This window comes from Gasterosteus aculeatus, chromosome X, assembly GCF_964276395.1.
Source record: "Gasterosteus aculeatus chromosome X, fGasAcu3.hap1.1, whole genome shotgun sequence".
Classification (NCBI taxonomy): domain Eukaryota; kingdom Metazoa; phylum Chordata; class Actinopteri; order Perciformes; family Gasterosteidae; genus Gasterosteus; species Gasterosteus aculeatus.
In genome coordinates, this window is record NC_135698.1 from 11046084 (window position 1) to 11328565 (window position 282482).

Below are 282482 nucleotides of genomic sequence, written 5' to 3' on the forward strand. Positions count from 1 at the left end.
ACACCGAGCATGGGAAAGTTCCCCAAACCAACACACAGCCCGAGATTGTCTCGCTTATCTCCTTCATTGTTGGCTGCAGATATTCACCATTAGCCGAGGATCAAATCACATCGGGGCTGGAGGGGAGTCGGTAACCGCCGTGCCACCTTGTTCATAAATGGTAAATACAGGAAATCAAACTATTATTTGACCCTCTCTTCGATTGTCTAGGTGTAGCAGATGAAAGCTAAAGTCATGCCTTGGACATCTTTGAGGCCACTTTGATGCCCGGGGGGGTTGAAATGTGGAGAAAACTAAAATAAAAACACTTTTTTTTTTATGGCAACCACAAAATGTTTTATTCACACGAACGAGAGACGAAACTAGAGTAAACAACTTCAAGGTCTCCTTGGTTTTTCTACGAGCAACTTTGCCCCGTCTACCGCTGGCACCAGCTCTTCTATTACATGGTCTTCTACCTCCAAAATGAAAGCTCTCCGAATACTTTAGCATGTTGCAATTATATAAAACAAAACAAACAAACAAAGCTGTGGGGCTGAAGTAATATGAAAACAAGGAGAGCAAAGCAAAAGGCGGGCCAGCCTCACAGCCGGGGGAGATGCGGTACGGACCGAATCAAGGAGTGCTACGGGAAACTAAATCAATCGCGACCAAGAGGGGCTGTGCTCAGCGACGTCTACTGTCCACTGGAGTCCACCGTGACGAGACACGGGGAGAAGAGGTTGGCAATGAACTGAGGAGATTGCAGGGGAGAGAGAGAGAAAAGAAAAAGTCCTTCTTCCCTGCGTTTCATCAGTAACCTTCGGCATTTATCACAAACGCTTTCCGACTCATGTGCATTTGCCGACCTCCGAGACTCGCCGGGGGCGACGCTGTGGAGCAGAATTCCGGCCTGTGTTGGACCAGAGGGGGGCTCTCAGGTGGCCACAGAGGTAACAATCTGGAGCACCTCGCCGTTCTCTCCCTGGATGGCCCCTTGGATGGCCTCTTTCACCTCCATGTCCGCCTGCAGCGCCGGGGTCAGCTCCGCAGCCTGCAACACATCAGAGACAGCAGAGGGGAGGAGGTGATAATTCTGAAGACCCGTGGAGATTCGATGCTGCGTTCTGCTACAGCGAATTGGGAGTAATTAGGAAAAGACTGAGACAAGTGTTTCCTGTGCACAGATGGGGAGGAAGCAGCCTTTAGGACACAAACCAACGGAGAAAAGAGAAAGCGAAGAGAAGAGAGATTTTGGGGGAGATGAAGAAAGACATTTGGGCAAAGGGCCGAGGAAAGAGGTGGGGCGACAGGTGAAGAGGGACTTGGCCAGCGATGAGCTATTTGTATTTAACGCTCTGGGGCGGTCTCATGTGGTCGGTGTCAGACAGAGGGATGTATTGTGTTAAACCTCAAAAGACGAGAGGTGCATGACTCATGAGTCCTGGATGATGACCGTGAAGAATGACTCACTCCTTCCTCAAATGCACGCCAGAGGTTTCCTCAAAAAACACACCTGCAGCGTTGAGTCCTCCCTCCCGGCAGGCCGTCACTAGACAACAACGGAACGGAGCACATCTGCACCGCAACAACACATGAGGCTGACGCACCGTGACCACTGGCGGCGACGCGGCCATGGAAAACTCGTATGCATCAACGTGTACTTGTACAACGTGTAATAAACTTGAAACACTGGACGTGTTGAACCGTCGGGCCGTGTTCCCCATTTTGGAAATTTGAAATGCCCTTTCCGATGGCCAGACTATCTCCGTGCGTAGCCCCCTTGCTCCATCTAGTTTGTGAAATGGAAACTATTTAACAAAAAGAGGAAAAATGAAGAGATAAATAATTACAGCCCAAGTAATTTTTCTTGAACTTGTGTAACTGCTACCACATGTCTGGAGACAGATGAAAGCAATTCACGGGATTCAACACTTTTCAGAAGAGGGCGGGCCGGGAGGGAGGGGGAACAGCGCTGACCTTCCTCTAAACTTTGAACTGCCAGCGACGTTTACACTTGGGGACATGGGAACCCAACTGTGATAATAACCCCCCCTCGCCCCTCCTGTACCGGACAGCTATCCGCTAAGTCCGGCCCCTTACTTTCACTGTTCTGTTTTAAATTTTGATGATTGATTATCAGTTATTGGTGGGATCGATCTTGTTTAGGTTTACTCTCTAAAGTCCTTTAAGGCATATAAAACATTTTCTTTATGGAAAATTGAAAGAAAAGTTTCCTTAAACCCTCTGGATGCATTCAACGCTGTTCATTATTTTGGCAGTGAGGTTGAATGAAAATCTGCTTTTGACGAGTTGATTCATCATTTGAGCAATAAACACCACATTGTTAGCAAGTTCTTTCATTATGTCCTCGACCCCGTCTTTGCGCCCGTCCCAAATGCTGATGAGTTAACAGACTTCTTCCGACTTTGTTGATTTCTGTCAAGGTCTGAGTACAATCAGACATTAGGCAGAACAAATCCATGCTCATGAATCAGTTGAGTAAACAAACAGTCGGATTGCTTTGAGAAACGTGGAGAGCAGGCCTCGGAATATAGGGCGGCAATTGTTTTCTAGAGTTCATCAGTTTGTGTGTGATCCACACCCAATACGATGGATGGATGCAGGAGGCTTTAAATACCTCTCACAGGTTGAACCAGTTACCTCCACGACTGGAGACAAATCACCGAGAGAGCCCGGTTCGAACGATCCCGAAACCTGGTGGATCACAGTCTGCAGGGAGATCCGTACCAGGCTGCAGGACGGCAGGTATTTCACACACCAAAAACCATTTCAGCTGATTTCTGTTTGTATGATACTAACACAACAAAGACAGGACAATGGAAAGCGATTCTTTTACATTCCTGGCCGTTAGGCCGACTACTCAAAGACCAGGATGCCGCGTGGGGCGCGCGCCTTCCCACCTCCACAAAAGGCTCCATCGCAAAGGGATTTAAGGAAGATCTAACAATGACTCCTCTTCTTCTTTTAACGCTTTTTTTTGTTAAATTACTGTTTTTCCAGTAATGACTTTAAGTTGAGTCTATTTTATTTGAGCATAATTATGACAACAGGGTAAAAGGAGGCCTATAATACCTGCAGGTAGTTTAGCTAAATTGCACGCATAATTCCATTATAACACTGTAGTAAATTATGAATGAAATATTACAGGCTTTATTCTCCCCATTATGAAGCGGATCAAACCATCACAGAACAAAAGAAGGCAGGCGTCAGCCCAAACAAACAGAAAGCTTTGCTGCCTGAAAAAAAAAAGAAGAAAGAAAGATCGCAGACGAGATGTTTAAAGATTCCTGAAAATCAAAAAATATGTTTTGATGTTTTAGTGTATTTTTCACTTAATTCCCTGTCATGATTTATGAAGCTGTGACAATTCTTTAACAATTGATCGCAGATATATTCATGACGTACTCTGCAGCAAAGCAGGAAATGCCGTTTTGACACCAGCACAATGATCAACTGCGTTGGCATCCAAGTGTTGTCAACTGTCTCACTGTTTCCAACGCGGCGTGAACACGATGTTCTTCTAGTTGAGTCATTGGTACAAACAATTAAAAACACAGTTAAAAGAAATCGAAGGCACAAGACTGTGTGTGACTCCAAATTCTGCAGTGAGAGAAAGGTTATCGTTCCTACCCAACGGTCAGTTTCTTACGCCACTATTGAGTGGCTATAGGCTGCGCTTTGCAGGATAGGTTCTGTAAGTTTGATCAAATCCCTTTTGGAGTTAGTTTAATTATTTATGACTTGAGGTGGTGTTGTGTTTTTATGGAAAGGCAAACGTGCACATTTGGGACCGTCTTCAACGAAACCAGCTGATGTGGCTCGTAACACAGTGTAGTTACTTCCATCTGACATTCCAGACTAACAAAAGTAGTAACTAGTAAGGTACATATCTGAACCATTTACAACTAATGCGTTAAACTGAACCTCGTAGCATCGTGAAATTATCCAGAAGGCTCACAAAGTAAAAGGTTTTTAAAAAGTTCACTTTTAAATCTAGATTTGTATTTCAGAAAGACACTCCCATAACTTCTTGGCAGGTTTTCCGGCTGATTTTAAACATAAATGGCATCTACGTGCAGACCGAATATGAATAAGAACATTTTCCTTAATAGGAACACTAGACTCCAGACTCCACCTTTCAGTCCGTGACTTCTACACACCAGAGCACAAAAACCCCCGGCGTGCTGGGACGTGGACTTTCTGGCCGAGCACCCGAGAGCACAGATGAACAGCAACAGCAAAGGATTGATCGACACTATTTATTTCTCAATGAGGGGCGGATGGGGAACAGTTCATCATTATGGACTTCTTAAAACACAAGCCCATGCAGTGAGACTGATTTACATCAGTGCCAGGGTCTGTTTCAGCTCAGACAATAGACGCATACTCCAGCACTTGGAGCGCGCCGCCCCCCCCCCCCCCCCCCGGTTACAACCTGCAGCCAGCGAGAAATAGCTTTTTTGTGTACGTGTGTGAGTTTGTTTCTTTACCTGTACGGCAGCTGTGTGATCTGCAACTGGGGCCAGTTGGACGTACTGCACTTGGATGTCAGACGGGAGGGGGGAGCCCTCCACGGCCGTGGCCCCTCCATCGGCGGATGCCACCGCTATGAGCTGAGCGCCGCGCAGCACCTAGGAGAGATGAGAGGAAACAACCGCGGCAGACGTTTTCACTCCGTTCTCGAAACGACCATCATTTAATCAACCTCGCTCTCGCTGCTCGTGTTGTACGAGGAGTTCAAAAAGCAAAAATCTGCAATAGTCTACCGCACACATCACTGGAAACTACAAAATGAAAACAAACAGCAGGAAGACTAATTAAAGTCCCATCTGATGTGTTTATGTTCTTTTATTGATTACAGCCGTCATGGTTTACAATCACAGTGCCTCAGAAACAAGTAACTTTGTGGTAAGGAAAGAGGCATCAGCGTGGCGCAAATAAACATTCCGGTCCTGCCGTTCGCACTGCTTCCCATCCCGACCTCAGTGTATACGTTGAGCTGGAGAGGAACTTTATGGCCCCATTCAAATCAATTGTATTTTTTAAGACTTCTGTTTTTCCTAGGCTCCATAACATGATATACATGATATTTTCATTCAATTAAAGTCATTGAGGAATGGAGGGCGAGCCTTCGTGGGGGAACCCGACGCTTCTGACGCACTGATTACAGAGAAATGCAAACACAGTACTCTTCTATAGTCTGTTCCTATAGATGGACTGCCACCGCAAACACAGCAGGAAAACAGAGAAATCTTTCTTATAAAACTCTCATTTAGAATTAATTTAGGAATTTCTTAGGAATTATGAAGTGATCTTTGATATTCCTCAAATGACATACATACATAACATTTTCCTCCCTATATACTAAAAACATACACAATGTTGATAAATCAAGATTTCCGTAGTAGTTCCAACTGTAGTAATCCATCCTTTTTTGATAAATAAATTAAATGAATTAATGATATAAGTTGTTGATATGATAAAAAGTTTGGACCCGTCCTCTCATTGAATGAGAAGCTCAACCCGCAGACTCTCATTGTCATCTAAGAGACAGCCGGTTTCACCATAAAAAATCTGCTGCCGCTTAGCCAGAATGTGCCAGAACGTGCCAGGCCCGGGCGTCCCGATGGAAGCTATTAGTGTGTTAGAAGTCTGACTGACTCAACTCCTGAGAAAACCAGGACGAGTCCAGCACAGACATGGATCGAGGCGGAGTGAGCGAGACTCTTAAAATAGCAGTAGACTGTTTGGTTCAAAGGAATCAGTGTCTGAGGAGCTATTAAAACATTCCTGATCAATTAGAGCATTAGCCTGCAGGGTTAGTTCAAACACTAATCAGATAGTGAAAGACTACCAATCAATATACTTTTGCTTCTTCCAGAGCGTTAGAAGAGAAGATCGATAGCACTCGTGTGCATGTGCACTGGTTCCAGAGCTGGAGCCAGCAGTCAGCTAGCACGAAGCCGCGAAGCAGACGGAAACCGCTACCTTGGCTCGTTCCAAGCTACGCTGCACCTATTTCCCAAAATGTTACTCTATTTTTCATACTTCAAGTAAAGATCATCCCAAAAATCCATTACATTTTTTTTTTTTTTTTTAAATAAGCTCCATCAGTCACCTCATTGAAGACAGCGAGAACGCAAATGTGTTGCCAGCGTTTCGTCATGGTAGACGTCCATCCTCGTCCGCGGCACTTCATCACGCTGCTCTCTCGGCGGGGATCAGCCTGCCTGGCGCGCGCATGTGAACGCACAGGCGGAAGAAACACAAGCACCATGAGGTGTCTGTACCGCGAGTGTCCACTGCAGCGCAGCTGACAAGATTGGACGTTTGATACTTGAGATCCTAAAAACACTTGTCTGGCTCAATTGGATTCTCAACCTCCATTTGCGAGCGTTTTTTTGCATTCTCAGCTGTGGGGAGCAGCGCACGGAGGCTCAGGCGAGCATTTAAAGAGTTGGAATGGTGTGTGAGATCTTCGCGGCGATTACACAGGAACTTCTCGGGTCCGCATCCTGTCCCACGACTGGTCGGGTCAGAGAAACTCCTCGCCTCTGTTTGGGTGGATAACTGTCATGCTTGATGTTTAAGTATGACTCAGCCGAAAACGATTTAAGGCTAAATCTGGCCTCAAGAAACATCCAACAACTTCACGGAAGACGGCAGGAAAGTTTACTCGGGGATACATGTCAGTCTTTCTAGTAGAATATACTTACCTCTATAGACATGAAGTCTTGATTTGTTATCAATAGTTGCCACATGGTTGGTTCATACACGACACTATTGAGCACCATTACAGGACTGTAAGATTGAGCAAACACTGCATAATCAACACAATAAGTGGTTTGGCAATGATGCAAAGAAACAATAGAAATCTAAAAAGGACCTGAAGGAAATGTTTTATGAGGGACAAAGTCAATCTGCTTGAACAGAAAATCAAGATTGCTGGTAGAAACTAATGAATTGCACGATGAGAGCAATGTTTATGGGGGCTGTCTCGGAGCGGACATGTCCCCTGACACCGGGGGAAAACTTTACAATCTTGCCTTGATTGCCTAAAAACTGGTATGAGTCACTTCGACTGAAGACCAATATATTTTATTTGACATGGTGGGCTTAATTAGTCAGAAACGGGGGCCAACAGCAGATCTTAAGTGGATTAGATATTGTTGATCGCCCAGTTTTAGGGACTGGGACACGGAGATAATCAGCGCCGGCTGGCTGGCCGGCCCAAGAGAGGCGATGATACCACAGCGCAGTGCCGGAGAGAAGAGTGCTGAACAATCAAGAGCATCTTAAATCCTCTGCAGGCTCGCTATCGGCCGTGGCCCTGAGAACGCGGGGAAGGGAAAAACAAAAAGGAATCTTTTGCAGATGCTGTAATGCTTTCAGTAATGGATCCAGGACACCGAGGAGACACAGCAACATGAGAGCAAAGACACAAACGTGAACAACAGGGCCTCATTTAAAAAAATAAAAATAAAAAAAAGATTCAGAGGCTTGAAGACGACGACCAACTGGATAAACTAGGCATCGTTGCTCTTCCCTTGTCTGAGCATTTTTTACAATGTACATTTTTGTCCTTTACTTTCACGTAAAACTAGTAAAACAAGATAAATAAGCTTTTGAGAAAGTACGGGTTGGTAAGAGTATTTCATCAGTAGGAAAATACATTCCCAGTAATGCAGATACTGGATCAATTCCCATTCTCATGGGAGGCACTCCAGCTGAACCCAGCTGGGAATCGGACTCGATAATACGAGTGAACTGCTTTGTGTGCGTATGTATCAGTAGCCTTTAAAGGATTTAGTATCGACATACACTGGAATCCCCCAATAATAAGATCCTCCTTGCGAAAGAGTCAAAAGTCCATACACTAATGTCTGGTTTACTGCGCTCTCGAGAAAAAGAGACCCGCAAATATGGTTCCTATCATCCTCCTCGGGGGTGTTGCTCCTCTTTGGTCAGATGGGAAAAAAAAACAGGGAAATGAAAAAAGAAACATTTAGACTTTGGCTGGAACTTTCTTTAAGCTTCACAGCCGGCAACAACATCTGCAACTGCCAAGATCACCGAGTAACATTAGCTCTGGGTGGGTGGGGTAGGGGGTGGAGGAGTGGGGGGTGCTAAGGCCTGGCTGCGACTATGCTGTAAAGATGCCCACAGACGCAGCGGCGTGCTGAGCGATTGCTTCGTGAAGACTGGGAAACTGAGCACACCGGATTATGCACGTCTGAATGAGAGCATGAACTCCTTTTTTATTTTACCTCAGATTCTGAAAACACTAGTCGGATTTCAGCCGGCCCTCGGCTCATATTATGATCGAATGGACATAAGTGGGCTGGTGCATCAAATAAAAATAGAATACGTCAGTAGCTGAAACACAAGCCAAAAGGTATCACGCTTTCTTTACTTGTGATTTGGGAATTCTCTCACTTATTTGCAGTTGTAAGTCCAGGCTATGACAACTGATGCTAGCCTGCATTACTGATGAATCCATCTGCTGTCAACGCACGCTGTTCTCTGAAATACACCCGCGATATAAAAATTTATGTCTTGCGATCCCTGACCTGGTAACCTGGCCCACTGCTTCCAATCTCCACACACACACACACACACACACACACACACACACACACACACACACACACACACACACACACACACACACACACACACACACACACACACACACACACACACACACACACACACACACACACACACACACACACACACACACACACACACACACACACACACACACACACACACACCCCAAAGGTCGGCACCTGCATCTAATCAGTCCCTCCCTTGCATCCCTTCACTCGGCAACTCCCGCCGGAACACTGGGAGTCGGATTCAGACAGGACATGGAGAGGGTTTACGACAAAACAGGCGTGACTTCATTTTTGATCCAGAAACAGCAAATCAGAAGGGGACTGATTACAAAAAAGAAACCTGCCGTTATATAGAGTCAATGCCACCGATCCATTGAGGGTTTTTCTCTGTTCTTATGCATGCTCTTATGCAAGAAGGCATTTTTACAATCTCTGTAAATGTCATGATTTCATGACTTTGTGTTTCCAATTATTGTGTTTAATTTGACGGTGCCAGAGAAACTTATATACACAGCTTGTAAAACTCAAACTGACAAAATATCACACAGCACAAAATACCCATCTGAGCAGGTAATTGAGACAAAAACAATACATGCACAATGCCAGAGACCAGAACATCCTACTGACCCAACGGAGGTGAAACATACGATTCCATTTACGGTTCTGGCACGTTCATTTAAATATCCAAAACAAACGACGATGCTTTTGGAAATTAAATTTTAAGACTAGACATGTCCGGGGGACTCAAGACTGACCCTTATGCAGTTTCCTGAAGAGGACTCAGTGGATTCAGGGCTCATGTTTAATACACAACAGAAATGAACCCAACTAAAACTAACTAATGCGTCATCACACATCAGCAGATAGCACACTGGAGTTTTTTAAATGACTGACATACCACTTCAGATGAAATTCCTTTCACTGCTTCCTGTGCACTTGCCAGCAGCGGTGAAAGGGAAAACAAAAACACACTCTTCAAAGAGGGGTCGCTGGGAAGAAACCATCCATCTCCCCCATCTGGCTTGGGCTTCCTCTGGAATAATGCTCAACAGTCATGGTAACGTTCCAAGAATGTGTTGCAACACCTTTGATTGCAGTGTATGTAAAATGTTATTTTCTATCACTACAATAAAAAAAATTAAAAAACATTTTATTTTACTTAGAATTCCTGTTGAAGATGATGACTAATGAGTGAAGCAGGGCCGACGGTGAGTCACGGTGGAATTCATCTAGAACATCTGTTCCAGATTTCGCGCACGTCCACGCGCACGCACCCGGTTCTGCATACAAAGATAAAACGCTACCACCACTGTGGGTACCAGCCTCTGCAGTCATCTAAACACACACACTTTATCTCAGAGCCATGATGCAACAAGGACACAAAGCAGACCACTACCCCTTTGAAACAGGATCCACCACGAGACCTCGACACCCTCGAATGCCTAAACACGTCCCACGGACTCCAAACATTGGTCGTAAAACATCTTGTTTGCATCTTTTCATCTCATGTCCGCCTCCTCTCGAATAACAGGAATCCCAACAACCGCATAGTGATTGAACACGAAATTCCTGAGCGGTGGGGGGTGGGGGGGAAGAGAGAGAGAGAGAGAGAGAGGGAAAGTGAGTCGGGGACGAGCCAGCCGCGCGATCGCAGCATAGATCACACGCCGGTTCTCTGAGGTTAAACACTGTTGAGGCATCTGCTTTCTGTGTGCTCGTCACAAATCAGGAGGCAGTGTCCTAGAACGACCAGCATTTTACAAACGTTAACTAACAACAGACATTTAAGAGTAGAGGTCTCTCCTTTATATACCCCCCCCCCCCCCCCCCCTCGTCTTATGTTCATTACCTCACTCAATTCTTTCCCTTGGCCCGGTTTTGCTCTCCTCCGTCGACTCATTGACGTGTCCTCCTGTGCACCGTCGCTCTTACACAACGCACTGCCTGTATTTATCTGGGTTCTGGATTTACGGGTCCCAACAGTTCGGAGTTGCACTCTCTGCTCTGTGACCAATTTCCCACAAGGAACATGAAGAATTCCCATAAGGAGCCTCCAACAGATGCACTGACAGGAAGTGGTTCAAATCGGGGGAAGGTGAGGTGGGTTCGTGGAGGACAGGGGGTCATCCGAGGCCATTGCATTTGCCTAAGCCACTTCAGCTGGTGGAGGACACCGCCACCTTCCAGTTGTTTTATGTGACATGCGGTACCTTGCGTGTTTTCACACTTCACTGCCCAACCAGTCTTGGTTATCACTCAATGAGAGAACAAGTGTGTGTCTCCCCCCCCCTTCTCCTCCTCATCGGACACCTCACTTTCATCTTCCAATCCTTCTTTTAGTCAGGATGCCGACACAGAAGAAGAGCACTAGATAAGAGTGGAGTAAAAGAAGTTCTGTTCAAGAAAAGCTAGTTATTTCATGCTTTCTTGGTTACGCCTTCTCCTTTGTTTGCACAAGTATTTTTATTGACTCACAGAAAGCTTTGGCTCCAATTGTGTTCTGATTGTCAGCTGGCACGGTTGCACCAAGTTTAGGATCTAAGTTGGCACAGACGTAGAAGCGAACACAGAAACATATGCAGCTGAACAACTCAGATATGATGTAAGATGTGAGGCCCACTGTTCTGTCCACTGCATGCAGTGAATCTCTGGGGACGACACGATGAGCATGATAGGGTAGACAGAGGGGTCACTTAGTATCATGCGACAAAGTCTCACTATGTAGACTCAAGTTCATTCAGAATGCGAAGGAAAACAAATTCCTGGAGAGATCACAAAATAAATGCCGGATTACAAAATCGGCGCCCACTTGGTCATTAGATGTTTAAGAAAACACACATCAGGTTTATGTCTGAACTGTTATGTCTTTGTCTAATGCTCCTAACAAATGCTGGTCCAAGATACACAACACCAATCAGGATAAAGACATAGTATGTCACTTGTGTGCAACCATATCTGGTCCATGTGATTTATCTTTGTGATTAAGTGCGAATCACTAACATCATACTTGTTTGGGCCCTGCTTCCCTCGAGTGTCTTGTGAGTAAGTTCCCGGGTTTGTTGGATTTAAGAGCTGCTTCATGACAATATGAAAACATACAAACGAGGAGACGCTGCCACTGTAGTGCTTCACTGCGTGCGTGCGTGCGAAAAGCTTGACCTGCAACATGAAGTTGAAAGAATAAGTCGCTGTGTTTGTTTTGGCCATGACCTCCGATCATTTTGCAGACCCAATCAAAGTATGAACTGCAAAGAAAGAAGGAAAATAAAAGAGCTTTTTATTGGACCCGACTCCCAGACACCGACGAGGAAATAGAGGCCGTTGTGCTGCCTCTTGTTTTTGCATCCTTTGCTGTCCATTTTACGAGAAGCTAATGCCTATGCAAAGTCCACACCATACAAAACCGCTTGAAGAGAACCTGCAAACACTGAACGTATTCTTATGTCCTCTGCACTGATATGAACATGTGGTGCACCAAATCGTGGTGCAAAATCTAAAACCAAACTCTGGCCCAAATCCTCGAGAAGGAGAGGAATGCTGCTATCGGGGACATTCGAGGACGCAAGCAGATGTGTTTTCATGCAGAGGACTACCTCAATCGAGTGAAAACACGCAGCAGGACAGCAGATAAAGCACATAAAAAACACTCATATAAAGCAGATGCATTCACACATCTCCAACGTGTGGGCACACGCACAGGCCTCAGGCGCTTTGGACCAACGAGCAAATTGAATGCAATGGTAATCACACGATGAAATATAGCGCTGAGGTAGAAAGCACATGATTGGGGGATCTGGTGAGAGGTGGCAGTCATGGGCGTCAGGTAGAAGGAAGCTTTAAAAATAATCTGTCAGTTCCCAGAAGGGCCGAGTGCGCTAATGAAAAGCACGTTAAATCGGATCAAATCACAATCCCATCAAATCACAATGTGGCTCTGGGTACCGACAGATTACCGATGCTTCAACTCACCTTAATCTGTCCAAGAGTCCGCTGTAATGCGGCAGACACATAACCCGCCTGTGAACAAGTACACGAGGCGGGCGTGCACATCCGACCCACATGAGTGATGAAGACCATCAGCGAGAGGGTTGACTATTTCTATATAGCTTTGCCTACTAATGCCATCGCTGACACCTGGCTAGCACAACGAAGGACAGATCCTTGTATGTCGGTTTTATCTATTGTTTGAAAGTCTGAATTTAAGGCAGTGCACTTATTTTTGGCAGATCTTTGATAAAAATCTGGTTTGATGCCATTAGTTTCCATGCCTATTACATGACAAAAACTGTATAGTAGGTAATATCATTAAGAGGAGGATTTTTTACTGTGCAAAAGAATCGGACCAACAGTCATTTTATCTACGGCGCTTTTCGTGGCACAGAGCGCAAAGGCTAGAACGGTGTAATGGTGTTTGCCACGCCACAATTGTTTAAGGGCACGATGCCAAAGTAACATAATAAAAATGGTAGGTCACTTTCATAAGAGGGGCATGTGTAATAAATTCACTTTAAACATTTTGGCATAACAACCCCAAAAATGAATATGTGTATCCTCCATTCAACTTTTAGGAAGGGGGAAAAAAACTGGACAGGCTGTTGCATAAAAACACCTGTTGCAACAAAACCACACAAAGCGGTTTAACCGACAGATGGGCAGCGTGAGAAATAACTTCCTTCCCTAAAGTCTTGCTGCTTGACAAACATGATGAATTCATGAAAGTGGAATGAAGCGTCCATATGTGCCCTGCGCTGGTCAGACACGGGCCAGCTCGGCTTAGATCGACACCCGCTCGGATATCAGCAGAAAGAACAGAGGAACAGGAAGGGCCAGGATGTCCGAGACGGGGGATGAGGGAGGGAGGAGGGATGGACAGACACACAAGACACTCGGAGGACACAAAGACACGGGCGGTGAACGTGTATGTTTCTAATTAGCGCGGCATTATTACATAAGTCTGTGGTAGTTTGTGATGCTTTTGAATGGAGGCAGCGGGGGGGGGATCTTCTTCATCGAGTGGGTCTCTGACATAAAACACGCACACACTGGTGCTGCGAATGGTTTCACAATATTCTGATTCACAGGTGGTGGTAAGAAATGTGGCAAGAAGACGGCCAGCGAGTAAACATGGATCGAAACAATTCTCGATTAAACACACAACTAAATCTGCTTTGTAAATGTTTTATGAGTACGATGATGCATTCAGCACATTTGCTGGCGCTCAAAGGTACTTGTGTAACATTGGAACCCCGCGGCTGATTGAACGATGAGTCAATTCTGTGCATATACTACAAAACAAGTAATTTTCATTCCTGTTTAAGTTTCTACTAGTTTATTGCTGCATTAAAAGAAGATACAATCTACAATGTCTGAATGAAAAATTGATCATTTGAATAATAAATAACAATTCAATGAATGTATATCTATGTATTTATTTGCTGTATTAAGATTGAATAAAAGTAAAGCCTGATTCACTAGCACATAGTGATTAATTAAACACTGGTATCAGATGAGCATTCAGCATCGACCAGTCACTCTGCCCACAGATCTGGCAGTAAAGTCATGTGGGTTTTTGTGTTTTTCAGAACCACAGCTGACAGTTGTTCGGTATGAAGACAGGCAAAGACCGCTAGTGAGGAGAGTTGTATGATAACGTTGAAGTACCAATAATTGGCCGACATTCTCCGTCAGATATTTTGAAGGTGAAACCACACAAATTTGCCTGCCTTTGCTTTTGAAGGATCTACTTTACTGTACGTAAAGCACAAATGTAACAAGTGATGCAGATATGTGGCTTATCACCCACAGCATGAATTCATTAGTGTATCGTACCTCTTAATTAGTTTCATGTAAACGTTCTTACCTGTCCATCCTGACCAACGTGTACCTGGTGGATCTGGAGATTTCCCTGAAAAAGAGGAGTGACGCGTCCCGTCAAAGGTCTGATGCCATATTAAATACACATAATCATTTTGCTATTTTAACCACCAAACATCGAGTCACAGAAATGATAACTCTCGCACATTTCTTTGGCCTCCTATTTGAACCAACGTACGTACTAAAACCTTCCTCGAGGTGAATCCGGTTCTAAAAAGGGTGGTAAACTGAACAAGGTGGAACGTGAAAGTCTGAGAAGAATCAAGACCTTTTTCACGGGTTTCTGAGCATCCGCGGTTTGGCCGAGGGGTTTTAAAAAACCCCGCAATGACATAAGAGTGAGAGGACGTCTTTCTTCATACGCCAACGTTGCGTCATTTCTCACTTGTAAACAACAAGGGAATTCCATTCACAAAAGGCACAAGCCTATCGCAGCCGAATCAAGATGCAACGACCATCGTAAAGTCTTTGAACACCCACGGTGAAGTTTACAAGACCACATTAGAGAGAACGTCGTCAAAGCCAAATTTAGAAACGCCAAACTTTGGGTTGTTTTCTCTTTGTCAATCGCATCTAATGCAGCGAATTGCCTTTTCAAGGACGCTAAAACCAATGAATTTGACGAATTTAGCCTGTTCCAAATGAAAACATAGAGTGGCAGTTGGGAGAATAGGGATTTTGTTGCTAAGCTTTGAACTCCAAAAAAACAAACAGTATCACGGAATAGGAGGGAGAGATAAAAAAAAAAAAAAAAAAAGAACTGGGCTCAGCCACAAAGAGCAGGAAAGGCTTTAGAGCATTTCTGCTTTCAATTCACTCCGTCTCTGTATTCCTCCCTCCGAGTGTCCTTTAGCACCACCGAACAGGAAATGAGAAAAACACTTGTCAAGGTGTCAATTGCTTTTGAATGAACGTCAAGCTGCGCTGCATGTGTGGCACGTATCATGCAGTTTGTGATAAGATGTGTATGTGTGTACACTTCATGTCATAAATCCCTCTTCCAAATCTTCAAAAAATATCACTAACAATGATGCTGATGTGGAGGTTTCTCTCGAGCAGCTGGTGTGGTTTGGAATTAGATTTTGATTTTAACAGCCAGGCTGTGTGTGCACGCAGAGTGCATGTCTGGTGGGGGACATGAGACATCTGGGCATTATGTGGAAACTAAAGTCATAACCCCGCGCAAGCGGATATATAAACATTACGTGACATCTGCTTTCGTTAAAATTCACTAATGACTTAATTGTTGTCAGATATTACTCGGGTGCATTATGCCTCCTTTGGATTACAGGAAAAGTGTAATTTTGTAGAGTAACTTTATTACTGGGAATTGCATTGTATCCACGTCACAGCTTTGTTCTGTCAGGAGACAAATTATCGAGGCCGACGCTTTTGCTCTGAGAGGTAGTATGCCAGAGGCAAGGCTTTAAGCAAAGGAGTGGCTGATTGTCCCCTAAACACACACAGACACTTGCCTCGCTGTCCTGTGTGATCTGCACCTCCTCTCCTTGTGGCACCTGGGCGATGTGCAGCTGACCCTGAGGAATCTGGGAAAACGGCAAAAGAGGAAGTTGCAGACATGTGATCAAACTATTTTCTACTACTAATCACATTTTTCCCTTTAATGCTAAATGTTATTTAAAATGGAAAAGAAGCCTGTGAATGATTATCATACATTTACAAATAGGCACCAATAGACAGTTTAAAGGGTACTTTGCTTGTTGTAATCATCCCGTCTCTACATACTGGCCATTAAGAAATCAATGTCTAAACTGTTTTAATATACCCAGTTGTGTGAGTAAAATGAAATATAGAAGTCTCTTGTTTAGTCAAATTTAAACAAATCAAGTGAATTCACAGTTGTTGGAAATTCCAACAACTGAATTACGAGGGACTTTGTATCCCTGTCATAACAGTTTGTGTGCCAATCAGCAGATATGAAGCCTCACAGCAGAAGGTTCATGTGGTATCATCAGACCATGTTTAGTTATTATCATCATATTTTTTCTTTGTTAGAAACACTGAGTTTGCAACTTGCACACACAAACCCCTGACAAACTTTGTCTCACAGCTTGTGTGTGTCGGTCACCGGTTGTTTGATTACACAACATTAAACAAGACCAGCCGAAGAGGCTCTCCCACAATGAATTACTGTAAACTCAACGTTAAGCCTTGGACTTTTACACGGAACAGAGGCCACAGAGTTTAATGAAGGGGTTTATCGCTCGTTGGAGGTATTTTTTGGTGATTTCAGAACAAAGATACGAAAGGCTTCCTTCCTGTCAGCCCACAATTGATGCGCAGTATTTCTTCACGCGTCACTCTAGTGGGTGGAAAGATCTTTCCTCCCACACTATGAACCTGTCGCCTATGACGACAGCTACACTCGTACTCTAGCCGTCAAGAGAAAATATGTTGTTTTTTATGGATGGATTCAGAAAATTATTAAAAAAGGGGAAAAAAAAAAAAAAAGTCTGACACTCACCACCTGAACTTGTCCATCTTCCCCGATACGGTGGAACTGGACCTGTTGATTGGCCAGCGTGTAGTGCAATGTCTGCTGGGTGGCGGCCTCGATGTGGCCCGTTTCTTCTGCCGTGCCTCCCTCTGGTTAGGAGACAAACCGCAGGGCCAACGAATAGGTCAGAGTGACATTGCAAAGGATTCCAGCACACACAGGAAATATGGATGGGGCCGAGACAGACACACAAACCAACAAACACCCGCATATCAAAGGGCTGTAGCAACATCTTGTGAAAAAAAGAGCTAATTCCGAGGCCATCTGTTGGATGATGTCTTGTTTATACTTTATCAAACGCCTAAATACACAAGAAGAGCTCTCCAGCTGGTCACCCGTCTTGACACCGCCGCATGGACCTTACGGCTAAAACACCGCAAGATGCCTTTCAGCGGTCTGTGAAGGCAAAGTGCTCAGTGACAGCGGAGCTTGGATTAAATGCCAGAAAGACAAACGGCATCTAAAGACATCTGTAAGATGTCAAAATGACAAAAAAACTAAAAGACTTGTGAAGACTTGAGAGGATTTTGTCATTTCTGTGAATCAGAACTTGAACCGGGGCTGAGAAAGGCGGTCAGACTACATTCTTCATCACAAAAAAGGAATGCAGCTTTAAAAAGGGAACAGTAACTCAGCACATATTGGTTACCCTCTGTTTTGTGGTAAGCTGCTTTAGAAAGTAAGGCTATCTTTGGTTATTACTGCTATGTACATTATTAAATAATGCTCAGGACTTTTGTTTGCCAGATGAGGAAGTAAGAGCCAAGTGGTTTGTGACTAAAGCTTTCCTTGTTGGTTTACCAAGAAATAATGGTTTTAAAAGCAGACGAATTGACTCTTTCTGGCCCATTAACACATAATCAAATTAAGGGAGGAATGATTGTCTGGATTGTCTCTATCCACGTTTGTGCCTGCACCATCTAGCACTTGTGTTGTGCACTGTAAGGGCGTGTGTGGCCTGACTATCTTGAGCACTCGCAGGATATTTGGGTTTCCCCTGCAGTCTTGCTTTTCCTCGGTCAGAGGTCAAGGCTCACAGGGAGGGAAGGACAGCATGCATGGTGTGCAGATTACAACCATCTGCAGCAAAACACACTGCATCTGCATTTGGGTTGAGGTCTTAAAATATCTTCTTTATAGCTGCTAAAATAGGTCCTGTATGAGCTGACCGTGTAGGACGTTTTGTGGATTATTTAACAATTTCCTAAATCAAAAACCCATAAAAACAGGGAACTGTGAATACATTTATAGGGTGCAAAATGGCCAATGAGTAAGAAAAGGGTGCACATAAAATATGTACCTCGGTAGTTTACTTAAATTGATAGCACCAAAACCATTTTTGCCCAGCATAATGCTAATACAGAAGGCTTTTAGGTGGACAAACCAGACACATTTTATAGAAAACTGTTAGAAAGCCATAGTGAGCAAGATGATAAAGTTAAAGAGACTGACTCCATAAATATTTCCCTCCATTACTTTCAAATTGGTTGAGCACCAATTCAAATTAAAAAAAAAAAACAGTCTTCCGTAAATACGAACCCACTGATCAACATGCCAATCCACGAAAACCAGTAACTAAAGCAACTACTTAAAACGAAGAACCAGTGATGGCATCATTGGCGCATGAGAAACCGCAGCAATGTCTCTTTTTGGTTGATTTAACACTGTGGACCTTGTTTGACAAGAAAACAAACAGAAAAAACGTAGCAACCTTAACAGCAGATAAAGACTTGAAGCGAGCGGAGCCAGGTAGGAATTAGTTTTCTCAGAACATAGATAAATGTTCTCCCTCCCAAAGCATTTCACAAGAAATGTGGCAGATGGTTGTAAAGATGTTTTTTCCTCATTTAAAAAAGGTTCACTTCAAAAGAAAAATCTTCATGTCATTAACGTTTTAGAAATCAGCCTAAAGTAAATGAGGGAGGTGGTCTTTGATTAGAGAACCGCACATCATTCTCTAAACAGATTCAATATCTCGCTCACTGTTACTGGAACTCTCTTTTTATTTGGCAATCGGAGGGGACGTCCCATTTAGTCCCATCGATGGTCTTGATGCACAGAAAGTAACACAAATACATGCATTGCAGCCTGTACCTCCGGATGTACCACGAGGCGTTCGTTTGGAGAAGCTCTTGACAGCCAGACTTTGGCCGCGCTGCTTGCGTCTCCAGGCTGTGCGACACTTCGAGTCAATGCTTTGCTTGATGCGGTACCAGTCTGACTCAGTGATGCCAAATTTGTGGAACAAGTGGCCTGTTGGGACACAGAGAGGTCAAGTGTCATCACGTGCGGTGTGAATGAGGAGATATGGCTGGCTTGGTTATGCATAGGTGTTTCATCCATTCGAACAACACGCTTTTATCAATTCACAGAATCGGAACTCCTCCTAAAAAACAATATTTTTCATCATTTCCTTTCCGACAGACAGCTGTTTGCACGTCGGTTATCGCTGCAGCTGGGCTGCTTGTTAGCACATTAAGCACAGCAGTCCGGCATGCATTGCAGAACAATCAATCTGCAATCAATGCACAAGTGTGTGAAAACTAGGGACAAATACGTGTGCAGGTTCTGTTTACTTCTGCTCCCCTCACCCTTTGATGAGCACAGGTCTGTGTGCAGTGCCTCATTCCTCAGCAAAGAAAGTGGCAGGTGCGCCTGGGTGCAGCTGTATTTAGTGGCGGTCTACCTCTGGTTTATGAAGTGGGGTGAGCCGCTTGGAAGCTCATTTCCACACAAATTAATCAATGAAGCCGGAAAGAAGAGGGGGGCTTTGGTTAGGGAGATCAATGAGAAGCGCTTTCACACCGGACAGGTCCGGCACAGACCGGCAGGGCACCTGTCCCTCCACTGTGTTGCTTTTTTTTTTTTTTAATACAGGCAGAATGACTTACTCAAAGGTGCCCTGGCCCTGCTGCAGCCTCTGCAGGTCCCATGTGTGCCACAGGGTATGTTTACTAAAGCCTCCTGCAGTGGGCAGAAGCTGTTTGCACAGCAATGTGAACCAAATACACCATATAGTCACATGACTTTTATATATTTCCATCTGTCCATTTTCAAGGCCTGGACGGGAGGATCTTTCAACCAGACATGTGCATGTCATTTAAAGTCTGGTAATATATAAAATGCTTTGCACATTAATGCTAGTGTGCAGTGATGAATGCACGTTGTTGTAACCCACATTGGGAATAGAGACCGCATTCTACTTCTGTTTTCAATCCGGTGCTGCTTTGTGATGGAGCAAAGATAAAATGGGGAAAGGACTCAGAGATTTCCTTTACCCCGTACCGAGACAGTGGTCACTAGATCACCACCTCAGAGTTCAATTAGATAATGGCACGTAAAAAAACACACTCGTCTCTGTAAACTTGGTTATCGTGAAATAATGTTAACCACCGGGTCTCCCAAAGTAAAGCGGCTGGAAGGAAATCGATAGCCTGTCCGTGCCAGCTGGTTACGACGACGACAACAACACAAGAGGACTCACAGCGAATGCCATAAATCATGAGCGGGTCCAGCTGCTTCTTGCCGTGTTTGCCCTGACCAGAGAGGTTGGACAAGGCCTGGACCTCTCGGTGGAACAGGTAGTCTAACAGAGTCAGCGCCATCTTCTCCGCTGTGCGGCAGTTTGTGGTGATGTGGAGCATGTCCGCCGCAGAGACTGGGCAACGAACTCGCATCTCGGGGTTGTTCTCGTCTCCCAACCAGGTGCCCACGGGGTAATCGTCTAGAGGAGACGGGAGACGGGGACAGTCTTTCAAACACAGATCTCTGTCAGCAAGCCTGTATTAACACAGATATCTGGGGCAGTATGTAAATTCTACCACACTTCCATTCACAGGTGAACAAATACTACACTGGCATAGAGCCACTGATTTACGTGTGTAATACAACAGCGCAGCCTTGTGGCGGAGAATGAGAGTTAGTTGTGGGCAAAAATGTGTTATCACCGATGTATCAAAGCGTAATACGTGCCTTGGCAGTTTGCTCACGCGAATGTTCTCTGTTAAACACACCACACAAACAAACCAATCATGAGGCACAGTTCTGGATACCATCTAGCTAATAATGACGAATGGTTTTATCACAGTTCAGTGACCCACAGCTGCGAAAAACAGATTAATAGTTTGCATTTGAAGATGACCAAAAAACGTCTTTAAATCAAAAACAAAACACACAAATAATCATAGTAAATAGCAACACAGTTACAGCAACATGGACCTGATTTAGATTTAGCACATGTCTCGGCCAACTATTCGCTCTCCAGCTCAGCAGAAAACCACAGAGTGAAGCAACTGAAAACATGAAGGATTAATTAGAGCATTTATCAATGCGGTCCGAGGGCATAGAACTGACGCATCAGCAAAGTTTCCTTCAACAAGGACACCACCTGAACGAGGCCCGTTGGCCATGTTGAACAAATTCAACATGAACAAAACTATTGGGGCAATTATTTAAGGCAGCGGTGGCTCATGGTCATGGATAGTCGGACCACAAACTATTTCTAGTAAAAGTACTCACATTCTCCTACTTTCCAACAACAAATACCAATAGAGTACTTAATAAAAACATTTACATGCTAAACAATGGCTCTCAAAACAACAAGACCAGCGACACTGGGGAAACATCAAGTTACTGTTGAACTTGTTTGGACGTTCCCGATGGTGGAGTCACCTACGATCAAAGCCGCGAGCTGACATGGACGCTGAATTTGTAGGTCAGGAGCTGGACACCCTGGAGGAGGAGTGCCGGCGCATTAAGGGCCACTAGCTGCTCCTCAGAGCCTAGAAAAACGTTTGACCAGTAGTCGGGAGTGTAGGAGACGTCGTTTCTTCTCAACCGAAACGCCCCACCGGCCTCAGAAAGGGGGGGGGATCTCTGAAGAGCTCTGCGTGTTGTGTTGAGCACCGAGCCTCCCTCGATCGGCCTCATGAAGAAGGACCGAGCCAGGAGTTGTGTGAAAAGTACTTGAGGGGAGGAGCCAACCTTGTGAATCAAGGCCAACGCGCTATATTGCCGTGTTGGCCGGTAAAGCGCGGCGGCTGTGTGTGTTTGTGTCTAATGAGCAGTGTTAAGTCATACCTTCTGAATTGAGTGTGATGAGTGTAACATTTTGACCATTTTGTGCGTTGCTGGACTGGCCCCCATTAGAAACGGTGTCACTGGCATCTGAGCCGCTGTCTTGCTCCTCCTGACTCTCGTCGGGGGCCGGCACCTTCACCATGATTGTGTTTTGACGCTTCCTTGTCATCGTACTGAAAAGAAAGACATATTTGACCACAGTATGTGAGACGGATCATGGCACCGGCAACCTGTTTTAAGGAATTAGGTGTTCAGCTTGACCGATATTATAGAACGCTACATACGGGGCATTAACAGTATATTCAGACAATACGCTTTAGAAGGTCTCAATTGTGGTTTCGGGCAAAGCAAGAGTCCAGTTTCTACTGGTGAGACTGAGGGGATTTCATCCAACACGCTGATAAAATAGTTTGTTTTTCGCCCTTCACAATTACAGCAACTGCTGTTTGGGCAATTAAAAGACAGGACTCTGATAGAATATTCATAAATAGATTTTACAACCACTAGAACGAAAAGGACATTTTAACCGAGCTTGGCATTTGCCATCGTCATAAGGGGTGTAATTGGGCTACTATATAAAGCACTATGATGTGTTTCACTACATCATAAGTAATATAGGTCCATTTTTGAGAATTGTCTAAATGAAGTAGTCTCGTGGTACAAAACAAATCAAACATCATTTTTAATCATGCCATGCAGGGGCAGTTTTCGGAAATCCGCAACACAAGGAATTCTACTCTAAACACAAGAAAAACAATTTAAAGTAACTCCAGAATTAAATGTAAAAGACTATCAATTATTTAAGGATAAGGGTGCGTTTCTCTAATCTCACCTGGCTGCCGTGGCTTTGTTCAGGTTTTGATAAAAAACAGTATGACTATCTAAAGGGAAACAAGGATATTTCTGTAAAATATAGCGGAGAACGTGTCATATAGTCAATATAGCACACTAAACATTTACCAACTCGACAACATACGCTAGGCTACAGGGGAAATTGACAGTAAGCCCGCACACAGGATTACTTAACTGATACTGACATTACAGGTGCATGTAGAATGCAGATGAACAGATATCTTATGAGACCTATTTTATATTGAAAACAGCTAATTTGGCAGAAAGGTCACACGTTTCCACACTGGTGTTTTACAATAATAACCCAATGGAGACGTTCCCATGTCTGACGTCATTAGGCATCATTTTGGCACACTGAGCAAATAGTGTGAATGTGAGCCACTCACTTGCTTAGCAGATTTTCCAGAGGGTTGTCTTCATGGTTCGTGCCTTTCGGGTGTTCACTGCTCACTATCACGTTTGTTTGTGGAACCACACTAAACAAGAAGTAACACACACATTGGTTAACGGGCACATGCGTGTATGCTTAACGGACCGTTTTCTGCATCATGAAATAATTTCATGAAGACTCATTAAACTGCATTTTACTGCACAAGTCTCAGTGGAGACTAATTGCTAATGGTGCAAAATGAAACAAAGGGAAAAACTTGCATCTTACCATCGCACTTTGTTCCAAGTTTGAGTGGCCCCCTGAGGAGACCCTGCCACCATAGGAACCTGGATGGGACTCTTTGCACATGGCAACATGCTGTCTAGTTTGCGTCCAAGGGCTTTGCATGTAGCATCGAGAGAATATAACTTTGATTCAATTCCTTCCAGTCGCTGGCTGATTGATGCGGTAAATGAGACCAACAGATTCTGCAGACAAAAATACAATTTTGTCAGTATAGTATGAGTAATCTCATATTTTAAATACATAAAAACATATGAGCTTTAGACAGAGTCCTGGTATAATGAGCTGTTACCTTAATAAAAGATATGTCTTGGTTATTGTTGTTGTTGTTATTCTCTTGGCTGATGCTTAATTTTCTTTTCTTCTTCTGAAGCCTTTCATCATCGTCTTCATGATTGTCCAACATGTCTGGCACGAATCAAATATGGAGACAAGAATTCCTAATAATTCACATTTACAGAACACACCTAGCATCGTATTAAATGCATATTAAATGTATATTTTGATGGTGCCGCATCCAATATATACCTCTTGACTCATCAAGCGGGCAGGGAGTGCAAATATTCACTACCAAGAAATTTGCTACACACTGATAAGAATATATATATATATATATATATATATATATATATATATATATATATATATATATACACACATATAAAAAACAGATGGTTTTCATGTTGCATCACAAGACTCATACCTGTCCGGTCATCCGGGTTAAAGTCCTCCACGGTTATTTGCACAATTTCATCCAACTCTTGTTCAGACATTGTTCACAACTGAAATAAGATAGCAAAACTTTAGCCTCTAACAAGAGAGCAAATATGCATTTACATACATCCTACCATAAGAAAGGATATATTTATGTTGTTTGCATTATGGTGAATATGCACTTAATAACTTTCAAAACTATATATAAATCGTTATTAGTTATTTCCTCTTGCTCACCATTTCATACCTACACTAAGCATATATTTCTGCAGTCTCTGTAAATGTATGCAAACTATATGCAATGCTAAATATCTTCAAGTTTTATATTTTACCAGTACATGCATCTCACAATTATCACTACATCTCTAATGACTTATTTGAGCTTCTATTGGGGCACATAAGTATCTTATCAAATCTTGAGTAACAGTCACATGTACAGCTTCTAAAATGTATTATTTGTAGACTGTAAAAAAATATAGTTATGGTTGATAAAAACAAACAAAAAAATACTACAGCATGCTTCAATAGTATCCTTATAACCACTCTCAACAACCCTTCACTGTAAATCTAGGATACATATTTAAAGATGGATTTTGACTTTATCAATCACTTAAGGGGAGGGATCGGTTTATTGTGTAGGTGTACAGCATGTATATGATCCAGGCAGTCACAGGAGGGACAGTCATGTGTGTTTTTTGGGGAAAGGGAGAGTAATATTAACGACAAGTATTAAGACATTATGTCCTCGTCTGTTAAGTTACCACGTTAGGTCAATTCCTCTTCACGTTGCGTATTTCAAGCATGACAACGTAGATTTCAACGTAATGAAATTATCAACGAGAACAAATGAAGAAAACTTAAAACTCCAGAACCCCAAGTACTTTATGAAGTTGTCTGACTGTCAATGTCATCTTCTTGAGATGACGTTAAGCTATAGCAGTTGGGTTACAAGTCTTTTTTTTACTAAATTAGGCTCATCTACAAATAGCTAATCGGCGTTGCGTAATTAAAGCACACCGACAAAGTATTGCTGGCTCTATATTGAGTAAACCGTAACTGCATTTACATCGCTAACATTACTCCACTTTCAGCGTTAGCGAACATAACTACCGCAGTGGCTAGCTAGCTAACTGGGCGGGGGTCTATTGACAGTCTAAATGAAGTTCGCTATCGGTAACATTAAGGTAAAACAAGGATATGAACAGTCCATATTCACGCGTTAGCTGGCTGGAAATGTATAGAATATCATTAGGTGAATCCTAGCTAACGTTTATATCAGTGCATTTAGGCATAAACGTTCAATGTTGCACTCCCGCTAGCAATGTAGCATGGGCGGAAATATATTAGCTAATGTAGCTAAGTTAGCACGACTCCAAAATCGGATTTGCCAGCTCGCATGCTAACGTTAAAACCGAGGCGACGGAATTGAGTTGGTCTCTAAGCTAGCGTTGCAGTTAGCATGCTAAGTGGGGCCTAAAGGCCGCCGAAGTGTAAAGCAACCAACGTAAACTGATCTAAGAAATAACAATTAACTGCTGTTTTGAATCCGCTTCTTTCCCCCCACTACTGACCATGTAAGATTGGGTTATATTACCGTGTGAATGTTGAATTCTCGTGTTGTTTGTAGGGATTCCGATAACGGCGTCGTTCCTCGCGAGAGATGAGACCTCGCCTTGGTTTGTTCCTCGCGCAGGCGGTTCCTCGCTCATTTAGGGGGAACCCAAAAAGCAGCACACAGAACGTAACAGTACAACTACAGTACAGCTGATCCGATGACTTAACGTTAATAACAACTTTTCTTATCGATTTGTTGACAATTACTTTATTTTGTAGTAGTTTAATGGTTTAAGCTTGTTAATTGTTAGTTTGTCTCAAAACGGCTTTAACTGAAACCATCATGTTGTGTTTGATTTAAGAATCAGAATCAGAAACATTTATTTGCAAAGTATGTTAGACATGTGAGGGAATTGTCATGGTGGGTGGTATGGAACAAAAGGTAATAATTAAATACATTTAAATAATTTCACAGTTTATTTTATTACGTTGTGTCATTCTGATCATACAGGCACCCTGGGAATACATTGTAAATGTCAACGCCCGAAATGACATTTTTTAGGGGGAAAAAATATATATGTTTTGCACAAAAATCAGTTTTTAGCTGCCTCTGCCTGAGCGAACGGGTAAAAAAGACGAGCTAGCCAGGAGTCGAACCTAGAATCTTCTGATCCGTAGTCAGACGCGTTATCCATTGCGCCACTAGCCCGCATGAAAACACCGAGACGAAGATTTAGATCATATCCCTGCATTCATGCTAATGTTAATATACAAGTGCAACTCAGACGTTGCTGACCAAAACGAAGTTAAGAGGTTAAAATACCAAAATATTCATTAACTTCACTGTTGATGATTGGTAGCATGACCACAATCATTTCATACAATAGCGAGCTCAGTAATGTTGTACTATAGCTGTTATTTTGATTAAATGGGCTTCTGATTAATTATGGTGGACTTTTATTGTGAATAATATTTAATAGTTGATTCGAATTCATTGTTGAACCTCCCGGCCGGCAGTTGTAGTAAATCAGTAATTATTGAGAGATCTACTTAGATAGTGCAGAATAGTTGTTATTGGGAGGATTAGTCAATAGAGTTTAGTTAAATTGGCAAAATATTCACAGCATCGGACTCCCGGTTCAATCGCTCACCGGCAAAACGTGGTTACCGAACTAATCAAGATGCAACATGTACAGTGATCATACTAATAGTGAGGCGTAAAATGAGGCGGTCTGCTTTCTGTCGGCGTGACCTTTCGCTACAGTAAAAGACTCAAGGAGTCACGTGTTGTGTTCGCACACCTAAAACAGGAGAGGAGCGAGATAGGAAGACTGATCTTTTCATTTCAAAGCCAGCAGTGTCGTAATCCACCCACCGAGACGACGACCATGAACTTCCGTGCAAAACAAATTTTCGTCTTTCTGACGTCGGCGTTGTTTCTCGATGTTGCTGCAGACCTTCATGGTAAGAAGGAGAAAAGTCCTTTATTTGCACAATAACTATGGGGACAATGACCCACGTATTACGCTGCTGTATGGATTTCTGATTGCACTTTATATGTGAATAACAGAGATCCGCTCGAGTATTAGAACATCATATCGTCTCTGGATGTATTTCTAATTGGAAATAATTTCAATCTGTTTGCATTTCTGTTTGGATTGCATTGCGCCTCGATGGAAGTGAAGTCGACTTTGACCTTATATGTGCTATGCAAGTGTCTAATAAATGTGAAACTCGCAATGAGGTCTTATCTTCTGCTATCTCAGTAGCAAAGCCCATGTTTGGAAACAGACTAATGTTGGGACCTGAATAGGAATGACAGTGGCTTTTGATACAAAAGTATTACACAATGCTTTAAAACTGCTCAAATAGATGTTTTATTTCTATGGTCTGTATTTTATTAGTAGGTTATTTTTGAGCTTAGATCTACACAATGAAAAAAAGGAATGCCCAGCACTCTCCACATTTAATTTCGAGATACATGTTTGAAAATTATGTCCGTGACAATACAAATCAAACTTGTCCACTTGTCAGTTGCAAAAGCTTAAAGTAACTGAAACCAGACATACAATACATGGATGATTTTCTTTGACGCATTTTTCTTGAAACTTAAACTGAAATATTGCTGCGCATTATGATTTTGAATAATTCCTAATATCCCGACAGCTCCGGAAGTCCACACAAAGTTGGGGGCCCTTAGAGGTCAGTATGTGAGTGTAAAGGGAAAGGAAACCGGGGTCCACGCCTACCTGGGAGTCCCATTTGCCAAGCCACCCATAGGCCCTGCTCTGAGACTGGCTGCCCCCCAGCCTGCAGAGGGATGGGAAGGAGTGAGAGATGCCACCCAGCAGCCACCCATGTAGGGCCTTCATCGGCTTCTGTCGCTTGATAACACACTTGTAGATTTACATCCAGTTTTCACTGTGAATTTTTTTTCCCTCAGGTGTATTCAAGTGAAGCAGTTATCTATAGATGTCATTGCTAAGTATGGTGCCGTGTCAGTTGATGTCCAAGACATTTCAGAGGACTGCCTTTACCTCAACATTTACACTCCTGCAAAGAAAGCTCCCGGTACCAAGATGCCAGTAAGTTGCTGCAGGTTTTTGAGTGATGCATAACTATTGGTGGTCCATAGAATCCATAATGGTAATATGAGTAGCGATGCCCATATTTGGAACCCGACTGCAAAGAGACTGATGCTCTGTTTTTCTTTTCCATCAGTCTTGTTTTTTGTCACATTTTGAGTTTGAGTTAGTTTGATCAAGATTTTTGTGAGCTCAGAGACAAAAAAAGGTACAAATGTGGTTAATGTTGTGTGGAAAATATAAAAGTCTTTCATTGCCTTACGAGGTCATGGTCTGGATCCATGGTGGAGGGTTTATCTTTGGGGCCGCTTCACTGTATGACGGCTCTGCCCTGGCTGCCTATCAGGACGTGGTTGTGGTTGTTATCCAGTACCGCTTGGGATTTCTGGGCTTTCTCAGGTAAAAGTATTTAAATTACTAAGCAGAGGAGGGTTGCTATTTTTTGTATTTGTATTTGAAGTTAATAATAATTCATAACTGGGTTGCTCTTATCAGCCGGTGTTGAACATAATTTTATGCTCTATCAAGCACCGGAGATGAGCACATGTCGGGGAACTTTGGAATGCTGGACCAAGTAGAAGCTCTGAGGTGGGTCCAGCAGCACATTCATAACTTTGGAGGAAACCCAGATTTGGTCACCATATTTGGAGAGTCTGCTGGTGGAGTGAGTGTGTCCCTCCTGGTAAGCATATATCTGCAGATGATGAAACTCAACTTGCTTCTTTTGCAAATATTTCATAGTTATGTCACAACACAATCTCTACTGTCAGCAGTACTTTTTTTTCTGCATAAATCAACAGCTTTTATCACCATTGTCTGATGGCCTGTTCCACCATGCCATTGCTGAGAGTGGAACTGCTGCAATCGGACTACTCCTCGCAAATGATCCTGTCCCTGCGATGCAGGTTAACTATCCTTATCTCTCTTTTGTCATGTAAAACATTATTCATTGCATATTTGACCATTTGTGTTATATTTGTGAGATGGATCTCTCATCGGCCCTCAGGTGGTAGCAAATAAAACTGGCTGTAGTCTCGAAAGCACAGAGAAGATCGCTGATTGCATCAGAAACCTCGATCTTGACACAATTCTGTCAACTGTGCAGGTGAGCTATCATATGCAAAACTCATAATGACTGACTTAATGGAATCTGCCTATTTATGCATTTATTTTGCTTAGACATATTGATCCCAACTTTTGCACATTTTATTCTTTAAAGGATGTGGCACTGAGGATTCCATTGAATGTTGATGGAGTCTTCCTGACAAAACCGGTGGATGAGCTGTACCACACACATGAACTCCTCACCATACCATTCATGACCGGCGTCAATAGCGATGAAGGGGGCTGGTCAATTTCTAGCGTAAGCCTGAATGCTAGTGAAATTTGTGTGACTGACAAGCTTACAGATGAGCCCCTGGAAACTTGGTTTTGTGCTGCAATGGTGCACGTCTGAAATGTTGGTTGTCTTCCTTTAGTTCTTTGCTCCTCCAAACTGGACCGAGGGAATGGATCGGGAGCACGTTGAGAACTTGCTATTCATGTTCTACCCTGATGTAAGGCGAAAAGTGCTCAACATTACAAAATTGTTTCGCTCTATCATGGTCAAACATTTCTAATAGACGTGTGGCTCTTTTCCTCAAGCCCAAAGATATGTTCTTCAGAGATTTGATCACAGATGAATACACTGGAAGAGGGGAAGATCGTCTGAAAAATAGAGATGGGTTCACTAAGATTATTGGAGACATGATATTCATCATTCCAGCCATCAAGACTGCTAATGCCCATAGAGGTATTTTATTTACTCAAGATATTGTACTGTCACACACGTTCTCAGACAAGATACAGTATATGACCGCCATTCCTCCACGACTAGATGCTGGTGCTCCCGTGTATCTGTATGAGTACAAGCATGCTCCCACATTCCTGCAGGCTATGAGGCCAAGCTTTGTTGGCAGTGACCATGCAGATGAGATCTTTACAGTATTTGGATTGTGCTTCACAACCACCCACGTCAAAATAAGCGGTAAGCACATATAAAATAAATTGCTTTATCAATAGACCACCAAAGATCTGTGTTTCCTGAGTTTGAAGTGTCTTACACAATGATCATCATTTTAGTGGCATGCGATGAAGTGGAGGAACAGCTGAGCAGAATCATGATGAGCTACTGGGGAAACTTTGCTCGCACTGGGTGAGAATTCATCTTATTACGAGCAATAACACACGTGGAGATAAGACTATTTTTAACTTGTGCACGTGCACGCACGTAGGTGTCCCAATGGTGACGGCCTCGTCCACTGGCCAAAGTACGGAGCAGAAGAAGGATACTTATCAATTGATGCAAAGGAGCAGGCAACTGGTCATCAGCTGAAGAAAGACCAGTTTGTCTTCCTGACTCAGACTCTCCCGGAGAAGAGCCGAGAATACAAAGAGAAGCTGGAGCGCAACGAGCTGTAGAGCAGTAGCCTCTCCTTTCTCTGTGCCGCCCTTCTTTATCAATTGATTTAATTAGAAAAATATAGAAATAACGTGATACATTAATGTGATAATTGTATTTAGGAGAGGACTCCCTTTTCAAAATGCATCTTTGGTTGTTTTTCAAATTCCATGTGAACTTTCATGACAGGGAGCATTAAACTTAGTTGGGAGAATACTTTTGACCTGTGTTTATCGAACATCAGTTGGAATTCGAGCTCTACTAAAAGCCCAAGAGGAAATATGTCGTAAGATACCTCTGTGTTTGGCCATATATTTAGTATCTGGATTTCAATGTAAATTAAAATAAATAATATGAATCTTCTGGAATTGTGTGGAATAATGTTGTACTATTTAATTGAATGTGATACTATGCTGCGCAACAACGTCATTCACTCTTATTACAGAGCAAGACAACTGCACACATTGGTTGTTAGGCTTGAATTAGATGGAGGGTCCTTCATCAGTTTAATAATGTGCTATGTGAGGTGAACATTATACTTTAAAGAACAACAGCACACTGGGCTGAGGCCAGCTAAGGCTGGTGTGTGAGGGGATGCAACATCTAATTGCATTATTATCAAAATTCAACTGTGACACTGGAAGGAGAGAATGGGATGAGGTGATAGTTGAGAGGAAAAGGGAGACTACAGATTTGATCAGTTTTGTATTTTTTATTACTGAGAAGAGCGCTCAAGCTGAAAAGCTCCCTGAAGTGTGACGTGAGCTGTTAAATAGGTCAAACTTCCCCACAAGCGTGTGGCATTGTAAATAGAAAGTAACATTTCTTTTTTTTTCTGAAGGCAAATCACTCCAATAGCAAGCTACAGAGGGCTTAGGATATATATGCGAATGTCAAATAAATTAAGAGGAAATAATAAAAAAAAGAAAAATTGATAAGCAGACACTTTTATTTTGCAAATGTTAGTAAAGCAGCAGTCCGATATAAAAGTGCTGGCTGAATGATTCACTATACTGCCCAGGAAAGTGCACTTGGAGTAAGGAAGCTACTGAGCAACCCCATCATCATCGGCTGTAAGGAGACAAATAGACACTTACTTAGTACTTTGAGCTGTTATTTTGTATAATGTTCAAATAGCCTGGTCTCAAGTTGGAAATTATTTGGAAAACTGGAGGGAACAACTTTGCAGTTGGAAAGCCGGGCAAATGATAGGTCAGCCATTTAAACACAACAAACACATTTCAAGAAAAGTTTCAGATAATTATACAAGCACATAAACTGTATAATATCAGACCAGCTTATGTAAAGGTCATGTCACTCTATTGCAGTACTACACATCATTCCCACTTACATAATGTTATGTCAGGCGGGATGACATGAAAGGTGTGTGTGTGATGTAGTACAATGAGCCAGGTCCTATCACAATCTATGAAGTTCAAAAGGGCCAAAACTGGCTGATTGTTGTATCTACTGTGTTTTGATAAGACAGCACACCCTCACTTGTCAAAGGGGACAAAATTACCCCATTGTGAAACTCACTCCGTATTTTACTGGACAAATTACCAAAAAGATTTTGAACTTCACATAAATAATTAACTTTTCACTGATTTGTGATGAAGAGAAAAACATCCGAGAAGAAGTTTTTTTAAAGCAAAATACACAAAAGAAAAAGATTCAGATAAGGGTGTGATGAGATAAGACCAAATGCAGCATGCATTTCAACATGTTGGGCACTTAACTCCGAGTAATGCTTTATAGTAGAATACATTGGACACTTTTATCGTCTTCAAGCGCTATCAAGTTACAGACATGGTTTTAGAATCGGAGGCACGTACAGTTTGATTCATAATATAAGAAATAAGAAACATCATTCCTTTTCGCCTTAGGGGAAATAAATAAATACATTTAAAAAAGGATTACTGTGACCCGTTTTCATGCTGCAGTAGAGGAAAAAAGGTCATTCTGAGGTGGGCTGATAAACGGTGACTTGGGGAGGCCTTTTCAAGTGCTTGCATGGGAACAGGAGCATAAGAGCGCTAGATCAGGGTGATACAACCAAACAATAAAACCAAATGTTTGAGAAACATACCAATAACACGGGGACAATTGCGGCCATGAGCTATCGCGGTGAGTCATAGGTCACGACTCAAAGGGCGGCAGGAGATGATTTGTGTAAAATGGTTGCTTTTATGCATTGTGTTGTGGGGTGAAGCTTAGAACGTGGTGCATCAGGATGTCCAGGACTGCATGTTGAACAGCATGGCCTCAAATCTCTCCATATTTGGGGCATGAGCGTGAGCTAGTTGGTCCGTCAGCCGGCTGTACAAACTGAACGACTTCAACTCCAGCCAGATGAAGCCAAAATGGTCCTCGTCGAACAGCACAAAGAGCCCCGGGGTGCGCTCGGGACTCGTAAAGCCGTGACCAGCGATCAGGCCTGTACCATAGAAGCTGAAATGGAGGCACATCAATTCATAAATCACCCAATCAATACTCTTTTGATATCAGTTTCAATGGGTAGGAGTGTAACTTAACCAGGGAGTTAGTTGCTCAGTTTCTTTCGGTTTATTCTGTTATTACTTATTTGGAATATCTTGTAAACCATGCTAGCAATGGGTTGTTAAGTCTTCAGCACAGACCTTTTTGTGGATTTATGCAGATGAATAAATTGTGAATATGTGATAAAAGCAATGTTGTTTTACAATTATCCACAGTCATATTCAAAATTTGTGTCTTTTCTTTGAGGGTGCCACCACAGCATGCAAATACATTAAAAAAAAACTGCAATCTGCAGTTCCGCTCCTCCTGCAGATTGCAATTAATTAGGGAAGCCAAAATCCCCATGATAATTTTGGGATTTTGTTAATTAACCATCCTTATCCATAAAACATCAACTTTACTGACAAGCGTTGATTAGCGGCTGCTTTCAGCCTTTTGGACTTTAAACAGCGTATAAGCTTACAGCTCAGGAACAATCAGCGCACTGTGTCTAACACCACTGTTACTGGAGCAAAGCCAGCTCCAACCAATCCAATCCCCCCTACACTCTGCAAAATGTATACTTCATGCTTTTTCCTTACAGGCGAGTTCTTACCATTTTCTACAGGTGCGCGGGTAGACCTCATTGCGTGCCATAACTCCCAGGGGCAGGACAAAGGGCTGGGCTTCGGGAGGACTGGTGCTGGTGCTGGGGCCGGGCTGGCAACTGTCTGAACAGGCAACACGGCCCTCCTCCACCCAATCGGCTGCACTGGCGTTACCGCAGGCCCCCTCTGCTGCCCCTCGGCCTGCGGCAGGAGCGTCCTTGGCCTGTTCCTGCTCTTCTCTCTGGACCTCTGCGTGGACCCCCAGTACCAGGCGGGACAGTTCCTCTATGTTGCGCTGGTGCTCCAAGTCTGGCAGGACGACAGGCCGGCTCAGGTCAACATCTAAAGTGAGTTGCCCTGCAGGAACATTGGGGTCTCCCTGCAAGAAAATCAACATGCACTATTCATTTACTGTTTGGAAATGAATTGAAAACAGGTACAGCTTATTTTTTTAACAGAAGCACAGCCTCTGATGTGGATTGTTCATCAGCTTACAGTGAGCTTGGTGGCTCTCAGATAGATCCCGTGGAAACTGAGCATGACGATCTCCAAGCCATGACTGCCGTAGGTGCCTTTGAAGAGGCCCGGATGGAAAAGGTCAGAGGGCATCAAAGGTGGCAGGTAGATCCTCCGGTATGTCAAGCAGTTACTGTCAAATCAAAGCAAACAATAATGGTCAAAATTGACTTTTGCCATTGTTGAGTATTTTTATTTCACCAAATATCTGCAATATATGCAACAAACGATTTACATTATAAACTACATAAATATGGAGATGGTGGCCTCCGCAAAGGGCATCGGAGCTTCATAGCCCAGTTTTACATTCACTCACAAGTGAAAATCAGAGCTATCCACAAATATATCAAGCCATTCATGCAATACTTTTTTAACAGTAACAGATTCGTAGGCACACAATCTTTAAGTCAGCGTTAGAGAAAGTGTGATGTAAGAAAAAGACTCGTACTCATATTGACTAGTGTAAATAAACTTCATCAGAATGAGCTCCTGCATGTGCTCGTGGAAGATTTCTTCAAGTGTCCGGCCCCATTCTTCCTCCAACCACGTCCTGAACTCCTACACACACACAAGTTAGAGAAATCAGTAGAATGCTGCTCACAGCCTTTCCAACATCATCAAAGCACATGGGCTTTTAAAAAGATACACAAGACAAGGGAATAGTTCCGGTATCAACCACTGCCTCACCTCCTGTCTGCCTCCTGGCATGCGGTGATGATCAGTCTGGTTGCACTTTGTTGAAAACTCATCCTTCTTGCCAGTCTTACAATAACAGAATCACGGCACACATATTAAAACGTAACATACTTTATTAATTTCTAATCTTACAATCAAGTGGAATGTTCTTCTAAAATGTGTCAGAAATATCCAGATGATCCAGAGCAGGTGCTTTATTTGGGCTGTGCAGGCTCTCACCTGGATGTCTCCTTTGTGTGGCCCCTTGTGTCCGTACATACACTCCACGGTGGCCTCATTGCTCTCCAACATGTGGATACGAAAGAGCGGCCGTCTTCTCATGGGATCCTCCACACGGGGGTCGTGAGGTGGCAAATACATCCAGCCGATGATGAACAGCCCATCCACCTGAATGAAAAATACTTTGAATAATTCACGAACCATTGAAATGATTCTAAAAATATGCTAACTTCCGGATTATCAGCTGAATTAAAAACAGTGGGCAGTCGGCAAACTGCACACTATTGTCATCATCTTCATCGTTTTGCAAATGCCTTGATGGAGAAACACTTCTTACCACAACATTGAGCAATCCCCCGTAAGGCCCTATGTCAGGCTGCCATAAGCCCAAGATATGTCTGAACGGGTGTAGCACTGCAACACAACAGCACAATATCACACCATACAATCAGTATCTGTAACAGCTTTACTGTGGGCTAAAACTGTGCATGGTTACAAACACAAGAAGAGTTGTTAATACCCACAAACACCACTTTCAAAGGTAAGAAAGCGTAAACGGACGCGTCCTGTCCACCAGTCCAAACTGAATACACAGCACACCAAGTAATCGGGTTTCCCATTTCATACTTAATATGCAAGCAAACAGCACTGAGGACAATTGAGAACATCGTTCAAAAAGGGAATGCGTAACACTGCCGCAGCTGTTTGCCTGCAAATTAAATCAATGAGTCCCTCTCGCACAACCCCTCGTGCAGCCGCCATCCGCGTTGAGGCCCGTGTACACACAGCGTTTGTACACGTCTTTATAGTCCATGTGCTCGTAGTCCGGGAGAAGCTTCTTAAAGCGCCCGGACTTCACCCGGGGATTGACACCTGGACAGGCACAACACAGGCAAGTGTGGAGCAGACTAGGACTAAGCCCAGCAACAGATGAGGAACGGATTAGTGGAGCAGATGAAATTAAAATTGTAGTATTCCAGTTGCTGGGACGGTTTCCTGTCTTTTGCAAATCAAAGTCATTTGGGTGATCTACACAACTATACTCAAAAAAAACATGAGGGTGCAAATCCCGAATGAACCAATGGTGGACGACTGCACCAAATACTTTATTGGTGGGTGACATCAGACCTTCACAAGCTGCAGTGTAACTTACGTTTAACATAGAGGTCCCGGCTGGATACTCCTCCAACTTCCATCCTCCTCAGATCCTCTTTCATATCAAACTCTGCAGAGAGAAAAAACAAGAGAGAAATGAGTTCAACATTAAATTTACTTCAAATTCATGCAAAATATGACATAATGTTGATTGAGGGGGTTTACATATTATGGTCAATCGACTCAGGAATTGTGAGTGGGTTCAATGCTGAATAGCGTTGTCTAAAGCGAGAGCAGCAGAGCAGGAAATTTGCACAGCAGCCAGCAAGATGGACAGGACGAGCTTGAAATACAGTCATCAGACACAGACGTGACCTGATCCCACAGCCAGCCTGAAGCATAAGTGATTATAAGAAGCCAAAGAAGAACGTTTTGAAAGTACGGTCACTAGGAGAGGTTATTGTTGTTTTGTCCCTTTTTATCATTATTAATTCAAATGCACTAAACGGATTGTAGATTGATCAGTAGATCAGTAGATTGTTGACGGAGTTCTAATGCTGCAATATTTACAGCTTTTAATCGTGCATTAGTGGTTGACTGTAAATGTTTATGCCGGCAGTAGGATCTATTTGACTGCTATTGAGGTCTATGTTAATGTGGTTCATGTAACTCTGAATCAGCTGACTTTGCTAGCTGTCGTCGGTGTGATTGATTTCTTAATTTACTATTGTGGACAATGTTGCAGAACTGCTTTGTTTGGTATTAACAACTTCTCATTCGATATATCAGAAAAGTATATCATCACACAAAATTGCATTTCCCAGATAAAAACATGTTATCATATTTTCATGAACTGATTGTTAAAATTATTACAAATATTATTTCACAGTATTTGTGTTGTATTATGTACAGATTATTAGACACATTTGTCCCAAGTAGGGCAGTCTCATACATATGTCAGAACAAAACCGTTCAAAACTAATGTTCGAGGCCCCCAAAAGGTCATGTCCCACCCGCGGAAACATCTTATCAGCTGCACGGAATGGCTGACACAGGCCTCATAACAGAGAGAGACCTTGGCCCGTGTGCACAGCAGTGACTGGGTTAACCTTAATGTATTCTACGCTTCCCGTCCGGATCTATAAAAATGCTTTTAAGCAAACACACTTCGGAGTAACCGCGGCACGAATAACCTGTTCACAGAAAGGAATCTCCCCGGTCTGGTGCACAGATATATTGCCTCATGTTTGGGGGGGCGCGCATTCTAACGGTGTGCGTGAGCGTCTCCACTATCTGTACGTGCAGCCGTCGCTATAATTACCTGCCATGCACCGCCTTCTCCAGATGGTTTCTGTGTTGAGGATTTGTCGGAATTTCTTGCCTACGAGGGCGACACTCGGTAGCGCTGTTCCGGGCAGCAGGGAGAATATCTCCACCAGGAGCTCCGGCGGTAAATCCGCTAACGACTGCGGGCGCGGAGGTCCCGTGCCGCCGCGATCCAGAGCGCCTGCTCTGTTGACATGACAGCTGCCATCTTCACGAGCAACACTCGGCCCTGCAGCAGCGGCGGCGCCTGCTGCGCCTCCGTCGCCTTGCGTCGGCCCAACGATCTGCTCCTCTTCTTCCTCCTCCATGTCCGAATCGCTGCCCTGGTCCTGCTGGTTATGCCGCTGTCGCCTCCGGCATCTCCGCGACTGACCCACTCCGCAGAGCCTGGCACAGACAGCCATCCGGAGTCACCGAGCAGGCGACGTTACATCACTGCGAGGCATCTAATCGGCTGCAGTCGGGCCGATCTCCCTGCCGCTCGGTGAGCATGGGCAGAAACCGCCCCGATGACGTCACGTCAGCGCACGTAAACAGCGTAGCGACTTTTTATCCCCCTCCGCTGGTCTTCCCAGGACTCATGGCGGTGTGTTGCTATCATTACGTAGGAATCATTCTTGACATCCAGCATTGCAAATAAGTTACACAAGCGATGAAAAATGTATTCCAAGTACTATAACACGTGTCACATCTGAGACCAGCAGTGGGGTTATGTATATTTTAGTATACTAGAATTACTAATATCACGGCAAGAATCGAGTAAAGAATCATCCAGTTAAATATGAAAAAATATAATTTTCATGAGGCTAACATAGTGACTAAGAGTACAGTAAAAAACGGCGATTTGCAGAATACAATGGAAATACTCAAGCAACATACTAAAATGATTATAAAATAAAGAGAAACCACATTATTTTCGAAGCATTGGAAAGGTCAATTCTTATTTGACGTTATTTGGGCGAAGCCTGGCAACGATAAATGCGCTGATTTTCCCAAAAAAATACATTGGGTGGAATTTTGGTTACTAGCAAGAGTCCCCTTTGTTGACAGGCGCACGGATCTGAACGCATTAATACAACCTGATTGGCTCTTTCTTGTTGGAATTGCGCCAGCAATGTGATTCCAACATTCCAGCACTATCTGTGTGTAAGAAGTGGTCTATGGTCGTCTTATTATACTAAAATATTAATTACATGTAGGTTCTACTTCATATATTTTATCAATAGCATAATATATTTGGCAAGAAAAACTTCGAGCTAGCCAGGAGTCGAACCTGGAATCTTCTGATCCGTAGTCAGACGCGTTATCCATTGCGCCACTAGCCCGTCCTGTTAAAGTTCCAATAATAGAAAGTACTTAAATTAAAATTCAAATGCTGTGTCGTGTGGTTTACAGTATGCATATATATGTGTATATGACTAAATCCACATCGAGTGGAGCGGTAGTTCTGGAGTACCCCGCAGTGAGGGTACCCCGCAGTGAGGGTACCCCGCGTAATCAAGATGGCGTTTCAGTACATTTGATATACAAAAGACACGTGACACACCTGGAATAACGTGAAAACATGGCAGCGTTCTATAGATGAAACAGTTCTCCTTTTGTTTGCATATTTTTTGCTTATTTTAAGATAATCAGATAGATAATCTTCTGCTATTTAAGGCAAGGGCCTGATATTACAACACGGTTATAACTACTTAAATTACATTAAACAGCTACAATACTGACAATTTACTCCGTTACATATATATGTATGTATAAATTAATCATATATTCATAACATATACATATTAATGCACGGCTATTGATAAATATTGTCAAAGGACATTCGGTCGTAAAACCAATTTGTGAATGAGATTTTTGAGATTCCTGATTTTTGCACCATCAAGCTATTAAGTAATGTGTTCCTGTACTTTACAAATCTGGTTTTATATTATTGAGTCAAAAAATAAAAATATATAATAGAGTGGGTAAGCGTCACCACACCACGAACATTGCGGATATGGGCGTGTCTTGTAAACCAGGTTGGCAGGTTTGCAAAAATACCGTTTTTTTACAAAATGTTTATATTCCTAATTTCATTCGACATTTTGGATTCTAGCTTTACATTTGTTTATTTTATTATATATACGTATAAGTTATTATATTATATATTGTTTCACTGTCGTTATGCTACGGTCTAATGGAATATTATGCTCACGGCGTTGGGGCATATTTTGAGCCAAACCTGGCAACCAAAAAGCCTATCAGGAAGTTTGCGCTGGCGGGAGTTTCGTTTTATTACTGCATCTTTGATATTACGCAAGCGTCACCGACGTTACTGAGGTGCTTGACTTTGCCTATTTCTCGATTTGAACTTTGATGACGCAGTTCACTTAATTCAATCGATCCCATTCGTGCAAATGAGCTAAACACTCGTGAACTAACGTCCTAGCGTTTAATTTGTGCGTTTCGTTGGTTCGCACTGAGTAACTCAGTAACAGCGAGGGAGTTCAAGTCCCTTCTCTCGCGTTACGTTTTAACCAGCCGAAATGGATAAAATCCTCGCGCTGTCAGACGGGGACAGTACTGAACTCGAGAAGTACCTGTCCACGCTCACAGATGGCCAGGTAACGAACGCTGACCTACTTCATCAACCCACCAAATGCTGTAATTACTAAAAACAAACTTGTTCTGCTTTCTAGCTGACCACTGTGATTAACAACGGCGCACTGAAGAGTAAGAAGGTCGGTGCCATGATTAAAGGCATATTCAAAGGTAAGTAGCATTGCAGATCACAACAGTCTAATGTACACATGTATTTTCAGAATCCTGTGATTTTATATATATATATATATATATATATATATATGATTACATTTTCTGCTCTATTTTAGGCTCCGCGCCAGGTTCCCCTGAAGGGTCAAACCGCAGACTCCTTGTTTATCAGCACTGCATCCCTCTGTGTGAGTCTGGGGATCTTCAGACTGAGGTGGCCGCTGATATCATTGGACTGCTGATGCTGGAGGTACGATCTGTTAATAATTATTGATTAATTGCATGTATAAAAGCGAAACATTTCTTGCAATTGTGATTGTACTTGGCTCCAAAAGTGTCTTTTGAATGAGAATTTTATATACCCAGTCAAGAGCTAACCGCTCATTTGCTACAGCATACAACATACACGACATACAACATCCTGTACTTGCTGCCCGATCAGTCCAATTAAGGATTGCACACATGCCCTTTCACGTCATCCGTCTAATCGCCATTTCCCCTCATAATTGTTATACGCAGACTCACACGCTGCCAGGAACGTCTCTTGCAAAACTGGCGACTCTTTATGTTGAAGCCATTAAGGCGGGGAAAATGGGCAGTGGGAAATCCCTGGAGCTATTTCCTACTGTGCTCACCGCCCTTTCGGCATGTGAAGCCTTGTCTTATGGCAAAGGTGAGTGCAAAATACACGCGCCGGTAACTTTATCGTTAGATGTTGCATCCGAAAGAAAGCTACAAGATGCGTATCGGAATGTGATGATTTTTCCGTCTGTTGTGGTTGCTTTTTGTTTTATGGTACCGTTAGGCGAACTCAGTGGCGGAGAATACAAGAAGCAGCTGATCAACAGCCTCTGCTCAAGCAGGTGAGCACGTCTCGTATTTCAAACTGAAGAGGTATTGAGCCTATACGCTGCGTCCAATCACCTCTCTTGGATGAAATATTTGAGATCCGTATGGATCTTTAACAAGTAGTTGTAAGATTGACGTGTTTGTTTTCATGCAGATGGGACCCGCAATGTGTGATCCACCTGACGACCATGTTCAGGTAAGACCTTTTGACTATCGAACCACCACATTCTATTCCATCTCCCACAGAGCAATACAACTTTTTCTTAATGCTTTCAATATTTTTTAGAGCATATAGCAATGTTGACCGTAGTTTTGTTTTGGCCCTCTCTAATTTTCAGGGATGTGCCCTTGTCATCAGAGGAGCTGCAGTTTGTGGTGGAGAAAGTACTGCGGATGTTCACCAAGCTGGATCTGCAGGAGATCCCACCACTGGTTTATCAACTGCTGCTTTTATCTGCAAAGGTTGGTGTGCGTGTGTGTAAAACGAAACAATAGGGGATCATCTTTCCTGCTTGCATTAATGATCTAAAGACCTGCACTGCACCTTTGTCTCGTAGGGTTGTAAGAAACAGGTCCTGGATGGAATCATCTGTTATTTTAAGGAACAAGATGTCTGCCAGGAGGAGGAGCAGAAACTTGGAGAGTGAGTGACTCGTACACTGCAAGTGGAACACACCGCGTTCACTCTGAATCTTACTGCCCACTTTTCACTGCTGATCGTTCCTTTTCACCGTTCCTTCCTCAGGAGCCTGGACCTGGAGGTTCAGTCCATTCCACTGGACCAGTTGAGGCATGTGGAGGGCACTGCTATCCTCCACATAGTCTTTGCTATACGACTCGACCATGAACTCGGCAGAGAATTCCTTAAAAGCTTTAAGGTTTGTAATGGCTCATCTGTAGATTAAGTTATTTCTGAAAAATGCATAACTCTATTTTAATGCCATACATCTTTGTCTGCAGACATCATACGGGGATCTATGCCCTTTCAGCGTTGCCCTGTTGCTCTCAGTGGCACGCGTCCAGCGTTATGGAGAGCAGGTGAGAATCCTATACATGCTTCCTGATACTCATTGGAGTATTTCTTTATTTGATCTTCTCCGTACATTTGTCCTTTCTCTGGTTTGTTTAGGTGTTTGACCTTTTGAAAGGGGCGATCATCAAGAGCTTCAAGGATGAGCAACTGCAGCAGGGGTCAAAGTTCCTGCAGGACCTCCTGCCTGGTCACTGCAGTGTGGCTCAGATGATACTTGACACAGTCAAGAACAGGTCAGCGCTTCAAAAGCCAACTTCAGTCCTTTTAACAGAAGAACTGCACGTCTTACAATTTTCTATACAAATATGTGATATTCACCACTTCAGCATCAACACACAAATTCTATACTTCCGCCTCTGCAGTGTGTTTGGTTGGGATCATGTGACCCAAGGTCTGGTTCAGCTGGGCTTCTTCCTTATGGATGCATTTGGACCCAAACCTGGACCGTTTGGCAAGACCACTGAAGGGTCTGCTAACATAGCCCGGACCCCTAATCAGCAGGCATGCAAGCTGGGAGGACAAGTGCTTCTGCAGGGCTTTAAGGTATTTGTTTATTTGATGTTATAGAATAAACCAGGTCAACTTTTCATGATTGACTACCTCATTATATGGTTTTCTCGCTGAAGGATGTGCGTTTCTTCTCCAACAGGTGCACGAGCCCATCAGAGGCGAGATACTGGACCAGGTCCTGAATCGATTGGTCTCAAAGACGGCCTCGCCTGTCAATAATTACTTAGGTAAGACCATCTTTAGATATAGGCGTACAGGAGTGTTCTGGTGTACACCAGTGTCTGTCTGGTTAGAGATTACATTCTGACTTATTCTCGTCTTTGTTTCTGCATCATTTAGATCTTTTTTCTGACATTGTGGTTTCTGCTCCCATGATCCTCCTGGAGTCATCTTCTAAGGTGACCGAGACATTTGACCACCTATCATACCTGCCTTTGACCACTGTTCAGGGTCTACTAAAAGCCATCCAGGTAAATAAACTGACACACACACACATTGTAGTGGTTGATTTAGTTTGATAATCTTTCTCTGTTTACTTTGCAGCCTTTGCTCAAGGTCAGCATGTCTTTGAAAGATGCTTTGATTCTAGTTCTCCGCAAGGCCATGTTTTCCAGGTGGGCGAAGCTTCTTTGAGTCAGATGAGACTCATCAGTATAATTCAATGAATCGTCCTCCTTTCGTAAGCAAATTCGATCGCCTTCTTACCCGCTTCTTTCCTCCATATTACTCTCTGCAAGCCAACTGGATGGCAGGAAGTCTGCAGTGACCGGCTTCTTGTTGCTGCTAAAGAACTTCAAAGTGTTGGGCAGCTTGGCCTCGAGCCAGTGTAGCCAGGCCGTCTCCTCTAGTCAGGTACAGTTGTGTCAATATCTCTGAGGACGATGGACAAAACACAGACATCCAGGGACAGTATGTCTGCCTGAAACCCTGAATAGATCCAAGTGGACGTCCACGCTCGCTACAACTCGGCTGCCAACGAGGCGTTCTGTCTGGAGATCCTCAGCAGCCTGCGCCGCTGCCTCGGCCAGCAGGCCGACGTTCGCCTCATGCTCTACGAGGTTAGACGTCTCCCGTGCTGCGTTTGATGCGCTTAACCTGTTTTACGCCACCGCGAGCCAATTGCATGCGCGCTCGTGCTTGTAAAGAAATCTACTAAGAAGGCGAATCATCAACCGTTTTCAGGGTTTCTACGACGTCCTCCGTCGCAACTCTCAGCTCGGGAGCTCCGTCATGCAGACCCTCCTCTCGCAGGTATGTGCTCGTAAACCGCGTTCGGTACGACGGCCACGTTTGTCGCGTTCTCTGTATGTCACGTCTTTGTCTCTCTAGCTGAGGCGGTACTACGAGCCCGAACAAGACCTCCTGCCCCCGGTGAAACTGGAGCCGTGCATCACGGCAATCGGAGACCAGGTCTACCTGCAGGAGCCGCTGGTACTCTGCCTCTGTTTACACTTTACTGCCTGTTTGTGCCACGTCGGTACCTTTTTATATAAATACGCTTTTGTTCCATTTCAGGCCCACCTGTTGAGCTGCACTGTGCATTGCCTACTGTGGCTGCAGAACAGCCAATCGGCCAACACCAACGCTGACGACGGGGAGGAGGAAGAGGAAGGGGAGGGATACCAGTGTGAAATACAGGCAGTCCTAGAGAGCATGACGAGACGCATGATCAAGTGTGAACTAGAGGACTTTGAGCTGGTATGCATTCGAGAAAAGTACACAGCTTACATTGCAATCGACAGCAGATGTAAGGGCTTAAAAAGGTTCAACTAGACTATCAAAAATATGATTTAGATTTAAAAGCAAGGGGCAAATAATCACTTCTCCTTAAGAATGAAGTGCCCATTTTTCTTTCTTGAATTGTCTATTAGTTGATCTCTACTACCAGTGTTTCTCACGCACAGCTTTCGCTCTTGTCCCTCACCGTGCCAGATGATGTTGTTCCACTAAAAGCACCGTCTTGAGTCATTTAATGTCTGTGTGTCAGGACAAGTCGGCCGAGTTCTCCACGGCAAACAGTGTTGGGGTTAAAAACAATATCTATGCGGTGCTGGTGATGGGAGTGTACGAGGTCCTCATGGAGCACAACTTCATCAAAGCCAACTACAGGTAACTACCCCCTTCTCCTGGTACGATTACGCTCCTCGCTGCGTAGCAGCTGTTAACGCGATGGTCTGCGTGCCTCCACCTCTGTGTGTCGCAGCAAGAGCCGCTTTGAGGACCTCATGGAGCTGTTCAACCGCTACCACAAACTGGCCGAGATCCTGAAGGAGAAATCTGGGAAGGCTCGAGTGCTCTCAAACAAGATTCCTCGCAGTTTACTCTCTTTGGGCTTCGTATCAACTCTCCTCACTGGGCTATTCCGGTAACGATGTTCGCACACAGGCGCTGTCTGAATCTATAGATCAGATTGTATTGAGTGAAACCATAATGTACACAGCACATCTTGTATAGCATTGATCTAAATGAAAAGTAAACAAACCAACTTGAAGTGCTTGAAATATACAAATAGCATTTTATTGAATGTGCACTGAATCAGGGGTAGAGTTGGCAACACCAAAACACACAATAATAATTGTAAGAATGAAATGGATGGTGGGTTTTCTCGTTGTTTTCTTCTTCAGGGACAGTACTCAGAGCAGAGAGGAGGCCCTCTCGGTGCTCCGCTCAAGTGGAGAGTTTGTGCGTTACGCCGTGAATGTGGCCGTACAGAAGATCCAGCAGCTGGAGGAGACGGGACACACGGACGGGCCAGATGGACAGAACGCAGACAGAACTTTCCGCTTCCTCTGTGACACAACGAGGTAGAACTCACTCCCGCCTAAAACGACAGCTCCTGGTTAAACCCTGTTTATGCGTTTGTTGCCTTTGTCCAACGAGAGGTCTGTCATTGCGCAATCCAGCGTGCTGCTGTGGCGTTACACCAACATCCCCAGCGGTGTGGAGGACGCAGGGAAGAAGGAGAAGCGCTCCAGCTTGTCCCTGGTGTGTCTGGAAGGTCTGCTCAGGATCTTCACTGCTTGTCAGCAGCGCTACCCGGACAGGATGGCCCAGCTTCTCTCCTCCATGGGTTCGAAACCCACCGCTCTCAAAAAGCAAACGCCCTACGTCCAAACGGCACGCAGGAAGTCATTGTTTTTTGTTTCTCCCCCCCCCCCCCCCCCCCCTTCCCCTCACAGAAATGTCTGAGGACGCCGCCGAGCCGGACGAAGGCAACGTTACAGAGATGAACTTCTTTTACATCAGACAGTTTCAGGTACACCCACAGAGAACGAATTTGGTTTCTCCCCTCTACTTATTTCAAAAGATGGTCATTTCAGAAGCCGGGCTTTAAACGTTATTTCACAAGTGGGTTTTCTTTGCCTGCCAACAGAGGGCGCTCTTCACACAGTTAAGCCGAGGGGAGGAAGAATTTAACAGCAAAGAGGCTCAGCTGCTGGTCAGCATCTTGTGTGTGCTTTCACGCCAGCTGAAGCCCTCCTCCCAGCAGGTAGCTGTACTCCTAATTGCACCTCACACAGCATCCTCCGTACCACCTGCCCCCCCTCCGCCCCCCTAACACGCACCTCCATCTACAGTTTGTACAGATGATCACTTGGACCGTGAAGATCTGCAAGGAGACCAGTTTTGGTGAGTGACCGTTTACTTATTTGCGTGCACGTGCAGCGCCGGGTGTGCTGAGATCCGTCTGCTTGTCTCGTACAGAGGATTCGGCTTTCTCCAAGGGGCTGCTCACCCTGCTCTTCAACCTGCATGTCCTCTACAAGAGTCCTGTAAGCCTGCTGCTGGAATTGTGCCAAGACATCCACAGCCAACTTGGAGATATTGATGAGGTACACAAAACAGAGTACAAGCGATTTGGCATTTTTGCAGGGATTCAAAATGTGGCCAATTGGCGCATCTAAAATCACTGTTTTTGCTATTACACACATAATTTATTTACATTCTGCAATAATAGTGTGTGGGAACCTTCTGGTGCTGGGGGTCAAAATGAGCATGTCATTCTTATACCTTTCTTTGTCTGTGGCCAGAATGTTGAGGTGGAAAAACAGTCTCACTTTGCCATCATCAACATGAAGACTGCAACGGCGGGAGTGGTGAGTGTTTGCTCGACAAGCGGAAGCTTCCGATGACATCACAATACGTTTTCGCCCAGTGTGCCCATCGCGCTTCATCATTTTGAATCCCTCGTCCCCAGCTGCTGGTCCTGTCTCAGGTGGACAGAGTGCTGGATGAAGTGGACTGGCTGATTGCCAGAAAGAAAAGCCGGACGTCCTCTGACAAATCTGCTGCTGGTACGACACCTTTTGACGCGGCTGCTAAATTGGGATTAATGGTGAGCGTTAAAAGGGGGGGGGGGGGGACGAGGTAATGAAAACTTGCGTTGCGTTCCCGACGTGTAGGCGAGGCCACCCAGACCGCAGGCCAGCAGGACCCAACAGAGAAAGCCGTGACGCTGCAGCTCGGGACCCTTTTGACTGCTTTAAATGAGCTGGTCCAGACGGCCCTGCTGCCCGGGACCTGCACAATCACCCTGCTGCGGGAACTGAGTCGCACATACACCACCCTCACCACCCTGGTCAAATACGTACGCATGCCTCCCCCTCAGTCATCGCCGGCTGAATGTAAAGTTTGTCATCTGGGGTGACATTGATTTTTTTTTTTTCTCGCCCCCACATGTCATTGTAGTACATCCAGGCGTGTGCCAGCCAGCACGGTGCACTGCCGGCGCGGTTTGAGAAGCTGGTGAGTCGGAGGTTTCCTTCCTCTCGCTTGGCTCTTCGAATACTTCAATTAGTCACGCTAAGCATGTTTTCTTTTCTTCTTCTTCCAGGTCAAACTGTCGGGCTCCCACCTCACCCCACAGTGCTACTCCTTCATCACGTATGCACAGGTACTTTAGGGTTACACCAAACCCTAATCTCCCTTACGATTACGTTGGCCCGGAGTTTTTAAAAAACTGTTTTCTTTATTAGAACGGAGAATTCGGTGGTGGGGGAGCAGATGACAAGAAGAAAAAGAAAAGAAATGAAGTGAACGCTGCTCCCTCTGTAAGGATCTCCCTCCTATAATGTGATTAACGATATACTGTAACATGTGGACCTCAAACAAATCTACATTTTCATTAGATTTCATTAGATTCATTCAAAATCTCTTTTTTTTCTGCGCGTTAGGCAAAGCTTCTCCGTGAGACAAAGGCCATCCCGAACGTGATCTTCAGTATTGAGCAGTATGAAAAATACCTCATCACACTCTCAAAGAAATCAAAGGTTTGTGTGAACTACGTTGCCTGTGGTGCTTAACCGAATGCTATGAAGAGAGTCGTACAACACACCACGGAACAAAACGCTTGACGAGTGCACGCCTGTCCAGGTAAACCTGATGCAGTACATGAAGCTGAGCACCTCGAGGGATTTCCGCATCAACTCTGCCACTCTGGACGCAGCGCTACAAGAGCAGGACACCAGTCAGGAGGTAAGTGCGGGCTTCTTTTACTTGATCACACGAGTCACTGAAGCGGACTTGTCCTCCGTCTCTCCCCACGTGGGAGGTTTTGAATCCCTCTGTTGTGCCTTTTTTAACACACACTCCGCTGGCTCAGATCAATTCGTCAAGTCTTTTCTTTGGATTATTTTCAGGCCAACGTGTCACAGGAGGCCGAGGAGACACAAGAACCCCGTCAGAAGAAGAGAAAGCAGTGAGCCGAGGCTCAACTCGGTTTGGATCGCACACCTGCGGCTTCCTCCCGGATCTTGTCCCGGCAGTTGGGTCCTATCTCCCTTTGTTTAGAGAGCCTTTGGTAGCGTTGAGGATTTGGTAAATGTCCAATGCCTCACCTGTGGAAAGTTTGCACAAAGTTTGTTGAACTTGGTTTTCTTACAGTTCAATTTATTAATAAGTGTTTTTTTTTTCTTTTTAATGTCACATCTTGCATGGAATGTTACCACCACTGACCGGTATCAGATATGTTTGATTAATTCCCTTAAATGATAAGCTACATTGTATGTCATTTCACTCTTTTCTGCCATGTCACTTACAGCTCTGTAAGGTAACAAATTGATTAATTTACAGAAATATTGCTTTGATACCTGCAAGTATTTTATCCGTAACATACCCTGCTGTTTTTAAAGCACATTCTTCATATCATATATTTGGAAAAATACATATTACAACCCGTTAAAAGACACGTTTAACTCCCGGCTGATGACGGCGTGCAGGACTTACCGGGTGGTAGGTTGTATCTCCTTTCCAGACCCGTGGGGTTGGAGGGGGTCACACAGTCCATGGTGACCTCCTTCCGCAGACACTGGTCAATGTCCACTGCACTGAAGAAAGCTACTGACTGGGGAAGGTCCTGCAGGCCTAACGCATGGGCAAACACACTCCTGCAGGGGACACAAGCTTTTATTGCCTAGTCCATAATAAAAAAAAGTTGAAAATTCCAACGGGGTAATAAATAAAATAGCAGACCTCGTAAGCAGGTTTGTGATTTGAAGCGCCAGCGCCGCTCGGTAGCGGTCTTCACTGCGGACGAGGTACCGCACCTCGTCGTGGATGCTGATGCAGAAACGGCCATCGACGTCGTGCTCCTCAAAGAGCCACTTCATGGCCACCAGCATGAGGTGCAGGTAGTCCACCGCAGAGCTCTGGACCACCCAGTTCACTCTGCTTGTTATAAACTAAAACAGAATATGGCATCGTCTTAATTTAGACCTTATCCTGCTGGGGCGTTTGTTTTGATGGTTACATTTTCTCTAAAAGAAATCAATAAAAAGGCCATTAACATCCTCACCTCATCCTTGACCGCCGCGGGCTCGAGCGCTCTGCTAATCCTGCAGCCCAGGACCGGAGTGGCCGGCTGGGCAGAGTGCGCGATGGTCTCCAGCTTGTTGAACATGTCGGACTCCGTGCCGCCGGCCCACAGCCGTTTGCCGACCATATCCCACCTCTTCCGCCGCGAGCTATGGGGGTGACGACAGGGGGGACATCTAGTGACGGTAAAAGAGCTCGCCCGAGTCCAAGCGCTTAGTTACTCGCCCCCCTCACCTCTGCGAAGCCAGACGGGTGATCCTCCGCAACTCCTGCAGGGTGACGCTCCCATCGTCCTCCGCCTCCACCTCTATACCCAGTTCATTGACCAGCCACTCGCCCTCCTCCGACAGCCGGTATCTGATCAAACACGTAGCACCAGTACTCTACTTAAATGGAACCTGATAAAAAATATGAAATCTTAACTCAAAGCCGCAACTACCGAGCGTACCTGCGTGTGCCCTTTGTCAACGCGTACATCTGCTTGGCCTTGCTGGCGGCCTCGGCCTGATCGAGGCGGTGGTTGAACTGCATCAGCAGCCTCTCGGCAAAGGGTTGACCCGCGCCGTAAATGCGTCCGTAGTTGAAAACCTTGGCGTGCTCTCGGCTGATGCCCACCGTGTCGGCGGTGCGGCTATGCAGGTCGGTGCCCTGACTCTTCTTTCCCTGCAGGGTCATCCAGCCGAACGCCGTGCAACCTGCACCGTGGTGGGGGGGGGGGGGGGGGGGGGGGGGGGCACCGTTAACCTTGCACGCCTCTTTGCCCAAACTGTGACCCGTTGCCTTTAAAGTATGCGTTTCCTTCTACAACGTTAATATCGTGGTGTCAAAGAACGGGGGACAAATCTCACCGTGCATTCCAGCAAAGTGAGCCTCTCCGAGCACAGCGGCAATCCACAACTCTTGGGAGTCTACATCTGCTCCCACCAGGTGATATCCAGGTGGAACCTGCACCATGGCCTTCAGCTCACTGCCGACCCGGTCCCGCTTACGGACACACAAAGAAAACAGTTCGTCAAAAAAGACACTGTTCCTCTGAGGCGTTTCTATTAGTCGGCTCGGCTTCTTACCCGTGCATTACTGGCAGTCAGCCACGTGGGCTCCACGGCTCGCCGCGTTACCGTTCCCGCAGTGATGACTTGAGGTAATATGGCACCACACCGGCCCTCTTCATCGAACTCTTTGTGTCTTCGGGAGACCAAAAGGTATTTAAATACAAAGCGCTGGCTTACCCCCCCCCCCCACACTTTATGGCTGACGAATGAGTGCAGCCGTCGGTGCGCACGCGACAAACCTGCTGACGATGCGAGGAAGCTCTCCTTTCCTCAGCCACAGCACCATCTGAGAGCTACAAAGACACGGTGAGGTCCTGTACGCGCCGTCTTCATGACAAGCAGATGAACAACTACGGCGGGGAACTGGAGGAGGTACCTAATACGTTTGTGGGCGTTCCTCCAGAAGGACACCATTTTGTTGATCTCCAGAGCTCGTGTGGCGTTGGTTCCACCGTGTCCGGCCCGGAGAGTACCGTCCTCCATCTTGGATAGGAAGTCTTTGGAAAAGGGACTGCCAACGTTGTTGTTATTGCCGTCCTGAAACACACACACACACACACACACACGTCCAGTGAGACCATGAAGGCAATTCACTGATGTCAGCAATCAGGGCGCTGTAGGTAGAACAGTGAAACTTCACCTTGTGAGGTAATTTGAAAAACCAGCACCCTGGGATATCTACATCGTTGTAGGGACCGTTTCCGTGGTGATAATGGCAGCGGCTCTCCTCTGGGGCACGATGTGGCTCCGGAGACTGCGGTTAATACAGAATGCAAATCCCTTCCACTAATGTTCAATTTCGGGAACAAAAGGCTCCATTTCAGAGCGGCTTGTGCTGTTCTGTGTTAACAAGGCTATAATATGAATTAAAATAAAGAAAAAGGTGTTCATATTACAAAGTCAGAGTAAATGACAACGATCATTTCACTCACCATGCTTTTCTTACTATCCCCATTTCTCATCATTCTGACTCCATTTTCCTCCGTGAGACTTTCCCAGGACCCAAACTCCTCCACCTTGATGTGTGTGGGGTTAAGAAACACACAACAATGTCGCGATAAACGTCAGCATTCCAGAGCCCTCGGTCCTGCTCAATGCGGCACAATCAGAGGATTCAACATTTATTTTATACCGTTAAACGTTAAGATGAAAGGTCACGCAGCATCTAGCTACTAGCCGTGGCACCAGTCTATACTTTACATCATCTAAATGGTTTATGGTTATGAGGAACAATCTGAAGTTATGAGAAACCTCGTTTTTTCTAAACAGTGACTACGCGTACGCACCTTTGCCCACAGTGTGCCGTCTGTCCACATGAGGTCATCTGAAGGGTTGCAGTCAGGATATTCAGGCTGCACTTTGCTGTTCCGCTCACAATATTCTCTGTAAAAACTCTCAATAGCTCTGTGGAATGGGACAACACCCCCCCCGCCGCCTCCTCAATGAACACACACATACATCCTATTGCCTTGATGGTGCAAGCACAAGTGTATCAACTACCTGTGTGGGCACACGGGGCCCGAGCTTCCCTCCTCGGCTACCAGGTTGTCCCTGCGTCCAGGAACCAGGTAGCCCCAGCCGTGTTTGTCTGTGTAATGCAGGGGGAAACCGTCCCACGTCAGACCCATCAGCTTGGGGGTGACTCTCATCTGTAGACTGATGAGGTTGGCTCCAGGTGACCAGCTGTCCTCCTCAGACATCTTCTCACACAGCTTACGATACCACCTGAATAGAAGGCCACAGTAAGGAGGTTGAGGGACTGATGATTATTTGTATGGCTTTGCTTGGAAGTGACCCAACTCACCCTGGATGTCCAGGCAGATGTTGCCTTCTCTTAGGGAGTCGACTCACGGTTTCCTTCAGCTTCTCCAAAGCCAGCGTGCTCGGGCAAGGACCTGCCATCTCCTCTTCAGAGGGTGGGCCCGGGTCTAATATCACAACAACTCAAACCTTTATCTCTGTTATCTTAAAACAAAATGTCAGCCACAATTATCCATCTTTAAAATAAAACGTACCTTCATCCCAGTCTGGAGGAGGAGTAGCAGCAGCTTTGGTTTCGCCTGTTTTTTTGGAGCCTTTCTTCTTGCTGGCTACCTCTTTTTTCAGTTTAAACTCCTGAACATCCCACTCAAGATCCCAGAGCCAGGGGTCGTCTTTGTATCTTGTAAGAACATTGTGGAACTACAGATTATGCACGCATCTATAGTCCTTTTCATTCATCACACGTAAAGCCGTAATTAAATAATGAGCTCAAGCCAAAAACATGGTGATAAATAGGTGATCTCACCGGTCGTCCTGCAGCAGCTGGCAGGCATCGTCCGCCAGACTCATCAGAGACTTCTTCATCTCCCTCTGGAGCTCTTCGTAAATGTCCTGGGAATCTTCCAGGTAACGCCTCCAATTTTGATTGACAGGAAGGTAGCTCACACCCATCTCCAGCATTCCTGCAAACGTCACTGGATGAGGGCACCTCGTTGAAGATAAAAGCGACGGGAGTCATTATGCAGCACGGTGTACAAATGTCACATTGGATGGACAATCAATTATCAATTGGTTTCAAAAGGAAATAGAAAATGTGCTGACCTCTCCATGAAGAGTGGAAGCTGTTCTGTGAAGACTTGATGTGTGGCTTCGACATCCATGGCGCAATACTGCATTAACTCCTGAAGGGGTCAGCAAAGCCACATGTGTGTGTCAGTACTTCAAGGCAAGTCGATTTAGGATACATTTGGCCTATTAGAAGAGACAATTTGACACAACATTTGTCATGAGCATCTAACCTGGAAGTTGTTCCTGACATCCGTCATGCTGCCCTTCACGAACGTCTCTCTGGCCTCTTTCTTGAGTGGCGGCCCTCCCACGTACAGAGCATGTACATCAACCAGGTTATTAATGCTGCTAATATTAACCCAGTCCCAGGAGCCGACCTGCACACATAAACATCATCAAAAAACACTTTCAAAAAAAGAATGAAATAGTGCATGTTCTAGCTGAAATGTGGTGGAAACCAACCATTGGACCCTCCCTTTTCTGTCCAGCTTTCTTAATGTGGTTCTTGACCTCCTGAAGACCCCTCCTTTTGCCCATCTTGTTGGCCATCCACAGTGTGCGCTGGAACCCGGTCAGACCAGAGATGGCCATGTGGAGGCTCATTGTGTCCATGAAGCGTACCTTAGAACCCTTTAGAGAAGAAAACCCTTTTTCTCTGAACTGTACATCCATGAACACAGGCAGGTATATTGCTCCATGAGATTTATGCAACAAGGATCATAACATTTAGAAAACAGGACAAATTCCACCAGCCCCTGAAAACTGACCTTCAGTAAGTATTGCTCCTTAATGAAGGATCGGTCAAAACTGACATTATGGCCGACTATGAGCCTCTCCTTCCACTGACCCCCGGGCGGGCGGGCAGAGTTGATAGGCGTCTCTAAGGGGATGAGGTCAGCCAGGGTCAGCTGGTTGGACCAGGAGTACCTCTCTTCTATTAGGCGCTTGCTGCACCAGGAGTACCTGGAATGGAAGAAAAAAAAGACGCAACTCTTGGTCTTATATACACCCATATCCATCTATTACACACGCAGTGAGGCTAATAAATCCCGCCCGTTTAACTCTCTTTATATTCCTTGCTCATTTCTCACCAGTTAGTGGGAGACACGGCGACGGCCAACGTGGGACACCGTCCCTCCGTTACGCACACCTCCACGTCAAACACCAGGGCCTCCTCCTCGGGGAAATCCACCTTCTGACTCTGCCCGTCGGGCCCGTAGCGCGTCCATCCCACCTCCCAGCGCCATTCGCGCGGCATGGGAGGGAGATCGGCCAGCTGCAGCTTGGTGGCAGCCTCCAGGTAGGGAAGACTCTGCTTCTGGGCCAGGATGCGAAAGTGCTCGTCAATATCTTTTCCGTGCATTTGGGGCAGCTTCAGCTCCACTTCGGGCAAAAGGGAAATCTCCTTCCCCCACAGCTGATGTTTCTGCAGGTGCAGAATGCCGCGCTGCACGTCATCCTCGATGTACTCTGGTTGCAGCCCTCGAAATATCTGGTCGTGGAGGTTCCTCGACAGCATCTGAATTTGAAGAGGGTTGAGGCGGGTCTCCGCGGAGCCCTCGGCCCGAAGAGAGTCCCGTGTGGTGCAGTAGAGCGAGCGTGGACACCTCCATCGAGTAGAGACGAGGGTCCTCCGCAGAGGACTGTGCAACACACGCAGCATCACCTGGTGAGGGACTTCACACTGGAGCTGGAAGACATGGAGATCAATATTTTTGGACGTGGTACTGTTAAGCTCCAAAACTAAACGAGAGGCACAAACTGGGATCAGATGCAAATATATATTATTAGAAAAACTACAACTGTATTAATATAATCTAGAAGACATAATGTAGATACAGATAATGCAATGGCCAGTGCAATAGTGTTCAATGGAGGAAATGTTCTTGTTCAAAGAACAGTGTCAGATATTTCCCTCATATACGGTCAACTTAGTCTAAACTTAAGCATCAACGCAGGGAATAAGTTGCAGGGCTGAACGTTAGCTTGACTTAGCGTAGAGTCACGTGGCGTTAAGATGCACACACGCCTTATTTGGTTTGCTTATTTAAGCCAACGTTATGATTAACCAACTAACGCATGTTTGCCATATTTGAAGGGGAGTGTTACTATTTCGTGACAAGCCAATCTAAATAATATTCCCGTTTAATCCTGCACTCGCTAATTTTGTTAGATGCTGTCGCTGAAAGCAACAAAAAAAACCACCTTACCCGATAGGTGTCTTTCTGTACAACGCCGACAACGTGTGTACAACCTTCTTCACAACAAACTATTAATTCAGCGTGTTCAAGCCACGAGGAAGTGAATCAAAGGCAAGACGAACCATTAGCGCCTCCACGCGGTCCGGATGACTAAATCGTTTCTAGGAATACAAAGAAATGATAACATGAACAACACGGTTTAGTTGTCTTTTCCTCAATAGGAACATGTAGTATGTGTACGAGTATTTAACAACTAGATATGTTTTTGAAGAAGCAACGGTGAGGCACACTCGTATAATTACTCTTGTTGCGCTGTTCACAACGACTGGCCGCGTGGCCTAATGGATAAGGCGTCTGACTTCGGATCAGAAGATTGCAGGTTCGAGTCCTGCCGCGGTCGCTCTTTTACAACATTGCGTTTTGTTTTGTTATTTGAAAATATTTTAGCCCTAATATCGAGGCGGTCATGTCGTCGCCTGTAAATGGCATTGTCATCATTACGGGAGTCCTCTTGACCTTAAAATAATTTTAGCCCGAGCTTCTTGACACGACGGAGCATTTAATGACCGCGGAGGGAGGCTGGGCGTCGGTCTCAATTCACTGCAACACCTGGTTTATTCCATCCCTGCAATACAGCTAACGCTACGCCTTTCCCCGAAAACAGGTCCTCGCGTTGCTTTTCACGTCTGCGATGATGACACCGATGGGCATCACCGTGGTAGCGAAGGCTTTCTGTCTATATACAGTATCGTGGTTATCTGTATCCCATCAAGATGCTGCAGGCTGATTCACTCCGGCTGTGTTTTGTCGTTGCTCCTCAGACTATGGCGGACGACACGGAGGATGTTCAGCTGGACTTTGCTGCCGACGAGCAGGAGAGTGCGCGGAGAAGCGCGGTCATAAGGTGCACTATGGGGGCTGTGTGTTTGCGTTGCAGAGAACATTTTGTTTTTGTAAATATGGCATCAACAGTGATTTAAGGGACGGCTTCCGACCTCGTCACCACCAGTGTCCTTTAAATGACTCAAAACCTCCATTAGGAATGACCCTCTCTCAGATGTTTACAAGTGGCTATTTTTTGTTTGTGATTCAGAATGAGTCTCGTTGCCTCTTAATGTGCTCAGATGTGTAGATATGCAGTAGCAAATATCACAACTGTCTTCTTGCTTTAAGTATAGAGGCCTTATTGGCATTTTAAGGCTTTAAATCCTTTCTAATCCTTTGCCTTTGATTGCAGACACCCACTCGTCTCCTTTTTCCACCTGTTCTTCCGGGTGGTCGCCATTGTTGCCTATTTACTCTGCGACTGGATCAGCGAGAGCTTTTCCTCATGTTTTGTGCTGATCCTCACTCTGCTCTCTTTCGATTTCTGGTCCGTCAAGGTGAGATGTCATCCAAGTCAGCAGCTGATTCGACTGTGCCTCTCGTGCCTTTCTCGTCTTGTTATGAACTCCAGGACCTTTTTCTTATTTCCCCTTTGATCGCTCCCAATGTCTTGTCCTGGGTTTCAGAATGTGACTGGCAGGCTGCTGGTCGGCCTGCGTTGGTGGAATCAGATTGACGAAGACGGAAAGAGCCTCTGGGTGTTTGAGGCCAAAAAAGTAAGACTTTCTGCATTGAAGTGCGTGTGTGTGTGTGTGTGGGGGCGGCGGGGGGGATGGAGGTAATTAACATTTGTGCATCCATGTGTGTGTGCAGGCCTCATTGGGCAAGGACATCGGGACAGAGGCAGAGGCGAGGATTTTTTGGCTGGGTCTCATCATCTGCCCTCTCATATGGACATTGTTCTTCTTCATCTCCCTTTTCTCCCTGAAGATTAAATGGCTGGTGAGACACATGCTGCTCGTGTGCAAGCACATTATGATTATAAAACATCCCTCTTTAAATGTATAACCCGTGTGCCTTCCCCAGTCCCTTGTGGTTGCGAGTATTTCCCTCCAAGTGGCTAATCTCTATGGTTACCTACGCTGCAAGGCAGTAGGAGAGGACGGCCAGCCGGCAGACATCCGCTCCTTCTCAGGGCAGCACCTCCTGCAGCGTGTGAGTGACTGACTGCAGCCTTCATCGCTGTTCTGTTAACGTGTCAGAGTTCATTAAAACTGAATATAAACTCACTTGTAATGTGTCCTCTTCCAGCCAGACATCATCTTTGGAATACTATGAAGATGACCTCCTCGTTTACAGCCACTAGGCTGCTGTGAGTCTGAAAGAGAGAGCGAGAGAGAGAGAAATAAAAAAGCAGAACGATGAGAGCTGCCTGATCTCCAAAGTTCCCACAAACTGCATTTACTTAAATGGCTGCATGCCTGGTGCATATAGCACATGCTGCTGACTTCACTTCACATGTTGCCCATGAATCAGTCTGCCTACAATGTCAATAAAGAAACGAGCGCATTTGTATTTGTTCCTACTGTCATTGGTTGAACACCACTTATCTGCAAATACAGTTGACATGAAATAATTCAGAAGCAGTATATTTTTAAGCATATCCTACAAGCTGTGTTTCCAGCTTTTGGTGTAAATTACGTGTGCTGCTTTTAACAAAGCTCTGCTTTAGAGAACACGAGGTCAAGTCTGATGCAACGACCCCAAAGTGTTTTTTCAAAACCTGTTAAAAAAAACACATTACTTCCAAAAGTTGCACCAGGAATGCCGTGGAACCTCATTTATTTTAGGCATATAAAAAAGAATGAATGATGTAAATATCGACAGTTGAGAACTGTTAGGTCTGCGTGTTGTGATGTGCGCCTGAATGCACCACGTGATTAAAAAAATCAACAAAGGAATAGAAAGCACGAATAAAACAATCTTAGAGTGCAGTTGATTTAAAACGTTTTTTTTATTTGTTTGTCTTTAATTAAATATTGATTAATTTATGTGCAGGACCTAATGCAGATTACAATCTGTCGTTAGTTTGTGTTTCCAAATAGTTTTACACTGACCATGTTCAATGCAATTCTCATCCACTAATTATTTCTGCCTAATTGACAGACCATTACATTTAAAAAACAATATGGGTGGTTTTGCTGTCCAACCCTCAACTGGAATAAAAACGTATTCAGACTACCCGTTATGAGAAAAAGTTCAAATTGCCTTTATTGCTCAATTTAGAGAAACTATTAACAGTATTGTATTTTACTTTCTGCTAAGGTTTGCTATTAAAATGGGCTAATACGCATAACGGAACGACTCAAATGCATTTTAATTTACTTCCAGCCGGTTTTACACACACAGTAAAATCCTTTAGAAAAACAATTTTATCTTGCCGGTACAGATTTGGAGGGAACTGATCACACAGTCTGCTTGTCCGTGGCCCCTGACCTTCACATACAAACGGATCGGAGCTCAAAGATCCTCTATTGATGAAGAGGACTCACTCCTGTTTCTAGTCTGCGACAACCTGTCACAGCAAACACACACTATAGGGCGGGAAGTATATGTGCCGTGCACTCTCTGTGCACGCTTACCGCCACACAAAGGCCATGGTAAGTAACTTCATAGTAACTTCTGTTATGAAAATATGAATCCGTAGCAATTTATCGGCACTAAAAACCATGTTGGCCTCCGCTGCACGTGGCGTTGCTGATCTTTCAATTTGTGCGTCTAACACGGCAGTGGGACCATTCATTTTCAAACATAAATCAGGAGGTATGTAAAATTGTTTTTCTGAGGAGCTGCAGAGGCAATTAGCTGGGTTCTTGAATTGTAAAAATAGGTCCACCTTTTTGATTGCTTTTATAAAATATTAGATCACAATGTGGTCTGATTGGAGTCTATATGCATATAACATCATCATAACTTCTAAAATGTTCACGAGAACTGGGTAAACCGGGGAATATTTGACAATAAACGGCGGTTTGTCCCTAACATTGCTACGCCATGTCGATAACCAAAAGTGTCACCATCAACCAAGCAGCGGAGTGTAGTCGCGGCGGTGAAGAAACACCACAAAAAGCCAGAGTGAGACGTCTCTCGCGCACTCTGCGGCGCGGCGGGCCCTGTGATTGGTCCGGCTCCGGGTATGACGTCAGTGCGGGAGCGAGTAGAGGAAGCGCGCAGCCTGGAGGAGAGGCAGAAGCTGGAGGACTGAGGATGCGAGCGGACTCACCTGAGAGCAGACTCGCGCGGACCCTCTGTCTCTCTCACAAGGGCCCGATGTCCACGCAGAGGAGGAGCCGTGTGGGACAATTGGTTGCGACCTTTAAGTGGAGGACATTTCTCCCCAGAGTCCGCTTTGCCTACGGAAGAGGTAAGAGATGCTGTGGAGACGCACGGCGTTTGCTTTTTGGACCTCTTGTCATGCCGCGTCCATGTGATGCACACGCAGGGCTGTGCACGGGATGCATGTTAAGTCTGACTTTTAGACATTCACTTTTTGTTTTTCGTTAAGTAACGTGTTTTTGAACCGATCATTTAAAACGAGGGCACGTGTTTGGTCCCCTTGTTCTTTAAAACGCCAGAATATTTCAGCGCGCTCTTCGGTCTGTTATTATCATCAGTAGTAAATTGGCTCCTGTAATAGCTCATGCGGATGATCGTTGAGATGTGAAATAGTCTAGTTCCAGCAGAAGTAGGCCAATCGCAGCTCTCATTAAAAGTCGGGGATCCGTTGCCCCTTCGGGAGCAAAAGAGAGCCGGGGGCGAATTAAAGCATCTTAAAGCCCGGCTCAATTCACATTTAGTAGATTTTAAACAAAACGAAAAACTGGGCCAGCTGTTGATCTCAGACCGCCACATCTGCTCTTCCTTCACATGTCATGTACATGTGTTCAGGCCGCCCGGTTTGGTCACACCGACCTTTCGTGATCATCCAATGACGTCAAAAACGCAGAACATGTACAAGTTCGAATGCTTGTATCTGATTTTACGGCAGTGAATCTGCTTGTAAAAGAGATTAGTTGGTCCAGCGGGTAGTTTTGCACATTTACAGGCCTGCAGTAAAAAGGAACAGTGTGACATCTGAAATAGATTTTTTTTCTTCTCTCAATTCAACTGAACACGTGATTCGCTGCTTGCATTTCTGATGCTTCCCTCATCAGTTTAAACGGCATTAATAAACATTCAGAATGAATACTGCACACGCTGTCAATGATGTAACACTATGTTCCGATATTTAAATATACTCGAGTGTCAATCGCGAGGCGTGCCGATGCAACGTGCCTCCCACACACCCGTACATGCAAAAGACTGATTTCCTATTATTACTAAATCTTTAAATAATCATTTTATGTTTTCGAAGACTTTAACATGTGGATTAAAACGAGGCAGTGATCAGTAGGCCTTTAGCCAGACTCCTGATCACGACAGGGAGTATTTGGATCTTCTTTAAACAACGCAAGATGTGTTAAAGTGCAACACACGTGATCAGTCTCCTCCTGTCACATGGTGTCCGGCTGCTGTCATCCTCAGTGGCCCGCAAGTCCAATAAAACACGCTGGAAATGTGTGTGTGTGTTTTTTTTAATAATTTAATTTATATTTAAGGCCTACTTCTTCATCCTGCTTCTAGATCCCGTCAGCATGGCGTCGGGCTTCATCGGAGCGCGAGAGGGGGTCTGTTTCTGTCTTTGGTTATCTAGCTGTATGAGTTTTAAATGCCTGTCATAAAGCTAGATAACCGAAAGTAGAAATGACTCCCGGAACGTTGTGTTCATCCCCGAAAGACGCGGGACTCCTCGAGCTTCCAACTGGGAAAAAGGTGAGGAAATCGTTTTGCTTTGTGTGTGTGTGTTTTTTTAAGTTTGATAAAATATAAAATGAAACAATTAGCATTAAATAATCCCAAATTGATACAAAACTTGTGTATATTACATTCGCTTTTATAAATAGCTTCATCAGTTAATTTTTCTATATTCTTTTTCTTTTTTTAATAAGTATACACACATTTCCAGAGCTTTTTGCAGAACAAAATGTTTAGCTTCAGCAATATCAGTCATGTTGGTCTGAAGAAAACAAAAATACCGTTGAGAAATTTGAAGAAAAAAAAGTTATCCCAGGATGTCATTAATGGCTTTAGAGTAGTAGACGTTGTTTGTTTGTCTTTCTATCTCAATCCACTTTATTTTAAGGATTCAGTACATGAGGTCCTTGTACAAAGGGGCCCTCAGTGTTTGCTGTCCATTCAGGCCCTCTGCAACGTGGTGCTGCATGTTAAACGGGTCGCTCCGCTGGAGGGGAACAGCACGGACCCCGACCGTTTTGTTTTCATCCCGTGGAAGAAGAAGATCAAATTGAATAATGCATGCACAGAGTTCATATTACGTCATAGTGTGTCTTTTTTCTCACAGGAGACATTTAACTTGTCACAGAGGGGGAAGCACAGGTGTCACCAGTAACACTTAACAGAGGCTCTGTTCTATTTCCATGTAAGTCACGACAATGTGACCGTGAGCCGTCGTGCAGCTAAATCGGCCATCTTTAATTGGGCCACGGGGACATGTGTCTTCTGGCGGTGGGGGGTTCCTGCTCACCTGTAGTAAGTTAAAAAAACAAAAACAAACAGGACTTCAGGACTTCTCTCTGGGACCCCTGGGGGCTCCTCTCTGTCCTGCCATCCATTTTTTTTTTACTATCTTTTGGATTTATACTTCGCATTTAACGTGGTATTTATTACTTTAATCGTTTGGAAGACTCATTTCTGTTTATTCTATATTTAAATCTCACCTGTGCGACGTTGCTTGTAGAAGAAAGAAAAGGGACGCCACCGCTTTGTCCGTGCGGCACTAATGTCTCCGCCTGTTAACGCAGTCAAGTGCTGGAGCAACCTACACACACACACACACACACACACACACACACACACACACACACACACACACACACACAGGGATAAAAAAGACACTTGGCGTCTGCATTTAAAGCTGTAGCTAATCTCAAGGCCTTTGGGACACATTGTGTCGTGGCTGAATGAGACGGGCCAGGGCCGTCCTGCAGACAGGATCTGAGTTTTTGAACTTGGCACTTCAGTGCGGCGCACATACGCTCGGCCCGCAGAATGCCACCAAAAGCCTAAATGGCACCAAAGTGAGATGAGTTTTCATTCACCCTCTCAACCTATCGCAGCAGAGCTCGCCGTCGAACCGGGCAAATTGCTTCGCTTCACAGTGATTTATGTGAAAAAAGCCGTCAGTCCAAGTCTCTGCCCGAGCTTCCCGCTGTCGGGGCGTGCCAGCACGCCGCCGTTCCTCAGTGAAGAGGAGTAACAACACTTGAGGCCTTATTTATGGGATAGTCAGGGCGTTCCTGTTGCAACCTGCATTGTTTTTTGTGCTTTGACTTTAAGCAAAAACACACACTCATGCACGCACAAAAACTTAACAAGGGGACTGGCCGTTAATGGAGAAAAGCTGGCAGAGATTTAAAGGTTTTTAATAACTTTACAAGCACATCTCAGTGCAAATGTGAAGCGTTACAGGTCTAAAGAAAGCAAAGTTACTATTTAGCCTGTGTTTAGCTATGCTGATGACTGAAAGTGCAAATGTGTTTCTCCTGTTTCACTCCTTGGTTTTCTCCCTTCCGTCCGCTCTCTTTTTACAGGCTTCCAATATACGACATTGAATGATCGTGGATCCCTGAAAAGAGGCTCGAGCCATCGTTGAAAGAAAAGGAAGCGAGAGCTGAGGGGAAAACGGTCGGTCCGGAATTGCTACCTCCTCCTCCTCCTCCGCCCCCATTAGTCGTCCTTTTTGCCCAAGAGCCTCTAATGCCATCTGTGCTGCCAACGGGGGTTGGAGGGGGGGGGGCTGCCCGTGCCAGGACGCGGACAAAGACCCTTCCGGATCCCCGGAGCACGGGCACGCTCAGAGGAGCCATCTTGGGGAGATGTTGCCGCGACACCTAAAATGGCAGGCTGGCACACCGAGGTGAGCGGCACCACGGTTTCCTGCCCGGGTACCAGTGGGGATGGCGGTGGGCAGCGGGGAGTGCGGGGGGGGGGGGGGCGTTTGATGGGGGATGGGGGCAGGAGGAAGGACGAGGGAAATAAGATGAGTTTCCTCTTTCCTCCCCAGTCACACATGGCCTCCCCCTTTTCTCTTCCATCTTCTGCTTCTGCTAATTAGCAGTTAAGGGGTGATTCGAGGGAGGCGGGTGAGGGAAGGGTGGTGGTAGTTGGTGCTGGGAGAGGGGGGTGGAGGGGTTGGGGGGCTGGGTAGCAAACAAAATTAATGAGCTGGCACTGGTTGAAGGAAACCTGCCATCCTCCCTTGTCATGGTGGTTCTTTACTCCGCGATGGAAGCCAGGCGATGGCGTACATTTTATTTCCACCCGACAAACCTTGTGGATGAATTCATGCAAAACTGCTTTTATTGTGTGATTTACATTATGGTGTTTAGTATTATCTTGTCTTAATGTTCTCAGGTGAATTCTGTAGAGGAGGCGACACTGAGATAATAACTATTTGGGTAATTGCATTTTTATTTTTTTATTAGTAGAACCATTACAGTTTTAGATTTAGTTTACTTTATGAACAAATGTGTTTTAGCTCACAAAGCAGCTGTAGTGATGTCAGGACGGACAATTTTCAGGACAGTTTGAGGGCTTTAAATGGCATTTTTGATGGAGTTAAATTACCGGATATATTTAGTATCTCAAATCATCTCTGCAATTATTCCTAAACGTTTCATGACTGCAACTCCATTCGTATAACTCCGCTACTGCAACGGCACGCACGGCAGACACAGAAAATGTCAAATCAGTGATGTAAAAAGACCCCGTCTTTCCCAAATCTGATCAAACAAACCGACAAAACCAACTCGGGGTCTGCCGCATATCAAAGCTCCAAATCTTTACCTCTCCCATCCCTGTAACCTCTCACACACAGACGGGGGCGGACACACTAAGCTCCTGTAACCGCTGCTCGTCATGGAGCGGAGCTGCTCGCTATAAGAAAGTGACACGTGAGCATGTGGGTGTGTGTGTGTGTCCGGGGCCAACATGTGCAGCTGCAGCGCTGCCTGTGTGTTAATGAACAGCGCCGTGCATTTTCACATTATCATTCAGCCCCGCTCTCTCCCCTCTCAATAGCTGTTTAGTCCCCCACACCCTCCTCCATCCCCCACCCCTCCGCCCTCAGTAAAGGCCTGCTTTCCCACCATTGTGGGAGCTGGTGCAGCGGCGGGCCCGGGCTGGGGGGCAGGGTGGGAAAGACCCTCCAGACTAGACATGAGCAGATGCCTGAGACATTAGACTGTCGTGCGGATCACCGGGGTCGGGCGAGCTGCTGAGTTTTAATGTGTGAGCGAGTGTATGTGCGTTTGATATGTGTGATGGCGGGGCGGGGAGGGGGGGGGGGGGGGGGGTGGCGGCGGTTCAGGGGCCCTGGAGTGCCACCTGACTGTTCATTAGTCCTTTCAGCCTCCTCTGCATGTCTGGAAGGCATGTAGATGCTGTTTTGAGAAGGATCTTGCTGCATTCAGACATGACGTGCATATAGAGGCTCGGGGGCCGGCACCCTGTCTTTTACCAGCTGGATGTGCTTTGTCCTTCTTGCAAACACAATCCACGTGTCTGTGTCACACTCAGTCGGGGAAACAGACAGACGGGCATCACAGAAATATCACAAGACAGCCAGAAACAGGGATTCACCGGGAATGACTAAGCTAAGGCGGCGGGTGCGCCCAACAAGCTGAATGATGTAACCTGCGGATAATGATTATTAATCAGCCTCGTAATGTACATGTGCTTCCCCAAAATATGCGAGGCAGCCCCACATGTCAAAAGATCATTCCCTCTCTTCATATAAAAGACTCCGAGCTGCCTTCATACCGGTAATTGCATTCTCACTGCTCCTCTGTGGTATGCATGCGCATTGCTCCGGGCAGATTTGACAGAGGCAAAAAAGAAAGAAAGCAAGGTGAAGGCGAAAAATGAATCATGGCGATAGTGTAGCTCGCTTAATGCTACGTGTCTGTTGCAGATCTCCATGGTAAAAGAGGAGCAGAGGGCGGGGATGTGATGGAAACGTGGCCTTCTGTAAGTCAGACTGCTGACGCATCGAGAAAGGGTTAAAGACAACGGAGACAGACGTATGCGCGCCGGAGGCAGGTGTTGCAAGCCTGTTTTTTTTTTTTTTGCCACCCGTGTCAATGCCACATCTGCTGAGCTCGCGTTAGCTAGTGCCTAGCCCTGCTGAAGCAATTTGCAACCCCGCAAGGATCTGCGAGCGCATGCGATGGCTGCAGCAGTCAACAGAGACCGGGTGGTCAAAGACGGCCGGGGACTGAAGGAAATCTGGCAGTAAAATGTATTTGTTCTTACTATGCGTGTTAGCAGAGGGATCAATATTACTAGGGTGTAAAAAAAAATACACACAACATATTTATTTATTTATCTGTTGATTACTACTGCTTATTCTGACTAATTGCAATATGCAGCTTGACATAAAATGAGAGTTAGGGAAAACAATTGGTTTTAACCTGTTTTAATCCAGAGCGTCTGAACAGTGGGTTTTAGCTTCCTGGACGCCGTGTCAGGAGAATTTAGGATGTGAACGTCCCTGAATATTCCTCTGCACGCTGTAGACACAGTCGCTCAAATATTCATGCTTCAATTTCTTCTTGTAAATTACCTTAAAACCAAACTAAAAAATGGATCTCGCCTTCATAAAATGACATAAGTATAGATGATTACCTTCCTTTCTTTTTGTCTTCCTTTGTTATTTATTTATAACTATCTGGGATTTCAGTGCAAGAAAATTATAATGTGTGACATGATGAAGGGACAGAAGCCGGCGCCCGCTTCCAATTTCGTGTGGGTGAAGCGGCGTAGCCATAGTAGCGATAAAATGTTAATACCATACAGCTCCTGGGTTACCTCTTTGGATTCTCCTCCCTGTGTGTGGACACTATTAATGTTTTAACGGCTCGACTGTGATTTATAAAGCCGGGGCTCGGGGGGCCCGCCCATAGTCTTGGATGAGGTCCAATGTGGGTCAAGCGGGGATCATCTGGGGGTTTTTAATGTAACTTTGGCCGAGACTAATCTAGCACAAAGCCTGACATTAAGTATCTTAGAAGAAGATGGAGAGAAGTTCCTACATCACGGGCTTTTCAGATTACGTCTGTTGGCCGCGGCGTCCTGAGTAGGGGTCCCGTACGCTCCAATGAAAGTAGAGGAGAATTAGGTGACTGAGCCTTTAATACAGCGGCCCTTTGTAATCATATCAGGAGGAGATGAGGTTCTAGGGTGAGGAGAATTAGGGGAATCCTTGGTGTGACCTCATTTTTCATTTATTTGTTACTCTACTACTCTACTGGTACAGTATGTGAATTTGATACCAGGCTAAGGGTTGAAAAGAGTGTGCTCATCCTCGTGATACATACGACTCCATCACACAAGTTCAAGTTCATGGCTGCAGTCGCTCTGTCTGCGGCCAGTCGGGGAGTGATTGGGGAGTCTGTGACCACCCTGCAGTGCAGGGGGAGGAGGAGGAGGTGGAGGTGGTGGTTGACTGGGTGGATGGGGGGTACATGGTCTTTGACCTCTGTTCGGGTTGCTATGGGAAAGAGGCCGGCCGGCTCAGTAATGTACGAGTGAAAAGGCCGAACTGTCAGAGCTGTCCAGCAGACGTCAACCCCCCACCACACACACACAGACACACACGCACACACACGCACGTTAACGCTAACCCATTCACGCATACTCACAGATGGCACGGGCCAGCTTGGGAATGTTAGCTGCGAGAGAACGCTTTATGTTCATCAGACACCATTATAATTCATCCAGCCTTTAGAGTTACGCATTAGCAGTCTACACCTCTTCCTCAGAGCCGCTATTGTGTTGAGCCACTTGTGTCCTATTTTTCAGCCTCATCCTACACATCTGAACAGCCGTTGTGTGCTGTGGACTTATGGGCTTATAAAACAGCAAACATACCACAGCTTTGGTGAAGTACAATAACTTCTTACATTGAAAAGAAAGAGCTTGGTCTCCTTTTTTTTTTAGAAGTTCTACAAATAAAATCAGCCATAAAAAAAGACTTTCAAACTAAAACTCAAAGATAGCACAAGGTTTTCGATCAAGAGTCCATTCGCTGCAACACACGCCTCCATTTCTTGTGTTATATTTTTTCCATTTAGATAAACTGCCTGTATAGGAATATATAGATAAAATAATCTGTGGCATCAGTTGAGAATATATTTCTGTCTGCTCGTTTCAGAATCGCCTGTGTTCAATGTTTAAGTGGCTGGGTGTCAGAGAGGCCATGCAAATCTACTGATTGTAATATGTGCATGTTTCCATGCCCCCTCTGTAAACGTGTGCAAGTGTGTCCTCATTTAAGGTTGCATTCACCCAGGAATAAAAGAGCACATATTTGCATACGCTGCATGCTGTCTGCAGAGAGGGAGCAGTCAAAAAAAGATATCAGAGGTGGACAAAGGGAACGAGGACAAATCCTTCATTGTGGTGTTGGTGGGAGAAAAGCCTTGTCTGAATTGGGGAGTGGGTGAAAATTGACAGAGAAAGAGTTTGGGCTGGTTCCCTGTGGGGATAAAAGCCTTAAGATCCCCCCCATGCATACAGCCTGAAAATGGGAGAGAAGAACAACACGCAGAGCGCAGGGGCCTATTTTGACAGGGCATGAAAGGAAAGTTTGTTTTTATGAAACACTGCCTACAATTTCTGATGTGCAGAACTAAACCTCATGCCCAACAACAGATTTAGTTGTTTGTTTGCAGAGTGTTAGGCAGTGTCAGGATCATTGTGCCCCTTAAACATATCACTCGCTTTGATATGTCTGCACCTTCATGTGTTGGGGGGGGGGGGGTTTAATCTTTTTAAAACAACAAATGTTCAAAGCCATGTGTGATATAAAAAGGTTTTTTTAAATAATAAAACTTATTTTGAATGCTTCATCTTCTAGTTCTCGACAAATGTTCTTTGGTGCTATATTCTCAGTATGAATGTCAATGATCCTCCAGAAAGTATGTATTGCAGTGGGGGAAAAAACGTACTTCTTTCTTTTGAATCGGTATTATTTGCAGAGGCGAGTGTTTATGGAACAAAGTTTTATTCTCATGCTGATGACTCCCTCTATCGTTTATTCCCAGGACGGGGAACAGGATCTGCCTCTCTGCGCTCTGAAGGAACCTGCTTGGGCACGAGGACATGGACCAAACTCAACGAAATACTGTCTTCAGAAAGTCTCAACAGAGATCATCAGTCACCTAAACGAGGAGAGCAGCCCTGTGTGGCAAAGGACATGTAGAAATAAAAAAGAGCTACTGTACAAGCTGGAAATGTGCCTGTTATCCATGTTCATGATATTGTATTAATGTGTGTGATACATATACATTATTTTTAAAATTGCAGAAAACTTGTTCTCACCGATATATCTAAAGTGCATCTACATGTTTTAATTAATAATTTATGAAACTGCTGTTCTCATATGTCTGAATTGAAATAGGAATTTATAAGACTGGAGTGCATTACTGAAAAAGCTGATTGTATTTCTTCTTTGAATTAAATCGATAATGAAAATATTTTCATCTCTGTGTTACAATCGTGCTTTTGAGCAATTATTTCAGTGATAAATTAGGAAGGGAAACAATAAATTATTACAATGCGGACATCCTAAAGAATGTGTTTTCATGTTGAATGTTTTCAACAGCACTTTGTCTTTAATCTTCAATAAAAAAATGAACAAGGATCGATCTAAAACAGACAGCATACGGAGTCAAGCCGGCTGGACCTTTTCTCTGCCGGCTTTCTGTGTTTAGATTCAAATGGTAATTTCTGTGAGGATCGTGCGAGGCGGTCTTTGAGTGACCCCACATTAAGGTTTAATTAGGAGGAGCAGACGGGGGGTTGTGTGTTGATCAGTGTGGGAAAAGAGAAATTCACTGCCTGAACTGTCTACACTGCGGAAATAGACATTCACTCTGTTCATATCGGCTGCGAAAAATGATACGGCTAAATAACAGGAGTGTTATATTTGGAAAGGTTTGTTTTTACTGCTCAGCAGGCACGATGTATCGGGGATTACAGGCAGTCAAACAACAGATGCTCCTGCTTCTTATGAGAGATTATCTCTGTCTCTAGGACACAAATTATTTCCTCTCCATTGAAATGATGCCTTATCTTAGATTCAGAGGTTTGATGTTCCTTTTTCAACAATTTAACAATTTAACTGGGATTTCTTATTTAATATATGTCATTTTATTCAATGTGTGAAAATGTATTTTAATTTGTTTTAAAATATCTTACTAAAGTTTACAACAGGGCGGCACGGTGGCGTGGTGGTTAGCACTGTTGCCTCACAGCAAGAAGGTCCTGGGTTCGATTCTGCCCAGTGGCCTTTCTGTGTGGAGTCTGCATGTTCTCCCCGTGTCTGCGTGGGTTCTCTCCGGGTTCTCCGGCTTCCTCCCACAGTCCAAAGACATGCTTTGGGGATCAGGTTGATTGGTGACTCTAAATTGCCCGTAGTTGTGTGAGTGTGAGTGTGAATGGTTGTGTGTCTCTGTGTTGCCCTGCGATTGGCTGGCGACCAATCCAGGATGTACCCTGTCTATCGCCCGAAGTTGGCTGGGATGGACTCCAGCCCCCCCGCGACCCTGTGTGTGCAGGATAAGCGGTTTGACAATGGATGGATGGATGGATGAAGTTTACAACAAACTTTAAAATGTTAAATAAAGAATAAAAAGCATTGCTGTCACAGATTGCACAAGAGCTGTTGCATTAAGAAAGACAAAAAGCTAGACTATTACTACTATATTTGTAGACCAAAGAGAGGATCTACAAACCAAAATAACGGTGAACTATTGAATACAATAAACTGTAAAAGAGACAAAAATGGTCACAAACCCAGTGAGGACACATGGGAGTTGCATGAAAGAACTGAGGGGGGAATCGTGTGCACTGTTTTCACATGTGCTTGAATCTAAAATCACACTCAAGCATCAGTGGAGCTCTCTCTCTCTCATGGAGAGCCAAGCACGAGTCAGCAGGCTTTCAATCCATCCAAATGTTGTACACCGACTGATTTGGGTGATTAATTCCCCCTCTGGAAACTAGTGAAATCATCCTCTGTGGGGATGGAATGAAAGCCGGGAGCTTTCAATGGATTTCTATCGTGCCGCTTGCCAAAGTATCGCTGATGTGCTACTTGGGATGAATATTGCTTTTTGATGAGTTTCTTGTGGTGCGGGGCGGCTGGTCGGGGACCTGTTGGTGAAGTCCCTGGATGGCAGCACAGGGTCAGAGGTCATGATCTGGACAGTCCCCGAGAGGACGTTAAACAGGCTGGAGAGATGCTGAGGTCGGGAGTTGTCTGAGCCGGAGCCAAAGGTCAAGGGCCGCTAATTAAGTGGCTACTTCCTGCTTTTGGCCATTGACCACTGGACTCAGAGACGGACAGGAAAACGCCTCAAGAAGTTAATAAAAACACAAAAACAAATTTGTGACCGCTAAAACAGGAAATATAAAGTGGGAGGAGGAGTGAGGGGTAACAACATCAGGTTTACCTCCAAGGTTTTTTTTAAAGAAGGAAAAAATGTCTTACTTAGGGTTTATGTTTATATATTTAAAAAACAATGCCATATCTCTTCTGGTATGATTGATACCTTGATTGAGACTTTCTTACAAAATGCATATTCATTTTAATGGATGATGTCAAGTTCAACAATCTCAAATTAAATCCAATTTCCATTTCAGAAGAAGGGAAAGGAACACAGAGACGGGGCCTCAAGTTAAAGAATTCAAACCTTTTGGAGGGAAAGTCAGTAAAAACTGTTTATGCCTTTCCAGCCATTGAATAAGCCCATGTGTATATGATCCTTTAGCATGAGAATGGAGATGGGGCCTGTGAACTCCTCTGACACTGACCTTTCTCCCGGGATGTGAATAGTATCACTCAAGAGCTGCCGGCAGCCTTTCAGCCAGACCCGAGCGCTGCCCTCGCCTAAAACTCCTAATCAGGCTGATTTAATGCATCCTACAAGGTCCTTCCCCACCACCCGGCTCACCGCCGCTTCAGAAGAGTCGCTCTGCGTCATTTACCGGAGGCACCCTCGCTCCTCGCAGCCCTGCCTCTGGGCCCCTGCATTTTGGAGCGTTGGAGGAGCTGGTTTAAAAACAACAGGGGGCCCTTTTCTCCTCCCAAAGAGTCTGGCTCTCTTTATGACCAATTGGTTCCTCCCCCAGGGAGCCGACGCTAAATGTTGGATTTCCGAAATAGGAAAGAAATATATGCAACGGAAAAGAATGGGATCCAGGGGAACGCGCGCTTCTGTCTGCCGGAGAATGACCGGATAAAATGCAGTAAAGATGAAGACAAAACAACGATCCGTTTAGCTAATTGATTATATTAAATAAAAAAATACAATATGTCATTTTAGAGCATGTGTGTATTTCAATTGTGAACTGTTCCAGTGGAAAGTTTGGATACATTTTTTTATTCAATTCAATGAGAAAAAAAATGTGTCCAAACTTTTGAGTGGTACTGTATTACAAATTAATTTCACACACTCACACACACACACACACACACACACACACACACACACACACACACACACACACACACACACACACACTAGCAATATGCTAAATATGCTTTTTTTAAATTTTACAAACCATCATCTCTGCATGATACCTATGGGAAATTACCACTAATGGTGAAGTCTAAAAATAGGTTAATATTCCTACAATAATTCTATTTGAAGTTGTAGTTATCTTCTGGTTTGGGGATAAGCCTTGGTCCAAAAAGAAACGAATAAATGTGCTTTAGAAAGATATTCCTGAAAGTCTTTCCTAAAAAAAAGCTTTAGTAATAGCCTGCCTATAAATTCAATAATTTACATTTGCTACATGTATATTTAAAGTATATTTAAATTATCCAATATAGCCTGTTTAAGTGCATTTGTTAAATTTAAATATCTATCAATATCTATTGATCAATTAAAACATCTTATTGTTTTAGTTATTCGTTTACCCTTTACACCTTATCATTTACGACTTCACATTGGTGTTTACGACCCCCCCACCCTTCCCCCCTGATTGGTGCGTAACTCCATCAGCGCCGCCCGTAACGCAGTTAATGGAGGACCGCTGGGACGCACCGCGTTCCTCTGAGCGCACGAGCTTATTTCATCTGTCGTCACCTTAATGATTGTCCGCTCGGGTCCTGATGGGGGGCGATTTATTTATTTTTGTTCATATTGTGACGGCTCGCCATGCGATGATGTTCGATTCTTATTAATTCAAAAGCAATCGATTTATTTTGATTTATAACGAGACTTTCGAGGATGCAAAATGCAGAGGAACTTGATATTATTTCCCTCCGTGAATAACACAGCAACAGTGTACTGCTTGTAGTTTACAAACGGAAATTATAACCGTTTTTAAAAAAGAGAAAATAACTAATTATTTTTACTGACTTATTTTCTGAATTTTTTTTTTCGTGAAACGAACTTAAATCGGATGTAGCCTTGTACCAACATGTTGTCCATGACACTCTCAGTGGTATATAAACGACGAGCTGAATTAAATTAACACAGGTGAATAAAAAAACACAATAACCGCATTAGCAATTAAAATAAGTGTACTCAATCTCTTATTTATCAATTGTATTAACGAATGCAATATAAGGTTGTGCTTTAACTTTATATCTACTAAAAGTATTTCAAATTCAAAGTGCTAACATAACTGCATTCACAACGCCATCTATATCAGTGGGTGTGTCTGAGGCTTCATTGGAAAACTGATGATGGTTTTGAGCAGCAACCCGAATGCATCTCAAACAACAAAGGCGATCTACTTGTTTGTCCACTGATAAATAACCTGACGTGTGAGTGAGGAGAGGAAGCTGTGTGTATGTGTGTGTGTGTGTGTGTGTGTGTGTGTGTGTGTGTGTGTGTGTCACTTTGCTCGTCCACGTCTATAATGAGAGAACAGCCCTCAATGTGACATAAACAGTGTTTTTGTTTGTCCTCCTGTACTGGTCCTGCGCCCACCAACACCAACACTGTGGTTTGCGTCCCGACTTTAAATTAGCTTATCAGAATGTCAAACATCTCCCAAAGAAATAAGCTGTTTTACAAATTTAATTCAGATTAGAGGGGAGATGAGGACGGCTCTGAATTAGACTATAACGATATTCGTTTTGGTAAAAGAAACAGTGATGCACGTTTAAAAGAGTTCAGAGATGGAGGGGAAAGAGAGAGTGACAGCATGTGAGAGACGAGCCCATTCGAGACTCTTTCAGCGCTCTGCGCATGCTCACACGTGGCTCATCACAGCTTCACACTCTGCCAGTTGGCCTTTTTTAAAAAAGCCTCACGAGGATGCAGCCCTTCCCCTTCCTTAACAAATCGATGTGAATCAGCAGTCGGAGGTGAAAGGTAGAATGCGGCGTGGCTGCTTGGAAATGGTCCTTGATGCTGTGCTGCAAGGTGATTCTCTCTGAATTCAATGATAAACCGCTGTTTAAATGTAACAAAAAATCCATTCGGACAACGGATACAATTTTTTGTTGGAATCCAAATTCCTTTTGTTTTCCAGGGGCTTTACATTGTCACAACAACGGTGTCCTTGAGGTGTCTGCGTACATCGCTGCAGGAATTCAAAGTCACATTCCAACAGGCTGATTTTTTTTAGGGTGATTTACCATTCGGCATTCACATGGACACAGGGGACTTGAACCGTGTCTGATGTGTGCCTGCTGTGTTACCCTTTGACCCCAGACTGTCTGGAGGGCCACGGTGACAGAGAGTCAAGGTCAAGGGGAAGGGGGGACGGGGTTGGGCAGCATCTGATGGATGGAAGGGCTCCCTGTCTGGGAGTGCAGAACCCAGACTGTCCCAGACGTCTATTTGAGGGGAGGCGGTGTTCCGTGTGAACCCCTTCCGATTCACACGTCCTACAGCCTGTCTGCTCCCTCTCACCTCTGTGGCCCTGCAGGGGGAAACGGGGACTGCTGGTGTCTACAGAGTGGCGGGGTAACAGTTCCCAGGCCGGGGAGGGACACACATCTGAATAATCACTAATCCTTTTGACGCAGATAAACACAAACCGCTCTTTTTGATTTACAATACGTTCTCTCTATCTCACTTACACACAGGCTTTTATCACAAGTCTTTGTTGGACCTGTTATTCTTTTTTAGCGAATATCTTAACATTGTGGTATACTTAGATTATTCAAACATCATATAAATAATGTGTGTATGTATACAATATAAGACAACGTACAGCATAGACTCACACTGCATAATTGTTTACCAATGAGTATGCTGCTAACCTTTTATCTTTTTTTCTGTTTTTATCGATTTATTACCAGCTATTCATTTAAAATGTCATAATCTCCAGTATAGTCTTTAATCAATATCCATAAATTGTCATTATCTCCATCAAAGAGTATTTTTTACCTAGATGGTTTCATTTATTGACAGAAGCCAAGAGGATGCAGTGATCAGTAACGAGAGGATGCAGTGATCAGTAACGAGAGGATGCAGTGATCACTAGCGAGAGGATGCAGTGATCAGTGAGGAGAGGATGCAGTGATCACTAGCGAGAGGATGCAGTGATCAGTAACGAGAGGATGCAGTGATCACTAGCGAGAGGATGCAGTGATCAGTAACGAGAGGATGCAGTGATCAGTAACGAGAGGATGCAGTGATCACTAGCGAGAGGATGCAGTGATCAGTAATGAGAGGATGCAGTGATCAGTAACGAGAGGATGCAGTGATCAGTAACGAGAGGATGCAGTGATCAGTAACGAGAGGATGCAGTGATCAGTAAGGAGAGGATGCAGTGATCACTAGCGAGAGGATGCAGTGATCAGTAAGGAGAGGATGCAGTGATCACTAGCGAGAGGATGCAGTGATCAGTAACGAGAGGATGCAGTGATCAGTAACGAGAGGATGCACTGATCACTAGCGAGAGGATGCAGTGATCACTAGCGAGAGGATGCAGTGATCAGTAACGAGAGGATGCAGTGATCACTAGCGAGAGGATGCAGTGATCACTAGCGAGAGGATGCAGTGATCAGTAACGAGAGGATGCAGTGATCACTAGCGAGAGGATGCAGTGATCACTAGCGAGAGGATGCAGTGATCAGTAATGAGAGGATGCAGTGATCACTAGCGAGAGGATGCAGTGATCACTAGCGAGAGGATGCAGTGATCAGTAAGGAGAGGATGCAGTGATCACTAGCGAGAGGATGCAGTGATCAGTAAGGAGAGGATGCAGTGATCAGTGACGAGAAGCAGTTCAATCGCCTGCATACCGGAACATGATTGGTGTCTAAACTACATCCTGCTCCTGAATAGACGTTTTGAAGTCAGACTAGATGATCACAGAGAAACTTGTCTAAAACTAACATGAAATCGTTCTGCACAGTGAAGCTCAAACTTCAAAACAAAGTGATGAGAAAACATTCTGAACTTGAGGCGAGCTTTCAGGGCATTTCTATTTGAATTTCTATTTTAAACATAATTTTCAATGCAGGCTTTACCTTCTTTTGTCCCACTATCAGCCAGGCTCACAGATGAAAACACCAACACAAAGCGTTAATAGTTGTTACGGTGATCAAACAGCTGTTTTTAAAGCAGTAGCAGCTCCCTCTACAGGTAAGAAAATGGTGCCACTTCCATACCAGCAGAAACCTTCCGTACCATATCCCCAACCCCCATGTTCCCTTTAGCAACTAACATAACCTGCCATGAACACACACCCACACACACACACACTTACACGGTCGCAGATACGAGGCCCCACGGACCTCCCGGGTGATCCGCAGTGGAGCGTGTAGCCACCTGTCAATCACCAGATCTCGGCCGCCCTAAGAGAGACATTTCGTCTGGGACAACGGCAGCCCGTCCCTCCCCACACATTCTGCCTCCCCTAGCAACCATCGCCGGATGACTGAGAGGCTTTGTCCCCCGCACAACGGGAGTCCGCCATTGAACCCAGGAGCCTGTAGCAACCAAAATAAGAGGGTGCCAGAAAGGGGTCTCTTCTGTGAAACGGGGAGGGTGAAAGCTCTGTTCTTGTCCCCTTCGTCTGGGATTCATATCAGGGGCCAGAATGGCGTCCCCTCCTCCTTTTAAATGCTGGTGTAACGGAGCGTATGAAGGGGCTAGCGGCGAGAGGATAGGATCATGGTTAATCTGCTGTTCCTCGCCACTGTGGTCCGACAGGGACACTTAGGCGGCCTCTGTGGACAGTTAGTGGCGTGGGGAGGCCTGTGGCTACCCGGGGAGTCCAGAGGTAGGAGGCTCATCAGCAGGTTGCAAACAAAAGGGAGAGAAGAAGTCATGGGCAGAGAGGACAGAGGAAGCTTTGGACCGTTTGGACTGTGTGTACCAGTTAAATAATATAAATAACCTACGCAATTTAAAGGCTTTCACTTTCAATTGCAAGGCCACAAGCAACGAAGGGGTCGCAGCAAATACATCATATCTTATAAGCTTATCGTATATTATTTAATGTAATGCTGCAAGTATAGAATAGGTGTCATATGAAATCCCTTCTAAAATCTAAGTACTATACTTAAAAAAGAATAAATCAGCACTGCGATCAGAATTGCACACTTGCTATTTATATACCTTCAATACATTCTGCAGCTGCCCTTACAAAGTAAGTATTCATTTGATGGGGAAACGCTACATCATCAATAAACTGCATCTTGAACTCCAACCCTCTTCGCAGAGGACTATGGATCAGAAAAGCCAGCAAAGCAAAATGCAAGGATATCCTGTTTTTTTTTTGTATGTATTGCACTCCATGCCACATAGTGCCACAATTGGGCATCAAAAAAAAACAGTCCAGATTTAAACGGTCAGAGGTTTTGCGAATCAGACGCACCTGCTGAGAAGTAACCTTTAGGGGATACTGAAGCAGCACAAAAGGTGAGCAGATTAAGTACAGAGAGAAAGGAGTGTGGGCTTGAATGGTTTATGACCAGTTCTATGGACTTGTGGTTTCTTTCAGTGGGAGTTTTTACTGCTCTCTTTATAGGAGAGTGAACACACATGCCTGAATATCCTCTACAACCGCTGCAGATCCTCGTAACTGCAAAGTGAATTCAGGGTATTTAACTGCGTTGTGACTGAGTAAACTGTAAAACAATCAAATGAATACGCCGGCAACATAATCGCCCTCAGAATAATGGTGAAAAATAAGAAGACAAAAAGTCCAAATGGCCTCTGCCAGGTGCTGTGACGCGACCTCCCACGTTGGACTTGGCCCCGGGATGATCTGTGCATCTTACATCACAAGATTACAAACTAATCTCAACCTACAAACAACATAGCAGGGAAAACATACTTTCCCTGCTATGTTCTTTATCATTAATGAGCGGACTCCTGTATGGAGTGTGTTTTGTGAGGCTCCCATTCTAAGCTCTCGTCCTGCACCCTTTCCCACCCTCGCCTCCCACCCCCCGAGCTGCCAATCAAACATCATGATTGAGCCCGGATGGCGGGCAGTCAGTCATCAGCAAGGAAAGTGAGGCCTCCCTCTTTTCATGCACCCTTGCCCCCTCGAGGTTTTCCATCCTACTTTCTCTGTCTGCTGCTCTGCTTCCCTGCTTTCCCTGTGCCATTTTCGTTCCCCCCCACCCCACCTTGTGCAAGTAAAGCAAATCGGTGGTCAGTGTCCGTCCACAGCCGGGCGAACGTCTTGAAACGTGGCCGTTGTGACGCCGTGAGGCTCGGCTCCCTCAACCTCAGCGAGGATGGCCCCGTATCATTTATAAATAAGAGAGATTTAGTTTTAATAGGCCTCCGTATTTGCCCTGTAAGTGTCTGATGAATAAACATGAGCAGAGTTGGGACGGGGACTGCATGGGGGTCGGATAAGAGGAGGCCCGGTGTGTGTGTGTGTGTGTGTGTATTTTGGGGGGTGTTGGGGGCAATGAGGGAGCCTTTCTTCCCAGCAGGGCTGCATCTTGTTTAATTGGAGCACTTGTGGCACCATTACCTCCTTTACTCAAACACGTTACTGATGACAAAAGAAAACAGCACTAAGCCCGCCTTTGTTAGCGAGGAGGCTGGACGAGGCGATGGATTCCTCGCTGCTACTCATGTGTGGGAATCGTCTGCACTCCCACCATGAGCTGCGGCCTGCTTTCGAGCAGACAGGTGGACAGAGGACGGAGCTTATGGAAATGATTGCCGTCGTAAAGAAAATAGACAGAAGGACATAATGGACCTCATAGGCAAGCAATATTCTGCATTTAAAGACACTGGTGCATTTACTGAAAGAGTATTTCTCATTGAGGGAAACTACTCCTACACATTTCTATCCAGCCATATGCAAAAACAGCTCCAATGTTCAGCATACTCTCAGTTCAGTTTCTCTCTTTCAATGAATTCAAATTGATGCCCTTTCGCTGCTCTTTGACCAGAGGTCACGGAGGATGAGGCTGCTCTCCAGTTTGTTTTTAGCAACAGAATGTCCCGGGAGAGCAATCAGGGTTTGACCTTTACCCTCAGCCTGACTCCACGAGACACGCACGGGCTCTTAAATGAGGGAAAACTACTTGTTTCCTTCTCTTTTAATTGCTAAGTTGTTTTTAAGTATGTTTTTATCTCCATCAAGTTCGGCAAAATTTAATCAGTGAAAAATAAGCATTTCTCATTCATTAAAGATATAAATTATATATCAGAAATGATTTAATTAATAAGCATTCATTGATCCTCAAAATTACATTACCAGGAAATTATTTTTCAAAACAGCGTGACATGAATATTTGATTTGGGAATGTTTAAATTTACAAACCCACTCATTGTCAGAACAATAACGAGACACATTATTTGGATGTCTACGTAAAGCAAAACATTTGATAAATCGTTTATTGTGCACCACAATGTGATGTTTATGAGTGCATTCCTCACTAACTCCCCCCGCGAGCGCCATACGGGGGGGGGCTGGTGAAGATAAAAATAAAACACAATACAATTAAAAAATATATTATTTTGTGATTGCAACAATACATCATGGGGTGTTGAAAGACATTTAGATTTGATATAATGCTTACTAATGCTACACTATGGTGGCTCCATGTAAAAGGATACTGAACATCCTTTATGTCATAGCATTACTAAATTTAAAACCAATGCCATAGGCTTTCATTTTCACAATCCATAATAACTAACATGATACATAGCCATAGCCATCATACAAACCTCTCCAGAAGACACAATTATTAAATCTCACTTTTTAATGCTTCCAACTGCAATAAAAGGAAAAGAAACAATGCAAACAATAGTGTAGCAAATTAAGCTGACAGCAGTAAACAAGCTAAAAAAAAGCTTGTGTATTGTCTTTCAATGTGACCTGCTGACTATTATGTCATATAGACAGGAATCTACAGCAAAGTGCAACTCGTGTAGGTCTTAAGCAAACAAAGTTCAAATATGGGAATTAATTGTGTGAAATGAACATCCTGTCAAGTAGGAAAATGAAAAGTTCACAAACAGATCATGTGTGATGAAGACAGACGGCCAATAGGGCGAGGCCTAGCGTGCGCTCTGTTCCACAGAGAAATTTGACTCCGCTCTGAAAAGAAAAGATCACGTTATGAAAAACAAGCGACACCTCATTGTGGCTCGTAGCATCTGGTGTCAAGCTTCCAATCAACGTATTTTCTTCTTTGGCCAAAGTTTGGCCTCTCGTTCTTCATGCATCCTCTCTCTATGCGGGAACAATCATAACCCCTCTGCTGTGTGGATTACACTGACCGCTCAGCTTGTTCTAATAGTATCATTTCCATAGTAAACATGCCAGCTAAGGTCACTTTGAGGAGCTGCCCTGTGACAAACCCCTATCACCCGCAGCACAGATGAGCTTTACTTCGCATGATCCACATCAGCATTTTGTAACCAGCCGTCACCGCGTGACATGGACACTGCAGGCCCCTGGGCTACAGGATGTTTCCCCATCAATAAATCTTCAAGACAAAGGTCGGAAACTGCAAAGAATCACGTGTGACGGCCACAAATTTGGATCTGCTGCCACCAAGAGGAAACTGAATGCATCACAAAGGCACTTTACATGTCATTTAGCTGACGCTTTTATCCAAAGCGACTTACAATAAGTGCATTCAACCATACGGGTACAAACTCAGAAGAACAAGAAACAAGATAGTGCAATTTGGTGCTGTGTGGTTAGTTTGTGGTGAGAAGAGCCTAAGAGGGCACGACCAGTACACTGTTGTCAGATACAACCTTAAGGACACTTACACGTCTTTGTTCCGCATGTGGTTGTTGTAATGGAGAATTGGTGGGACGTCCTCTTCCTCATCAGGGACCTGTGAGCAGTTTTTATATAATTACATGTCATTTAGCTGACGCTTTTATCCAAAGCGACTTACAATGAGTGCATTCAACTATAGGGATACAAACTCAGAAGATTCACGGGTAGAAAAACAACAGTGTAATCAATCAAATAGATGTATTACTCTTTCTGCCCTTGTGAGGGTGAGGAAAACAAACATAAAGTATGTTTAGTCCGTAAATCAAAGTATGTATTTCATATTTACACACATGTAAAAGATGTGTGAACATTTTTAACCATTTTTTTTGTTTTAATTAATTAGTTTACAGTCTGTTTCAAGTATTAAAACCTCCTTATTGTTGTAAAGTATGTTTTCTCACCTCCCAGTAGGTCTCATCATCAAAACAGTTGTCATCAGCAGGATCTCCCCAGATAGGTAGTCTTAAAATACAACCTGAGGAACATATTAATTCATTTATTATCCCAACACACAGTCGGCAAGCGAACAGACCGAGCTTGCTTACACAGAGTATAATGTCACAGTTGTTTACAGTAAATACTAGATCATTGCCTTGCCTTTTCTGTAGTCACATTCAAGGGTGGTTGCAGAGACAACTACTTACCGACAGCGATACCTCCGCCCACACCGAAGCAGAGTGCTACACAGAGGCCCGCAGCCTGGTGGCCGCCCTGCCGTGAGGGTACCATGTCTTTGAAATCCTTTTCGAAGTCAAAGGTGTTGATGAGCCTTTAATACCAAAAAGTGATATACATTTCTTTCGGAGCAAAAGACCATATTAATATATTTGTTTACTTGGTTGGTAATTGTGTATCTATTGAAAAAGGCAAAGCTACCTGACCTTGACTTCTCTATTTGTCAGTAAAGACCACTCACCCCTCAACACCATAAACAGACTCTGTTGCAGATGCAGCAGTAATGGCTCCCACAATACCACCGATGACTCCTGGCATGGCGTGCAGGTTATGGATGCCACACGTGTCCTGAATCTTCAGGTACTTCTCCATGAAAGGCTGAGAGAGAGAGAGTTAGAATGAACTGAGCTCACTTAAACATCTTAAAGGTTGATTATAACTCAGACTAAAGGCTAAAGTAGTGAGGTAAACCACATGATGTGCTATGTTATTAACTGTAAGCAGGCAAAGAAGATTTTTGGTCCAGTAACTTTTTAAAATGATTGTAGAGAATAAAAGCATTTTGTATTTTCATTCAAATTGGTGCATTTCTGTAGCCAATTGCCTGTATGGTTTCATGACCAGTCAAAGGCTAAAGAGGCATATCCCATTATAGCTATATTACAATAAGCCAGATGAATTCCGTACCGAGAGGTAGACATATCCCAGTGTGGAGATGATTCCACAGCAGAATCCCACAATCAGAGCGCCGTAGGGCATCAGCATGAACTCTGCTGCAGTTCCGACTGCAACACCTCCAGCAAGAGTGGCGTTCTGGATGTGGACCTGGAAACATGTGCAGAAAAATGCATCTGTTTAAAATACTGTTGGATTGACCTCACAGTATCACGTCCATCACAGTGTTTTTAACTGACTGTCAAAACGTGGAGGTCCTTACCATGTCTAGTTTCCCATGCTTCTGGAAGAGGCTGGATATGGCAACAGTAGTGAGCACTGTTGCGGCCAAAGCCAGGTACGTGTTGATGGCCGCTCTGTGCTGCCCGTCGCCGTGGTCTGTGATGGCCGAGTTGAAGCTGGGCCAGAACATCCACAGGAAGAGGGTGCCTACGCGGAGAGCGGGCTGCACCTTAAGCATCCAGCAGATCCACACGACCTCCACAATAAGTATTGTGAAAGTAAGTATGGAATTAAATTACGCTCACCGATCATGGCAAAGACATCGGAGTGATAGACGGAGCCGTGCAGACGGTCGCTCTGGTCCAGGTTCGGCCTATAGAGCATCCAGGAGATGGAAAGGCCGTAGTAAGCTCCGAATGTGTGGATCACCATGGAGCCTCCGGCATCTCTGGCCTTCAGGAATGCAAATGTTGGTTGTAATTTAGCAGCTTTAAGGTGCAAAATCGATCAATGTGCGTCACAGGATTTAGGCGCAATCGAAGCATGAACACACAAATCACAGGAATTGATGGGCAACATCTTCAGTCACACCGGGATATATGTTCTCTTCCACTTTATTGAAATCATGAATGATATCAAGAATAATGTCAACTTACATGTATGACATTTAGGATAATATATTCCTCCACAGCAAACAACGTGACCCCAAACAGCGTCATAACCAGCAGCTGGACTGCACTGACTTTACCGAGCACGGCTCCGTAGGCTATCAAGCAGCCCGCCACGCAGAAGTCAGCGTTGATCATGCTACGTTCAGGGGAAAAAAGTCAGACAAACAATGTAGAACAGAGTTTTAATCCGTTCTGCCCAAAATGTAGACAGTACTGAGTATTTTAACAAAAGAACCAGAGCTGAATAGCATTTATTTGCCTGGTGGCGGCAGTATATTATCACTAAACCACATGTTTCGGTTGATGATTGCTTTGAAGTCATTCATCAGAATTAAACAGAATAATATGAAGGAATGATTCTAAAGAAAACATTGTCCTTTTGACTGAGAATAAACCAGAACAATCACTTTTCAACTCCGATTTTGATCTTTCCATCCGTGTAGTCCAGGGAGTGGAACCAGCCCTGCATCAGCAGCGCCCATTGGAGGCCAAAGGCTGCGATGAGGAAGTTGAAACCCACAGCGCCGAAGCTGTAGCGCTTAAGAAACGTCATGAGGAAGCCAAATCCAACAAAGATCATCACGTGGACATCCTGGAAACCTGTGACAGAAAAGGGGAGACATGAGGAGGAATTATCAGTCGGTAAAAGGTAAAAGGTTTGGTTTCTGGAACAGGTGGATCTTCTGTGTGAGACAGTAAACATCCCACCAGCAGTATTCGGATACCAGAGCAAACCAGCCGGTATTCTTTGCAGCGTAATACAGTAACCAACTGACACGCCTCAGGGAACAATAGGTTCCCACTGGACTGCGAAACAAACCGCATAGAACATGAACGACAGACCAATTTTACATCGTGTCATATTGGAGGATTTTTTTATAGCTCGATAAAAAAAAAAGAAAAAAAAAACACAAGACAGACGAGGCAGACCGTCTTCAGTTCAACGCTGGCCGTGCGGGCGTCGTGTTGGTAAAAGAAGGCCTGAAAGAGGTCTTGCTGGCGACACCTGAATGTGTCAGCATGTCAATTCATCATCTGACATCCCACACCACCCGTGAGACGGCTTTGGGATAGCCTGACACTGACACCAAGGGCTTGTAGATGAATGCCGCGTAGAATGCAGCAACATTCATCGAATCTATTCATTCATTCGAAGACATTTTTATCCATGCGGATGCAAGGAGCTAAACATCGCCACAGTCGAACTGGAAACAAAAGAATGAGGGGATTTAATCTCGGAAGGGAAATGTGCACCTTGGGGAGGCTGAGCCTTGTCAGCCGGTTGGAATAAGCTGATTGGTCAAAAGACAACAATGAAATGATGAAGAAAAAAACAATATGTGCAACAATGTGGATGAAGAAAGAGATATTAAGTTAATAAGGGCTAATACACAAGAACAAATTAAGAAAGCCATGATTGAAATACTAGACACGTGAAAGAGAATACGGAGGAGAATCATTTAAAATTGAAAATGTAAGTACTTACTCGGATATCTGTAGTAGAAGTCGTTCTCTATGTCACTTGATATATTCTTTGTGTGTTTGTGCTCGACCCAGTGCGTATCTGCTTCTTCATTGTAGCGAATAAATACCCCAAACAAGATGATCATGGCTGTTTGCCACACGATGCAAACTGCCGGGAGACTCTTACGAACATTGGTATTTTTTTGACGGTCGCACAATTCCCTGAAGCTCTGAACACAGCCCATCGCGCTGGGTTAGTCCGAATCCTTCGCAATGACCGCGGAGAGCTGCAGCTGGATGATCTGAGTGGGATCAAAGTGACTGCAAAGGCCCTGAGCAGCAGCATTAAAGCAGACGGAGGAGGATGGTCTGCTTTAATAGGAGGACGCTCCCATGGCCACTCCCACCCTTATTGCAGCGAGTGACAATGCGTGAACTAGACTTGTGTCAAATGGTGACACATCTCAAAGTATCTTCTCTGTAATTGTTTTGTGGTACAAATCCTCATTAAAAAAAAACCACAGCTCTGTAATGTAAGTTTTTACAGAAAAGGACGGCTTTATGCTGACACATCGTGTCGGTAGACAATTGGGATTCGGCTGACAGGAGGGCAGTGAGACCTTTTTCGCCTCCCTTTAAGCAAACACTTTGACAAAAAGTCACATTTGTATTAAATACAAAGCTGTCTATATAACAAAGCCTCCCCGAAACCCCGTTCCACAGCCGCCCAGTCCTCGTCTCCTCAACAGGGCGGATGCTGTGAAGCGTCGACTGTAAATAATGCCTCCACGACCCATTAGAAAGATACACAACAGGTTTGACTCAGTCGACAACGACCAGACGCATAGGATTCAAGGACAAGACATAGGTTGAGTTATACATACATACATACATACCGTTGTTTCTGTACCATTGTAAAAGCAAACTGTAGAACAATCTAGTCTAGTTCCCGTTTAAACCTGATCTTACCAAAATTGCAACATTTGTGTAAAATAAAAATGGTATAGTGATACATTTTTGGAATTAAAACTGTGTGGCTCAGCAAAATATGCAAAAAAAATGCATGGAGTTTGCTGTTATTTGCTGTGTAGTAGTGTAGTGACTTGGACATGTGGGATTCTTCTTATTGACGCTCAATACAATCATCTCAGAGTTAGAAGACAGGAGTTGTATCATGAATGCAGCCAGGGAAGAAAAGTGTATAAAAAAAGTCCAGCCACCAGCATTTCTTAGAATCATTCTTCAACACACAATAACAATAACTAATCGGTGCAACAAGTAAAGAGTAATGTTAAACTCAAGGGGGGTATATGGGCCGGAAATGTTTGTCAGTGAACAGTTGCTGGGTAAACAGTGGTGGAAATGTCAAACCCTTTGAGAGCGTAAATAATCCCTTTGTTCATATAGCGACAGCGATTAGTCTTCTCTGCAGTTTCTCCATCTTTAACTATGACGATGCACTAACTCTCCGTTCAGTGACCACTATGCAACCTTCATATTAAAGAAAGGACGACTGAACACACACAGGCTGCTTAATGTAAACAGCAAATGTGCTGCAGACGTGTCCGACCTACGCGTTCCGTGAGCGAGGTCAGCGGAGTTGGAGAAGCAGCAGCTCAAATGTCACATGCAGGTTACCGCGATATCTTCCGATGAAACCGTGACGAGAAATGGAAAAAAACTGCCATCAAATAAAATAAAGAGCTGTGTTGTTAGAATCTATAATTCAAGAATGGCCTTTGTGTTCGGATTCGGATTTGTGGATCAAGTGTAATTTCCTTATTTAATACCAGAAGTCAAAGATTATAACTGTAATTCTTCTTTTTCCCACAAGCTTGCATGGATAGTTGATAGTGGAATGAAATTACAGCAAAAGTAAAGTTCTGGTTGAATCAAATGAAAGTGTCAGAAGCTAAAGCTGTAGGTGAATGCACTGGTTGTGCGCTCAACTAGGAGGAGCCTCATTAAAACGAGTGAGCAGGTGACTTATGCACATTGATCTTACTGCTCGGCTTGGCGCTGCTGCCTTGGAGACGTCATTTTGGCACATGATGTTCTCTTCGGGGAAGACGAGCAGCTTCCTTCGACCTCGATCCGAGCTCCGCTGGCTGGCTCCTCCAAGGAGCTTTTTTTAATCTATCTTCTTCAGAATAAAAGAAGCACACGAGAGTTGATAGAGTGGTAAGTGGTGTGAGGTACCCAGTAACCAGCCCCCCCCCCTCTATATTCATAGCAGGAAAAGTGCAGGTGTTACTAATCTCAGTTAAATATCAGAACTCTGATAAGAGTGAAGAGATAAATACATGTCTTGTCGGCCATCATTCATTCATTGCATTATTTACACCTGTGCTTTTCACAGTGAAACAGATTTCTTTTTTCTACCCAAGCCCTCAAACGTCTAGTGTCTTGCTCCACACGCAGGTGAATCTAGTTAATGTCGCTGTTTAAACCATCACTCCGGCCCGTGTGGGCAGGTACAGACTGGGCTTGATTGACAGCTGTTGTTACACGTGACTTGTGTAAATTTGTTAGCCATATACAGAGAATTCTTTATTAAAATCATTTTATTTATTTTTTAAGTGCAAAGGTTGAACCCCCCCCCCCCCTTTGGAGCCATACTGAATCTAGCAAATACTGTTTTCATCACGAGAGATTTAAAGTTGAGGCAAGTCTTTTTTTTAATACTCTGAATCTGAAGGCAACACATGTTTTGAAAAGACACATTCCTCACACAATAACTTCAAATAAAATGCTCTTTGGCAGTTTATTACCAGTTTTAATACAGCACACCCCTTAGTCCATCGAATATATTCTCACTGATAAAGATCTTTCTGAGCACATGTTATATTTAGGCCAGGCAGCAGGAAAGATTCAGCATATCCCCAAAGCGCAGTAAAGACTCTCTTACTCTCACTCTCACTCTTTTCTTAACCGACAAAAGAAAAACACATTGTGAAAGCGTTGATTTAAAACCACTGCATACTTTATAAATCCTTTAAGTGACGAGTGAGCTGCTGCTCCAAGGTGTGAAACTCTGAATCGGGCAGAAGGTACCTCTGGATGATATCTGTTACATCTCTCTCAGAAATGAGCTCATAATCCTTCTTGTTCTTAAAAGGTAAATGTCCGGCGAGCTCACAGAGAGCCACATTGAAGGCCGATTCCTCTTTGGCGCCGAAGCACGACGCTCTCGGCCACACGGCGACGCGGACGCCTCTCCTTGAACAGCGTTCCTCTTCGCTCCGTGTGCGTCCACGGGGCGGACTTCCTCTCGTCAGGAACAGGTTGTGAGCGACGTCGCCGTCCACAAGAAAGTTTGTGACTCGACAGACGGCTTCGGCGACTTCCTCCACCCTCTCCGACTCCGTGTAAAACAAAAAGCCTGCCGGAAAGTCCAACAAGCCATAAAAGCCCTTTTCAGGAACCAGGGGCTTGACCGGCATAGATTCTATCTCGAGCTGGTGCTCCAGGTAATACCCGTGGAGGTGCAGATGATTGACGGACGCAAATGCTCCCAGACTATTGAACCCCACGCGGAAGCCCGGATCGGAGCTCAGAAGCACGGATTCAATGCCAACCCGGATGGCGAAGCTCGTCACGACCTGTGGGAGACATCCGGACGGGTCGGGAACGAGGAGACAATGGCCAAACTCCAAAGGGCTGACGTTGACCAGCACAACCATCCTGCAGGGTTCGTGCAACGGCCCCTTTTCGCTTCCTCCCTCAACCTCCTTTATCATCTCAAATAGGATTTCCTCTGGATTGATCTTGTTAAAATTAAACTGCTCGCCATTGAACTCCTGCTGAATGCTGAGTATCTCCTGAGGCTTCCTTCTCTCTATTCCTCTTTCAATATTCAGCTGGGCCACGTAGCCATGCGGGCCCGGCAGGATCCGTGTTTGTAAATCACCCAGATGGTAGCGGAAGAGCCCCGCCTTCATCCTGTCTGTCCAGCCGGCTCGGATGGTTCTGTCAAACTCTGTTGCCGATGGTGCGATCCCAGGTCTTTTCCCACTGCTGCGGCGCACATCTGGGACAAGGTCCCGGTCGCTATACACAAACTGGAGCGCCATGGTTAGATCTGCTGGTGAACAGTGAGGTAGGAAAGGCACGGGGTTAGACAGAGACGGCCAGGTCGGATGAGCAGCCTGCGGACACACGGCCGCAAATACAAATTAATGTACAGTCATTAAAGCGTCAAAACACAATGTTTATCATTTGACATATCAAAATTGAAATAAATCCTGTTTTATCGGACTGATGGCCCCATAACTCATCGTAGTTCACCATTGCGGAGGACAAGTGAACCAGAAAACGTTCCCATATGTGAAGCTTTAATTTAAAATCTATTGATCAATAAACCTCACCCAAATTTTTGCCAGTTCGGTTTCACAGTAATTGATTGACAGGCGTATTTAATTCCAGCCTTGGTTTACGGACTGTGACAAGGAGGGCAGGAACCCCCAATAAATCCCCTTCACACTGACCAGGGCCATTTCGATCTTTTACTTTGGTAAAGAAGTAGAAATACCGCACTGCAAAAATACTCAACAATCAACGTCAAACGTCAAGCATTTGGTTAAATATTGTCAGCAAAATGTATCCAAATGTAAAAGTACCAAAAAAACGGTTGAGTAGTTGCTATTAACTGTTATAACAGATATATTTTACGAATACATTTTACGCACAAACTACATGGTACATTTATATAAGCATGCATTATTATTATATTTTCATCACAGGTGATATTACAGAAACGAACCTATAACTGTAAGACTAAGTTAATGTAGCGTTAACTAGTAAAGGAAAAAGTACAACATTTAGCCCTAAATTGTGTTTTGATTAAATACGTTAACTAAGTGACGTCACGGTACTTAAACGCGCTTTCGCAACAGTAGCTTAGCTCACAGCAGCGCGAGCCGATGCTACATCGATCTTCCCAAACCCACACGCATGACGTCACAGTCCGCTCACCTTCGCGTGTAAACGCTGTAATTCAGCGCGGAAGATTAAACGCCGTCTAGACGGCAAAACTCGCACATGGATATTTGGTTTTCTTCCATGTTTCTTTTTTTGTATTTGCTCGCTCCGGTTCGGCTTCGTTAGTTTCCGTTTCCGTTTTCCGTTTTTCATAATAATGTTTTTTTCTAATTTGTATTCGCCTCATCTCACAATAACCACATTAAACGACGATAATATTGTATTTGAATAATTATGTGTTCATATTTAGATTTTGAATGTTATACGTTGGTACGTAGGTTATTTCATCAAATAAACATATAATCGATTTCAGAAAAAAAAGACAGCTTGGTTATAACATCTTGTCAAAAAAGTAAACATAGAATTCGGAATTTGGCTCCTACAGGGAATGTTACATCTTTACTTCCTCAGTGTCTGATAATTTGTTTAGAAAGGCTCTTGTGTGCCAAATAAATGCACACATATCAACCAACCAACACACACAAAGCTATTAGGAGGACATCCAAACTTTAAAGCTATACAGTATGTGGACAATATTTTCGTGCTGAGCACATTTCTCTTTTCTCCCAGCTGATCTATGCAGGCCTAATTTTGAAAGAATGACCAGCTGGCCAATCCGGCTTCATGGTTATTTTAGTCTCTGCATGCACATTTTGGAGATAAAGCAGAGTGTGACTGGCACAGTTGTGAATGTCCGACACAGAGTTTGAGGCACATCACAGCCAAAGACTGAACCAACTGGATTTTAAATTGACATTTCATCTTGAATACATAAATAAACGTAAAAGAAACGATGGAAGCCAGCAACCACAAAGTAAGTTGTCCTATCTTAAAAGTTATTGAAACATATACAGTAAGAATTGAGGGCACCTAGCAACAACTTGTTGATTTTTCTTTTTTGTGTTCCCTACTGAAGTGAAATTGTTTAAAGAGCTTTAAAAAATTTATAGAAGTGTGTGTGTGTGTGTGTGTGTTTGGCAGAACAGATGGCACTGCCATAACTGTAGTTATTTTTCACAGCAGTTTCTGTTACCAACACACAGTACATTAACTATCATCATCTACAATCTAGCTTGTATGAAGCAGTTTTGTTTAAATCCGTTGTGATTAAATGTGTGAAGCATTTTTAAAAACCAAACAACACAATAAGGAAAGAACCTTACTCATAAGTAAGCCAAAATGTATTCTGCCCTTATTCAGCTGGTTTTTAATTTTATTTTCACTAACATTTTTGTGCTCTCTCTTTCGTAGGTTGCAGAAAAAACAGATACGGCTCACACTCTAAATATAAATATGACATTGGACACTGATGCAGCACTCACAGCGGAGGATTCCCAGTCACCCCTCACAGTCATTGTCCAGGGTATGTCATGCCTGTGGAAAACAAACAGCACAATAAGTACAACTGAAGTGCAGCAAAACATAATCTACGTTCAAACATTCAGTTGTTAAGTTAGAAGTTATGAAAAGTTAGTATACAAAATTAACAATAAGCTGTTCATAATTTACCATGCCATGACTTAGCTTATTCAGTAACATGTGAATATTTAATAATTAGTCTTACTCTGCGTAGGGATCCGATCTAAAGTTTCATGTATTTGGTGTCCCCCCCCCCTCACACTGCAGGTCAGCCTGCCATTTCTGCAGAGACTGGAGAACCCAACCCGGAGGTCCAACTCGGCCCTGTCGCAGATAAGGAAAATGCTGTTAAACCAAAACTTCAGATAACTTTTGGCACATTCACCGTCAAGAATGGTGAAGATCTGAAAGTAGAGATCCCAGTAATTGGGCACCCGGCACCAAAGATCGAATGGAAACAAGATGGCCAGGCAGTAAAAGAGACATCAAGGCTAGAGGTTGTAAATACATCATCATTAACAGTTCTCCGCATAAGACGCGCGGCCAGGGAGCACTCTGGTCAATACTCTGTCACGGCCAGCAACAGTTCCGGAAAACATTCAGGAGAAATTGCTGTGGTTGTTCTGGAAAAGCCAGGCCCACCCACAGGGCCTGTGAGGATTGATGAGATCAGTTCTGACCACGCCATCATTTCATGGGAGCCACCAGAATACACAGGAGGCTGTCAGCTGGACAACTACATAGTGGAGAAACGGGAAACTCTGAGCACAGAATGGCAGACTGTGTCCGCAACGACAGTACGAACCACGATCAAAGTCACCAAACTGAAGACAGGAAACGAATACCAGTTCAGAGTGTTTGCAGAAAATAGGTATGGAAAGAGTACTGCAATCAACTCTCCTATTGTCATTGCACAATATCCTTTCAATGTGCCCAACGCTCCTGGCAAACCCTTTGTGTCCTCAGTGGCAAAGTACAACATGGTGGTTGAATGGGAGCCTCCAGCAAAAGACGGGGGCAGCCCCGTCATCGGCTATCACCTTGAACGCAAAGAGAAAAACAGCATCTTGTGGACCAAGCTAAACAAACTCGTTATACCCGACGGCCGTTTCAAAACGAGTGGATTGGAGGAAGGCATTGAGTATGAATTCAGGGTCTTTGCTGAAAATATTGCTGGACTCAGCCCATGTAGCAAGATATCTGAATGCTGTGTGGCAAGAGACCCCTGCGATCCACCTGGTGCACCCGAAGCTGTTGTCATCACAAGAGAGAATATCACACTTCAGTGGGCCAAACCCAAGTATGATGGCGGAAGCACCATTACAGGATACGTTGTCGAAAAGAGGGAGCTCCCAGATGGCAGATGGATGAAAGCAAACTTCACCAGTGTTATTGAGAACCAGTTCATAGTCACAGGTCTGACGGGAGGCCAGAGTTATGAGTTTAGAGTAACTGCTAAGAATGGTGCTGGTGTTTGGAGCATGCCGTCGCAAATCATAACCATTGTCGCACAGGATGTTATTGAAGAACCCACAGCATTCATTGATCCCAAGTTCAAGAGTACGACCGTTGTTCAGGCTGGTGGGACATTCGTCATTGATGCTGATTACTTTGGGAAGCCACTCCCTGTAGTGGCGTGGTTGAAGAACGGAAAATTAATTGACAAAACAACACAGAGAACAGAGGTTAAAAACACCATCACTCATACAACTCTGACGGTGAGGGACTGTTCACGAGCGGATGGGGGACACTTTGTCTTGAGCCTCAGCAACATAGGTGGAACTACATCTATCCCTGTTATTGTAAAGGTGCTTGATAGACCTGGTCCTCCAGGTGGACCTCTGAAGGTGAAAGTTGTCAGTGCAGAGAAGTGTAATCTTCACTGGAACCATCCTTTAAATGATGGGGGTGACAGTATTTCCCACTACGTAATTGAAAAAAGGGAGACCAGCCGTGTGACATGGACAGGGGTCGACCCTCACGTTGAAACTGTCAGCTACAAAGTGTCAAAACTTGTGCCCGGCAAAGAGTATATATTCAGGATTGCTGCTGTGAATAAATTTGGTGTTGGTGAATTTCTGGAATCAGATGCCTTTATCGCACAAAACCCCTTTACAACACCTGGTGCACCATCTACCCCTACTGCTAGCGCTGTGACTGGTGATTCAATAGTGCTATCGTGGGAAAGGCCCGAGAGGGACGGTGGCTCAGAGATCGATGGCTACATCCTTGAGAAATGTGACAAAGAAGGTGTCAGGTGGACCAAATGCAACAAGAGAAGACTAAACGATTTGCGTTTCCGATGCACAGGGCTGGCTGAGGGACATCACTTTCAGTTCAGAGTATCGGCAGAGAATGCTGCAGGTGTTGGTCCACCCAGTGAGCCAAGCGAGTATATAAAAGTATGTGAAGCTACCTACCCACCTGGTCCCCCTACCAACCCCAAAGTGACAGACTATTCCAGCAGTACTGTGTCTCTGAGCTGGTCAAAGCCCATCTATGATGGCGGGGCAGCCGTCAGTGGGTTTGTGGTCGAGATGAAAGAGGCAGCAGAAGACGAATGGATCGCATGTACACCCAGCACGGGTGTAGAGGACACAAACTACACCGTGAAGAGACTGAGAGAAAATGCAAAGTATGATTTTCGCATACGTGCCGTGAATGCCGCGGGAGTTGGGGAGTATGCAGAGCTGCCCGGGTCTGTGGTAGCTGCTGAGAAACTGGAGGCCCCTGAAATCGAGTTGGACACTACCTTGAGGAAAATTGTCATTGTTCGAGCCTGTTCCACATTACGTCTCCTCGTTACCGTCAGAGGAAAGCCGGAGCCTGAGGTTAGATGGTCAAAAGAAGGGGGCACTGTCAGTGAGCGTGCGCAAATTGAGGTCACAAGCTCCTCTACAGAGTTATTGATCGAGAATGTCAACAGAAACGAAGCAGGGAAATATATACTGACTGCCGAGAACTGCTGCGGCTCTAAATCCGCATTCGTCAATGTCAGAGTGCTGGACTCTCCGAGCGCACCAACGAACTTGGAGGTGAAAGACGTGAAGAGGAACTCTGCGTTGATCTCTTGGGAGGCACCTCTCATTGACGGAGGAGCAAAGATTTCACACTACATTGTAGAAAAGCGAGAGGAGGCCAGGAAGGCATTCACAAACGTTTGCAGCAACTGTGTGAGAAACTCATTCAAGATTGACAACCTCCTCGAAGGGAGCTTCTATTATTTCCGTGTTCTGGCTGTGAATGAGTTTGGTACTGGACTGCCAGCAGAGACCACTGAGGCTGTTAAATTGTCTGAGGCCCCTCTGTGTCCTGGCAAAATAGCTCTCAGTGATGTTACATGCAATAGTGCAAGACTGTCTTGGGAGAAGCCTGAACATGATGGCGGAAGCAAAATCACATGTTATATTGTAGAAATTCAGGTGAAGGGAGATGACTCGTGGACAACGTGTTCAGAGGGTAAAGCACTGGAAGCGACTATCAGTGGGCTGGCTAAAGGAAAGGAGTATTTGTTTAGAGTCATCGCTGTGAATGAAAAAGGAAAAAGTGAACCAAAGCTCTTCTCGGCACCTGTTGAAGTAAAGGATACCAGGGGGGCTGAGCCCATTATCAATTTGCTGTCCAAGACATTCAGTGTGAAGGCAGGAAATGATTTAAAGATTGATGTTCCATTCAAGAGTGCACCAACAACAACAACAGTAGCCTGGAAGAAAGACGGCAACTTGCTGAAAGAGACCAGCAGAGTGAACGCACACACATCGGACACATCATCTCAGATAATGGTCAAGGACGCATCCCGAATAGACGCTGGCATGTATGAGGTGACCCTAACCAACTCAACTGGAACCACATCTGCTGAAATCTTTGTCAATGTGTTTGAAAGACCTGGACCACCTATTGAGCTCTGTGTGGATGAAGTGAGTGCTGACTCTATGTCTTTGTCTTGGCAGCCCCCACATTACACTGGCGGATGCCAGATCAGTAATTATGTCGTTGAGAAGCGAGATGCAGGCAGCACAATATGGCAAACTGTGTCAGCAACGGTTGCCAGAACATCAATCAAGGTGTGTCGTTTGACGCAGGGCACAGAATATCATTTTCGTGTTGCCGCGGAGAACCGCTATGGCAAAAGCCATTTTGTTGAGTCCGACCCTGTTGTCGCCCAGTATCCTTTTAAGCCCCCTGGTCCACCAACCAATCTCCGTATCCTTAGTGCCTCAAAGGCCTTCATGGTGGTTGCGTGGAGCAAGCCAGACAGTGACGGCGGCAGCCCTGTTATTGGTTATCATTTTGAATGCAAAGATCAAAGCAGTATTCTGTGGTCAAAGCTAAACAGAAGCCCAGTGACTGAGAACCAATTCAAGGTAACAAGTGTGGAAGAAGGTCTGATATATGAGTTCAGGGTCTGTGCTGAGAACATGGCTGGTGTTGGACCATGCAGTAAGGCATCTGAGCCTGTAGCAGCAAGAGACCAGTGCGATCCCCCACGCAACCTCACTGTCACCAATATAACAAACAGCTCAGTTTCCCTCTCATGGGACAAACCAGAATATGATGGTGGTGCTAAAATTACCGGGTATATTGTTGAGCGTAAAAAGCTGCCAGATACTTGCTGGCTTAAGTGCAACTTCACAAATTTACTGGACACCTTCTTGGATGTTACTGGCCTCTCAGAAGGTGAACAGTATGATTTTCGTGTGATTGCGAAGAATGCAGCTGAGCTCTTCAGTGCCCCCTCCGAAACCACCGGACCTCTCACAGTACAGCACAATGTGGAGCCACCCAACATTATCTTGGAGGACAAATATAGACAGGTGGTGGTTGTCAAAGCGGGAGACCTCCTAAGAATAGATGCTGACATCTCTGGCCGCCCCAACCCAACAGTGGTTTGGTTGAAGAATGGTAGAAATATTGACACCAAGGGACGCGTTGAAATAACTGCAACAAAGACCCACACCTCCCTACTTATCAGAGAAAGTGTTAGAAAAGACTCCGGACAGTATCTCCTGACCCTGCAGAGTATAGGTGGTACCACGTCTAAGGCCATTTCCTGCAAAGTTCTGGACAGACCCGGCCCACCTGCTGGACCACTAGAAGTGTTTGGACTCTCAGCAGAGAAATGCAGCGTGTCATGGGGGCCCCCGCAGGAGACTGGCGGTGCTGAGATCATCCACTACGTTGTAGAGAAATGTGAAACCAGCCGCGTAGCCTGGACCCTCGTGTACAGTGACATAGTGGCAACCACTTGCAAAATAGCCAAGCTTCTCAAAGGAAATGAGTACCTTTTTAGGGTGAGAGCAGTGAACAAATATGGGGAAGGGGAGACTTTGGAAAGTGAGCCCATCAAGGCCATGGATCCCTTCACTATCCCGTCCGCTCCCACCGACGTTGAGGTCACAAATGTTACTATCGAGGCCATGACCATCTGCTGGAAGAGACCTGCCTCCGATGGCGGCAGCCACATCAGCGGTTATATCATCGAGAGAAGGGAGAAGCAGGGTGTCCGTTGGGTTCGTGTTAACAAGAAGCCGGTGTACGACCTGCGAGTCAAAGCCTCCGGCCTGCACGAGGGATGCGAGTATGAATTCAGAGTCTTTGCCGAGAATGCCGCGGGGCTAAGTGAACCCAGTCTCCCAAGCCCACTCACTCTGGCAGACGATCCAAAGTTTCTAGCCTCCCCCCCTGCCAAACCCACCATAAGCGATTCATCCAGGTCTTCCATCACTCTGACATGGAACAAGCCGCTGTTTGATGGTGGAGCAGTAGTAACAGGGTACAAAGTTGAATTCAGAAAATCCGCGGAAGAAGACTGGACCGTTGGTGTTCACAACACAGATAAAACAGAGTTTACGGTAACTGGACTCGTTTCCGGGATGGAGTATGTTTTTATTGTCAGATCCATAAACAAGGTAGGCGTCAGTGAGCCAAGTCCTGAAACAGATCCTGAAGCAGCAGTGGAGAGAGAGGAGCAGCCCCGGTTTGATATTAGCGCAGACATTAGGAAGACCCTGCTAGTTAAAGATGGCAGCGCCTTCACTTTGACTGTGCCTTTTGTCGGCAAGCCTGTTCCTACTGTGACATGGGACAAAGCAGATGTAGATCTTGGAGTCAGAGGAATGATCAACACCAGCAGCTCCGTCACCTCCATCACACTGGAAAGAGCGACACGCGATGACTCCGGCAAATACGTGGTCAAACTTCAAAACGTCGCTGGATCTGCCTCTTTGACGCTGAGTGTGAGGGTTTTGGATTCACCTGGTCCACCAGCACGTGTGGCGGTTAAAGATGTGACTAAGACCTCTGCCACTGTTACCTGGGACATCCCCAAAAATGAGGGAGGGGCCCCTGTCAAGAACTACCATGTGGATGTACGGGACATCAGCAGAAAAGGGTGGACAAGGCTCACAGACAAATGCCGCCGCCTGTCCTACAAGGTGTCTGACCTGGAGGAGGGAGGGATCTACTTCTTCAGAGTGACCGGTGAAAACGAATACGGCACTGGTGTTTCAGCTGAGACAAAGGAGGGAACGAAGATGATAGGTACAATCTCCAAAGAAAAAAGAATCACATAATAGATGTTTTATTAAGTAGAAATGAAAAGCAAAATGATTGGGATGGGATATAAGCCTAAGTAGAATGTGAAGGATCTTAGATAGCAACTGGAAACATAAAATGATTTCACTTTTTCTACATTGTTCTATTTCCTGTATTCAAAATCTATATATTTTTTCAGATACAACGGATTGGGAGACAAATCCAGGAGCTTAGCCCCTCATCTTTCTGGAGTTGAAGTAACCATTTTCTGATCTTCGTGTCAAGATTCTTGTTTATACTTCCGTCTAACCCCCAAATGTGTTTGCAAATTTAATGATTTAATTCCTTACAAGACTTTTCTGATATGTTGATATATGAGTATTTTTTTATGTTGTGTTATGTAAACCAGAAAGCATTATTAATGATTTTATATTATAGAAGAAAATGCATCTGTTTGTTGATTCAAATAATAGCAACAAAATCCTCTTTTTTGCAAAACAACTGTGTTATATAATTAAGGTGCTTAGAACAGCTGTTGGTCTTTTACTTTGGGTTTGTTTTAAGGACATTTTAAAATGATACAAAGAAGACCAAATTAATAAATGAAGTTAAACAAACAGTATTAAAAACAAATATAAAGCATAAGCGTTTATGCACAGATTTGATGGTTTTAAGCTCACTTTAAAATGTAAGTGTTTATATTTTGCATATGAAGGTCAATAATTAGTGACATGATTATGGTTTCTTTAGACATTATTACCTGGCTCTCCTACAATTCTCCCAACTATACGTTTTGCATGTGGTTTTATTTCTTGAATGCAATATCTTTCATTTTGCTGGGACTTTTTTTGTATTGTGGTAAACTGAAGTATAGTTGTAGGACAGGTGGTAGCTCCCTTGGGAAATACAATAAAGGTAGCATCGAAAGTCATTTGTTTCTTGTCATCCATCATGTCCCTCTCTCCTTGTTTCCTGACTCCTCGTGACTGTCATTTGAGCCATTGAGTAAAGGTTTAAATACTTTTGAAGAGAAAAATGATCAAATTAGCGGCAAACAACCCGTTAAACAAAACTACGTTTTTGTATATATACACACATTCCGATGAAAAAGATATATAACTACAACAATCTAGCTATCATCGGACACCGTCCTTTTGTCCTGACAACCCGTCACCATGGAAACGATCGCGTAGTCAAATACAGGAAAGAGTGTGATCCCGGAAGTAAGCGGAGTGGAAAAAGAGTCGCCCGGTGGTGGGAAACTCTTCACAACAACAAAAGTACATTTCAGAATCGACATTTTGGAAATGGGCACCACGGCCAGTCAACTTGGGAAGGATTTGCTCTCAGAATATCAAGTAAGTGCCCGGAGAAAGTCCTCGAAGCGCAAATGTAGCGTCGCAGTGAGTGTTCGTGTTTAGCGCCTGGCTCAAGTTTTTTGCGTGTTGTGAGCAGCGAATTAGAGGAACTGAACGTAGCTCTGCTAGCCCAAAGTTTGACAGGCAACGATAAATGTCATACGCAGCAACAACTCGGAAGTTTTTGCTTACCGTCACAAACATTAGTTGTAGTATTCCTCACGACCTGTAATGTAAATATAACGCGAATGACAGTTGTCATCACGCCGTCATTACAGTGAAAGCTAACTTTGCTAATATAACTTCATGTTGGGCAGTTCATGGGTTCATTATGAGAGATTGGACTCATTCGTAGATTCTAGCGTGGAAAGTAGTTCTAGTAGCAGGAATTCTAGTGTGTTGCGTGTAGTGTGTAAGTTAATCTGTAACTGATTAATTCCAATAATGCTCACTTTGACTTTTAGGAGCTGACTTTCTTGACAAAACAAGAAATTCTTCTGTAAGTGATCGTCTGCATGGAATATGTCAAAAATGTAAACTTTAAAAAAATATATGATGGAAAAACTGCTGCTTACTAAAATACAAGATTAAGCAGTTTTTTGTTTCGTTTTTAGTGCTTACAAGAGATTCAGTGAACTGCTCGGTAAAGATGAGAAAGACGTGCTCCACGAGAGAGTCCCAATGGATCGTATTCTCACTCTGCCAGAGCTCAAGGTGAGAAGCTACTTCAGATCAGAAACACGGGACTGCTTCTTGGTGGTTCCCAGTGCAGGACTAAGAATGTCCTGTGCTTTGTGTGTTATGTGCTTCCAGTACTGATGCATTACACTGACCCTTGTACTTGTTCCTGGCACAGTCCAACCCCTTCCGGAAGAGAATCTGCTACGTATTCTCAACATCTGATAGCAAAAATGGAAGCCTCACCTTTGAGGACTTTCTGGATCTCCTGAGTGCCTTCAGCGACTCTGCTACCATGGAAATCAAATCCCACTATGCGTTTCGTATATTTGGTAAATAAGCAAAGGAGGTTGGTCAGTCATGATGTCTTTAAGGCTATAAATCTGTGTAATAGGTTTTCATATTTTCAGACTTTGATGACGATGGAACTCTTGACTGTGGTGATCTGGAGAAGTTGGTCAACTGCCTGACTGGTGAGACGGACGAGACAAAGCTGACCGCAGAGGAAATGAGGCAGCTCATCAGCAATGTGAGTCCAACGAGCCTTCTGCTCCTTACAGATGCAAGCAGGTACACCGGATGGTTGAAATGGCCGGTGTATGGCACACGGATGTAATAGTGTAACATGTGTAATAGCGCATGTATGCCTTTCAGATTCTTGAAGAGTCAGACATTGACAAGGATGGAACCGTGAACCTCTCAGAGTTTCAGCATGTCATTTCAAGGTCTCCAGATTTTGTCAGGTGACTAAAAACTAAATTGCTAACACTGATGTGTATTATTCACAAGTATGTTTGCCCCTAACAGCTTGTTATTGTGATTTCTCCACAGCTCTTTTAAGATTGTGCTGTGAAGACATCTAATGGCCTTTACCTCTACTTTTAACCCTTATGGTTTTTAATTTACAATTCAGTTTCAAAACGTTTGAGATTTGCCTTAAAGTATAGTTACCTGTAGATTTTATTGCCTTAACTATTTGATGTGTTCTTTGTGAAATATATAACCTGTGATTTGTTTTCATTTTTTTCTAGAGAACATTTTTAATACTTCCAAAAAGTGCTCATATATGCAGTTGATTGTTTTAACCTAGACAAAAAGGAACTTGTACGTCACAAAATAAATTAAAAAAATGAATTCAGTCTTTTGCTGTGAATATTTTCGCTTCCTGGTGTGTTGTTCAAAGTCCAGGGTCCACGTTTATTAAATGGATCCCATAAAGTCCTCACGAGCAAGCTACTTCCTCCTCGGCGACAGCAGCAAAAGTGTTCCATGCCCCACACACTACGTCAGTCACATGCATCTGCTGCTCCCTGAAGAACTCCACCCGCTGCGGCTCATCTGAACTGAGTAAATTCTGCTGTCCAAGTTGCCCATAGTCACCTGAAAATGACAGTGGAAGTAAAGATGGACAGGGTGAGTTCCACACATCCAGTATTTGTCCTCAAAGCATACTGATGACTTATATTGGGAGTGGAAAAATGCTTTTGCGTGTCAGTTTAGGTCCACAAATCAAACCTACCCCAGCCCCAAGTGTAGAGGTCGCCTTTTGCTGCAATTAGAAAACAAAGAGATTTGCAAAGAACATGTGAAGGAGCACGTAACCATTGTAAAGTTTGGTTTCTTACTTGTTACTGCAGCTGTGTGGCGGCATCCACAGCTCACTGTTCTGATTTCACACGGCGGCGTGACGTCAAGCAGAGCTGGGAATGCCTGGATTGATATGAATACCTCTTCATGTTGTTCTTCAGCTGGAGACGTGCTGGCATCTTGATATTGTGCTCCTGTTCAGTACAGTTAATGTTGCAGTTGTTGCCACTTACAATTAAGGGTCGGGGTGCATATACGTACAATGTAAAGCACTTCCTATGCCATCCATGCATTTAAAGAGTTTGTGGATCAGAAATGTGAGATTTCCACTCTTAACTCACCCAGTACAATAAAGCGTAATGGAATTTAGTTTATGGTGCTTTAAAATGGCAAAAATACACCGGAAAATATACAGCAAGGAATCTTAGTGAGCATATTCTCCTGTTCAAAGTTAATTAATTAGCAAAGATCCTTTACAAATGCTGTGGAAATGCTCCTATTTAAGCATTTAACAAATAGTAAGTTATTGCAACCATCTCAAACAACTCAGTATAGTGTTGGGGGCGAGTTGTGCCTCAGCATCAAGGGGTAAATAAGAGTTTGATGTGTTTATTTCTTAATGGTAATACAGACTTACCTTCTTGTTGGCTACTTTGCTGCCGCAGTGCTTTCCTCAGACCTCGCGAGGGAAGTCCAAGTTGGCCACTTTCATTCCAGCCCCACACATAGAGATCTCCTCCATCTGAAGAAAAATGTCATTTGTGGTAAATCTACCGCCCCCCCCTCCTCCTTAAAGACACTTACCACTGATGCAGACAGAGTGCCAGCCTCCTGTTGCCACATGGCTCATGGGCATCCCCCAGAGGGCCTCCACTATCCTGGGCTCCTCCTCAGAGGCCAGGCCTCCGTGCCCCAACTGACCATGGCTGTCAAACACACACACACACACACACACACACACACGATCAGGATAGGCGGTTTTCTTTTCTTTTGTGCGTCCAGACGGTTGTTGGGTGTACCTGCCCAGTCCCCAGGTGTGCACGGCTCCGGAGGCGCTGAGCAGGACAGCGTGCTCTGAACTCAGCGCCAGCATCTTGGCCTGCAGGTGTGGTGACAGCAGGCGGTACAGAGGCAGTTTGGGGGCTACGTAACCCCCGGGGACCAATGGGAGCTTCACGGAGGGTCCTGCACAGAAGCAAAGGATCGTACCGTTTATCCAATTATCACATCGTACTAGTAGAGGTCAAGTTAGACGATGGAACGAGCTTACCAGAGCTGTCGGGGTGGGTTTTTATTTCCATGCTCCACGACGGGGTCTTCTCCTCCTTCCGCAGATCCCAGCACTCAACTCGGTCCGAAAAAGCGAGGCTCAAGAACGACTCACTGATGAGGACATCTTTACAGCCGCGGCTCTCCTGCACGGGACGCGCGTCACACGACTCGTGGGAGGCGAAGCCCGCGAGGGACACGCAGCTGTCACCTGATGGACGGGGAGCGAGACGTCATTACCAATGCATTTAACGTAATACGTGTTTGTGTAGGTGTAACAGACTTACTATTCAAATGCAGGGATGCTCTTCGACTCCAACTGGCTCGTTTTTGACATTCATTCTTCACGCAGCAGTCCCGCCTGTCCACCTCACTGGAGAGCTCCGTCGGACTGCTCACTTTAACTTCTGCTGCTGCATCGCTACACTCCCCTTGCATCGGCTTCTCGTGGACATATATTTGTCCAAACGCGTTAAAACCAAACCCGAACCACCGCATTGGGAACGCGACGAAGTTTTGAACGCTGGCATGAACGGTGTGTGAGTGTGTGCGGCGCATGCGCAGGACGCTCCTGCAAAAGCGACACGGGAAACGGAAACGTGACCATATTATCATCCGGGTATGTACATTTTATTTAGTCAAAACGACCAACCGTACAACATTGTGAATGTAGTGGAGCGATAATAGTCATAAAACATTCAAAAATAAAACGCACACAAATATGTGAATTCAATGTTTTTGTATTTGGTCTCTATGCATTTCCTGCAAACAAGTGTGTTATTGCTGAAAACTGCTGCAAAATATTTCATACTAAACAGTAGTGCATGGAATGGAAATGTAGTCTTAAAAGTATTTTGGGGAATAATCATAACAAAAAAAAAACATGCAAATATAAAAGAATGGCAATCTTTAGTAATTTCTATAGAGTAGCCTTAATAGCCTCCCAAGTCAAAAACACGTTGGTGGTCCATCATCATACAGTGCACAGACAGGATTTATTTTGCAACCCAAAACAATCTCTTCTTAAACCCACGCAGGAAGGTTTGTTAATTGAAACCTAAGGAAACGTCTGGTCGAAAGCCCTTTTTCCATGTGTGTGAGTACAATTTAGAACAATAAAATGAGTGGAAAAGTAATGTAAAACACCAAACCAAACCTCTACTACCTTTCAATCGCTGCCATTCTTTTTTTCATGTTTTGACTGCTTTTCACAATTTTTGCTTAAGGCAAGTGAGCATTTAAGCGTCGGCTGTTACCCATCCAGACGAGAGGTGATTTCCTGTCATAGTGAAATGATTTCATGGTCCCAGACAAAACACAAATTATAGAACTTCACCATTACCAGGAGGCACATTCACACTCTGCAGCTGCGTTTTCAGGGTCCAGTTCCTTTGCCGTCCCTGGTCATGATGATGCTGTACTCCACGGCCTTCTCCAGACAGCTCTGGGCAACCTTAGAAACCGGCTGCGGCGTGCCCTCTCCTCCCTTGGCCAAGACAGAAAGTATCTCCAGAGCTTCACTCTCCATGATAGTCTCGGCCAGGCTCTTCTCCGCCTGCATCATGTTGTGAACTATGACCACTCCACGGTGGCACAGGGCGGGTATGTCGCAGAGCAATAGCGACTGTATGATCTCCAGCCAGTGGGTTGTCTGAGAAGAGAAGAGGAAGTGAGGTTTGTTTAAATAGAGAGGTGAATCGTTGCAGCGCTGGGGTGATGCATGTGTGGGAAACCGTGATCCGCTGCAGTGGTCTGCTTACTGTTCCAGGGATGCGTGCGCAGAGCTCAGGCTGCTCGGCGGTCAGCATGGCCAGAGTTCCCGCAGCAGCTTTACGCAGCCTCTCGTCGTCTTCTCCGCTGTAGAGCACAAGCAGCTTCAGGCGGTCGTTCCCCGTGGCCAGGTAGAGCTTCTGCACCTGAGGACGCACCACTTTTAAATCTACTCAACATATTCTTGCCATACGATCCTCTATTTTGTATGCGTCTTACCTCTGTGCTCAACACCAGATTACACATGCACTCTGTGGCTGAAGCTCGGACCAGGTCGTGCTCCTCAAACATGTAGCCTTCTATTTTTGGGACGGCCTTCTCCTTTATGATCTTTTGTCTGTGAAATGGCACTTGTGATTAAAAACAAGCAGATGCTCTAAACAAAACCGTTATGCCAAAAGAGAAGATGTATTATATAAATGAAAACAAATTGAGACTCAAAAAGGCAATAACATTTCAGTGTGAAGCTTTGACCGGATCGAATTCATCAACAATAAAAGACAGCGCAAAGTATAAATGCAAATAAGGCACTTAAAGGTACAAAATCATGTAATAATGTTCCTTGCTTTGAGGGATGTAGGTAAACAAAATAAGTAAACTTTTAGATGATGTCCTGTGACAATGGTTTAATTCATGCATTCTTATGATAGACTCCCCCTAGTTGCAAACCTGAGTCTTTCACTGATCCCAGCCAAGTTGGTGAGAGCCATCAGTGCCTCAAAGTTCTGCAACAGCGTGCACTCAAGACTGAGAATACTGACAAGGGGCCGAACCACCTCATAGATCTGACAACAGAAAGTTAGACATGGTTAAAGAGGAAATGGTTTAAGTTGTTTTTTACCACAGACTTTTGTAGCTTGCACTTTCTCACCCTTTCCCCTGGGAAGGCTATCTCTGGATTAGACGTGATGGTGATTTTTGCCAGAGCCTGGGCAGCTTTGATTTTACCCACATCCGTGTTGTCAGAAGCCAGTGGGATCAACGCCTATGGAGGAAAACAAAATCATACAAATCATCTGAACCTTCTAAAGTAAGATGTTTAGATCGGTGTGCAGTCTAAAACTATCACTGTGTTCTACCTTTCCTCCACCCTGCGCCACCACTGTGCCTCGGTCTTCTTGTCGTTCCACCAAAGCCAAGAACACCCTGTTGTGAAAAATGGCATCAACGGAAAGTCTACCGAGAGAACAGTGAGTGTGAAAGACTTAACTACTATTTTCCTACCTGGCGATACAGTCTCTACAAGCCTCAGTGAGGGCAGGACTTTCCTGTTTGACCATACACACCAATGCAGACACCACACCAGTCTCCAGCAGCTTCCTCAGTCTTTTCTCCACGTAGGAAGGTGCATCCTGAAGTGTGGAAAGACAAACCGCTACATGTAAACCACGGGTGTAAAATCCTTTATGGAGTTCCTCTAGACACAGGAGAGTGGTAGAGTGCAAGATCATGGGTTGTTTATGTAGCTCTTCGTGAATAATTAAGAATTGAAATGGCACCTTGGGGTGCTCCTCAGGCACATGCTGCTTTGCATACTTGGCCAGCTCCACCATCTGAGGGTCTGGCTTCTCCACTTCATAGCTGTTGGTGCAATTCACTAGCGTGGAGCCCACAGCGAAGAGCACCGTCTTATCCTCAGACTGAAGCAACACAAAGAAAAACAAGGTCAACACTACAAAAAAGCTTTTTGAAATACTGCAGACAAATAAATATTTAAGTAGCCACTAAGATGCTCTGAGAGAAACAGGCCTTCTAATTTGCCCTGTATTGTCAATGTGTCAGTATTCAAACAACCTTACGATTATAATCAGCAGTCAAACCTTTGCAAGCTCAAACATGGCCAGGAGAGCGTTCTTGTCTTCCACCAGGTCTTCCTTTACGTCGGCGTCAAAAGTGAGGTAGGCGAGGCCTTCCACAGACCACCGACGGGAGGTTGGTGGCAGAGACTCATTACACAGCCACCTAAAAGAAACACAACGTTCTTCTTATTACCTTCTTATTATCAGGTTTAGCAACAACGTGGGCCAGCACATTACTCAGGATTCAGACAAACAAACATACTTCCTGCACTGCTTGGCGAGCTTTAGCGTGGATCCCTCCGCAAACTGCTTCATGCTGAAGTCCGTCCCACCAGCTGATCCAAGCTTGCACAAACCCTGTGTAGTAACCACCAGAGTACCGTGCAGATCTTTAATTAGAGGTTTCTTTCCGCCGACTGCTTGAAGAGAAATACGCTCGCTCCGGCGCAGCACTTACCACCAGAGCTCTCACGCGTATCCTGTCGTTCTCGCTCTTCTTGTAGAGATCCTTCAGAAGTGCCACGCCGTTGGCGGTGATGAAGGAGGCTCTCTTCGCCTTGCCGGCCGCGTGGATCACGGTTTCCACCGCGACCTGCTGGTGGGTTGCGTCTTCGGAAGCACACAGAGCGATGACTGCGTCCATCATTCCTGACATCTCCAGAGTTCGGTTACCCACGTCGCTTGGCCCTTGGAGAAGCACGGACACCGCCTGGATTGCTCGCAGCTTGCCGTCTAGGCCATGTCGACTAAAATGTTGCCTAACCAAAAAGCAAGCTAGTTAAGGAATGCCACTATTTGGCTTTGAGCCTGTGTTACACAACGTTTTAGTAGTCGACTCACTGCACATATTCTTCACACAGCTTGTTGAAGTTCTCCCTCTCTGCGTCGCTCTTCAGGTCGTCGTAGAGTTTGCTGAGTAAGACGGAGCAGCTCATGTGGGAGTTGTCGGTAAGAGTCGGCCCTTCAGAGAGCTCAGGCACGGTCCCGGCCACCTCCAGGATTTTCTTCAGTCCTGCAAGAGAAAAAGGTTTGTTAATCTGGAAAAATGTAAGAAAATCTACATCTACATCTACAACAAGGGCAGGCGTGTTCGTACCCTGGTCGATCACCCATAACGTGAGGGAGTTGTCTGGGTTTTTCATGGACTTGCGGGGAACTTGTTTGATCAGGAGGTTGATGGCGCTGTCTCTGCCCGGTCCCGACACGTTCGATGCCGGCATCATTTCCATGAGGTGGCGTAACATTGAGCGTAGCTCCTTGGAGGGTTCTGTGTTAAATTCACACAATCAATGTCAATAAACGTGTGAAGGCACAAGACAGAAGAAGGCTGACACAAAGCATTTTGTACTTTCATGTGTGGCCAACTCCAAATATAAACATGATCAGAATCCAAACTCACCAGGAAGTATGGCTTCATCTTTCCCTCTGATCTCTTTTTTCATGCCTTCTGTCAGGGCCTCAAACATCACTTGCAGCAGGTGGCAGGCAGCCAGAGACACAGTGGAGGCTCCTGCCCCCATTACTGCACATAGCTGCTCCATCCCTAGCTCATTCACTATAGCCATGGTCTGGGGACATAAAAAGAATATCAGCAATCACAGGCAGTAAATGAATTTAGCATTTTACCAGCATGGAGAACATGGTCTCTGACAAACATGGACGTTAAGATATTGGGTCGTCTGTTGAGCGATGGTGCTGCAGCAGACTACAATCAATGGAAACAGATGGAAGGAAAACAAACAAATTACAAACAAGAGGGCTATTTATGTGTATACACTTCTGGTTTTATCAATGTTTTCCAAGAAACAAAACGCAAGTTTGCATGGCTGTTTAAAAAAACAACAAGAATGCAGTATAGTTAAGTTTAAACGTTCAATCTTACTCTGGACTGATGCCCCGTGCACATCCCAACCAGGGTCCTCAGGGCAGAAAGGACAATGTCCTCCTGCTTTGACTGAAGGAGTTTCTGAATCAGTTTCACTCCATCGTTACGGAAGATTTGCTCGGCTCCTGCGTCTTCTCGAGACAACACAACCAGATTCTGAGCAGCCTGAAATTGTTGAATGAATGGACATCATTTTGGTGCATTACAACGTCACACACAAATCAAGATGAAATGAATAATTATCAAACACATAATAAAAGAGCAAATCATACTACTGCGTATCTCCTGCCTTCGGAGTTCCTTTACCTTTTGTCTATCGGAGTCTTTCGCAGATGCGTCGACGAGAAGCGAGAACATTTGCTGCACGCGGGAATCTGTGGAGTTCTGTTGCACGGACTACACAGTGAGAAGAAAGAGCATAATTAGCAACAGTTTTCTCAGGGTGCCGTTTCGGGCACAAGACAAACCTCCCGTGATGTGCCGTTCACTCAAAACACATCACCTTCTGCTGGATCTGTGCTGCGATCTGCCTGAGCAGGTCGTGGAAGGCTTTGTTTTTGGGCTCCAGCTGGGCACACTTCTGAGCGTCCAGAAATGCCTGATCGAGCCGACAGAGCTTCTGGAAAGCTTGAGCTCTCCGGAACCTGGCTTTCACGTCGCCCGGGTCGATGTCGAGAACTGAAAAGGAGTGACATCACATTCAATATCGCTGTGTAGCCACAGCCACGGATCTCAGTGCCGTGCATGCAACAGGACAGTATTCTAACAACAGTTAGCAGGTGTTTTGAAAGTGATTCTCAATTAAACCACTCAAGATCATCACGAGTAGCTGTCACTTCGACTCTCTGCTGTCCTTGCTCCAAAATGGTGGAACGAGCTCTCTGATGACACCAGGACCGCAGAGAGCCTTCACATCTTCCGCGAACTAAAGACACACCTCTTCAGACTCTACCTCGACTAAAAGACTAACGAATTGTAGCACTTAAATTGTACTTGTAACGCCACTTATTGATAGCAAATTGTAAATTGGCTTATTTGAGGAAATTGCACTGTTGTTTCTTGCTCTTCTGAGTTTGTATCCCTATGGTTGAATGCACTTATTGTAAGTCGCTTTGGATAAAAGCGTCAGCTAAATGACATGTAATGTAATTTCAAATGTTTGTCACTTTGTTTGGTTCAACTTGAATTACTTTGTAATCAACAATGTATAAACCGTATTAGGTGCAATAGACCAGACCTTTGGAGGCATCAGCCTCTGCCTTGTCGTACTCCTCTTGTCTCAGGTAGCAGGCGGAGCGGTTGCGGTACAGAACAGCCTTCTCCGCTTGGCTGCCACTGCGCTTTATTGCTTTGGTGTAACAGCAGACAGCGCCCGGAATGTCTCCGGCCTTGAAAAGAGTGTTACCGTCCTCTTTCAAGGCTGCAGAGTCCTGAGTTACGATGAAGAAAAATATATATATTTTTAGGGTTCAGGTTGACAGAAATGCTTCGAAAAAACATTTTATTGAGGAAAGCTGCTAAGCTAAAAAAAAAAAAAAGCTACACAGCTAACTTTTGTTGTCTTACCTTTTCGTTTTCACTCGCACTCATCTTCCAATTGTAATACACAATGACAACGACGTTACGTAGTGTGGCGAATGTGTGGTTTAATTTTACTATTAATTGGACACCAACACCGCCAGCTTCAGCCAAACATGTTCGATCTCGCTACGCTTCCGTTTGTCCGCAGCACGTTGATGACGTTTGGGTAAAAGCCCGCCCCCTCCCGCACGTTCTATTACCATAAAAGGAAGGGGGGAGCCAGACTGTGTCTGTCTTCATCCCGGCTTTATTTGGTTACATTTGAATTCTGTGGCTTTCGCCAGTTCATACAGAAAAGAAGAGAACAAGCATCACCAGTCATTGATGCAATACATAGCAACTAAGAAAGTTACTGTTAATAATGGGCTTAACAGAATAAGGGTTATTAAATATTTTATTAACCATCAATAAAGATCTTATATACCTAATAAAAAAACATGTTTATTGATAGTTTTAGAAGACATAAGGAGCATCGAACTAAGCTACACAAGAATATATTACACTGGGTAAAATACAACCATACAGTGTAACAAACATATAACAAAGATACAACAAAACTCAAATGAACTCATACATTAAGTACACACTAGTGACGACTTTACTTGTATATGTGCTTGCACAAAATGAAAACACTCAAATAAAGTGCTTAAACGTCCACATCAAATGTACACTGCAGTTTGCTTGAGTCTGGATTTGTATTTTTTTTGAGTAAATGCAAAAAATACATTTTGAGTCTTAAAATGTGAGATCGAAATCCTATTGTGCATTCGGACAAGTTAAAACCACGAAAGTAAGTGTACTGCTATGGTATTTCCTTCAGTCCCCTGTCGACTCATTTACCAGGACAGCCGAGCCCCATTGTTGTGCTTCTGTTGCCGTGGAGACAGGGTGGTTCCCTATGGGATTTGTTCTCAGGTACACCTGCTAACACTCTCATATTACCTGGGCCTTTTTGTGACTATAGAACAACATCCAGAAAGTTTAAATATATTTTCCTCAGCGCTGGGCTTGTTGTGAGACCTCATACATACCAGATCCACGGGATGTCCACAAGGCTGAGCAACAACATCCTGGAACCAAAGAGATGAGTCCCGGCCTATAATCAAAATCAAAACCAGCTGTGTAAACATTTTTTACTTATCAAGACTTTCCTGTGTGAGAGATAGCTCTCCCGGGATGTGATTGTCTCAATGCCTAGTGTACTTTATGGTAACAAGTCTATTTTTTAAGTCTGGAAATATCTCTCATAAACTGATAGAAAACAATACCATCTGTCCCTGTCATGTACCCCACGATCTGATCATTAATTATTTAAGTCTCAGCCGAGCTCCTGTTTCCAAAATTGTCAAATAGTTTGACCTACCAAAACAATCCATGCAAAGCATCAGTACATTTTCCATACGGCTTCAGGTGGCGGGTGTCACTTCTCCGCAGCAGTCACCCCTGTCTTTTACTTTGGTGATAGAAAAGGCAGCACCGATTAAGGCAAGTCATCGAGCCAAGTGTCTCAGACAGGGAGGTAGAAACAACAGGGGTCAGTGGTCCCTCTGACAACATTGTAAAAGCTGCATTTTAAACTACATTTCTTAAAAAGATCCCATTACTCCCATTCATTAAAGTGCTGAATGAAAAAGAAAGTGCATCATTGTTCAAGCTATTATCTCCTCTTTACTACTGGGCATGTTCAATGGACTATCCAATGTGGACAGAAATTACACAATGTGGACCCTAAATCACTGTATTTTTATTTTTACTCAAAAGCTGCCTCTGCACAACAAGTGTGAAGTGGGTCATTATTTTTTATTGATTGTTCTCCATTCATACATAAACACGAATGGTGAAGTTATTAATTTAAGTGAATTAAATAGATATGAATTCGCTTTCAACAAAGTTTAGACTTTTTGTCAGATTGTGTAAATCTGTTTTTAGGGTAACTGAAAATTACTTCTAAATGTAATTCATTTTATATACGAATACAACTAGAAAGAGTAGATTAGTGCCTACTAGGAAATATGATTTAGGATAACTCACGTTATATTATTTTAGATCTTCTGTCGTTTTGCACTGAGGTGTATCTGAGCAGATGATCCAGGGTATTATCGCAGGATCATTTGCGCTTATATAATTATTCTCATTCATAAGCTGCCAGCTTGTGTACTGCTTGCTGTGCCGTTTTTATATATCAATGTTTGTTTTTTAAAGTGCATTGTCTATTTCGCGGCGGGTAATTTCTTCCCTCACCCCACACGTTAAGCTATTGTATTTATAATGGTGCATTTTTTTTTACAATCCTCTCTTCCCAGAAGCCTTTGCGGCAGCTCATTGGTGCTAGCTGCTAAGCTAACTGGTTCAAACGGGTAACCTGTCACAGCCGGGAGCCGCTCACTCGCGCACCGCTGCGCTCCACTCTCTTCCGGATCGCTCTCTTTTGATGGGTAACGTCCGACTTTTGTGTTTTTTTATTTTATTCTCGAATAAACAGGCACGGAAAGCGTTAAGCCCGAGATGTCACGAGAGATTTCACCCACGTATCGTCCTAATGTTATCGAGCCAGTAGCGTCGCTCGCCCAGTCTTCCGTAGCGCTGGACGCTGGACGTTACATCCGCCGTGCCGCACACTGGCTCCCCCGCGGACGCCCAACGGAGAACCGTGACAGTCGCTCAGTCGGATTCATCAGCCATCACGCTAACGTTGTAGCATCGGCTCTCGAAGCTAGCTGGCAATAAATCGATCCGGGCTCATCTTGGACGTCATCCGTCGGCTGGCTGACGCAACGCTAGCGTGTCCGCGATAACCCGGTGGACGCCAGAGAGATTAGTAAACTTCACCAGAGTAGATAAAAGTGTTTTACCGGTGAGTGAGCTAAACGTGTAATCTGCCCGCCTTGTATCTAAGTTAATACGGCATAATGTCCTAATGCAGGTATTTGGGGGGCTTTTACTTTGGAGGGCACGCGACGCTGCCCAGCCATAGCTGTCCAGAAGACATCCGAGTTAAACAGTAACATTCGGGCAATGACCCGAAGGACACTGTTCGGGGTCATTTGGTAGTTCATTTTTTTGACGTAGCGCCACACGTAGCTGCGGTATTTTTAAGTTGTCTCTGTCCAGCACCCCCATTTACGAAGATGGATTTATTCATCACGCGGCCCAGATGATCTCGGAAACGTTTGTCCACCTGATGGCAGTCACGCTATTTGTCTGTGAGTGCCAGGTTATTATCCCGGCTCCCTGGGGGTAAATGCTTAAGACACACCAGCCTGCAAAGCCAGAGGCTTATGATCCGGTAGGATTTGCACGTAGAGGGACACGAGGGATCCCCAGGCCACTGTGACCCCCGATGACCCCGAATCCCCTTGTTGACTTAACTTGTCAGATCAAAAAAAGATGTCTCTCACTCTCCTGACCTTTTGCTTTTTGTGACAGAATGTGGCTGAATGGGTTTTTGTTGTTGTTTCTTTTTACCCATTAATCAAACATTTTCCCTAACAGCTGAAGAAGACCACTAAATGGGGATAGATGTTATTGCCCCGGCAGAGCTGCTGTTCCACTGCTACTGAGCGAAGAATGACATTTGTTTCGTTTTAATTCCTGGAGATGCCTCAAGCATTTCAGCTTTGAGTTAAGAGAATAAAAAAAAGCAGCTTTTCTCTGCCAAATTGGTCCATATCTCGGCCTATTTCTCTGCACTGCTGAAGCCTGGAGGGCAAACCGATCAGAAGGGGGGCTCTGGCTGTACTAGAGGATTTCACCGTGCTGTGTGAGTGGGGACTGGACCCAGAAAGCAGGCCCACAGTGACCGACATCATGCTACGGGGACACTAGACTCCCTGTTTGAGCCCCGTCCGTGTTCTCCTTTTTCCTGCAGTGTCATTGGTTCGGACAGTTGAGCACAAGGGCCACTTTGAAGGAGCCCACCGGTGTCTGTGGTTCGGCCAAAGCTGACGGACCGCTTGCCAGCTATTGCTGACTTAGTTCTCCCGTCCACTGCTGCAGCTTCGTTTTGCTCACCCCGGTATGGAGGCATCGCAGGAGTGAAACTGAACCATTATCTCCGTTTCTTTCTCCGCTGTTGAAGGATTGCATTCCGGGACATTTATTTTCTCTTTCCTGGGGAAAAAAAAACAGTCAAGGTCGTTTTTTTTTTTTTAACTCTAGGAAAAAAAGGCCGCTCCAGAGGAGGATGAAGTTGAGGAAACAGGTGACGGTGTGTGGCGGGGCCATATTCTGTGTGGCGGTGTTCTCGCTCTATCTGATGTTGGATCGGGTCCAGCATGACCCTGCAAGGAGACAGAACGGCGGGAACTTCCCACGGGTAAGAATAATGCCGGTGGTTGGAGCTGCATGCTAAAATCGCCTTCCCCTAGTTATTAATGTCCACCAGGTTAATATACAAAAACATTATTATTTTTTGTATTTAGTTTTTTCAGAAACAGAACAACAAATGTAAATAACTCCCCTTTCATTGTGTAAATATCTCTGGGACTGATTGAACTAATGCTGCTACTTGTCACCCTGATGTAATCTGAAAGTTTTTATTGCAGGATAAATGTTTTGTTAGGAGATGTTTTATGATCTCGTCATGTGATTTATGATTTTTTTTTTTTTTTGTGTGGGGGTTTTTAGAGCCAAATCTCTGTTCTGCAAAACCGAATAGAGCAGCTGGAGCAGCTCCTGGAGGAGAACCACCAAATCATCAGCCACATAAAGGACTCTGTGATGGAGCTCACAGACACAGGAGCAGTGTCCCCCAGCGGCCACCTGCCATTTAGGAGCGCCAACGGTTCCTGGGTCCTTCCCTTTGACGGCCGTCCCACCTTCCTAGCTGTCAAGCCCCAGGACTGCCAGCTTGCTTCAGGCAGCCACAGTCAAGCAGATGTTCAGGTAAGTACGTTTTCCACAGTAGATAAAATGCAGAGCAGCTTATCGGCCGAATCATGGTCACTGCTATAGTTATAGGTGCTGTTCAATACTACGGACCCATTCCTTTGTTTTTTTCATTCTAGATGCTGGATGTGCACTCCATCCTCAAGTTTGACAACCCTGACGGCGGCGTGTGGAAACAGGGCTTTGACATTACCTACGAGCCCGACGAGTGGGACAGTGAGCCGCTTCAGGTGTTTGTTGTCCCCCACTCCCACAACGATCCAGGTGAGCTGAGAGGAGATCAGACCGACAGGAAGGTTCCTTGAAAGCTGTAAGCGTCTCTGTGCCACTCTGTCCGTATCGTGAGACCATAAGCGAGTGCGAGCGCTTTCTTTTTCCAGGCGATTTGCCCCGTCTGTATACGAGACAGCTAGTGGGAGGCTAGAAAGCATTAAGAACTTGATTCATTTGTTTTCATTATTCTTAGCATAACACTTAGATAATTGACAGCTTAGACTCAAGCAATGGCAAACTCTAGCTATTTATATGTGGGACTGGCTGAGATTCCTTTTCAGACATCATTAAACTTGTCTACCAGCCTGCCAAACGCTCACTAACTTGACAGTTGTTGATATGTCGCCTGGCGGCGGAGACCTGCAAATTCGAATCTTGAATAATCAGAGCTGTTTTTGATTACACTTCGCTGAAAAGATTTGTTTGCCTGTATTAAGTTCCCAGAGTTCATGGGCGGCGTGTATTTCAACCAGAGAGCATATTGTCAGCTCACGCCGAAGACGTGTGAAAGCTTTACTGCTAATAAGCTCAGTTAAGTGAATGCGAAGAAGGTACTTTAAGGGTTTTACTGAACTGCAGGTAAGCGGCTCAAACCACTTACGATATTATAACGACTGCAGTGAATAGTCCTGTCCCTCACAACTGGCAGCACACGCTTATCGGCATCGCTGCAGGAATGATGTACATCTCTATAAAATATATTAGGCTACAATATATGTCATAAATATTGGACCGGATATTTATGGACTGTGTTTTATGCAGGTGCTTGAATTCACTTTCTTTGAAACCACTCGGCTAAAAAGCTTTCTCGGGGCGTGCGGGGGGGGGGGAACAGCACAACTTGAATTAAATATGAGTTTTATTTTTGATGTGTTGCAGCGTTTTTGTTTTTTTTCCCCCCCCACAGCGTGAAGTGTCTTTCCTGCCCCGTCTCTTCATGCCACAATGTGTCGGTTTGCCAACACTTACTTATCTCCTTGCGTTGGTAGGTTGGATCAAGACTTTTGACAAGTACTTCACAGACCAGACGCAGCATATTTTAAACAACATGGTGGTGAAGCTGGCCGAGGATCCTCGCAGGAAGTTCATCTGGTGTGAGATCTCATTCTTCTCCAAGTGGTGGGAGACGGCAGACGCACCCAAGCAGGAGGCCGTGCGCAAGTGAGTCACGGTTTGGAGGAGCACGCGGTCCGCCTCCGATATACCCGCAGAACTCCATAATTAGTTCATGTTTCTTGGTGCCTACGGGCCTTATGTGCAGCGTTGTACGCGATGGATAACAACCGGTGGCTCTAAAAATAGCTTGTTTGGTTAATGTGACTCCTCCTTAGAGTCCGGATTATCCTCACCTCGCTTTCCTAATCCTCTCCGTTCAACAGGCTGGTCCTCGGAGGGCAGCTGGAGATTGTCACGGGAGGCTGGGTCATGACCGACGAAGCCAACGCGCACTACTTTGCCATGATAGACCAGCTCATTGAGGGGCATCAGTGGCTGGAGAGAAACCTCGGTACACACATCTAAAATGATTCCTCACTTGAGCCTTACAGGTCTTACTCAGAATGTAAATGTCTCTTTACCTCTGATATGTTAGAGCTTTTTTCCCGTACCCCAATTCCTTTTCCTACGCAAGTTAAAATGACTACATTCGTCATAAGGTGCGACACCCCTGTGCTCCTTTTACCGCTCCCTGCTGAAGAGAATGACTTTCTAGTGGCTGCAGTCTTTTTACCCGAGCACGAACCTGAACTACCCGCCTCCTCTCATAGGAGTCACTCCTCGCAGCGGGTGGGCCGTAGACCCGTTCGGCCACAGTGCCACCATGTCCTATCTGCTCAAGAGGGCCAACGTGACCAGCATGCTCATCCAGAGGGTCCACTACTCCATCAAAAAACACTTTGCCGCCACGCGCAACCTGGAGTTCATGTGGAGGCAGTCCTGGGGTGAGTGCGCTTATCTTTGCTGAGCTCACAGCGGAGTGAGTCATCCCACCAGTAATGGCCCTGTAAAGAGAGGGACGTTTCGGAAGAGCGATCAGTGCGCAGAAACGTCAGAAGCGCTCTCTCTGCTATTAATTCCCAATAAAATGGAAAAGCCCTGTGGTATTACACTGTTGGGTATTATATCAATATTATCTGTGGTGCTCTGTTCTTCTGCGGATGTCATTTGATCTTAAAATTGCCAGCCAGGTTTCACGTGTCACCCACACTCTGTAGAACCTGCCTTACGACCGCATTTCATTGACTCGACAATAGATGACATTGTTCTTCGCTGCTTCGACAGACGCCGGGTCGAACACGGACATCTTTTGCCACATGATGCCGTTCTACAGCTACGACGTGCCGCACACCTGCGGGCCCGACCCGAAGATCTGCTGCCAGTTTGATTTCAAGAGGTTACCGGGTGGTCGGATCAACTGTCCCTGGAAAGTGCCGCCAAAAGCTGTGGTGGACGCCAATGTAGCAGAGAGGTGAGCCGCGCGCGGTGTTCAATCATGGCGCTCCAGGAGAACACGTTTTAGGAGGCTTGTTTGTTGTCGAGTAAAGAAAAAGAAATCTGCAAGAATTTAAAGTGGCAGTTGTTGTTAATTAAGTAAAAGTAAGGACATATTCTGTAGTCAGAAGGTAGTTATTACACGATGAGGCATTTGAAGATGTCAGGCTGGGCCTGTTATTTTCTGACATTGCACAGATTGATTAGTTCTCTCCAGCTGTGGTTATTAAGAATGTTATTTGCATTAGCCAAAGTACAAAGTTGAAGTTACGACAGCGGCCTTAGAGGAGCGATGACCTGAGGGAGACCAACATGGACTGCAGGTGGTTTGGGGGATTTTAAAGGACACGTTTCAGTGTTTAATGGAATATATCTGCTCCAGCCTTCCTCTTTCTATGCTCATATTGATTAGGGACTTTGTTTCTTCTCATGTTCTTTCCCCCCCACTCTCATTCAGGGCAAACCTGCTCCTGGATCAATACCGTAAGAAGTCCAAACTTTACCGCAGCAAGGTGCTTCTCGTGCCTCTGGGGGACGACTTCCGCTACGACAAGGCGCTGGAGTGGGATCAGCAGTATACAAACTACCAGAAGCTGTTCGACTACATGAATTCTCACCCGGAGATGCACGTACAAGTAAATACCATTTGTCTACTCTGACTCCCTCAACATATGGTAGATGGGTCGCACAGAAAGATGCTTCTTTCTTGTGTTAATGAATCATGCAGTGGGATTGTAACTCGAACAAAGAGTCTGTCACATCTCAATGTTTGGCTCAGAAAATGCCGTGTAAGATGAAAGGCACAAATTCTCTTCTTTCCCCTTCTGTGCAGCCGTGTTTTTGAGAATTGTTTTTTTTAAATAATCTGTCACGTGTCTGCCTGCTGATGCAGGCTCAGTTCGGGACTCTCTCGGAGTACTTCGACGCTGTATACAAAGCATACAATGTGGCCCAGGGGGCCAGACCGCCAGACTACCCAGTGTTCAGTGGAGATTTCTTTTCCTATGCCGACCGGGAAGACCACTACTGGACTGGCTATTTCACCTCTCGGCCCTTTTACAAGAGTCTGGACCGTGTGATCGAGTCACATCTCAGGTGAGGCACATGTAGTCACCGTCCCCTGCAACCCGCGGGGGAAATGTCTTTGGTTCTCACAAATGGTTTATTGATTGTTCCTTTTAACTCTCATCATCTCTTCATGTTTCTCCCAATTATGAACAATCAAAATAAAGGCCAAACATCAACAACCTACAATGCATACATTAACATACTAAAGTCCCCTCATGAGCATATTGCACAGATCCCAGGAGCACATTTCCGATCAATTTTGAGAGAAAACATCTGTTAAGGTTCAAGTTAAGCGATGAAATAAAACCCGCCTTGAACCGGCTGAGCTGAGCTACTAAGGGGCTCCTCTGTCGCTCTTCATCTCTCTCAGGGGGGCAGAGATCCTCTACAGCTTGGCGGTTGCGAACGCTCGGCACGTGGGCATGGAGGGGCGCTACCCGGTCTCCGATTACGCCCTGCTGGTGGACGCGCGGCAGTCCGTTGGCCTCTTCCAGCACCACGATGCAATCACCGGCACCGGCAAGGAGAACGTTGCCACGGACTACGGCAACAAGTGAGGAAATGAATGGCTTAATGGCGCCGGCGTCTCCTCCTGTTAATCCTGTGTCTCCGCCGCTCCTTCACAGTCGCCCGTTCAATAGTGTGAAGCAGAGTGACGAGCTGCGCCTGCTGCAGTCAGCCATTGATTTTTTTCTTTTTTTTTCTTCTCCTCCCAAGATTACTGCGGGCACTCGTTGGTCTGAAGAGGGTAATCATCAACGCTGCTCATTTCCTGGTGATGAAAAACAAGGAGTTTTATCGCTTTTACCAGACGGAGCCCTTTCTGGAGACGGTAAGAGGAAACGCGGCGCGACGCTTCCCCCCACTGTGTAATAAACTGTTTCAATAGCATAGAAGGAACTAAAATATGCAGGTTTGTTTCCCGTTTTTAATTTTTGTAGGATGACAAACGTGCAACTCAAGACTCTCTACCTCAGAGTACTTTAATCGAGCTGGATCCAACAGGGCCGAGGTATTATTCCCTGGACATGTTTAATCTTCCCCGTCCCGTGCTTCCGATGGATCTTCTTTCCCTCTTTTTCCTCTCCCAGGTACCTGGTTCTGTTCAACCCCGTCGAGCAGGAGCGCCTCTCTGTGGTGACGGTGTTGGTCAACACGGTCCGGGTGCGCGTTCTCACCGAGGACGGACAGACCCTCCCCGTGCAGCTGAGCGCTCAGTGGAGCTCCGCTAGCCAGATGAGCGCCGAGGTATTTGAGGTAAGCGAAGAAATCCATTTCAGTGACGGCAGCACCATGTTAAGTTAAGTTTCGCCGCGTGAATAGATGCTTTTGTTCCGTCCACCGTCCGTCCAGGCGGCATTCATGGTCCGCCTCCCCCCGCTGGGCCTGGCTGTGTTCCACCTCTATGACTCCCCCGACTCGCCCATGACGCTCCGCTCCGACACCCTGCTGCGGCTGTCCGGTCGGAGCGTCACCGCTCGGGCCGCCGACCCGCTTCCTGTCCGCTCTCAGCAGTCCGACCCTCAGACCTTCTACGTTAGCAGCCAGTCTCTGACTCTGGGCTTCTCTGGGGCCACTGGCCTTCTAGAGGTTTGTGTGTTTCGTTACCTTTTTGGTCTTTTTGGAGAGTAAATGAGCCTGATTTCCCAGTAAAAACTTACTTTGCAGTTTGATCAAAGTACTCATGGAATGTCTCGTTGCTGCTCAAACAACCTTTCATCTCTTTTCTTTAATGCTGTGCTCTTTTTATTGCATTTCTATTTGCAGAGTATCAGGCGGAAGGATGATCCTCAGGAAGTGAAGGTTCAGATGCAGTTCGTCGTCTACGGCACCCGTCCCTCTAAAGACAAGAGTGGCGCCTACCTGTTCCTGCCTGATGGGAAAGCAAAGGTATTCTTGTCTGAGAGGTTTATTTGCCTCCCAGAAGGCTTTGATAGCGTCCTTTGTGTGTTGTGTGTTTGTCTCATGTTTGGGTGCTCTGGGAGGGGGGGAGGAGCGGGCAGACTGGGTGCTGCTTTATCTTTTCTTTGTTTTTAAAGACAACGAAGCCTCGAGGCTTTGCAGCTTTACTGTATGTCGTCAACCATTCTGTTGATGGCTCCTTTTAACTTCTCTCTCCTTCAATTTTTAGCACACATTGCGCTCACGTCTCCCCCCCTCTCCCGTGTGCTTTCAGCCTTACAACCAGAAAGAGCCACCCGTGGTGCGTGTGGTGGAGGGGCCTCTCTTCTCGGAGGTGGTGGCCTTCTACCAGCATTTCCAGCAGACCATTCGCATTCACAATGTGCCAGGTAATCATCAAAATAGAACATCCGACAAAATGCCAATTCATGATTCAACTACTTTGTTCCTGTAAGCTACATATTTTCTTTTTTTTTTTTTACTTCGAGGAGGCAAATGTAAATGCTACTTTCAAGTAGTATTTGTCAAGATATTGGACAATTGTCCCTTTTTTCTTCTGAAGCTTGGTCTTTTGGTTTTGTATTTCCAGGTGTAGATGGTTTGTCAATAGAAATCACCACCCTGGTGGACATCAGAGATCAGACCAATAAGGAGCTGGCGATGCGACTGGTCACTGACATCCAGAATGGGGACGTCTTTCACACAGATCTTAATGGCTTCCAGGTTAGAATACTGTTCTTTGCATAGTATGGCATCTTACCAGATGGTGGTTGTTAAATAACCCTGAATGTCGTGACATTTATCTCAAGTCAACGATCTACCGCATCTTTCCTTGCGCGTCCTTCTGCGTTGCATCTCTCCTTTGTAGATGCAGCCCCGCCGCCACCACCTGAAGCTTCCCCTGCAGGCCAACGTTTATCCCATGTCCAGCCAGGCGTACATCCAGGACAGCCATCACCGCCTGACGCTGCACACGGCTCAGGCGCTCGGCGTCGCCAGCCTGGAGACCGGTCCGTATTACGTTACGTGTCATCCAATGGTGTCATTTGTTTTCATTCCATGTTTAATGGAAGTTGTCTGAGATTCACGCTCTGCTTCCTTGTTTACCCTCTCCAGCCCCGCATGCGATGCGTTAAAACAGTTTTCCTCCATAACGCTCTCACGTTTAATGTACAGAGCTAATCTTTTTTATCATCGTTCAGCAAATAACGGAGCCGTTTTGTAAAAGGACAAGTAGCTCAGAGTTGGTCTTCATTGACTGACGTCTGGACGTTCAACACTCAGGTCAGCTGGAAGTGATTATGGACCGGCGACTGATGCAGGATGATAATCGGGGGCTCGGTCAGGGCTTGAAGGACAACAAGAAGACAGCCAATCGCTTCCGACTGCTGCTGGAGAGGAGATCGACGGGCAACAAGGTCGGTAGAATGAGCTGTCCTTGATAGTCTCACCAAAAAGGACTTTTTAGAAGTGTTTTTTTCCTCTTTCATTCTGTGTTCATTAACACCCGTTGTCACGTCTGCGCTCATTACGCCCGCATCTGTCCATTTGTTGTTCTCCCTCACTTTGCTTACCTTCTTTGTTTTTTTTGTTTTTCTCACTCCATTACCTCCAGCACGATGGTCTCTTTGCCAAACTCTCGTCCTTGTTTCATTATTTCCTCTCCAAAGTCTTGAGTGCCGGGGTTCAAGAGGTAACGCTGTTGGCGCTCGTCACCGTCTTTCCTGTAGCACAAGTTCCTCCTCGTTTTTTCCTTTTTCGTCACCCTGGTAGCTCTAGCAAAACCAGTCCACTTTTTACGCGAGCACCGGTGAACGTAACGATGTCATCTATCAAGTAAATGTGTTCACATTGTGCAGAGAATGGAAAGCATTGGTTGCACTTTAATCATACAGCTCTATGCCGAAACTCCTGAGGGTGTTTGGGATGAAGCTGCCAACACTAATGCTTTTAATTAAAAAAAAAAACACAGCGGTGCTCTGGCTGTAATAAATCCAATACAGATAGATCAGTACTGTTTCTGTTTGGTCTAGAATTAGAAGTTTCCGTTGTTCTCTGACGCCGTATTTAGAGCCTCTTCCTTGTAACGACAAAACACCGAGACCAGAGGTGTGACATTCATATCGTTGTGGCTTGAATTTGTTTCTGCCCTCCCGCAGATGATGGACCGCGAAACGACCAGCTTCCCGTCTATACTCAGTCACATGACCAACTCCTTCTTAAACCACAAGGTCCTGGCGCTGCCCGTCCTGCCAAAAAGACGCGGCATCCCTCCCTTGCAAACCTTCGCCCCTCTCAAGTCCATCCTGCCCTGTGACTTCCACCTGCTGAACCTGCGCAGCATCCAGAGTCAGGTGACGAGACGAAAACAAGAACGTGGTCGTTTGGCTGTGTTGACCTTCGAATTGACACGTGTCTCCTGTGTGAGCTGCAGGACCCCCAGTCTCCATCTCCCCACGCAGCTTTGATTCTCCACCGGCTGGCGATGGACTGTGGGCTGGACGCTCCAAACCTCGGCTTCAACTGCACCACCACGCAGGGACAGGTGATTTTCACTCAATGTCTAAGTCATTTTTGCATTCGCAAAGGTACATAACCAAGTCATTTACTTAAAGGTGCTTAACTGCATTGCCTCCATATGGCTCTCAACATAGCAACTTTAGAGTTGACAATAAAATTATTCAATCGTGTATTTTCTTTCTTTAAGTGTTGTTGCTACTTTCTAATGGTCTGAATAGTCATTCCACAATTAGAAGTGTTAGTTGTTTTTTTACCTCCTGTAAGCTAAGCTGCCTTTCCTCTGTGCAGCTGAGCGTATCGGGACTGTTCAAGGACCTGGACCTGCAGCTGCTGCAGCCCATGTCCCTGACGCTGATGCACTCCAGCACGCCTCTGGCCAACGACTCCACCATCAGCCTGGATCCCATGGAGATCTCTGCCTTCAAGCTGAAGCTGCGTTAAGCTCCGTCGGGACGAAGAGAGGAGAAGAAAAAAAAAGAAAAAACACCAGACTCCTTGCACCAAAAGAACCGGGCCAGCGGCGGCCACAGACTGGCAACAAAATGGGGTCTGGGTCCCTCTGTTTTGTCAAGCAGAACCATGAACTCTGCAGCTCAGAGAAAAGGAGTCCACTGTAACAGGGCTGACTGCACAGCAGGGGGCAGGCAACGGCTGTTACCGTGGGCAACTCCGAGAGCAGCAAAAAAAAAACCCCAGTGAACGGCTATAAGACAACAAGGAAGACTGCCAGAATCGCTCATCAGACACATCCGGGTGTCACCTGGTTCTGCTTTGTAAGAAATTGTCCTTTTTCTATCTTTGCTCCATCCTGGACTGAACTTCTGAATGTAAATTTCCCAAAAGATGTGTGGGTGGAGGGCTGCGACTGGTGCAATTTACAAAGCTTTATTTGGGTGGGTGGGTATGTTTATTTTGTTCATGGATGCAATCAAGACACATCACAGTGATTTTGTTTTTATACTTCTTTTTTTTGACAGACTTTAATGCAGCGAAGCGAATGTGTGGTCTCTGCTCGCGAGGAGACCCGTGCTGCAGCTCTTGAAGCTCTTTATCGTATGTCTGAGTCCATCGGCCACTAGTAATCATTAATCACATCCAATGACTTTTACCTCCTTTTTGCTGGATTTTCTTGTCGATAGTCGACAGACTTTCTTTCACTCTTTTTCCCTCCGTGAGCTTCCTCTTTGCTGGTGAGAAAACGGCCCATTTCTAAGTTTGTGTCATTCCTGTGCTCGTACTTGACTGCTGAGTGTTTTGTGGACTATTCAAAGACTCAACCTCGTAACCACAAGGCAGATAAATCTGTATGAGAGTATGTTGTGAATATGCAAGGAGTTTTTTTTTTTTTTTTTTTTTGGTGGTGTATTGAGATTTACAGTGCACACTATCAGGGACCATTCTTAGTACGTCTGTGTCATCATTGCGGCGCAGAGGGAGATTCCCATTTGAGATGAAGAGAAACAAAGGTTTGTTCACCCAATTAAAAATCATCCGGTCATTCAGATTGGGTTTTCAAATGTCCATTCAGAGCTGCCACTTTTTTAATTTAGTCTATGAAATGGCAGGAAAAGTGTAAAACGCAAAAGTTGTTATTTTTAATGACTTGTTTTGTACCAACAACAGTCCAAAACAGGAGGACATTAAAGATTTTCAAACTGGAAAGTAGCACTCATCATTTGAGAAGCTAAAATTGCAGATTTTGGATGAATTTCCTGCTTGTAAGAGTATGATGAATTATTGTATACAGCTATTAAATTATATATGTAAAACCCATGGGCATAAAGTACATCTCAATACGTGGACTGGGACACTGTCCACAATAGTTTGTAAAACTGTCAGCTGGCCACTGTTGAAGTTTGTTTATTTTACCTTTTAATTATTGTATAATTGTGACAAATTTCTCAAAAATGAACGTCAAACCAAAACTATCTGTAAGCCAGTATACCACTAAGGGACCAGTGACTAAAGCTTGGTAGAGAAAAAAGTTTTGGGTGAATTGACCCTTTTTGAAAAATAATTTAGCGGACTCTTTCATCCGGAGAGCAGTTAGGTTTGTGTCTTGCTCAGGGACACTTCGACATGGGACATGGAGCAGCCAGGATTTGGCCCCCTATCCCCCCTCCTGCGTCCGCTCGCTTTGACTGGTCTACTTATTTTCCCCCAAGAGAGTTCTGCTGTTTTATTGCTGTCCTCCTACAGCTCGACGTCTTCTGTGGGACCGCACCTCATGTCTCACTTTCTCCTGTTGGCCAACGTTGTCATAAGCTCCTCTCCCTTTGTGTGTGTCTAAATCTCTGTACCGTGTTTTTCCTTTTTGGAATCTGATGTCTGCTGTAGCAGAATATATGAAGGCAAGATCTCCTATTTAATTATTCATGATGGATTAAATCGGCAGTAGAACCGAGGAGATGAAGATCAAAACGAAAAGATTTTAAACAGTTTCTGAAATTCGATCGATTTCTATCGCACTGGAGAATCTGCTTCATTTTCACGTGTTTTTTGTGTGTGTGTGTGTGTGTGTAATGAGCTCAATTGATTATCAGAAGGGGGCAATGTTGAGTCAGTCCAGCAGCACATCCTGTGCACACATGCTGTCAGTCAGATGGCTGTCAAGGACTCAACCTGACATTAAAAACAGAGCAGGCTGTCTGCGTCGAAGCTCACGTAGTTTAACCGTGGCAGGTCGTCCCCCCCCCCCCCCCCCATGTGTCCCCCTTGGTCAGGTGCAGGCGACGGCGTTGAGCAGCAGGGCTCACGCTTCGTGAAAAGGGATCAGCAGCACAGAGGGATACAGAAAGCGTGGTGGCGGGGAGGCCTGAGGCCTGAGAGGGATCACTGCACTGCGCGTGTGGAGGGGGAGGATGACTGTACTGGCTCCCCCCCGGGGGGTCGCTCGGCCTCTGCGTTTTTAACTCCACTCTGCGACTGCGTTTCTCAACCTTTCCTTCTCCATGAGCATCACATTCAGCAAACACACAAACAGGGTGCGACTGGCGGGAATAAGCGGACTGGAACCTCGGCGCCAACGGTGCTCTTTTAATAATACGTTTTAATGAAATATTTGTTGTCCCCAGGACCTTTTTGTGGGCATCAACGACTGCTAATTAATACAGACTAAAAAGATATACGTGGTAGAACCGATGACAACCAGCAGATGGATTTAAAAGGGCACAAGACTTTAAAATCCATCTGCTTTTTAACTCGCGAGCCAATGCATGCACACTTCTATTTTCACACGTTTGGAATAAAAAGCGTGGCGCTTCTTAGGGGCACCGAGTTGTGCAGCCAGTTCTCCTGGCAGATCTAATTATGGACCACAGAATGTACCTTCCCCCATGTACCCAGTTACCTGCGTTTTACAGGGTGTTATGAAGAAAAGCAGCTAATGAACAACGCCGCTACCAGCTGGCAATGTTTCCCCCCCATATACATACAAACCTTTTCCATTTATATTCATTTAAACCATATTGAAACTTGTTCCTTGGCGGCATTTCGGAAGCACGCTTGCAGCCCTACAACTGAATATTAGGGAGAAGGAAACGGAACGCTGGCGCCCTGTTGAGGCCAAAGCGCCCGCAGTGAAGGAAACACGCTTTCTATAATGTACAGACGTGAAGAAGTGATGAACCATCTGCTCCCTCGGTCGGCGTCGGATGCAAAACAACCCCCGAAAGTTTTCAAATCTGCCAGTATAGACACAAACAGTCCATCTATGCAACAGACAGTTTTTTATTCCAGCATGACGCTGATATCCACAATGTCAACATCCATCGTCAGTTAAATAAAAAAGGATATAAAACAAGCATAGAAAATGTCATACAAGATCTCATTACTTTATAACTACTTTGCATTGAAAGACTGATTCATCTTGCGCGGTGGTCTACACTGTTAATAATAATAAAGCCTTGTGTTCCTCTTCCAATGCGTGGGGCTCACAATGAAGAGAGAGAGAGAGAGCTTCACCCTGATGAAGATGTCCTGGAGAGAATCTACAAAATCAATATGCTCCGTGGGGAAAAAATGAAGAGAAAATAATGTAATTTCTTACCAGCAGAAACCTGGAGGAGCCGCGCTGTGAAGGTCAGCAGAGTTATTTTCATTGGATTCAAAAACTGTGTTACTTTACAACAAGTCAATGGGAGTTTGTGTCTGTGCCGTGGAGGCAATTCCCACTTTGCAAGGATTGAAAACAGAGCTTTCTTATAGAACAGCCGGCAGGGAGTTTTACCATACTGTCCCAGCAGTCTTAGTATTAATGAATAAGGCTCTGAACTTCATGACCGCTGGCCCACAATCTGCCATGTATCTGATACCAAATAACTTAAATGTCCTGCCTATGGCCTATGGCGCGGCGTTTGGGGCTACAAATGAATGTATGTATGGGAAAGTACTCAAATGGCTTAGAGGAGCAGTTTAATTGCCACAGAAAGTACTACGTGTACTGTATGTGTACATGTATGTGTATAATGTTCTCAGGTAGTTCAGAGGTGCTTTGACAAGTCTAACAATAACGTGGATTTTTAAAAGCCAGGATATCTCGTCCTCTGCTGCTTTGATTTCAATTTCTCTGACAAGTGCCTCAACTTTATGCGAGTGCAATACTCAGTTGGTAGAATATTCCTTTGACAAACTGGACAACATATGGTCAAGCGGGTCATTCAAAATAAATAACACAGTTGCATAACACCTCAACTTGGTGACCAAGAGCCAAATGCATCATGAATACATCTGTCATCTAATATTAATCAACAAGATACATTAACAAACATTGTTAAATGTTCATAAATACGCAACAAAAACAAAGCTTGGCTCATCAATGCGTTTGGACGGAGTGCTGATGGGACTCCTGCGCGTATCAGCTCTGTACATTCATATCTAAATGCCGATGAGGCAGGTCCAGCTAGATCGCGCTCTGTGTCTTGATGAAAGCCGTCCTCTCGCCGCGACCGTCCATTTCCTCGCTGTCTGATTCAGACTGGAAGGCGATCGTGTCCTCGTCCCCCCACACAGTGGGGATCCCCCTGTAGCATATGCGGGCCTTCCTCTCCCGTCTTTGGCCCCAGCCAAAACGGAAGCCCATCCGCACCCCCGCCTCTGAATACCCAGAGGGTAGTTTGGTCCTCCGGCCCAGAGAAGCGCCGCCTGAGCGCATCTGCAGCAAGAAGAAGACCCCGACGAAGGCGGACAGGACCGCGGCACAGCTGAGCACGGCGACCACCGCCGGTAACTGGGTGGACGCCGCTACGCCGAGCCCCGGCGGCTCCTCGCCTTCTCCCCCGTCGTCGTCCTCCTGCGCTGCCGTTGGGATCTCCCCCCCCCGCGGCCCGGCTCCGTCAGCCTCCAGGCCCCCGACGGGAGGGGATTTGCGCTGGACCTGGCTCTTGTGCAGGCAGGAGGTAAGAACGAGGCGGCTGTGAGGCGGGCAGGACAGGCAGTTCGTAGGCCCGGTGCCGGAGCAGGTGAGGCAGGCGGGGTTGCAGGGCAGGCAGGCCTGGACAGAGGACAGGTCCACCCAGTTCTCCAGGGAGAGGTTGAGGAGCTGTGGGCCGGAGGTGAAGCCCGGAGGACATAACTTCACGCAACCCTGGAGGAGGAGGGAGAAGCCGGGGCTGCACTCTGAGAGCAGCGTGGAAGATGAAAGCACAACGAGGATTCAGTCTCATGCATCTTTAATGGGACCAGCAGCAAGTATTTCAACAGTGGGAGACAATGAAAACCAAACAATTCTCACATTTCAAAGACTGCAACCTTTAAGAAAGATAAGTAAGGATCCATCAATTGACTGTTGAATGATTGCTAATTCATCTATTTTTTCTAATTCTTGCTTACTGTACACAATTTCCTTGAAATAACCAGAAAAAGAAAAAATCCATTTAACCCTACATTACTAATGAAAGAAGGTCTTTTCTTCCATATAATCATCACCACATGAAAAAGTCTCATAAAACAAAGGGTAAATACTAAACCTTGACCACCAAATTTAGTTGAATTTGGATCTGATTAAGACGACTCGTTTGAATACTTAATACTAAGGTTGCAAACTTTGCTTTCGCAATTGGAAATAGCCGACGCAGTCTGACCCACAGCCTGTAACGAAGGATGGAGTGCAGCTCAAAGAGCAGACCCATCAAAAAACTAAGCGCCAGCTTCATCCAAAGATATTCTGGACAGGAGCAGCAAAAAAATGGATTTGAACACAATTCAAAATGGTGGAAAATGAATCTGGAAGCAGCTGGGCTTGGTTGGAACAACTGTGACTTGATTGTTGAAACTAATGTTTCACAGTTACAGGGCAATAAAATTCTGCCCACATTGCACCCATTGGAAGATGCTCCTCTTTGGATCCCCGGTTCTACATTAAAGTAACGCTTATAATCAACATAGAAGTAATTGGGCGTGATGTATGAATATGGATTCATCTGGACTGCAACATGTAGCAAAGATAAAATCATAATAATTCCAAGGCTTAAATGTTCAAGGCCAGAATGTGACGTTCTTTGTTAAATCCTCTTTCAATCCAAATTGAATCGTCTCTGCGCTGCACATTCTCGCGTCTCAAACAATAAAGTGGCCTCGTGTAAAATAGATCGACACAGCGGTTCTGTGCGACGGACACACAGACACGCAACAAAAAGAGCCCATTCCACTTGAGTGGTTCAAAGTTTGAGTGAAGCCTGAATGATCTCACCGATACAGATCTGCTGGGCATCGAAGGTCTTGCAGCTGTTGTTGGACGGTCGAGGGAAGTCAGACGAGGAGGGGTTAAAGACGCTCGATCCGGTTCCCCACAGAATGAGGGTGAACTGACTCAATACCACTGAGAGAGAGAAATATTAAAGTAACACTTCTGAGAGAGTGAACAGTGTGAACTGGCTGAGATGAGGATGTAAGGGGGTAAGAAAGGGAATCGATGAGGGCGGACCAAAGACAACAGTGGAGGAGGAGGTGATGCCTTCATATCTTAGTCACCAAAGCCACACCAGATTATAGGACTTAACTTATCTGAAAATATGCTGCTTTTTTGCATTTTGGAGGGAAATGCAGCCCATTCATTGAAGTTCACCAACCACTTTCTTGCAGAAAAATGTGTCTGTTCTGCATCTTTAAAGTTTTAATCCACATTTATATCTGAGAGGCGCTTCCCTCTGGTACCAAAAATGGTGAAACACTGAATCTTTAGAGAGATACAGAAAGCGCGGAACTGAGCAGAGGATAATTTGAGATGTTTTTAATGGGGCTGTGCATGCTGGCATGAATGGAACGTGAGCAGACTGAGCAAATCACGGCGATGCGTCGCTGTTACCGAGGTCACGTCCATTAGCGGCTACATTTTCTATTTCCAGTGTCCATTCCCCTTGAGGATCCTCGCCCCACGAGTGGGTGGTCATAAAGGCCCAGTCGTTGAATCCCTCAGAGGAGAAGTCATTGGGCCTGCGAGAAAAGCGCAGATGAGGTGATTGTGCCATTTATTTTCTGGAGGTAGAACAGTGTTTCCCCCCCCCCACAGAGTACACACGTGAGAGTATCGCTGCACAGATTAAAAACACAGGTAAATGCGCATTGTGGTTGTCTGTGTGCGTGAAAGAGATTGATCCCACGGTCCAGCTGCTGCTGTGTCTGTGTATATAGAGGTGCATTTACTGTGTACCTGGGAAACAGCAAGGTGGAACACGTGCCCAGTGGGCTGATGAGATGGATTGCCAATTTTCCTCTCTGGTTGTGGGAGAGAGTGATGCGAGCCTGAACATGTTCCAGAGACCTGACGTACTCCGGGCGTCCCCAGCAGGCGTCCACGCTCTTGCTGAACACCAGCTTGCTGCCCACGTCTCTGCAGGTTGGACGAGTTGGGGAGGTGGTTAATGTCGTGTGGCTGCAGAAATATACATGAACGTCCCAGCTCCAAGGAGAATACAGTGACATCGATCAGCCTGAGCTGCATGGCGGAACAGCAGCAAGTGCTCGTAAATGCACTAAACACACACACACACACACACACACACACACACACACACAGAGAGAGAGAGAGAGAGAGAGAGAGAGAACCTTGGTTGTGTGAGCATGGTGTGAACACACTGATGCTGCGGCGCCACTGTGGTCCAGCCCTGTGCCAGAGTCACCATGGCACCTGCATCCAGAAGCCCGTAGCCGTACGAATGACTCACTGTGGGGAAACGAAGACCAGAGATGAAGAGAATGACAGGTTGGTGGGCGGTAATCATCTCAAAAAGAGAGAAATAGCTGCCAGCCAACAATCTATTCTTTTACATAGCCAGCCATCCGTATCGGACGATGACGTCAGAAACAATGTGGTTGTTTTTTTGTTTTGTTATTGAAAGGAACCCCCTGAGGCGGCGGCAGCAGCAGCAGCAGGGTCTTGCCCTGTCGACCTCCTGTAGTGGGCTGACAGTGTGTTTTTAACCGGGCTATTAGTCAGGACTCCACTAGAATCTAAATGGCCCAAGAGGATAATTGCAGCTCAGTTATCTGGCCTCGGAAATGACGTTAGCCGCGCACTTCTCCCCGGCGGAGGCTTGTTCGGGATATGATGTGGGTTCATGTGTGAGCCACATAGGAGGGAAAGCTGATGTCGGTTTTTGTTGAGAATCTGGAGACTTTGTGTTGTGCAGCAGCCTGCCGTCTCACTGCGTGTGGCTTACGGCTCTGCCTGTGACAAAACACGGACGTTACGGATTATGCAAATGTGGCTTAAAATGAAGCCATCAAGAAAAATATAAAAATAAAATTCTTTCCGATCTTTTCTCATAGAACAACACAGGAGGAGGAAATTGTACATATTGGAGCGGACACACAAAAAAACCCAGAGAGGAGACCAAACTTAGAGTGAGCCGTTTACTATTGTGCCCGTTTGCGCACAATATTGAGTAAGCGCTTCATTATATAAATACTGTTGTATAACGAATGTGCTCAAAAATAAAAGTTCTGTCGTGTGTGCCAAGGAGAGAAGTACAAATATCACGCCATACGATACTATCGGTGCTTATGTTCGGAGCAGCGTACCTCTGCGTCCCACTCCGTTGGTCTTCCAGTCTCCGGCGCTGAGGTGCCCGGGCCGGGACGTTCTCACCACCAGGTGCTGCATGTCCCTCCAGGTCAGGTTCACGCTGCAGAGGTACGGGAGGGTCAGTAAACTGTACCGCCCTTGAGTCGTGTACCGCTAGAATGTAGAACTTTCCAAAGTATTCGCATTAAGCGAGCAGCCCGGGTCCGCTGACCTCGACTGCACGACAATACATGGAAAGGGAAATGTGAGGAGCTGTGGGATATGGAGAAAGGTCGAGAGTCTGTGGACACGCCTGAAATATGATCCACCGGAGACATACATTTCTAAAATATCATGCTGAGCCGCAGGGGAAGCCCCGAGCGATATGCCAGTCAACCATAACAAAGGTTAGGCTCACGTTATGGTTTTAACACAGTATTAAAAAAGGTCCATCATAAGCTAGTGTGTTGAAAGGTCGCGGGACACAGTAAAACAGAGGACACGGCGGGGCGAAGTACTGTGTCTAGACCTCTCGTTAAAGATGTTTCTAATGAGGTCTGGGACTGGGGAGGGGGAGGGGGGGGGTCACCTTCCACCGGTACAATTTATTTTAAGGAAGCACAGCGAGGGAAGAATTAGGACAAACAGCCTTTGAAAAAACCGATGGTGAGAAAACGGCGCCGTGGTTTAAGATGGTGCCTCCTGAGCGGACCGCCACCACAGACACATAGATTCAGGATTGCACTTTTGCATCACTCACTCTGCCGGTATCCGTATCAGCATTCACATCTCACCCCCCCCCCCCCGCTCCCACCCGCACCCTCCACACACTCAATGTCACCTCCGAAGGGGAAAGTGAAATATTGAAACACCAGAAAGCCAAAACACTCACTGCCTATTAAATGATTCCATCTCTGTGATGTTTCGTGTGGTCCCACTTTGATAAACTAGCCGCCCTGTTATTACCGCTACCTGCCGGGGGAGCGCAGAGCCGACTCCGCCGCGCTGTTCCAAAGTGAAAGATAACCTGAGTGGTGTAAACTTTAGGCCTGTCAATCATGACGCGTGAGGTGACGGCGCAGAGATAAACATGCTGTATGCTGAGCATGTAGGGCCGCAACAGAGACCCGGGTTGTGAGGTAATGCCGGATTTGCTTTCGACACCTGTCAGGCTGCACACTGGAGGTGGAAATGAGGTAAATTATGCAGCGCGGAGCACGGCTGACTGATGAGGAGTTAACACGACGAGAAGATACGACCGAAATGATGAACACGCTGCGGCGCTGCCGACAGAAACTTTGATTCTGACACCTGGAGTTCTTGGCGAGCGATGATGAGAGACGTTTTGCAGGTATTCAGGTGTCTGTGTGCACTGCCGCTGCTGATTCGTCCGACTAATTAACACATTATTTAAAGCTTAATTTGCTGAAGAAAGAATTACTGGGCTCGATTTTAAGCCAATAACAACTTCCAGACGTGAGCGCGCACACACACACACACACACACACACACACACACACACAAGAGCAGAACAAATTTATAAATCAACGTTTTTGAGTTGTGAAACTAAATAACATGATTGTACTGTCATAAAATAATATAAATGCCGGTGTTAATATTGACGTAGCAATTATAATAACACTGCTTTAAATTGGTCCTCCAAGGTCAACGCTGACATCGACGGGCGAGTCTACTCAACTTACCTATCGCACGTCATTTATATGAATACAATTATGTTAACGGCTTCCCATAAGAGTGTCACTAGGCAACTCCTTCTTCACACGTCAACGGCATCCACGTTCACCGTTAGAGCAGATTGCCAATGGGGTTGAGGTTCTACTCTGGGAGGCGGTTGTGTTATTCTCACTCACTTGGCCTCCAGAGCCAGAGCAATGATCCCGGCAGCCAGCGGCGCGGAGGCGGACGTTCCCGTGTGCGAGTCTGTGCATTTCTGCCTCAGGTCCGTGGTCACCTTGGAGACAGGAGAAGAGAGTGGAGAGCAGGAATACACGAGGTTAGACACGGTTAATATGACACATTGAGTGAGGGAGGGGCGGGGGATGGGGGCGGGGGAGCAAGTAGGTTCAGTCTCAGGTCTGTGGATCCCCGCCAAAGGGTCACAGCCGGGGGAAGTGAAAGTCAGCCAAATCAGCCCGGGCCAGGTGACGGAGAGGCGGAGCGTGTTAGCGCTCCACGTGCACCTCTGCTCTCAGTCCCTGCCGTTGCCAGAAAGCAATGAGGGTCACGATGGGGACACGAGGTTTGGTTTACAACCTTTGACCTGACACATTGTGGCACTGACGGCCATCATCTGTGGGAAGGAGTCTAAGTTTTAGAGCAGTAGACAAACAGAGATGTCGGCACACAACTCTATCAGAGCCGGATGAAACAACACTGGAAGGCTGTCATACTTCATCATTAGTTTTGGGTTATCATCATTAGTCAGTAGTCATTTATCAAGATTTCGCTGCTCGTTTCAGTTTTCTATCGTTCTGAACGGAATCGTTTGGGTTTGTACCCTTCATCCGTCGAAAAGATAAATCTGACTAAATCGTTCTGATGAGCATTTCTTTTACTTCATTTTTTTTTATTAAGCTGAATAATTAATTTTGTGAAAAAAACAAAAAACAAAAATCAGACTCCCAGTTTCTGATAAACGAAAGCTGTGTGAACTCACTGATGGAGCAAGCGACAGCTTCTGACTACCGGAGCAACAAGCCAACAGCTGCCGTGCATTTTAGAGTGACTTCAATTTCATCTATTTGATGAGTTATGTCTGCTCGCCTGCAGCAGGTCTCTGGTGTATTTTGAGGGAAATGGCAGATGTTTGGTTTGTTTTAGGTTATTCAACGTCTCGGAGGCAACTCTTCCTTCAGCAGACACGCATCTTGAAGGAAGCATGTGGCATTTCTCACTGTCAGTCAGCTTGCGCTCACTGTACGTTACATCAGTCACTCAGATCCTGGCAATTTTTTTAATTAATGCGTACGCACACTTGAAACGGTTCCATCCACGTATGAGCTCGGTGGTTATTTTGTTGCAGTGCTGACATTTATAGTCCGTTAGACATTCAAAGTATAAAAAAACAATCCCACACAAAAACCGGCGAGACGTTCAAAGCGCGCGTGGGCGCGAACACTCACGATTTGTTTCTCCCCGGGGTTTCCGGAGCTGAAGGTGGTGGCGAGGGTGGAGGAGCAGGGCTCGCTGTACCACGGCACGTTGCCGGACTGCGTGGTGCTGCTGATGGAGAGGGTGTAAATGCTGTTGGTGTAGCCGTCGCAGTTACAGCTGTCCTGCTCCCGGCCGCCGTTGCCCGAGGCCCACACAAAGATGGAGCCCTGTCCCCCGCGTCCCTGCGGCGCAGAAGCAGAGACTAAACGTTGTCCTTGACCAAGACGTTTGTCTGTGTGCTCGAACGCTTTGTCGCTTGAATGCTTTTTTTCCCGCTTACCAGCAGTGAACCGCTGCAGGCCCAACTCTTATTAATGCATCATAATGTCGGGAAACATTAGATAACAAACAGGAGAAATGTAATTACAAAATCTACTCAAGCAGAATGTAATATGAGGACATGATAAATGACAACATTATATTTGGCAGTGAGACTATATGCTTCACACACACACACACACACACACACACACACACACTGGACTTGCCAACAGGACGCTGGTAACATTTTAGCAAAGTAACAAAGGTTGTTGTTTGTCGACATGTTTGGATTGCTCCTTTCGCTCCAAGACACACAGAACCTCGTCCATGCATTTGTCTCCAGCTGATTGGATTACTACTCTGTAACCGCTTAAATGCCCCCAAAAAGGGATGGATTTGTTTTTGCACATCCTGCACTATTTAGCTGTGATCCCGAGAATTGATTTGTAATGTTTTTAAGGCCCTGGTTGGTCTGCAGTGTCGACCTTCCATTGCTCACCACCGGGGTGATTTCTGCCTGAGGTCTGCAGCCTGGTTGTTGACCCCTGAGCTGGAGACGGAGGACAGGAGGTCATCTGCAGGAGGGCGAAGCTCTGGAATGCCTCTGGATGCAAGTCAACTTCAACGTCCATTTGTTCAAGCGAGATGGATTTTCAAATGACCTTTTCGTTGTTTTTATTTATTCTCGAAGAAATAATTGTAGAGAGCTGCCCTCTTTTATAGGTAGAGGTATAATTATCGTTACAATACATTTATTTTCAGCATTAATCACATGTTATTTAAAAAATGAAATGAAATGATATCCCAGACACTGACATTAAAGAATAAAACTGAAAAATTAAAGCATTTCTTCAACCACGTACAGTTTAAACCAAGTGGGCGGATAAAATATTCTTCTTCAATAACAAAACAATACTGTGTGATGGCAAAAAAAGATAAAAGAGTGGAGGGAGGTCTCTAAAATCCCACATACTGCGAGCAGAAATAATTAGAAGAAAAAAAACATTATTAATAATTTATAATGATACAAAATAAAGGTCCTGTCACGTCATCAGTTCCAGTATTGTAGCTTTGCAGTCCTGACAAATTTAAAGATACTTCAATCTGTGCTTATGACCGATGTTGCAAAACTGTTATTATTTATTGACAGCTTGCAAAGATACAAAGAGACCTGAATTCCACTTGAACGCAGACTTTAAAGAAAAGCTTGTTTGATTATGATTTCATTTTCTGAAATATATATATATATATATATATATATATATATATATATATATATATATATATATATCATAATATCACAACTGACCATGAGTTTGTGGGGAGGATTTAATTTGAATGAATGTGTTGCCGTTGGATCGTATCAGAGTCTTGTGGCTCGAGTGCGATTCACCACCCAACGCTGCCTTCGCAGGAGGCCGGATGATGAAACCTGGATGCCAGCGGTTATCTCAGTGCCAGGAGAACACACGCTGAACCAGAAAGGCCGTATTGCGCCGCTGTCAGCCGATTCCTCCTCACTAACACACCATGATGTGTGGGGCAATTCCCATTTTTGGAATGTGACGTATGAATCATTCTTTTACGCAAAAGAAAATCACAGCTGTCTTTGGTTTGAATTATTGTTGCGCATCGGTCACTGCTGCTTTGATTCTGTTTCCTTCCATCTCCCATTTATCATCCAGCTGATGCAGCATGCTGACACGTGAGAAATGATGACATTAGATAGAGTGTCACATACTACCCGTCCCTCTGACTAACCCTAAAGAGCTGTGGTGTTGTGTCTCCGTCTGCTTCCCAATTGATCGCTGTGTTTTCCCCACTTCAACAGGAGCTGCCTCATATTCAGCACACAAACACACGAGCAGACGCACTCTGACTCTGACGCTGTCAGACGCTCTGACAAGTACGAGTTCATGCCGCGACTAACCTTGGTGATTCCCTGGAGGAACGCCTCCTTCGCCAGCTTGGCCGGGCCGTCCAGCGACTTGCCGTCGTCCTCCGGGCCCCAGCTGGCGCTGTAAATGTGGATGTGCTGCGGGTTGAGGCTCAGAGAGTGGGCCTCCACCACGTCCGTCACCTCCCCGTCCAGCATACGAACTCCTGTGAGGCGAGCAGGACCCGCAGAGCAGAACTGGTTACCCAGAGCAAGCACCAAACAGCCTTATTGCGTATCAGTAGTAGCCTAAAGTTTAGAGGTGACGTGTTCTCAAACGGAACGTGCACTGTTTTAGAGCGAGGCCGCCAGTAAATCAAAATGACGGCCACGAGATAAGACCGGAGATTTTGCATAGTCTGCTCCCATGTAACTTCTGCATACGTTACGAGAAGAGGACGGAGGGATGGTGGTGTTTGCACCAACTTTAAACCAATCTAGAGACAGCTCCGTCCCTGTTAATAATAAACATAATAAATCAGATACCAGCATGTTTTAATAAGAGGCGACTACGCCCAAAATGTACATATGTATATATAGAACAGGTCAGTACAACCTTAACTGTAAAAAAACAGCATTCAGATTTAAACGATCTGAAAGTCTTCACCCGCAGATGCTGCTCTGATGGGGGTATAAATATATATATATATATATATTTTTTTACAGTCAAATATGAAAACCCAGCTGGTTATCAAACCAGGAACGGCTAGTTCCCTCACCCCAATGAACAACCGAGAAAGGACACGTAGGCAAACCAAAGAGGGAACACGCGGTGCCGACTGGCGTAAACGAGCGGAGCGCTTACAAAGCCTTGGACCGACTGTGGGGGCCCACGCGGGGGCGGCGCTGAATGCAACCTTTCATCATACCTGAACCAAACCCCGTCGGAGCCTTTGAAGCGAGCGCCCTCAGATCCCTCCTCTGAACATTAATGGCTGCAGAGAGACGTGAAACGAACCAACCTCAAATAAGGTTCCATTACTGGGAAAAGACCACCGGACCTCAGAGGCCGCCGCGCCACCGGCGACGTCCGCCTCGAAACTTAAATAAGCCATTCAGAAGAAACGCGCCAGACGAGATGCAGCTGAAGCAGTAATTACTCTGTTGGCATGGAGATTGTTCACACCGCAAGTTTGAATAGTGAGAAGCCTGAAAAGCGCAGCGTTTGCCGGGCTGATCGCTTTGCTCTGGCGGTAATGCGCCGGTAACGATAATCATTGTCATCAACGTCCTGCAGCTCAACGATTCCTTATAAAGACGCTGCTGTGAGAGTCAGAGGCGGCAGGAACGCACACACACACACACAAGGAGGAATTTGGGAGCAAATCACAGCTGTTTATGAACAATCTCCTGACGTGAACAGATTCAGGGAGGAGTAAATTACGAGAACGAGGCCGTTCTCCATCGGGAGATGAATGGTAATGAAGACAAAGAAGGAGAATTATGAGTAACATCTGTGAACGGGACCGCTCAGGGCGGCACGAGGCTCCGCTGAGTCTTGTTGGCTGCAATCATGTCACTGACAGATTGTCTGGTGAACAAAGTTAGTAAAAGCCTCCTTGGAGTACTTTATCGTGTGCAAACATCAGGGGGACGGCTCTCAGTTTTGTGGCATCAGCATAACATTAAATGTAGGCATTATTGTAAATTGCCCGGCTTCAAGACTAATAAAGATTATCTTATTTTAACAGTGTTTTGTTGCTTCTTAACAGAACAAACAAGAAAACATTTGAAAAATGTGATTTTCTTCCAATCACTGGAATGTCAAGGTTGAGTGTGTTACTATCATTTTTGGTTTGAAAAAAAACAAACATGTCAAAAACTATCAATCAGACAACAAAAGATGGCCAACACAAAGATGTGTGAAGGATATCGGCTCCAAAATAAGTTGCAATGTAGCAGATGCAAAATCCCCTCTACAGTACGTTAATGATTGTGTGAGTATTTTTTTTGCATATTATTTATCATTGAAACAATGTTCAACGTTAAATCCTAAATTCGTTCTAATGAACCATTTGTCCTAATAAAAATAAAAAAAAACACTCACCTCCTATCTTAGCGTCGTAGGCCACACCGACGCCACACACGCCGTTGTCGGCCGCCGCCGCAACTTCTCCTGCACATCGCGTTCCGTGTCTGGGGAGAGGAAGGTGTCACAAGAGACGGGGGTGGGAGATTACGAGGGGGCAATTCACGCATAAAGCAGGAGCATCGTGATACAATAACTCGACTGTCTGCTCGCGGGCAAAACAGCAGCGGGCGATGGCGACCTGGTGAAGCGAGCAGGGCTTTCACAGAACAAAAGCCAGTGGCCCTTTTGTGGCTGCACCAGAGTCGTCTCACAATGGAGGGTACATTCGTTAGAGTAAGCTTTAGAATTCGAGCATTACTTACGGTGACGCAGGGAGGAAAAACACCTTCCTGCTGAGCATAACTAGAACGCCGTGTCAAGGACACACTGGCTTTCTTTTTCACACAGCACAAGGAGAACAAAGAAGCCAACGCAGGTGTAAGAACTGCACTGTCTGTCAAAGTTACCACAGTTATTACGTACAACAGATTTTTAGGGCTATGTTTAACCCCAAATTTGCATTATAATGTCTTAAATCAGTGAAAACACATTTTGTTAATCAGTTTTCTACCAGTTTTGGTTGTTTTACACAGTATTTCTGTCCTTTAGCTGTAACATGGGATACTTACTAATGAATAAATACTTTAATTTGGTTGTTCAAGTATCCTTAATGTGTCTGCGTATGTTTAATATGACACACATGCCGTCCTCTTGGTTTACCTTTTTATTGTTACGTGCTTCCACTGGTAACCCCGGTGTTTAACATCACATTGCAATGAATTGTGGGTGATGAAAGTCTTCATCGGATGCTGAGTTACAGAAAGGGTTCCTAAGAGATTCAACTTCGTGGAACCATAAACCCTCTGAATTAACAAATGTTCTGCGTGTTCTATACATCGGCATGTACAAAGCTTTAGACCGGTGAACATCTAATCCTTTCAGTTTGATCACTTACAAAGAGTAACCGAGGTGAAACCAGGGGAGCAACACAAAGACTTAAAATGTATCATGGCGGTCAAAAGCCAGTCGAATGAGAGAGGAGATGTTATCGATGTAAATGAATTATTCACAGAGTCCCTCATTAATACCTTCAACCAGTCCCCCACAGAGCGACCAGGTGTCAATCACAACCACGCTCTGCAAACATAAAACAACTCAGACCGCGTAAATCGTGCTTTATCAACCACAAATGTAAAATGAATCCAATGAAACGTCTCTAACTAAAGAGCTTTGCCTCATTCCGAGCCAAAAGGTAATCGTTGGTGAAACCGTTTTAATATGTTTGCCTGACTTTAGGGGCTAAAGCGGCGTGATGGGACGAAAGCAGCGTTTGCATAAGATCGTGTGCTGATTACAGTAGAGAGAGCTGAGGAAGCAACACGCACTGTGTGAGTCGGATACGCAGCTAATTATGTACGCGATATAGTTTTGGAAGAGCCGAAAGTCAAAGTCGTTCCAACGGGATCAGAGCCGGGACTCTGATGGGACTGCGTGTAGGTCCGTGATATACAACCCACCCACCAATTCCCACTTCTAAACATTTTAGCAGGATGCGCACAGCCGTCTTCCTTCTCTTTTTTTAATTGTTCGGGATTTACGGCGTCGAAGAACAACAAGAACAACTTGCTCACAACAACTGCAAACAAAGACGGTGTGGAACGAGGCAACGTGGACCTCCTGAGAAATCATTAATTCAGCTGTCAACAACTACAGGCGTGGAAGGGATTTAATCAACTGGCCTGACAGGACACATCTTTCACTGACAGAGATGCACTCACCTTGGGACCTTGGCACCACATATGGCAGAGTTTAATACATCACAGATGCAGTTAAATTATTATCGGCGCTATCAAGAGGTTGAACTACGCTGTTTTATTGCTAACTAACTTGGACGGCAGCTGGTAATGAGAGGTTGATGGCTCCCTCAAGAACAATATATATGTACTCAGGGGTTGAATTGAGATTTATTAGGCGGGGAGGACATTCCTTGGCAGCGCTATGTAACGTAGCTGCAGCGTTCAAACGCCATTATGACCTAATAAGCATTAGATAATCAATAGAATTCACAAGTCATTCCAATTTGGCTGATTATCAGAGCAAAAACCGAGTGAATGGAAGAAACTTCAGGAATAGCAGCGCAGTCGCAGTTGTGCAGCCTCCCCCTGTGTTCATGTGTGTGTTTATGCATGTGTGTGTTTATGCATGTGCGTGTTAATGTATGTGTTTAAGGTGCTTGCGAAGTGGCGAGCGGCCCTTTAAACTATCAGAGCGCTAAAGAGGCAAACAACTGCCCACTCATTACATTTTAGCTCCCCGCCTACAACGTCTGACTGGCTGGCGCGGATCAATCACGTTGTTATGTGCTGGAACGCTGACGAGTGGGAGCCGAATGGTGGCCGTCAGTCATCTAGAGCCAGAAAAGAAAAAGAAAAAGTCATTTGTGTGAGTAGCTTTTAAGTAGCATTTGTTAAACCCAGTGAAGGAATAGGAGCGAGAGGACAGTCAAATGATGCTGAGGAAGTGAAAGTGCTACTGAATTTCACTGCAGTGCTGTGGCTGCTTAACATAAAAACAACTAAACGAGGTTTACAGATGAAGAATAAATTACTCTAAGTGCTTCTATAATTGAATGTGGCAGAAGCATTCTCCATTTTAAAGCGAACCCGTGCAGTTTCTAATGAGCTATTTGTCTTGGAAATGATACTTCAAAATGATTAACACAACTTAAGGTTTACACCTGTTTGTTTTCACGCTGTAAAACATACTATCGAGCTACATTTTAAAGCAATATGGTCCTCGAATTTATTTTGCAGTGTTCTTAATTGTACGGAGCAAACAGAGAGGAAAATAAACTGCGAATGCACCACATTCTTTCACTATCAAAGGAGTGTGTGATTATTCGCCCTGTCTCACATAACTCACACAAACAGACAGCCAGACTGCTCGGTCCAAACTACTTCACCCCTGCAATGAGCAGCCACCTGCAGTGGAATTGCAAATCAAATCTCAAATTTCAATGACTCACGTTCAAAAAACAAACAAATGCCTGGCTCAAAGCTCTTCTCTTTAAAAGATATAATTCAAACAAATCGTGCAAACAATAGTGTGAGTCATGTATAATATTCAAATAAAAATCCATGATAATAATACATCGATAGTGTGGTACACCTTTAGCTGCACATAAATACTCGCACATTAAGTTATGTTTCATCAAACGGCATCGTGAAAAAATGTGTCTTCCGACCCGGTGGCGCATGTCCTCGGACCGGGGAGCTGCGGACACAGATGTGGTCCCAGTCAAGGAGTTGGAACAGGATGGGCAGACGTCTACGGAGGGGCTTTACGCATCCAAATGGAGCTGTGTTTTGTGTGCGAAGGAGTTATTGGCCTGGAATAAATGCAGCTAAACCAGCCAGACAGCTTAATACATCCAGGGAGGCTCGGACGTTGCAGAGCAGACAAAGGGTTTGAGGTGAAGCCACAATTCCATTTGTCAAGTGTCCATAAAATGAAACTTCCGAGACGCTTTGCTGCATGCCTCCATTCTATATCCATTAAAAAGCGATTGGAAAAAAAGTGTCATAGGCAGCGACCCTCGGGGTCACGCGCGCGCGTTGTCTAAAGAGCTCATTCGAGGGACGTGTGAAAACAACAAAAGCTTAACGACAATGCAGCCTCATCCGGGAGAAAGAAGCGAAGTTGGTAAATATCAGAGTGAGAGTCAGAGGACGGCAAAAGACGATGCATTCTTTGTCTCGAAGACGAGCCGTGGAGAAAAGACCCAACAAAGCATCGATGAAAGCCCGCTGGACTAGAGACACTATTCACAAAACCAATGTGACCTCCCTTATCTTATCGGATGGAGCAAAGGGACCGAGTGAAGTAATGCTTTTATCTTTCCTCCTTAGGATTAGGTGCCAAGTCATTGCTCCACCACTTACTGGGGAATGCACACGTTTTCCTGCACGCCGTGCGACGTGACCACAGGCCGCACGCTGTCAATATTCTCAACGGTCAGCGGTCTATTAATGTGCAGTAAGCCTCAATGTTGGTCTAATCCTAATGTCAGCCGTAAGCGTTTACGCATTCAAGCAAGTAATTACATCATTAGTTGTGGTAACAATAAATTAAAACATTGCTTATTTTTTTAAGACTAAAAGTAATTATTTTTAAAATTGCTATAACGGGATAATTTCACCGTGCATTCCATTTAAACGGGAGTTTTTGTGATTTAATTATATTCCTGTTAATAACAGTGTCAACTTTTTTTTTTTTAACTTTGAGATGTGAGCAGGCTTTGAAAGATTGGTCTTCAGCGTTGCAGGGAAGAGGATCGGTGTCTTTAAAGTTCCATATTTTGATGTCTGGGGTTCGTTTGCATCACGGACATTAGATCGTTAGCATTTCTCAATACTTAAAGTGACGAGTGCAAAGCAACGTCCCCGAAAGGCAGAGAAAAACTTTTGATCGTCCTCATGCAAATGTAGCCACATAAACGGTCATAACCAATCCATCTGACTGGCACATTTTTATGTGGGAAGAAACTCATGTGGACAGGGAGAGAATAAAATCTAACTCAAAGAAGAAGGGGGTCGGGAACTGAAATGGATCTGTTCCTGCGAGGCCAATGAATGAGTGCGTGGAGCACCGTGGTGCTCTGGAGAGGCAATAAACTATTCTGGGTGGAATGACCAACACGAAGGATATGCAAAGCAACTGCGATTACGGAAAAACAACTAGATACAGTCTGTCAAGCAATAAAGCGTTTTGAGGTTATTGCAAATAACTTAAAAGTATTGTCAAAGGAAGGTGGATAATGAGCAGGACATCGTCGACTACGTCTAAGCTGGAATATCTTTACGCCGCTTCAACACCCCGTTCAACAGTATCCTGTCCAAACGTTTCAAGACAGCAGCTTCAATCACGCTTTTATAGACAAAAATACATCACGTCAAATAAAGGACTAGCGGGAGAGAAGGCAGGAAGCCGGACAAATTGGATTTAAGAGTGAGGTACCCGCCGACTTCCCCTTCAAAAACCACCTGGCTGTCTGTAAAACAAAAAGGCAGAATAAACAAGACGACGGCTGGCAGCTTTGCAAACAATAATTGATAAACTGAGTGTAAACAGTGGAAAGCATTTATTTACAGTGTGCAGAGGTAAATGGAGAAAATATCATTCTCTTGTTTTCCAATTCCAATATCCGTTCACGCGCAAACAGCGTGAATGGAAAAAGGAGAAATGAAGACTCATAAAGTTATTTGCTCGCACTCTCGACTCACTGAATTCAGAGGTCATTTGTTCATCTATGCACTATTTGAAAGATGCCTTCTACTCCTTAAACCACCAAGGACAAACTATAACTCTACTGTCAAATAACATAATGCATCTACGCATGCAGTGTGTGCGAGTTATGCGTTTCCATTTGCGTTCATATACTTAGACCGGGAACATCTCAGGCTTTAGACGCCACGTGTCTGCCAGCGTTTGGCCATAAACAGTATTTGACCCTTCTGCCATTTTCAGGTTGTTGCGGCTTGAATTCCAAGTGGATTGAGGGTTATTTTCTGTAAAGGTAAGTAAACAAAATACTGCACATTTAAAATGTTGTTTTTACAGTGAAGCACATAGACATTTAACCTCTGGACCCTGACGCTGTCACAGTTATGCTCGGTTAAGTAAGAGATAAGATCTTTATTCAAAGCCGAATCAAGATTTCCCTCATGAAGGTTTTAAGGATTAGCTTTAAGGAGTAATTACTTTTTAAAATAATTTGTATATTTTGTTAATGACACTGCAGAGAAGTGTACCGCTGTAGAAATAGGTCATCTCTGCCTATATATTATCTTACTGCATAAACATATTAACTAATATTAGTGATTATTGCATCCAACTTTCAAACTGCCAAAATACATACAAATAATTTGATGCCTTAAAATGCGTTGCAAAAAGTCACTAGCCACTTTACCTCTGAATGATTGCAAGGTTTTAAGCCGACAGGGGATAGCTGCCCGATGATTAATGTTATAAGTAATCAAGAATTTAATGAGATGAGATAATGCAAAACATGTGTCTGTTCTGCAGCGGCGGCTGCTGGAGGTGCATTTACCATTTTTTCTTTGCAGTGTGTTAAAGCAAAGCTTTGTTTCGGAGAAACAAAGCTTTGTTTCACAAAAGGACAAAGCAATTTGATAGAGAAAAGCATGAAAAAACCTCTGTTGGTCTTTCACAATGCAATCAACTTGATTAACCATAATGTGTCTTCCTTCTTATTCCCAGCCTTGAGCTTCAGTCACTTTAGTATCAGGGAGTTGATGGGGTTGGTCTGAAGGGCAGACGAGGCATGCCAATCATTTTCCAATAAAACCCGTCACTGCACAATCGTACGGTGCATCTCAATAACGGCCCCCTGTGAAAAGTTCTCAACAGAAGCGAATAGCTTTCCGAGGGGAAGTTAGATGCATCGAGACAGTAAAACCACCTGAGAGCAAAGAAAATCAATCCACACACCAAAGCACCCACTCAAATAAAAGAAAAATATAGTATAGTGCCGTTTCAGATGCTGAGTTAATCATGTGATGGTAGCAGTTATACGTTATCCTTCACGTGAGCTTAATCAGTTTTATCCAGTAAGAAGCCCAGAGGTGTCGGGCTGACTTAAAGGAGTGGAGGTTTATCATGTATCCACAAGTAAAAAAATGTATGACTGTATTATTTAGATTAGTAACAAGATTGTACAATTGGATTTACATATATATGTACACACATACATATATACATATTTAAAAGAATGGTGTTGTTCTGCTGGCCCCTCCATACACCAACATCATACCGGGGTAACAGACGCAAAGTGGGGGAAAGTAGAACAGAAAGAACAGAAAAACAACAAAACGATGAAGCACCTTCAACTTACACCGAACCCCCTTCAACACGATCTGCCAGAGCTGCCAACTCCAGACTACAGAGCAGCATCTTGCTGGATAAACCCAGATGTGAGAATTCAAAAATGAGCCCCGCTTGTCGCCAGTACAGACGAACGGGCCGTCACGGCAAAGGAAAACGCCTGCGACTCCCCTCTCTGCTTTGTGTTGTCGTATGAATATATTCATATAATCTCATTGTGAGGGGGTTGTGGGCATTACTCACTGTCGGGGCCTGTATTTCTCGATGATTTACGTAACTCAGTGGACGCAGCGCGTTTCCAGGTCACAGCAAGCGCCGCCGCTCTACGCCGCGTATCAGACACACCCTGGGTGTCCCCTCCCATGCCAATACATTGATCCAGTCCAAGGTAATTGCTCTGGCAATTCCACCCACATGGGTTCGCAGAGTCTGAGCTCACTGAACGTGAGTAGTAGTAGCGGCACCGGTAGTGCTTTGTTCTATCTGCAGGACAGAGCGGGATCCGCTTTACACTGACAGAGCGGGCGAGGGCTGCTCCGCATGGCCGCTCAAGCTGTCGGCAAGGACGAGAAATGCTAAATAAAGCAGCTGCGGCTCTTTCAAGATTAATAAATGCTGAGGATGAATAGCTCATGATGAGGAATGGGCACGAAAAAAGGATATATAGATTAGTGGGATAAACAAAGTTCAATTCAGAACATCGTCTGAGATGCAATTCTGCTATTATCTAATGAAAAGTCAGTTGCTGTTACAGCCCCCCCCCCCCCCCCCCCTCCCCCCACCCCCAACCGACTGCAGATGGATGCTGCGCTTTGAAACGCACAACAAAGGACAAAAACAAACAACCACAAAAAGACTTGGGTGGAACTCGTCCCAGATAAGAGAGCGATTTAAGAGAAATCCTGCTGTGCAGCTTCTCCTCTGCTGGAGGGGGGTGGGGGGGGGGATTGGACAATGGCAGAAGACCACAGTGTTTGAAGGAACAGGGGAGAAGGATTTGCCCCCGCTGGCGCTTTAGTGTTCCATCGATACATTTGGGGTGAAACGTTGAACCACCGAGGGCAAGTAACCCCAGTATTGTGTTAGACACTGAGGGGGGGGGGGTGCGAAGGCTGAATCTCTTGTGTACTGAAGCAAAGGAGGAGAAAATGGGGAAGTATCTTTCAAGCCTTGTGCAGAATGACTGCACCGGCGCTTTCTAACTTTGTATAATTGGTTTCTAAATGTAAATGCTTGAGCCGAGAGCAGTGGACCAAAAGCCGCTGTCAACGAACGCTTATAGGCGGCTGGTGCCGAGTCGAAAACAACAACAAGGGTTGGACAAGGGTGGTTTGGTAAGAAAAGATTAAATCCCGGCGCAAATTACTTCTCAATTCAAGAATGCGCTCGTCATCGGCCTCACGATGGAACCAATCACGTTCGGCGCCGCCGGGTTTCTGCTTTCGCCAACTCACCGGTTTTCATTTCGCTGCGTGTATCTCGGTTGGGGGTCAGCATCTCCGTCATTAACATCATAGCTGGCCTCAGGGTCCTTAGACAGGAAGGAAAGCAGTAAAGAAATCCAATCCGTGGCAATACAACAACACTTTTCTCCTATGTTTAGTCTTTAATGCACTTCTTTTGGGACTTACATAATTGCCGATGAGGTCCGGGTGGTCTTTCTCAATGCCGTCGTCCAGGATGGTCACCACTACCCCTTTTCCCGTGTAGCCGAGGGCCCAGGCTGCTTTGGTATTCAGGTCTTGATGCGTTGGCGTGGACTGAAAAGAGACGCGAGGCTTTTGTTCAGCTGTCAGTCTGCGGTGAGTGACACACCGGGGAGAACAGAAAGGGTCTGTGCCTGTGAGAACACCTTAAATCATCCGCCAAAGGCCTTTGCCCCGCAGAAAAGACTTAGTCAAAATCAAATGTGCTCAATACAAACACAAGCACCACAACATAAAAAAAAGAAGGGAAAATCAGAGGTGATTCATCGACACTTCAAATCCAATTTTGATGCATTGCCCCCGACATGGGCTGCTGGAGTTCCTGGATGTAGGCTTGGAACTGGCAGAGATGCCGTTCAATACATATTTTAAGTACATATTTGCCTCAAACAAAAGCCCCAGAATTAGCCAAGATGAAAGCCCCGGAGTACAATAAATAAATGCCAAATAAAAAGTCAGCGTGAGAACGTATGGCTTAAACCAAAACTACTGTTTGGCTTTGGACTCACATCCGTGTTTAATACTAAATACATGAGAATTAAAGGTGTGAGTACTGAGACGATAAGAGGTCTCGTGCTGAATGGCAGAATTGGTTTCACAACTTCTATTCAGCAGTGATCTGTCTGGCGTAGTCACTGTCATTAATCCCTGACAGCGGCAGAGGTAAAAAGGGGAGATTATGGCTAATTTAAGGGTATCAGAGAAAAGGTGTGAATAACCAAACAGACAGAGCCAGAACCGTTTGCTATCAGCGGCTCACAGATCACACAGTTCACCATTCAATCTGTCCTTACGTTTCATTTTCCATTGAACCGGGCAACCTGGAATACATTATATTGTACTTTTGACTGTTTATACAGTGAAGCTATAACCCGTAAAGCCTCTATGTTTGCTTGAAAAGACAGAAATTCCATTCATGCTGACTGACCATAGGGAAATAAAGGACTTGCTGGGATAATGAATACGCCTCAAATAAGATTATTCTGCAGAGCTGAAACTATTGAGAGCCGTTCATACGTGAGTGAATAAGAAGGCCATCAAGGTTTAATTAGAAATAATCGCAGAGCAGAGACTGAAATATGAAAAAAATACTGCTATTAACACATCTGAATGCAGAGGGGGATGTTCTCCTTGGCTTCAAAATCCTAAAAGGGCTTTCTGAATGGAATACAGAAAAGGAAAAAACATTCTACGGACTGCACCAACTAATGTGTTTGCTGTATATGTATTACTGTATGTTACACACTGAGTGAGATATTTTAGAAATGTCATCGTCAACTCTGCTACAACGACAGACTAACTACGTGTAGACTATCAAGACAAGAGGCCGCTCACCAGGTACCACTGCTCGGGGAAATCTGGATCTGTTGGATCTTCATAGATGTCCCTCTTCTTCCTCTTCTTCACCACTTGCTGCTCTGCCCACTGGACCTGCGAGTCACGCACACAAATCAGTGACCATCCACAGTTCACACAGACATCTTCGCATCCTATTGTGAAATTACCAATTTTTTCTAATTTCCCAAAATATTGCATTGTCCCACAGACAGTAGACGTGGAGATGAATCCCAGCTGTGCTCCAAAAAGCAATATCTAGAAAGCGAGGCAGAGATGTGAGGCAGATCTAATTCATTTCATTCTGAGGGGAAGTGGCTCCCCACGCTGACTGACTGTGTCGGAAAGGGGGCCTTTGAAGTCACGGAGGCTGCAGGGACATGCACAGGACCGGCTGGGTGTCAGAATAAAGGCTCGTACCGAGAATGGCAAATGTCATATCACACTCACACACACACACACACACTGGTTATACGTACATTATTTAAAAAAAGAAGCTATCGCCGGCAGCCAAACAATGGGAAATAATTGAATGTTACCAGTTAAGAGATCTTGTTCCTGCCATGCTTGTATCTATAGATCTTGACAGGTACTTTGTTCTGTGAGGCAAGAAGGATGAAAGACACCCATAGACAAATTTGTCCACATTTGTCCAGGCAATCAAACATATACAGTATTTGGCACATTTGACGAGGTGTATTGATAACTGATCACTAAAATCATATAAATGCTGGGAGTTTGTAACACTTTTATGTAAGAATGATACATGAAGTCATTAAGGAACCACAAATAAACGTACCTGTGTTATTGCTTTTATAAACCATATTCTAAAGTAGAAGCCAATCAGATTTAGTAAATGAATTAATATAATATTTGAAAGCTAAAGTGAGCTGCTAGAACAGATACTTGTCCTCTGAAGCGCTTTCAGAAAATGCTGTTGGACATTATTACTGTCAGCGATGAGTTGTTGCTGAAGGTGACAAAGCTTAAACCGATTCTGCTTCTAGGTCAAGAGCCCTCAAGCAACTTGTGTCTAAACCAGGAATCGTCCTGCACATTTCCCAGAGGATTGTGAAAGTCCAACTTGTTATTCAGGTATTCAGGTCCTTTTCTATGTTTTTTTGTGTGGTTTTTTTTTTTTCATTCCCCCGACTTTCTCTCGGGCTGTCGGCGATGTTTCTAGAAGCGAGTGCTTGTCTCATGATTACGTGCTCTCACAGTCTGAAGCGCGCGGTGCCGACGTGCAGGTGCCGACGTTGGTCTAGCTTCAAGATTAAAACGTTGCCCCACGGGATGAAGCCATTCACCTTATTCAACGACGAATTAACATTAATCTCATTTCATTACATTTATTAATGTCCTGGACCGCACCCTGTGATCTGGGAGGCGGACAACACGGAGCCAAACGCGACCTCAGAGGGAAGCAATCATGAGGCAGGAATGAGGTCTGGAGGTGGTCCAGGTCCGTGATCCGCTTGAGCAAATAAACTATTTGTTCCGACTCTCGCACAGCGTCCTGAGGGCTTTCCCGTCTGATGACTAAGGAGAACGCACGCTGGTATTGTGTGTAATGCGCTTTGTATCTGTGAACCCGTTTCCACGGTTTATGGAGAAAGATGACATGTTAGAAGGAGGAGTCTGGTGTTGTTTGTTTTGTATTATCAACAAATCCCCCGAAAAGACCCAAATTAATAATGAGTTGATCCAACAGACAGTTTATTCAAAGCCTTACTTGTATATATGATTGCTTATATATGATCTTCATTAGTTCGACTAAAGAAAACCCATCAATGAGCAACACACTGCGACGGAATGAGGCACAAAAGTTCACTTTGAGTCCATTTTTATACTACTGGAACTTGATGTTTCGCGACCTGAGGATCAGGACCCCTGAAAAACTAAAGTGTGCTTGTTTAGACGTTTCTTTCAAATCATTCAATCAAGTGCCCACAACCCGTCGACATGTGAGAACTGTGACATGGGACAATGCCTCCAACCCTTGCTAGTGCCTTTAATCCGCTGCTGAAAATAGTCCCCAACAAATACATTATTCCTCCATGACCCTCCTGTGACTCATAGTGAGGCGTTTATGCCTTTTGGTAGCGGACGCGGCACCGAGCTCAGACAACAGACAATCTACGGATTGAGAGAGAAAAAAAAAAACCCACCAGCATTGTTGGTTTTGGTTCTTTGATGGGATTTGTTGACAGCAACACACACATATATTATTTCCACCCTTATCCTTTAACAGCACGGCCTCAAAACGCACAATGTCAAATTTACAAATAGGAGAGAGAGAGAGAGAGAGAGAGAGACACCGCACGCAGGGAGCTGCCTTACCCTGCCGTTTGTATAAAAGCAACAGCAGCCGTCCCAAAACAAATCAATTTTATCCTTCACAGAGAAGGTAAAGGGGAAAAGAGAGAAGAGGATAAAAAACAACCCAGGGAAGCATAATGGTGAAAGCTTACACAGCTGCCAATGTAATTTTGCCACTGCGTGATTATTCAAAGGCGATGGTGATAAGTGGCACGTTAGCACCACGGTGCCGTGGAAAAGAGACAAAGGAGGTAATGTGAGAGTCGGCAGCCGGATGAGAGAGGAAACACTAAAGCGAGCTCAAAGCTCATAGCGTTGACAAATCTAAATCCAACCATTACGCTTTTCCCCCGCGTTCTTAAATGTATTTGCTTTGAACCAAGTAAAGCAGAACCTTCTTTCTCCCTTTGTTCCAAGAATCGGATGGTCACACAGACACACACACACACACTATGTACACAACTATGAATAGACCAATTCTCCTAAAGATAAAAACTAACCCACTCACTGGTGCCGTAGTGTTTTTTGGCAGCGGCCGCGCTTGGCCTGCGGCTGGGTCTGTTTCTGGTTGTGTAGGTGTGCAGGTGACCTGTGGCGCCCTCAGTAGCATCGGGGGTTAAATCACACGTTAACGTGAACCGCTGACAGAGATGAACCAACCAGATGGAATCTCATTGGTCAAACACGTCTTTCTCTCCTCAGCTCTGCCGATGGGGCGGCGGGTATAAATTCAACACGCTTTGTGCCTCATCCAGAAACATTGTCATTGTCACTAAAATCTCTAACGGTACATTTTTTTGAAACCTTGACAACGACAAACGTCTTTGCCTCTGTCACTTCCAGCTCTCGTTTGTTGCCAACAACAAAACCATTTTTGTGCCGTAGCGGGCGCCTCTGAACCACTCGTTCAGCCCGACATCGCCGGCCTCCCTGAATGTCGCCGTATCTCACTAACGCCGTCTTGGGGGCTTCAGCGGCGGTCTCCTCGGGCCGGCTTGGCTCGCTGTGTGGAGAAGCCGACAGACCTACTTGGTTAGCTACTTGGCAGACCCTGCGTCGCTACAGATGGCCCACGTCGGTTCTCACTTGGTAATGCCGCCCCCCCACCTCCCCCTTTTAGCACCATTCGGGTACCTCGTGAGACGCTTTTTAAACAGAGGCAATTTACACAACTGCCGACGGTGTTTGCAATGTAAACACGACAGCAGAGGAGTCAGGTGGCAGCGGCTCCAGAAGGGAGGGTGTTTGGGGTCCGGATTGTTCACCAACACGCACCCAGGAGTGTGTAGTCTCGCATCGCCCGTCCCCACGGGCCTGTGTCAGCGATAAAGGACCGGCTGCTTGTATTTCCTCAAAAGCAATCGCCACCGTCTCGGGCGGGGTCGAGGACGAGAAGCGGCTATATAATGAACCTTTCGGAATAAGATAAAGAGTGAAATACACAACCGATGGCAATCGCATGCACGCATTCTACACCCAGTGAGTCACACAACAAAGAGCTGCTGTATCTTCTGCTGTGCGGATCGATTTATTTATTCCAGCCACAGAGGATTCACACACACACACACACACACACACACAGAGTATCATTTTTGGTAGTGAGACCTTTGTGGCTTTCTGCCCACTCAGGTCCAAACAGACAAAAACATTTCCTCGCTGAGGTGTTGAAATGAAAAGGTTAACTTCTTCAGTTTCATGATCTCTTCTGCGTTGCTTACATCACATGACCCGAGTAATGAGAGCCTGTATTGTGAGTAAACTCTATTTTTCCTCAGCTTATCTCTTGTTGCCCTCACAACACAGCGATGCGGTTATCTATAATTCTCCCATCTAACAATCATTTGTATGTACGGGGGAATGAAAGATTGCATCTAGTGTTCCTCCGAGGCTTATTTTTCCTGTAGTCAGCCTGCTCAGGTGGATTTGTTTTTATCCGAATTCAGCTGGATTTGTGTGAGTTTAGTTGTAATAACAAGACCGTCTTAGACTAAATGAACCACCACAATTAATTAAAACCAGTGCGTGAACGTAATTATGTAAAGAACCCCGAGACTTGGCTCTTGCTGGAGGGCTAATTTACAACATAACATAATGCAAGCTTTCTTCCCTCCTCCACCCCCTCTACTGTCTGCCACTAATAAAATGGATTTAGAAAATGGATATATATATATATATATATATATATATATATATATTTTTTTTTTTACCTACAGGATAAATGACAATGGATACTGCCAGACATGTTTCCCAAGGAGAAAGACTGCTTATCTCTTAATCCCTGGTCTGTTGGCGTCTCCATGCTGACTCAACTACATCCGGGATGCATCTACTGAAGCGCAGATTTAATAGTGCGCCGGGTATAAAATTGGTGGTTGGTCTGCATGCAAATTCAAGATGTCCAAATGGAAACAACATTCAGGGACAGGAAATGTTCTTGTTACTTTGCAATGATGAATGCCAATTTTCTCCTGTAGTCAACATCTAAATGCAAATAATAAATCTACTGGAGTGGAGTCAATTTCAAGACAAAACACAGAGACTCTCTCAGCTGTTGTGTTGTGTGCCGTGTTTATTCTGCATATTAAACAGCTAGGTGGTACCTCAGATTGGGTCATGGGGACAGATGGAAGGACCGGCATGGACTGAACAGAACACAGAGTTTGACAAGCTGTCATTGACGCTGGCATCCTTTTCTCCTGTGATATATACACTCTATGTGTCCAATCCAATCTGTCTTTTGTCCTTTTGTTACCAATATAAGAGTGTGGAAATGAGGTGTGCGAGAACTGACAGCAGCTTTACCTTGGGTTCTTTTTCCAGTCGGTTGTGCGTCCCCCTGTGGCCGGACAAAGCCCTCTTCTCCACGGCATGATGCCTGAAGTGATAATAATCACCGAAAACCTGCACAGACATAAAGGGAGAGGCAATGAGTTCAGCTACTGATAACGCTCAATGCCGCCCCCAAAGCACTCATGAGCACGAGAGCAAATGTGCAGACCGTGGTCATTTCAAAAAGGGCTGAAAAGACACATTTATTTGAGAAACCGAGTGTGGCATTCTCTTCTCACACGTGAAGCTAAAGGAGCATCTATTACTGCAGAAGAAAAAAAAACTGTATTCTTTGATTGGCACCCAGAACATATTGCACGAGCCTTGGCCACGGGAGAGTCGCGAGCGCCAGGTTTTCTGGAGACTGAATAAAATGTGAGACACACACACACACACACACACACACAGATATACGCAAAGGTATAAAAGAACAACATCCATTACACAACCGCAGAAGGACACGATCTCTCAAAAGTGATTAGAGGCATCCATTAGACCGAGCATCAATCAACCCAGAGCTCGACTGGAGCCTTCAACGTGCGGCTGTCTTTGTCCCTTTGCAGAGCTCGCTCATGAAAGAACAGATAAGGACAAGCGGTTGGAGGACAGCTGTCAAAAAAAAAACGGCCTAACACCTCTGGGGGGAGGAGGGGGAAGGGGGGGGGGGGGGGGGGCTTTCTTTTTGGCAGCTCTGCTCTCACGTGACGCACGGAGCAGTCTGCGCCCCCCCTCCAGTCATCGCGGCCAAGGGCAGCCGACCCAAGACCCAAGACTGAGAGTAAATGATACAGACAGCCAGAAGTAAGTAAGTGAGTGTGCCGCAGAAGCCCTAAAATAACAAAAACAGAAGAAGTCGCAGGAAGAAGACGGGAAGGAGCAGCCCTGATGCTCTTTACACAGGTATGCGCGAGGGAGAAGCCTCCATTTGAAGTGGAAGCGTTGCAATCTGTACAGTAGTGCCGCTGGGGACTGGCTCACCTTCACAAGCCCAGTGGAGCGGAGGAGGAGATGGGGGACGGGGGGGGGAGGAGGGTATCAAGAGACGCAGGCTCTGACGGGCCGACCAGGCAGGATGGATGTGCGTGAGGTGGGAGAAGAGCAGACGCAGCAGGATGGAAGGCTCCCCTGGGGCCCGCGGGCCGATCCTGCAAGCCGAACCAGACTGGTTGTCTGAAGTCTGGCAGCACGGATACGAAGCCGCCCGGCTGGCGCCTCACAATTTGAGTTGATTTGTGAAATATCTGTAATTAAGACTCGTTTTTTTTTTTTTTTAAATCCCTTGCTCATTTCCACACAAACGGAGTGATCGTCAATTTATTCGGCGAAAAATGATCCATTTCGGAGGTTCAGGTCGCACACAACTTGTGCGTGTGGGGAAAAATGAATCATTCTGCGTTTGAAGTGAGAGCTCTGCGGAACAGCAATCCTTAAATCCTTCAAAATGGGGCGAGAGCAGGAAAACAAATCTCAACACAAAAAAAAAATACATTTCTTTACTTGATGACTTACACAACGCCCTTCACACATCGAGCCAACGTAAGGCGAAATAGGCCACATACATTAATATGGCTCTAGGCGATACAGGTAACATTGCACAGAAAGTAGAACTTAAATCACCACATAAAATGACAGAACACTTGGAGTTGAAAAAGAAAGTCACTGAACTTACTGAAACCCCGTCTCCAATAAAACATCACAGGAAATAGCTTTGAGATGGAGATTTAGATGTGATGACGGCTGTAACCAAATAAATGAGTGGGACCAATTTTCACATTGATTGCAGGGGGGCAGGAGGCTGGTTTGCGTCGCACTGCCGTGGTTTTTTCCAGAGGCGAGACAAACCTATTTCCTAGAGTGCTGATGTGCTCATTTAGACCTACAGTCTTTGGGTCTTGGGAAATTAAGATGGGAGATAGAAGTGTTGGTGTAGCTGCACATGTGTGGAGTCATGCATCCCTAAAGACGCAACCCGAAATAATCACAATATGTGTGTGTGTGTGTGTGTGTGTGTGTGTGTGCGTGCTGGTGATAATAATTGAGTGCGCTGTGGGCCATTAGTCACCCTGCCGCTACGCTGTGAGTCGGCTATAGAGGAATACTGACCTTTACACTCATGTCTCAAATCTTTGGGGGTCTCGCCGCCATCTCCATCTTGCCTTTACCTTCCAGTAGCCCTGAGGTATGAAATTAAAAAAGCTGCATGCTGTATATAACTGAAAATAACCCAACGTTAAAAACGCTAATCTATTAAATTTAATTATTTGGATGAAGTCCAATGAACATGGCCAACACTAAATAATCCTTTTACGATAGAAAATCAAATTAACTCTAAATTTAATTTAAGAATATTGTGTTATTCCACTTGTATAATGTATAATAATATGCAGAACATCTTGCAGGGGTGGCTAACATATGTAAAGATGTTACCTTTACAGTATAAAATGTAGCGGAGGACAGAATGGAGAATAAAAACAGCTCCGGTTACTGAAAATCCTTCTTCTATAAGAGCAGAGAATGTCCTCCTATTTAGTCTTTTTCTCATTTTCACTAAACCCAAAGGAATAAGTCAGGGAAGTTTATGTTCTCAGATAATACCATCATTTTGTAGTTAAACTCCAATGAAAGAAGCCCTTGTTCTGTGTTTGAAGATATCATTTATGACGGATAATTAATTCATTTTCTTCCTCTGTTCACACTTCACATTTAACCATATTAATGCCTTTCATCTTAGATTTGAAATCCACTGAGAATCAGTTGAGTGCTTTTTCCATATTAAAACCCCTGGATTGATGAAACTATCCATTAAATATAACAATACCAGCATTAATTATGAACACACTCTGTTATATAAAGTATTAAGTATAACCTTTTTGCGAAACATGCCACTATAGATTTATTCCTCTTAGGTCAATTAACTCAGACATCATTTCAAGGTCGTGATTTGAGACACTTTGAACTGAGCAGACTTTTCACGCGCGTCTCCCCGTTGGCTGAGTTTGAATCGAACTGAGATTCAGATGATCACTTATTAAAAGCTTTCAGTCAGTCCGTGAGCTGGTGAGGCGTCAGAGGAATCAACCAGGTGTACTTGTTATTCTCCACCAGTTCTTCAGCCGACTCAATGTTTCAAATTTTTTTTTCCTTTCTCTTTAATAATCCTTTACCTTGCCTATTTTCTCCACCTGCTATTCACCATTGGGAAATGAAAGAAAAGAAGAAAAATAAGCCTCTACATGTTACGCTGCAAAAGGTCACTCCAACGGGGGGAATTCAAGCCATCTGCCGACGTTATCAAGTCAGACTCGGTTGTTCAGACTTCAAGGTGACTGAAAGTAACGTCATGGTGTTTTTCCTCTGCATCCCGTATTCTGCCGCGTCCTCGTCCTGCTCTGGACTCTCGGGCGGTGCGCGGGCTGCCTTGGGCTCGTGCCACCTCCTGCCACAGCTGTCAAGTCAATATTGGCCACAGGGGATTGGCTTCAGATCAGCGGTGCCGAAAACAGGAAGGGAGCGAGCTGTCACTGGGCCGTGGCCTAATGTTGTTTCACATTGCGGCGTGTGTACGCGCACAAGTGTCGCGGCAACCCCCTCCGATGTCACAAACCCGTGTGACAAGTTTGTTCTCGTCAAAGCAGCGAGGATAAAATGATGCAGCGCTCTCGTCGAAAAGCGCGCCTGAAATTTGTTTTGTGCCAAACACGCTGCTGTTGTCTTGAGTGATGTGGGATGACAAAAAGAGAAAATCTAATTCATCTTATCGACACACGCTGGAATTCTGCAGGGAGACTTAAAAGAACTCAGAGATGTGGCGGCGTAGAGGCAGCAGAGAGTACGAGTGTGGATTCCCACCGACTGATGCAATCATGTAGACGTGTATCTTAATGTCAGTATGTGTGTGTGTGTGTGTATGTGTGTGTGTGTGTGTGTGGATGGAAGCTGAAAATAAATATTCCTTCCCTTATGCTTCCCCAGTGCACAGATGTGCAGAACGTCCTCAATGGAACTAGCGGCAATCGGATGCATCTTTTAGGGGGAAAAACAAAACAAAACACTACCATCAATGGTTGGTTAGAGACACAGAAATAATGGTTATTCCCTATAAACAGTGAGCCCCTTGATTGACAGGCCGCAAAATGCAGCATGACTTTGCTAACCTTGATGGACGATGCTACTGTGAGCAAATCGATGTGCGAGGTATCCACGGCGACGCACACGATGCCGCTTTCGCTCATGTGAAAACGGCGTGCGCGGTGCCAAGAGACAGAAGTGTCAGCGGCGCATTGATCGCCGCACGCGCAGCCAAGCCGGTGTCCTGTTCCTCTTACATGTAGCCTTTCCTTTTTACTTTGCCTATTCACACAACTCACGTCGCTTCCGGATTGCATACACAGCCGGCTCGTTGGTGCGTTGTGATATTTTCGCTGTTGGCTTAATAAAACAGTCGTGTACTTATCGTCTACGCCGAGCTTCCACCGTCCGGACTAATTACAGCCGACGTTCTGCTTAGTTGGGGAAAGTCATTATTCTACTTGGAAATAGAGGCTAATTGAGTGTTTTCAAGTGAAGGGTAATTATTTGTTTGCATCGGAGCTGCGGCTCTGCTTGTTTCCCGCCTCGTCCACATTACCCAGCTCAGGGGACTTTGCATCTTGGGAAAAGCTCGGCCACAGAGGAGTTTGGGCTAATTATGTGGCTGAATAGCAGAGATTTAACAAAATGTCCCTTCCAGCGGTAAAGCAATAAGACACAGGCAGCAAGAAAGGTGTGAAAACTGACTCGGGCCACCTACGACTTATTGAAGCAGCTATTGGAGAAGCACAAAGATCTTAAACAAGGTAAAAAACATTTTTTAAAAAGGGGTGTTATTCCTATTCAGGAGAGTAGAACACATGGATGGGATATGACAGAAAAGAGAGAAATGAAAGCGAGAAGGGAGAACAAAATGCATCACAGGACAAAATTCAGATGGGCGAAAAAACTCCACGTCAGAAACAGCTACAAAAGGCGAAGCACTAAGAGAGGCCCCACTGACGCCTGACATTTGGCTAATATCACCGTGGAACTCATTTCAGACCGTGCTGTTAAACTTAAGGACTGCTGCCTTGCAATTCCAATCAGTGGTGGTAACACCTTCTGTGATTCCAGAACCCGAATAAAACGTGCTGAATCTCCAACACGTCCCTTAAGACTTAATGCAACCAGTTTAGAGCTGGATAAGACCGGAAAATGAAAATGTCTTGAGTGTGTGTGAAGCGTATGCATTCGCGTCAGACATTTACATTTTTTTTTGCTGAGAAAGTGGCTGATTCCTGATGTACTCCATCTTTGGGTTGTGATTTTTAGATAAGGGATAGAGTGGAGAGAGAGAGAGGGCTCACACACACACACACACACACACACACACACACACACACACACACACACACACACGCAATATAAAACTACATCATCACTCAGCCAAACCTCGCTTTAAAGTTCCACTGATACGAGCAGCGAGCATATCCAACTCAGGCCGGTGTTAAAAGTCATTTACATGTGTGCGCACACGCACACACACAAACACACACACACACACACACACACACACACACACACGCGCGTGCACACCTACACACCATACAGGCAGAGCTTTGAGAAAGAGAGACGCAGTAAAGACGGGTAAAGACGACATTGCATGGGTGTGTGAGAGATACTCTTTTAAATATTTCAGATCCGCATGCCTTTTTAATTTGAGATTTATCCCACTGGGCTGATTCCTCAGTCTGAAATCCCTGACTTGGGTGGTGAAAAATGTACTCGCCAAATTAGTAAACATCCAACTCTAACTATGCTTCACCGAAGCGTTTGAATATTCATGGAGACCGGGGGGAGATGGAGCCAATGGTTTTCGCAGTGTCGCGGAGTGTCTTTTATTAGTAGCATCAGTATTTATGCTGGTCAGGTGACCCGATATAGATCACAGTTGTAATGGTTACTTGGGCGTCTATGGAGATAAGAGATGAACGACGATGATTTGTAAACAGGATCTTTGCTGAAACACGGGCCGCAGGGGGCCTCTTGCACTTGCCATGAGGAATAACAGCAAAAAACGACTTGATGATGAATGAAGGCAACGTTTACATTAAGGCCGAGCATCGAGATCAGACTGTGTTAATTTTAAAGGGTGTCTGGGGGAGAGGTATATAGAGTAGCGTCATTTCTCTTTAAATCCCAGGGAGAAAAGGGGCCACTACAGTGAGTGCATCTGACAAAGGGCTCAGGCAACCAAGCATAACATTATGTAAATGCGGAGGAAGACAAAAAAGATAGTGTGATTTGAAAAAAAGAAAGAAAAAAAAAAAACTTATCGCGAAAGGAAATCTTATGAAATATTGAGTATTTTACACTGTTTAGTATTCACAGGTTCTGCTCAAGTGTAACTTGAGCACTGCTAGCCTTTAGTTCATGCCTGGATGCTGCATGTCGACCTGATTGCAATTGTGATGCGATTTTGGATAACCACAATATGCACTTGACTCTTCAAAGCAAAAAAAAAAATCTCTCTCTCTCTCTGTCCCTCCTGCTCTCTCTCCCCATCCTCTTCTCCTCCACATAGTTACATTAATAGCGCCTTTGTGTTCCTACATGACTTTGTTTCAACCCGTTGTCTGCAGTTGGAAAAGGGCACGCTTTAAATTAGGAATTAAAATCCTGCTACTTGTTAGTACAGTACCTACAGTATGCTTAAAATCAATGTGAAGTGCACTCAAACGGCTCTCCTATTGATTTTTTTCATAGTCGGATCAGTCAATCTATTAATAGTTGCACTGAGAGGCGTCGTGGATGTAAAGCTGCAGTGATGGACGACTAAAACGTAAATGTGCAAATGTCCTGTGCCTACAGCGTGCCCTTCATTTCAAGGTCTCAGCTCAGGAGAATTTAAGCAAGTCAGCACCTTCAGACACACCGCAAGAAGAGGCAACCAAGGAAGGCAAGGCCAATGCATTTGTGCAGCACATTTCAACAACAAGGCAATTCAAAGTGTACATAAAACCATTAAAACAACAGGCAAAAGGAAAGGAAATGAAAACAGAAATATACATGTATGTATGTATGTATGTATATAGTACACTGTATATATAGATGGAATGTGAACATGAAATGAGGGCACAGTTCTCCTCTCTGCATGTGCTACTAAAAATTTACAAATACACACACACACACACACACAATCTATAACGTTTAATACCATTTGTTTGTTTTTGTTTTCTAAAATACAAGACTTAGAATGCGCCTTCTTTTATTGCATTATATTTCGATTTTAATCTCACTCCAATTGAATTTACTGTATTTAGATGATTACAATTTGAATTGTAATAAAAAAAGAGTTAGTTCTATACCAGCATACGTGGTAACCAGTTCAAGTGATTTTGCAGTTTGAATTAAAATGATTGAAAGATATACAATCTAATACAAGACATCCTTACATCGCTTGCTTCTTCACATTAGCCCAGAGATGAAGATCAAGCTCCCTTTGTGTCATTTTATCCATTTTGAGTGGGGCCGAGGACACAAAGTGTAGCGGCGTCGGAACGACGGGAGCAAGCGCACTACAAGAGTGGCACTTTGTGTGACTTTGAACTAGACCTCGTTCCAGCGCAACAATAAACCCCTTTCTTGAACATTGAGAGCATAGAAAGCCGAGGCCGTCCAAACATGGCGAGTTGGAGAATTGGGTCTCTGTGTGTTGAGAACGGCAGCCTGAGCCTTGCGTAGCTCCACGGGGGCCTGAAATAACCTCTGCATGGGAGCTGGCTTTGTGCCCAAATCAGAGCGCGCAGGGAAGCAGTTATGAGGCTGAACAATGAGTCCGTGCACAAATGGGAATAGCAAAAAGGCAAACCAATGAAAACCAAATCCTCCGCATGAGCATGTGTACTCTTAATACAATGATTTAATGACATCAAGATCGGTCTGCCATTAAAGAAATGACATATATCAGACTGAAAATAACATCATGGACTGTGGGATTGAAGGTTCACTGCCACTTCCTGGACATGCAGGCAAGAGAACGTATTTTTGAACTGAATTGATATTTTATCACTATTTATAGCATTATCATAATGCACTAGTGAGACTCCTGCCCCTCGACAAACACGCTAATGACAAAAACGCACGGTTCACTGTTTGATCATTTTCATGTATTATTCTGTCTGTGTTGGAATTTATTGTGGCGAGGAATGAACAAAGGGCGTGACGGCGTCGTTGGGACGGAAATCTGATTATTTAATGACAAAGAATGATTAAAACCATTACAGAGAGCCTTCTCCCGTGGCATTCAGCCAGCCAAATCAGGCATGCTTTGTCACTGCGATATTCAAAGCAAAACACCCACTTTGTTGCAAAGGGCATGACATTTACAGCCATTTCATCTCGACACAACACAGTGTGATTAGCGGAAGCGGGGGTTGACGAACGCAACGCAAACTGAAAACAGTCTAAAGATGAGAGAAGGTAAAAAATAATTGGAAGAGGATTTAGAAAACTATCATTTTTTAAGAAGGGAAAGGAGTTTAGCCATTTAGGATTTAGAGTTTGAAGAAATAATATTGCGGCAGGCTTATATAAATCTAATGCAGCAGAAAAGGAGGCACTTCCCTTCCGCTCGTGGTTGCAGTGAGGGGTGTGTGCATTTGTTTAGCAGCACTAGAAATATGAGAGAACGGAGCACTTGTTATAAAGGACTCTTGTGCAAGGTCCTGTGACGGCCTTCGTATTAATGAGAAAACGCTGCCTTCTGGTGAGCTACATCATAGAACTACCACCTTCAGGACCGGGAAGTCTTTCTGCACAACAGAACAAGGGATTAACCTTATTTTGTTTTCCAATTTCCTCTCCTACATCCATAACAGAGATTCTAATACATTGTGAAGGCTCGATCAAGCCACGCGTTTTGTCTTCCTCCAATCCTCCTAAAACCAACACAGTTAAAAGCAGAATGCCTTCAGGTTTATGAGTTCCACTCTTTCACGACGGCCTTGACGGTGCATTTGTTCATCAGATTGAAAGGAATCTTTTTTTTTTTTTCCTCCATTCAAAGCAACAGTGTTAAGGCAACGCTGACTCGACCACGACATCTGTAATCCGAGGGGGAACGATCAAAACAAAAAGAGCTTGGAAATCACAAGAATCATTGAGTCATACCAGTGCTTCTGATCATAGAAAACAAGTCAAACTAAAATACGATACATTTTAAAATAATCCAGATTGTATCTGCATTAATAACGGTTTTCCTATAGTAGTATATTAAGCGTGGTGCCATCCCTGTGAATGACTGTTTTCCCAAATAAATAAGCCCATGGTTTTCTGCATTGTTCATATATATTTAAGCTTATAGGTGACCCTGCGGTCTCTCCATGTAGGGACGGCAAAAACAAAGCAGGTACCACGGTGTGGCCAATTTGAGCTTCTCCACTGCCCAAAAGTGTACTGTTGGATAATGAAAGGCACGCTACTACAGCGGTGCAATTCAGTTCCACTTCGCCACCTTTTAGAAGGGATGGCATGCGACCCTCTGTTGCAGAACTAACGCAGCATAGATGGAGGATGGATGGAGGCTTTGCGAAAGGTCCTCGTGTACACCAAACAAGTAGACATAAATAATGCAGTCATCTTTCCCATTACTGTATAATGTAGCCTAGAAATCATAAACAATCCATATAATACACTTTTACCCAACGTCTCAATGGGAGGACATTTAAGTACTCCTTATTATGACCATGTAATATACATAAATCAAGATTTTGCGGAAATTGCATTTATTTTGTCAGCTAATGAAAATGAGTATTTTTAAGCCGATGCAGGCTTCCGCACGCAGAACGAAAAGTAGGTCTGCAGTCACAAGGGACGAGCATCATGGGCTAAGAAGTACATGTGAATACAAACAAGAGGGTGGAGTACTCAATGAACGAGCCCTCTAGAGTCCATTTCCCACAACTTAAATCACGTTATATCTGAGACAAACTCTTTATCAGGCACCAAGAGCCAGAAGGTTGTAATTGCCATTTGAACAAAAAGCCCCTGGTACTTTCTGGGTCAGTTGCTCCATTCTTTCATGTCACTTTTATTTTAGGGAACACAATGTGAAGAACCTCTGCATCGTTTATATGTTACACAGGGCTGCTCATGCGGCTCGCCACTCTTTTCTTTCTTTGCCCACAAAAGGATTCTAAAAAAGGAGCCCCGAAAAATACAGACGAACACCGCAAATGTATTCTGCATTCATCCTCCGCATGGCGGCCGCTCTTCTTCATCACTCAGACTTAGATTGGTCTGGCTCCCTTTCTCCTGGTGAGGGCCCGCATGACGGCGCCCACCCACTCCACCAGGAGAGCTCTAATGGCCGCGCAAGGATCATCAGCCACGGCTAACACGATTTCTCAAAGTATAATTTAAAATCCATACATTCCAGAGAGTAGCTTCCGCGTACATAAATCCAAACGCCACGCGTAGACGGATAACGGCGGCCTATTTTGGCGGGTTATATTTGCTCATAACTGATTTGACAGAGCAAGCCGCCATCCGCTCTCAACGGTTACAGATGAAAAAACAAATCCAACTACTTTGTGTAAACTCCAGGGAGAAACTACCTGATCACCTCTGGCGCACGAGTCCGGGGGGCCCAGCTGCCTGGTTATTCCACCAGCACTCTCCGTCTTGTCTCGGCTAAATCGCATCAGCTCCCAATTGACCAAAAGTCACGCTTCAGAGGGGAGCCTGATATCTCCAGCCTCGCAGACCTTTTACTTCATTCCGCTTTCCTCAAAAGGTCATTGCTTTTTTTCTTTTTACTGCAGCACCAAGCACACAATTTTCTTTTCTGCCATGAAATCAGCTTATCAGAAAAGGGAGAAAAAGGAAAAAGCTCACTGTTTTAAGGCAATTAGTGGTGCTGCTTGACGAAGGTTTCTTGTTGAGCTGATGTCTCGTGTTGCTAGTGAGACAGATGTGCGCGCACCACAGGACGTGTTCCAGGGCAGAGGCGTGCATATGATGAGCTTCGATTCACAGCCAGAGCTCCTAGTACACTTTGGTACGTTTGGAATAATGCATTTAGATAAGGACTTTTATTAATGCTGCTGTGGAATTTATCAATACGTTAAATTCAAATAAAACTCAAAGCAATTATATGAATGCAGTGGAAAAATTGAACTCCTGCCAAACTTATGACCATAACCCTCTTTCAAAATAAAGATCCCCGCGTACTGAGCTCTGAGTTACATTTCATGGGCTCTTCAAATATTCATGCCAGTTTGACTGTTGTACGTAACAAAGAAAAATAAGAATCCAAGGCATCATGCTGGCTTCAAAACAATAAAGAAAATATATGAATAACAAAAATATTAAGTAAAATATACGACTGTGAGGTATCCAAATATATACGACATTTCATGATCAACAGCATGTGGGCACAGAAGATAGAGAAACCAAATCACTTCTTAATAACCTGTTTTGTGTCCTCAGTCAAATTATTATCGTTATCACACTTCACGAGTTTTAGTGGAGCAGGGATAAAAGGAAATGTTCAGAATGCATTACTGGATGGCCACTAATCTGATCTCACACTTATACCTCTGGGTAACAATTTCTCCCCTCACCAACAACTCTATGGTTTCATATAAAATTCCTATTTTCCTTCCTTGTTGGTACCCACATATTACTTTCCTGATATTATTTCCTCTCAGCCGAGATGAGAATGCTCACGGTTTTTAAACCCAACAGGTGCCGTTGTTTGGTACGCAGAATGCTGCGAGGTTATTCCCAATGTGGGGAGCCGAGGTCTGTGCCTGGTTTCTTTAACCTGTGGGCAGGATAAGGGATGATCTCATAAGCTTGAGACTGCAAAGAAGGAAACACTTAAAAATGTTGTGTGTGTGTGTGTCTGTGCGTGTATGTGTGTGGCTGTAGCAGAGTAACGTGCGGCTCGTTTTATTTCAATTTTAATATTGCAAGTCCAAGTGTTTCATATTGATTTTTCTGCTGAGGACAAAATGTATTTAATTATTTATTTTAGCCGATCAATGTATACAACTTTCCTTCATAATATAATTTATAATTGATGCCTGGATGCAATAATGCACACGGACGGAGCCACGCAGAGGCGGAGCATCTCCAAAAAGGTTTCGCAGTAATACTGCAAAGGTCTGCAATGATGTGTTCACAAGCCTGAGCCATTTCAGAAAAAACGTCTCAAACTGCGCATTATGCAGCACACCTTTAAACGTGCCGCCGCCGCCTGTTACACAAAGTGTTGACTGTAATACCTGAATGTTGAGCGTATGGTGCAGCCAAACGCCCTGACAGTTACATCGGCTCCGCAGCAACAAAGGATTCCATGGAAATAATGTGACACGCAAGATCTCCACACGCACATCTCATCTCACCCTCTTCTCTGCTGCAGAGGACGCCTGGGGAACATTCGGTAAGGGGAACACACACGGGCTGATATCGCACTAATCTGTTGCCTCTAATGTAATAAAATAGCTCTTCATTTCTGGAACTTAAAATGGTCTAAAGCCTGTGTGAAGGAAGCATTCATTCAATAGAGAATGAGATGTAAGCTAACCGCACGGGCTAATCAACACCACTTTCCAACAAAAAGTATAATCATTAAAAATGCTCTTTGTTGTCGGGCTCTAATTTTGAATTGCCTTACGCGTTATGCATTGAAGTGAATGCATATTCAGTGACGCAAACAGCTCTTAAAGCTCTTGAATATGAATCGTAATGAGCATCACATTCCCTGCTAAATATATGAAATAGCGCTTGGTCACGTGTCCTTAATGTGAGGGCATCCCATGTTTGGCATCCACTGTAACATGCTGTAAAACTGAGAATAGCTGTGCAAGTACAGCAGCTGAAGAAGAGCACACTCTCGCAGAGGACTGGCAATTGTAGCTGAAGCCGAGGCAGATTTATATTGTCGTTATATTCCTCGGTTGGAACAGAAGTCAGTGTCTTACAAGAGGAATGTTCCATCTTCAATTTAGTCAGCCAGACTAAATCAATAATGGGTAGATTATAAATGTGAGTAGTCTTAAAAAGCCCTCCCTGAAGAAAAAGAGACCTGAATGGAGGTAGACAAAGCACACGGATGGCTGACTCGGTATCTCAGCGGAACAAAGCACAGTCTGATAGACTTTATTCTTTTCCGACACACCTGATCTCCGCTGTCTGGTCTTTAGAGTCGTCCGACCACCCGAACACACAAAAGAATCCTCCTCGTCGAGTTCAAAAACCTGCCTCTTTGGTGAATCGTGATGGAGAATTGGACTTATGAAACGCTGTCTTGAGAACATTTTGACCAATAATTTCTGTGCATCTCTTCCACTGCACCAACCTAATTGAAGGAAATTTTTGAAAGCGCTAAAAAAAAAGAAGGTAAAAAAGGTCTGTGGCTGCAGGCTCCATATAATGAAGTGGTGCATTTAAATGAGAAACGGCTCTGGGAGGAGATGAGGTACACTTCACTCAAATCAGTAAACAACTAAATGAAGTGAAAGAAAGGAAGGCGAGCACGAGGAGGCGTGAGACCAAACCGCAAACAACCTGCAGATATTGGAGGTTTTTCAGAAGAGGTTATTCAAGAAGATGCAGGGTAGAAATGGCTCACAGGGAGGCAAACGAGTAGAATGTAATAAGATACTGTGGTGGTGATAGGAGACCGATGCAGGTATTGAATATCTCATATATGAGAGATGGGTGAAAACACACAAACCCAGAAGGGGGCTGGTCTGAATTCTATTTCATAACTAAGTAATCACAACGAATACCAAAGATGGCTACTTTTTCAAATGCCAAGTGACCTTGACAGCTGTCAAGTGTGTTAATGCCCCCACTTTCGACCCAAAAGTAAATCTACTGAAAACAATACGCTGGCAATTTTCTCCATGACAAGCGAACAGTAGAGCGGACAGGCGGTCACATGCTTGTCAGCGTGGCAGAAAGCAGGAGCGGAAGATTTAAGATCTAAAACTAACTGTCACGAAAACAAAACCGCACACACACACACACACACACACACACACACACACACACACACAGAGCAGTGCATGTAGCTATCCAATACAGAAGCAACAGCCAAGGAGGAACGTACGGTTAAAGAAAACAATATTTGATGCCAGCAGGCATGTTAACTCGTGTTACTCCGGAGAAGTACCTTTTTATGTTAATGTCTGCATGTTAAAAGAAGATTAAAAAGCTTGATGGAGGGTGATATGAAGACCGGTTTCTGTTTCATAATCTATTATGGAGATTTGATGCACATTGTGAAGTGTTGAGTAACGGCGGGAATCATTAGGGAAAAAATACTTCTATACGTTTTTATTAAATACTTGTTTTAATGATAGATTGTATAAATGAATAAAACATCATTTATCATTCTGTAGCCACAAGGTACATGCATTTGAGTAATTCTTTAAGCATCCATAAGGAATGGTGCCATAAGGGAGACATTTTTAACTACCCACATGGGGAACAGATTTACAGCCTCTGGTCAGTTCAGAATGAGCCGGCATCGGGGAGTCAAGAAAAAGATGTGGCTTGCAAGAATAATCAGGCTATTACAAAAAGTCCACCACAAAACTCCCGAGGGATACAGGGATGGAAGATAACTTGCGTGCTTTTCCAATATTTGCTTATCAACGAACGCTTTGCAGCCGAGCTGCTTGTCAACAGATCAAATAACAATGAAATACCATCGGTTACCAAAACGGCCACTCTCCCTTTCACAAAAGTATTGACAAATTCAGATTCTAGTGTGTTGTAGCGCACATAACATGCTAATGATGCGGTAGCATCGGATAAATATCTATTAGATGCAGTTGGTGCATCTGGATATGGAAGAGCTTCATCAGTCGAGGGCTTTGGATAAGGTCATGCAGCTTAATGATGTTTTGGAGGAAATGAGAGAGCAGGAATTTAATTAGGCATTGTGAGTCATTCCATCTGTATTAATATTCATATTTTGAGTTGATAATAAACTAAATCACAGTATATAAACCAACAAGATAAAGGTCTAAATACGCTGAGAGCAACACAGCATATTTTACATTTGTAGCTCTGTATAGGAATAAAGCATACAGTCATATGCATAGTTGTATGAATTATAATGCTAACTTGCTATTATGACCTCATACTATACTATACTAGTCTCCCTATTTTTGGAATTTTGTTTTGTCATGATCATGTCCATTTTGCCTCTTACAAATGAAGATTCCTTTGAACTGGGTTGAATTCCTAAATTACAATTTGAAACAGAGACAATTTGAGATGTATCCCTTCAGAAACATCTACAAGGACATATTTCCCTTCTTCAAAAGTCATTGCAGTGAGAAAGAAGAATAAAGGAATAAAGGAAAAAACACATCATTTTGAAAATGACTCTGGACGGAGAAAAAATATATAAATAAGTAGTAGTATTCTTACACTTTCTCAGAATGTGTACCATGGTGTGTACTCCTGGTACCATTATAATGTATCATTAGCCCCCCTGGAGACGTTCGTTAGCGCCGATGGCAAGACTTCATGCATAGAGGCGCTAGTCGTTTTCCCTTTAAAAGCCCTGTGGGAAATAGAAGACAGCAAATACTGCAGGTACGGCCATTGCTACAGAACGGTGTGCTGTGGGTTTATGAGTGTGAGGACATGAACAACGTGCACGGATGGAGAAACAGAAAGATACTTTTTATGTTCCTATTACCTTTAAATAAGGACAAGAACATTAGCTAGACAAACAAATTAACTGGCACACACACACGCACTTCCCAATTGTACATAACCCAAGTGAAATCAAGATAAAAGCAACTATCTGGCTGATACAATCATCCTGATTGGAGCTCGCTTTGAAACTCAAAATTGAAAACACTCAAACTCTCCTCACACACGGACCACTTTGGCATTCTGAAACGCTCCTGTGTCCTTTAAAGCAATAAAACATGAAGTCAATCGTCGAGCAGAGAAAGACAGAGTTCATGTATTGCATTTCTTACTTCTCATGCTGGTACACCGCACTTAAATCCAGTGGACAGAGCGAGAATGAGCCAGTCGGCTGCTGCGTCACGCGGGTTGGCAGGGCACCACCTGCAGAGTGACAGGCACAGTGGCACCGGAGCACATTACATTCTCCGTGGCACGGCGACAGTAAGTGTGCGTGTTTTTCGGGGTGTTGTGATGGGATGAAATTGGCAAACGGCGCTCCTTAAAAGCCAGAAATTGCAGCAGGAATATTGAATTTTGATGGAATATTACAGCACAATCAGCCGACACGGGGCGAGCGCAATCAAGACATTTGGAGACAGGCTGGAAACTACACGACGGCCCTGCGTGGCCCGGGACACTGCACTGCCCCCCCCCCCGAGCTGTTGGAGGAGGGGGGGGGGGGGCGTTGGATAACCTGTGGTATTGTTTATTTCAGGTTACATTTACGCTTATTGCCAAAGCTCTGGTGTAAGTTAGCTATGAATAGAAGAGAGATTAAGGGACCCAGATGGAGGCAGAGGGAGCCATAGAAAGGCTCTGGCATCGAGCGGTCTACCGCACGGAGCGGCGCCGGTCAGTTCGTCGACGCCCACGCAGAAAAAAAACAACGATTTGGACTCTGTTAACCGAGAAACACGCCGCGACATTTAGCTCTAAACCCCGGAGTGGGATGCCCACGCAGACACAGAAACATTAGCAGAAAAAGAAGGAAAGGAAGAAAAAAAAAGAAAAAACAACAACACACACCACTGAACTTATTACAAAGAAACAACAACCCTCCGCGGCTACTCGTAAAATGCCGCTGCACACACTGGGAAGTCTTGATGGCTTTTGCACTCAAACCCTGGCGTTGAATACATGTGCGCACCCACGCGCGTTTACACAAACACGCTCTCCTCCCCTCCCGGCCGCGGCAATAAGTGAATCTGGAATAAATAAAGCATAAAAACAATGAAGCATTTCTGAGCACTGCGGGGAACAAACAATCAGTTACGTGATGATCCAGTAATCACATTAGCGATAAAAATCCCATTTACCTCCTGATTACAGGGCACATCCGCCTCCTTGCTCTCTTCAAGAGCTCCACGGAACAACCAAGGATGACGAAAGAAATGACTAAGCCGTTTCCCTATAGGCCCGCAGACGCACGAAGCCTCGCTCAACCCGCGGCCTCGCGTAACCCGCCCCGACCGTCCGTCCGTCCGTCTCAGAGAGGGCCGCCACTCAGCGGAGACTATTCGATTCGGGTGCCTCGGTGAAACAACAGCTGGAGACGCACTCACACAAAATATCATTTCAGATGGTGGACAATGCTAAACTTCATCCTTCCGGTTAATCTGCACTTAAGCAGTTTGGTTCCTGGATAAAGGAAGGAGAGATCAAAAACAAAAAGCAGGGAAGAAAGCCATATATGTGATTTTTTTTCCCCCTCAAAACTCGAGACGTTTATATATCCACAATATTTGACTCTGACATCAAAAGTGGATTAAAAAAAAGCTCCACTATCTGTGAAGTAGACGGGCATCTTGCGAGTCTGTATTATTTTATTTTTTTAGGCCTCACATTGAGGAGACACTCCCATTCGGGGGCCAGTGTGCACGACGGATGCACGACAAAGTGAAGCGGCCATAAAGCATCAGAGGTTCAGTGACAGCCTTCTTCTATAGCTCTGCTCCTCCTACTTAATCACAAATTGGCATGGGGGGGGAAGGAGGTGGGGGGATGTCTCCCCATCAACCGATTGGTCAAAGAGACAGAACAGAGGCGGATGTCTTTGTGGTTTGGGTGACATGAGGAAAGCCATGCAAGTTTTTTTTTTTTATGAAAAGTGATCACATTAGGAGGTTATGAAAGAAAGACGAAAGCCTTGGTCGGAGGAAGAGGGACGTTTCTTGTGTCCTGGGCGGTTGTCTGGAACATGTACTCGCGCTCGTTGCGCAGAATATTAACATTTTATTTTACGAAAAAACTCACTAAGACTAGAGATTGATTCTTTAGGAAAAAATTAAGAGTAAAACTCTGCCAGGGGCCATTACACCTAATGTCTTTTTCTTCTCTGCACAGTAGAATGCGTTTCCACTGTCGGAACAACCGTCCACATCAATACAACGAGTTTCAAAACCGAACTGAACGTATACGTCAGACCACGTGAACACAATGCAGTGTAATGTGCTGGACAATAAAGAACTTTTAATAATGGTTCACGTCTAATCTTTTTCAGATTGCCGTAAATCCAAGTGACATCTGTTCTCTATGGTAACAGGGAGAATAAAAAACATCTGGCTTTCCAATCAGGACAACAAAAAAAAACCCTGAATGCAATTTGCAAAGCCCCGCTCTTAGAAAATCCTCTTCATTTAAAGTGGGGAGAAGGAATATGCATTTGGGAATATGCAGAACCACCTACGTCTATCCCAAAGAAGTAATCCAGAAGGCTGTTCGCTGGCGTGCGTAGCACTCAGGCAGGTCCACAAAGACGCATGCAAATGAAGAATGAAGGGGGGGGGGACCACGAAGCGACGTCAACTGCTGAGCACAAGCAAGGAAAAGCTTAGCTTAGTCACGACTCACCCCTCTCCCCCTCTGTTCAAATTATTTTTCTTATCTGCCGACTGTATGACACCACAGCCGACTTAATTAAAATCACTTGGGAACACCGAAGACGGACAGACACTGTAGTGGGGACAATAAAAGTAAAGCGCCTACATCATAATTAAATACAACAACCTTTATTGAGACGATGCAATAATAGTCACGCTATTTACGTCTCTTTCGAACACTTGCTCTGTAAACACAACTGTCTGCCAGAGTGTTTGCAGACGCCGCGTGCCCCACTTAAAAACACGACCAGGGGGGAGAGGGCCACAGTATTTGGAACTTTTCCGCAAAAACAGGAATGCCTGTGGGGGGGCCAAGTCTGGCTCTCAGATGCACAATAGTTTTGGTAACACTGGGCTTCACCCACAAGCCCGAGCTGTGCGCGGACACGCTAGTCGTTGTGTGTGACGGCAAAAACTCACAGACCCACGCGCGTGTATTTAAGAAGAAGGGCTTACGTTGCCGTAGTTGATGAAGCCGTGTTCCCTGGCGATGCGATCGGCTTCCTCCGGCCCCCCATTTATCTGGACAGCCCAAGTGTTGGTGTAGACCTCCGCGGCATCGATCCGCTTCAGTTCTGCTGTCAGGAGGACAAGGACTGTCCACAGGTGCAGCAGGGCCAACCTGGCATCCATGAAAAGGAGCAGACTCCAACGGGGCGGTCCGTCCGTCCGTCTGTCACTGCTCTTCCAGGGAAGAATGGGGCTGCGCTACCTCACAGCAGGTAGGAGAACAGTGTCCTGGGGACGAGAGGGACAAGAGTCGGCTGTTAAACGCTAACACGGGCTTCTTAACTGGGTCGCCCACGGGCAAGAAATGGCCTCCTGCTGACACCATTTCAGAGAGCAAACCCCAAACTGAAAGCCCAAATAAACAGCACAATGCTTCACAATTTGCTTACTGCCCCTTGACAACTCTGAGGGGGGGAAAAAAAAACATCTTCACAAATGTGCAAAGAATAAAAAGTAGGACAAACTTTCTCATAAGCTCAAATTGTAATGTATGATAATGAAATACAGTAGGGCATGAGGCTGCGTACGGGATGAGCTTCAGCCAGCCGAGGTCCGAGGGAGAGGACATTTACATTTACACAATATTCCTACATTTTAAATCCAGCATTAATTAATTATAACAAACTACTGTGGTGCATATTTTAATCGAATAGTAAAGTAACACACGAGATAAAAGGAAACCATAATTTTCGCATATTTTAAAAGGAAACATGGTCAGGGTATTTCTGCATTTATTTTTTATTTGCAGCTGTTGTTGTGTTGTTGTGGGAACAGAGCCAGTAAGTCACACATTAACAGACTCGCCAATGGAAACGGCAAAGTAAACCGGCCCAGCCGAGAGGGAAATGAAGAGGAGGGAGGGGATGAAGGTGTAAGTGGCGGTCCAGTTCCACTGCTGATCCCACCGGCGTGCCACTGCTCTGCACGTCAGAGAGTCAATCCCTGCTACACTCATGTGAAAAGAAACAGCAGCTACCTTAAGCGTTCAGTCTAAGCCTTTTGAATTAAGTCTGTTGTGTTGGGTTTAAAAATTCAATATAAATGACTGATCACATCCATGCCCCCTCAAAAAGGATAATCCCTTTATTTTGAGGACTCAATGGAGCTGCTCTCATCTAAACTCGGTACTCTCGTTGTGCTCACAAGATAAACACACATACAAAAAGTTATATATATATATATATATATATTATATATAATGTGTGAAGCCACTCATGGATGCAAATGCTACTTGTATCCTGTTTTTTACTATTTATTCTCAGTTACATTTTGTTTGCTAAATTACAACATTAACGCATTTATGCAAGTTAAGGAGGTAAAGCATGATAACAGTGCAATCTAAAAAAAGATTTTAATGATTTTTTTTGCTTTATAATTTTCCACGGCGATACACCACGTTGGGTCCAATGGCAATGTGGTCTTTTCTCGATCTACATTTTAACCCCAGTTCTTGAAGGCAGCAACACTGTGCAACAGAAAGAATCTAGTCGTCCCTCGTTGGGACCGTTGTGGCCTTTACGGGAACGTTATGGAGCTTTAGACTGTCAAGTCTTGTTAATGGATTTTTGAAAAACAACGGGAGTCGATCTTCTGCAAGGTGAGGCCGACATGCAGTAGAACGGACTGTTCCCCCGACTGTGCCTCAATGTGCTTGGACCCCTCACGGCCACTGAAGGAGAAAGGAGAAAGCGGCGTGTCCTCACAGTGCATCGCAATCAAGGGATTCTGGCCTTAGGGTTTGTCCCCATGTCTCTTGGGACCAAGTAACTGTAGTGGTAATAAAGACAGCACATAACAACAGTTACAAGGCGCGGCAGCTGAGACGATCCCGTCATACTGAGGGAACTTTTCAGGGATCCGATGACATGTGACCCATGGACATACAAAAAGACTGAAAAATAGCCGGCCTTTCACTCCTCGTAGAGAACGGCGTGAGGTTTGACAATCGTTTACTCTCATGTAAAAGAAACTCACGTTTAGTGCATCCATATAGATTTTTTCCCACTTAGCATTAGTCCAGTTAAATGGACGACCTTGCTCTTGTGGACTTGGTAAATAAAACCAATGCAAAGACACTCAGGCAGTGGGCAATTGTAAAAGTAGCGAGGTAATTGGTCCATCGTCCCACACAGGGAACGGCTCCGGTAAGGAAAGTTTTTAACTGGCATAAGGCTGCGCTGAGCCTCCGTTTCACCCTGACAACTGCTTCTGTGAGTTACACACATCCAAACTATTTAAAGAGAAGACGCCTTCTGGTTCTGGACAGGTCTGTTTTGCGGCAGATTCATCTAGGAGTGGGTGTGGATTGCAGAGCAGCGGGATGTCTGGCGGAAACACGACCAGGAGCCGTCACTCTCCCTGTGGTGCAGTTCTTCTGAGCTCATTAGGCGCCACGCTGGAGCCACAAGAACAGGGGCGGGGGGGTCCGCTGTCACCGAGAGGGTGGAATAGATGCAGGGAGAGGAGGAGGAGGAGAGAAGGGAGTGTCGCCCCCCCCCCTCCCCCACACACACACACACATTATTGCAGAAAATAACAAGCACATAATAACACAACGCCCATAAACACCTCCTCTACAAACACGACCCGGAGAGGAGTTAACTAGAGGCCGCTAGACTCGTACGATACACATCAAAGGCCCGCAACGGAGATCAAACTTCAACCTTCAAGCCGTGCATATGCACCGAAGGACCTAAAACAACAACAACAAAAAAAGGCAAAACCGGTTGCATAATGTCTTTTTGAGGAAGCGTTACACTGGAGTTAGTGAGCCGCTGGAACTGCGCGGGTGGACAGGTGACCTGCTAAAATAGCCTGACAGCGCTGAATTATTAATTCAGCACCTTCGGTTTTAAGCCATTGACAGAACAAAAACAATGTTGACTACATCTCACAAGGATGAGGTTGGTGAGCGAAGACTCTGGTATTCTGAGAAACGCTTTCTCTTATTATTGAACACAACAGCATCAACGGCCAACTCCTACGAAAACATTTTGAAAGGACGTTACGCCTAGAAAACTCATAATGATCATTTAAACACTTGACTAAGAACTTCAGCGCATAAATAATCCGACATAACTGGGTTTTACAAGATCTCCAAATAGGCTTTTGTCACAATAGGATTCCATCAAAAGACCATGAATCATCATGTTGAGTTGTGTTCAACAACAAAAACAACCAGAGGCATTCCGGTCCTGTGAGTGGAGAGAGGGTGATGGATCAGCAACGCATCAACACTGTGCGTACAGTCATTTGAGCCTGTGGGCAACAGAGTATCCAGCAGTGCTCTACCCCGTTGGATGTTACACGGAGTTGCAGCTGAGAGGAAAAACAGCTTTTTGCGTATGTTAAGCTGCAAATAGAGTGTGCATAAATCTAGCGAAATCTGCGGGGGAATTCTTAAGCGCGGCGATATCGATATGGTCGTATTAATACCGTATCAATGTGTTGCTTATTTGGTTGTCGAGCCTGTGTTACGGTTACATGATACGACGGGCTAAACAGCTCGACACACACACACACACACACACACACACACACACACACACACACACACACACACACACACACACACACACACACACACACACACACACACACACACACACACACACACACACGGGCAGGAGTTATTATTGGCCAACGCTGCTTAATCACAGATGATTTATGCTGCTCGACAGTCAAACCGATAACGCCGGCACATCGTCAATACCGCGGCATCGAGTCCAACGCATTATAAGATTCCATTGTACAAGTCTAGGTCGAATTCTTTAGAGTGCTGGTTCTAAAAGGAATGGGGAGTCAAGAGATGTCTGCGGAGGGCACGCAGCATCGAATAGGACGGCTCTCACCCCAGCCACAGACTGTTTGCCCTCCTCCCCTCTGGGAGGCGCTACAGGGTGCTCCGTTCCCGGACCAGCAGGTTCAGGAACAGCTTCATCCCTGCGGCTGTCACTCTATTGAACTCTGCCCCCCCTGAACTCTGCCCCCCACACACACACATCTCCCTCAGTGACTGTACTTCCCCCCCCTCCACCTTGGCTTGACTGCCACACACCCTCCTCCAGCCACTGAACATTTACACTGTTATTGCATATCCATTTCTTACTGTTCATATTGCACAACTATTTCTTACTGTACATATCTATTTATTCACTTATTACACTTTACATATGCACATACTCTGCACTTTTTGCTATTTTGCACTTCTGGTTGGATGTTAAACTGCATTTCGTTGCCTCAGTACTTGTACCCTGTGCAGTGACAATAAAGTTGAATCTAATCTAAATCTAATCTAAAGAGAATTGAGAAAAACCCGCACGACATCAGCGAAAGCCCCCCGGGTCACATGAGCAGGTACGAAAGCCCAAACGTGCAGCATATGCATTCAGTTAACTCCCTCGACACTAGTATGTCCCCCGAGAGGCCCAATATAAATCCTCTGACAGAGGAACACATCACTTGATGGAGGTGAGAGGGCGTTTTCCCATCGGCACGGACAGGCACTCTACGCTGTGACAAACCCAACGCAGCACTCCAGCTCTAGTTCAGACTGCCCCGCCAGCCGAATCATCGCCCGCCATGTGCTCTGGCCTCCGTTCTCACCGGAGAGAAAGAACATTTCTGCAGCATTTGTGAAGGACCGGCTGAAAGCCAAACTTTCCTCGCCCGAGAGGGGGAAATTGCTCCAAGTCGGATTGCGATTGGCAGACCGGATGGTATTGTTCGGGCATCGTTGTGCTCCCATCAGGATCGGCGCCTGCACAGTTGGAAGTGAACTGCGCTTTGATCGACAAGGAGGCGCAGTCTGAAGCGAGCGGGGGGGGGGGGGGGCGGGGGGACGATCCGTCCATCTTTCCTCCCGCCGCCCAGAGAGATTGAGATGGAGAAGCCTGATAACGACGTTGTCCGGGGCGGCAGCAACGTGTCCGGCAGAAAGGAACCATTTCTGTGAGTGATGTCCCAGAGAGAGAGAGAGAGAGAGATCCAGCCATCACAACCCTGGCATTGTTCCCTGTGTCAAACACCCGCTCATCCACCACGCTGTGCCCTACTGTATAGATGAGTTAGTGTTGACACCTGGGGAAGAGGGGGGGGGGGGTGTCTTCCTACTTCCATCTCCTGCACTGCGTTCCTGTTTTATGTTTTTTGTCATAAAGAGTTTGCTACGACGCAGTTAGCAGCGTTGTTGAGGAATCAAGAGCGAGAGATGGTGTGCGTGATAAGCCAACACTCCGCACATGGGCACAGAGGAGCATCCCTTTTAAATAGCCTGGATAGCTGAACTGACTTGGTTGTCAGAAGATGTAGTCTTAAGTCTTATTGGGGGGATCTTTAATACGACGAGGTGTCCATTTGAGGAGGGAAGCTTAGAGCCCTGCTTTTCTCCTCGGTGGCTGGTGACCTTGACCTACTACCTTGCTGCGATCCCACTGGGAGTTGCACTTGAGGTCAAGATGAATAAATAAATTAAGGTCAATAACAATAATAAATCACAAGACAGCATAGGACGAGTTGAACTGCTTTTTTTAACAGTTTGTTCAAACTGAGCGATTCCTTTTTTACACAAAAAAGGAATTTCCTTTTTGTGTGTTTTTAAGTACACACAAATAGGTTGGTCTGGTTTTGTAGTAATTTAAAATGGAATGAGAAAAATAAAATAGGGAGACGGAGAGAGGGGGGGAGAAATAAAGGTAACCTGAATCAGCAGAACCAACACCAGACGCGCTGCAGGAAGCTACACAGCAAAGACGAAACAAGAGTTAGAAGAAAGCATGCCGTCATCTCACCGACGATAAACTTCAGCGAGGAAGCGCTGCGCACGAGCCCGTCAGGTCATCTCTCACTCCGGTAACGAAACAACAACTAAAATAAAAAGGCTCCACCCGTATGGAGGCAACGCCGCTCTCTCTGTGGGAGCGCTCGCCTGACTGGGAGCACTGGTGAAAGCTGGTGCTGGCAAGCGCTGGGGAGAAAAAAAAAGAGACTTTACGCAAAAAGAGCCTTCATGCTTTCCGCGAATCGTCCCATTGTTCCCACCCACTCCTCCACAGCCCCCCCCCTTTCCTCCCTCCTCCCTGCTCTCAACACATCTCGCTAACTCGCGAAACTAGGATGCTCGCACGAGACCTCCTGCCTCCTCATCGTCTTCCTCCTCTTCCCGCGGGCGGAGACTCTCCTTCCTCCCGAGGGTTTGACTTCCCATCTAACCCCGAGGCGGTACGTCCCCCACTTAGCTAGCGGGTCCGCGGAAGCCAGCAGTGATAAGGGGCGATCGCGCCCGTCCTCCCTCCAGGTGACGGCCACGTTAAACCCTCCACCAACTTGCCACTAGCGTCACTTGGGTTATATTTTGCCCGTTGATTTGTTCTTAGCGGGCTTTGGTCAGTTGTTTCACGTGATTTTTTTTTTGCTTGCTACGGGTTACGTTATGCTGATATAAATTCACTGGCTAAATAAATACACGGATGGGAGGGAGAAAAAAATGGAGAAAAATGGGGCTACGTGCCAATACTATATAACGGCTCAGCACTGTATGGAGATGACAACAAACTGCCACAAACCATTTTCACCAGGAAATACGTCACATAATGGGCCGCTAGTGCTCGATTTGTACACCGTGGTCGCCGAAAGGGACGGGTGATTGTTTCAATGCAGACAAAAAACTGGAATGAACTTGCCCGAGGTCACCTTTACCCACCCTATATTCGCCATTACCAGTTAAACCTCAGAATTAGGTGAAATTGACTAGCTTGTTGATTCATATGGCATAATAATAAAGTAGCAATCTATTATGTACAAGTATATACGTATAGCAATTAGTTAGTTTTACCTACAGAGTGTAAAAATTGCTTTGCTAATGCTAAAACAGATTTTTTTTTGAGAGTAATTCTTTTTGTGTGATTGCAAACCCGATCGTCGTTTTTTAATCGCTTTACTGGATTACTGCGCTGCGCGTGTGAACAAAACACACATCCCCTTTCAAGTCAGGCGGTCTTGTACCGTACATGTAACCTCTGTGTGTGACCGCCATCTTGTGGATATCTATTCACCCTACATGCATGGGGGGGAAGCCCACCGTACGCTAGAGGGGGCCGTAGCACAACGTTCCCTGGTGTGACTCGTACGGTTGTGTCGTCTAGCCGTTACATAGCCTGGTATATAAGTGAACCCCAGCACCCTTTCAAGCAGCTACCCCTTAGCGCGGACCAAAGTTATCCCGGAATAAGGACAGCACGCATGTGCAACAAACCCGGATGTGGATGTTTCGTACGCGGCAGTAGCCTGGAGTCCAGCTAAGTTATGACAAATCATAACGAGCTGCTGAAAATGAAGTAAACAGTACCGGCAGAATAAAGCGCTAGCATTTCGATCCACTAGAAACCGTCTGACCGGACCGTGACATGAATGAACCCACGTGAGGGTCACGTAAGAGTGACAGCCCCCAAAAAAACAATCTGCTGCCGGAGAGCTGCACTCGTACTTAAGCGGCCAGAGATCACCAGCTGGTAAATATCGCGCCTTCGTTGTTTAAATAAACTAACGTTAATGTTACATTGAGAACGTCGTGTGCGGGCATTCCGAGGCAGCGGTGCCCACTCTTCCCTCCCCCCCCAATGTTTATCCCCCATTATCCTTTCGTCTTGTCTTGCAGACAGCTTCCCGTAACTTAAAGGGGATGGACTTCCGCGGCCGGAGGCACGAGCGGGGAAGCAACTGGACCGACCCGGAGATAGTGGAGCTGCTGCAGCTGTGGTCCGACGAGTCGGTCCAGATCGAGTTGGAGAGCTCGCTGCGCAACCAGCGCGTGTTTGACCGCATAGCCCACATCCTGCGCGAGAAGGGCATCTACCGCACCGGGGACCAGTGCCGGGAGAAGATCAAGAAGATGAAGCTGGAGTACCGCCGCATCAAGGACAACCACAAGCTGAGGTCGTGGAAGTTCTACGACGTGATGGACCGGGTGCTGGCCAACCGGCCGGCTATCACCTACTCCTCCATGGGCGGAGCGGTCATCGCCCAACAGGTGTTTCAGGGCCACGCCGCCGGGCCTGAGGCGTACCTGCAGGGGCCTCCGGCAGCAGGCGCCTTCGGCCCCACTTCCTCGGGTGGGTTTCTGTTTGGTCAGCCCCCGAAAGCGGGCGATCCGCTGGCCATCAAGTGCGAGGACGTTGAGGAGGGCATGCTGAATGCAGACGACGCTCCCCCCGAGATGTACTACGGGTCTGGAGACGACCAGGAGGCCGACGGGCAGTCTCTCCTGGGGCCCGAGGACGTCTCGACAAATGCCAGAATCTCACCTTCAGGTGGTCAATCTGAACACTATCAATACCAATATCAATACAATAGAAAGTGATGTGTAATCAAACCTCTATTTAACTCATACCCATAGGTTTTAGTGACCTGAACGTTGCTGGATCTGCCACGGAGGCTGTTCCCGCGGCGCAGGACGCGCCCGCCCGGCCCGGCAAGCCGGCCCCTCATCCCCCGACGTCTGTCAGGCAGAGGAAGCGACGTCTGGGTGGCAAAACCACTCGGGGCCACGGGGCCGCCAGGTGCGGCAGCCAGAAGAGCCTGGATAAAGCCATGGCCAGCTTCCTGAAGTGGCAGCGGTCAGCGGAGGAGCGCCTCCTCTCCCTGGAGGAGGCGCGGCTGGAGCGAGAGCTGCAGGCCGAGGAGCGCAGGGAACAGCGGGAGGAGAGGAGGGCGGAGCAGGAGCGGCAGCACGAGCTGCGCCTGTTCAGCATGCTCACGCGGGCACTGGCCGCCGTGAAACAGGGCGCGGCGACGCCGGCGGCCGACCCGTCCTCCTCCTCCCCGGCTCGCCCGTCAGCACCGCCGGCCTCCGTCACGTCGTCGCTGTCGTCTCGGCCCCCCTCGGAGGCTCTCGCCACACCGGCGGTTCCCGCGCCGTCATCCGCGAAGGCCTGCGGAGTGTCCCCGACTGTTTTGCCCACTCCGAGAGCCGCCTCGCCTGTCGGCCGTAGCGTGTACCTGTCCAACCGCGGCAACAGCATCCGGCAAAATCAAGGCATTCTCCAGGAGAGCTTTGCCCAGTACGCGATGGACAAATACCACAACACAGAGAACCCCGACGTGAGTCCGCGTCAAGAAATAACGTCTCGGATGTGGCGAGAAATGAAATCATAAAGAATGTTTTACATTTCTTTACCTCACTCGCAGGGCATAATCAACATGGGCACCAGTGAGAACAAGCTCTGCTATGATCTTCTTCATAGACGGGTACGAGCTGCATTCTAAGCCTAGTAATCTCAATCATTCTGTCTGCATTCACAAAAGAATCTACTTTTCTTCTTTGCTGCAGCTCACCAAGCCTGACATGCTGTATGTTGGCTCATCCTTGTTGCAGTATTCCGACTGGCGGGGACACACATTGTAAGACAATAAAGAGTGGACCTTTTTATTTTTGTTAAATTTGAACTATAGCTTTTTTTTAAAAACTAAAGCCGTTTTTATTACCTTTTGTTCTTTTTCAGCCTGAGAGGGGAGGTTGCAAAGTTCCTGACTCACTACTGCTGTTCTCCAAAACCACTGAAAGCTGACAACGTGAGTGAAGAGCGTTGCTTTTAACAGCCGCCCCAGTCAATTTAATACACCAAATAGCCCGTCACATTCTGTAAGACGACAGCGTTTACTTTCCCCGCACGACATATTGGAGGGAAATATACTTTTGCATAATACTACTTTATCAACTGTACAGTTGGTAAACAATATTTAATAGTTTAGCCTGTTAGATTGACGGTAGTGTCACCTGAAGCACGATACAGCGCTGCAATTTGACCTATAAATCATTTAAAAGTCTTAGTAGTGGATTCAATGAGTTTATCTCTCTATGTCTACAAAGACTAAATGCAACTGAACTAACATTATTTTAGGGTTTTTTTTGTGGGGCCTTCAACGCAATTTACAGATGATGTAATTAACAGCTGGATGAATTTGTAGCATATTTATCAGGCCCCCATCTGTGCTTTAATTGGGTCCCTCATAACACAGTGGGTTTGTGTGCGTTTGCTTGTGCAGGTTGTGGTGATGAATGGCTGCAGTTCCCTCTTCTCATGTATTGCTGCAGTAATTTGTGACCCTAAAGGTAGGTTCAGATTGCTCTGGCACACACAATACATCCATACTAATGCAAATATGTGCACTCTTTTTGTTAAAAATGATCATTGTGTAAAACCTAAATGATTGCGTTATTGCATAATCATTTAACAAAACACATTTTCAATAATTTATCAATTTATTGTTCCTTAGTGCCGGCATTTTAAAGCATTGTCAAATATTTGTTTTGCTCAACAAGTGCTTTGAAAATGATGAGGCTGATGATGGTAGCGTGTGTTGGCCCACTTTACTGTCAACGTGGATCATTGTGTTTTGTGCAAAAATGCCTGGTAAATTTGCTAATTTGACCCCCCGCTAAAACCCTAAATCGCTCCCGGTCTTGATGTGTGTGTTTGCTCTTCAGTGCTCATTGTGTGTTTCATGTTGTAGATGCCATTCTTATTCCTACTCCTTTCTACGGCGTCATCACCGAGGATCTACATTTGTACAGCGATGTCAATCTCTTCCATGTTCCTCTTAACTGTGAGGTAGGAATACAGAGCGTGATATTCTTGTTTAAAATGTTTGCTCTGTATTTGGTGTCGTACTGGTCGTAGACATTCAGTCCATCTCACATTCGTAGGCTTATTCTATTCACTTTTGAATGTCCAATTTGAATGTTGTTTTTCATCTTTAGGCCGATGACAAAGGTGGGCAGCCCTTCCACCTTACTGTCAGCAAACTTGAGGAAGGGCTTGAAAGGGCTAGACAAAAGGTAATTTATAAGCGTGTTTAGTCTTAAATACTTGAATGAATTATTAAAGATGGACTAAACGGTTCCCAAAACGCTTAGAAGAAGAAAAAAAAAAAAGGCTTTGAACGCTCTTTAACGATATCCTCGGTGATGGTTTTACAGCTTCACGGTTCATATTTATTTAGAACCTGGCCGTCTCTTCTAGGGGTTGAGTATCCGAGCGGTCATACTGATGAACCCCCACAACCCTCTGGCTGAGATCTACACCCCCGAAGAGATGATTGCCTTCTTGGAGTTTGCCAAAAGGTATGTTTTTCCCGCTACTATCTCCCGCTGTGGCCCAACGCTGTAATTCTCAGGCACAAAGTGCCAGAGCACTGCGTACAGGTCTTATGGGAATGGTTTTATTTTACAGCCCGAGAGCTGTGCCCCGCGTGCGCGGAATACCAAGCGGTCTTGATGGAGTTTTATCACCTCTCTTAACCATCAGCATATTGTGAAGTGCAGCTATGTGCCAAGGAGCCTCCTGCATCATGTTTTCTAAATCATCTTGCCAGATTAATTCCCTCCTGCTTGCAGGCACTAAGCTGTTGTAACCGTAAACCACAGTGCTTTTGCACTGGCGCAGGACGCTGAGGGGGACCGCTTTACCTTCCTGTTGCGTTTTCTTTCTCATAAAACAATGATTAACAACACAAAACTAAGGTTTATTATTATTATTGCTGCACTGTGTGTGTGTGTGTGTGTGTGTGTGTGTGTGTGTGTGTGTGTATATGTATATATATATATATATATATATATATGTATATATATATATATATATATACTTACTTACTTCTCCTTCTCTCCTACTTTAGAAATGAGCTCCACGCTATCGTTGATGAAATTTACATGCTGACGGTCTTTGAAGAACCTGTTGCCTTTCACAGTGTTCTCAGGATAGACAGGTACTGCATGGACGCGCGAGGGCTCTTATCAGAGCGCTAATCATAATGAATGTGGCCAAAGACAATCTGCTCCTCTTTCAGCTTGCCCGACGCACAGAGGACACACGTCATGTGGGGTCTGAGCAAGGTACGGCCCGTTCTGCACTGTATCAGTAGATGAGATGTGAGACTTGTTCCGACCCCCCCCCCCCCCCCCCCCCCCCGTCCTCGCAGCACGGGCAAATCTCTCGTTGTTCCTCAGTGGGTTCAGTTTGCTTCTGCTGTCCAAAATGTCTGAGCCCCGAGTTGCTTTCTGGCCTCTTCCCAGCATCCTACTGCTCACACACACACACACATGCTGAGGGTGGTTTAAACACAGGCGGGACATCCCATGTATGTATGCCAAGATGTATATTCATTTCTTTTTGTTTTTGTTATAGGATTTTGCAATGGCAGGAACCAGACTAGGCACTCTGTATACCGAGAACACAGACCTTGTGGAGGCTATGGCCAAGCTGGGCGCTTTCCACGGTATCTCTGGAACCACCCAGCACCAGGTAGCACAGCTGCTCCAGGACAGAGGTACGGATCCAAGCTTCTCATGGGCTTTATGGGAAAATAATCTGCCGTCCTTACACATAGCAAGCAGGCTTTTTTGTTTTTGTTTTAAATAGCTAAACTGGAATAATTTCTGTTTAACAATTCAGAAGTGTGCTTTTGTAGCGGTTAAACATCAGCCCTTCTTTGTGGTTTCGCCGCTCGTCACTTAAGACTCTTGTGTTCCAGAGTGGATCAGCGACGAGTTTTTGCCCAAGAACCGATGCAGACTGAAAGCTGCTCACACTTACCTGACCGGAGAGCTGCTGAGCATGAGGATCCCCTACCTGCACAGAGCCGCTTCGCTGTTCGTCTGGGCCGACTTCCGAGAGGTAACCATATCAAAGTCACTCTGCGACGTTGGTGCTGATATATTTTATGTTCTTCCGGCACTTATGCAAAGTGACCCCACGCGGATATTTCTGGAAAACATGGCGCGTTCCTTTCAGAGCCCTTGACGTGTCTCTTCCACGTCTTTGTTTTGGTAGTACCTCAGAGAGTCCACGTTTGAGGAGGAGTTGGCCCTGTGGAGGCGTTTCCTCAGACACAAGGTGGTGTTGAGCTGCGGTCAGGCCTTCTTCTGCCCCACGCCCGGCTGGTTCCGCATTGTCTTCGCAGACCAACAGCACCACCTTCAGCTCGGTCAGTCTTCAGTCATCCGTAAACTTGAAAAAGCTGATCTGGATAGTTGCTGTTCACTCTAATTCCCATACTCTTCACTTAAACAACGTTTCAACGTCTTATTTTTGTCTCTGCTTTTAATGGATATAGTTGCTGACTTTGTTCTGTTGATGTTTTGTGTTCTTTCAGGCTTGAAGCGAATAAGGAAGGCCTTGCGAGAAATGGAAGAGGAAAGCGCCAGCCCTTCTCCACACGTCAAAGAAGCCAGTCAGAAGGGTCACGAATCCGTGAAAGAGGACAGTGCCGATTCAGACAATGCCGCGGTTGTCAATTCAACGTCGTCACCTCAGAGCAAGTCATCGGACCAAGAGACGGAGAAGGACGGACCCGTCCCCGACGCCGGCCCGCCGGCCGCTGACGAGTTTGTGCTGCTGGACTGCCAAGCCTCTAAGCCCGCCGACAGCCTGGCCTCTCTGATTGGCACGCTCAGCCAACAGATCAATGCCTCCGATTGGCTGGAGAAAAACACTCCAGAGCTGTCTGCCGGGGAGGACCCAGAGATTCTTGATGTGTTCAAGGCCCTGCTTCAAAGAGCCAGAAAGTGAGCTTAGGATAAACTGGCACCAATGCAGCTGCCAGGTTTCAAGAGTCGGCCCTTCGGCATCCCTTTTTTTTTCGTCCCTGCTTTAAAGGGGAAAAGCTTGAAGCAAACCCAAAGACACCGAGTGAAAGTTTGGCAGATTGTTAGAGAGTATAAAACATTACCTAAGAGCAGCGTAAAAAGGAGGCCAGGATGGAAGGACCTGACAAAGTGCTTTTCTACCTGCATCTCAAGGCCTTCTTTTCCATCTGCACAGGGACACGACTTTGTTCTTTTTGTAATCCAGCTTGCTAAAATGTATGTTTATTTACCGCATGCTAAGTGAATGCCAAATTTAAATCAACCAAAATCAGTCAAGCTGTATTCTAAGATTTTAATTGTAACCTGAAAATAATACACTATCATTTGTTCAGATGCACTTTATTTTATCAGAAGTATGTACTTTCTGAAAATGTAATGATCTGTGAATAAATATTGTTCTTTATTTGACTATAATATTTTATTTAGAGTACATCTGAATTGGCCATTAATATATTTTAAGATATTTAAGATATTTACCGTCTTATTTTTCATGAAATGTGCTCCAACGACGTGTTGGCGTCACTGTTTTTGACACCTCGGTCTGGCTGGGTGGGCTGTGGGCGCTGTTCCGTTGGTGGTGTGACGCAGAGGAGAGATATCCGAGGTTTGACGAAGCCATCGTCACCACCATCGCCCTGACACCCGAGTGGTGGGATTTCCTTACACGTTTTTGTCATGCATAATGGCCCACTGACACCCCCCACTCACTCATTTCATACTAACATTTTACTACGAATGGCTTTTAAAAACCCCCCATGACTTCCTTTTACAGTCCAGTTATTAAATCCCCTACTGTTTTGGGATATCTTTCTACACACACATCTGCTTCCTCAAATATTGAATGTCGCTTTCACTTTCTACAGTATGAGCCACGGGTCACAGTGGAGAATTCGCGGGGAAATTTAGCCGCCGCCTGGGGGAGTTTCCATTGCAGCGGAGGCGGAGTAAACCTCAAGGGTCTGATTTGCAAGTGAGGGCTTGTAGTCTCGATCAGTACAAGTAGGCTGTACAAAGTCTTTGTACAGTCGTGTAGACTTTGTTTACAACTTTGCTCCTCTTTTCTTTCTCTACAGCAACACAGGTAAGACACTACTTAGAATTTTACTTTCTGATATCATATTCATCTGATGCCTACATCAGGTTAGTTTAAAGACTTCTCACTGTTACTCACTTTCAATGCACTCTGAATACTCATCTGTTCCTCTTGTCCCGATCTGTTTTCTTTGCCTCTCGGTGATCCAGCACTATGGCGTTTCTGGAGCTGAGGGACTCCAACAGTCGCTTCAGGTTTTCTCAGTCCTGCGTGGGTTTGGCCGGTTGCCTGTGTGTCTGCTACGCGGTCTGGACACCGTTCTGGCTGAAGGACCGGGGTCTCTGGACAGCGGGGAATAACACTAAAAGTGACCAGACAAGCAGTAGAGATGGTTTTCTCTTCAACGGTGAGCAACATGCCACATTTACATCTTTAACATTTGTCTGCAGCCCATCAGATCACATTTGGTCAAAAATGTGGTTTAGGTTGCATGTTTTGACATGTGTGAAAAAGGGCAGAATATAAAACCACTGCTGATAAGGCACTGATTCTGCTACAGGCAAGCCTTGGCTTTTTATTTCTCATCTGAATCATCCTTTCGCACCATGAGGAGCATCTGAAAAAAAACAGCGCTGCAGGGCATCTCCTCTGTCAGCAGCCATAAACAAGTTTGAGCTCGCCTCGGCACCAGAGGAGCGAACTCTTACCAGACAGGTTCCCACTCGGCTGGAGACAAATTTCTCGAGAGCTTGGCCACCTTCTCTTTGTCAGGTGCATCTTGTTTGTTGACGTAAAAAAAAGGACAAGCTGTTGGACGTGTTCCCCTGGCAGCGTGAAAATGACAACAATTCAGATTGAATCGAGACGAAAGCAGCTGTGAATGAGAATCGATTATCAAACTAGGAAAAGCTTTTTTAAATGATGGCGATGTGAATTCAAAAATTTAATATTTTAGGTATTGAAGCAGGGATTAGTCCAGTAACAAGGAACTAAACTAAGATCAGAAAGTGTAGACTTGGATAACTGTCCCAGCAGGTACATTGGTCCTCATGCGGGGAAGACAAAGTATCAGCAGTGAAAACACATTAAAGCCGCAAAAATGAGCTGATCACTCAGCATGTGTTACCTTAAATCCTTGAACAAGGAAAAATACAACGATGAAATACAATGCAGTCAGCTCAACACTAGTGTCTGAAAGCTACTATCTCTCATGACCACATTGATAACCAGATGAACAATTCACAAACCGTCTGTAACTGTACATGGACTCACAGATGGAGCTCCAGCAAGGGCATTTAGAAATTAGATAACAACTTGTTCATATTTTTGTGGTTTTGCTGTTGTTCAAACACACTGAAGGAATGAAAGCAATTAAATGTCAGCTCAATAGACATGAAAACAACCCATAAAGTACACCTTGATACATGTGATGAGGGAATGCAACCATGAGTCATCAATTCAATATGCTGCCTGTTTATAACAAAAATGTAATCCGCTTAAAGGTTGATACAAGAGTCTAGTTTCTCCTTCCCTTTTTTTGAACTGTATGTGGTCGTCTATGTGTCTTCCAGTGCTGGAAGCAGAGAGAGTATTTGGAGTTCTTTCCTTCCTCATGGCCGTCAGCACTGGTGCTTTGTGTCTGGTGTTCGCCCTCTGCTGGAGATCTGAGACGGTGCACTCCTACTCCAACACGCGCTCCCTCCTCATGGCAGGACAGGCCCTCTACCCCTCAACGCTCCTGTTGCTCACCATGGCCTCCACAGGTAACACCACTGCACTGCTGGGAAAAACCAACATGTCACAATACATTGCATGTTACACGCAGCATGACCAAAAATACCAGGATGGTGCATTTCTGTTCAGTTCTGGCCGCGCTTAACCGAGTGGTCCTCTGCGTGGTAATTATGTGAGCGACAGGGTCACAGTTGAAAAGTGTGACTTTGCAAATGCACATCGTGTCCACATTGAATGCAAATGCGACAATACAAACGTATCATGGGCAGCGAAAAAGACTAAATTGAAACCCATCTGGTTTGCCTGAGCCACACAACGTGTATTATTTTTTTCTAAAGGAATAGTTCTGTTTTAAAATAATAAATACGTTCCAAGAACAGTAGTAAAACACAGCCCCCGTTTCCAAATAACCTCCGAATAGCCTTTTGCTTTGTGCAGTTCAAACTTGGAGTTTCTTTTCTGTTCTCCTCATTGACGTACCCTGCAGGGAGGCAGTTTTTAAAGAGATGTTCTGCTTCTCTCGGAATTGCAGTTCATTATCATTCAAACTCTTGCGTAAAGCTCAAGGCACGCTGCAATTGACCTCCCACTAGGGTGCTTGATTTGACTCGTTTGTTTCCTTTTATTCACAGGATTCTGTTTCCTCTTCAGCTGGTCTCTCTTTACCCATCAGCACCGGGAAGAAATACGCCAAGACTTTTCCAGCCTCGGCTCCTCCTATTGGCTCGGAGCTTTAGGCTGGGTCCTGCTGTTAGTCCTGGAGACGATAATCTTTGTAGCCGAGCAAGCTGTCGTGCCTGACATCCTGCCGGACTTGGAGAGGGCCGTGGAGTCCGTTCAGATTTCCCATCCAACGAAGGCCGCACTACGCTCCTGCAGCGATGGCTATTACCCTTGTAACAGCAAAAGAAACATGGCTCCCAAGAGCCTCAGTTAGAGTGCAAGGACGTGACCGGGGAAAAGGTTGGGAATGTGTTAGCAACACATTAAAGCACACAGACTCAATGAGGGAAACCAGCAATTACTCGCCGCTCCGTACAAGCAGAGTGAATATGGATGAACTGTGGACAGAGTTACGTTTTCGCCAGAGGAATCACGTCTTCAGTGGGACTGAAGCGTCCAGTGTCCCAAAGAGCCGGTGGTCATTCTCCAGTTTGTCACCGGTACCGACCGACTTTACGTCAAACACACTAAAAACACTAAGGATGAAATGCTCGAGGGCAACTGTTTTCTAATAAAGTCAATGTGATCGATTTCTTGAAGCTTTCTCAGAGTTTCAGATCCAGTTGTGGAGGCTTTTCAGTTGAATCATGGTAAATAACACACTCAGTAAAATGCCAACTCATACTAAATTTCAGCGGTTGCTGTAATATAGTTGTTGAATGTTAAAACAGCGCCGTATTGTGGACATTGAAATTATCGTGAGTTGCACATTGGGGGAAAAAAAGCATTGCGTGGCCGTACCAGTCCATCAATCAATGATCCTCTTTTATTACCACTTTGTTGTCATATGACACAATATAGCAAGCTCAACAAGTCTTACTTTGACTGCGCTGGCCGTGCGCTTTCTACACCGTTTCACAGCTAAAGTCAAAAGGTCCGTCTGTCCATGAGGTGGTATCAGAGAGCAGGAGTAACGGGTGCTCAGTCTGAGCGTGATGTTTAACCACGTACCTGCCAGCAGGAGGTGCACGTGCAGTGCGTGTGCGTTTCCGGCGTGCAGGCCCCAGCTCTGCGCCTTGTTTTGACCAGCCGACGGCCTCCGGAGCCGTTATTTACTTTTCCTGTCACACGTTCCCTGGAGGAGAGGAAGCACTCCGATGCTGGACTGCTTATGTTGATGTTCTCGACCTGCCAAAGTGGGGGAGAATTAAGCGGCTCTGGCTCCGTTAATTGGGCGTTAATCAGGTGTTGCTCTAATTAAAAGGCAGTTCCGCCGAGCTGGGCCTTGTTAATGAGTTTGTCATTAAATCCACGGTGGATTTTTGCCTCTTTTTTTTAATTTACAGACAGGATAGTGCTTAATTGCGGTGTAAATGAGGGGAATGTCCTTGAAGGTCGCCTTGCCTCAGCGCATCCATGTGGAGAATCGTTCCAAAGAGCTTCCCCCACCCAAACCTACTACAACTTACTACAAATTGATTCAATTCACTGTGTTGACCTCCCGTTTCCAGCTGCGCCTCTCAGTGGCAACTTCACTAAAAAGGAGCTCCACCATTTGCTAAATTGAGGGAGCAGTCACACTCCTTACTTTTCAAAATGTAATTTGTAATGAGTAATTTCTGAATTGATTTCCTTTCCCCCGGCAGCGACTGTCTCGGCCAAAACAAGCATACGTTCTTCCATAAAAATAAAAAAATAACCCGCTTTTCCACCACCAACACAAACGCTACCCCCCCCTCCCCCCCTTTCAGACCAAAGGATGAGAAGGCCTCGGCAGAAAGCGAGACCCAAATCAACGCGGAGATAGTAAGACGTTTAGGCGCACAGGATGAAACCACAGATGAATAGTGGGAGATGTTACGCACTGATAGACGGGTGGCCTGATAGACACCGAGAGATCGCGGGTGCTGATTGTTGAAGGGCATTCGCGACAAAGACATCAATCAGAAGATGGCTCCAAGATTGGGCAGCATGTGTTGAACACAGCCTGGGATAAACCACTGCTCTTCATATTAATTAGAGACCAATTATACAACCATGTCCTACTAATTATGCTGCACTGCCACCCTCCCCCTTCCCCCCAAAGTGCATGCATCCCTTTTCTCCCGCAATTGTGGTTGTGTTCATTGAGATAAATAAATAAACTTGCCGTCTGCCAAGGCGAAGCATCCTTAATCAGTGCTGTGTGCGAGCGTGCTGTTGTTTTCCGCTCGGCCTTTTGGTGGTGCTGGTGTGACATCTATTGCTTTTGCTTCATGCAATGAATTCTGGCCAAAAAAAATGTTGGAGACGTTGCTCTCATTCGATTTGAGTAATGAAATCACAATAAAAAAAGCTCTCCGTCTATGGGTACGTGCGTTTGATTTTTTATTTGCGAGGTAGACAAAGTGTGATTAATATTCTCAAGCATATTTTAGAAGATTTTGAGCCAGAATGTGCCAGACTACCTAATCAGTCCAGTTTTATTTTCCTCAATCTGTGGGCATGATGAATTATGAAATGAAGTGAGAACTCCATGCTTTTTGCAGTTTTATGTCTCTGTAGTTTACATAATTCACTCAGAACATTTGTAACTTCCCTGACAGGTTAATGCTGTGGGGTTCAAAGTCAAAACGCTAAAGAAATATGCAGAAGGACTTGACAGCGGGGGGAGAAATAGACATAGTGATGAGAGGAGGAGAGAACAGGAGAACAAGGGAGGAGAGTGAAAATTGGCATCCCCGCTAGAATGCTCAAACTCGCCGTGTAGTGCTCCCACGTCCTCTGCGTCTCCTGACGATCCTGCAGGACGGCATCAATTCCCAAACCACTGGGGAACGTTAGCCATCAAACCACTTCCCAATAAAAACCCTTCCCATCAGAACCCAGCCGCTGCATACTGGTGGCGCGTATTCCAATGGCCATAAAATGTCTGGGATTGAAAAACACAATCCTGACAGCCGTCCCTCAGGGCTGTGTTCTCTGTCCCCTCGTTTGGATGACTGTAGCAGCCCTTCACCCGTCGTTACATACTTGATATACTCGAATGAGCACTGTCATACCTGCACTCCTCAATAACATCAAGTCTGTTACATCAAAACGCCTCACACTGGTCGTGGCAGAAGCAAAAGAAACTGGTCATCAGCGTGTCAAATACACACTTTAACCTCCATCCCCGGCAGGAAAATATATAAACCAACGGCTAAGAGCCTCCATGACGTCTGTAAACTCGAACCATCCCCTCCTCCCCCCACATCCGGCTTAACAACAGCTCGATGCATCTCGTCCTGATGTTCTGATCAACCTGCTTCCTCACCGTATTCAGGATTTCCACCAATTCCAAAACATCCAGCGTCTGACAGATAAGAACCTTAGAGCCATCTTAAAAAACACTCATCACTTCTAAAACGACACATTACTTGCATCTGTTTGGAGAGACACTTGAAGGTAGAAAACCGTTGCTTCGGCAGCCGTTGTTTTAGTTCTGAGCTAATTACATGTTTCTATTCTTTGGTTTGTAGATCCAATACTCTATATAGGGTTTGAGATGTCACAAATCCAGTTTCACACTGACCCCTGTACTAACATCCGTGTGGTGTCAGATGTGATTGACCTTCGTCCCTGAAAAATTCTGATGTACTCAAAATCAGAGTTTGATCACCGACTTATTTTGGACTAAACTGCATTGAAAAAAAGGGACGGCAGACGATGGAAAGACCCGAGAGAGGCTGCCGGCAGACTGCACTTTGTGTCCTTCAGTCGTCTTTTTGCAGGGACCGAGGATTGATCTCGCACTTAGAATCCGCAATGAGGCTCTGCGCTCTGTGACTGACATGTCACCCGGGCCACATCGCTGATTAGACTTGTGAGTGCCGAAGGATGCTGACAGAAAGGAAGAGACAGAGCTTGATTCAGGGGACAAATTATTTTCTTGATTATCCTGCACTTACATTCATCCATTTGATTTGAGAGTGCAGGTGTTCTTGCATATAGTACAACTTTCTCTGCTATCTTTTTGTGTCTTTGAATTTGGACTTGTGAATCCCCGCGTATGCGGCGTATCTGCCCGCCGCCCTTGTTCGTAAGTGGTGTCTTCTCGGACATCTCGGTCCAGACAATGAAGCTGCGGTCCCATTCTCATCACTCTATTCATCCCTGGCCAACTGTAGCTGCTCCCTGCTCTTATCTCTGTGTGACCAAGGAAATTAAATTACAAATATAATCACTTGGCGCCAGTTTCTTTAACGGTGTGCTTCTGCTTTGCATATAGAGTGTGCTTGCTTTATAGACACGTAGTGTGAAGTTACTTATTGGCCTATTTACAATAATGGGCTCTGCTCTACTAGTGGAGTCACACACACTTTTTCACGACAGCGGATGGCAGCGAAAAAAAGTGAAGCGGGGATAGAAGATGGACATGAAGACATTGTTGCAGACAACATCATTTTGCACGAGTGAATGATCGAAAAAGGAATGACAAGATCTGTAAAAATTCACTGCCATCACTGTATTCAATTTCCCTTGAATTCTAAGCGCCAATAGTTTGCATTGTATGTTGCTTTGCAGTAACACCTCCTGTTGCTGATTGAAACAGTGTTTTTTTCCCCAGCTCACACAGAACGGAGAGACAAGAGATACTTGCTGAATTTGACCAAAGTGTGTTGGAATAGAACTTGCTGACGGCCCCTGTAAGAACAGCCTGACTAGCTGAAGAGTCTTTGTTAAATATGCTGAAATATTTTGCATCAAATAGATGCTTGGTTGCCGTTATGGAGCTCCACACCTGTCCGTGGTTAAAGAGGATCATTCAAAATCTCAATTTGATGCTCACTGTGGGGCAAAGTCAATGCGTCAACGGTGGCGTGATTCCATTCACTCACCGACGCAAACTGCCATCGCGTAGACAGCTTCCTCTTTAGCTGAAATCTATTCCGCACACGTTAGACCATCTGACTGAATAAATAGTCTCCGTCTCTCTCTCTCTCCCTGTCTGCCGGTCTTTTTACAAAAAGTGAAGAGATGAAAACCTGTGTGTATTAAAATGATGTGCCTCCCATGGGTGCCTGAAGGGGAAGAGGTAGGGGAGTTTGAATAGAAGAATAGTATTTTTTTTTATCATTGTTATTATGAGGAGGCCATCACAGACCTCCCATGCCAATTTCCTATTCAGAAATGAATTATTTTGCTTATTCAGAGACTTGTTATACGTGCTCGTAGCTGCAAACCGGCAAAGGCAAAACCGTATCACTGCCTACAGATCTACCAGGTCCCAAAGCGCTCTCTGAACAGGTGGATGGTGTATTTGCGATCTTTATGTATTCATTGCCGGTTACCCTTCCCTCCAACAGGGACCGCATGTTTGTAAGTCCGTTCCCGAGGCATCTCTGTGTTCTGCTGCACTGAACAAACGCCATATGCCCCCCGAGTTAGGCTCAACTGTTCAATTCTTTCTCGGTGTGGTCCACTCCACAGACGAGACGTGACTCACAATCTGGAAACGAGAGGAAACTGGAAACTGTTGTGCTCAAACAATTACTGTATGTGTCTGCTCATGTGCCCGTGAAGCATGTAGCTATCATCATCCTCGCCACCAGCAGGATATCGTGAGAGAGCCGGTGGTAAAATAATGGCTCCCCGCTGGGCCGCGTGAATCATGGCGATGACTGGCTGATAAATGGTCCACCACCCGGGCTCTGGCTCCAACAGCAATTTCCCTTTCCAACTGGACTGGCTGCCAAATGACAACCACCTCCCTCTCAAACCCCCACCCCCACCCCCGTCTATCCACAGCATCCTTCGCAGCCCCTCCTTTCACCTCCTATAATTACTGTACTCTATAAGTCTGGTTTTAAGACCAGTCACTCTAAATCAGCCTCGGCTTGCCGTGTGTTACTGCGTCTATTGTAACCTTCTTCTGAGCTCTGGCGGAGCTGGTGCAGCAAAGGGCACCGCTGTCCTGGCATTTTCCACAATGGACTTTGTGGTTGAAGGACAGGGAAATAATAAGCAGATCTCCGTGTGTAATGAAAGAGCTCATTGTGTGTCGGTGGGGAGGTAAGACCACAGACAGCCGAGGGTTGGAGTTGACGGACAACAGGCACTGCTCTTTTCACACTCCTTAACATATAATGGGAGCGTTTTTTTTCTCCCCACATCTCTCCCCGGTGGCTCCGGTGATTTGCTCATTACGTTGACGGAGGGGGATGGAGGAAGGTAGTGGGGGAGCGGAAGAGAGACAAATAGTGTGAAATTCGATGCCCCGGAATTCCCGATCACGGCATCTGAAAAACTGTACTGATGTAACCGTGTTATCGAGGCGTTTCAACAACCCGCCCAGAAATCTTCTTCTCAACGAATGTTGGAAATCTGGAGGTGTTTGCAAGCTAATATCCCTCAGCCGACATACACCCCCCCCCCCCCCCCCCCTGTGTAAACCAGCTCCAGACAATTTGGCGGAATGAGGACTAATACGTGGTTAAACACAAGACAAATCCAGTGAGTGGATGTTTATGTGACTTGGGGTCCCTCGGCATCAAAGAGACCGCTCCTCAATCAGGGAAATCTACGTTTAATTAAGACAGAATTAAAGACCCTGGTCTTGATTCCCCACTCAACTTTTGTGCTCCTGAATCTGGCTTTACGGTTTTAATTCTGTTTGATTTATCCTGGAGAGTGGATCAACACCCATCTGGATTGCTGAGATACAGATCTCCCTCCATTCAGAGGGCCGCCGTGTAAACTCCAGCAGAAATCCACTATGTCTCCTTTGCAATCTCTGGAAGTCATTGACCTCTATGCCGCCTACTTTACTATGCTAACAGTTAGGGTGTGTAGCTGAAGCTGTCCTCCATATTGTCTAACTCACCAGAACAGAAAAGATTAATGGAATCGGTCCAATGCCAAAATAATTCCGCGGCGCCTCGGGAACAGTTATCATGCAAGACTTGGAACAAATTAATGCAGCCCCAAGACCTGACTATCAAATAAAATGAATATTTAGCCAGCTGGACATATTGTACGGTTTCAGGCTGACTGTAACTCGTGCGGATGTTGTTGTTTTTTTGATGGGGATGTTTTGTTGTGTCTCTGTTCTCTGTTAAAGCCTCATCAGTCAGGATGAGCCGACTGGCAAACTCAGCCAAGTCACACAGAGTCCCGCCAGGTCACGAGACAGAATCACTCAACTCGGCTGTCGCTGTGTGATTATAGGCACGCTAACCTGTGGTACAAAGAGAGGGAGGGAAGGCCAGTAATTAATCACCTCATTCAAATAATCACGTAATTGATTATTAACAAAACCCGAGGTGAGGTTGAGCGGAGAGGAGCGAGACAAGGGAAACAAGACTTTAAGAGGGAGCGGCAGGGGGAGATGAATGAGGGGAGATTTGAGTGGTTGGGTGAGGCTTTTGTTCTGGCAGGTAGCTTTGACAAATAGCTCTGCATTGAAGTCTACCTCTTTGAGTATTAATCTGCCAAATCCCGTCTCCGGGGAGGGCGGACAGTGAGGGCGGCTCCCTCAGAATCGTCTGGACAAGGCTGAGGGAGTGTTTGGACGTGCTACGAGAATGCAATTAAAAATTAGCATATACAATGCTCAGTGTATTGCGTAACTCTCGGTGGAAATAAGAGATCGAAATGCCCTCTTTACCCTGAATACAATCTCAAAGATGCCCACATGCTTCATGACATTTAGAAATACCATGCTGCAATTTTGGTCGGCCTATTCAAATGTGGACGATGCTGACATTTTATGGCCTAAAAGAAGGTACCGCTGCTGCTGTGGAATAAATTCCGTGTCCACCGCTGCTATTGACACTCCTCCTTAAGCTGCCATATGACTTGAGCTGTCAGGGGGTCTTTCTCGGACCTCTGGCTTACATAGTTCTGCCTGGAAGGCTTGATCTCTCCCCCCCTATACCTTGTCACAGCCTGCAATCAGCTTTAAGCCCTTTTGTGTTCTGTACTCTGAGCTAAGCCTGTTATCCCGTGCAACTCCTTTACAAAAGATCACTCCTATATCCCCCTTCTGTCTTTCACCACTTACACCTGTCTTTCCCGACTCTGCCCGTGTGTCTCCTTGTGTTACACACACAGGTCCAACATCAATGAGTCTGAAGTTCCTCACGATGGATTAGGAGGACTTATTTATATAATGTGGTGTTTCTACAAACCAGCACAGACTCAAAAACACGGCCACCCGACACTCTTTTTTTTTTTTTCAATCCAGCCATGTTTCCACTCCCTCGCGCTGCAAGCACCTGCGATGCGCTCATGTACACACACTCATCGCATGCTCACTGGTGTTGTTTGGATTCATCATATTTGAAAAAAAAAAAGAAGAAAAACTCGGCCTGGTTCAACGTGTCCGTTCACTGGTGCATCGCAAACTCCTACACGTTCCTGCTAAACTGCAGCCTCAAGTCCCCCAGGGTTCGCACATAACATTCATAACACTGCGCTCCACGCCAGGTGGGTGTCTCCACAACTCCTCTTTCCCATAAATCAGACTGTCTTTGAGTTGATCAATAACAAGTCAATTAGCAGGCGCACAGAGATGAGGGTCTCAGGGGGTCACTGCTTGTTTGTCAGGCCGACATCTGCAGCTCCGTCCCTGTCTGCCATGGAGCTGGCTGCGTCGTTTACCATGGAAACATGAGGCTACTCGGCTATCATAAATCTAAATATCAACTATAAATAAGCTGGGAACATCTTGGTACAATCCATCATTTGCTTCTTCTTGGACACCGTATCAAGCTGGTTCTTATGGATTTGGATAGTTCTAGAAAAAATAGCTTTTCCCTTGTAAATGAGTGTGATAGTCTTAAACAAACAGGTTACACTTAAGGATATGCACCAGATATAAAGTGCAAATCGCATCAGTATTCCTCCTATTCCCCTGTTAAGCTGACAGGAGTGGAAGAGACCCAACTGTAGTTTGGTGACCACTGACTGTGTATTTAATGACTTTGCTGGTAAACCCAAGGCAACAGCAACTGGCTCCTGTGGCGAATACACCAGATTAATTCCCTGGATAATTACAAACAAGAATGATCTTGGGCAAATACTTCCCATACCTACTGAGACATTACATCAAGCGATGCTTTCTAATTAGATCTTGTTCTGAATGGAGACAGTGTTTGAAAAAAAGGAATGAAATGTGCTGCTGACATTAAGAGAGAGGAGAACTGAACAACAGTGAGTGCACAACATGAGAGTAACACAGAACACATGACAGAAAACCCACTTGTCAAAACAACATTGCTAATTGGTATTCATACTAACAAGACAGGTTTGTATTACAGCTTTTAACATTTAATGGCTATTTCTGTTCATCAATATTTGCCCTTTTATCCATCTAACTTCCTCATATATGATATACTGCCTTGTTCACACCCTTACACATACACATACTAACACATCTCTCTTTATTCCTACTGCCTTCACACACACAAACACACATCATTAGTTTGTGTCAACCACAACCTCTCTCTTTAAAATGACAGCACACAGGATTTACAGTGCAGGTACACACAGTGACAGCAGAACAGCACATTAACAAAATATGTCACTCTTGAAGGCTTACAGATGAGCAGAGAGGATAAACACTGACCTAAAATTCTTAAATGTGGATTTATATGTGTTTTTTTTATGTGTTTTTTTTATATGTGATATTTAAAAGTTTTTTGTTGAATTGTACTGCTCTGTTTTTGACAGGAACTAATTTTAAAGCACCGCTGAGCACTGTTTTGTCAACCGTCTAGTATTCATCCATTTAAAAGTATGGTCAAATTCTATATTTGTAATGTCACTCTTATATGATCTATGACACAATGTTTGTTCTTCTTATTTGTCCTTGCGATTGCAAAATGCATTTATTCCATCTGTCCTGTTTCTGCACTGGGTTTTTTAGAAGTTTAACAATATCTCTCAGTCTGCCAGAGAGAGGCCACCTGGATGAGGTGAGCCTGCAGATGCATATGAGAGAGGGGAGATAAAGGTAAAACAGAAGTGTTGCCAGCTGAGGATCGATGTGGTTTGGTGAAAAAGCTGATATGGGGTATGATGTTGGATTCTCTGTATACACGTGTTTGCAACTGTGCATTGGGGTTGACCTTGTTTTTTTTGGGTTCAAATCAGCTGCCTGCATCAGGTGCCAGGGGTTGACTGTTGGGATCCCATCAAAGGAAGGGTATAAATACAAGACCCAAGGAGACAGACAGGGGCAATCCCACGCGTATGGAACCATAACTCCTGGTAACAGCCGCATCAAGCCAGAGACTCCTACACAGGCGGTACATGTGATACGTGGGGCCAGGCTCCAGGGCTTCCCTTGTGCTCCCATGCGAAAAGAACCCCCAAGGGAGCGGACGCCAGCTGAGACTAAAACAACAAGGTAAGAGCCCAGCTGACACACATGCATACAGGCTCAGCTGTTTGTCTGAAAAGGAGAGTTCAGCTTGCCAAATACACACAGAGCCAGGAAATGAAGGAGTTCTGCCAGATTCAAGCCTCCCAGGGAGGAAAACGCAACTCAAAGACGGATATACACAAAAGACGCTAGATTTTGTGCACTATAGCTTTGCAATGGTAAGATTGTATTACTTCTTCACTGTCTGGACTTTAATAGAACATAGATAATATGGGAGGAGGTGATTTAAGACCTGTCAATGCAGTTTCAATACGCCTCCTGGATTGACCAATGATGTGTTTGGAATAATGCTTTATGATCTTTATTCATTATGAGGGTTTCTTGTTTTCTTTTCTCTCATATCTGGTCAATATATTTGTATTATGAAATAAGTTTCCTGGATCTGAAATTCTATTAGTCACATCTAAAATGCCTGTCGTTGGCTCCCAAAGCTCCAATTCGCTCTCTGGCCAAGAAAACGAGTAATATAAATGATTGACAGCCTTACAGAGGAAAGGTTGCCCATTTAGACAACCTTGCTGTGTCAAAGAAAAAAAATCACAATGGCTCCCTAAACGATGGCATTGGAGATGGGACAAATGAAAAATGTTTGTGCTGTATCGATCCCCAAATGCCTGTCTCATGCATTTTACACAGGATCCAAATGCCACTTGCGGTATAACACTATGTAGGGGCTCACTCCTCTCTGTTCAGTGGGATTTCACGGCACTTGGCGTATAAATTCAACAGGAATCGAGTAAAATGTTAGATTGTGTCATGGGCTCAATGCTGAGAAGTCATATTTCAGCTTTATAATGTATTTTTTTAAAGCATCCGCAGGCTTCTATCTCGTGGACAACGGAAATTATTTTTTGATACATCCAACTAAGATTTTCCCCCTTCGGCCCTCTTCTCCCCCTCCTCTCCAGGGTCTGAAGACTAAGCCACATCATGGCGGAGGAGAGCCTGGAGACAGACGGCCACAGATCCTCCATGCCGGCTGAGCTCTGCCATCCCCACTCTAAGTACTCTCAGTGGAAGTTCAAACTGTTTAGGCTGAAGTCCATGGAGAAGGTACCTTTGCCCACTGAGACACGGCCTGAGGAAGGAGCCCTGTCAGGGATCCCTCCTCCTGCAGCTTTAAACATAGAGGTTGACAATGGCACGGGTGCAGAGAGTGTTATGAAATTGTGCCTAGGGGGAAAAAGCAAGGAAAATGTGGAGGGCCCTGGCCGGAGAGTTGATATGAAACTACAGGAAATGGACACTCACATGAACCATCTCAGGTGATTAAATGCAACAATACTGTAAAGTTGTGGTGAATTTCTAAATGTAAATTTTTTCAAAATTTAAAAACATTTTTGTTCCTTTCTCGAAGGTGCTTGTGCCGTCTATGCGGAATGGCCCTGCGAACAGTCAAAGGTCCGGTGCACGATGTCAACGGGGATCTGGATGAGGTCAGCAAAGGCGCTTTGCGTAAAATGGGCTGCAAGTTTACAAGCTGGCCAGAAGTTATTCTCAAAGTCTTTAAAGTGGACGTGAAGGAGGACACCGAATCCGTTCACCCTCTTTCCTTCTGCCATCGCTGCTGGGTGGTGACCATAAGAGGAGGAGGCTTCTGTAGCTTCTCCAGAACAAGAGTCCCTGAGTGGAAACCCCACTCTTCCACCTGCAACCTTTGCTCCCCCAGGAAACCTTCGTTTCAGCGGACTGGCAGGAAGAGGCGCAAAGCCATTCCCAGAGCGCAGAGTCTGGCAAAAAGGGCCAGGAGGGACCCCGGCGATTGCATCGTGGTTGGTGAGAGGAAGGCTCTCAGACCATTTGGAGACAACCGTCATGGTCCTGTGCTAAGGGCACAGGGACAACTCAGTATCCAGAGAGAGCACTGGGTGAAGAACATCACCCACTGCCAGAGAGACCACCTGAATACCAAGCTGATCTGTGAGAAGCTCCCTGTAGACTTCCTCTATTCTTTCACCTGCCTGGTGTGCGACCACCTGCTTTCTGATCCGGTGCAGTCCCCCTGTAGACACCTCTTCTGCCGCAGCTGTATTGTAAAATACAACCGCGTCCTGGGACCTCACTGCCCGGCCTGCAACGCGTCCTGCGCTGTTGAGGAACTCGCCCCGCCCGCTAAAGCCTTCCTATCAGCCCTGCATTCCCTGCCTTTGCTCTGCCCCCGGAGCGGCTGTGGCCAGCAGTCCAGGCTGGACTCATTCAGAGCTCATTGTCAGGGCCATGATCTGGATGAACAGGACGATAAGCAGCCGTCAGCAGAACTCGACAACTACCTGCGAACCAACAAAGGGGGGAGACCTCGTCAGCACCTGCTGTCACTGACCCGCCGTGCCCAGAAGCATCGACTGAGGGACATGAAGAACCAGCTGAAGGTGTTTGCAGATAAAGAGGAGGGGGGCGACCTGAGGTCTGTGTGTCAGACTCTGTTCCTGCTTGCACTGAGGTCCGGGAATGAACACCGTCGGGCGGATGAGCTAGAGGCCATGATGCAAGGTGAGATATTATTGAGGCTTTTGTTTAATCAACATGGGATTCTCCGTAGCCAAGAAAACTGTAGTGTTAGTTAATTAACTAATATGTCTGGCTATCTCTGAGGAACACAGTCCACTCGTGAGTAACGATGAGTTGAAAAGTTCACTATTGAAGGGAGTGAAGAAGATTCTGATAACGTTGAATTATTTTCCATCCCCATTTCTAGAAGAAACTCAACCTCTACCTGATTCTCTCCCACGTTCACTCTGTTCCTGCTTGTCCGTCAGTCTCGCTCACACTGACTTTAATGCATGATAACAACTCTTGTGAAGGGGCTGTTAGAATCAAAACAACATCAGCAGCCCTTGTATCCGCAAATTACACAGACAGCACCATCTTCCTCTCTGGGGAATAGAAGCCAGCTGGTGTCTGTTTTCATCTGCAGCCAATACATCACTTTTGCTAGCTTCGCCTATTCACCCTGTGTCCCCTTATAACATTTGGAAATGAGGAATTATTGGATTTTGTAATCATGGGTTAGTGGACTTTTGACAATGATACATTTCCATCTTTGTCTCATAGTCTAAATGACTCTACATCTGGGATGTTGAATAAGGACATTTTAGACAGGCTGTGTTTAGCACTGAGAAAGGCCAGTTTGGTGTTTAAATAATATTTTACATGAATCCTTTCTTCTTAAACATCCTGTCTTTTCCTTTTCTCTCGCTCTCTGCAGGAAGAGGCTTTGAGTTGCATCCTGCTGTGTGCTTAGCCATTCGCGTCAACACTTTCCTGAGCTGCAGCCAATATCACAAGATGTACCGGACTGTCAAAGCCACCAGTGGCCGCCAGATCTTTCAGCCCCTGAACACCCTGCGGGCCGCAGAGAAGGGGCTTCTCCCCGGCTTCCACCAGTTTGAATGGCAACCAGCACTCAAGAACGTGTCTACGTCCTGCACCGTTGGCATCATTAATGGGCTCTCTGGATGGGCCTCCTCGGTGGACGACTTCCCTGCTGACACCACCACTCGACGGTTTCGGTACGACGTGGCTCTGGTGTCAGCTTTAAAGGATCTGGAGGAGGACATCCTGGAGGGGTTGAGAGAGAGCGGCATGGAAGACAGCGCTTGCACCTCAGGCTTCAGCGTCATGATCAAGGAGTCCTGTGACGGCATGGGGGACGTCAGCGAGAAGCACGGCGGAGGACCACCTGTTCCTGAGAAGGCTGTGCGTTTTTCTTTTACTGTCATGTCTGTCTCTGTGCTGGCAGACGAGGAGGTGGAAGAGGTTACCATCTTCACTGAGCCAAAGCCAAACTCAGAACTGTCCTGTAAGCCTCTTTGCTTGATGTTCGTGGATGAGTCGAACCACGAGACGCTCACAGCTGTCCTGGGGCCAATAGTTGCCGAGCGCAATGCGATGAAAGAAAGCAGGCTCATCCTCTCCGTGGGCGGACTCCCTCGCTCCTTCCGCTTTCACTTCAGGGGCACGGGATATGATGAGAAGATGGTGCGCGAGGTAGAGGGCCTGGAGGCGTCAGGGTCCACCTACGTCTGCACTCTTTGCGACTCCACTCGCGCGGAGGCCTCTAAAAACATGGTGCTGCACTCCATCACCCGCAGTCACGAAGAGAACCTGGATCGTTACGAGATATGGAGAACCAACCCGTTTTCTGAATCTGTGGAGGAGCTGCGGGACAGAGTCAAAGGGATCTCTGCCAAACCCTTCATGGAGACCCAGCCCACGATGGATGCACTGCACTGTGACATCGGCAACGCCACAGAGTTCTACAAGATCTTCCAGGACGAGATCGGGGAGGTGTACCGAAAGGTCAACCCCAGTCGGGAAGAACGGCGAAGCTGGAGGGCGGCGCTGGACAAACAGCTCAGGACGAAGATGAAGCTCAAACCGGTGATGAGGATGAATGGGAACTACGCCCGCCGGCTAATGACCCAAGAGGTCGTGGAGGTGATTTGTGAGCTGGTGCCCTCCGAGGAGAGGAGGGAGGCCCTGAGGGAGCTGATGAGGCTCTACATCCAAATGAAGCCTGTGTGGCGCGCCACCTGCCCGGCCAAGGAGTGCCCCGACCAGCTCTGCAGCTACAGCTTTAACTCCCAGCGCTTCGCCGACCTTCTCTCCTCCACCTTCAAGTACAGGTACAACGGAAAGATAACCAACTACTTGCACAAGACTTTGGCCCATGTGCCTGAAATCATAGAGAGAGATGGATCAATAGGAGCCTGGGCCAGCGAGGGGAACGAGTCGGCTAACAAGCTCTTCAGGCGTTTCCGGAAGATGAATGCGCGTCAGTCGAAGGCCTTTGAGCTAGAGGACGTGTTGAAACATCACTGGCTCTACACCTCCAAGTACTTGCAGAAGTTTATGGAAGCTCACAAGGACTCTGCTAAAGCTCTGCAAGCCACCATTGACCCAGAAGCAGGTCAGGATTGTGAGAACGTCTTCTCTTCTCTGGAAGTTAATGACTTTTGAATTTTATTTAATTAATTGCAGGGAAGTTATATACTAATTCAATGGTGTCTTAGCAATATGATTTCTTTTTCCCAATTACATTTCTTTACCAATTGATTTATATTTAGAACAAGATTTTGAAAGAACAATTTTTCTCATTTTATTTAGATATAAATATTTGTTTGCAGATTTAAACTCACCTCATCCTTTGTGTTTTTCTCACTACACATTTTTATATTGGGTGTTTTGCTTGTTTTCAATATTTAGTATTTGTACTGTCTTCTTCTTTACCGCAAGGCAAAGGGTTAGCAGAGGAAAATGGAAGTAACTTACACATTTCTGTTCTCTTGCTCTCAGGAACGCAGTTATTTTTTTATTGTCACTGTCTTTGAAATATGGCACAGTTTATTGTATTGCATGGATGTGACACATTTATGAATTTATATAGAGGGGATGTTTCTGGAAACAGATGAAAGTGCTGTAAGTCACGGCAGGAAATTGTGTTAAAAAGACCACATTTGTGGCCACTGTATTAATATATCATTTGAGCTGGAACGAAATGCAATCACAGGGACCCAAATGTTCTTTGTTTCATAAGTGCCCTCTCAAAAAGATTACTTTAGAACTCTATCGCGGGATCCCTCAGGGGCAGAATAGATGCCAGTTTACTTTGAACCAATTTTTATCTCTTTTTGTATTTGCACAGTGGAGGACAGGTGCTACTTATTCTTATTCTTCACCTGGAATAAAGTGTGTACTGACCTTTTTTTTGATACCATAAAAATCGGTAGGCCTACGGTCCATTACAAAGCTTCATCCCCCGGCAGGCAGGGATTTTTCTCAAGTTCTCTACATAACCTGGCACTTTTTCCATGGCGGATATTTCGTCACTGCCACGGTCGACAGAGGAGAGGGATGAGCACGAGCTAGAAAGACCCGATGTAAACTGATTTGTTGGCAACTGTATTTGTTTGATTGATTGATTATCGCGTTTTTTTGTGACCTCATCATTTCAAATTGTGACAGGCAATTTTCTTTTCCTATTTGTTTGAATGTTTGATTTTATTTCCCTGTCGCGTTTAACCACGACAGCGGTGAAATATTCACATTTCATCCTGTATTTGTCACTTTCCTAAAATACCATCGTGTTTTAGACTCACATTTGTTTTTTTGCCATAATGAATTGCATTTCCAAAGTAATGGATGATGGATGATTCACGCAATTACACTGGCTCACTTTTCACACATTTTAAACTGTAATATCACATGAACTGTTTACTCTGTTGCTGAAGACTTATTTTGGGGATTCATTTTGCCTATTTGTACTGTATTAAACTGAGGTTCCACCACTTTATTTTTTCATTGTCCACGTTATATTACATTCACTTTTTTCTTCTGTATTTTTACTCAAGCAGACCACTTACCACCATTTTGATGAGTTAGCTTTGTGGAGGAGTTTATACTTTTTGTCTTTTTTCCCCATGAAATCATGAATAAAGACAACATCTGAATTGAGCTTGTTGTTTGTTTTTTCTGTAATAATCATCTTATATTTTCTGTTTGTAGGTATTGATGCGGTCACACAGCTAATGCAAACACTGCATTAGAATGTATACAAAACATTAAGAACCGTCACATGTTCACATTGGCAAAAAGATAATTGAAGAACTATGAAGACATTTAGATGCAGGTTGTTTATTATGTTTGCCTTCTAAGTACTTACAGATGTACCTATTATTTGAATATCAGGAATTATTTAACAGTTGTAATTAACTCAATCAAACAAATAAGTGTTCATCTAACCCCAAAAACAATGATAAATCAACATATCTGTCATCCCCAAAAAAATGATAAAAGACATTCACAGGTATGAAGACAGAATCAGTTTATTTTTTTTTCATAGAGTACAAATCATTTTGGATATTTCTCATTCAGTGATCATCAAACATAATGGTAAAACTAATTTGGCTTCATCTGGCCATAACATAAAGTGTTAGGAAATAAAACCTGTTACTTGGCGGAAAACAAAATTATAATAAACTATTGTACAGCTGGGAAAGATATTAAACATTGTAGTTAGACTTCCTACATATTCTGTTTGTTTGTATTTCGTCAAACATCTTAACCAGGAGACATCATGTTGCAATTTTATTATTCATTTTCTTCACAAAATCTTTTGTATTCATTACATATGAGTATATTGTGCTTGTGTTCATCACCCAATTATTCAGTAAATATCAACATCCTAAATAATCCAGTTGTCATCATTCAAAAAGCCTTCTCAAAAAGAGTTTTTTGGCAGGGGACATCTTAATTGTAGGAGGAGTTTTCCTGTCCTTAACCTTCATGGGTGTGAGCTTCAGAGGCTGGACCTGTCGGGGCGGGGTCATCTCCTGGTGAGGCAGGCCTCCGTGGTCCAGGCAGAAGTACCTTTTGCTGCCCTGTGAGAGTCTGAGCAGCAGGGTCTCAGACAGGTCCATGCACTGGGCATGGACCCAGTGTCCCCCTTCCCCTCTGGAGCAGAAGATCATGGCCGGCCGGTGGAGCTCGGTGGAGTAGTAGGGCTCCCAGATGTTGGGGTCCACCTGACAGCCCAGGCAGCATTTGATCCAGTAGCCCGCTTGCGATTCGTCTTCCTCGTCCTCCTCGTTGTAATTATCAACTCGTCCGTCGTCGCTGTCCTCCAGCTCGTGCGGCTCGCGACCGAAGTAGAGCTCCTCGGAGTCTTCCAGGGGAGTGGAGTCGTCGTACTCGGTTGAATCCTGGCTGCAGCCCTGGGTTCCTTCTTCCTCCCTGGCCTCTTCTTCTGTCGGGAAGCTCACCTTGTAGAAGTAATGCATATCGGCTTGGGATGGCCTTCCTTCAGTGGGGACAGCGAGTAGGATGCTCCCCTCCCCCACGCTGCTGCCAAACCAGGTGCGGCTATGGGTGATGTCAGGAGTCCACCTGGGTGATTCCAGTGGCTCAAAATGGATCCCGCTCTCATTGACGCTCACAGTGCTGCACTCCATCCTCTTCTGAGAGTCCGACTGATACCCGCCCAATATGATGTAATTGTGAGCGCGACCTGTGCGGTTAATTATGGCACTGGAGATGGACATGCCCGTCGTAAGAGCCTCACAGGAAAGCAAGGGGCTGCCCTGCAGGAGCTCCACGCGTAGACGGAAGAGCCGAGGGGGCCGAGAGTCAGAGGCCACGGAGTGACCCCCGATGAGGTAGACGCAGTCTTCTCTGGCGAGGGCCAGATGGAAAGACTGGCCGTCTGTGAGCGCGGGGAGAACGTGGGCGGAGCAGCAACCGAACTCCAAGTCAAACAGGAACACCTGAGGCGGGCGGTCGACGACGCTGTTCCAGCTCTCCGTGGTCCGCTCCCCCGCAGGCATGTAGGATCGACCGCCGAACAACACACAGGCCGTCTTCCCGCGGCTGTGGACCACGCTCATCGTGTGGCCGTACCTGGCCCCCGGCACTTCTCCCACGAGTTCCTTCTCTTTGCAGCACAGGGTGAGCTTGCGATTGCAGCCGCGGCTGTCTGTGGTCAGCACGTAGAGGCTGGAGGAGATCTCGTTGTTTGGGGTGCGGCCGCCGTGGATGAGATAACTCTCTGGGAGGCCGTCGTACGGGTCGAGCCGGCAAACAGCCGGGCAGCGCAATGGAGGGAGGTAGCATGAGTCGTTGGAGAAGGAGATGGCCCTCAGCTTCATCTCTCCACATTTAAAGCGAACACTAAACACGCCAGTTGGACATGAGCGCTTGGGCCAACCCTTCTGGCCAAACAGAAGAACTTCCCCATCCAGCTGCAGCAGAGAGAAGCCGGGCTGCAGAAGGCCTGCACAGTTCACTGGAGTTAATGGTTGAAGGGTCATTTTCCAGCAGCTGTCTGCGTGAAAAACAGCACAAAAAAAACAGAAACACAACAACATGTCAGTCAGCTGTTGCTTGTTTTCCCGCAAAGGTTTAAATTTTGACTTCCTGTTTATTAGAGTAACACCTGGAGAATCATCACAGAGGCACAAGGTAATTCAGCTTCCTAACGACAGCTTCCACCAGTTATTATTATTACATCATAATTAAGTGTTATAATGATGGTAAAAACGCCAAATGGACTCTCGCTTTTTCCATTTTTTTTGTTAAGTTGTTGTCACTCAAGTAAAGAACAATGACGTCTTGATGGGGTCATTTTATTATTCGCGACAAACAAACACTCATGTTTAAACTTTAAACTCTCAATATTTTAATCAGAATCTTACACAGTGTTCTTTAATACAGACACAAACACTGCTTCATGAACTCCGCATGGTTTTCCATGAAGACGGCTTACATTTACCATAAGGAAATTATTGGACAATGGCACAGTGAATTTTAAAATGGGAGCAAAACAAAATAACTGAATTCCTTTGCAAATTTACATGGTATATAATAATAATATACATTTCCTTCCACCTTCCTTGGATTCCTTCCTTCCTTCTGTTGTGAGTGAGGCTGTTGCGTAAACACTACTTCAACTGACTTCATAACAATACTGTCTGATATCAGTAGCTTCGACAGCTTTATTAATGCTGCGGTGCTCAGTATGAGTCGCTTTTACACAAACAGCGTGTGACAAAACCGCCACCAGAGATGGTTACACAAGAGTAACGGTAGCACAATCTCACCTCAAAAAAAGCCTAAGAACCATTAGTTCTTCCCTTAATTCTGAGTTTGCTTACCTTGGTGCCAGGGCCTGGTTGCTGTGCTCGAGCTCACGTGAGAGTGGATCTAAGAACAACAAAGATGGACCGAAGGCTCTGAGCCTGAACTTTGACAACGGCAGCTGGGGAGAGAGAGCTTGTGAAGCTTCGTCGACTCACTGACACGTCCCGATCTTGAGGTTAACAGTCTGTGACTGCTGCTCACAGGCAGGTGTGCTGCCTAAATGCATTTAGCGTATCACTTCAGAGATATAACTGGATATCGGTTGTACCAGGGGGGCTACAAGAGGGCTCCTGTTAGTTGAAAATCCTAAGCGGTGTAAAGTTTTAAGAAAGAAGCTGTGTGTATGTTTGTTTTTGCCTCCAGTAAATTAAATGTTGGATCCAAAAAGAAAAAGGCACACGCTGCTTTTCTCTGCTTCACCGTTTTAAGAATTTTATTTTTCTAATTTCAATTCATTTCTTCAGTGTGATATGATAGATGAATAAATAATTGCAACAGTTCAGATAACAAACATGCTGGGAAAACACATGTGACCAAATTTTTTAAATCAGTCCGACATCATAGTTCTTTTTAGACACACCTCTGATGGGAATCTCCTGTTGAGAGGCTGGAGGCAGACAATACAAATACAGTGAAAGATATTTTGTGTGCTCTTTATGCTATAAAGTCTATTACATAAAATCATTTGTTATATTCAGTTAGTTCTGAAAAAAAATGTCGAAATGCAATACATTCCCTATGCTGCTTTTAAAACATAATATTTTAATTATCATATCAACAGACAGTGCTACCCACCGCCATTCACTTACATTCAGATTAACATATGTTGTGTCTTTAATTCAGTTTATTTATTTCATTCCTGATCTGAAGTCAATGCATCTTCTAACAACTGAAATTCCCTGATAATTAATCATTACATTTTAGGCAGTGTATGCTGACCCTCCATTGGAATTAAGAAACATACGTGTTTATTTCATCTATCCAAGCAGTGCTTCCTTTTTAAACAGAGTTTGTGCTTTGTGTCAGTATTTACTGTTCTGCTGCATAGATTCACATTTTCGGCTTTGCTACTATCGCGTTAAGTCAAAGCTTTGTTTTTCCATCCGACACGGCTCATTTCCCCTTGTGTTTTGCTCTCAGACTAAGCCTTTTCCTCCTTCCTTTTCCTCATGGTTTTATTTATTTTTGGCACCAAAAAATGATCTGATCTTCAGACACACTGCTCTGAGTGAGAAAAGCCTCATTCACATTTTAACAAATATGGCTATTAGTTTCAGCCCACTTCAAGAACCTTCAGCACTGACATGCTGTACGGCGAGCTTGAGTTACTAACTGATTCACTATTATACACGTTTTATATTGAAATAACTCCATATTACAGATTTTTACCGAAGAGCAGATTCTCCGTACGAGTGACACACATGCCTAAACGCGTAGGAAAGAAGTGAGCTGCAAGCAGATGTCTACCCTCGCATTACCATAATTCTTTTGTGCACAGAACGGCAGAGAGAGAACTTGAGGAGTGCGCAAAACAAAAGGCAGAAACCACAAGTGCCTGGAAGACCGTTACAGCTTGAAAGCACAACACAGCAGAGCACCTGTGTGTCTGCACTGAGTGCGAGAGAAAAGAATTTACTAGAGAAGACACAACACACGAATTCAGATGTCAGTGGGATATGCATAATGACGGTTTTCTCCTTCCCTGCATTGCTTCAAACTGTTCAACCCTTACGAATTCCGCCTTAGAAAAAACAAACGTCTCCAGTCACCTCAAGGCATCCGCACAAAGCAGTGTTGAAAAACTCTGCCTGCTATGTAGCCACACTGGTGCAGAGAAGGAGTAGGAGGCACAGCGGCGTGTGACAGGCCCCGGGCCGTGCAAGCATTTGTACATAATTGATTGAACAAAGTGATTGGAATCTATTGCAGCACCTGTTTCTGTCCCGTGTAATGTATCACCACCTTGACTGTTGCGACCCTGAAGCGCGGTTTTGACGGATGGCGCGCTGACAGCTCCGGTGTCCCGATGATCATTGTGCAGTGGTGTTTATCACTATTTAATGTTACGGTAATTGTTCCCCTTGTGGCGATTGGTGCCGATTGCTGGTGGGGCACTTCCCCCTCACTGGTTTCGCAGTGCTGCAGTACGTTGGTCATCGTCTGGTAAGTGGTGGTGTTTAATACCCAAGGCGTTCTCACCAACTCACCAAGCATGTCACGGCAGCTTCATCAGCTCAAACCATGAAACGCGAGCTAAACTCACAGGTATCATTATTGCACCTGAAGTTTATGATATATGCGAAAAACAATTGTGGTGCAGGTTGAAATAAGTATAGTTTCTATGTTCACTTTAATTGTTTTTGTTCCGGAACATTCATTTGATTCTCGGCTCTGTCTCTATTAGTATTATGTTCACACACTGTGCTACTGTTTTAACAACAGAAAACTCTGCAGTGGAGGCTGCCTGCGGTTTCTGAGTTTTGATTCACACTTATAAAGTGTGTTTCCAGTCGCAGCAGGCAGCTGTTTGCAGTGAAACTACCCAGCACCAAACAACGGGCAGACACTGTTGGGGGCCAACTGGGGAAAATAGTGGAGCATGCAGTTAAAACAAAGATTGTTTCTCACAGGAGTTGCAAGAGACCAGAACAGATGGATGTTTAGACTTACATCCATCAGGTGGTCAGAAACAAGCCTCCGATTAATTATAATGGTGTTTTGTATTTGCTGGATGTGTTTGAAGGAAACTGCATGCTAACATGTTACATGCCTCATCGTCTTTATGAAGTGATAATGTTCGAAACATTGTGTGTGCAGCTGCTCATGCTCCAAGAGATTGGAGATCATTCAGGTTTGAAAACAAACTGAAAACTTGCTGACATGTACTGTATGAGAAGGGACTTCTCAGTATGCACATGCTAACATATATAAAGCTAATTCATGCAACAAAAATCCCACAGACAGCCATGTTTCTCCCCCTCTGACTTCCTGGGATGGAAACTCACAAAATGAATGCAGGATATGTTTCCACAAAGACATATTTGGCAAAGCAAACGATAAAACAGGGGCCTTAAATACACAGTGGCCCCCTTCCATTCTCAATGTTCCTTTGCATAAAATCCCTTGTCCTTCACCGCCCTGTTTATTGTTCTTGGATCCTCCCGCTCCACTAAATGTGTCTCTCCTCCGTTGTCCTCGGTTTGTGAGGGTAAGCAGCAATTTTCGGTTGCCAGTTCGTGGCCGGATGCCAGGGTTGCAGTCTGCCTCAACCTGGAACCGGACCAGATGCTGGTGGAAGCCCAGGAGTCTCTGCGCGGCTCCTCTGAGCTCCTCTTTGTCTGCTTCACTTACTGAAACTGCCTTCAGGAAAGTGTAACAGTTCATGGGTTGCGGCTGTAAGACGGCGAACATGCAAGCCTTGTTTCAAGCCGCCCCTTCACCGGGTCCGTCCCTCTGCCGCTACGGGGGAAATGCGGAGAGTGGACACACGATGGCGGCCCTGCAACTCGAGACGGCGGAGAGATCAGAGCGGTCAGGGCACGGAGGGAGCCAGACGAGACAACAGCGGGACAGCTCGGTGGCTGGTTGTCGCCTGTGGATCAGGTCGAGGTCAGCGGCTCGCTTGTCCCCTGCTCCCCAGAAGCTTGATGGATTGAAGTTTTGACTACAAAAACCTGCAGAACAGTTTTCAATCAAACAGGATGACCTTGCCTCTGCTTGCACCCGTCTGGGCACTTTCCTCCTTTATCTCTGTCTCCTCCAGTTCATCTCCACGGTCCTCCCTATTGCAACGAGTCTCGATTTTCTTAAAGCCAATGGCCGGACTGTTTCAGTGCTGGGGAGTTCACTTCAGATGTGTACACCGAAGCATGAACAGGACCACAGGCAACGCCAGCTATCGATTTCCCCATGATTCCGATTAGAGGGCTCCCTGTTGCAATCAATACCATACATCAGAGAACTTCCCAGTGAAACTGAAGGTCCCGGATAGGATCCCAGATTTGGTTGTCAATGAATCGCACTTGATTATTTGTTAAGATTAAAAGGCAGTGCAGTGAGAAGAAGATCCCTTAGCTCAAAACGCTGTTCAGTGCGAGAGGCTCTCGACTGTCCCCAACACATCGGACACTCTGTTACAACCACAGTCAATAACACCACTTGATCATCATGATTACATTTTATGGGCTTCTAGACAGTCCACACTGTACGATAAGAGTATGATGAAAGATATTCCTCTTACACAGCTCTCTCTTGCTGAGCGTCTTATTATCTTTTTGTAATGAACGACGGTGCTGCTGGTGTGACAGGTGGCAGCTGTGGGGATAAATGGTGCATCGCTGGAGGTGAGGCTCGAGGTCCTAATTCTGCAGCAGGTATTATTTACAGGGTTTAATAAACCGCTATTTATTATGCAAATCATTTCAACATAATTTATTGGAGGCATTTGTAGGATGCAATTACAAGCAGGTTTTACACAGGAACATTTCTTTCTTGATTTAAAAAAAAAGATATATATACAGTATATTGTTACAATAATGCTATAGAGCTTTTGAATTTGATTGCATACAAACTATTTGTTCTATTTGAAAACGGGCCTATTCTATAAAGTTATAGTGTATAATTTCAACACTGCACATGTGTGTTTATATTAATAATAGAAAATACTGTGTACCTGATAGTGAGGATTATGTGTCCGTGAGCATATTCTATGAGCTAAAACCTCTCAGTTTGGCATGTACTGAGAAGTTAGGTTAAGTCATGAGTTGTTAAGGCAACGATTCGACCAAAAATGCCTCTAAATGGCTGCCCCTGATATTCCTGCCCTAACCCTAACCAACCGTAACCAATCTCCCTCCTTCTACCTAAAACTAAACAATCCCACCAACAAAAGCATTGAGTGAGTAAAACGTAATGCCAATCAACACATGTGAAGCTTAACTAAACATCAATGTACACAGTCTGCTGATGGTGGTACACTTTATTGATGCATCTATTCTTTAGCAGTATATTTAATTTCATTCTACGTTATTTTAACACAACTATGAGGATTTTACTGTTTTGACTAAAACCATGTTTTCCCTATCTTGGCAGAACTATTATTTGAGAAGAGTATAGTAATGCCGTTCTTGTTGGTAGTTAAACAGTGCATATGGATCTTCAATAATATCAATAAATCACAACATTCTTTTAATTGCACTGGAATTGGAGAGGAGAAAGTTTGCCACGCAGTATTGATATGAGGCTTGAGACAAACACAATGCTACTTCACGGAGAATGGTTCTTTTAATCAAGACTCTGACAGTGAATTATGATCAATTTTACACGTTTTTACAGTGAGAAACTGTAAAAACAGTAAATGTCAAATCTATGAAAGTAAATGCAAAAACGTTGGACCTTTGAAGGATATTTATGTTTCAACTTATAACTTTAGTAGGATATAGATACTATTAAATGCATATTATGTGTGTGATTAAGGAAGTAATTTCCTTTGGAATAGTCCGCATTCCGATTTTCATGCTTAATCGACATGCAAATTGCATAGCTGTCCTGCTGTTAGAGTTGAAGCTCCACCCGCCTTTGTATTCAACGCACCTTCCGTAGCAAAGCTCTAACCTTAATCAATGACTTAAAAACCTGGCAATATTAATTTATTGTGCATTCAACTCATACGGGCTGTGCGTAATTTAGCGCTGTTGACTATTTGACGCAGCAGAGTGGCAGGTGAGGACTGCGGAGTGGTGGGGGCCCGTCTCTGTAATCTCTGCCAAATGGTAGAGAAGTGATTTGGCTGTTGATCCTCTGTTGCCACTCAGAGATGCTGACAAAATGGAATGGCTTACTGTGAACTCCCACCTTGATTAGCATGTGTAATTATAAATATGCTGCCGTGAGCGTAAAAATCAGAGCAAAAGGAGGTGTACTGGAAAGTGGCCGTGTCTCTTTGACACTGAGTGGCCTGTAATTGCCTCTTCCACACAATCAATGACTGCTCAGCATTTGGCATCTGGATGAATCAGCCTGTCTGGATTATTTGGAGAGATTTAGGCCAGGATATATTTAAAGTTTTATTTCAATAACCTCGAACAAGCACTTAAACCGTTCATCGAGCAATCTATAGACATTTATAAAGCCAAAATGTTAACAATATTTTGAATAAAAATTTAAATAACAAAATATATATATATATATATATCTATATATATATAATAAACATACTATATAAAATTAAGATTTTGTGTCATGTGTACTTGGGTGATGTATAGAGAATTTAAATCAAACTTCTGTAATAATGACGACACATTCAAAGTGACATGGTTGAAAACAACCAGTGCCGGGCGACGGACGCCCCATGATACCCTGACAAAGAGTAGCATGTCAGAGTAAGACATCTTTCCCTCCTCCCGGTTAATTGCTTCCAACTCTCGCCCTCCTATCAACTGCATGCCAAACTAATTGCCTGGTTCGTGAATATCCTGAAATCATTCAAAAGGGGCGGGGCATAGAGTGCTGCTTTTGGTAAGCAGCTTGAGTGGTTTGATGAATGATGGTTGGCCCTTTTACCTCTTTTTATAGATGGGGTAGTACATTGAACACCCTGATCACACAGTTAGCAATTTGCAGTGCAGTCTGCGTCAGTCAGCGGCTCCATCTGGGGCGTTTGGAGTCGAGTCAGGCCAGTTTCCTATGAGCCATATTTATCCCGCGTGTCCAGGGGATTGAATCTGTCTCCCGCTTACAAGCCAGCATTTCTTTTAGTTTAGGCTTCCACCCCACTCATTTACCGGTGAGAGATGAGCGAGGAGCTCCAGGTGATGTTAACATGAATGGGAAGCCGAACGCTGTTCATTTTCATCCACCCACATTGCAACGGTGTGAAAAATGGCCGAGCTTCCCTTTAAATCCAGATGAGTCATAATGCAGAAGAAGTTCAGTGAAACGTATTAATAAACATCACATCCGTTATTATCTTGTCTGTGACTGAGCTCGTATCGGCTTGCATCTGGGGTGGCTAATGGAAGCCATTTAAAAAAAAAGGTGTGTGTGACAAGGGAGATAAACAATACACATCATACTTCAAGGTGAAAATGCTGCGTTCCCTCTGAGTTTATGCGTCCATCCAGCAATCAATCCAAGCCCAGCCGCCCAAATGTCCCTCATGCTGCTAATGTCCTCAACGGCTTTCTGGCGTTCTCCCGGATCTTCTAGCAGGGTCGGGATCTGCTAGGTTTTCTGGGGTCTGCTCCACCCCAACCACCCCTTGACAATCAACCCTATTCCAGCTACTTGAATCTCATTCACGGCCGGGGAGGTGCTGATGAGAGAACAACTCAATTATCTCTCCAAACCTTTATTTGGCCTTACTGCAGCTGCTTTATCCCTTAGAGCAGAGGTATTCAATTCAATTATTATTCAATGAGGTCCAGTTGGAGTGAATTTCCTCATACAAAGGTGCGGAACTTCACCATACTGGCTAACTAACTGATTTGGTCCAATGTATATTAAAGATGTATTAACGTCTGTGTGAAGTCTACAACTGACAGTAAAATAAAAGTTCTACAATATGATTGGCAGTTTTCAAATTGAACTGAATAAATAATAAATACTTTAACAATAAATACATCTTACATTGCATTTCAACTATAGAAAAAAAAAACCTGTCAGTTATAGTTCCAGGATACACAGTGTCTATTAGTTAACCTGCCATAGTGTAACACAACAACACAAATGTTTTAAGAAAATAATCTAAACAATATCTCATATATAAAAGAAAAAGGACCATTTCAGCTGTAAACGTGTTTCAAATGATAAAAATCCTGTTTGTCACTGATTATAATTACAGCCATGTGTGTTGTTCGTTACACACATGGAGTCGTTCTAATGTGCACTTGCTAATCAGCTTATTAATTCACTGGTTACATCCAATATGATTAAGGCAAGATGTTATGCAACTTGTAGAAAGGGTTACCACAACCATTGGCTGCACATAAAATGCTAATACGCTGCCCCTTTTTTTTCCCTTGTATGTCCCTTTTTGTATAACCATTTTTTCCTTGTGTGTGTGGGTGTGTATTGTCTCTTGTGCCTGTTATCAGCCTTTGGATGTCATTAGCTGAGTGACAGAAAGGTGATTACAGCCAGCCCCGTTGTTTCCGTCAGCTGTGATCCCTTTCATATGCTCGCCATCCCACCGTCCGTCAAGTTATTGTCTGGGGCCCTTCTGCTCCAGCTTTTGATATGGCTTGCTGTATGCTCAAGTAATGCTATCTGAATCCTGTGCACTTTGCCTCGGTGAATATTAGTATTTGACACAACTAATAAGGCCTTTTATTTTGATGGAAATCTCTCTCGGAGCAGCCGTACTGGCAGAAGCCTGTGTTTTCTTTTGGTGAGACAGAGCTGTTTGCTCGGGCGGCGGGTAGAGCACAAAGACAGATTGCGTCAAATAGAAGTGTTGTGTTTGGCAGGCACTGCTAGCGCTCTCTGCTGCTTTCCATTTCTGAAGGTTGTGCCGCTCGCGATGTCCACTGGTGGGAGAATTTGAAAGCGTAATGTAATTAAAATTGCAAAATTATCATTTACATACATGATTTCCTGGTGATAAAATTCCATTACATTGACAAAAAACACTTTCAAAAGCGCCCGGGGGCGAGTTAAATTGAATAGTCAGTTCCCATTTGCACGAATTTGGTTGTCACACTGCTGAGTTTCGTTTGATAATCTCACAAAACAAAAGGCTATGAGACAATCATTTGTTATGTAGTGCCGCACCTATTTTAATCTTACGAATCACAACAGATTTGGATCGCATGTAAGAGTTGCTGTCATTCCAAATCAGGCTGAGCCAGTGAAGCATCCAACACAAGAATGGGAAAAGCTGGAAAGAGGCTTAGCCTAATGGTTTTGTCATTCCACATCACACCATGTGCCGGTCTCAATGCAATTAAGTGTGCTTGGGCAGCGCCGTTCATTACTATGTCAATGTACCTGGAGTGACTTGACGTGCAAGCGTTTACATTTCTGTGCACGCATTATGCACCCATAATGCATTCATGTATCCTCTCCGGTATCATAGGAAGAAAACAGGATGACTTGTACTTTATCTGTTACTATTTATGATATTCTAGTTTGTGGTATAAAACCAGGAAGATGAGTAAAGAGATCGCTCGTGAGCCTCACTGCCTGAGACCCAAAGACAAAAGGTCACCTGACAGCAATAACAGAAAAGTTCATGTTGAAATGATGATGACACAAATGATGATGAATACAAGACCAAAGACTTGTTGGTTTTTATTGTTTTTTCATGTTTATACAATGTTGTTAAAGAGTTTACTAAGTCTGACCTTAAAATCACCTCAACCTAAATTGACAGACTTTTGAGAATAAAGATTGGAAAGGATTTAAGGCTGATCTGTTTTTTGACCATAGGCAGTGGTACATTGCCCACCTTTGAGGTAATGGAGTAATGTTATATCTTCTGAACTATGTTGCACCATCAGCTTTAGGTCCGGGTCTCTTATTCGCAGTGGGATCTGCCTGTTAGTGACCTCTGACCTGATGGCTTGTAAGCGTAGCTTGAGGTCAGCATGGATTTCCAACATTGTCTCGTGAATAACAAGGAGCCACGTTGTTAAACCAACAGCTCGCGGAGCTGTAGCGAGCTGGAGCGGCATATCATTAGACGGACTTCATTGCTGCAAAGGTAACTTAAAGGACATGGGGGATACATTAAAGCGCCTTAACGATGGGACACTTACAGGTTGTTGGATGTGGGATGGTACCTTGCCAAGCAAAAGCTAGTCTGTCTACGAGAGCAGTAGCTCCGCCAGTCACATAAATTGTGTGGAACTGTTGCATATGTTAAAAGGAGAATACGATATTTGACGCTGAGCTCCTTAAATGCTGTGAGGAATACTACTAACGAATCAAACACAGAGGGGAGAAGAAACACTCTTTCAACAGGGAGAACGTTATCGTATCGTTAATAGATCATGCGTCACCAAGATTATCAAACCACCTATTTTGTCTAGTTAGCTTCGGAAAACAAGACAAGAGCAAATAGGAGGTGTGGACCCAAAGATCATCATACAGTGGTTATGAAACAGGCTTTGTAACCAACCAGTTCTTGCTGAATCCTATGGATATATGTTCAAATTAATTACTTGACCTTTGTTCAGTGAGGGGGATTTGAATGCATTTAAATAGAAACACGGATAAAAAGCCGTATTAATAACAAAGAACTACAGTGTGGGCATGAGGGGAAGGGAAGGAGCAGTCATGTGTGTGTTTGTTGTGTGTTTTTATTTGGGGGGGGGGGGTTTGCAGGGTACACTTGTCAGCTTTCCAGTGTATGTAGCCCACTGGGCGTACATGCAGCACTCCAATCAATTTCACGTGGCTACAGTCCGTGTCGCAATGCTTTTCTGTAGAAATAAAAGCTTACAAAGGCTGTAAATCTGTGAGGTGATGTAAAATTGTACGTGTTGGTTAATTTGATATAGATTAGATTTGTTTGTTGGCGCCTATTTGATCATATTACCTTCTTTTTTTCCGCTGCCTTAGCTGGCTGTAAGTTGCAAATGCTTTCTTGTGTGCCATCAAATTAGTATTATTTGTAACTGTGGTCTCACAGTGTGTATCAAGATGTGCGTTTGCATTTTACACTGGTGTTTGTGTGCTTGAGCTTTGAGAAGAGAAAATAGACGGAATGCTTTTTAAACATTCTACAAGAAAAAATGTAAGCAAGCGTGACTGGATTCGGCCACAGTTCAAACTGCAGAAAACACATTTTCCAGCACGCGCTTTGGCTCCGTTTACTCAACAGCGTGTACACGTTTTCTTACTTCTGAAGCGATGCACATGTCGCCTCACATTTCATTGGTCAGAGTGGAGCGAGGCCATACTGACAAAAGCTTTTTAGGGTTATGTTAAACCTTCAGACCTGTAGCAAAGCCTCCTGCATTGACACACATGTCTTTTGCAACATTTTGTATTGTATTTTGAGTACAGTATCCACGTATGACTCGCATATGACTTGGAGAAAGTGCCCTTGCTGAAGATCATTGTGCCTGATATAATTAATTCACTATGTCTTTGAATCGATTATAAAGCAGCACATTGCATTGATGAATATCACACAGATTTGACACAAGACCTTCGGTGTGTATCTAATCCGTGTCTTGTGCTGGCACGCTTTAGCATGCTCCTGTTGTTGTGTGTGTCGGTATACACGGGCATACGCACAAACAACAGGACACGGGCGCCCTGCGGCCCTGGAGCACGCCGGCTCATTCGCCCCACAGGTGGCGCGCCGCCGCCTGTGGTGGCTGAGAAGTGAAGGCCGTGACCACAGCCTTTCAGTTGGCGATACCACAACAGAAGAGATGAGATGGAGATAAAAGGGCACCCCCGAGCCCTCGTCTGGCCCCGCTGTTGTTTGCAGGTGCACTGTTAGTAGGGCACCAACAGTAACAACCAGGTGACGGGGCTGAGAGGGAGAGAGGGAGAGAGAGAGAGAGAGAGAGAGAGAGATTCAAACAGACAAAGGGCCTCCATATGGCACAGCTGCTCACAGTTCAGCAGACTGTGCTCCTGCATTGTCCAGAACTACATTGATTCAATATTTTAATGACGTCTCATTTGTCCCCCTGATCACCCGTAACAGGAAATTGACACGGATACCTGAAAAGAATAACATTTCAATCACGGCGAATTTGATCAATTGCAAATGACGTAATGAAGCAGAAAAGCACAACTGTAGGCACCAATAAAAAGGGATGCAATGCAATATATATGTGGAAAATAATAAATATAGTTACTGTTGTTAATCATCTGCAATATAGCAGGGTTTGGTGACGATGGACCTAAACTTCTGGAATGTTTTTCTATTAAAGCCCAGCAGCTACATTTTCTACCACTTAGACAAACTGGGCCTTGGCTTGTCGCAGTAATATATTTACCACACTGAACCAGCAAGTAACAGCCACTTCAGGCAGTTCAGCTCGATGTACTGCCAAGCGGACAGCAGCTGCAGAGTACGCATTTGAAATTATACAAGCAACATTTGGCAATTACAGGACATTGACAACAACATATCTTAGAGCTGAGCCAGATGGGTAATTGATAAGGATCATGGTAATAGGAAATAAAGTGGCATTTTTTGATGCCGCAGAGAGAATAAACTGCGTAACATTGAGACATTGAGTCAAAAGAAGCATCTGTAAGTTACCTTGGCTGGTTTAATTTCAGGCCTGGACGCAGATCAGAGTAGTTTGTCCATTTCATGGTCAGATGGAAACCAGTGTGACAGATGATTTCCCTTTATTTAATATCCCCCACAGATTAAACATAGATCTTCATAACAATCTGCTGCTATGCAGCTAATCCCATCCCCTGTCCTTCGTTAACGGCTCAAACAAACAAGCAACAGCTGCACATGATACACTTCATGTTGATGACAGAGGCAGTCAGCTCGATCTCTTAAGCAGAAACAGCAATACCAGTGAAAAATAATCCATTTCATTTTACCTGGGCAAAATAACACAGGTGTTGAGATATTGTCTAAAACATGACAACTTCAATTTGCTGGAGTTGTGCAGATTTTGGCTTGGCCAAAACAGATGTTGTGGCGATAACCTGTTAGTAGTGCGTTAAAGACCGCGGGGATGGTGAAACCAAAAGAAGCAGTGGCCCTGCAGCAAAATGGTAAAGCCCAGGCATTTTAACAAAGAAGCTTTTTTAGTCCGTCAGTCATCTTCAAAGCCGCTTTTCCTTCATACAGGGTAGCGGGGGGGCACTTTCAAATAGAGCTAATTTTAAATAATATAGTGTTCTAATGTCAAGCAATTTGTCACATTTGATAAGGTTATTATTGTGTTTTAAAATCTCAATATGCTAAGTAGTGGAGAAGTAGTTTGAAGCAGTTAAAACGTAATTATTTCCTTCTGAAATATACTAAGTAAGTAGCATAAAAGAGAAAATATTTTATAAATGTGAATTTTTTTCCACTTTCCACCAGGTTAAGAAGAGTTCAGAACTGATCTGCAAACTTTTATAGAAAATAAATGATCATTCATCCACGAAAGAAACAACATTATGATGAAAATGTATCATGTTTTTTGAAAAAGGGTGTTTGACGACTCAGGTCTGTTGATAAAAGTAATTCATTTTTACAGAGTCTACACACTTTTTTTCATCTTGGACCTTGTCAGTTTCCATACACACAGGCACTGACTCACCTCATCCTCTACTAAACCAGCAATGTTAAATGATGATCATTTTAATAGTTCCGAAGATCACGTGTCTGATATGAAATTATCACAGAGATCACAAGATTCCTCCTTTGGGAATTTCTCCTTCAAGAGAGAGAAATCAACGATTACTAAACAGAATTAGTCATTGCAGAGAGAGATGGACTGCTGCAAGGTGCAAAGGGTACTGCACAGCGTACAGTCGAAGCGCACCATTTGCAATACTCTTGCTCTTGCTGAGCAAGATTTCTCCTGGCCTGTTTAAGACTGGGATAAAAAATTGGTGCCATTAATATTTTGTTTCATTTTACCCTTGCCTAATATGTCTCCATGAACTGCTTGCACCCGGGGTATAATCAGTGAAGGTAGTGGGGATTTGTTTCCCTCTGGCAGCAAGGTACACTTCTCCTCCTGTTGGTGTCACTATTTCCACATCGGAGGAAACTGAGCCTCATCCAATGATCCCACTGCACTAATGAATTACGGGCAACGCTGAACACATGCACACACATTGGGACACACATTTTCGGTGATTATACTCCCAGGTCTGAAGCAGAAAGCGATGCTCTGTGTGAGAGTCTGTGGACGGTTGAACTTGGGCTTTGCTTGCAGCCCTTAGACGAGCGGGAAGTCAAAGCAAGCAAGTGGTCTAAAATAGCTGCAGTAGAGAGTACATTTCATAGCTGGGAGAAGTTGTGTTGACTTCTGAGGTTTACATTATTGTCATAAAGGAACTTTCTGTTCTGTTATAATTCACAAAGCTAATGTCAATAAACAGTGATGACAGTGATGCTTTAATATCTCCGTCTTGGAGGTGAAGGTTTGTGTTATTTGATTATATCTCCCCACTTAAAACACATTTACATGTTTTGGAGCAGGCAAATATGTAAATAAAAGGACTGGGTCTGATTTCCAGAAATGATTAGATTTCAATTCTCAAGCTACCAATTCAAAATTATTTCAAGTTCATTATCGATTATGTTACAATACCAATATTGTTTGGATATGAAAGAGATTATCATATAACTAATGCTTAAAGTTGTTGTACGATGGTAAATCATTAAAAATATAATGTACACGTTAAGAAATGAGCCTGAATCAGTTACATCAATGTACTAATAGTATGTTTCCAAAGTTCAACCAGACTTCACAGCCCTGTCCTGCATTGCGAACGGGAGTCAGAAAACTACTTGTAAAATGTCCGGTGCGAAAATGCAAACCCGTACTACGTGCAAATATCCAAGGACGAGTTTAAGTGCAGCAGCGCAACGTGATTGTTTGAGTTGCGAGGGGACGCGACGATGAGCCCGTAGCAGATACACTGCTGTAAGCTGGCGAAGCAGAAGTAGAATTAGCCGTAAAGTTGTCTTACAGTTATTAAACTCGCAGCGTCTCACAGACACCTTTTGTCCGCCAGCCCCACGGATCCACAGAGAGAGTAACCGGCCCCGTCCCTCTGTTGCAGGCAGTCACCTTGCCAATACCCAGGACGGCACCACCTGTCAGGGCTCGCCTTGGGCCCCAGACACAGCCCCTCTCTGATCGAGGATAGATTTTGTGGCGGATCACTGGGATTTACGGGGACAAACAGTGTGCTGCTGTAAACTTCTATGTATTCTGCAGAAAACCCAATTGGGTTGTTCTGCTCCTCATCTCTGCTTTACCTGCTTGAATCCGAGCAAGGACAGGGAGAGTAGAGAAGCAGACAGAGGGAGGCTATTTCAAGTCTAAGTCGGTAGTGATTTTATTCTCCGCTTTCCAGGTGGTAGAAAAATGTACGCTTGCCAGGAAGATTATACGGAAGGCTTTTGATAAAAATATCTTTTTTTTTCTTCTTCATTGCAGCCTGTACTATTTTTAATGAACCTGACCTTTGCAAACAAAGCATATGGTTTCATCATTAACACGGGTCAGAAGAAATTGCAACGACATCTGACTTTTTTTCTTGACCTTGCATTTAAGAAGCACTAAGCTTGATGGAAGATTGTCATGACTTGGTCAAAAAAGTGAGGGCAGCCCTGTGCTAGACCTAAATACAAGTCGTTTGCAGATACAATGACTACTATGTTATGCTATCTTAGTTTAGCATGTTGGAGTCATAACATTAACAACATCACAACATAACAAAAGACAGCTGATTGGCTTATAAACTTAAGAAGTCGGGAATAAAGGGGGGAGTGGTGGAAAAATCTCGTGATTACTAAGGAAAATATTTCATGCAGGTCCAAAGTGGGAAACCAACCGATGTAAAGCATTGATGTCCCCATCAATGTCTCTAGCAATGCCAAAACCTTTTTACAAAAATACCCAATTCGTTCATTAGTTTGAGACAGTTGACAGTTTACAGCTTATTATTAGTACAGTAGAATTACTCTAAACGGCACTGTACTTTACAGTTGCGCAAAATTACTTGTCTAGAAGTGATTAAGTGTATTTTTGTTGCTTAAAGTAGAACTGTGAGAACACGGACTCTGAATGCATGTTTTCCGAAAATGATAAGATAAACAGACTGACAAGTTGCACATTTCAGAGGCAGCAGGAAACTGTTATTTAGGCTTTTGCAACACACAGTGGTGTTTATGTGAATGCCGCTTTTAGAGTTAAGAATAATAAACAATCCGGAAGAAGAACCGAACGCCTCGTGTCTTAATTGCTGCTGAACTTTATTTGTTTTGTTTTATTGTTAACATTTGTGAGGTGTTTTCCCTCACTATTGGGGTCTTGCTTGTCTGCCGTCTCTCCCCGGCGGCCCTCTGCGGACTCAGGACATCAACCCTTGTTTCTGTCGCAGAAAAACGAGGAGATGGGGGTCTTTGACATGGTTCTGAGGTCCAAACAGGCCCAGTGCAATGCAAGCAAGCGTATGGTGTTTTTGGAGGTTAACCACTCCCTTCATTTTTAATAACCTTCTGTGTATCTGGAATTTACATTATTTATGAAGCCTGTATCCGTTGCAGACAGAATATAAAATGCAATAAATAACACCGCATTTCCGCTATCTAATTAGGCCTGGAGTCATCACTATCACTATGACCCTGGTGAATGAGACCTCTAGGCCTGGCCGGGGTTCTAAGGACAAAAGGAAATTGTGAAATGCATTGCTCCTTGCATAATTGCCCCCTCACAAGCTCTTTTTAGCACCGGCATTCACGGCGGCCCACAGAGAAAGTCGGGGGAAAAAAGCAATTTTGTGTTTGGTTTACGTTTGGTGTCTAAGGGCTGAGCGATATGTATCACCAGAGTAACGTTTTGTGTTTTGAAACCTCATAGCCGATGTAGCAGACAGGAAATGAGACTGGGTTTTTCATTTCCCAGTTGCTATCTTCACTCAAACTAAATAAGGACACTTTTGCCTCCGGCCCCTGATTACATCTACCTACTATTCGCATTGCAAAAGGAAGACTGCAGTTCTGTAATCAGGAATGTAATCTACATCATGAATTTTATATTCATGGTTAATGCTAAAAAAGCAACGGGGTCAAGAGCTGGAGATAGAAAAGGGCTGGTAGCATAATTGATTTCACTTTTTGTACCGTCTTGGAACTGGTGAGATGTGAGAAGGACGGAGTGATTGACACGTTTCTGAACTGTGAAGATGCATGGGGAATGATGGATGTCATATCTAAAGCAACAGGCAAGGCTGTCGGATTTTATCGTCTTATTATGTCGTTTCGGGCTGGTGGATCTCAAGTAATCTCCTGCCTTCTGTGCTCGCACATTCACTTACTTATTTTTCCTTTTTTCCAAATCAATGCATACATGTATTCCCCCTATTCACCACTCCATTTTTGCAACAAACCCCCCCCCCAATGCAAGCAGCTTTTAATGTGGGAGGTTTTCCTTTACATTGCAACCTGCGACTGTCATGTGCTGTGCAATATATTTCATGTGTACTCCGGCTTTTGCTTCAACTTGCTTTTCACAACTTCAGAGTTTTTCCTCCAGAGACGCCACCCGCATGCCCCGTCCCATTTGTCTCTCTGATTAATACTAAACCTGCTCCCACTTGTACTATTTCGTGAAAAACCTAAACAATTGGTGTTATTTCACTGGCCTTGGCCTACATGGACGTGTGGGGAAATCAGGAGAAAAAAGCAAAAGCATTTGACCTATTCATCCATCTGCACGGAAATCAATAGGCTCTGTCTCTTGGACGCACCTCCGCCGTCCAACTCACTTTTTTATCCCGGGAATTCTGCCCAGCGTCTGAGTCAGCGCAAGCGCCCAAAGTGGATACAGTCCCACTGCAGCAATAAACCACGTGACCTGCATGATCTCCAATGAGTATGATAATGCATTTAAAGATAAAATACTGTGGAATAAGATTAGAATAACTTGTGTGTAAAGAATGAAAGCCGTAGACTTAGACTGACAGTTCTGAGGTTTACTACACTTAAAAGTGAAAACAGGTGTGTCAACCGCATGGCTTTGCCCCAACTTTTATCTGCTGCCTGTTAAGCTCTAGATGGCCAGGAAAAGATTAATCTGCCTGATTGTTTTTGTCCCCCCCGATTAAAACCGTAGCTCTCCTATGTATTCACTTTCAGAGGCAAAGCACGTAGACTCATTGTACGTTAAAGCTGCTTGTGCTAAGTAATCGTCATCTTGTCATTTCAAAGCATGCTGTGGTTTTGATCAATAGCATATTTGGTGGCTCATACCGTGAAAGCTACATGAAGAAGTAGCATAATAAAGTAGTAGTAGTAATAATAGAAGGGTGCAGCTGTTTTGAGAGAACAACCTGTGATACAGCCAACGTTCACTACCAACACAAGGCTACTGGTTAGCAATTAGCTGATGAACGTCAAGCGGCTAAAGAGTCCAATATGTCCCTCAGGTTCTGGTGCCGACTGTTAAGGTTGGGAAAGCCCTCGAGGGAGGCCTCACTCCTTTGTTCTTGTCCCGGCCGGAAACGAAGACACAAAAGTCATGTGGAGTCAGCTTGCTTAAATTCAAAAATCAAAAAGTATTTAATAACTAAACAACGTTATAAGGAATACAATTACAAAGTGAAATACAAAACAAACAGTAAAATATTTCGTGAAACAGAGAATTCTCTGAGCAAGTCTAAAGCGACTTATCAAAGCGGCTTCAGGAAAATTCTAACAGTCCTTTCCCCGCTTTGGTCTTTTGAAAACTCTTGGTGTGTCTTCTTGGGTGCTTTTGAATGTCATTGGCTTCTTCTTCAAAGTGTCACCTCCTGGACTGTCCCCTTCACGTCGAGGTGTGAAGCTGCAGCTGTAACCTGAAACCTCTCTGTCCTATCTGTCCCTCACATTCCAACACATTTAATGTAGATACAGTTGGCTTTATGCCTCAATGAGTGAATATAACATAGCATGCATAGTTTAAGTCTTCATCTTATAACTAGTACGTTTTAATTACAACACATCATTAATGATCACCGTTCATCACACTACATCATAAGATCTAATACAGTTCATGTGGTCCAATTCTCAAGACATTTGCCTCAATCGGCTGCCTTGCATTAAGTTGTTCATTTACTACCTGACAGGAGAAAAAACTCCTAAAAAACCCTCTTTGGGGAGAAAATTGGTAGAAATCTATAAAGGACGGCAATTAGCATCCGTCCCCAGGTTTTAACAGCACATTGTGACAGAATGTTAATGTTTACAGTGTTTATATGATTAACATGACTATACATTGTGTTTGATTTCAAATTGCATTCACTTCATCTAACATGTTAATTTAATAACTAGCATTTAATAACACACAAATTATAATTCTAACACTAAACATTATTACACGTTGTTACGTGCCTTGTTTGTGTTTGCGTGTGTGTGTGTGTGTGTGTGTGTGAGTGAGAGTGGGTGTGATTTCCTTCAGGTGTGCTGGCGACGTCACTCCTGCAGCTGATCAGACGGCGATTAAATGGATGTGCCAAGCCAGAGGGGGGGGTTGCTTCAGTGGAAGCCAGAGCGGAACCAGAGAGGTTGTGAGGTGCTGACGTGCTGACGTTTTGGGAGCCAGTAAAGAAGAAGCCATACGCTATACTCGTCTTCCTTTGGAGATTGTTTTCAGTTGTGTTGTTTTCCTTCATTAAATATCCTTGTTTTGCCGTTGATCCAGATATCCCGGGTTTATTATTTTAAGTTGTTTACGTCCTCCACCCCTAGACACTTTAGGGACGTAACACACGTATTATAATTCCCACCACTAGGGGTGCACTTCTTGCTTAAATCCCTAACACGAAGGCAATTTTATTTGTATAGCGCTTTTCATACACAAGGCAGACTCAAAGTGCTTCACATCATAACATTTCATACAATAAAGTGAAAATAAAATGCAGGAATTAAAAGACAATTAAAAACAGCAAATAAAATTATAAATTAAAATCTTATTTAAATTGTTTAATTAAAGGCAGAGGTTAAAAGTGCAATGTAGGTACAATTTAGCAGAAGGCGAAGCTGAACATTAAAGTTTTCAGTCTTGATTTAAACGTGGTCAGAGTTGGGGCAAGTCTTAAATCTTCAGGAAGTGTATTCCAGCTGTTTGTTGCGTAGTAACTAAATGATGCTTTCCCATGATTTGTATTTACTCTGGGAATCACTAACAGATTGGTGTCAGAAGATCTTAGTGATCTTGAAGGCTTATGTAGTGGAAGCATATCAGTGATATACTTTGGCCCTAAACCATGTAGTGATTTATATGTGAGCAGTAGGATTTTGAAATTAATTCTCTGACATACTGGGAGCCAATGTAAGGATTTAAGAATTTGTGTAATGTGCTCACATTTTTTGGTCTTTGTTAGAACTCTAGCAGCAGCGTTCTGAACAAGCTGGAGCTGCCTGACAGTTTTTTTTGGAAGACCTGCAAGGAGACCATTACAATAGTCTAGCCTACTAGTTATAAAGGCATGTACAAGTGTTTCTAAGTCTTGAGCATGTAGATGTTGAATAAAGTCGGCCCTAAGATCGAACCTTGGGGGACTCCACACGTTACGTTGGTTGTTTCTGATACAAAGTCACCAATGGAAACAAAATAGTTCTTGTCTTGTAGATATGACCTGAACCAGCTTAAGACTGTGCCTGAGAGCCCCACCCAGTTTTCCAACCTGTCCAAAAGTATTGAGTGGTCGACAGTATCAAATGCAGCACTGAGGTCTAATAGCATTAATATTGGAATTCTGCCAGAGTTTGCCAGAGTCTGTGTTAAACAGAACTTAAAGCAAACGCAAAGAATAATGTAAAGATGTACAGCGGTATGGACCAAGGTGAAACAGGTACCTAGATTCACTGTCAAAACACAACAACAAAACCAAACATTGATAATATTAGCAGCTACTGTTCATAGTGTGATTTCCATTATCATTTCCCGGCAGTGCCGCATTAGTTGCGCAGAAGGAACATTAACAAGACTACATTTCCCATTTCTAAGCTTATTTATGTTTGCGCTTTGAGGGCAAGCGACAAAACGGTTGCCATTTGGCCGTGACGCGCGGCCTAAAGGACGTAACAAAAAAAAAAAAGCAGATCGTTGGTATCAGGGTACATTCGGCAGGAAGAGAGGGACACAAAGTGAAATGCTGATTGAAAAGAGGAGAAAATCAATCAAGCGAGCCTGTCGGATTGACAGCTTGCCAAGGTGTTTTCTGTGGAAGTGTCAAGAACAGCACAATTGCTCTCCCCTGTCCTCCTTCTCTCTTTCTCTTTGCCTCTCTCCCTCTCACTGTCTCATCCATCACTTGCCTCTTCACCCATCATTACACTGTCGTCTCCTCCTAAATGTCTCACCAAACTCCCCCCAATATCTCTCTCACTTCTCACTCCATTGTTCCTCCTCTTCAACTAACCCTCGCACACCCTCCCGTCTTCTCTCCCAGCTGCTCCCTCATTTTCTCTTCGCAGAGATGCATTCATTGCCAAACATTTAAGGCTGCGGAACGATGCTCCTTTAATCTTGTATTCTGTGACCTTCAGAGGGGAAGAGAGAGCGGCTATACTTGTGTTACCTTTTAAATAACTGCACCAATCCATCCTTTATAGTCAAACTTTCTAGTTGCTCAGCTCCACTGAAGTCACCGGTTTGTGTTATTTGTTTTCATTATACTCTCGGATGCATTACAATGAATGGATGGACAAACAACAGAGAAGATGGAATAGGCAATTGGCCTCCGCCGTCGCTTCACGTGGAGTCCCAGCACAGTACCCAGAGGGCATTTCAGTGCAGGCAGGATAGACAAAAAATACAGCTCCTGGCCACATTAATAGCAACACATCTTTCTGTTTTCCGATGGAGGCAAAAAGCGAGTTTTCAGTTTCAATCCCGATTCGATTTTACTTTTAAACTCCTGCTTCAGTCACTTCTTAGATTTTAACTGTAACTTCTGCTTCAGAGTGAAAAAAGGGTTTGAAATACGTTACTGTTCCATATGTGAAGTGAACAAGTTGTCACATTTCCCTTGTGTAAAAAAAGTGATTCCTTTGATACTCCATGCGCAGAGATCGATAGAAGTGATCGTCCATCTCTTAATAGCCTTGTGAGCAGAAAAAAAGATGAATAAAAGTTAACAACTGTGAATTACATTTTGAAGTACGAGCCAGTTTTGTGAGAGATACTAAGAACTTTGACCCTTTGTTATCCTGCTAACTTAATTAAAGTTCAAGGCTAGCTTCGTTCGCAGGAATGCTCACTGATATTTTGTAATAAGTTGTGTATTCTACTAAAGGTACAAAAAAAACATTCAGGTATGCGTGTGTTTGTGTAATTATTTGTTATATTGTGTGTGATGTTTAAAGCCATGCGGGTTGCAGGCCCAGTTGAGTAAATGGGATTAGTAATTAACTAACTTATTATCCTGCACATCTGCATAGGCTACTTTTTTTCTTCATCAGTCTACCTTCAACGAGAGAACTTTCATCTCAAATGGACATCGCACTTCACCTGGAGTCCATTTCGCTGGACATTTGAGGACAGTACAGGACAGTACTCCTTCTTTTGTATGTTTTTTTCTTCTTCAATTTAATTAATTCCTGACATCTCATGATCATATTGCCTTGGACACTTGTGGATGTGTGGAATCGTCTGTGTTGGTCGTCATATTATGTTGTTATTAAACCTCTTGTTGTAAGCGTAATTCGGGGTGGACATTTCTTGTCTGTGCAGCAGTCAGACGAGTGAATTATCTCCTCATCAAACCTGGATTGAATTTTAACATTCACCTATTTTCTGTCTAAAGTGACAGCTGCAGAGGGGCGTTACAGGGCTTATGTAATACAAAATTCTATTTCATTTTTGGGACTTCTTGTAGTATATTTGAAATGATAACGGTTTCCTGTTACTAATTCCAATCAGAAAGATAATAACATTCAAAATGATAAAAAAGCACTGTGTTTTCTCACTATTTATGAACCACGTTTTGGGCTGTCTCTATTTTGACATGACCTTAGCTGCACTACGGGGGAGTATTCCCTACACTGACGCACAATGAGATTCATCAATTGCCCTCCACCCACTGTGTATGGTTACTTTAGTTCCATTGCGTTTGCAACCTGGTTTCACAGATTTGTTCAGAAAGGGTACAGGAGATGATTGAATGCTTACTGTTGCAATTCACAGACCTTTGGCTTTGAAAAAGTCAAAGCCTCTTGTACACTTAATGTATGAAAGAAAGTAAAATGCAGAACCCATGTTTTGCATTTTGTCAGGCATCAGTTGAAGCTTTCTCTGGGAGGTCATTTCCTATTGTTCGGTCAACATCATTTAAGTTATTTCGCTCCAGTCTTAAATTTGCATTATTACACTATTTAAATATAGCTTGCATTGAATGTTAACCACACATTTCTGAGCTTTTTCTCTGGTTTTAATTTGAACCATTGCAGGTATCTGTAACTACTGTAAAATGGATTGTAATATAACATGCATGCATGCATAATGCATATTAAGTTTCTATTAGTCCTTGACAAGAAGTTGAAACAGCTGCTTAGTCAGTTTCCTCCGCAACAGACGGCACTGAGAGAAAGGATGGAAATCTGGGAACCGAGCCCTGTTGAAATGACTTGTCAGTCACTCTGCACTTCTGTATTAAAAAGTGCAGAGAAGACATATTGACTCAACCATCCCTGAGTGCCCTTGCTGGCTGGCTTCTAGACAGAAGGAGCCTTGATGCTAATTATAATGGGAAGACAAAGTCTCCCCAGCGTGCAAGAGAAGTATAGTAGGATCCCCAAAATGATGAATCGTGTCTTCTGGACCTGTAGCTCTACGGATTTTGTTATATCACTCACAGCATGCAGTGATTCAATGCTAAAATTATGAATTGTGATTGTTTAGCACCTGGAAATGTTTTCTTCGAGGCTTACATGACAAAGTGTGTGTTTTCTTTATGAAAGTGGAATGGCACACAGGAATGAAAGAGGATAGCAAAAAACAAATGATTAATGAAAAGGCAAGTGAATATAACAGGACAAGAATTGCAATGTAAAAGTAGTTCCAACATATATGTGAAAGTATAGTTCTCTTGTTGATTTCAGTGTCCTCAGTAGAATCATCAGATCCTTTCCAGGAGGAGCGAATCCAATACGTTTCCATTTAGAGGGACGTTCCCAGCCTAAATCCTGACAGGGACGAGTAAAGTAGGTACCGGCTTGGTGAGAGTGCCCGTTCAGTGCAGAATAACACAGTTGTGAGGAGGGAAAAAAAAGGGTGAGATTGTTCTCATCTTTGAGTCCAAAGATTGGATGGAGAGTGTTGAGGGTGAAGGGGCCGGGGCCTGGAGATGAGAGCACAGGCAAAGCAGAGGGAAGGTGCAGTAGGAAGAAAGGGAGGAAATATGTAATGGAAATGAAAGGGCACTCGTACTGTTGATAATTGGAGCGGTGATGTGCCAACACAGTCTGAGAGGTTTTCCACCTGAGGGTGGGATGCTGCAGGGGCCCGGCCACTGAAACCACATTTCAGCCCTCCTGTGTGCACTAGCCGGTTTCCTCCTCTGGCTGGAGCATGACAATGAGGGGAGAGAAGAACAGAATGCTTGAAAGATAAATGGCCTTCTCTGCACCTTTCTGTATATTTACTGCAAGATATCCACTCGTAGGCAACTGTGGAGCCGCTGAACATGTTTCAGGCCAACGAGTTTGAGATGTCATCATTGTGGCCAATAGGGCTGCACTTGCCACTTATTTTATTCATGGGTTAATATAGCGATTATCTTTTTAATAAGGCAAGACACAATTACTTATGTATTGATTTTTTTTTCATTATTTGTATACTGAGATTTTCTTTTCTTTTCTTTTTTATTAATTTTGGTGGAAATCCTCCACATTCAAACCATCAACAATGTTGATGAGAAGACTGGAGCACATCATGGTGTAATAATGTAACATGATTCACTTTGAATTTTACGTGATCATTTTCTGAAATTACTGGAAGCAATTATGTCCTTCGTGATGACAGGATACATGTGAGTGGGTAAGCAGTGACATCTGTATAATTAACTTGTTGTTGTACATTTGTGGGAGGACCAAATAGTGTCAGCGTTACGTCACAACATTCTATAAGAGTCGCAGATTAATTGATGGTATGTGCTATTCAGACACGTTCCCTTTGACAGTTACATTTGCGAAAAAAATGGAATTTCAATTTTCTCTCATGAGCTGTTGCTCCCAATGCTGAGTTGAATCGTATAGATAAAAGTAAGCAAATATGGTGCCGGCATTATAAGATTATGTAAATTTCAACCTGCATGATTACCTTAATGGTTATGTGTGCTGCACTGTTGGACCAATTGGCAAAGATATTGTCGTCCTCTACAGACTTAGCAATTAATGTACATTTGGCCTCATGCTATAATTGTTTTGTGACTTTTATGAGTGATTTTTGAGCAACATTCACCAATTGTATCTTACATTAAAGTCTCTCTAAGGTATTTAAGAGTAGTCAAGACCTGTCATATAGTCAGTTTTCATCCAAAACAAGCTTCCACAAAAAGTGATTGCAGATTCCATAACTTTTTGAATTAGAAAATCCTACTTCAATTACATTTAATAATCATGTTGACACTTCCTGATGGTGCAACATTACATCAACGGACCCAGAGTCTGACGTGGCACACTTAGTTTACCCTACGAAGAATAAAGAATGCAAAAATGTTCTTGCACAAGGTCCATTCCTATCATATATAATAAACTGTTGCTTTCCCTTTGACAGTTTCCTTCATTGGTTTTTGCATAATATCCCTTCAAAGCATATTTGCACTTAGAATGTGTGAAAGTGGGACACCTCTCTTCAACCTCCATCATAGCAAAACTTAATATATTTTCCGCGACCACTTGACAGGTCTGGGGCACAGAAAATCTATTAATGCAATTTAGTACACTTGCAGGAATGTATTAGCTTCAATAGGGTTTCATTGACACCTGATATGTTTGCAAAAGGAAACAAAACGCAAAGTCCTTCTCAGTAAGAAAGTAAAAGAGTGTTTTGTTGGCTTTGATGTTGTGTTTAGTTCAGTTAGTGTTGCTCTCATGCTCCCCTGTGCTTTAAATGCTGTCGTTTTGAGTGAGACCTTGTGGTGTCTTGACTTCTACTTCTATTCCTGGTGTGTACTTACTTACTCACTAGAGTTGTTTACTACAGCCGGTCCTCTTTATGTATTACAACGTTTTTTTCTTCTCATCCTGGAAGAGTTGTGGAAGGACCCGAGGCTACGTGTCCCGTTTTGTCGGAACAACCTTCTTCAGCTGTCGTCATTGGTTTGGTCCCAGTTGATACATCTCGGCTCTTTAAACCAGTGGCTGAAGGCTTTCGGACCAATCTCAATCTCTAGAGGGGCTCAGTGAAACTCACAGCTAATAGCTTATAGTTCTACAAGGGTGGCTGGTGGCTTTCTGAACATGCTCAGCGGGAAGAAAGGCAGCCGAGCAAGGCTGGTTGCAACCGTTTCCCAGCACAGTACAGTATTGTTATCTTTTCTCATGCTGACCTTGCGTCTTGATTAAAATATTACAATCTTATGTTGCAACCGCCGAACCCATTTTTATGCTGGCCCAGATTTTGACCTATGCACCCCCTGTTGTAAATCAAGCAAAACAGCGGAGCGTGCCAAAACTATTATAGTCCCCTAGCGAGATCACAAAACTTTACAGTACAAGTAAGAACTTTCCGGGCGGACCTCCAGTAGCAAAAGTTTTTGTGAGGTGTATAAAAGGGTTGCACAACCGTAGTAACTTAAGATGCAACATCTTCGAAGCTGTGTAAGGGCTCTCTCTTTTTAAAGCCTCTGTCTCCTTGCGTTGTGGGAGAATATTAAAATATCTTGTTTCTTTTAACATTAGAAATAACCAATAGTCTTAACTGTAATATCACTAAGCAAATCATATTTTAATAACTATGGCTGGACGTAATACTTCAGACTGTTGACATGGAAATTGTTGATCATTTACAATAGCCAGCGTTTAGTTTTTGAATGCAATGCAACGCAATTTGAAATATATTTATACTATATTGTTAACTGCCTTCATGGAGCACAGTGCAATGTTTAGGTGAGTAGCCACGTGGGGGTTCAGGTTGATTGGGAAGAGATGGTAAAGCTGTTTGTAATGACGGATTTAAAAGTCTCTTGCCAGGTGAACATTCCGCTCCACCAAGCTTGCGAAATGCCGACTCGGCCCACCCAGATGTTTTTTTTCTAACCCTGTGGTTCTACTGTCCACTTAGCTAGATATTTTTGTAGGAAAAAACATTTTGCTTATTTTAGATGGCGGTGTTTACAAGTATGTTTGCTCCCATGCACTGCCAGGTTTCATTTTTAGATGTTGTTTATGCTCTGTCTGTGAAATAATTTCTATGGTTGTAAACGATCTATAAATGCCTTGCCATTAAAGTTATTGCCCTGATTGAGTCTAAGCCTCGAATTTGTGCTGAAATTCCATTTTATGGTCTGCCCATCATTTCAGAAACGAATAAATTATTGGACATGGCCCTGCTTGTATTGACAAAGGAGGGTCAGACTTTTGTCGGGAACACGCACACTAGTTGTGTAACCGACCGCTGTGGATCCATGATGCATACGGATCCCTAGTTATGGTTCAGCATGCACGCATGTCGTGGATTGACTACACAGTTTAATGTTAGGCATCAACGTGTGAAATAACGTTTACTGGCTATCGTTATACCTAAATTACTTTTTCGTTTCTGTTCAGCGAAAATGTGCATTAGGACTAATATATATATATATATATATAATTTGCTCCTTTTTTATTTTGTGCTGATCAGATCTGATCCGATCCCTGAATCTGATCTGTAAAATAATTTGAACCGGGATTTTTACGACTAACACTAAAAGGGATAAAAGTTCCAAAAATGCAACCCCAAATTACTCCCGGTGACAGATGGAGCAGCTAGTGACTTGATGAATGTCAGGGCAACAAACAGAGCGTTGGCTGCTGCTGCTGTTCTGCTTGCTGAACAACAGTTTCCTCTGTGAATTTCAAGGTCACAGACTCGGCTGCGTGACGTGAGTTGCTGTTGGTAGACCTCTGTTAGTCAAACACGCACACACTCATATTCCCGCACAAAACTAACCTAATATTATTAGTTGGATTTGAGAAGAGAAAACCTCAATCTATTTTCCCTGATGGGAGGCGAGAGGACACCGTAAGGTTTAACCAGCCGGCATATTGGTGAAATCTTTTTCATTGAATCCCAAAAAGAATTTCCTGCCCCTTTTGTGCACCGCCTTCAAGCCTTGTGCGTGACAGAGTAATTCCCTGACCGTCATTTCCTTGCCTCTGTAATACCTCATCAATAGTCCTGTTTGGAACTAAGTGAAGTCAGAATTCAATTACTGAGTGACTCTTTAAGGTTATTTGAAACGAGAATTTGAAGAATATGCAGCCTGTTTCTTCATTGCAGATAGAGAGACAGAGCGGGGAAATATTTAGTAAGAGTTTTGTAAGTCTGACACCGTCCACCGGGCTCATCACATCCAGAATCACTGACATTAGGATAACATTGGGTGACATAATGTAATTTACCTGCCTCATCAGCTAATGCAGCGCAAATCCATTTTCGCCCAAACAGGTAAGGTCCACATACATTACCCAGATGACCGCGCAGAGTCAAGGGGGAACCACTAATGAGACTAAATGTAATTACTGTCCACCTCGGATTTTAAACAAAAATAAACCCGCACGCACTCTCATTCGGGGCTGCAAAAAATGAGACAAGAATAGACCTTCTTCACGTCACCACACAGCGCTACGATGGGCTTCACTGTCACTATTTAGATGGGTGTACAGTCTCCGCTCGGCCCTCTTTCTCTCTCCTCCTCTCTCCATCCCGCCATTTCATTTCTTCTTCTTTGTTGGATTGGATTTATTAATATTTTTTCACGTAAGTGTGAATGTGGTGTTGCCGTGTTCGTTACGTGAACAACTATGACCCTAAGGGGAATAATTATTAAGATAGAGTCATTAAATTGAATAAAGACCTGAACTATGAGTCCAATAAGTGGAGCTAAAGATCAGCGGTACAATGAACAAAGAGATGCAAAAGCAAATATCTCTGTGTAAAGAAAGGAGGCATTCAAGCTGATTTCTGCATCATAATGTCAGTATCCTCTTTGTGCCTCCACATCAATACTCCAGTCAGCGCTGTACTTTCACTCGTTCCCGTTAGCTGATGGCTGAGTTGCAATAGATATCCAAGAAGTGATAAAACACTACTACTAGACGTGTTGGGTTTCTGGCATTCTAACAGAATCCCAAATATTTTCCCCCTGCAGTTTACCAAACTACTTTGTCAGAATAGATAAATGCCCCCCGTCCGCCCCTTCCTCGGCCTATTTCACTGGAAAACATTGTTTTTTTCTTTCAGAAGTTTCTGAAGTGCACTGAAAAAATACCTGTGTCTCTATCACTCCGGCGCGGCTGTCTCCCTTTTACACACGCAAGGTGACTTCCCCACTTCTTTAGGATTATAATGTTCCATGGAGAAGTGAGGCTTAAGTGCAGTGGGCTTTTATTTCTCTCCCTCCTTCTCACTGTCTGTCTATTCTCTTTCTGTTGCCACAGGCTGCACACCTTTGGTGAAATAAGGTATCCCATAATAAACTAGTTGGTCAGGTGACCACCCATGAGCCATGCAGCATTGTGCAAAGGCAGATGAAAAATGAAAAACATATGAAAGCTGGCTAATGACTTTGAGTTCATTCAGGGGTTGACATGCAAAACCGTCTCTCAGGCTCAGATGCACAGGACAAGTTTACCCTCTAGCATGTTTATCCTGATATGATTTATTTATTTCATCCCCCATTTAAGGTATGGAGGAGGGAAAAGTGGATTCAATGATTGTGTGGGGGTATGAATATTTAACGGTAAATAAACAAATAAAATAACAAAAAAATGGTAAATAATCTTATCGTATCCAACAGCTGCGTTGTTAGCCAGACACCCCCACACCCTCGTCTCTTAAAGAAAAACCCCTGTCCATGCAGTTAAGCTGCTTATGAATATTTGTAATTAAAATCGGAGGGGAAAAGCAAGCAGAGTGGCATTGTTATCACCGGAGACAGTGCAGCTGCAGGTGTCTTTGATGCCCAGAAAAGCGTTTTCATCTGAAGACAGGAAGGCAGAGATTCCGATGGACTTGGTCCCACTGAGTAGCCTCGTCGTCACTCACGCTTCACCCCCCCCTCCCCTCCCCCAGGGTAAACTCACATGTTCAAGAGTTCATTACCTTTTTGTTTCGCATTTTCATCCGTTTCAAGCAGACCTTTGAAATCTTGTGAGCCCAAAACTTTAAATTATTCAACAACATTTAAAAAAGAAAAAAGGCACCTCTCTATTTTAGGACACAAGAAAGCTTTGATTCTCGCAGACGTGTGCAGAATACTTTGTCCGGCTTTATTCCATTGCGCTCACTTTTAAATATAAGGCCTGAGATAATTCAAATGGTGCAGCGATCAATATTATTTTGTATTAACAATGGATGAAATTACCATTCAATGTCAAACGGGTGACTAATAATGACAAACCCGCAGAGGATGATCACCGTCCCAGCTCTACCAAGCATCTCATCGGTTTGTAGACAATTATTTTTAGATTTACGGCTCATAACTTTATTGTTTAGGATCACTCCAACAACTTTCTTAAGCATTGTTTCTAACAGCAAGCATCTGTTTTTCGGGGAAAGAGCTCAGCATGCTACCTGCTACCTGCCCATGTATTGCCAAAAAGCATACGGAGAAAATCATTTAGCAGCTTAAGAGCCAGACATTTCCCTCAGGAATTAGTGAAGACGAAACTAGAGCGGGTAGGAAAGAGAATCAACATAAACTTTTTGGATGGATAGAAACAAGACTTATGCCATATGCTTTGTGTGTGTTTGGTAATTTCTCATAAACCCAGGTGTTCCATCAAAAGCAGGCAACTTACAAATTCACACATAAGAGAGATGAAGAGGTTCACACGACACTGCAATCGAAAAGAAAACAGCAAGGGACTCTCATGGTAAATCCATGCAAAGATGAGACACATGGATATTTCGTTCCGGTAAAAACCGTAGTAACTCATTAAGAAAATATTTCTACCCCTGTGTGATTTTAGCGTAGTGGGTTTGTTTGTGTTTGAGTTTTGCACTCTTAACAGAGAAGGAGGAAAAGGATGGAGAATGAATGGAGGCATAACTATCACCACCCCTAGAGGCCAGTCTCAGCAATTTACCTGCCACGACCAATGCTTTTTCATTTAATCAGTGAGTCATGGATCAGCCCAGCCGACCATTCCCATGTTTGGACATAAGAGTACAGCAGAGCTCCTGCTTATGTATTTCACTTGGCTGGATATTTTCTCATTGATGCTGCTAGCACAAGTCCAATTTCTTGGGGGGGGGTTAGAAAGTATGCTCTATTGTAAAATATGAAACAGAAACGTTTTTTTTCTTCAGATAGATAATAAGCAAAAACTACAAGAAACATTGACAACATTGATGATAAGTGAAGAGGAAAGTGCTCGGCGAACGAGGTGACTGGATACGTTTGTTATTGCCAGCGCAACGCATTATGCCTGTTGGCACACTCCCCATTTGAAACAGTTGTTGTCAACAGGACAGCCTTGCTGCTTGTCAGCCGTGATTAATGGGAAGTCCCTCAAAAATGGCAAATACATCAGAGAAACTTTTGAGAGAAAAGGTTACTGAAAACACAGTTGCAGTGAATGAGGACACTGCTGAATTTCATGCAGTTTTTTCACATCCGTCTCCAATCATCCCAGATGCTTTGTCTCACAAGAATCATGAGACCTTTCCCTCAAGAGGAAATTGCTTTTACAGCAACCTCATCCCACTCTTCAGACTTCTAAGCAGCCATCCAGAGTGTGTGCATCATTGTGTGTCCGTGAGCTACAGGAGTGCTGACACAACTGAATAAAACGCCACTCCTGCTGGACCTAACACAAGGTGATAGCACGTCCTGTCACGCATTCCTTCTCTTCTAATTTGTTTGTGTCATCTCCGCGCACCTGCTGGTGTCACTTCAGGTTGGAGATTGAGGTGTAAGAGGGGGCCTGTTTGTTTTTCCTCTTATCTGATAAGGTTGTTATTAACGCTTGTGCTGCCCTCATTGTTTAGTTGTGACACTGCCGTGATTGATATTGTGTCAGCACGAGGGGAAGGTTCCCATTTGCCGAATGAATGGGCGACTCCAAAAAAAAGAAAATGGAAGATGAAAATCGGCACCCATTATGATGAGGAACATTAACAGAACAGCACATTGCGTCCATCCGTTTATGAAGTGACCTTTCAGGTAAAATGTGATAACTGTCTCCTCCTCTCTCCATCCTGCCATTTTATTTATTTTCCTTTGTTAGATTTTACTCCTAGGGTATCTACAGTGCATCATTTTTATACAAATGCAGTAGAACGGAAGTGACCCAACCAAATTGGATTTGCATTAATTAAGTGCCATTGCTCTGTGTCTGCTGGATGAAAAGGCAACTAGACAAGTTTGTCTTTATAACTTTGCAAGGAGAGTATATGTCAGTCAGACATGACATATTGTTCTGCTGCCCAAAGCTGCAAAAATACCCCCCCCCCAAAAAAAAAACTAGCAAAAAATGTCTCCTTATGAGAGTATGTTGTACTCTCGTGAAATATGGGCTGAGGTTTCACTAAACCTTTGACTTTAACTTCCTTCTGTGGCTTATCATTGTTTGTGTGATGGTGTGTGTGTGTGTGTGCACAGGGAAACTTGTGAGGTAACTGAGTTCTGCTGCAATGAGAGAGAGAGAGAGAGAGAGAGAGAGAGAGCCAGAACACCGAGCAGGCCACAGGCAGAGCTATTGATCGGGCTCGTCATGGTCCAGGGATATAGATGAGTTACAAAACCGCCATTAATTACAAATCACTTCTGCTATGAAAGTTGTTTAGCTCAAAAAACAGCAAAAAATGTCTGCATCAAACAAAAAAAAGTGAAAGGCCTTCTTGCACATTTCTCATCCGAAGACGTCTTTGGCCCGCAAGGTTACTTTGCTTTTCGGCACCTGAGCTTTTGCAGTCTTGTTTAGTTAAAGTTGTTGGTTCAATTGTGATTGTGATCTGTGATCTGTGGCAGCGTTTATCAGCAATTAGATGCATTCTTATCCATATTCAGTAACCTTGTTCCACCGCCTTATCACTTAGCACTTAATCAATAACCCTGGACATACAATGACTTATGATCCATAAGTGTGCATATATTCAGCATGTGTTGAGCTGTGTGCAATGTGCATTTAAAAGGCGGGGGGCCTCCGTGACACAGTCGCGAACAGGTGCAGGGTTTACGATGATCCACAAGGCAGGTTCACAGACGGTCCCTGCCAGCACCACTTGAGAAAGTCCCTGCTGTCTCAGACAGGTTGCAGCAGAGCCGTGCTTTGCATTTAAATTGCAGGAAACACTGCACACAATTTCTGCAGCGCGCTCTTTCGTCCGACGAGGCAGAATATAGTGTTGTTTTACCTTGAAGCACAAGCATAGCCTGAACCCAGTTTCCTCCAGGTATCACCGACTCTTTGTGCCTCCACTCTCGCCCGCCCTCTGTCTTTCAACGCAGCTCTGCACCGGTCCCGGTTTCTTTTTTTTTTTTAGTATTATCGGAAAGCGACTGCTGTCTTTGATTAATGTTTGGTGTGTAGTTGCGTATGTAAGCAATGACAATTCATCCGTGAAGTCTACTCTTCCCGGGTCGGACAGGCACGCCTGGGCACACAAAGCTTCGTGGTGTCTCTTTTTCAAAGCTGATTTCAGATACAGCCATTTCAGAAGAGATGTTCTGCAGTGGCATGAAGCAAACAGGCTAAACAGTTTAACAGCTCTCTCTCTCTCTGTCCCATCCTCCCTCTCTTTGTCCCTCTCTCTCCGAGCCGCCACTTGCATTCCCTCTGTTTTACTGTGACAAGGCGCAGCAAGTCATGGCTTGAATACCAACGTGATCATTTCTTGACAGTCTCCCTTTATTTGTCTGCTATCGCCCTGATAAGATGATTTTCACTCTCCGGGTTTGTTTTGTCTTGGCAGAGATGGCCTTGGTGAGTGAGCTCATCCTCTCTCTCTCTCTCTCTCTCGTTTAGTCTTTCCATCAGTCGTGGTTCCACCGTGTTCCAGCACACTCCGCAGACACGTGTGTGTGTGTGTGAGAGAGAGAAAGTCCCAGCCTGAAGATTATTGGAAGATGACACACAGAGAAGAAATGTGTCCTCATGCAGAGGAGAATATTTGGAAATAATGGTGTGTGAATGCTTGGATACATTTATGTCGATGCGGTGCTTCCTCAAGGAGAGTAGAAATCCCTGTGTCCGTTATTTTGTGATTTCCTTTCATTTTCTCTCCCTTTAACCCCCCCGAGGGGTCTGGAGGCTATTTTCTTTGTTGCTGTCTAGTGTCATCACTTGTTTGTGACATGAAATAGTAATTGACGTAAACAAGAGAACTGGCCGCCATCAAAATCTAGAAAACTAGATGAAACGGCTCAAGAGCGTTTGGGTGAAAAACCCCAAAATTACTTATAGGCAGATTAACCTGGTTCAGGAAATTATAAGGCCATGTTATGTTGCCAAAGCCCTTTGAGGTCTCTGCAATGTGTGCTCTGCTGAATAAAACACTACAACAGGTTAGCAGCCTGAAAACCGGATCAATTTTGCTCAATAAGCCCACACAATAGTCCAATAAATTATTGTGGGTCACAAAACAAACGGCCTCCCAGAGAAGTTTGAAAGCCACTCTAGTGGGGTGGATAGAAATCTAAAGCCCACTTGACAGCAGTGCCAGACACATTACACACAGGCCTGCAGAACAGGACGCAGGCTGAATGTTTTGGCACACAATTTCAGAACAAAGCATAGCTGTCCACAGAACCAGCTTTGTCCCTCGTGTCTCCCTCCAAGGTTGGAACGGGAGTTCATTGTTCTTATGACGGTGTCAGGTGGCAGAATTGACCGGCGTTAAAGGATCATTCAGTGTGACATTAACCCTTTGAGAGGGAAAGACTAACTATGTTAGAATAGGTACTCTTCGTACGTGACACCCGACAAAGTGAAAAAGGACACCTTTCGATTGCTTTTGCTCGGTCGGAATTGCAAAATCAATAGTGCAGCGTTGCTCATGCACGCACCAACCCTCCGATACAGACCGAGCCATCACCACTTCAGAACACACTTGACCTTCGCTTTTATTTATGGGATTTTATTCAGAGAAGACCAGCAGTTTAATATGAATGTTGTTTTGCGAGTGCTAGCATTGGCACAGCCTACGCTAACAGTCTATGCACTGGATGCTCCTAGTCATATAGGCCTGAGCATAGCCGTGGTTCTTCTGGGGACCCGAGTGTAAGGGCGTCGTTCCAACTTGTGAAAACTGTTGCTGAAAAGTAAAGACGCGCAGTATTCATTGACTACCTTTCATCAAGGTGTTCCAGCGTAATCTTTTCATCAAGGATGTTTTTCATTGCGTTTGCCAGCTGGCACTGTCGCGTATGTAGAGTATCAAAAGCATGAAGCCGACATAAAATGAGATATTCCAACAGTGTACACTCAGGAAAAGCTTACAGATGTTCCCATCTGCTGTGTTTCACCTTGTTTGTCCAGAGAGTGAGAGGACTGGAGGGGAAAAACGCTGCATTAAGTATTAAACTTAGACATTGTGCTAGAAGACTGCCGTCATACTGTGTTTGACCCGTTTTGAGATGAACACTGCTTTGAACAGGTGGCAAGAATAATTCAGTAATGTAGCGCTGTTGTGCGTCTGTGTGTCTGTTGGCAGCAGAACATAGCATGGATATGCTTGTTTAATGTTCCATTTCAGATCGCACTGTTCATCATTGAAAGTTTGGGTAACCACCAATTTAAAATTGAAAAAAAATCTAAATAAATCACCTTGGTTGTTGCTCTCCGAGCAATTACGGTCTATGAATAAAATGATTGAAACGCAAGAGTGAAGTTTGATGGTTCAAAAGGTTTCATTTGCATTTTTAGTTTTGCTTGACAAATCAAGGGTAGAGATCGGAGCTACACATCTGCAAATACCTCAATGACCTGTGTAACAACAAAGCCTCACTTAATGGCTAAACGCATATGAACAGGAAGACCTTGATCTTCTCCCAAAACACAATGGAATGAACAATACTGCAGAGCGCGACCTGGTATTGCAAAAAGAACGCTTGGCTTTTCTCATTCATCATGTTAATTGGAGACATCAATTCAAATTTGTGCTTCCCTTGGCTTCTACTCAGGCATATTTTAGGGCTGTGTGGTGTAAAAATCAATTTGACCGTTTTGAAACATCCCCACATATATCTACAGGTCAGTGGCACTTAAAAAATGTGTGACTTTATTCCATCTTAATTTGTATGTGCAAAAAGGGACATTATTAGAGCTTTAATGGGGCGAAACCAATGCTGCAGTACCCTTCAGACCTGTCAGAGGGCAGTGTAGATCTATAGGAGATCCTGGTGCAACCACTGGAGTGGGGGCGATGGAGGAAGGGGGGGGAGAAAAGATTGGTTTCTCTGAATTCTATCCCTCATTAGGTTCCATGCAGTGCCTGAATTACTTGCTGCATTTATCCATTAAACTCCTTCTTTCTGTACAGTGCTCACATTAAACACAGGTATGGTGCTTTGCAGGATGAATGCAGGGCAAAACCTGACCCCATTCCCTCTTCCAATTGCTGGGGCTCATTGCTGTGGAGGCATTCACCAGTTGTTTTTGTGTGATTGAAATGTTATATTTATAATGCTGCAAAAAGTTCTACCAGCAAACGACAGACTGGACGGTGTGTCCAATTGTGTTCGCATCACATTGTTGGGATCGTTGGCACGTTCAGAACAATGCTGGCAAATCAGGGCAATGCATTTGGAATCCAAATCACCAGATATTCACTCGCTAATGTTGTGACAGCTTGTTAACTTATTCATTCGGCGGCAGGCTATGGGAGTTGACAGAGCGAGCTGAAGTTCATGTCTCCAGGCTCTGCCCTTGTCCAATTGGCTCCCTGCTTTGTCAAGGAGACTTAATTCATCATGATGAGCAATCATCTGTGGGGTAAAGGTGCAACAAGTTCACTGACTTTCTTCCTGGCCTTTGCCACATAGCTGTTTTTAACATTTGACCTTGAACTCAACCCCCTATGTGATGGTTCCACTTTGTCAGATCTGCAGTCCCTATGTTGAGGTGAAATTATCAGTTTGTATTCGTATTCTGATCTCAAAGTCCTTTTACTTGTGGGTAATCTCGGACGTACATCTGACGCAACCAAATCAAGCGGGAAAGACACAAACAAAACACCAGACAAGACAGGAACCAAGAAGAATTAACCATAACCATTAAGTAACCATATTTAAAGGATTTGTACCTCTTTGATCTCCTTTTCATCAAGTGCATTAGATAACGTCTCCAGCTGATGAATTGATGTTTTAATTGTGGCAAGCTATTTTGCTGGCACCCCTCCTTCAGGAGAGGGAACATAAGGCCGCCTGTCATCCCGCTTTTCCTCCCTCCCAGTTGATAATCAATGGAGGGACAGAGCTGCCAGCTATTGACTGAGGAGAGATGAATGACACTGCTCCCAAAAGGGTCTATTTGAATTTTGACAGGCAGGATTCAAAAGTCCTAGCCCGCCTTTGATGGTGGCAGGAAGAAGGCTTTTCACTGACATACTGAAAGTAATACCAATCGCTGATACAGGGCTGTGAGAGGACTAAAATACTTTAAACTGCAGACTGTCGGAGATCATGTGTAGGCAGTTCAAATCCCACCATACTGCATTCATTGAATACTGCTTTTGCAGCTGTTTTGCATCCATTATACCAGGGAGTTGAATCAATGGTGAAGCACATGGGACAAATGTGAAACACAAGGAAAAAGGACTTTCTCTTGGCCACTGGTGGGATGTCAAAAAACATTAATTCAAATGCTTTGCCATCCTTTTCTGTGCACATCCGCTCCTATTGTGAGTCATCTTCTAATGTCTGCCTTCTAATGTAGTTTGACCTTTGTACGATCAAGATGAAAGCTTTCAAAACGTATGTTTTCATAGGTTGCGCATCATTTTTCTTAGCAATGGCACGGCCAATATCATGTGCATGCATATTGAGTAAAATCAGCCCTCGCTCCCGTGCGTCTGCTGCTCCATGTTTTGCTCCTCAGGCAGGATCATGTTAATTCTGTGGCAAGCTGGTTACTGGCATATACAACTGCTTGTCATGGATGATCCGCCTGACCTGGGCAAACAAACTAAGCTGTCTGTAGACCCAGTAATGAAGCGTTAGCACATATTAAGACCAAGTAATCAAGTGATAGTACATATTAGGACTCCAGAGCACACGTCCTCTTACAATCATTCTTCCCCTACTGTATATTCGCTTTTAAGTGCATTACAAAAGCACAATAGCTGACGACATTGCAGCGTTCTCTGTTCAACACGCTATTAAAACGTACATTGAACCTTTTTATTAAAAACTACAAACGCAGGCCGGACCTTATTGGCTCGTAAGCTACTTTTCAACAAACCGAGTCATGGCGATCTGGCCCCCAACCCCCCCTCCGTCGGCCCAACGAGGGAACCGTCACAAGCGTTCTGTACATTCTTGGTCATCATTGCAGTCGGCCAGGGTTGCGCTTAAATAAAATGTGTCCGTCAGTAAGCAAGAATCTCTAATTAGGACAAGCATTACTCCCCAAATTCCACCAACATGTCTCCTGCCCCACGAGAGGAGACACGACTTTGGACAAGGTCTATACCAACGTGGCTGATGCCTACAAGGCAGCCCCCCTCCCCCACCTAGGACAGTCTGACCACCTCTCCTTGTTTCTTCTCCCGAAATACGCACCACTCATCAAACGTGTGAAACCCACAGTGAGGACAGTTAAAGTGTGGCCAGAGGGAGCAGACTCTGCACTACAGCTTCGGTTCGAACACACGGACTGGAGTGTGTTCCCTCAGTCCACACTGGACTCCCACACGGACATTGACTCCTATGCCTCTTCCGTTCTGGACTTCATCAACACCAACATCGACAGTGTCACTACACTTAAACGAATCACAACCTTCCCCAACCAGAAGCCATGGCTGAACAAAGAGGTCCGCCTACTGCTGAAGGCACGAGACACCGCTTTCAGATCAAGCCTACAGTTCATCCAGGACTGACCTGAAGAGGGGCATCCAGCAGGCCAAGCACTGCCACAAACTAAGGATTGAGGATCACTTCAAAAACAACTCGGACCCCCGTCGCAAGGCATCCAGGCCATAACAGACTACAAACCCACCAACACCACCCCCCAAAACAATGATGCCTCCTTCCCTGACGAGCTCAACAGCTTTTATGCACGCTTCGACAGGGACAACCAGGAGGCCGCCATCAAAGCTGTGCTCACTTCTGACCACCAGCCCCTCACACTCTCCTCCACCGACATGTGTGCTGCACTGAGCAGGATTAATGCACGTAAGGCTGCTGGCCCTGATGGCGTCCCCGGACGCGTGCTCAGGGCCTGTGCTTGGCAGCTAGCTGAGGTCCTGACTGACATATTCAACCTGTCACTAGCCTAAGCTACTGTCCCCACGTGCTTTAAAACCACCTCTATCGTGCCAGTGCCAAAGCACTCCACCGCAGTGAGCCTAAATGACTTCCGCCCAGTTGCACTCACTCCAACCATCATGAAGTGCTTCGAGAGGCTGGTCCTGGCTCACCTCAAAACCTACTTACCACCCACACTGGACCCCTTCCAATTCGACTACCGCAAGAACAGGAGTACGGAGGATGCCACCTCCACGGGATTACACTCCGCCCTTTCTCACCTGGACAATAACAACAGCTATGTGAGGATGCTGTTCATAGACATAGACAGTTCAGCTTTCAACACTGTCATCCCCTCCAAACTAATCACGAAACTCAGTCACCTGGGTATCAACACTTCCCTCTGTAACTGGATACTGGACTTCCTATCCAACAGACCCCAGTCTGTTAGGGTAGAGAACCACACCTCCTCAACCCTCATCCTGAACACCGGCTTGCCACAGGGCTGTGTGCTAAGTCCTCTCCTCTACTCCCTCTTCACCTACGACTGCACACCTGTACACGGTTCTAATACCATTGTCAAGTTTGCAGACGACACAACGGTGATTGGCCTCATCAGTGACAACGATGAGTCGGCCTACATAGAGGAGGTCCAGCACCTGGCGGTATGGTGCGCCGACAACAACCTGGCCCTCAACACCAAGACCAAAGAGCTAATTGTGGACTTACGGAAGAAAACTGGCACACACATCCCCATCCATATCAACGGGACAGAGGTTGAGCTTCTTTAACACCCAGACTGGGGCATTAGGTCACATATTGTTTTCTGTTGTGTTTCTGTCACTCACCTTTCCCTCTCGTTTCAGACACCTCCTCCCTGTGTGCCACCGCCCTGTGATTGCAAGCCCCACCCTTATTGTTTCCACCTGTGTCTCGTTCTGATGTCTATTTACTTTGTGCCAACAGCCTGCTCTTTGCCAGTTTGTCTCTTTGTTCCCAATGAGCTTACCCGTGATTCTCCTGAGTGTGCCTTCCCGTGTTTTGACCCTTTTCCGTCCCTCCGTCAACCTTTGCCTACCGATTTGGATTGATCCACCTTCTCTGTCTGACTACCCGTGTACCGAACCCCTGCCTGAAGTAAAGACAATTTTTGCCTCTGACTACTACGCTTTGAGTCTGCTTTTGAGTCTAAGCCCTTGTGGCCCCAGCGGCGTAACCGCTTCAAGTTCCTGGGTGTCCACATCTCTAAGGACCTCTCTTGGACCCTCAACACCTCATCCCTGGTAAAGAAAGCGCACCAGCGTCTCTTCTTCCTGAGGAGACTGAAGAAGGCCCATCTGTCTCCTCAGATTCTAGAGAATTTCTACCGCTGTACCATAGAGAGCATCCTTACAAACTGCATCTCAGTATGGTATGGCAGCTGCTCTGTCGCGGACCGTAAATCACTGCAGAGGGTGGTGAAAACCGCCCAACGCATCACCGGTTCCTCACTCCCCACCATTGAGGCTGTCCAGAGCAAGATATGTCTGCGGAGGGCACGCAGCATCGAAAAGGACAGCTCTCACCCCAGCCACAGACTGTTTGCCCTCCTCCCCTCTGGGAGGCGCTACAGGGTGCTCCGTTCCTGGACCGGCAGGTTCAGGAACAGCTTCATCCCTGCGGCTGTCACTCTATTGAACTCTGCCCCCCCCTGAACCCTGCCCCCCACCCCCACACACACACACATCTCCCTCAGTGACTGTACTTCACCCCCCCCCCCCCCCCCCTTCCGCCCTGGCTTGACTGCCACACACCTTCCTCCAGCCACTGAACATTTGCACTGTTATTGCATATCCATTTCTTACTGTTCATATTGCACAACTATTTCTTACTGTACATATCTATTTATTCACTTATTACACTTTACATATGCACATACTCTGCACTTTTTGCTATTTTGCACTCTGGTTGGATGTTAAACTGCATTTCGTTGCCTCAGTACTTGTACCCTGTGCAATGACAAAGTTAAATCTAATCTAATCATTAGTTTCCGTTGGCTCCCGCGTGCCCCTTTTTTTTAATTTTTTTTTTTTAATCAAAGGCAGGCAATCTACCGGCACTGCCTTGGCGATTGACCTATTTGGCGCCACTGGTCTTGATAGTCGTGCATTTGTCATTTAAGCTTTAACTCTCAAATGTCTTTATCTTCCTGTGTAACTTCATATGTTACGTCACCCCTTTGAATGTTAATGTTAAACAAAAGAATGTAATTTATTTAAATGCTAAAGTTTTCTTGAGCTTATTCATGCTCAGGGTCTACAGTATGGGCTGCATTGAGTGATTTTGTATCCATTTAGATACAGTAGAAAGAAGTTATTAACACACCATTGATACATTAATCATTAATCATAAATTGAAACAGTTATAAAGTAGACCAGCCATTCCATTGGTATTTACCTGACTAATGCAAGTCAGGCTTGTCCTTTTGCTGTGTTTAGGTCTCAAAGTAATCATGATGAATGTATTTGGCTTTTATTGCTGCTAAATTCCCCAGTTAATCTTACTTGTGTAATGGACAGGTAGTATACAGTGGGTTTTAAGACTCGAGTATGCCAATGAGGAAGTGATGTGTCGTTCGTGAACGATTCGTTCATTTTGAATGAATCCTTACAAGGACTCGAGAGTAACGAGTCCTCTCAAAAAAAGATTAGTTCATTTTCTCGTGGCCACGCATCGGGACTTCCATAGGCTCAGTGAACGAATCATTGACCCGAAGGCTCGGTAGGCAGATAAACGAATCATTGACCCGAAGGCTCGGTAGGCAGATGAACGAAACATTGACCCGAAGACCTGGTCGGGAGGTGAATTTATCTTACCACCACCCCCCCCACCCGACATGAACGAATGACTCGAAAAAAGATTTGTTCATTTTACTGAACGAGATTCAAAGAACCGAGTCGGTAAAAAGATCCGAACTTCCCATCACTACAATGAGGTAATGGATGAGTAAAGAATGGATGGTAAAGTTAAGCGCTGTGGCGGCCCCACTGCCTCTGCCTTGTGTGTGCGTGTGTTTCTCTTGCAGGTTCCTGGTTGGTTGGAGAGGGAGGCCGTTGGCCAGATTGGAGGCAGCTGGCCGTTGCAGCCGGCCTTTTAGACACGCCTAAAGTGGGGCACGAACACACCTGGTGCGGCCGCGCGTTGGTCCTCGAGCGTTCCTTTCCAAGAAGGTCTATCGTTGCTACATTTGGAAAGCGTGATTTTTGTGATGCTGCGGTCGTCCGTCATTTGTTATGGTTAATGAGCCGAACCTTAACAAATCCCTACAACCAAAATTAAAAGTCAATAAAAAAAGCTCTATAGAACCTAGAGTGTTCAAAGAATTGATGTGTGGTTTCAGGTGGTTTATTCACTAATGAAAACCCTCATGAATAGACCGATCCGTTTCTGCCTAAAAGGCACATAAACAAATGTATACGTTAACTGCAGGGCTGTGATTGGACGCTCTGGGTTCCTGCCAGTCAGATGCATTACAAGCCCCGCCGCTTGCCCAACATTACTTTCTGCCTCGCCACATCAAAAGCAAAGTACCCATTTGTTTTTGACTTGGCACGGCACATTGGCGTTAGATGGAAATTGTGCGGTGCATAATTGAACAATATACCCAAAGATACTTGGCTGAGTTTCTGGGGATTTTGGTGACCCTAATGGGTTTCCTTCCGCCTGGAGATGATCCACAGTAAAATAAATAAGCACGAGTTTGCTTACTTAAGATGAACAAATTAAATTAAGCACGGACAACAAGCAGCCACACTGTTGTCTTTGCTCCAAAAGTGGTATAGACCGGGCAAAAGAAACACTTTGTCTTTGCAGGTTTAACTTAAATCTCCCACTATTTGCCAGATGGTTTAACTCATTTAAGATAATTAATTCTGATAGTCCTCCTAGTTAGAAATAGATTTCCGTAGTTTCAGTATGGCTCTCTATATGTTTTCAAGCTCCAAATGGAAGGAGTAACGTTAACATCCTGAGTTAAAGTTCACTTTCAAGATAATACACTTTCAATACCACATTGATTTTCATGTTGTCCAGTAAAGACTTAAAGTTTCACTTGAATGCTTCACGCTTGGTTTTTGTCTGTGTACCTTTTTAATGTGTGAAGAGTGAAGAAGGAATTCAAACTTATACCAACAGATATATTCTAGCAGTATGCAGCTCTAATGGCGTTTCAATGTAACTTCATACATGACCTGTGTGAAAAGTTATAAATAGATAGTTAGTTTTTTTTATTGTTTTTATTTAGTAAGCAAGAATACTTTTACACTACACACTACAGTATGATAGCTGGTTGGCTCTCTGTGTGCAAACCCTCTGCAGCCGTGTACGGCGACCAGCCTAGATTGACTAACAAATTAAAAATGAAAATGGGTCACGGCTCCAGCCATGTCAGCTTCACATCAGCCTTTTCCAGACGTTGTCGCCTTCCCGAGCTGCAAATGTTCTGCTTGCTGTAGCCTCTTCAATCTTTCTTGAAACACAGAAGCTCACCATGTCGTGTGATTTTTTACTTTATCTCCATTCCTAGTTAAAAAAACGAACCGTTAAAACCCTACTTTTACCTTGTACTGATAAGGCCTCTCCTTCTCTGCACGCTATTTGGGGTCTGTGGGAACCGTTTTCATTTATAGAATTGATTATTTTTTTCAAACTGACTTATTGGCCTCTGCTCATTCTCTGCAGGGAACATATATCAGAGCACATTTTCATCGACCTCACACCATAACATCCCCCACCCCCCCGTTCACATTTACATTATATACAGTTCAGGTCAACTTGACAAATAAAAGTGTGGAAATTGTAGTAATATATATATATAATTATGGATTTATGGACTTAACAGCCCAAGAAGTAAAATAATAAAACTAAGAAGAAACAAATCTACTGCATTGGCTGGCTAACTTTCAAAGTTATATTATCTCTCAGTAACTGGCATTATGACATTCACATAGAGAAGATACAGTATAAGTTGTAATTTGTGTAGATTAGATGGGCAGACTTGTGATAAGGATATCATATATATGCATAAGCCTAGACAGAATGCTAGTGTCATTAGCATGTTAGCATTGATGACATCGATGTTAGTTTGGTATTATAACCACACATCACCATATATAAGCTTTGTAGCTTTTATGTATAAAAGCAATACTGCATGCTGCTGAGATTGAATCGGTGTTGTATTTGGGTTTCCGGGAGAAATGTTTTCGTATTATAGGACACGCCTACGGGCCTTGCTGAAAATGATTTACAGATAAATCATTTATATTCAGCTTTTCAACCTCACCATGGGAATCATGTTAAGTCCTTAAAGAGGATTCTGCCCACACACAGACACACTCAACACCTTGCCTGGGTAATAATGCCTATCAAGCATATGTAATTGCTAGCGTGGACCAAATTTCTCCAGGTGATTGTAATTGGTTTTGTCACTTTTGAGTGAGAGCTGACTAATGTTCTTCCGTTTGCACCGACAGTGTCACTCTAACCTACTTCAAGACACGTTGCTGTGCTTTGCATCGCAAACACAAAACTCAGAAGGCAAGATACCAAAGCAAAGGGTCTCCCATATTTTTCAAAGGAATACATACAATGCATATTTCTCCCTGAAGCAATGTGTGTCGACTGCTTGTTGTTTTTGTGACAGTTTGTGAGAATGTGAGAGGCGTAATCATGCTGCAGTGGGTGCAGTTTTTCAATGGGGTGAATAAGATTTCAGAGCTTCTGCCAGACACTTGGTTCCAAAACCCTCAAAAGTTATTAAAACAAAGCCATTTTGCAAAGAGGAGGTCTACAGTCCTTTTACAGCAAGTGCACTGTGCTGTCTTTTATCTCCAATGCAAGATGCAAATAGCCGTTCATCGAAGTGTGTCCTGTATTTCATTGTGCTGGGCGGGCTGCCGACGGCATGCATGCATGCCGGAAATAGCTTTTACTCTCACACTACGTTAAGATACAGCGTGTGTGAGGTCGTAAAGGTGAATGTTTTGAGTATGGCAGGTGCAGACACACGGACGGACGGAATCACGTAAAAAGACAAAAACCTCATGTGATATAGCCGAGGAAACAAATGATAAAAAACAGCTAAAAAAAATAAAACAAATCAAAATATGAGGGTATGTAGAGCCAAGGAACAGCTGCAGTAGTCCGTTGCAGCACACGTCCCATGACGCTAATTTTTGGAATGATCCATTTCAAGGGGAATAATTATGCAGTTAATGCAATTTAATCCCTTCCACTGCATCTTCCTTTGAAAAAGAAGCACATGTCAGCAGAGATGAAGTTGGGGCTGCCTCATTACATGTAAAGTGCACAACATTAATTGAGTTAGAGCAACAGAGAGCTTTACCTTGAAGCACATACAGCACAACATTTGGGGCATATTTGATTCAAAGCAGCTGGGATTACTAGTGGAAAAACTTTAAGGAAAATAAAGATTCCTGATTGCACATGAGCTGTGCTTTGAGGCTATTGATCTTCACTAGATATGTATAATAACTTGAAATTAGTTTCTTTCTGTGTAGATTAACTTTGCAGCTAATTTAGAGCATGATTTCCATCCAGTCTTGAGCTTTGTTTTAGTTTGTTTTTTTTGCTAATCTGGTCAATGACTTTTTACTTTAGTCCCACCAAAAATCTGGATTTTTTAATGAGGTTCACTTTTGTGGTTGTGAGACAAAAGTTAGGTACATGTTTGATCACATGCTCTTAGCTAACATAATTTTCATCACCATCTGCTGTACATGGTTTTGTTCCTTGTTCCCAATTTGTCATGGCTGAACCAACACAACATGCTGTATATGTTGAGCTGTTTTCTGTGTCATCACATTCCTTGCTTCACATATTACACATCATACTGTCGGTCAGAGCTGATTTTGCTGCATTGAATGCTGCCATTTCAAAACACCGATGGGAAACCTGCTGCTTCAAACTGCCTTAGCTGGAGCACACTATGATCTTTTCACTTCCCCGACTCCAGTGATTCACTTTTCTCTTTGAAGGCTTGGAATGTTTATCCATCCCTTCATACTCACTCATTCATCCATCTCTTATCAAAACATCTGCCTTTTCTAACCCCTAAATTAATAGTAAAAAAAAATCTGCAACTTCAGAACATCGTGGGTAACTGCTTTTCAAAGGCGCCCCTGTTTCGTTTCTGTTGTCAATAATCACGTAATGGGCTTATTTTTTGGAAACTATGTGACCAACGCCGTGTGACCTTGCTGTTGCATTGCTGACTAGGTCAAAGAGGTCAGAGAGGTCCCTGGGGAACCACTTTAGTCTGTTAAGAGTGGCAAACAATCAGTCCTACCACAAAACTGAGCTTAGAAAGCAGATGCATCAGTTTGTGGTTTTGGTCGCTCTGCATGCATGTCGGTCCGTGTGCATGCATGTACCGAGAGATGGTTGTTAATTTGGAAGTAGCAGCGAGCGTTGCTCGGTTACTAATATTATTCTCATCTCAATTTGCTGCTTTTGCACGTTCATTACCACTGCAATTATATCATTGGTGTCCATAGGAAGCATAAGTAAGTGAATTAGGCAGGAGCATGTAACTGTGGGAGTGGATACGTGAAAGGAGAGCAGTCTCTAAACCTTTTAATGAGGGGGACATTTTGCTGAAGACAGGGTAATGGAATTTTAACTTGATTAAAGGATAGCAGACACACATACAGGAGAGTCCTTGTCCTCTCTATCCAGTTCTATTTACAGTGTGTATCATCAACACAATTGCGAATACTGTCTGTAAAAACTTGAATTACATTATCAGACCTGCCTAATGAGGCTAATCCCTTAAATTACATTAAAGTCGATTTGTCTGAGCACACGGTGTAGCACAGGGCTGTAGTGGAGGGTAAACCGGAATTTTGGAAATAGCGTTTCCGCACCTCTAAATAGCGTTTACCCACCTCTAAGTGGCGTTTACGCACCTCAAAGTTCCCTGCGCCTTGTATTCTTCCGTTGGAATAATCCGAAATAAACTTGGTGTAATTTTAAAACAGCTAAGACCACGTTTCCCATTGTTGGACATATAAACGCTGTAGTCTGAATCATTTTCATCTGTGCTGTATTACGGTCTGTGACCATCCAATCAGTGCCTTGCGGCTGCAGCAGTGACACCAATCAGGATCCAGGAGGTATGTAAACACATACATGTTGTGGATTAGCCTGCCTGTCTACCTGTTCGGAATGTGTAATATTCGTGTGCGTGCACTGACATTTAATTGTCTAAGTACGACACGTACCAGTGAGTTTCTTTTAGTCGGCGCTGTATGCGTCCATCTTTATTAGTGCATATTTAGATGATAGATGATAGATAGATAGATACTTTATTGATCCCTCAAATCCCTCAAACAAAAATGTTGTTATCCCAGCAGCATGTACAGGGAAGAAAATAGAATAAAAAGATACACTTGTGTGTATAGTGGGGAGGTGGAGGAGCCCTTTGAAGTTGGGGGCTCTGTGTCCATGCAGCTCACCAGAGGGGACCGGGTGGAGGGGGAAAGTCAGCTGAGGTGTTTGGGAGGTGAGGTGTGATGAGGAGACAGATGAGACTTACTTCTGCGCATAAACGCGCACCTTGATGACCTCATCACAACATGACAGACATTTGAACCGTAAGTATCCAAGATACTAGAGAATGGATTACCGCCGGTAATTAGCAATGGATATCAGGCGATATTTGAAGAGACCATCGAGTGCTCCCACTCCCACAGATGCCCGCAAAAGGCCTCAAGTACAAAGTAAGACCGAAGAAGATCAATTCACGTTTTTAAACGTTGTTTTGGTTCGCACAACATCGCATTAAGACAGGGACAAACGCTATTAATAATGTGCTTTCAAATAGATGATGCAGGTAACAAGCCAGCCTTCCCGGTCCCATCAAAATAGTCCTAATAAAATGAGTAATTATCCTCACGCATATTGCTGCAGATTAGGCTAATTCATTGAAAAATTGTCAACAGATTATGTGCAAGCCAGTTAGACATAGCTAAGATAAATGCTAAGTGAAATAAAAGTCAAATATATTAGTTTTTTACTTTGCCTCCTGTCATCATGTCCTGCTCTCGCATAGAAAACGTGAGCGGGGAGCAAAGCTGTTGCTTCACTGAATAGGCCTATATGCTTAATCAATTATTTGAAGTCATGAAAGGTGTAGAATAGCCTGTAAGCGAAATACACTGTAAACATAGATTATTTGAAAACAAGTCAGTTCTCAATGTGAAAAAAAACATGCTGTATAGGCTATTTATGATGACATAGGTAGTACATGAGTGTTCCTTTAACTTATGTTGTCAGTGTAATTGACAGGCTGCTTAACTGGTGTTCTCAGCCCCACAACTCTTAAATTCAACATATGTTTTCAGGCAGTGATAGGACAGGCAATGATGCAGAGAGCACGGGGAGAGGAGAAACACCAGGTCGAAGAAAGAGAGGAGAACGGCTGATGAGAGAACGAAATCATGACAGTGGAGAACCAAAGGAGGAAATGAAAGAAGACCAACAGAGAATGAAGAAACAGAGAAAGGGGAGACAGAGAAAGATGAAATAGAGGGAGGACATGAAGACACAGGTAGTAAGAGAGGAGTAAGAGAAGAAACAGGGGCAGGAGAGATGGAGAGTGGAGAATCTGAATTAGAATCTGAAGTAGAGGGAGATACAGAGGAAGAAGAATCTGAGACTGAAGACACAGTGAGAGGAGAAATAGAGAGCAGATGCCACCCACATATCTGGACAGAAAACATAATGCAATATAGCCAGAACAGCCTTACAGAGTCGCGACGCTTTGTGTTGCGTTGCATGTGAAATTAGCAACCATACAAATTATGAACTTTTTTGTTTTTTAGTTTAGAAGTTTGAGGATGAAAGCTATTGTGTTATCCCAGGTTCAAGTTCATTCAGTGTCGATGGACAGACCTTGTAACCCCACATGAGCTTTAATTACATTCATATTATTGTCAAAATTTGCATCAGAGATTTTGATCATTTTATTAATGCTTTGGTTCTCTTCATTAACCACGCACAGTTTTTGTTTATATGTTTTTGATCACCTTGTACATTTTTACTTTTTCATTTTTAAGCTTATTGTTATCTTTTTAGTCCTATAGTCTTGGCTATCTGATATTCTTTCATTTTGTGTTTTTTGACACTAGGTAAGTAAGTATTCCAAGACATTAGGAAGATTTAATAAAAATGAAGTTACTATCCCAGAAAGTGCCTTGGCCTTAAAGCTCCTGGGATGAGAACTACCAAACAGTCATAGTTATGCACTTTGTTGGAGTACCACAGACCATTTCAAAAATATAAATACATTTCAGTCTGCAGGTTGAGTCCTTCTTTGTTTATTAATATCAAGAGATACAAACCTAGGAGCCAGGAATCCCATTGAACATTTTTGCTTCACCCTCCAATCCAAATTAATGACGGTTTGCTTATATGAATCCTCAGAAAGCATGTTGCTGCAGACCAAAATGATATTGGATATATATATATATATATATATATATATATATATATATATATATATATATATATATATGACCTCCAAGTGACCAATGTTGCGAGATACATTTGGAGAAAAGGGTAAGCAACAATCCTATTACAATAATTAATTTGGAGTTTTATGGGGGAAAACATCTGCGTAATTGGCACAAAAAGAAATCGGTGTGTGGGAGTGATAACACTAAAGAGAGAGGTGATATAAATGATAATTTAAAGTTATCAATTTCCACACCATCTTTCTGGTTCCCGTTATAGTGTCTTTGCCAGGATGAAGTGGACTGGCACAAGCTGTTCAGTGATACAACACGGGTTATTTTGGGTCCACTAGGGTGTTTTGGGCCATCATACATAATCTTGCATTTGTAAGAAGTGTTACAGACAAAAGCCATTTTGTCAAGAGCCACAAAATAGTGTGTACACTACTTATATTGTCACGGTGTGGTTCACTTCATGTTATATTTTGTAGTTTTATGCCACTTGTGTCCCCGGGTAACTTCACTTCCTGCCTTGTCCCGTTGTCCCCTGTGATTGTCTAATAGTTTCCACCTGTGTCCAATCACCTGCACCTCCCTTGTGTATTTAAGCAGTGTGTCTCTTGTGTCACTTGTCGCGTCATTGTCTTTTGCCACGCTTGTTCTTGTCTTTCGTCCTGGATCTCTGTAGTTTCTTGCCTGTGTGCTTTTGCCCCCGGTTCCTGTGTTTTTGACCTTTTGACTATTAAAGTGTTTTGTTTGGAGAAGTCTGCATTTGAGTCCTGCCTTCCACCCCCAACCCTGACAGAATGACGCGACCATGGGACTCAGCAGACCCGCTGCCAGACTACGGTCCGGACTACTTGGACGTAAGAAGTCCCTTCTGGCAGCGGAAAACAAATTTTGTTTTTGGTCCCAGGAGCTATCAGCTCGCCTGCCTCGAGCTCCGGGACCTCCTTAACCCAAGGAGGAGCAAGCGGAAGAAGCGCTCTCCCGTTCCCGCTGGGCCGCCGCAGCGCTCTCCCGTTCCCGCTGGGCCGCCGCAGCGCTCTCCCGTTCCCGCTGGGCCGCCGCAGCGCTCTCCCGTTCCCGCTGGGCCGCCGCAGCGATCTCCCGTTCCCGCTGGGCCGCCGCAGCGATCTCCCGTTCCGAGACTCATGGCCCCGACGCGCCCAGTCCCCGCTCCGAGACTCATGGCCCCGACGCGCCCAGTCCCCGCTCCGAGACTCATGGCCCCGACGCGCCCAGTCCCCGCTCCGAGACTCATGGCCCCGACGCGCCCAGTCCCCGCTCCGAGACTCATGGCCCCGACGCCCCCAGTCCCCGCTCCGAGACTCATGGCCCCGACGCCCCCAGTCCCCGCTCCGAGACTCATGGCCCCGACGCCCCCAGTCCCCGCTCCGAGACTCATGGCCCCGACGCCCCCAGTCCCCGCTCCGAGACTCATGGCCCCGACGCCCCCAGTCCCCGCTCCGAGACTCATGGCCCCGACGCCCCCAGTCCCCGCTCCGAGACTCATGGCCCCGACGCCCCCAGTCCCCGCTCCGAGACTCATGGCCCCGACGCCCCCAGTCCCCGCTCCGAGACTCATGGCCCCCAGTCCCCGCTCCGAGACTCATGGCCCCCAGTCCCCGCTCCGAGACTCATGGCCCCCGGTCCCCGCTCCGAGACTCATGGCCCCCGGTCCCCGCTCCGAGACTCATGGCCCCCGGTCCCCGCTCCGAGACTCATGGCCCCCGGTCCCCGCTCCGAGACTCATGGCCCCCGGTCCCCGCTCCGAGACTCATGGCCCCCGGTCCCCGCTCCGAGACTCATGGCCCCCGGTCCCCGCTCCGAGACTCATGGCCCCCGGTCCCCGCTCCGAGACTCATGGCCCCCGGTCCCCGCTCCGAGACTCATGGCCCCCGGTCCCCGCTCCGAGACTCATGGTCCCCGCTCCGAGACTCATGGTCCCCGCTCCGAGACTCATGGCCCCCGGTCCCCGCTCCGAGACTCATGGCCCCCGGTCCCCGCTCCGAGACTCATGGCCCCCGGTCCCCGCTCCGAGACTCATGGCCCCCGGTCCCCGCTCCGAGACTCATGGCCCCCGGTCCCCGCTCCGAGACTCATGGCCCCCGGTCCCCGCTCCGAGACTCAGATTCCCGCCCTCCCGTTGGTAATTTGAGGGCCGTCTGGGATCCGGCCCTTAAGGGGGGGGCTATGGGGTGGGTTATGGGGGAGGCTGAGCCGCCGACTGCGGAGGTGTTCCGTGTCCCCGAGCCGCCGACGACTGCGGAGGTGTTCCGTGTCCCTGAGCTGGAGCCGCCGCCGACGACTGCGGAGGTGTTCCGTGTCCCCGAGCTGGAGCCGCCGCCGACTGCTTGCGGACGTGTTCCGTGTCCCCGAGCTGGAGCCGCCGCCGACTGCTTGCGGACGTGTTCCGTGTCCCCGAGCTGGAGCCGCCGCCGACTGCTTGCGGACGTGTTCCGTGTCCCCGAGCTGGAGCCGCCGCCGACTGCTTGCGGACGTGTTCCGTGTCCCCGAGCTGGAGCCGCCGCCGACTGCTTGCGGACGTGTTCCGTGTCCCCGAGCTGGAGCCGCCGCCGACTGCTTGCGGACGTGTTCCGTGTCCCCGAGCTGGAGCCGCCGCCGACTGCTTGCGGACGTGTTCCGTGTCCCCGAGCTGGAGCCGCCGCCGACTGCTTGCGGACGTGTTCCGTGTCCCCGAGCTGGAGCCGCCGCCGACTGCTTGCGGACGTGTTCCGTGTCCCCGAGCTGGAGCGGCCGCCGACTGCTTGCGGACGTGTTCCGTGTCCCCGAGCTGGAGCGGCCGCCGACTGCTTGCGGACGTGTTCCGTGTCCCCGAGCTGGAGCGGCCGCCGACTACTGCTGACGTGTTCCGTGTCCCCGAGCTGGAGCGGCCGCCGACTACTGCTGACGTGTTCAGTGTCCCCGAACTCGAGCCGCCGCCGACCCCCCCGGAGGGTTCCCGTGTCCCCGAGCCTGCCATGCCAGAGACGTTCCGGAGCCGGCCAAATGACCGTCCGCCGGGCCGACCACCGGAGGCTCCCCGGCAGTGTGCCTATCCGCCAGGCCGACCCCCAGAGGCTCCCCGGTCGCCTGGCCGCCCGCCAGAGTTTCCTGGGTGGCCCGACCATTGTCTCTGGTTTCCCTCCCCCCCACCCCTTGTTTCGCTCTAGTGTGAGCCACCTGGAAGTCGGCCCTTAAGGGGGGGGTACTGTCACGGTGTGGTTCACTTCATGTTATATTTTGTAGTTTTCTGCCACTTGTGTCCCCGGGTAACTTCACTTCCTGCCTTGTCCCGTTGTCCCCTGTGATTGTCTAATAGTTTCCACCTGTGTCCAATCACCTGCCCCTCCCTTGTGTATTTAAGCAGTGTGTCTCTTGTGTCACTTGTCGCGTCATTGTCTTTTGCCACGCTTGTTCTTGTCTTTCGTCCTGGATCTCTGTAGTTTCTTGCCTGTGTGCTTTTGCCCCCGGTTCCTGTGTTTTTGACCTTTTGACTATTAAAGTGTTTTGTTTGGAGAAGTCTGCATTTGAGTCCTGCCTTCCACCCCCAACCCTGACATATATATTCAAATGTACAGTTGTATCTGAGATACCACGGAATCTGCTGGTTGTTATTGTGCAAGCACATTGTTCATTTGTATATTGATTTATTTCCAGAACATGTGTCTTATCTACATTAATTTTCCAACGCTGTCAATGAACAGGAACATTTGCTTTAGCATGCACTGAAACCGCCTCAGGGCCGTCTTGATTAATGTATACCACTTAGCACAAGCGCATCTACACTCTGTAGACATGCGGTTTGAGATGTGCAATCATATCATTCAAATTCATGTCTTCGTTTACTAATATATCATATGAACGTGATGCACTATAGATTCTTTGGGACTGCAGCCATCCATTCGAGCCAGGGTTAAGTTGGCAGTGTAACAGACTGGGTGTTGGTGCAGACAATGGGGCTGGAATAAAGCACTTTTCCTGTGAGTTTGATGGTGTGCATCATTGAAGATGACAAAATGTAAAAATTGTTTAGAGGACCTTATTAAATATGTATGAAACAGGTTTTTCAAGGATGGCGTCGACAGCAAAATCCATCATCGGATTGTAAAATGTAGAAATACTATTAAAGTATGAATATTAAGTATGTTTTTTTTACTTCTGTGCCGAGGGTTACAGACAACGGAACAGTGAGAACCATATTTTAATTTTTGGAATTATTCCCAGATTAGATGCATTTCACTGGAAACCGTGTCTTGTGGTCCAAAAGGCCTCGAGGTACACTGTCACAATACCTTCGGCTGCGACGCAACCGCCTGAAGATGCTGCGCGACAGCTCGTCAACAAACGTGAAGAAAATTGACATTGGAACGAAGAAGGAAAATAGTGTTTACAACTACTCAATTACAGAGATTAGACATCCTCTCCAAGGTCACCAAAACAAAGGCACGTTCATGTAGTATAATCCCTCTAAATCAACTATTAATTACTTCATGAATATCTGAGGACTAAAGGGCATTGTCATGGGCCACGGCTCTTGGAAATGTTATTAGGGTTGTAGCAAAAAAACAAAACGTTCTCTCAAATCCTTACATCCTGCAAGCTTATTGTGCCGAAACCGCTCATCCCATTAGCTTGTGACTTTGCCTCCGGATTAAGAATATGTTTTTTTTATTGTAATGGTTTCTGTGATGATGAAACTGCAGAATATCAGAGTTCTTTACCAGTCAAGGCCTGTACAACAATCATCAATTCATTTGCAGCAACACTGTTCATACTGAGGTTCATACCGATGATGCTGTGGTGAAGAGCGGCCATAGTGCCTCTTTGTTGTGAGCCTGCCAGCCGTTGTTGTGAGTGGGGAGTGCGCGCTGGCTGTCTCAGGGTTTATGTGAGCAGGTATGGGGGCGTATTTGCAGAGAAGGGAGAGAAAATGAGAGATAGGAGCCACACGCCAGAGAGCCGTCCCTGAGTGATGCCGCTCTGCTCCCAGCAGCACCCTGTCAACTCCAAATGAGAAATTTCGTACATCCGGCGTGGTAGCTCTAAAAAGCGGAAATGTTTTCCCAGCACTGCCGTGTCCTTTCTTAGGACAACATCTTTAAAAGTTAGTTGGCTGACCTTCAAAGTAGGAGGAAAGATAATGGATTCTACTCATCTAAAGGTGTGCGTTAAGTTGATTGGTAGATCAAGTAATGTAAAACTTAATGGTGTTTTAAGATTAAATAGGGTATTTTGGCAACCGGTTGATTGAGATGAGTGCCTTTGTTTTGCACTCTGCCTTGTATCTTTTCTAAGGATTAATAACTAACATTCGTTCATGGGGGAAGACACATGTGGGTACATCATTGTTCATTATGATTTCTGATCTGATCACAGTGTTAACAATGACTGATGTTTAGGAATAATGAATAACACAGATATTAGTCAGTATCATGCCTTCCTCCCGTGCTCCCTCCTCCTCCTGCTGATGTGAATCAGCACTGCTTCAGTCCTTCCGGTGCTTTAGACAAGAGAGGGCCAGCTTCCAACAGTTTCTGTACTCACATGTTCAATCTGGAGGCAGATGAACACGATTTTGCAGTAGTACATAGAGCAACAGTCCGGGTGGAGGAGGAGAGAGGTACTTATGTCTGGTTCACTTCACTTCATCCACTGTGGCTTCTCTGATCTGAACGAAAACTAAACCGTCATCGATACCATGAATGTATTTCAAATTTGTCTGAGTTAATAGAATTGGTTCGTCATTAGTGCTTGAAGTGGCAAAGAAATGTGTAATGTGTAATGTCATATCTGTAGTGTTACTTAGAATCACATAATATGGAGATGGCAGAAGCGTAACGACAGCTCAGTGAGAAGCGCAGTTGCACAGAAAAATCTGTCTTCCCTCTTAGAGCAGTTTATGAAAACTCCAATGCTATCTGGGAAAGGGAATGTCTTAAGCCTTAGCGCTACACATAAAACACATACGCTGAACTGCTGAGCGGTCTATTTCTGTGAAAAGGGGTCAACTTTAACAATCGGTGTCCATTAAAACAAAGCGGCGTATGAACCGCTAAGGTACCCGTCAGCTGGTCCCTCATACCGCTGGGTTTCTGGTCATATGGGTTTTTGGTTTGGAAATGATTCATCCGGGTGTTGTATTATGGATTCTTTCAACTTCTCCACCTTGGCAGCGTAGAAAGTCTGTGCACGTTCTTTCTCGGCTGTCACCCATCCGCCAATTCTGTTCTTTGTGTAAGCTGTGAACAATGTGCAGGATGTATTAGCAACAGAAATGGGGTGTTTTCTTCTTTTGTAAGACATTTTACTACAAGGAGCGATGACAATACCACAATTTCCCCAAAGGTATGTGGGCGGAAACCAAATGAGTTGAACTTTTTCTACAGATTCTGACCACCTAAGAGCAGACAACAATATTACATTCCAAAGAACGGTGACAAATGGTTAATCATTAATCCTTTTAAATTATTACTGATTGTTATATAATTGCTTTGTGAAAAGTTACTGCAGGCAATTAACTTTTCAACACACATGTTTTAAACTTAACTATCCTGCAGTGTGTTTTCTCCTTGTTTGACAAAGACACAACATTACAATCTCCACTTAAAGGGCGCTAGGCTCTTCATGCAAACACTGGAAATGAAAATCCTGTTCTTCAATTAGACTAATTTGATAAAGGGACGTCTTCTGGCAATCAGTTAATTAGTTGATCTTACTCAGCAGACCCTATTTCCCAGGGTGAAACTACTATTAATTCATCTCACGATTTAGATGAAATTATGATATTTAGAAAAAATAAAACAATTTTCTTTTTATTTGGGATGAGCAAAAACAGCCAAAGCTTCTGTGTGTTTGCTGTCGCTTTATTTTCTCCCTACATTCATCGACCGTTATAGTGTGTGCAAAAGATGAAAAGGCTGGGAAGGATTTCATGTGCCATTGAAAAGGTACCTGAGCAGCATTGCCTTTGAAGGACTTCTGTTACTCTATCTGGGAAATTCTCCACTCTGCTGTTTTATGAAATGTAACCAATACCATTGAAACCATGACTGCTGGGATCGGAAGCCTCACTGAGTGAAATGTCACTCCAGTGTAACAGTTTATTTTGAATTCTCTATTAATGAATGTGACTGTTTGACCCCTATTTTTCCCTGGGGATTTTTTTTAAAGATCTGAGTTTGGCATGTCGTGTTTGTATGTTTTAAGTCTTAATGCGGAGGTTAAGATCTGCTTTGCTTTCCAAGTCCTTCCCTCTTTCCTTTTTCTTATTGTTTAATAATCTATGCACCACATGCACACGTATGTTTATCTACCATAAGATCGAACTCCCATTCCTGGACACGCGTGTTGTATTGACACATTGAGTGAACACCGGTCATGAGACTCAATTTATAGTTTGTTTATTGGTGCCTGATCATCATTATTTAATAATTTTAAATAATTTTTTCATACTTGCTATTGACCAATCATGCTCCTAACCGTGCACAACACATGTACAACTTGATTTATATTTCATATATTTTCATTAGGATTGATATATAATCAAGTAAAATGAAAGAATATAGAGAGGTTAACGCTAGTATTAAAGAAATTAGTTTTGGGACAGCGAAGGAAACATATGATATGTGTAAGGACCATAAAATACCAACGTGCTACAAACGGGGTCGACTTAAGACTCCCCAGCGGGTGATGCTCCCTTTGGGAAGCGGTGGTTGCCGGTTGAAACAGTCGGGAAACGGTGGTGCTCAGCCGGCCTCAGATGGTGACCGAGTGGGACTGGAAAATGTCTTTGAAGTAGATGGAGGCAAAGTGGTTTTGGAAAGCATGCTCGAGATACGCCGTGCAGTTCTGGTCTTGATCTGCGGGAGAGGCAAAAACCAGATAACGCTCTAAATACTGTTTAACTACGAAGCCACAATTCCAATTCCTGTATTTCACAATATCAACTTGCTTATCTTACGTCTTTGTGTCAAATACTTTCCCCCAATATGGACCATAAACAGCAACCTCACACAAGCCTCAATTTAAATGTATTGTAATGACATCCGGGTGACGTCCTTTCCTTCCAGTGTTGAGATGCTGTCAATGACTTGTGAACAGGGTAAAAAATGCAAACTTCAAACGCACCGTTTCTACTTTTACCCCGACCTGTTTTACACGTACATGCCACAGATAATACTTTACTATTTAGCAGCCTAAAAAGATCATACTACATCGTTTTATGAACCCCGTGTTCATGTTAAGAAGGTCTTACAGCCAGAGAGAAGCCAGCACTCCTCATTAACCTCAATCTCCCATGCAATACACTTCTCCCTCGAGCACAGACACAAATGTACGCACCTCTTGTAAATATCTGAGATAGTAAAAAGGGAATGAGAGCAAAGAGCAAAAGAGAGAGGGAGTAAGAGAAGACTGAGTAGGCTATTATAGAGAAAAGAGAGTATCCCCTGGAGGAGGCGCGGGCTGAGATGGCGTAAATGAGGGAAACGTGGCGGCCATTCCTGTAGCCTCATTACAGTAATGGAGACCCATCCGTTCCGTCGAGGCCTCCAGAAAGTCGTACATGACCCGACTGCCTATCTTTCCATGCTACTCCACATCAACAGTCCAAGGGAAGGCACGAGACTGTGAGAAAGATAAACCACAGGCAACTTCTGCCAGGTCTGATGTTGCATGAGACAATTTGTGCCTTTGGAAGTGTATTACGGTCTTAGTTAGGGTCTCTTTTGCCTGTCAGAGACTGTGACGCTCGGTGGTGAGTGACTGTTTGGCTTCGGGGGGGGACTTGGGTTACTTTTACAACCTTTGTTACTCTTTTATACACATTAATATCTTACAAAACCTAAACAAAGGTAGAGAATACCTCTAAATACAGCACAGGTCTGATGTGAAGCTATCTTGAGTTGTAGGTCTTTATTTTACAAAAAAATACCTTAAGTAAATACACTTTCTGTGTGTTCTACTTCTACTTTCTACTGTCCATATACTGTTTGTTTACCAGCTGAAGTAATATGAAAAACAAACATTCCGTGGATTTTAGTCGTGATAGATTGTACACATTCCTGATAACCTCTCGGAGTGCTAGCCTTAAAAAATGTAGACATGTCCTAAATTTGCTGTTGATAAATGAATACCTGTGTCGGCTCCGCCAGACGCTCTGTTTTTAAAAAATGCAAGTAAAAACCATGAATGGCGTTTGTGAGTGCTTCATTTCGCCTCATTGTCTTCACTTTGGAAAGGGTAATCAGTAATGATTTCGATTACGGCATAACAAAAGTAAAATATTTCACAATAATGAATAGAATGAACACAAACAATGGACAGTTATGAAACAAGGTAAACACCAAAAGATGCGTGCATAAAATTAGAAATATGCCACAATTAACTGAGAAGTACACGCAGCCAAAAATCAAGGACGCTCTGTAAGATTGCGTAAACCATTTCAAATGATGTTGCATATTAGATTCGGTCTCTCGCGTTCTCTTTCAACACTCCTAATTACGTCCGGCTTGCTCTCGAAAATAGTGTCTACAATCTCATCTCAGTGCATCTCAGGATATAGATATCTGTTCCCATAATGGGAATTGCATACAATATGCACATTCTTTTTCTCCTCATCATTGTTAACACATTTGGCACAAGCTGAGATCTCTTTAATAAAGAATAAGGGATAAGTCACTGGGTGAGGTGTTTTACTGAAATCCTGCACTACATGGCGTTTTAAACTGCTTTACATGGTTGTCTTGTGTTTCACAAGGCTTGTAAACAGATTCTTACTGTGCAGTCTGGGCTTTTCTTAGTTCCTTACAACCTAGGACACATTTTATAGGCCTTTGGGGAGTGGATATCACTAGTGCACATAAGACCCGGAAGCTTTCTGTGTTAATTGGAGAAAGATCTTGGGTACCGTTTATTCAGCCTCTTTGATAATAAATTCATCATTCTCCAGACATCAGTTTGCTTTCAAGCACACACGAAGGTCATAACTCTGATTATTATGCGGAATGAGAACAATAATATGCGGCACGATTGGTGCCTCATGATATCCCTCTTGCAAAATTATGAATATCAGTCCAAAATACTAATGCATCTGAAATACGAGGGTGCACACAATTACATTAATAGAGGTGTTTTTTGTTTATTTTTAAGTAACACATTATCTCCCCTTGGTTAAAACTGGAGAGAAAATGGAGAGAAAATGAACATTCAGGCTTCAGGTTGACTGCATCCCCTCCCAACTCATCCATACCACTTACCACAGTATTCCCGCCCACACCTCCCCCACCCAGGTCCGCCGGGCATTTCCATACTATGTTCACATTCCTTACAGTGTGGCATTATCATCAATAGTCATCTAGGGGAGAGACGCTTTCCACGCCACCGGATGCAATGAAGATTCATCGGCACCATTTCAGAAGGGTTGGGGGAGATGAACGGAATGAGGGAGAGGTGGAAATTGTGCACATACACCGCTGGCTATTGGGTTTCCACGATCCGGCCTTGCACGCCCGGTGAGTGAGGTGGACGGGAAAGGAAACGGATGACAAATGTCCAGGACGGTAAATGAGTAGGAGGAAGACAGGTTAGGGAGGGAATATAAAAGCATTACAATTGCATTAGAATATGTGCTCTGGTAAACTGTGATGGTATTTTATCTCCCTCCAATAGATTCAACTGGCACGGACAAAACATGTTGTGGTGTCAAACCCTGAGCTGACCCGTAGCAAATGGAGAATGCTGATTAGGGTGTCAATCAGCATGTGTTTGGATAATCTTGTGCTTGCACCAGCACGGTGTGATTTTAGAAACAGACATGTAAATGTATCCGTTCAGCTTAATATTCAAACGAATGGAGTGATACGTCTTAGACATGAGATTCATTTACTCTCCACCTCACGCCACCACGATGGGTAACGTGGGTTAGTGTGCACTATGCATGTCGAGCTGTCTGAATCAGAACTGCATACTCGACAATGATTATGGTAGGGGCAGATTTTCTATTTGATTTGATAGATTTGGTCCTTGACTTCCAACTGAAGTGGACACAATAAGCAGGTTTACTTGTCTGGATCGAAACTGCCTTCTTTCTGTTAGCTTTAGTATTTAATACGCTTACTACATGAGTTCTGTATGTTGGCTGAAAACTCGACTTTAACAGATGGACAAATGGACAAAAAAAAATGGGCAACCACCGGTTAAGGGGAGAGGGGGGAGTAAGGAAGAATAAAAACTCCCCCCTGCGTTTCCAATCTCTGTCTGTAGGCCTTCACTTTCAAATGAAGGCAAAAATGCTGGAATCAATACATTTCAAGATAGGATTTTTTTTTTGGACCTTGAAATCCAGCATTCCATCACTGACCAAATCTCTCATTTTATATTGCTCACATTAACTGATAACATTCACAGCCCTGTAGGGCAACTGAATGTCAATGGTGACAATGCCTTCATATGCTCTATTCTTGTCCATGTTTAACATTTTATAAGATTTCTGACTAGTCCTGCAAATGTCATAAATTGTGTGATCACGGCCAGAATTTTTGTGTGCTCGCATGTGGGAGTGAGACACACACGTACACAGGTAAATGAAAAAAGAGGGAGGAGAATCAGCGTACCTGCATGAGTGATCGCGTTATGACGTATGCCCTCCTTTCAACAAATGTTTTACAGCTTGTGTGTAAGTGCACTGGACTGCCAGAGTGCTTCATTCGGCATTTGAGAGATGCTGATATAAATTGCGAACCTTTTACTATTTTCACTTTAATATCATCTGTTGAGGATATCTCCATTTTGACGAGAGGGTATGACAGGAAAGACACCAAAGAAAATCTTTCAAAGTTGAGATTAATTTGGACCCACAGTGTACTACACTGTAAGTACAATAAATACACTGGATGTTTACCATCCAAAAGAGATACAGCATGGCAGTTTACTTGATGCTTCCTTCCCTCCAGGGAAGAAAAAAGATTATTTGAAAGAAAGGGGAAAGGAATAAAGAAATGCTAAAGTGATAATTTACTCGGGTAATGAATTTTCACTGCTGCTGATGATTAAGGACGAGGCCTGGTGATGGACCCTGATAAGGGAAATGTCAGCCTGATTCTATGACTATGCATGAAAGTAGAGGGATGCCACCTCGACCACATCACCGCGGGTTTGAGACAAAGGACTGTGGCTGGATATTGCTTTCACGCTGTCCTCATGCAGAACTAATTTACGGCCCCTTTTTTCCGAGCCTGGCGTAGCATGCAGATGGAAAGATCACTCAGACCGCACATTTCCTCAGACCCTCTGTAACAAGCTGGCTCCGGCCTTCTAATAAATCTATTAGTGAGCTGAACGCTGCATAATGGCTTCAGTTGGTGCTTTGGCTCTATGAGGTGTTGCATATCAAAGTGCTCAAATAGACCGACAGCTGACTTTGAACCACAAGGAGGTGGATTTGCAAATTGAAAGCGTGTAGGATGTAATTCCATGATGGTGAGCAGCCATACAATCATTCATTTCATTGGCTTGATAAAAATGGTGAACGTTTATGGGCAGCTCTGTTAATAGATATTGAACATTATAATGACATCCCTAATATAATCAAGAGTAAAGGCAGTTAGGGCATCTAATCAAATCTAAACTGATTCATTTTTGTAATGCATGGATGTTTTAGCAAAGCCTATAAGAATGTGAGTTTTTTGGTTGGGAAAGGGGTGGGGGAGTGGTGCACATATGAAGATACACAGTATGCTGATCATCCTTTCAATGCTGATACCACTCTGCCTCCCTCAGGGAGACAGCCAGGGTTCACCTTTGACCGCCACATTTTAATTTTGTTAAATGTTGTTTCTTTGCCCCACTGAGGACATGCCAGCCTCTCATCTCTCCCCTGCTGCTGCTCAGCATTATTGAGTTAGAGGAGAAGATAAGAGGAGGACAATGGAGCAGACCACCGTGAGAATAAAGGGAGGCCGGCTGACCTGCCTGAGGTGATGTTTTTATCCCGGGCGTCTCAGCGTACGACTGCAAATCTAGAACCTCCCACTCCTTCTCTGTCCTTTTTGTTTTCTCATTCTCGTTCCTAAGCCGGTTCCTGCTCTGCCAAATCACTGGGCTGTTTTGCTGTAATATCAATGAATCAGTCTCAATTAAGCTCTCGTCTTGTATGTATGAAGCTGCAAGTGAAGCAAAACCACAACGCTCGATGAGACTCGTGTGGTTGGGCAGCAAATCCTCTGGTACGGTACCAGCCTTTGTGATGGAGATCAGCATGAGCTATTCAGGACAGAAGCTCAGACTTAATTTATTACGAGGCAATAATTAAGAGGAACAAATACTCACCATGGATCACTGTTTTCTGCAGAGGGAGGAAAAGCCAAAGGAAAATGTATGTTATTAGGAGAAAATGTGGCTTGTCCCCTGGTGGGGAAAAAGAAAAGGAATTGAAAGAAGGATGAAGGAAATGAGGTGGTTAGGCGGGTAGGAGTCAGTGAAGTCCAGTCGTGCTTTACAACACAGCCTGCGGGACTAGAACACCAGCATCGTATCCCGTTTCAAAGATAGTTCCTCCCACCAAGTCGTGCAGACCTCTCAGGGAGCAGAATGCACACCTTAACTAGCAAACTCCAGATTACAAAAAGGTTTTATCTAAGATGTCAAGAATCTTTAATAAAAAATTGAGGACGGTTTAGTAAAGAGTTTAAGGAGTTATTTAAGACAGAAATACTTAAGGCCATTGCTGCACTAGACGTTATATTACATCTATACGGCTGAGCCTAAAAGTGTCACAATATAAAGACATCAGAAAAGGATTAAAGGCCAAAGATGGATACATTATTAGTTGGAAATACTTTTTGTAATGATTTTAAACACTGTCAGTTGTCACAGTATATTCCCGATTCCCTTTAGCCAACATAGTAAGATATTTATTATCAAAATACCGTCTTTTTATGATTACATAATTAACATACATCTGCATGGCTGACACCTGACACACTCTTACTGGCTGCAACATTCATCAACATCATTGCCGGTCAGCAGTCTATTTGAGCTGTCAGACTCTGCCTCCTGCTTTGGTTTGCTGTGTTGCTTTTCTGCCAACTCAGCTGCAAGAATAATACTCCTGTAAACCTGCTGCTTGTAAAACACTCTCAAAATATTGCCCCTGGATGGATTGGTGGAGGAATAAAAGTCCTTGTTTGCGCCCTGTTCCTGTTTTGTTGGTCGTTTGTGATAAAAAATCTGTCGGGCAAAAGGTACACTTCAAGCAAGGAAAGATGCGCTCGGAGACACGACGCTTGCTATGCTTTTTCTAGCAACGATGCATCACTCAGACAAATAACAGCAAGTACTCTGCTTGTCATGAATTGCTGTTGATGAGTATAATGGCTGGCTTTAGGTGGTGTTTGTGTGCTTGAGACACCGCTGGAGCTCTGCAGCAGATCTGTTTGTCCTACTAATGTTACGACATCCGTTGTCTGCTTGTATGCTGCAGCTCTCTACCAACAGCATGGGCAGTATTTGCATTGCTACTAATTATTCTTTTCGTGGCTTTGCTTTGATTTTTTGTGGTTCACGTGAAAATATTTTTGTGTTTGGGTCAAAAGTACCACTATAGAGGGATGAGGAGAATCTCATTGTTGTGCTTACTTCTTCCCCAATGACTGTGGAAGGAACGTACATATCCAAGGCAGAGTTTTTACTATATTATCCATGAGACGCATCCTCATGGAGTTGTCGGTAACACAAATGATGTTAACTTTAGCAGTTTTTAGAAACAAATTACATTATACTCAGGTCTCAATCCCCCTGGTCTCAAAAAAGGAACTCGGCTGACTCCACTTGTTCCAAATAGAACGATGTATTAGTTTATTGTCTCACTTCGTCCATTTTGGAAATGATGGTCCCATTTTGAGCAAAATTCCATGAAGCAGGGTAAGCTTAAAGGTTTGGCTTGTGAGTAGGTACGTTGCTACCACAGCGCTGTCCAGTCTGAGACGCATCCGTGTTTTCTGTCAGCCTTAACCGTTACAGTGTGTTTTCATTTTTAAGTTAATTGAAACCACGTTCATCACAGAAAAAGGTTTTCTTATGCTTAGCGGTACATTTAGCGTGCCTTGAGGTTGCAAAAAGATGAGGACGAAATTTTTTTTCTCCAAACTACAGAACAGTCCACGTGAACTAAATGGTGCGTTTAAGGATCCACTCAAGAAAAAGCTCCTACAGGCTGTTGGACTTCATAATTAATACCTGAAGCATTATTAGAAAACGTTAGAGCGGGTTTAAGGAACATTTTCATTAATCTGCATAAGAGTAGCTGTAAGGAGATTCAAGGCTGCTCGTATGGCCACTAAATCTCTTGGCCCTCAGGGCGGGTTGTTGGACGATCACAGATTTATCGATCGGCTGCTGTAGAGATGCACCTTCCCATATCCATATAAGCTGTACTTGCATTGAAAGCCATTAATCATCCTGACAGAAACAAATTGCAGCCAGGAATCCTATTCTTACTACTGAGAAAGAAAAAAAGAAAATGAATGGGGGGTGATCAGAGTGGACTAACATCCAAACAGTAAAGTGCAGTGGGGCAGTTCTGCTTTACTTTTGTGTTTCTGAAGTGGATTTAACAGCTCTCTGTCATTTCCGGCGTGCTTCAAACCTAATTTTGACCCAAATCCCGACCCCCGCCACCCACGCTCTCAACTGTTTGGTTAATGAGATCAAACAAATTTTTCATACGAGTGTTTCATCATAATTGATTTGCCTTGAATAATCCTGTGTTTGTTCTGGGAAAACATCCTAAAAACATTACTTTGCAACTCCGTTAAGAACTGTATTTAGACAGAACTTTTGGGCATATTTATTCATGGCATCATGCAGTAAAATATCTGAGGTGTTGTCAGCATAGCTAAGCTGACAAACTTACAACTTTTTTTCCCCCTCTCTGCAGTACACATTACTGATTTGTGTTGTTTTGCCAGCAGCACACTGTGCTCTAGATTTGTGCTGCTTGCACAGTCACAGGAAGTACATTGATTGCTGTATTACGTATTGAAGGCACTATTTGTCATCCCTGCATTTCAGCGTCAGTCTTCTATGTAGATACTGTCCAGTAGGTGTTAATATTATGCAGGAAAAACACAGCAATTGCATGGGCTGTATACGTGAGAACATTGGTGTGAAAACAACATACATATCTGCAAACACAACTCCCCCGGTGCCACTCAGTAATGAATTATTTACGTACTGAGGAAAGCCAAGAAACTATATAGAAAGATGCATTTCTGCAATTTTGTTGTCAGCTCAATCCATGGGCTCTCTTTTTTCTTTCTCTTTCTTAATTTATCTAATATTTTAAAGCTAATCATCTGCAACTCTGGTGCCATGTTTTTAATTTATTTGTTTGGCTCAAGGTTGATGCCAAATGAAGCGCTGGCAAACTTTCCAGTCTTGTCCAATGTCTGGCTCTTGCCCTTTCATAGGCCTGTACAGGATGTTTCGTATTCGAGAATACGGGTGAGTACGCCATTCGGGAGAGAATCTGGTATATTTTCAAAATAAAACATTTTTCCAAAAATAATGTTGAATGACAAAGAAATTGATTTGTTGGTATTTTTAGTTTTATACCTCCAACCATGTTAATGAATATTAATAATTAAGATCCTTCTATGTTTCAAATTCCCCCTTCATGAGTTCAAATTTGAACCTGAATTTGAATTTGAACTAATATGTTTATTTTGATACTTGCTAAATAAATGACAAAGGTCATTTGTCACAGGTGTATATAATGCTGATTGTCGTATGTTAGCATGCGTGTCTTTGTAAGCATTTGCATGCTTGTCCAATTCCAGCCTCGTAGATGTCACGGTGTGGTTCACTTCCTGTTGTATTTTGTAGTTTTCTGCCACTCGTGTCCCCGGGTAACTTCACTTCCTGCCTTGTCCCGTCATCCCCTGTGATCGTCTTAATAGTTTCCACCTGTGTCCAATCACCTGCACCTCCCTTGTGTATTTAAGCCATGTGTCTCCTGTGTCACTTGTCGCGTCATTGTCTTTCGTCACGCATGTTCTGCTCTCTTGTTGTGGCTGTGCTTAGTTTCTTGCCTGCTGTTTTTCCTCCCGGTTCCTGTGTTTTTGGTTTTTGACTATTAAAGTCCTTTTGTTTCCCGCAAAGTCTGCGTTTGAGTCCTGCCTCGCACCCGTGACAGAATGACGCGACCAAAGAAGGGCTCAGCAGACGCGCTGCCAGATTACGGACCTGATTACCTGGACGTAAGTCCCTTCTGGCAGCGGAAGACGAACTGCATTTTCGGTCCCAGGGACTATCAGCTCGCCTGCCTCGAGCTCCGGGATCTGCTAAATCCCAAGAGGAGCCCTGGCCGGAGGAAAAACCGACTTCCCGCTGGGCCGCCGCAGCGCTCTCCCGTTCCCGCTGGGCCGCCGCAGCGCTCTCCCGTTCCCGCTGGGCCGCCGCAGCGATGTCCCGTTCCCGCTGGGCCGCCGCAGCGATGTCCCGTTCCCGCTGGGCCGCCGCAGCGATGTCCCGTTCCCGCTGGGCCGCCGCAGCGATGTCCCGTTCCCGCTGGGCCGCCGCAGCGATGTCCCGTTCCCGCTGGGCCGCCGCAGCGATGTCCCGTTCCCGCTGGGCCGCCGCAGCGATGTCCCGTTCCCGCTGGGCCGCCGCAGCGATGTCCCGTTCCCGCTGGGCCGCCGCAGCGATGTCCCGTTCCCGCTGGGCCGCCGCAGCGATGCCCCCGACCCCCGAGCCAGCCCCACGATCCATGCCCCCGGTACCGGCCCCACGATCCATGCCCCCGGTACCGGCCCCACGATCCATGCCCCCGACCCGACCAGTACCGGCCTGTTACGGCCCTGTGTTCCACAGCAGGGCCTTGTATGTGTGTATGTGCATTTTTGTTTGTTAAGGTTGCGTGTGTGTGTGTGTGTGCATCTCCCTTCTCTCTAATTGACAGGAGTTACCAGCCCCCACCCCCCCCTGATTGGCTGAGGACCTCAGGATCGTTAGTGGCTGCACCTGGTTGGAGCTCAAAAGGCCACAGTCTTCAGGCCCCTGGGGGGGCCACAGGGGTGATACTGGATGGTCAGACCTTTGTTTTGCATTTTGGGGTGGATAAACTGTTCTGTCGGTGTTTTAGTTAGCTGTTTTCATTATTAGTACATCCGTTTTGTTTTCTAACAACCGTGTTCTTCTTTTCCTTTTTTTTGTCCCAGGGGGAAGGGAGCTGTTGTGGCTAGACTAGAGGCCCATGGGCATGCATCACCCGCAGTGAGTCTGTCTAGGAACACTAGCTAGACCTGGGCAGACCACCACCTGTATTTTTGGTTAGCGTGCCAAAGCTACGGCACTATATATAGGAACTAGCCTGTGTATTTTTGTTTGTTTCATTGCTTTGGTTCTGCCCAGCCCTTCTCCCTGCAATCCGTGTGATTAGAATAAATAAAGTAATCTAAACACGGTAAAACTCTTGCGTCCTCCTTGCACCACGACCCCCACATGCCCCTTGTGATACACTTGGGTCTTGAGCAGCGGCGTGTCAACGGTCCCCTCCCTTCTAGGGAGCTGGTGCGTAACACGGCCCCACGCTCCATGCCCCCGACTCGGCCAGTACCGGCTCCATGCCCCCGACGCCCCCAGTCCCCGCTCCGAGACTCATGGCCCCGACGCCCCCAGTCCCCGCTCCGAGACTCATGGCCCCGACGCCCCCAGTCCCCGCTCCGAGACTCATGGCCCCGACGCCCCCAGTCCCCGCTCCGAGACTCATGGCCCCGACGCCCCCAGTCCCCGCTCCGAGACTCGGGCTCCCTTCCTCCCGTCCCATGGTCCTCACCCACCCTCCCGTTGGTGATTTGAGGGCCGTCTGGGATCCGGCCCTTGGGGGGGGGGGGGGGGGGGCCATGGGGTGGGTTATGGGGGGGGGGCTGAGCCGCCGCCGACTGCGGAGGTGTTCCGTGTCCCCGAGCCGACGACGACTACCCCGGACGTTTCCAGTGTCCCCGAGCCGACGACGACTACCCCGGACGTTTCCAGTGTCCCCGAGCCGACGACGACTACCCCGGACGTTTCCCGTGTCCCCGAGCCGACGACGACTACCCCGGACGTTTCCCGTGTCCCCGAGCCGACGACGACTACCCCGGACGTTTCCCGTGTCCCCGAGCCGACGACGACTACCCCGGACGTTTCCCGTGTCCCCGAGCCGACGACGACTACCCCGGACGTTTCCCGTGTCCCCGAGCCGACGACGACTACCCCGGACGTTTCCCGTGTCCCCGAGCCGACGACGACTACCCCGGCTTGTTGACAACCATCCTGCTTACTCGGTCCGGCGGCTGCTGGATGTCCGCAGGCGCGGCCGGGGGTATCAGTACCTCGTGGACTGGGAGGGTTACGGTCCTGAGGCGCGGTCGTGGGTGTCCCGCTCGCTCATTTTGGGGCTGGACTTGTTGAGGGACTTTTATCGGGAGTTCCCCGACAAGCCTGGTAGGCCGCCAGGAGGCGTCCGTTGAGGGGGGGGTACTGTCGTGGTGTGATTTTTGATACTTGTTGTTTTTTGTGTTCTTCCATTTCCCTGGCAGTAGGAGACGGCGGAGGGCGAGGTTGGTGCTGAACGAGACACATCTGGTTCCCATCCCACCTAATCACTTGTGCCATAAAGACAGGCTCTGCTCGTCACTCCGGTGCCAGAGTATTCCCGCTCGTACCCGCTGCAACTCGTGGCTCCCGGCTCTCTTCTCCCGTGCTCGACGCCAGCCCAGCCAGCTCAACCCCCGTCGTCTCCTCCGCTCCCAGCGCCTTGTGTTTTTTGTGTATCCTGCTGTGAGGATTAAACCTTTTGAAGACCATCTCGTCTCCTGTCTCTGCATTGTGGGGTCCACCGAGAACCGCACCGTGACAGTAGAAGCACTATTAAAGCTGTAGACTCTTCAACTGTCAAAACAAGTATGTAGTATCAGTCAGGCTCTATTAAAACTGCACTTTCATTTTGCAAAGTTTATTTATTTTACATGTTTTAATTGTATATACGAGAGAGGCGTTAATATATTTTGGAAAATATTTTTCTTGTTTGCTACGGAACTGTATAAATATGTGAACCATGATATTTCATGTAAGTTTCATATTATAACTATTAAATCTACATTTAATAAAAACCTACTTTTACAGTACAAACACAATTAGACACATAATCTTTAATGAGGGTCATGCTGACTCCTCAGAAAACTGAGCCTGGCTCCTTGTTTCGTCCACGTAAACCACGCATTTGCATTTTTATCCCATTTTAATAATTGCATTTCCTTAAACTCAGTGACGTTTGTTTTTATTTGATAGCCTTGGATTAGCCTAATTTTGAAGATGATTATTCCCTTTGGTCCGGCACCCAATCGGAGCTCTCTGCAGAGATAAGATTAGTTTGAGGGCTTTTTTCTGTGAAACTGTGCACGCCACTTTCTTCGAGTCGAGGCTGTAGCTGGATTTTGGCACCTGCCTATCTCAGCCTGAAAGAGACAAAGAAAGGGAAAAAAGTCCAAAAGTCAGGCGCAGGTGGTGTCACTGAAGGGAAAGAGTGAATAATTGAGACGGCCGCCAAAGAGAATGTCTATTTTTGACGGCTGCGCTGTCTGCATACAGTGAAGTAGAGACACAATGCCGAGGAACTTTACAAGCGGTTGAGGGGTCCCTTCAATGAGATGGTAATAACCAGTCCTCCTAAAGCCCTGCGCGAGGACTCTTTGTGAGAAAGATAGTCTAGAGGGGCATGTGTTTGTTCCCGGGGCTTTATTATACCACACAGGCTTCCGTCACCAGGATGCGCCGGCGATTAGAGGATGTGCAACACCAGCACCTAAACTTTAAAGTTTCTCCGAGCTGAGACGTCCGGCTGTAGTTGTTTGTATGGGGCGCCGTTTGTAAAATGTTTCACGTTCCAAAATCCTGCACAGTTTTTCCACATTTAGCATTATTATATGAACAAAAAAGCGACAATATTCACATGTCACTTTTTCAAACATTTGGAGAGAAATTCATGTACATTCATGCAATAACTTTGACTAACTTTAATAACTATCCTCGCAAGCAACGAAGTTCACGTTTCGCAAGCGAGCAAATACCTCGCGGAGACAAATTTTTGCTCGCTCGAGACGAATTTTTGCTCGCGCAAGACGGACTTTTGCTCGCGCAAAACGGACTTTTGCTCGCGCAAACGCTCTCGAATTTTGACAGTGATTTGCGCTGATAGACTGCAGTATCTTATGCGCCTTATTGTGCGGAAAACACGGCACATGAGCTCTGGAGAAAATGGTATACAAAACATACATTGTCGGTTAATACATTTTTTAATCGGTTAAATTCTTAAGGTCATTTAATCATCCCTAGTTTATGTTTTGATCAGAGTTGTGATTAAAGGTTTGGGTGGCCCGCAAAAGATTTTAAGATTTCAAAGTGGGCCGCGGCATTCTTGAGGAACCGCTGGGCTAATGGATGAAGCTGTACACCGTGTGCTCTTAGAGAAAAGCTTTTTTTCTCCATTATATTAGGATGAAAGCTATTGCTGTAAAATTCTGTGCCAGCCTGGACCCCTTGTGACAAATACTTTTGTCTCCCCGTAATGCTTAATTTTATCATGATAGAAATCGCTCAGTGGATTCACAAATCCCTGTTAGAGATCCGCGCCAAAAAAACACAACCATAGAGCAACATCTAGGGCAACTTTTTGGCTTGGATATATTTAATTCATAAACCGCTCTTGAGATGCACATTTTTCACCAATCAGAATAGAAAACCTTTTTTGATCTTTGATTATTCTTCTATTCTTGTGGATGGCTTTTATGTGGCTGTAACAGGCCTTTTGTGTTTTATATGGAGCAAACACTGTACTACCCAAGGATTATGAGCAGAAGATAAAACAACCAATGTTTTACAACAACCAAAGACTAAACTGATGATCAAAATACAACTCTCTTAAATGTATGTGTCATGTTCTTATCATGGCTTTATGTAGTCATAACAAAGCTCCGTTGTATACAACCCCTGATTTTCCTGTCTTACACAAATTGCACTGATCATTATAGAAAGAAGAACATGCATCCTAATGGCAAATTACATAAAATAAAGTTAAACAGTGTTGCATTTACTCATTACACGAACAGAACCTTGCTTTGCTAATACAAAATATTCTATAAACCCCCCGCTTAGTATTCCAACTTGCATTTATACCTACTTTTGTGTTTGTCTTAAGTAACCTAACGTTGTGTGTCTGCAGTTGGTGGTTGGAGTAGATGAGGTACTGCTACAACCAGGAGGCCGTTATAAAGAGCATCAAAGGTCATTCAGAGCTTAGAAATTAAAGAGTGCCGCGTCAGCTGAATGGAAGGTCTAGTTTTCTCTCAGCGTGGCACCACATTAACCTCACAAAACTAACATCAAACTCCAAATGTTCTCCTGTTTTTTGTGACCCTTTACGCAATTTAGCCTTTAATCATCGACGTTGC

At 44.8% G+C, this 282482-nt stretch overlaps 18 protein-coding genes, 1 long non-coding RNA gene and 3 other non-coding genes across 38 annotated transcripts; 11 read left to right on the forward strand and 11 right to left on the reverse strand.

Moving 5' to 3' along the window:
• Positions 1 to 308: 308 nt before the first annotated feature.
• LOC120808812 (protein BANP) lies at positions 309 to 26238 on the reverse strand. Of its 4 annotated transcripts, none has more exons than XM_040162005.2 (13): positions 25929 to 26238; positions 24324 to 24402; positions 23913 to 24028; positions 23606 to 23805; positions 23334 to 23423; positions 22096 to 22268; positions 20501 to 20740; positions 19111 to 19269; positions 16984 to 17105; positions 15974 to 16045; positions 14485 to 14529; positions 4494 to 4634; positions 309 to 1033 (listed from the first exon to the last, which is right to left on the reverse strand). In XM_040162005.2, the coding sequence occupies exons 2-13, from the start codon at positions 24391 to 24393 to the stop codon at positions 917 to 919; spliced, it is 1545 nt and encodes a 514-aa protein (XP_040017939.1). In that variant the 5' UTR covers positions 24394 to 24402; positions 25929 to 26238; the 3' UTR covers positions 309 to 916. The 4 variants fall into 4 exon arrangements, with proteins under 4 accessions (XP_040017939.1, XP_077938864.1, XP_040017940.1 ...); XM_078082738.1 differs by having other exon boundaries at positions 23913 to 24060; positions 25929 to 26056; XM_040162006.2 differs by having other exon boundaries at positions 25906 to 26026.
• A 286-nt stretch (positions 26239 to 26524) lies between these two features.
• On the reverse strand, positions 26525 to 26597 carry trnar-acg (transfer RNA arginine (anticodon ACG)). Its single transcript has one exon. It is a non-coding gene; the product is annotated as a tRNA-Arg (tRNA).
• Positions 26598 to 27032: 435 nt separating this feature from the next.
• LOC120808810 (fatty acyl-CoA hydrolase precursor, medium chain) lies at positions 27033 to 31276 on the forward strand. Its single transcript, XM_040162002.2, has 13 exons — positions 27033 to 27352; positions 28055 to 28247; positions 28332 to 28473; positions 28739 to 28872; positions 29002 to 29155; positions 29274 to 29378; positions 29480 to 29578; positions 29693 to 29836; positions 29952 to 30029; positions 30118 to 30265; positions 30350 to 30499; positions 30595 to 30667; positions 30747 to 31276. The coding sequence occupies exons 1-13, from the start codon at positions 27277 to 27279 to the stop codon at positions 30931 to 30933; spliced, it is 1683 nt and encodes a 560-aa protein (XP_040017936.1). The 5' UTR covers positions 27033 to 27276; the 3' UTR covers positions 30934 to 31276.
• A 334-nt stretch (positions 31277 to 31610) lies between these two features.
• Positions 31611 to 38335, reverse strand: LOC120808811 (F-box only protein 31). 2 transcript variants are annotated; one of them, XM_040162004.2, is made up of 10 exons: positions 37847 to 38255; positions 36584 to 36655; positions 36217 to 36303; positions 35768 to 35844; positions 35431 to 35598; positions 35203 to 35277; positions 34964 to 35073; positions 34495 to 34648; positions 34008 to 34378; positions 31611 to 33364 (listed from the first exon to the last, which is right to left on the reverse strand). In XM_040162004.2, the coding sequence occupies exons 1-10, from the start codon at positions 38253 to 38255 to the stop codon at positions 33142 to 33144; spliced, it is 1746 nt and encodes a 581-aa protein (XP_040017938.1). In that variant the 3' UTR covers positions 31611 to 33141. The 2 variants fall into 2 exon arrangements, with proteins under 2 accessions (XP_040017938.1, XP_040017937.1); XM_040162003.2 differs by lacking the exon at positions 36217 to 36303 and having other exon boundaries at positions 37847 to 38335.
• Positions 38203 to 49783, forward strand: fanci (FA complementation group I). 3 transcript variants are annotated; one of them, XM_040162001.2, is made up of 37 exons: positions 40084 to 40457; positions 40533 to 40605; positions 40725 to 40855; positions 41125 to 41278; positions 41411 to 41468; positions 41609 to 41650; positions 41793 to 41916; positions 42012 to 42097; positions 42200 to 42332; positions 42415 to 42492; positions 42584 to 42720; positions 42850 to 43030; positions 43137 to 43224; positions 43337 to 43467; positions 43541 to 43611; positions 43735 to 43849; positions 43933 to 44055; positions 44180 to 44248; positions 44327 to 44428; positions 44513 to 44695; positions 44985 to 45106; positions 45201 to 45362; positions 45622 to 45801; positions 45901 to 46067; positions 46177 to 46253; positions 46371 to 46487; positions 46576 to 46627; positions 46703 to 46830; positions 47029 to 47094; positions 47196 to 47292; positions 47401 to 47585; positions 47687 to 47743; positions 47832 to 47891; positions 47974 to 48048; positions 48172 to 48267; positions 48371 to 48472; positions 48637 to 49783. In XM_040162001.2, exons 1-37 carry the CDS (start codon positions 40380 to 40382, stop codon positions 48697 to 48699), a joined length of 3963 nt encoding a protein of 1320 aa, XP_040017935.2. In that variant the 5' UTR covers positions 40084 to 40379; the 3' UTR covers positions 48700 to 49783. The 3 variants fall into 3 exon arrangements, with proteins under 3 accessions (XP_077938866.1, XP_040017935.2, XP_040017933.2); XM_078082740.1 differs by lacking the exon at positions 40084 to 40457 and adding an exon at positions 38203 to 38335 and having other exon boundaries at positions 48371 to 49783; XM_040161999.2 differs by having other exon boundaries at positions 48371 to 49783.
• On the reverse strand, positions 39104 to 39176 carry trnar-acg (transfer RNA arginine (anticodon ACG)). Its single transcript has one exon. It is a non-coding gene; the product is annotated as a tRNA-Arg (tRNA).
• polg (polymerase (DNA directed), gamma) lies at positions 47732 to 55742 on the reverse strand. The gene is made up of 23 exons (XM_040162012.2): positions 55623 to 55742; positions 54504 to 55102; positions 54180 to 54375; positions 53875 to 54042; positions 53643 to 53789; positions 53446 to 53525; positions 53150 to 53332; positions 52878 to 53023; positions 52667 to 52790; positions 52363 to 52587; positions 52149 to 52266; positions 51795 to 51878; positions 51503 to 51616; positions 51239 to 51399; positions 51102 to 51155; positions 50878 to 50995; positions 50659 to 50794; positions 50259 to 50505; positions 50045 to 50167; positions 49791 to 49959; positions 49469 to 49677; positions 49223 to 49383; positions 47732 to 48834 (listed from the first exon to the last, which is right to left on the reverse strand). The coding sequence occupies exons 2-23, from the start codon at positions 55073 to 55075 to the stop codon at positions 48770 to 48772; spliced, it is 3600 nt and encodes a 1199-aa protein (XP_040017946.2). The 5' UTR covers positions 55076 to 55102; positions 55623 to 55742; the 3' UTR covers positions 47732 to 48769.
• A 198-nt stretch (positions 55743 to 55940) lies between these two features.
• trnar-ucg (transfer RNA arginine (anticodon UCG)) lies at positions 55941 to 56013 on the forward strand. Its single transcript has one exon. It is a non-coding gene; the product is annotated as a tRNA-Arg (tRNA).
• LOC120808813 (Golgi apparatus membrane protein TVP23 homolog A) lies at positions 55966 to 58007 on the forward strand. Of its 2 annotated transcripts, none has more exons than XM_040162010.2 (7): positions 55966 to 56331; positions 56435 to 56517; positions 56851 to 56995; positions 57125 to 57214; positions 57312 to 57440; positions 57525 to 57653; positions 57750 to 58007. In XM_040162010.2, the coding sequence occupies exons 1-7, from the start codon at positions 56305 to 56307 to the stop codon at positions 57774 to 57776; spliced, it is 630 nt and encodes a 209-aa protein (XP_040017944.1). In that variant the 5' UTR covers positions 55966 to 56304; the 3' UTR covers positions 57777 to 58007. The 2 variants fall into 2 exon arrangements, with proteins under 2 accessions (XP_040017944.1, XP_040017945.1); XM_040162011.2 differs by having other exon boundaries at positions 56146 to 56277.
• A 1679-nt stretch (positions 58008 to 59686) lies between these two features.
• LOC120809470 (uncharacterized) lies at positions 59687 to 69094 on the forward strand. Its single transcript, XR_005710098.2, has 4 exons — positions 59687 to 59862; positions 61122 to 61310; positions 63149 to 63474; positions 68663 to 69094. It is a non-coding gene; the product is annotated as an uncharacterized LOC120809470 (long non-coding RNA).
• A 10279-nt stretch (positions 69095 to 79373) lies between these two features.
• On the reverse strand, positions 79374 to 84873 carry LOC120809687 (ammonium transporter Rh type C 1). The gene is made up of 11 exons (XM_040163686.2): positions 84537 to 84873; positions 83458 to 83650; positions 83036 to 83186; positions 82685 to 82832; positions 82420 to 82586; positions 82170 to 82307; positions 81724 to 81860; positions 81452 to 81576; positions 81209 to 81282; positions 80795 to 80862; positions 79374 to 80111 (listed from the first exon to the last, which is right to left on the reverse strand). Exons 1-11 carry the CDS (start codon positions 84757 to 84759, stop codon positions 80072 to 80074), a joined length of 1464 nt encoding a protein of 487 aa, XP_040019620.2. The 5' UTR covers positions 84760 to 84873; the 3' UTR covers positions 79374 to 80071.
• A 2380-nt stretch (positions 84874 to 87253) lies between these two features.
• On the reverse strand, positions 87254 to 89645 carry LOC120809727 (GDP-D-glucose phosphorylase 1). Of its 3 annotated transcripts, none has more exons than XM_040163748.2 (2): positions 89489 to 89645; positions 87254 to 88595 (listed from the first exon to the last, which is right to left on the reverse strand). In XM_040163748.2, exon 2 carries the CDS (start codon positions 88585 to 88587, stop codon positions 87499 to 87501), a length of 1089 nt encoding a protein of 362 aa, XP_040019682.1. In that variant the 5' UTR covers positions 88588 to 88595; positions 89489 to 89645; the 3' UTR covers positions 87254 to 87498. The 3 variants fall into 3 exon arrangements, with proteins under 3 accessions (XP_040019682.1, XP_040019680.1, XP_040019679.1); XM_040163746.2 differs by having other exon boundaries at positions 87254 to 88598; positions 89489 to 89627; XM_040163745.2 differs by having other exon boundaries at positions 87254 to 88662; positions 89489 to 89627.
• Positions 89646 to 90071: 426 nt separating this feature from the next.
• On the forward strand, positions 90072 to 98318 carry LOC120809441 (titin). The gene is made up of 4 exons (XM_040163250.2): positions 90072 to 90308; positions 90746 to 90857; positions 91121 to 97393; positions 97587 to 98318. The coding sequence occupies exons 1-4, from the start codon at positions 90288 to 90290 to the stop codon at positions 97619 to 97621; spliced, it is 6441 nt and encodes a 2146-aa protein (XP_040019184.2). The 5' UTR covers positions 90072 to 90287; the 3' UTR covers positions 97622 to 98318.
• Positions 98319 to 98412: 94 nt separating this feature from the next.
• cib1 (calcium and integrin binding 1 (calmyrin)) lies at positions 98413 to 100561 on the forward strand. The gene is made up of 7 exons (XM_040163264.2): positions 98413 to 98745; positions 99210 to 99244; positions 99360 to 99459; positions 99602 to 99755; positions 99834 to 99952; positions 100078 to 100166; positions 100255 to 100561. The coding sequence occupies exons 1-7, from the start codon at positions 98695 to 98697 to the stop codon at positions 100274 to 100276; spliced, it is 570 nt and encodes a 189-aa protein (XP_040019198.1). The 5' UTR covers positions 98413 to 98694; the 3' UTR covers positions 100277 to 100561.
• rccd1 (RCC1 domain containing 1) lies at positions 100434 to 102856 on the reverse strand. The gene is made up of 8 exons (XM_040163262.2): positions 102567 to 102856; positions 102281 to 102490; positions 102030 to 102195; positions 101815 to 101936; positions 101648 to 101752; positions 101049 to 101204; positions 100943 to 100972; positions 100434 to 100803 (listed from the first exon to the last, which is right to left on the reverse strand). Exons 1-8 carry the CDS (start codon positions 102835 to 102837, stop codon positions 100646 to 100648), a joined length of 1218 nt encoding a protein of 405 aa, XP_040019196.2. The 5' UTR covers positions 102838 to 102856; the 3' UTR covers positions 100434 to 100645.
• A 31-nt stretch (positions 102857 to 102887) lies between these two features.
• On the reverse strand, positions 102888 to 109507 carry LOC120809445 (protein unc-45 homolog A). Its single transcript, XM_040163259.2, has 19 exons — positions 109300 to 109507; positions 108971 to 109163; positions 108236 to 108411; positions 108040 to 108129; positions 107731 to 107898; positions 107248 to 107416; positions 106945 to 107115; positions 106689 to 106860; positions 106306 to 106606; positions 106111 to 106205; positions 105870 to 106011; positions 105549 to 105689; positions 105274 to 105401; positions 105129 to 105195; positions 104921 to 105034; positions 104719 to 104834; positions 104269 to 104386; positions 104040 to 104195; positions 102888 to 103930 (listed from the first exon to the last, which is right to left on the reverse strand). Exons 1-19 carry the CDS (start codon positions 109321 to 109323, stop codon positions 103655 to 103657), a joined length of 2817 nt encoding a protein of 938 aa, XP_040019193.1. The 5' UTR covers positions 109324 to 109507; the 3' UTR covers positions 102888 to 103654.
• Positions 109508 to 111590: 2083 nt separating this feature from the next.
• Positions 111591 to 124116, forward strand: LOC120809442 (alpha-mannosidase 2x). 4 transcript variants are annotated; one of them, XM_078082741.1, is made up of 25 exons: positions 111591 to 111749; positions 112807 to 113074; positions 113183 to 113329; positions 113473 to 113629; positions 113941 to 114198; positions 114321 to 114465; positions 115464 to 115635; positions 115854 to 115981; positions 116241 to 116414; positions 116755 to 116941; positions 117422 to 117599; positions 117857 to 118059; positions 118403 to 118585; positions 118750 to 118864; positions 118974 to 119044; positions 119124 to 119289; positions 119386 to 119622; positions 119800 to 119922; positions 120209 to 120323; positions 120524 to 120657; positions 120803 to 120944; positions 121219 to 121352; positions 122094 to 122288; positions 122369 to 122479; positions 122743 to 124116. In XM_078082741.1, exons 4-25 carry the CDS (start codon positions 113498 to 113500, stop codon positions 122893 to 122895), a joined length of 3456 nt encoding a protein of 1151 aa, XP_077938867.1. In that variant the 5' UTR covers positions 111591 to 111749; positions 112807 to 113074; positions 113183 to 113329; positions 113473 to 113497; the 3' UTR covers positions 122896 to 124116. The 4 variants fall into 4 exon arrangements, with proteins under 4 accessions (XP_077938867.1, XP_040019188.2, XP_077938869.1 ...); XM_040163254.2 differs by lacking the exons at positions 112807 to 113074; positions 113183 to 113329; XM_078082743.1 differs by lacking the exons at positions 122094 to 122288; positions 122369 to 122479; positions 122743 to 124116 and adding an exon at positions 121550 to 121934.
• Positions 124117 to 126165: 2049 nt separating this feature from the next.
• Positions 126166 to 179653, reverse strand: LOC120809446 (furin). 3 transcript variants are annotated; one of them, XM_078082744.1, is made up of 17 exons: positions 179246 to 179653; positions 178906 to 179081; positions 173063 to 173344; positions 153963 to 154061; positions 148842 to 148937; positions 147432 to 147560; positions 147255 to 147331; positions 138874 to 138962; positions 136821 to 136993; positions 134599 to 134811; positions 133327 to 133427; positions 131473 to 131576; positions 130498 to 130615; positions 130103 to 130282; positions 129758 to 129885; positions 129143 to 129271; positions 126166 to 128070 (listed from the first exon to the last, which is right to left on the reverse strand). In XM_078082744.1, the coding sequence occupies exons 3-17, from the start codon at positions 173237 to 173239 to the stop codon at positions 127355 to 127357; spliced, it is 2529 nt and encodes an 842-aa protein (XP_077938870.1). In that variant the 5' UTR covers positions 173240 to 173344; positions 178906 to 179081; positions 179246 to 179653; the 3' UTR covers positions 126166 to 127354. The 3 variants fall into 3 exon arrangements, with proteins under 3 accessions (XP_077938870.1, XP_040019195.2, XP_077938871.1); XM_040163261.2 differs by lacking the exon at positions 179246 to 179653 and having other exon boundaries at positions 178906 to 179134; XM_078082745.1 differs by lacking the exons at positions 178906 to 179081; positions 179246 to 179653 and adding an exon at positions 177722 to 177834.
• LOC120809443 (1-aminocyclopropane-1-carboxylate synthase-like protein 1) lies at positions 179205 to 187163 on the forward strand. Of its 2 annotated transcripts, none has more exons than XM_040163256.2 (16): positions 179205 to 179335; positions 180771 to 181422; positions 181509 to 182212; positions 182300 to 182359; positions 182442 to 182512; positions 182614 to 182683; positions 183158 to 183224; positions 183626 to 183723; positions 183873 to 183950; positions 184135 to 184235; positions 184787 to 184876; positions 184958 to 185003; positions 185296 to 185437; positions 185642 to 185784; positions 185941 to 186094; positions 186263 to 187163. In XM_040163256.2, the coding sequence occupies exons 1-16, from the start codon at positions 179231 to 179233 to the stop codon at positions 186676 to 186678; spliced, it is 2997 nt and encodes a 998-aa protein (XP_040019190.2). In that variant the 5' UTR covers positions 179205 to 179230; the 3' UTR covers positions 186679 to 187163. The 2 variants fall into 2 exon arrangements, with proteins under 2 accessions (XP_040019190.2, XP_040019191.2); XM_040163257.2 differs by lacking the exon at positions 179205 to 179335 and adding an exon at positions 180360 to 180624.
• A 552-nt stretch (positions 187164 to 187715) lies between these two features.
• On the forward strand, positions 187716 to 192357 carry LOC120809448 (uncharacterized). The gene is made up of 4 exons (XM_040163263.2): positions 187716 to 187836; positions 187998 to 188194; positions 189360 to 189551; positions 190155 to 192357. Exons 2-4 carry the CDS (start codon positions 188002 to 188004, stop codon positions 190457 to 190459), a joined length of 690 nt encoding a protein of 229 aa, XP_040019197.2. The 5' UTR covers positions 187716 to 187836; positions 187998 to 188001; the 3' UTR covers positions 190460 to 192357.
• Positions 192358 to 200383: 8026 nt separating this feature from the next.
• LOC120809626 (V(D)J recombination-activating protein 1) lies at positions 200384 to 207046 on the forward strand. Of its 2 annotated transcripts, none has more exons than XM_040163571.2 (4): positions 200384 to 200557; positions 201502 to 201858; positions 201951 to 203083; positions 203799 to 207046. In XM_040163571.2, exons 2-4 carry the CDS (start codon positions 201524 to 201526, stop codon positions 205550 to 205552), a joined length of 3222 nt encoding a protein of 1073 aa, XP_040019505.2. In that variant the 5' UTR covers positions 200384 to 200557; positions 201502 to 201523; the 3' UTR covers positions 205553 to 207046. The 2 variants fall into 2 exon arrangements, with proteins under 2 accessions (XP_040019505.2, XP_040019506.2); XM_040163572.2 differs by lacking the exon at positions 200384 to 200557 and adding an exon at positions 200575 to 200751.
• A 164-nt stretch (positions 207047 to 207210) lies between these two features.
• Positions 207211 to 210543, reverse strand: LOC120809627 (V(D)J recombination-activating protein 2). The gene is made up of 2 exons (XM_040163573.2): positions 210241 to 210543; positions 207211 to 209411 (listed from the first exon to the last, which is right to left on the reverse strand). The coding sequence occupies exon 2, from the start codon at positions 209395 to 209397 to the stop codon at positions 207796 to 207798; it is 1602 nt and encodes a 533-aa protein (XP_040019507.2). The 5' UTR covers positions 209398 to 209411; positions 210241 to 210543; the 3' UTR covers positions 207211 to 207795.
• Between the last annotated feature and the right edge of the window lie 71939 nt (positions 210544 to 282482).

Bases quoted from the DNA above. Each gene is read 5' to 3' on its own strand.
- LOC120808812 (XM_040162005.2), bottom strand. From the start codon at position 24,393: ATGTCTGAACAAGAGTTGGATGAAATTGTGCAAATAACCGTGGAGGAC. The intron at 22,269-23,333 runs GTGAGTGGCTCA...CTTTCTTTTCAG, and splicing joins CTGGAAAATCTGCTAAGCAA to TACGATGACAAGGAAGCGTC. The intron at 14,530-15,973 runs GCAAGTGTCTGT...CCTCTTTTTCAG, and splicing joins AGATCACACAGGACAGCGAG to GGAAATCTCCAGATCCACCA.
- LOC120808810 (XM_040162002.2), top strand. From the start codon at position 27,277: ATGAACTTCCGTGCAAAACAAATTTTCGTCTTTCTGACGTCGGCGTTG. The intron at 30,266-30,349 runs GTATTTTATTTA...CTCCACGACTAG, and splicing joins GACTGCTAATGCCCATAGAG to ATGCTGGTGCTCCCGTGTAT. The intron at 30,668-30,746 runs GTGAGAATTCAT...GCACGCACGTAG, and splicing joins GGAAACTTTGCTCGCACTGG to GTGTCCCAATGGTGACGGCC.
- LOC120808811 (XM_040162004.2), bottom strand. From the start codon at position 38,255: ATGGCTGTCTGTGCCAGGCTCTGCGGAGTGGGTCAGTCGCGGAGATGC. The intron at 34,649-34,963 runs GTACGAGTCTTT...TTGATTTGACAG, and splicing joins ATTTACACTAGTCAATATGA to TAACTGCTTGACATACCGGA. The intron at 33,365-34,007 runs GTAAGAACTCGC...CCTCCATTTCAG, and splicing joins CCGCGCACCTGTAGAAAATG to CTTCTATGGTACAGGCCTGA.
- fanci (XM_040161999.2), top strand. From the start codon at position 40,380: ATGGATAAAATCCTCGCGCTGTCAGACGGGGACAGTACTGAACTCGAG. The intron at 42,098-42,199 runs GTGAGTGACTCG...TTCCTTCCTCAG, and splicing joins GAGGAGCAGAAACTTGGAGA to GAGCCTGGACCTGGAGGTTC. The intron at 43,031-43,136 runs GTATTTGTTTAT...CTTCTCCAACAG, and splicing joins TGCTTCTGCAGGGCTTTAAG to GTGCACGAGCCCATCAGAGG.
- polg (XM_040162012.2), bottom strand. From the start codon at position 55,075: ATGCTGCGTGTGTTGCACAGTCCTCTGCGGAGGACCCTCGTCTCTACT. The intron at 53,526-53,642 runs GTTAGATGCTCA...TGACCCCTTCAG, and splicing joins ATGTCAGGAACAACTTCCAG to GAGTTAATGCAGTATTGCGC. The intron at 48,835-49,222 runs GTAAGTCCTGCA...AACTTTCCACAG, and splicing joins GAGATACAACCTACCACCCG to GTGAGGCATTGGACATTTAC.
- LOC120808813 (XM_040162010.2), top strand. From the start codon at position 56,305: ATGATGACACCGATGGGCATCACCGTG. The intron at 57,441-57,524 runs GTGAGACACATG...TGCCTTCCCCAG, and splicing joins CCCTGAAGATTAAATGGCTG to TCCCTTGTGGTTGCGAGTAT. The intron at 57,654-57,749 runs GTGAGTGACTGA...GTCCTCTTCCAG, and splicing joins GGCAGCACCTCCTGCAGCGT to CCAGACATCATCTTTGGAAT.
- LOC120809687 (XM_040163686.2), bottom strand. From the start codon at position 84,759: ATGGGCTGTGTTCAGAGCTTCAGGGAATTGTGCGACCGTCAAAAAAAT. The intron at 83,187-83,457 runs GTGATTGTTCTG...CCCTGAACGTAG, and splicing joins ATCAAAATCGGAGTTGAAAA to CATGATCAACGCTGACTTCT. The intron at 82,587-82,684 runs GTGAGCGTAATT...CTCTCCGCGTAG, and splicing joins CGATGTCTTTGCCATGATCG to GCACCCTCTTCCTGTGGATG.
- LOC120809727 (XM_040163748.2), bottom strand. From the start codon at position 88,587: ATGGCGCTCCAGTTTGTGTATAGCGACCGGGACCTTGTCCCAGATGTG.
- LOC120809441 (XM_040163250.2), top strand. From the start codon at position 90,288: ATGGAAGCCAGCAACCACAAA. The intron at 90,309-90,745 runs GTAAGTTGTCCT...TCTCTTTCGTAG, and splicing joins TGGAAGCCAGCAACCACAAA to GTTGCAGAAAAAACAGATAC. The intron at 90,858-91,120 runs GTATGTCATGCC...CTCACACTGCAG, and splicing joins CCTCACAGTCATTGTCCAGG to GTCAGCCTGCCATTTCTGCA.
- cib1 (XM_040163264.2), top strand. From the start codon at position 98,695: ATGGGCACCACGGCCAGTCAACTTGGGAAGGATTTGCTCTCAGAATAT. The intron at 98,746-99,209 runs GTAAGTGCCCGG...TTTGACTTTTAG, and splicing joins ATTTGCTCTCAGAATATCAA to GAGCTGACTTTCTTGACAAA. The intron at 99,953-100,077 runs GTGAGTCCAACG...TATGCCTTTCAG, and splicing joins TGAGGCAGCTCATCAGCAAT to ATTCTTGAAGAGTCAGACAT.
- rccd1 (XM_040163262.2), bottom strand. From the start codon at position 102,837: ATGCGCCGCACACACTCACACACCGTTCATGCCAGCGTTCAAAACTTC. The intron at 101,205-101,647 runs GTAAGTCTGTAT...TGTACTGAACAG, and splicing joins GCAAAGTAGCCAACAAGAAG to GAGCACAATATCAAGATGCC. The intron at 100,804-100,942 runs GTAGGTTTGATT...TGTCATTTTCAG, and splicing joins CCTCTACACTTGGGGCTGGG to GTGACTATGGGCAACTTGGA.
- LOC120809445 (XM_040163259.2), bottom strand. From the start codon at position 109,323: ATGAGTGCGAGTGAAAACGAAAAG. The intron at 105,690-105,869 runs GTTTGACTGCTG...GTGTTGCTTCAG, and splicing joins CCATGTTTGAGCTTGCAAAG to TCTGAGGATAAGACGGTGCT. The intron at 104,196-104,268 runs GTAAGACGCATA...GTGCGTCCTCAG, and splicing joins ATCTGGTGTTGAGCACAGAG to GTGCAGAAGCTCTACCTGGC.
- LOC120809442 (XM_078082741.1), top strand. From the start codon at position 113,498: ATGAAGTTGAGGAAACAGGTGACGGTGTGTGGCGGGGCCATATTCTGT. The intron at 118,586-118,749 runs GTGAGGAAATGA...TCTCCTCCCAAG, and splicing joins GCCACGGACTACGGCAACAA to ATTACTGCGGGCACTCGTTG. The intron at 122,289-122,368 runs GTGACGAGACGA...TGTGAGCTGCAG, and splicing joins TGCGCAGCATCCAGAGTCAG to GACCCCCAGTCTCCATCTCC.
- LOC120809446 (XM_078082744.1), bottom strand. From the start codon at position 173,239: ATGGATGCCAGGTTGGCCCTGCTGCACCTGTGGACAGTCCTTGTCCTC. The intron at 147,332-147,431 runs GTAAGTCCCAAA...TTCCTGTCTAAG, and splicing joins CGGACCTCATCGGCAATTAT to GACCCTGAGGCCAGCTATGA. The intron at 130,616-131,472 runs GTACGCTGCTCC...GTTTCCCCACAG, and splicing joins CAACGGAGTGGGACGCAGAG to TGAGTCATTCGTACGGCTAC.
- LOC120809443 (XM_040163256.2), top strand. From the start codon at position 179,231: ATGCTCGCACGAGACCTCCTGCCTCCTCATCGTCTTCCTCCTCTTCCC. The intron at 183,951-184,134 runs GTAATTTATAAG...CGTCTCTTCTAG, and splicing joins TTGAAAGGGCTAGACAAAAG to GGGTTGAGTATCCGAGCGGT. The intron at 185,004-185,295 runs GTACGGCCCGTT...TTTTTGTTATAG, and splicing joins TCATGTGGGGTCTGAGCAAG to GATTTTGCAATGGCAGGAAC.
- LOC120809448 (XM_040163263.2), top strand. From the start codon at position 188,002: ATGGCGTTTCTGGAGCTGAGGGACTCCAACAGTCGCTTCAGGTTTTCT. The intron at 188,195-189,359 runs GTGAGCAACATG...TGTGTCTTCCAG, and splicing joins AGATGGTTTTCTCTTCAACG to TGCTGGAAGCAGAGAGAGTA. The intron at 189,552-190,154 runs GTAACACCACTG...TTTTATTCACAG, and splicing joins GCTCACCATGGCCTCCACAG to GATTCTGTTTCCTCTTCAGC.
- LOC120809626 (XM_040163571.2), top strand. From the start codon at position 201,524: ATGGCGGAGGAGAGCCTGGAGACAGACGGCCACAGATCCTCCATGCCG. The intron at 201,859-201,950 runs GTGATTAAATGC...CCTTTCTCGAAG, and splicing joins ACTCACATGAACCATCTCAG to GTGCTTGTGCCGTCTATGCG. The intron at 203,084-203,798 runs GTGAGATATTAT...CGCTCTCTGCAG, and splicing joins GCTAGAGGCCATGATGCAAG to GAAGAGGCTTTGAGTTGCAT.
- LOC120809627 (XM_040163573.2), bottom strand. From the start codon at position 209,397: ATGACCCTTCAACCATTAACTCCAGTGAACTGTGCAGGCCTTCTGCAG.